The sequence below is a fragment of the Macrobrachium rosenbergii genome, chromosome 37, assembly GCF_040412425.1.
Source record: "Macrobrachium rosenbergii isolate ZJJX-2024 chromosome 37, ASM4041242v1, whole genome shotgun sequence".
Lineage (NCBI taxonomy): Eukaryota > Metazoa > Arthropoda > Malacostraca > Decapoda > Palaemonidae > Macrobrachium > Macrobrachium rosenbergii.
In genome coordinates this window covers 11,339,527-11,627,884 of record NC_089777.1, presented here as the reverse complement: position 1 = coordinate 11,627,884, position 288,358 = coordinate 11,339,527, and the positions used below count along the sequence as shown (strand labels likewise).

Genomic DNA, 288,358 nt, shown 5'->3' with positions numbered 1-288,358 from the left:
TCAGACTCCTATTTATAAACTTCATGATTAATAATTTCATAAAATTATATTTTGACCTCCAGGAAAGACATTCATTAATTAACGCCACCTTACTGAAATCCTTTGACCGTGCAGTTTCCCAATTCGGTACGCGACGCCAGGTAATTTCCCATCAATCAGTTGCGGACTGTTTCCTTCCCACCACTGCCAGGGTTTGGAACCCTCTTCCTGCTTCGGTTTTTCCCAACGCTAGTAACCTTCGTTCAAGGTTAAGCCTCACGACTTTCCCTTCTTCTTTTTCTCGTTTTCTTCGGGTCTGGGCTAGGTAAAATCTAGGTTGCCATTCCCATTGGCCTCTGCACTTGGGTATGATGCAATTGCCGTTAGGATGCACCGGTAATGATACCACATTCGTGAAGTTTCTTGGTGAATTTGTCTAACAAACCATGAGATATAAATAGATAAACAAACGAATTGTAGTTTATTTGCAAAAGTACCCCATTAAAGGTATTGATTTATGAAATATAACCGTGTGAACTCTCCATCTCCCTTGCGTGTACAACCTCATACCCCCCAAAAAAAAAAAAAAAAACTCCTGATAGACTTCTAAATGTTGATGGGAGGCTGCGTTCATATCGCCATCCACGTAGCAGAAAACTTCTGAGGACTGAATTTCTTGATATGTCCCTTGACACGCGGTAATAAACTTCTAAATGTTGATATGAGGCTGCGTTCATACTGCCATGCACGTAGCAGAAAACTTCTGAGGACTGACTTTCTTGATACGTCCCTTGACACGCGATGACAAACTTCTAAATGTTGATGGAAAGCCGCGTTCATATTGCCATCCACGTAGCAGAAAACTACATCACGTTGCATCACAATTCTGAGGACTAAATTTCTGATGCGTCTCTTGACCCCAGGCAGACGACCGCTACGGTATATATCTATCTATCTATCTATCTGTCTATCTAAACACTTACCACGTCAACAAACCAGCTGTCGTTTGGGAAACCTCGTTACTGTGCATTTTCCTCTTTGTTGCGTGCTGGCCACAGCTGATGCATTCGTGACCATAAGAGAAAAGTATATTAAGTGAAGTAATGCGTCGGTTCTGATGTAATACCTTCGTGCCTATTCAAGGACGATCACTCAACGTGATCACGAGAGTACAGACGGACAGGCGCACACACACACACACATATATATATATATTTATTTATTTATTTTAATTATTTACGGAGATACTTCTCCTTCCAGCTTGGGCTAATTTGCGCCTGCCTCTACCTCACAGAAATAAATAAAAAATTCCTGATTATCTTGTCCGAGATTTAGTGTAAGCTAATTTGCGCTTCATCCTTATAGAAATATGTTTATAAATATCTTGTTGTTTAGTCCGAAATTTAGCCGATTGGTCTACAAGACACCAGACAACACTCCAGAGTGGCGGTCTCCATCGGGGGCGCATCCTATCGGTTCGTTAACCCCGGTCCCGTTAGCTCAAACGGACATCCATCCAGCCCCTATGCGAACTTCCACCAACATCAAGCTAAATTAAATAAATAACTACTTCCTGAGCTGACCACGGTGATCAGACGACTACCAACAGCTGCGGGCGAAACCCATTTGGTCGTGAGATGGCGCGCGTGACCGCAGTGGTGAATATAACGAAATAAACTCGCCGCAAAGCGTCGTCCATTCACCCCAGGCAGGCATTACGTTTATCCTCCTCCGACTTGCCTGTGCACAAACGACGACGCTCCCTCACGTCCGGTTGTCGCAGGGGTATGGCTTTTTTTTTTTATTTGGTGTGTTGCCTGACCAGGATCCACTACACGTATGCTGAGTGTGTGTGTGTCTGTATATATATATATATATATATATATATATATATATATATATATATATATATATTCTATATATGTACAAATATATTTTATATACACACACACACATACATATATATATATATATATATATATATAAATAAATTTCTGACTCATATCGAACTGGTCTCTCAGGTGGAAAGCATATGTTACAAATATATATTATATAAATATATATATATATATATATATATATATATATGTTTATATATGCAAATATTTATATATATATATATATATATATATATATATATATATATATATATATTATATATATATATATATATATATATATATATATATATATATATATATATATGTAGAATCTACTGGTCACATTTTACCAGATACATATGTAATTGTAATAGTTACAATGCCCTCTTAACTTCTCGAATTCTTCGCGCATTTTTTGGATACGCTTGTCACTACAAAGCCTTAAGATCCAAGTGCAAGAAATTGAAGTTGTTGTGATGTCCGCATGGACTTGGATCTGAAGGGTTTGTAACAAGCGTGTCCAAAAAGCGCGAAGAATCCAAAAAGAGGCATTGTTTTGTTTTTAATTCTAGAACCCTGATGATGTAATCATGGATTAAGAAACGGGCATTCAAATGACTAATCAAGAGTATTCCTATATATATATATATATATATATATATATATATATATATATATATATATATATATATATATATATATATATATTTTTTCTCCACAGACAAAACTTTTAAGTACATAATTCTCTACCCAAGTAAGTCAGTGGAAGACTAATGGGTTTTAATGGAACGTGCCCATGCGGGTCTGTCCTCTCCTAATGTTAGAACCTGGTTTTCTCGCCAGTGAGGCGAGTATCACAACCGCTAGGTAATGAGGACAGATCCCAAAAATAACAGGGAATCACGAGGTAATCAGAAATGTTCATTGCTTGTAGCTGCCATATTTACATGTTTTGACGCCAGTTTTAATAGCCACAAATCAATCAATCAATCATTTTTACTGTGGGAAAGACGTTTCATTTAGGCGTAGCGTCGTCGATAAACTCTACGGTATTAGGAACCCAAGTTGTTTTGCTGGTAATTTGCATTGGGGAGTTGGACTGGCAGAATGCAGTAACTCAGAAAAGTCAGTTATCAGATTAAACAGAGAAAACTCTTTGCAAACTGAATGCAGCTGATGCCGTTTTCACCTTCAGTACTGCTAATTTCGAATTATGAGGGCCATTTCATCTGGAAGGGCCTAATAGGAATTTTGCCTTTACAAGAATTCTTCACTCTGGCGAATGCTATTTTGTCTCAAATGATACTATTTTGTATATAAATGATATATATATATATATATATATATATATATATATATATATATATATATATATATATATATAAGTATATACATATTTATATGTATATATATACATGCATACTTACATACATACTCATATATGTTGTCAAACGAATCGAATGGCGCCAGGTCGGGCCACGGACAAATTTGGACTTATTTGTAGTTATCAACCAGGAGACAACCAGAGTGGAAACGTCATGCAACCTGATGACTTAAATACTGTTAGTCGGTAATGCTCTGTTTTCTTCCACGACGCTACGACACACACACACACACACACACACACATACATACATATACATTACATATATGTATATACATATACATATATACCTATATATATATATTATATACATACGTACACATACATATACATATATGTTTCTGTGTATGTAATATACATCGTTATCTTCCAAATCTTCCACGCAAAATTGTCGTATAAATGCATATAACTTAAGAGATTCAGTCTTACTCTATAATCGGTTCTGAATATGCCATCCAAATTAACTATATGAGGCTATATAAGTGTATATATCACGAATATATATATATATATATATATATACATAAGGGAAGGCTAAGTATACATCATTTAAGGAGGTAATAGGGAGAGGCATCCTCATCCTCTAACAGTTTATTTCTAACGCATTTTCGAAGCTATGAAATATAATTTGCGAACATCTCGATAAATTAATTTGTTATTGATGATCGCAAATTATATTTTATAGCCTTGAAAATGCGACTTGGAATTCGTCGCGAAACGTCGGCATTAGAAATAAACTGTTAGAGGATGAGGATGCTTTTCCTATTACTTCATGTATATATATATATATATATATATATATATATATATATATATATATATATATATATATATATATATATATATACATACACACACACACACACACACACATATATATATATATATATATATATATATATATATATATATATATATATATATATATATAATTTGTTTGTATATATAGCAGGTGAACATATGCTTTCAAGCACGGACGATCGCGGAGGTAAAGGTAACGTATTTATCCTTCCGTTATAATGAGGCGGACTCATCCTTGCTTTGTCAGTGCATTGTTGCCGTCGAGTTGCAGCATGGAAGCTGCGAACAGCAGTATTAACAGCAAAAGCTGCTAGGATTATGATGGCGATTATTTCTTTGATAGCCTCTTCGATATTTTCCGCTACCTTTTGACAAGTGGTTTGATTTATGTATATAAATTTAATAATAATAATAATAATAATAATAATAATATAAAGATAAGATAACATAGAACTTTGATCCATTTACCATTATTATGACTCCAAACAGGAACACATGCAGTATGGAACAGCTCGAAATTGTCCTAAACTTAACATATGAGTTCCCAGTCTGACTATGGCAGTATATGAGTTTTCATCTCCTTTGTTTTTAGGATTTGATTAACTAGACCGTAAATTAGTCACGAAGAACAGGTGGAATAGCTCGATTTAATAATTGTATCAAAATAAGAAACATTCGTGAATATTATTTTCTGAGGAGCACAACTTTCCCTACAGTACTCTGAAGATATCAGCTCCGTTCCGTGGCGTGCTGTATAACGTACATGCTGAAAGCAGGACCCCTGGCTAAAAGCGGGGTGTTATTTAACCTGGGCAGCAACGAGACACCATTCAGAGGTGTGGGTTGCGGGGAGGGGGAAGGAAGAAGGGCATCTTTATGACGAAGGTCTCAGCCCTTGTTTATGACCATTTGGAGTAAACAGCCTCAGGCGGAAATGCGGTCCAAAGACCGCTGAGAAGTTCTTAGGTGTTTGTGACCGAAGTCCTGCGAGAAATCGGAAGAAGCAGAAAGGACAGCTTGTAAGCGCATGCGCTTGGAATTCTGAGAGAACGTGCAGGAAGAGAATACGCGCCTTTTTGGGCTTGTGACGCAAGACGGAAATTCTTGCATTTATTACACCATACATCGTTGTTTTTATTTTGGCTCAATTTTTGAAATATGACATGTTCGTAAAGGTAGTGTCACATTCACGTATAGACGATACCTAGCGTTAGGACTTTTGTTCAGAGTTTGGTCGCAAGAGCGAAAAATAAAAATGATAAATAGATAGATAAACATGCTCATGTGCTATTGCCATTACAGACGGTTTGTTGTCGAGATAAGCTGTGGACCTTATTAGCTAGGATCCTATGCGGAAGAGTAAGAGGGACTTCCAGTATGCTTTTTAACCTAAATCTTGAACGAATCTGAGCGAAGACTTTAGGACAATTACGTTGGCCTTTGGGACTGAAATCCTGGGATTCCATAAAATTAGTAGAAAGGAGATTAAGTTTTTTCTTTCTGTATATTCCCATTCTTAAAGATATTTGAAAGGAGGAGGAAGCACTGTACTCGAGCCTCTGTGACTTAAGTCCTAAGTAACGCGAACCCCGTAGGGAGGCAGTGCCGTCAGTGCACCGCACGCAGTGCGCTGTAGGCATTACTTAAGGTTCTTTGCAGGGTCCCTCCGGCCCCTAGCTACAACACCCTTCATTCCTTTTACTGTACCTCCATTCATATTCTGTGCTCCATCTTATTCCACCCTCTCCTAACAATTGTTTCATAGTGAGACTGCGAGGTTTTCCTCCCGTTACACCTTTCAAACCTCTTTCTCTCAATTTTTCTTTCATTGCTGAATGTCCTCATAGGTGCCATTGCTTGGCCTTCTGGCCTAAATTGCATATTCTATCTATCTATCTAAGTAATGCGAAGAATGAAGAAGCAAATAGACATATGATGACATAGGATTTCTTAAGCGGAAACGCTCACAAGCTGTTGTGTAGAACGAAATTGCCCCCGAGAGTGTCGTTAAACTGCGCTGATTAGCAAAAGTATCGTTTTAGGCAACTTCAGATATGCAATACAGTTATTCTTTGCATGGCTGAAAAATCTCTCTCTCTCTCTCTCTCTCTCTCTCTCTCTCTCTCTCTCTCTCTCTCTCTCTCTCATCCTTGGAGACCGGAAGGCTACACCCCAGTGACGCCATTCCACCAAAAAAAGAATTCATTAGGTGGAGAAAGTGCATATTTTATATATATATATATATATATATATATATATATATATATATATATATATATATATATATATATATGTGTGTGCATGTATATGTATAATGGTACCATTTAAATTTTCTAAAATTTTTAAAAAGAGCAATTAAAGTCGAAGCATGGATTTTGACAAAGCAAATGAAGAGCATTTATGAAAGAGCGAGTATTCAGAAGTAAAATCTTGATTTGGATCGAAAATACCCATTGTATTGTAATTGGACATTTTCATTCCAAATCAGGACTTTACCTCTGAATTTGTCATATAAAACCTACACTGTAGAGTCAGGAATTAAATACAAATTCAGAGGGGTAGTCTCACATCAACTTGCCTTTATGTACATGTTTATCGTATAAGAATTCGCAGAGTTCCGAGAATCACCCGAAGCTTTCCGAAAGCATTTGTCCTTCTGTCCTTTCAGAAACGCTCCTGTGGAGGTGTCAAGACGTGTCTTGAGAATTATCATCATAATGCCCAGGACATAACTTTGTCCTTCACGGCTGTCCGCGTAGCTACCATGGACCTTGATCCTTGACAACAGTCATCCAGTCAGAAAGCATTGAGCAGACACAACATGACTCGGGTTTATTCTGGAGGGGGAAGGGGGAGAAAAAGCAGAAGGAGAGATAGCAGAGGAGAGGGAGAAGGAGGAAGAGGAGGAAGGGGTGGGAGAGAAGGAAAGAAAAAACAGAGGAAGAAGTAGGAGAGTAAAGGGAGAGAGGGAAAAAGGGAGAATTTTCTCTCACTGTAATCAAAGAGCATAAAGTTAGGGATGTCGTGTCTCGAGATTTAATCAGACAAAAAATGATGAGTCGTTGTCATGTGACTTCCTTCCTTTTCACATTTCCTGTCTTCATCAGACTTCGGCTAGAAATGGCCGTTAAATTTCCCATCCCATCGGCCTTCTCTTGAAAAAATAAAAAAAAACGAAAACGCCTTAATATTCAATAGTTCAGTACCCAGATACTTACGAACAAAGTCATCAATAAGAATGCACCCTGTCTTCAATACCTCCATGAACGAACTACCCCGTAGTGGGGTAGTGCCGTCAGTGTACCTCATGCGGTGCACTGTAGGCATTACTTAAGAATCTTTGCAGCAACCGCTTTCGTTCCCTTTACTGTACTTCCTTTCATATTCTCTTCCATCTTACTTTCCACCCTCTCCTAACAATTGATTCATAGTGCAACTGCTTTGAGGTTTTCCTCCTGTTACACATTTCAAACCTTTTACTGTCAATTTACTTTCAGGACTGAATAACCTCATAGGTCCCAGTGCTTGGCCTTTGGGCTAAATTCTGTATTCAGTTAAATTCAACTCCATGAAAGGACTGGGGGTTCAGAGTGGCAAAACTTCAGGACCTTTGAAATTTTATGCAAATTCTCAAACTAAGACAGAAATTGGGATCCCAGATGATTATTAGATTATCACATTCGCCCTTTTCAGTTGCTAATTAGAAATGAAGTAGATGGAGTGGTGATGATCTACTTAATCAGCTAATGAATTCGAACTGAATGGCCCCAGGCATTAGTAGTTTGGAGCTGGCGGTAAATATCCACAGTCGATGTCAGAGTAACCAATGGGGGCTGGTGAGCGTGAGTTTCTACCAGTCATGATTAGCGTCAGTGATATCGGCTGCGAATATTAACCGTCAGCTTCAAAAAAAAGAACAAAAAACGAAAGAACAATGGGTTTTTAATCGTTGAAACAATCGTAAGAATAATGAAAATGAAACTGAAATTAAATAAATATGCCGTGGGTTTAATGATTCTGTCAAGGAATAATAACTGCGAAAATAAGAAGTCATATGGAAATGATGAATCAGAATCAGAACATCCCCACCTCTTACCTTCACCAATACTACAGCCCTTTCTAACCGCCGCCCCCCGCCCCCCAGGCCTCCTCTCCAAGATTCAGTCCTGGCCACTTTCTTCCCAGTTAATTACTTTGCATCGATATCAATCCCATTTCACAGAATCCCAAGACCGCAGAAAGGTCTACCGAGTTTTTTCTTCCCCCTGTAACGCAATTTATAAGAGACTCGCAATACCAGGCCCCCGATATCTCGATGCGAAGATGTCAGGGTGCATTCCGAAACTCACTGATGCTGCGGTTGTGTCCGGAGGATGTGACCTTCAGCTGTTAGGATTGAATGCGAGATCTATAAGACTTTTCAGCAACAGATGAAGAAAATAACTCTTACTTCATTGACTTTCTTTGATGACGCATTTCTGGAAAAAATTATGTCGTGTTTTCAACGTTTCTTAGATTACTTTCTTCTTCTTCTTCTTCTTCTTCTTCTTCTTCTTCTTCTTCTTCTTCTTCTTCTTCTTCTTCTTCTTCTTCTGTGGTATCTACGTATAAACTTTCAGACATTTTTTCCGCTTTCGAGAGAAGCCTGATATTAGCCATAAAATGCGCATAACTCGACGTAACTAAATCTTAACTGAACATTCACCTTACGCGTACACATGCATACGTCCAAAATGCACACATCGTATGTAATCTTGTCTTGATGTATAGTATACATACGAACACCGATGCATAAACATATTGGCAATATTTATGTATATGCTAAATTGCATTATATATACATAAGTATTGGATATATAGGAAAACGTGCTTTCAACATAAATGTGTATATCTGTTTTTTCAGTCATGGATACATACATATACATGTCTGTTTCATGTATATGTGTAATGTCCTACAGTATCCCGCCCGTGGTAGCACACATCAGCGCGGTTGTAAGATGTATAATGTATGTATAATGCATATGCATTATTTTACATTAAATGCGCATGGATACATGCACAATAGGATTTGTATAAGCTGTGTGTGTGGGCTACCTTAAACGTACGTGGATACATACATAAACAAGTTTGCATCATACATGTGATGGTCAGTGAAGATGGGCATCATACGTGTGATGGTCAGTGAAGGTGGACATCATACGTGTGATGGTCAGTGAAGGTGGACGTTGTATAAATAGAAAATTATAGATAAGAAAATTAAGAAGGACTTTTAATATGTAAATGAGTAAGCAAATAACAATAAAAGCAACAGTAACCACAGTAATGATATTATGATGATAATGATAAAAGGGCATCACTTACCCGCACCTCCCAGCGGCCAGTTTGTCTTGTCACGTGGCCAGCAGTTCACCGGTTGACCCGTGATGACATCGAGAATCTATTAATAATATTTCCTACAAAAAATAACGAGGGCAGTTTATGTGGGTTTTCATTTCTGCTTCCGGGGAGTTTCAACATGAAGACAATTTTCTAATTTTTTTTTTTTTAATTTGCGCCTGAAACTTGGTATGGTTTTGTAAGATTTTCCTTCTATTGTTTACTTGTTTGTTTTTAGTTTTTTCGTAGAATTTTTTTTTTGCTGTTGAAGATGGAACTGGGGATGTCTACTGTTTTCCAGCAAGTCAAAAATCACATTCTGTTAATTCAATAAAACAAGAAACTTCACGAAACGACAACACGTTCAAAGAAAACGCAAAGCACTTTTTGAACTCCGCACTACAAAAATGCCACAATCCTCGTCTGTCATCAGGCACAGTGGGGATTTAATTACAATCAATTACAGGTTAAACTACAGATGAAAATGGAAGAAGCTCCGTGGAAGGACGGTACGAAAGTAACGAAAGTAACGTCCCGAGGAACGAGCCGCTCGTCCATTCCTTGAGCCTGTTCCGCGCATACTAACAAGTAACACATCTGGCATCTCGAGTCCTCTACTCTAGGGTCACCCCGCCAAAACCACCCAACCCCACCCCGGCCCCAGGAGGACCCCAGGCCACCTAGAGGATTCCTGGGTACCGGTGGGTGGATCAGTCAACCGTGTTGCACCTGACCTCACTTGCCTGGCATGCCCAGGTACCGGGGGTATTTGGGATAAAGCTCGCACACACACACACACACACACACACACACACACTCGTCGCTCTCCAAGCTAGGCCAAGGCGAAACGAAAAAAGTTTTATACCATAGGCGTTTAATCTTCGTATTTATGCGTCGTACAGTTCTCACCTGATCAGCGCAAGAAACCGTTTTGGGTAAGGGCGATTATACGATGGCTCCTGCAGTGAGTAGGCTACCATTGTGATTTTATCGATCCTTGTCAGTTTTAGCGTGATTTTATCAGTCATTGTCAGGTTTAGCGTATTTTTATCAATCGTTGTCATTTTATCGATCGTCAGTTTTAGCGTGATTTTATCCGTCGTTGTCAGTTTTAGCGTGATTTTATCAATCATTGTCAGTTTCAGCGTGATTTTAAGTCATCGTCAGTTTTAGCGTGATTTTATCAGTCGTTGTAAGTTTTAGCGTAATTTTATCAATAGTTGTCATTTTATCAATCACCGTGAGTTTCAGCGTGATTATATCAGTCATTGTCAGTTTCAGCGTGATTTTAACAATCATCGTCAGTTTTAGCTTGATTTTATCATTCATTGTCAGTTTTAGCGTGATTTTATCAATCGTTGTAAGTTTTAGCGTGATTTTATCAATCGTAAGTTTTAGCGTAATTTTATCAATCGTTGTCATTTTATCAATCATCGTCAGGTTTAGCGTGATTGTATCAATCGTCGTCAGTTTTAGCGTGATTGTATCAATCATTGTCAGTTTTAGCGAACTTTTTTCCCTTTAAGCACGAAGTCTGGTAATCTACCAGACTACAGACTACTGGGCCGCCCCTGTTTACCAAACTCAAAATTGAATTCACATTCCAGTTCAGTTGTAACTTCCAGAGTCCGCCACCCCCCTTCCCCACAACCCTTCCCAATCTTTGCCGTCTGTTATAACCTACCAGTTCTCACTAAATAAAGTCTCAAGACACATATAATTGTCATCCAGACCCGCCAATCATTATTATTATTATTATTATTATTATTATTATTATTATTATTATTATTATTATTATTATTCATCTTCTGTCTTCCATCTCACTTTCCTCAACCTTCTCCTAACAATTGATTCAATTTTACTGTTAATTTTTCGTTTCAGCGCTGAATGACCTCTTAGGTCCCAGTGCTTGGCATTTGGCTAAAGTCTATATTCAGCTCAATTCAAAATATGCTCTGCGTTCTCGGCGCCACTGGTGACCAGACAGTCGTCGAAAATTGTCTTTAGATGAAAGCATCTCGTCTGGCTAGACATAAAAAAAAAAAAAAAATGTAAATATATTTGTATAATGAGGTCGAGGAGTTTGAATGAGCAAAGGCCACCAGTCCTGGCTATTCTGCTTTTAAAGAACAGGGCAGTTGTTTTGTAGGTGTCGAAATATGCAGAATCTTAAATTTTATAGGTTCCCGAATAATGGTGTGGTAAGTTTTCTCATTGGTAAAATTCCAAAGACTACAAGATTTTCGGTATTTCTACAAGGAAATTAAAAATAAAAACGACTTTTTTTTGTGAATGAGTCCAAAATGCACAGAAATGGATATTACTGTATGTAGATTTTCCTGACATCCCTAATTGACAGTAATTCGTCTTGAATTAGGGGTTAAATGATGCAAATGTCGAAATATACAGAAACTTACATTTTATAGGTTCCCGAATAATAGCGTTGTAGTGTGAGTTTTCTCATCAAGTCCAAAACGCACAGAAATGGATACTACTGTAGATAGAGTTTCCCTGACATCCCTAATTGACAGTGTTTAATTTTAAAATTCGGGTTAAATAATGCAGAAACTGATGACGCCGAGCCTCTGAAATTTTCGTGTATTAACTTTCTCCCCAGCTGCAGTTCTTACCTTAACTTTGCCTTACTTGAACTTACCTCAGCTGAGAGGAGGTAAGCCCACGGCGCACAGTCAAAGTGAGGGAGAGCAGAAGGGGAAAATACCCGTTTGCTACAGTTGTCACCTTTGTAGTACAGTATATTTCATTCACTTTTATTTTTTATTTTTTCTTATTTTTTTATTTCAGAGAGCTTTTGCTTCTCAAGCAGTTCAGTGTCTATTTTCATTTGTAATTCCGAAAAAAGTAGACTGACAGTTGTTAGAAAGATGGATACAGTATTTCAATCACGTTCCTGTAAAGCTGTGTTAATGTTAAAATCTCTCTCTCTCTCTCTCTCTCTCTCTCTCTCTCTCTCTCTCTCTCTCTCTCTCTCTCTCTCTCTCTCTCACGTACATGCAAACAGAATCACTAACATGTTTTAAACGCATGCATTCATAATCATAAACATGCAAGAGGTAGTGTGTACAGTTATCTGAATGCAAATATATATATATATATATATATATATATATATATATATATATATATATATATATATATATATATATATATATGTGTGTGTGTGTGTGTGTTTATTTATATGTGTGTGTGTATACACGTGCTAAAAATACTACATGCATGACAGTCAGTTTGAAGCTAAATAAAATCATTTTCTGGACATTCTTTGAAATCCATTTCAAGATTTCCACAGGTTTAATCCCCCCCCAAAATTACTGTTATTTCAGTCTTATTTTTTTTTGCTTTTCTTGCAGACGTCGGATATTTAAGACTATTACCTGACCCTCGAGAGAAAATACATGTTGCGCTGAACTGAGCTAGAATTACGCGAGAAGTTCACATTTTCAGAAGTTAAGTTATTCCTTTTTAGTTTCCTGTGAAAGAAAACTATTGAGATGGCTGTCTGTCTGTCTGTCCGTCCGCACTTTTCTGTCCACCCTCAGATCTTCAAAACTACTGAGGCTAGAGGGCTGCAAATTGGCATGTTGATCATCCACCCTCCAATCATCAAACATACCAAATTGCAGCCCTCTAGCCTCGGTAGTTTTTTTTTTATTTTATTTAAGGTTAAAGTTAGCCATACTCGTGCGTGTGGCACCGCTATAGGTGCCAACAACACAGGCCACCAGCGGGCCGTGGCTGAAAGTTTCATGGGCCGCGGCTGAGAGTTTCATACAGCTTTATACTCTATACAGAAAACTCGATTGCGCCGAAGAAACTTCGGCGCATTTTTTACTTGTTCTTGTTTTATTTCAGTGATTTTTGAGCCTTGAGAACAGGACAGAAAGTTCATTCCAGCTGTTTAACCCAAATATCAACAATTTGTTTATCATGATCTGTGGTCATTCGGGCAGTATTTAATGCAACTGGACTTCAGTAAGAGGAGAGTGAATACTGAAACCGAAGGAAGGTTAAGAAACTCAAGGAGACCGAAATGCGGTGCACTGTAGGCATTACTTAAGGCTCTTTGCAACGCAACCCTCTCATTCATTTTATTGTACCTCCGTTCATATTCTTTTTCTTCCATCTTTATTTCCACCCGCTCCTAACTATTGAGTCATAGTGCAACTGCGCAGTTTTACTCCAGTTACATTTTTCAAATCTATTTACTGTCAATTTCCGCTTCAGCGCTGAATGACCTCATAGGTCCTAGCGCGTGGCCTCTGGCCTGAATTCTATAATTTCTCTCATCCGGTATAGCTTTTTCTCCTTGGTAACGCCATTTAAGTATTTTTTTGATTCGGGAAATCTTATGATATGCCTTGCAGTTTTCAAATAAATCTGCACGTAATGTGATATATATCTGTCGATTGGGATGTGAGTTACCTCGACGTGGTACTCCGTTTTGAATTAAGAGCAAACCACAACAGTCGACTGACCATCAGGCGTATAAATCACGGCTCGCGTCAGCTAAGAAATGGTTAGTGAAGAAAGTGCCGAGATCGTTCCTCCCCGGCTCAGGAGTCGAATCGAACCCAGGTCCTCTGACTCGCGAGACAAACGTGTTACTGATGGTACAGAGAGAGAGAGAGAGAGAGAGAGAGAGAGAGAGAGAGAGACAGAGAGAGAGAGAGAGAGAGATCAGGCGTACTTTCCTCCCATACCAGAGGAATCTTCGCCACAGACGCACTCAGATTCACAAGCATGGCGAATGTGCCTTTTAATGAATGCGGTTAACCATGTATGCTTTGCAAGGACAGCCTGTTTCTCATTTTTAAAAAGGGGTGGGGGAGGGTGTGTGTGTGTGTGTGCACCGTCTGTAACGGTGCATGGGAACGCGTGTCTGTTATTAACCCGTCGAGTGAGAAGATGGCTTCTAGTTTCCGCAAAACTTTTCTGACTTGTTTCAGGCGACGAACAAAAAGCTCAGGGTCGCTTGGGTCGTTCGTCTTGTTTGTTCGACCATTTTTCCTCCTCCTCCTCCTCCTCCTCCTCCTCCTCCTCGTCTTCCTCCTCCTCCTCCTCCTCCTCCTCCTCCACCTCGTTTCCTTTCCTTCTTCTTCATCCGTTTGTTTATGAGAAGGGACGCCAATTCGAGGAATCCCCAAATCTCTCTCTCTCTCTCTCTCTCTCTCTCTCTCTCTCTCTCTCTCTCTCTCTCTCTCTCTCTCTCACCTACAGGAAAACGTTTTTGTAATAACCGTTTCTTTGTTAACATACAATTCACTTTTTAGATATCAAATCAAAATAATAAATGTTGGTGTACGCGAGCAATTAAGAATATAACAAAGATTAATGACGTAGTATTTCGGGAACAAAGAAGAGGGAGAGAATGTCAGAGTTTGGAGATTGAGGTACCAAAATGTACCTTAAAAATTGTCCTGTTTAATTATGTTGGTTAATGTTATCTCATGCGTTCCCTTCAGTGTTTCTCATAAAATACGTACAAAGTAAACACTTGGGAAATTAAGGAAAACTATTTTGAGGATTCCCTTCAATGTTTCTTATAAAATACCTAAGAAATAAACACTAGGAAATTAAGGAAAACTATTTTGAGGATTCCCTTTAATGTTTATAATAAAATACATACACAGTAAGCACCTTGGAAAATTAAGGAAAACTAAATTTATTTGTAGGGTTCCCTAAAATATATTTATTATATAAAATACGTATAAAACAAACACTCGGAAAATTAAGGGAACCTATTTTTAGGGCTCCCTTAAATGTTTTTATTATAAAATACGTACAAAGTAAACACTTGGAAAATTAAGGGAACCTACTTTTAGGGTTCCCTTAAATATAATTATTATAAAATACGTGCAATGCAAATACTTGGAATTAAGGAAACCTGTTTTTAGGGTTCCCTTAAATGTTTTATTATAAAATACGTACAAAGTAAAAACCTACTTTTAGGGTTCCCTTAAATATAATTATTATAAAATACGTGCAATGCAAATACTTGGAATTAAGGAAACCTTTTTTATGAAATGTTTTATTATAAAATACGTACAAAGTAAACACTTGGAAAATTAAGGGAACCTATTTTTATGATTCCCTTAAATAATTATTATAAAATATGTACAGTGTAAATACTTGGAATTAAGGAAACCTATTTTTAGGGTTCCCTTAAATGTTTATTATAAAATACGTACAAAGTAAACACTTGAAATTAAGGAAGACAATTTTTAGGATTCCCTTCAATGTTTATCATAAAATACGTACAATGCAAACGCTTGGAAAAGTAAGTAAAATTAATCTTAGGATTCCCTTAAATACTTTATTATACGTACAAAGTAAAGACTTGGAAAAGTAAGGAAAACTATTTTTAGGGTTCCCTTAAATTTTCATCATGAAATACTTACAACGCAAACACTTGGAAAATTAAGTAAAACTATATTTAGGGTTCCCTCAAATATTTATGATAAAATACGTACAAAATAAACACTTGAAATTAAGGAAAACTAATTTTAGGGTTCCCTTAAATTTTTATTATAAAATACTTACAACGCAGACACTTGGAAAATTAAGTAAAACTAATCTTACGATTCCCTTAAATATTTAGTATAAAATACGTAAACACTTGAAATTAAGGAAAACAATTTTTAGGATTCCCTTCAATGTTTATTATAAAATACGCACAAAGCAAACGCTTGGAAAATTAAGTAAAACTGTTTTTAGGGTTCTTGAAAACAGCCGCTGAATTGTTCATAATGAGCACTCGCACCAGTGACACAGCCCTGGAGGTATTTCAAATTAAATCTAACCTTTGATTTTTATACTCTCCGCAAGCCGACTTCGCCGAAGTTAGCAGAAATAGCAAATGACTCGTAAGAGCAGCTCTCTAACGGATGGGTGCTCGTTGTTTACATCACGAAACGACCATAAAAACAGGATCGTTTTGCTCAGGCGTGTTATGGAACTCGTCATGAACCCGGCCTTCTACTGCTCTTCCAGAATAGCGACAGGAAACGGGAGGCAGAAATTCGTCCTTCGTAACATGATTCTGTGGATATTGAGAGCTGTTTTACGTTAGTTATCCAGGGTTGGTATATGTGAGATATATATATATATATATATATATATATATATATATATATATATATATATATATATATATATATATATATATATATATATATATATATAGTTTATTATATGTACACATATACATTATATATAGACACTATATCATATATGCCAAATCTGGAGAGAGAGAGAGAGAATGAATGTGTATGTAATATTACGTTCATTGTTTTTTCACGATTCTGAGGTATTTGAATTATATCATTCGAATACTTAGATATCTTTTAAATATTAATATTTCCTTTACATTTATCCCAAAATCTCTTGTTTTGTGTCAGCTGTAAATTTTTTTTATAGTCTATCAATATTACTTTCCTAAACTCTGAAGAGTTTCGTGTTTATGGGTCGTGTTATTTTTACACTTCCCCGGCCTTTCACCTTGGTAAAGTCATCAAATTTTATTCAATTGTATGACTTAACAAATTTTTCCAATATGAAATTTAATGTACAATAATTCTCTAAATTTGGAACGGAAATTTTTGTGACCAATTGGTCGCCATGGCGTCCCTTAAACAAGAGGAAAACACTTCTCTTTGCTGCATTTATTTGCTAGATTAAGCAGGCTTCATAAATTTTTTATTATACCCCGGGCAATGTATTAGTGCACCTGAATATTCCCGGTATTATTATTATTATTATTATTATTATTATTATTATTATTATTCAGTGTTATTATTATTATTATTATTATTTTATTATTATTTTTTATTATTGGATTATTATTATTATTATTATTATTATTAACGCAACTGCAGTTGTGTATGGGTACAAATATATTTGAAAATATATCTATACAGAGACTTATTTTAAATATATATGTACCCACAAAACTGTGGCTTTGTTTCTTCATTTCAAGGTTCATGCTACCCTGAGTATTTATTATTATTATTATTATTATTATTATTATTATTATTACATTAAGGGACAGAACTTCATTTTGTCGAGACATTGGTTAATTTTCCATTGAGGTTTCTCGTCTTTTCAGTTTGAATAATAATAATAATAATAATAATAATAATAATAATAATAATAATAATAATAATAATAATAATAATAATAATAATAGAGTTTACCTAATTGTGCTTCACATCCTTGCATTTCTGAAACGCCTTTGGCCCCTGTCATCAGTATTATTATCCCCGTGAGGAGTTAGAGCCATCAGTGCACTTACACGGTGCACTGTAGGCATTACTCAAGGTTCTTAGCTGCAACCCCTTTCATTCTTTTTACGGTACCTCCGTTCATAATCCCTTTCTTCCATCTTACTTTCCACTCTTTCATAACAATTGATTCATGGTGCAACTCTGATGTTTTTCTCCTGTAACGCCTTTCAACCTTTTCCTTGTTAATTTCCGTTACAGCGCCTAATGACCTCGCAGGGCCCAGCGCTTGGCCTTTGACCTAAATTCTATATTTTACACCGTTCTCTTCATATTATTATTGCTGATATCTGCGCGAGAGAATGTGGGTTGGGTTGGGTTATTGTGTTAATGGGATTTGGGGAAATGTACCGTGTTCAGGAAATTGACAGAAGGAACTTGAATCAAAGATTACAGGACTTGAAAATGAATATAAACAAGTAAAAAATGCGCCGAAGTTTCTTCGGTGCAATCGAGTTTTCTGTACAACAGATCTGTCTTTCGGTGGTCTCGGTATAATGCTGTATGAGCCGCGGCCCATGAAGCTTTCATCACGGTCCGTTGGTGGCCTAGCCTATATCGTTGCCAGAAGCACGATTATGACAAACTTTAACCTTAAATAAAAGAAAAACTACTGAGGCTGGAGGGCTGCAATTTGGTATGTTTGATGATTGGAGGGTGGATGATCAACATACCAATTTGCAGCCCTCTAGCCTCAGTAGTTTTTAAGATCTGAGGGCTGACAGAAAAAGTGCGGACGGACAGACAAAGTCGGAACAAGTTTTCTTTTACAGAAAACTAAAAAGGAAAAGTGACCATATTCCTCCATCTCAATTTCCTCACGTACTTGTCGATTGAGACCCATGAATCAGTGGGTTACTGATCTTTTCCTCACCAGAGTGAAACCGTGGATCGATCCCACCATGGGATAAACGACTTAGGCCCGTTGCTTGGAAAAAAAAATAATGCTTCTTTTCACTGAAGCAGTGATGGATGCATCTGGTGGATAGCTGAGTGCTGTGGGTCGCTTCCAGGGTAGAGGAAGGCAAGGGGGTATGTAGTGACCTCACCCCAAAATCACCCCAAAAGGCCAGTTATAGGTTTTCTTTTATCAAATGTTATTTTATTTTGGAAAAAAAAAATTAGGAATAATAAAAGGAGATACATTACCAAATCTTGGGAGTAGACTGATGCCAAAATTCACTCATCACTACTATCACTATGATTATCATTAAGAATATTATTATATGGTCCAGAATATTTAACTTTCACTTCATGAATGTATTTTGGAAGGGGCTGAGTTACTTAACACTGTGAAATTCTGAATACTCCAATAGAATTCTAAACCTCTTCGAGATGTGAAGGTAATAAGTCAGGAAGAGCAGATGGAAAGGACATTGCAAAACCCACCCCGTAGGGGGTTAGTGCCGTCAGTGCACCTCACGCGTGTACTGTAGGCATTACGTAAGGTTCTTTGCAGCGTCCCTTCGGCCCCTAGCCGCAACCCCTCTCATTCCTTTTACTGCACCTCTGTCTATATTCTCTTTCTTCCATCTTCCTTTCCATAGTGCAACGGTGAGGTTTTCCTCCTGTTACACCTTTCAAACCTTCTTACTGTCAATTTCCGTTTCAGCGCTAAATGACCTCGTAAGTCCCAGTGTTTGGCCTTTGGCCTAAATTCTATATTCCAGTTCCAGTTCCAGTTCCATTGCAAATCCTGGAATGAACTCTTAATATTAGGATTACCGATTATGATGGCAAATTTACTTAGTGCCAAAGTGCACATGTATGGAGAGAGAGAGAGAGAGAGAGAGAGAGAGAGAGAGAGAGAGAGAGAGAGAGAGAGAGAGAGAGAGAGAGAGAAATTTAAATTTGTGGTAACTTTATCAATATGCTATATGCATAGTTCAGTGCGCTGTCGCAAGTGGAAAACTAAATTGGTTAAATATTGAAAAGCATGATTGGAATTCTTTTCGTCATCGTATTCCATATGAACGTCATTGATGTTATTACTTCATCATCGTCGTCAACCTCACTATCGTCAGTTACCATTGTCATCATTACTGTCACTGTCATTAGTCACCATTAACATTTTCACTATCGTCATCGTCATCATCTTTAATAAACTTCATTTTCATTATAATAATAATAATAAGTTTGTATAAAGTCCACAATAATGTATTAATGGTATAATATGAGACTTTATTGTGGACCTTATCCAAAATTACTCCTATTCTCGACATTGAGGGTTCTACACAATAATAATAATAATAATAATAATAATAATAATAATAATAATAATAATAATTGGTGAATACCAGCATCATACTCGACGGAGACCTTGAAACATGAGAATAAAACACAAAAGAAAAACATAATAACAAAGAAAGGGGAGAACAAATGAAAAAAGGAGAAAGACAGGTATTCATCCTCCAAGATGACGTCACGACTTCCCAGGCTCAAGGAATTTTAATCCTTATTAAAACAAAACAAAAAACTATTCCTTTCCTTATTCTTTGGAACCACAGATAGCGAGAAAATAGTCTAAATTGTTCCTTGCGAAAGAGAACCCTGTTTCTTTAGAATATGTGAATGGTTCTGTATAAATAAATGGATGGGAGTTTCCAACTATTTGCACTATAAAGACACTTTGTATTTGATGTAACAAAATGAACATTTAAGCAATTTTATTTATATTATAAAGACGTACTAAGTAATAGGCAACATAATGGCCCTATGCTGTTCATACTGAGGAAAATATAAACTATTAGAAGGAGCCATTCGATGTGGAAGAAGCCTATTCTTTATCTGGTAAATCAACATTCCCTTGATGAAATCGAGGTGTGCAGGTGGGTGGGCGGGTATTGCGGGTCGGGGTTGTGGGTTTGGGGGAGGGGATCTTACAACACAGGCATAAGAATTAGGGGTAGGGGTTAAGGGGTCCCCTAGGGACTCCCTTTAAGGGTCCTGCTGGATTCTTTGTTAGGAGATTCTTGGCTGAAGGTAAAGGGGTCCTGGCACTCACCCCTTGGGACCCCACTATCCGTTCAAAAGTAAATACCTGGGATCTGACGTCACAAGTGTCAGGTATGCGTTGGATTTAATTGTTCGTCGTTTGGTTCTTCTTCTTCTTCTTCTTCTTCTTCTTCTTATTATTATTATTATTATTATTATTATTATTATTATTATTATTATTATTATTATTTAAATTTGGGTTTACTCATTTCTTCTTCTTCTTCTTCTTCTTCTTCTTCTTCTTCTTCTTCTTCTTCTTCTTCTTCTTCTTCTTCTTCTTCTTCTTCTTATTATTATTATTATTATTATTATTATTATTATTATTATTATTATTTAATTTGGGGTTTACTCATTTCTTCTTCTTCTTCTTCTTCTTCTTCTTCTTCTTCTTCTTCTTCTTCTTCTTCTTCTTATTATTATTATTATTATTATTATTATTATTATTATTATTATTATTATTATTATTATTTAATCTGTAGTTTACTCATTTCTTCTGCTTTCGACGAAGATTTTTTTTCTGGTTAGTGCTTGCTGAAGAACCAACTTGTCTAGTAAAATTATAAAATAAAAGCATTTTTATTTATAAAACAGCGACAGTAATTATGAGAATAATATTAATGCTAATGAACCTGCATCTGGAATGTCAGTTAGAAACTAATCCGCAGTGTAATGAAGAAATAAATACAATTGTCTGTTATACATGTCTCCAGGTGAAATGTATGTATTCCCGTAACTGCGACTTGTCATAGAACTGCGCTTACTACCCATTGTACCAGTATTTCGGCAAAAGCCTGAGTACTAATATACCTGATACCGGCAAATGACAGCGTATACTGTCAGCTTGTGCCGGTGTGAGGCAAAAGAAGATCGTACTGGTGCACCATACGAAGAGAGGCGTACGTATGCTTCCATTAATGGTATTAGTTTACAAACATACGAACGAAAGCGCATGGACGCATGTTGAGGTCTTTATTGATTACAAAAGTTTGTGTTAGAAACCAACAAAGTAGAGTGTAATAGGGACCTAGGAAAAAATACAACGTAGTTCATCAATGTTTATCTAATTGTGTTTATATAAATTGCATTTAATTTCCCTTATGCTAAATTTTCTCCTCGGAGTTTGGTTGCAATTATATGTACTGATGTCCTTTCCTGGACGTCCCTGTGATTGTTATCATGAAGTCTGTACAGCTTATGACCTTTTTATTTCATTGGGACACTGAAGGCATTGACCCCATGGACACTGGGAGCTTCTTTTTCGTCCCTTCGTATCTGTTTCGTATTAGGCCCCGAAGAGTGGACAGCTTCTGTACTCTCTCATCGGGACAGGATATGCCCCCTCCCCCTCCCCATTCTACGCACATGTCAACTGGGAAGATCTTCCGTTAAGCTTGATTAAGCTAAATTAGATGTGGCCTTACCAAATTGTAGATTACATATTGTATGTATTTGTGTATATTTAAGAATAGACAACCATATAAATAGATAGATAGATAGTTAGGTTGATAAGAATAAACAACTACATACAGATAGACAGATTGATATTATTGATATATATATATATATATATATATATATATATATATATATATATATATTTATATATTTATATATATATATGTATTTGTGTATATATTTATATATATATATATATATATATATATATATATATATATATATATATTTATATATGTGTATGTTTTGTATGTATGTATATATATATATATATATATATATATATATATATATATATATATATATATATATAATTGTGAACTATTACAAGTGTTTTTAATGAAGAATCTGATCGAGGCCATAACTCTTACAAGAAGCTTTTACTTAGGTCGAGAAGTGTAAAGTCTTTCAAAATGATAACGCAAAAATAGAACATTTGGAAGTTATTTGAGAAATGCTTTCGATTGCTCCCTAGGGCAGAGATTGTAATTACTGACCCCTGAGAAGCTGTTTTCGCAATTTTAACAGTAAACTAGCCTCGGTAAGGTCAGAATTAACTAACCCTTGAGAGTTAGCTCTGAGGTAACGTGAGACGAGCGGTGTGTGTGGGGTTTTTCTTTAAAGTTTTATTGGAATTTATATTACGCCGTAACATTATACCTCTCTTGATGCTACTACTTTTGTGTGTGTCTGGTTGCAACTGAATACCCTTCTTGAGTAACACATTTTATTATTAAGAAGAGTGGTGGGTAAATTTGTAATGAAAAATTAAGTTCTATTTTGCGTTATCGTTTTTAAAGACTTTACACTTCCCGACCGAAGCAAAAGCTTCTTGTAAGAGTTATGGCCTCGATCAGATTCTAAGTTGGAAAAAATTGAGTCTACAAGAGTTTCCGTAGACTCTATGGATGTATTTACCAGATTCGAAAGAAACCTCACTAATATGAACACTTCTAAATCGTGCAGACCTCTCTGCCTTTCCTGCGCTTGGAAGCAGAAGGCATCACAAACGCAACATATTTTGAGTGACGGCACAGTTGCGCCATCATTGTCCACCGACGTTATTCGTTATCCACATGCTTCCTTCATCATTCACCATTTCATTCGCTATTCACCTCGAGTTGCCCTCGAGCAAAATGCTTACGACCCTGGTGACCACAGTCTTGCTCATGGTGTTTCTCGCACCTTATCGCAGTCGGTTTACCGTTAAAATTGCAAACACGGCTTGTCAGGGGTCAATAATGTTAGTCTTTGCTGACGGGTTTAATCGTAAGCATTTCTGTAATTTCCGCCAAATGTCCTTCACTGTATATATATTATATATATTAATTGTTGCATATCACACATCCCCCCCCCCGTGGGATCATGTCAAATTAGCGAACCCTCTCGCAGCAGGGTTCGCTATTTTTTTTTTTTACAAGATTATTGGGTTCGTTATTCTCTACATGGGAATAATCGGGTTCAATGTTCTAGACATGAACACTTCGGTACCAGGCATTTGACCCCCCCAGGGGCTAGTACTAAACAAGGCGAAATACATTTGATTCCCCAGGGGCTAGTACTAAAGACGGCGAAATACATTTGACTCCCCAGGGGCTAGTACTAAAGACGGCGAAATACATTTGACCCCCCAAAGGGCTAGCACTAAACACGGCGAAACAGCGTAGATGAATCACTGTTTCATGGAGTTCTGACCGGAAAGGGTTGGCCATTCTTTACATGGGAATCATTGGGTTCTCTGCCCCTGACATGGAGATGTTGGGTTCGCTAATCTTGACATGATGCCCCCGGGTGGCGTCAGAAAATGTCCGCCTTCCTGTTTTCAGCAAGTCTTTTTAGAGGCGACACTGAAAGCTCGATGACCTTGATTATCCTCATTACGTCTAGTAACAGTCGACTGACTAACACAGTGATTCTTAAGCAGAGTTGCCAGATGGTGCCTATTATTTTTTTTAATTTGTGATGTTAATTACAAAATTGCCAAAAACGTTATCACTGCTTCCATATATTTTCTAATTATTATCTCAAAACATGCCAAAATTTCAAAATATAAGTAAATTTTAATTTCAAATCTTGTTTATGAATTGCCTTTTATTGTTATGATAAGTATAATAGCATACAAGTAGACAACATATTGTTTATAGATTATAGTTGGCAAAAATTTCAGGGGTAGGGGGGCGTGGGATCTATACATAATGCAGAGGGGGGCGCAAGGCAAAAAAGTTTAAGATCTACTGGACTAACAGGTACAATATTTACTCTCTCTCTCTCTCTCTCTCTCTCTCTCTCTCTCTCTCTCTCTCTCTCTCTCTCTCTCTCTCTCTCTCAGGAGGATCTCAAAGAAGTATAACCTGAAGATGCCAGTTGAATTGATTAACGAATGGATTATGTATTAATGGATCAGCCTGGCCGTTGATCACTCGAATGGGTTAAATTTCTTTTTTGCATAACGAAGCTGTATCTAGGTGAAGTATCCGTGCTTGCAGTCATTTGTCTCTTAAATTCCGAGTTCGAATTTGGGGAAGGCGTTCGGTCATGACAGCGGTAATTGTGCTCATTACAATTTGTTGGCGCGGTATAATACTGCAGTCGTATCTTCAGTACCCCAGAGGCTTTTACGCTCACTTCCACCAGGATATTATGCTTATAAGGTAGGAGATTATGGAACGCATATCGATTAGCTGTTAGATCGACCAAACCTAAAGGATCTAGTGATATCTAAATAGCTGGTAATGGCTTAGCCCAGTGCCAGTGGTTCTCAACCTTTCTGGCCCATGCACCCTTCCACCATACGTCAGAATGTCATTCCTCGCCCCCATTTCCAAAATTGTCTGCCTCAAATGGTGCATTCCAAATAATATGCAAAGAATACTAAATGTCCCTGGTCACAGTTCCCCCCTTGAAACTCTGAAATTCTCCCCTGGTTGAGAACCGCTGGCTTAGCTTGCTAGCCTTCAGTTCTGTGGGCTAGCTTTTGTGCTCACTTTGATCAGGAAATTATGCCAATAAGGTAGGAGATTAATGAATGTATATGGATTAGTGTTAGGTCGACCATAGTTAAACTTTCTGGTGATATAGAATAGCTGGTAATAACCTAGCTTGCTAGCCTGCAATTATGTTGAAATTGAAAATAATATTATCTCAGAATGATTGCACTAATATATGTTCTTTGAGAATAGAAGTGTTGAAAGAAAGTTTATATGTATATAAATATATTTTATATATAATTGATTGAACTTTTAATGTATATATTTTTGCATGTTCTCATGTAAGGCATAAACAAGCTAAAAGCATATGAATAACAATATAGCCATTCATGGACACCTCATGTAAAGCAAAGAATGTCTATAGCCTAAAGATGGACTGATGCAGAATCTAACCCAATTCACCTGCCCATATATCTTTTAAATTCGGTAGATCCCTAGTTGGAAACTGGTATTTTTGTAAGGGAAAACCCAACATGAGTGAATTGCACCAACAGAAATGGTGAAAAAGTCAATTATCACAAGGTAAACAGTCTGAAAATGATATGGTTTTTGTTTAATCAGCAACTATCAGAAAAAAAAAGCCACAAATGTGTAGCAAAGGCTCTTATGGGTATGTATGCCAACTAACCTAATCTGACTTAGCTTAGGAGATAGGTCCCAGCTGGCCAGAAGGGGTGGGAGGGAGCATCTTGCCACTGGGGCACCTAACCTAACCCAAGCTAACCTAACCTAAGCTAACCTGACCAAGGACACTGGATTACCCCAGACCCACTAACTTATATAAAATAAGATAAAAATAAGATGTAAAATAAGCGTGGTGTGGTATTTACAGCATACATCCTGATGTAATTTTTGTAACTTGATGAAGCCTAGGGTGTCAATGTCTATCTGGGCAGGGTAGCTTGCAGCAGTGGTGTTGCATGTGACAGTCATGATAGCTTGCAGCGAGGGTGTTGCACGTGACAATCATGATTCTTTGATGTACTGTACAAATAGCCAGTTGAACCCTTACATGAACTAAGCATGAAGATTCCCATCCTTATTACTGCCATTGGTGTAGGCTACTGGGCTCATGCTTTGCATTGATTCTGCTTCAAGGCTTTGCACATTTTGTTGTAAACCTACGTTGTGGTTTGATTTTTATCCGTTACAGAGTGTTCCATGTCCCTGTTGTTTGCTTGCTTGCTTGCTATTCCTATTTAAGCATTTACAGATAATGTCAGGACCATTATTTATGTGGCTAGTCAAGATTTAGGAATATTTTGGTTCACCCACGCAATGGAAATTCACAGTGACTGTCCCCATGTGGGGAGGTTGGTGGGAATGTCTGATTAGTGCTGTTAAATATAATCTCATGAAAACTCTTCAGTATGAATATAATTGTTTTTCGAGATGAGAACTGGAGACTATTCTCAATGAAATTGAATCTTGTATCAATTCTAGACCCTTAATATTTGTTTGGTGATGAAACTAATATCTATAACTTAATGACTCTTTCCTTTCTGATAGGTAGAACTGTGTTTCTAGTAAGGGCTTGAATATTTGAAACATTTTGTACTAGTAGCAATTTAATTTTTTCATGGAAATCCGGGTTTTCTTGCATTGTTATTCTACTACCGTTCGTGAAATGTTTATGTCCAACTGTGCATTAAAGAAGGGTTTGTTTGTTCCAGTCAAGTAGGATAATGTTCTTAGGCTATGCTGGTGCCTTGGTATTATAGCAGAGGTTATCCTTGGTAAAGATGTAGGTTCTTCCAAGTGTCAGTGTCAGGATGTCAAAAGGAGTGATCCACAGTCTTGACTTTTGTGATACTACCTCAGACACGGTGAGTGAAATTTGTGAGGTTAATGCAGCTATACCTGCCCAGGTTGTTAACGCCGATGGAAACTCAGTTTTAGAACTTTTGATGGATTTTATGGCCGGATGCCCTTCCTGGCGCCTACCCTCCCCATTTATCCGGGCTTGGGACCTGCACTGAGATGGACTGGCTTGTAAAAACGCGGTATCTGTACAAAAACAAGGCCTCGTGAAGCCGCCTGTGAAACTTACGTTAGGAGTTCTTTTTCATATAAAGTCATAGTATTTTTGAAATTAAAATGTAAAGGAGCTCTATAATCCTAGATGGGGAGTGTGTTAAAGAGAAGTGAATCACATGCAGAAAAAGGGGATGTTTACAGTTATTACTTTTGTAATTTCTTTTTTAGTTTTGTGTTTCTGTTTTCAATCATGATATCTTTAAGTAGATTTTATGTTTAGTTCAATAGAGTGCAATTTTGTTCACCTAAACTTTATTACAATATTCTTTTATCAATGATTTTTGTAACCAGTCTGTCACCATTAGTTAGGTTGAGTGGAACACTCATTTTCCCTTTCCTTGGTACTTGAGAGTTAATATTTGATTTTTTACTCCTTTGGCAGGAATACCTCTGTAACAAACACAAAAGATAGAAATAGAAGTTTGAAACTCTTTATGATGAACTGTTTGCACACCAAACATGGATTGAGAAGGATGGAAAAGGTAAGTGATATTGAAGCAAGTAGAAATAATAATAAAAAAAACAAGTAAAAAATGCGCCGAAGTTTCTTCAGCGCAATCGAGTTTTCTGTATAGCGTATAATTAAGGCCACCGAAAATAGATCTATCTTTCAGTGGTCTCGATATAATGCTGTATGAGCCGCGGCCCATGAAACTTTAACCACACCATGGTGGTGGCCTGTCCTATATTGTTGCGAGATGCACGGTTATGGCTAATTTTAACTATAAATAAAGTAAAAACTACTGAGGCTAGAGGACTGCAATTTGGTATGTTTGATGATTGGAGGGTGGATGATCAACATACCAATTTGCAGCCCTCTAGCCTCTGTAGTTTTTAAAATCTGAGGGCGGACGGACAGATAAAGCTGGCACAATAGTTTTCTTTTACAGAAAACTGAAAAAGATTATCCTAGGTGAAGTGTGTGTGTGTGTGTGTGTGTGTGTGTGTGTGTGTGTGTGTGTGTGTGTGTGTGTGTGTGTGTGTGTGTGTGTGTAGTCCAGAAATGTTGGGAGGAGAGACAGTAGGAAGACTTGCAAAGTGTTTTAAATAAATTGAGTGAGGATATGAAGCAAAGGTATAATGCAGGCTTCGGCGTCAACACTTAACAGAGTTGTACGCAGTGGGTATTGAAGACGACGACGAAGGAAATGCTGAACTATTCAAAGAAACTCGAGTAAAAGTTTCCAGATAATTTTAAACGTCATCTTGCGTTTCTGTTTCATGATTAGAGCTTATCTTGGATCCACGCCGTGTCTGCTGGTTGCCAGAATCAAAATATCCACATAGTTGGGCCTCATATTCACTCAGCACCTTGCCTTTGCCATTGGGTCTTTTATTCATTCAACACCTTGCCTTGCTGCTGGGTCTTTTATTCATTCAACACCTTGCCTTTGCCACTGGGCCTTTTATTCACCCGACACCTTGCCTTGCTGCTGGGTCTTTTATTCATTCAACACCTTGCCTTTACCACTGGGCCTTTTATTCACCCATCACCTTGCGTTTGCCACTGAGTCTTTTATTCATTCAACGCCTTTCCTTTGCCGCTGGACCTTTTATTCACACAACGCCTTGCCTTTGTCACGTGGTCTTTTATTCACCCAACAGCTTGCCTTTGCCACTGGGTCTTTTATTCACTCAACAACTTGCTTTTGTTATTGGGTATCTTATTCATTCAACACCTTGCCTTTGCTGTTGGATCTTTATTCACTCAACACCTTGCCTTTGTTGTTGGGTATCTTATTCACTCAACACCCTGCCTTTACCACTGGGCCTTTTATTCAGTCAACACCTTGCCTTCGCCGTTGAACTTATTCACTCAACACCTTGCCTTTGCTGTTGGATCTTTATTCACTAAACACCTTGCCTTTGCCATTGGGTCTTTTATTCATTCAACACCTTGCCTTTACCACTGGGCCTTTTATTCACCCAACACCTTGCGTTTGCCTCTGAGTCTTTTATTCATTCAACACTTTGCCTTTACCAACTGGGCCTTTTATTCACTCAACACCTTGCCTTTGCTCTGAGTCTTTTATTCATTCAACACCTTGCCTTTACCACTGGGCCTTTTATTCACCCAACACCTTGTGTTTGCCTTTGAGTCTTTTATTCATTCAACACCTTGCCTTTACCACTGGTTCTTTTATTCACCCAACACCTTGCATTTGCTGTCTGAGTCTTTTATTCATTCAACGCCTTTCCTTTGCCACTGGGCCTTTTATTCACCCAACACCTTGCGTTTGCCTCTGAGTCTTTTATTCATTCAACACCTTGCCTTTACCACTGGGCCTTTTATTCACCCAACACCTTGCGTTTGCCTCTGAGTCTTTTATTCATTCAACACTTTGCCTTTACCACTGGGCCTTTTATTCATCCAACACCTTGCGTTTGCCTCTGAGTCTTTTATTCATTCAACACCTTGCCTTTACCACTGGGCCTTTTATTCACCCAACACCTTGCGTTTGCCTCTGAGTCTTTTATTCATTCAACACCTTGCCTTTACCACTGGGCCTTTTATTCACCCAACACCTTGCGTTTGCTTCTGAGTCTTTTATTCATTCAACACTTTGCCTTTACCACTGGGCCTTTTATTCACCCAACACCTTGCGTTTGCCTCTGAGTCTTTTATTCATTCAACACCTTGCCTTTGTTGTTGGGCCTTTATTCACCCAACACCTTGTGTTTGCCGCTGAGTCTTTTATTCATTCAACACCTTGCCTTTACCACTGGACCTTTTATTCACCCAACACCTTGCCTTTGCCGCTGGGTCTTTTATTCATTCAACACCTTGCCTTTGCCACTGGGTCTTTTATTCATTCAACACCTTGCCTTTACCACTGGGCCTTTTATTCACCCAACACCTTGCCTTTGCCTCTGGGTCTTTTATTCACTCAACACCTTGCCTTTGTTGTTGGGTATCTTATTCACTCAACACCTTGCCTTTGCCGCTGGGTCTTTTATTCATTCAACACCTTGCCTTTACTGCTGAGCCTTATATTCACTCAACACCTTGCCTTTGCTGTTGGGTATCTTATTCACTCAACACCTTGCCTTTGCTGTTGGGTCTTTTATTCACTCAACACCTTGCCTTTGCTGTTGGTTCTTACATTCACTCAACAACTTGCCTTTGTTGTTGGGTATCTTATTCACTCAACACCTTGCTTTACCATGGGGCCTTTTATTCACCCAACACCTTGCCTTTGTTGTTGGGTATTTATTCACTCAACACCTTGCCTTTGTCGTTGGGTTTTTATTCACTCAACACCTTGCCTTTGTTGTTGGGTATCTTATTCACTCAACACCTTGCCTTTGTTGTTGGGTATCTTATTCACTCAACACCTTGCCTTTGTCGTTGGGTCTCTTATTCACTCAACACCTTGCCTTTGTTGTTGGGTATCTTATTCACTCAACACCTTGCCTTTGCTGTTGGGTCTCTTATTCACTCAACACCTTGCCTTTGTTGTTGGGTATCTTATTCACTCAACACCTTGCCTTTGCCGTTGGGTCTCTTATTCACTCAACACCTTGCCTTTGTCGTTGGGTCTCTTATTCACTCAACACCTTGCCTTTGTTGTTGGGTATCTTATTCACTCAACACCTTGCCTGTTTTGCTGGGTATCTTATTCACTCAACACCTTGCCTTTGTTGTTGGGTATCTTATTCACTCAACACCTTGCCTTTGTCGTTGGTCTTTTATTCACTCAACACCTTGCCTTTGTTGTTGGGTATCTTATTCACTCAACACCTTGCCTTTGTTTTGGGTCTCTTATTCACTCAACACCTTGCCTTTGTTGTTGGGTCTCTTATTCACTCAACACCTTGCCTTTGCCGTTGGGTCTCTTTATTCACTCAACACCTTGCCTTTGTTGTTGGGTCTTTATTCACTCAACACCTTGCCTTTGCCGTTGGGTCTCTTATTCACTCAACACCTTGCCTTTGTCGTTGGGTCTCTTATTCACTCAACACCTTGCCTTTGTTGTTGGGTATCTTATTCACTCAACACCTTGCCTGTTTTGCTGGGTATCTTATTCACTCAACACCTTGCCTTTGTTGTTGGGTATCTTATTCACTCAACACCTTGCCTTTGCCGTTGGGTCTCTTATTCACTCAACACCTTGCCTTTGTTGTTGGGTATCTTATTCACTCAACACCTTGCCTTTGTCGTTGGGTATCTTATTCACTCAACACCTTGCCTTTATTGTTGGGTATCTTATTCACTCAACACCTTGCCTTTGTCGTTGGGTATCTTATTCACTCAACACCTTGCCTTTGTCGTTGGGTATCTTATTCACTCAACACCTTGCCTTTGCTGTTGGGTCTTTTATTCACTCAACACCTTGCCTTTGCCACTGGGTCTTTTATTCACTCAACACCTTGCCTTTGTCGTTGGGTCTTTTATTCACTCAACACCTTGCCTTTGCTGTTGGGTCTTTTATTCACTCAACACCTTGCCTTTGTTGTTGGGTCTTTTATTCACTCAACACCTTGCCTTTGTTGTTGGGTATCTTATTCACCCAACACCTTGCCTTTGTTGTTGGGTTCTTATTCACTCAACACCTTGCCTTTGTTGTTGGGTATCTTATTCACTCAACACCTTGCCTTTGTTGTTGGGTATCTTATTCACTCAACACCTTGCCTTTGTTGTTGGGTATCTTATTCACCCAACACCTTGCCTTTGTTGTTGGGTCTCTTATTCACTCAACACCTTGCCTTTGCCGGTGGGTCTTTTATTCACTCAACACCTTGCCTTTGTTGTTGGGTATCTTATTCACTCAACACCTTGCCTTTGTTGTTGGGTCTCTTATTCACTCAACACCTTGCCTTTGCCGGTGGGTCTCTTATTCACTCAACACCTTGCCTTTGTTGTTGGGTCTCTTATTCACTCAACACCTTGCCTTTGTTGTTGGGTATCTTATTCACTCAACACCTTGCCTTTGTTGTTGGGTATCTTATTCACTCAACACCTTGCCTTTATTGTTGGGTATCTTATTCACTCAACACCTTGCCTTTGTTGTTGGGTCTCTTATTCACTCAACACCTTGCCTTTGTTGTTGGGTCTCTTATTCACTCAACACCTTGCCTTTGTTGTTGGGTCTCTTATTCACTCAACACCTTGCCTTTGTTGTTGGGTCTCTTATTCACTCAACACCTTGCCTTTGTCGTTGGGTCTCTTATTCACTCAACACCTTGCCTTTGTTGTTGGGTCTCTTATTCACTCAACACCTTGCCTTTGTTGTTGGGTCTTTTATTCACTCAACACCTTGCCTTTGCCGTTGGGTCTCTTATTCACTCAACACCTTGCCTTTGCTGTTGGGTCTTTTATTCACTCAACACCTTGCCTTTGTTGTTGGGTATCTTATTCACTCAACACCTTGCCTTTGTTGTTGGGCATCTTATTCACTCAACACCTTGCCTTTATTGTTGGGTATCTTATTCACTCAACACCTTGCCTTTGTTGTTGGGTATCTTATTCACTCAACACCTTGCCTTTGCCGGTGGGTCTCTTATTCACTCAACACCTTGCCTTTGTTGTTGGGTATCTTATTCACTCAACACCTTGCCTTTGCCGGTGGGTCTCTTATTCACTCAACACCTTGCCTTTGCCACTGGGCCTTTTATTCAGTTAACACCTTGCCTTCGCCCTTTGGACTTCTTATTCACTCAACACCTTGCCTTTGCTGTTGGATCTTTATTCACTCAACACCTTGCCTTTAACGTTGGGTCTTATTCACTCAACACCTTGCCTTTGCCACTGGGCCTTTTATTCAGTTAACACCTTGCCTTTACTCAGACCAGCACCTTGCCTTTGCTGTTGGATCTTTATTCACTCAACACCTTGCTTTTGCCGTTGGGTCTTATTCACTCAACACCTTGCCTTTATCACTGGGCCTTTTATTCAATTAACACCTTGCCTTCACCCTTTGGACTTCTTATTCACTCAACACCTTTCCTTTGGTGAAGGGCCTCTTCTGTCATAAAACCGAGTTATATCTAAACCAGTCATGACTACTTCACAATAGTAAAAGTTGTTTATAATATTAAAGTTATTTATAAATAGAATATCCCAATATTATAATAATTTTTGTCAAATGGGGATGAAAATGCTAAATTTACATTTCAAAATGGATATTTTTTATATTTGTCAGAACATTTGTATATGAATTTGACCCATCTTTACGTGCAGTTCTACGACAGCCTTGAAGATTTATAGTATATAGTTAAATGTTATATGACCTTAATGTTATTTGAAATTCATTGATGCATCTGTTTTGAGTATGGAATTGTGCAGTTGGGAGACAGTTGCTCGTAACTAGTACCCTCACCCAGTGGGTTCATTAATGTTACTGCACCTGTTATTCTAATGAAGGACTGAACACTGACTCGGGATGAGGAATTTTCCGGGTATAGCAACAGAGCAGAATTTAATTAGTTAATTGATTGACGTTCTTGGCTTCACAACCATTGGCTCAGCTTAAGAAATTAATTGACCACGTTCACGAATAAATGAAGAGGGTTGGAATATTGCAAAATGGTGGCGAACAGTATGCAAGCATTACATGCCTGTCCTGAATTCCTGGTTAACGAAGTGCAGAACAGTAGGAAATTAAGTAAGTTCTTATGATATCCAGCTCATAATTTTGCAGTGAAAATGATAGGGTGGTAGAATCGCCTAGCAACACCCTTTGTTTGTCATATTTCCTCAGTTTTGAGTCAGTCAAATCAGCGTTGAAAGTCCCCAGTGTAAATGTAATATTTTCATATAATAACGATGAAAAAATGCGTATAAGAAATTATCCTCACTGGAGTAGCAACACCTTATAAAATCCCATGCACAGACGGTAATTACTCTTATTTGGGCCATACAAGTAAGGAATTAAATATCAGGATCAGTGAACATTATTTTTCACTTAAAACTGGCCAAGAGATTAATGCTCCCTTCTTGTGCACCAAAGTGAAAAATCACATAGGAGTAGCTCCATAGTGTTAATTAATAGATGTATATTTACAATGTGTCCTGAATTCTCTTTGAATTTGCATTAATACAACTAAAAAAGGAAGATATTGTTAAATTTTAAGATCAGGTCTGTACACTCTTGACCCCATTATTCACAGGATGTCGGGAGGAGATTTGAAAGAGAAAATAAAGTCCTGCAGTAATTCGAGTTAAATGTCTTTCGCCTCGCCTTGGTTTATCCAAGTGCCTGAGTCAATAATAATAATAATAATAATAATAATAATAATAATAATATCCTTTATTTCAGCTCAGGGCCATATACATGGAATGTACAAAGTAGAGCCAAACATTTCACACAATCTAGATACACGAGATAAAATGATAATCGGCAATATCCACAGTGTTGCTGAAGTGGTAGTAAAAATAGTAATTATAATAATGGTAATGGCAATACTAATATTGAGAATAGTGGTCAAAATATTAAAAAATAACAATTAAAAAACAGGATGCATACAATTTAATACCCAGCTTGGGACCTAAATGTCAAAGAGAGCTGTTCCTCAACTGAACAGTTACTGTATTCCAAAGGTTTTTACATTTGGATGAATAGTATTTACCCTCTTTAATCTAAGTTGCTGTTTTGTAAAACCAAACCTCTCCTCTTTTTTTTTTTTTTTTTTTTTTTTTTTTTTTTTTTTTTCATTGCATGTAGTGCTTCTTTGGAGGAGTGGTAGAGCTTTCGACTGGCACGCTGTTGGCCCAGCGTTCGACTCTCCGAGCCGCCAAAGAAGAATTAGAGGAATTTATTTCTGGTGATAGAAATTCATTTCTCGTCATAATGTGGTTCGGATTCCACAATAAGCTGTAGGTCCCGTTGCTAGGTAACCAGTAGGTTCTTAGCCACGTAAAAATAAGTCTAATCCTTCGGCCAGCTCAGTGGTCTGGTTAAACTAAGATATACTTAACTTCATTGCATGTAGTTTACTTGACAATGCTTCTAAGGCAACCCATTGTTTCGCAACCCAATGTTTCACTTCTCTTGTGGTCACAAAGTCTGATTACATTTTACATCACGGTGTCATTCCTGTGATAGAAGCTATACATAATGTATATATCATTATATATACATTTAGATACGTGTATGTATAACTTCTGTCACAAGTATACGTGTTCAGGTAGACTCGCCATGCACTAAATTTACTGTCTTTGTCAACAAAGGAACGTGAGTTCTGTGGGAAGGTTCGTGAACTGTCTTACTTTCCCGAGTTTTATGGGAAGGTTCCTGAAGTGTCTTACTTTCCCGTAAATCGACTTGGGCCGTCTTACAGGTAGAGCAGCTGTAAGTGTGTGTGTGTGTATATTTGTGTGTGTGTGTGTGTATACTCCTGCTGGCATTAGTATTAGTGTGCTAATATGATAGGTTAATTAATTATGAAGTTTTGGCTGTAAGCAGAAAGACAGAAAATACTCCCAGCTGTCAACACCGGGATTAAAGAAGAAGAAGAAGCCGAGCGAAGAAGAACGAAGAGGAGAAAGCGAGACGGACCCTCGTGAATCTTCGACGAAGTTCTGACGAGCGGGAACTTCCGACGGACGTCTGTGACACCCGATTCGACAGCCGATGTTTTCTTTAATGGTTTTCTGCCGATTCTGCCCGACGTTGAGTGACAGGCAGACCGTAACTTTCGGTTAACACTTTTCTCGCGACGGGGAAAATGAAGCAGGTTTAAAATCCTTTATGAAAAGGGCCTCCTCCTCCTCCACACATAATTCATCGTTCGTTCGATGCTGCAAACTTTGACGCCATAAATTTTTGACGCGATGTTGTGATCCAGATGAGTGTGGTTGCCATGGTGATGCCTCGGTTAGGTTAAGAAAGTTTTGTTTACATTAAGGATGCATAGTAGAATTTAGCATTTCATATATATATATATATATATATATATATACATACATATATATATATATATATATATATATATATATATATATATGTATGTATGTATGTATGTATAACTGAATCACGAAAATATGGAACGTGATGATGAATATATAAATACAAGACAAAATCCACGAAGGAAAGAGAAACAATGGAGTGCTGTGAGGCCTTTCGACTTATCGTCCTTTACTTAGCAGAGTAAAGGACGATGAGTCATCAAATATACAGTATATATATATGTATATATATATATATATATATATATATATATATATATATATATATATATATATATATATATATATATATATATTTTACTACATGATCGACTACTGTGTATATATATTTTACTACATGAATTTTTTTTTATAGCACTGATTGCAAGGAATCTCGTAAACACATTCAATTATCTACGTGGAGAACGTTCTTAATCCGCATATTCATGAGCGTCTTATTTTCAAAGATGACATTCATAGCCTCTTTATAGTCTGTCGATTTTTTCCCTTTAAATAATATATATGTGCCTGTAACCTTGATAATGAATCCTTCCGGCATTGCTGTCATTTATAAATACATACAAAAATACGTATGTTTAAGATTCCCCTACGAAGAAAAATTAATGTCCATGAACTGGGTCTGTATCGAAGGCGTAAGTAAGTATAGCTTAGTTTTACAAGGCGTGACATGTCATAGGAGTGACATAACGATGAAGTGACAGTTACAAAAAATTGTGAAAATTTTATTAAATTGTTAAGATTTTATTTAAAAAGCTAGAACCACTGAATTGTTCACATGTTTTTGATGTTGGTTGGATAGTTGTCACTCCTTTGAAATTTATATCTGTGGTGTCACTCCTTTGTTATGTCACCCATTTGAACCGTTCCCCAATCAACTGTCGTACAGATATTGCCGTGAAAAGTACACCCAGCTTGAAACAACGCAAACGTTTATGAGAGACTAGCCGACACAGCCAGCCACCAGCCCTTATCGATGTGGGAGTCTGAACCCTTCCATTATTTTTCAAGATGCGAAAGAAATTGCGAAAAATAATAGCTTTAGAAAACGTGCAGTATATTGTACAATCATGCAATATATATGCATAAAACCGTACAGAAATTCCCAATATCTATCCAGGTAAATAAGTAACTTCAAAGCATATATATATGTATATATACACATAGATATATATACATATATGTATTTATCTATAGGCTATTTACATTATATATTATTATTTATATATATATATATATATATATATTTTATATATATATATATATATACGTGTGTGTGTGTGTATATAAGTTACACTGGTCACTTTTTACCAGATGCGTATGTAATTGCAATAGCCACAATGCCCTTTTAACTTCTCGAATTCTTCGCGCTTTTTTGGATACGCTTGTCACCACAAAGTCTTAAGATTCAGGTGCAAGAAATGTGAAGTGGTTATGATGTCCGGTAGCCCCGGACATCATAATTTCTTCATATTTCTTGCACTTGGGTCCAAAGGCTTTGTGGCGACAAGCGTATCCCGAAAAGCGCGAAGAATTCTAGAAGTTAAGAGGGCATTGTGGCTATTGCAATTACATACTGTATATAGCGCTGATGTGTTTTGTTATAAGAGGCATTGTTTCGAATGAGCGATGGGATGATTCATAGATGCAGAGTGCATTGATAATGAATCTGGATGTTTTTCAATCAATATTTGACGCAATGTCTTTTGCATCAGCGTCGCTTCTGTGGATCGACCAATAATATTCTCCCCTTGTGTAGCGGACGCCATTGGCTGATCCTACCAGAAACCTCGACGTGTTTTCTCTCTTTATTTTAGCCCCATTACCATTTCTGTTTGTAGAAATTGTTTAGGATATCATTAGTATCTACCACCCAGTGAGCTATCATACACTCATGATGAAAGGAGAAAAGGAAACAGTCCAACTGTGATTTCAGTAATCTGGGTGTAATAATCACTTCTTGGTAACTCTTGACAGTGGCGTCTCTGGCAATAGGCAAAGAAGAACGTTTAATCAGGCCAAATGAGCTCAGTCATCCTTGAGACACTCATTAAGCAACAGAATTACCGTTGCTCTTCCATCTCGATATCTTCGCAATTTTAGGTTGAGTACAATATCTTTATTGGAAGATACTTTTGACGTTTTCTTTTTAACAAGTACCGAGCATATGAGGAGATATTTGAAGATTAATCTGGAAAAATTTATTTTAGCATTTTTTCCGTTTAGTGCACACTTTTCAGTTTTTCTTTAATTGCGTAGTATCAGAAGATTCGTCCTTATGAGCTGACAGATACCTTTCAGAGAAAATAATTTGTAGATGACAGGTTTACGTAGTAGGAAAAAGAGAAAATGATCAGAGAAGAGAGTTGATGAAAATGCTGTTGAGCTAAAATGAGAGAATATAAGGTTGTATGCTTAAGGATACACCAAGAAGATAGCTGTTGCGCTTGTATCTCATTCAACTAAGAATAAAATTCATGACTTTTTTAAAATAGCATATATATATATATATATATATATATATATATATATATATATATATATATATATATATATATATATATATATATATATATATATATATATATGGCAGGAGTGTTTTAAAGTAGTAAAAAGTTAAGTATACCTTAGTTTAACCAGACCACTGAGCTGATTAACAGCTCTCCTAGAGAGGGCTGGCCCGAAGGATTAGACTTATTTTACGTGGCTAAGAACCAATTGGTTACCTAGCAACGGGACCTACGGCTTATTGTGGAATCCGAACCACATTATAGCGAGAAATGAATTCCTGTCACTAGAAATAAATTCCTCTAATTCTTCATTGGCTGGCCGGGGACTCGAACTCGGGCCTAGCAGAGTGCTAACCGGCAACGATACCGACTCATCCAACGAGGAACTTTTTTTTAGATATATATATATGGCAGGGAGGAACAACTGACCTGAAGTTTGTAAAGATGCCGTTGTCTTGGCATCACTAAATATAGAGAGTTATTAGATGAAACGAAAGGAAAGGAACAACTGCCTAGCCTTAGACCTAACTTGAGAAGACTACCAATGCGAGGTGTGGCAGCAAAGACTTTATTTAAACTCTGCCGAAGGCGTGATCCTGGTTCTTCCTACAACGGGCGGGAATGACACTGAAGTCGTCCTGCTTCTCGTCATCTTTGCAAAACGAGTCGTTTTGGGAGGCTGGATGATAACGGAAGCGAATTTTGGCCTGTCCATGGAAGACGAACGGTTAGTGGTTAGTACAATGGTGGTGTTCTTCGTCCACTTTTTGAGACTCGCTCAAGACTCTCCTTGATTTAGAGGATTCTGAAACACATCCCAACAAAGGTAACTTTGGCGATATAAGTTTTTATTTCATATGAAAAAGCACTCTTAGATAAACAGGTGCCACTAAAACTTTGGATTGACAATTTCGGTTAGTGATTTCCCCATGAAAACTGGGATGTGATTCCCTGGCTACAAAAAATTGACTGTATTGATTTTAAGATAGTTATGTTCAAATTGAATAACAGATTACAGTTGATAATACTGTTAGTTCTTCACAATTTATTAGATATATTCCCTGGTTTGTTACTAATTCCTGGATATTTTTCTGAATTCATCCTCAGAAGTGGCCTGACATTATAGTCACAGTATTGAAATACGCCTATATAGCATCCACAATACTGGCTTCTCCCCGAAGGGGTTTAGTGCCGTCTGTGCACCTCACAGGGTACACTGTAGGCATTATTAAAGGTTCTTTGCAGCGTCCCTTCGGACCCTAGCTGCAACCCCTTTCGTTCCTTGTACTGCACCGCCATTCATATTATCTTTCTTCCATCTCCTAACAATTATTTCAAAGTGCAACAGCGAGGTTTTCCTCCTGTTACACCTTTCAAACCTACCTACTCTCAATTTCCTTTCCAGCGCTGAATGACCTCTTAGGTCCCAGTACTTGGCCTTTCGCCTAAACTCTGCATTCCATTCCATTCCACAATACTGGCTTCCTCAAAAGGTCATTGTCAGTTCCATTTAAATTTCCTCAAGCTTGATTTTTCCTATATTGTAAAAATTATAGAGATTAGTCTCCTCGCAAGCGACGCAGAGGTGAGAGGCACAACTCTCATTAGTTGCATCAGCAGGGATGGAGAAACAAATTCACAGTTATGTATATGTACATACATAACTCTCTGTTCAGAGAGCTTTCGGGAAACAGTTCAATTCCCCTTTTCAGATTGAAAAGGGGAACCGAACAGTTTCCCGAAAGCTTTCTGAGGAGATCTGCCTTTAAACATATGTAATTGTAATAGCCACAATGCCCTCTTAACTTCTCGAATTCTTCGCGCTTTTTTGGATACGTTTGTCACTACAAAGCCTTAAGATCCAAGTGCAAGTCCCTCGACTGTTCAGGTATGAAATGTGGTTCAGGTAGAAATCGGTCTTTCTCTTCAGTTTTTTTTTTTTTTTTTGGGTGGGGGACCATGTTTATAAGACCTTGTCATCATTTTACGTCTTTATATATGTAAGTGGGTATGCCGGTTGAGTGATTTGATGGTAAACACTGGCGTCACAAACTGGGCGGCTTCTTGTATTTTCAATTAGTGGACATAATCACTCTGCCGCTATATGAATGTCATCTCTTATGTATATAATCTGAAGTCACCAACCTCTGTGCATTATGGAAATCACTTTACTGTTTGTTTAATTGAAAAACGACCAGTCTTTTGCCTCTGACGTTATTGTGATTTAGTGATTGTTTTAGTGAAGAAGCTATCCTTTTTGCCTGAGTCTTGTTAGTCAGTATTGTTTATAAGGATGTTCTGACCAGGGATATCATCTGGCGAGGACGACTAAAGAAAGGTTTTTTTATTTCTTTTTAAAGATCCGTATGGGATAAGGGATCTAGGAATTTTTGCCGAAGGAGTTTTCGCCGTAGGACTTTTTACCGCAAGGTCTTTTTGCCGTAGAATGAATAAATATGTCCTTTGTATTCTCACGTAAATATCTTTGTACTTTTTCTCCTTCGTGTAAGATGCTTCGCCACGTTCGAGGTTAATTTTTTTCTTGTTTGCCAGACACTTTTTTTTTTTTTTTTTTAATGTTTATCACTTACCAAATATCTGGGTGGGTGTTCATAACAGAACTTTGTAAGGCGTTATGAAACCCTCCTACACAACTGTTGGTGTTTGGTAAATGAGTCAAGGTCCGTCCATAGACATTCCACGTAATATTCACAGGAAATGTTGAAGCGACTCTTCGTCTTACCATCTCTTGCATCGGTGAAAAACTGCAGGAATGGAATAACCATTTCTTGCATCAGTTGAAGGCTGCAGGAATGACATAACCATTTCTTGCGCCGGTGAAAAGCTGCAGGAATGACATCTTCTTTTTTTTTTTTTTTTTTTTTGGACCATGTTTATGAAAACTGCAGGAATGACATAGCCATTTCTTGCGTCGGTGAAAAACTGCAGGAATGACATAGCCATTTCTTGCATCATCGGTGAAAAGCTGCAGGAATGACATAACCATTTCTTGCATCGGTGAAAAGCTACAGGAATAACATAACATTTCTTGCATCATCGGTGAAAAGCTGCAGGAATGATTTAACCATTTCTTGCATCGGTGAAAAGCTGCAGGAATGACTTAACCATTTCTTGCATCAGTGAAAAGCTGCAGGAATGATTTAACCATTTTTTGCATCGGTGAAAAGCTGAAGGAATGATTTAACCATTTCTTGCATTGGTGAAAAGCTGCAGGAATGACTTAACCATTTCTTGCATTCACCGCTGCAGGAATGACATAACCATTTCTTGCATCGGTGAAAAGCTGCAGGAATGACATAACCATTTCTTGCGTCGGTGAAAAACTGCAGGAATGACATAGCCATTTCTTGCATCAGTTAAAGGCTTAGGAATGACATAACTATTTCTTGCAAATCGGTGAAAAGCTGCAGGAATGACATACCATTTCTTGCATCAGTTAAAAACTGCAGGAATAACATAACATTTCTTGCATCAGTTAAAGGCTGCAGGAATGACATAGCCATTTCTTGCATCAGTTAAAGGCTGCAGGAATGACATAACTATTTCTTGCATCGGTGAAAAACTGCAGGAATGACATAGCCATTTCTTGCATCAGTTAAAGGCTGCAGGAATAACATAACATTTCTTGCATCGGTGAAAAGCTGCAGGAATGACTTAACCATTTCTTGCATCGGTGAATAGCTGCAGGAATGACTTAACCATTTCTTGCATCGGTGAAAAGCTGCAGGAATGATTTAACCATTTCTTGCATCGGTGAATAGCTGCAGGAATGACTTAACCATTTCTTGCATCGGTGAAAAGCTGCAGGAATGACTTAACCATTTCTTGCATCGGTGAAAAGCTGCTGGAATGACTTAACCATTTCTTGCATCGGTGAATAGCTGCAGGAATGACTTAACCATTTCTTGCATCGGTGAAAAGCTGCAGGAATGACTTAACCATTTCTTGCATCGGTGAAAAGCTGCAGGAATGACTTAACCATTTCTTGCATCGGTGAAAAACTTGCAGGAATGACTTAATCATTTCTTGCATCGGTGAAAAGCTGCAGGAATGACTTACCCATTTCTTGCATCGGTGAAAAGCTGCAGGAATGACATAACCATTTCTTGCATCGGTGAAAAGCTGCAGGAATGACTTAACCATTTCTTGCATCGGTGAAAAGCTGCAGGAATGACTTAAACATTTTTTGCATCGGTGAAAAGCTGCAGGAATGACTTAACCATTTCTTGCATCGGTGAAAAGCTGCAGGAATGACTTAACCATTTCTTGCATCGGTGAAAAGTTGCAGGAATGACTTAACCATTTTTTGCATCGGTGAAAAGCTGCAGGAATGACTTAACCATTTCTTGCATCGGTGAAAAGCTGCAGGAATGACTTAACCATTTCTTGCATCGGTGAAAAGCTGCAGGAATGACTTAACCATTTTTTGCATCGGTGAAAAGCTGCAGGAATGACTTAACCATTTCTTGCATCGGTGAAAAGCTGCAGGAATGACTTAACCATTTCTTGCATCAGTCAAAGGCTGCAGGAATGACATAACCATTTCTTGCATCGGTGAAAAGCTGCAGGAATGACATAACCATTTCTTGCGTCGGTGAAAAACTGCAGGAATGACATAGCCATTTCTTGCATCAGTTAAAGGCTGCAGGAATGACATAACTATTTCTTGCATCGGTGAAAAGCTGCAGGAATGACATAGCCATTTCTTGCATCAGTTAAAGGCTGCAGGAATAACATAACATTTCTTGCATCAGTTAAAGGCTGCAGGAATGACTTAACCATTTCTTGCATCAGTTAAAGGCTGCAGGAATGACATAACCATTTCTTGCATCGGTGAAAAACTGCAGGAATGACTTAGCCATTTTTTGCATCGGTGAAAGCTGCAGGAATAACTTAACCATTTCTTGCATCGGTGAAAAGCTGCAGGAATGACTTAACCATTTCTTGCATCGGTGAAAAGCTGCAGGAATGGCTTAACCATTTCTTGCATCGGTGAAAAGCTGCAGGAATGACTTAACCATTTCTTGCATCGGTGAAAAGCTGCAGGAATGACTTAACCATTTCTTGCATCGGTGAAAAGCTGCAGGAATGACTTAACCATTTCTTGCATCGGTGAAAAGCTGCAGGAATGACTTAAACATTTTTTGCATCGGTGAAAAGCTGCAGGAATGACTTAACCATTTTTGCATCGGTGAAAAGCTGCAGGAATGACTTAACCATTTCTTGCATCGGTGAAAAGCCAGGAATGACTTAACCATTTCTTGCATCAGTGAAAAGCTGCAGGAATGACTTAACCATTTCTTGCATCGGTGAAAAGCTGCAGGAATGACTTAACCATTTCTTGCATCGGTGAAAAGCTGCAGGAATGACTTAACCATTTTTTGCATCGGTGAAAAGCTGCAGGAATGACTTAACCATTTTTTGCATCGGTGAAAAGCTGCAGGAATGACTTAACCATTTTTTGCATCGTGAAAAGCTGGAATGACTTAACCATTTCTTGCATCGGTGAAAAGCTGCAGGAATGACTTAACCATTTTTTGCATCGGTGAAAAGCTGCAGGAATGACTTAACCATTTTTTGCATCGGTGAAAAGCTGCAGGAATGACTTAACCATTTTTTGCATCGGTGAAAAGCTGCAGGAATGACTTAACCATTTTTTTGCATCGGTGAAAAGCTGCAGGAATGACTTAACCATTTTTTGCATCGGTGAAAAGCTGCAGGAATGACTTAACCATTTCTTGCATCGGTGAAAAGCTGCAGGAATGACTTAACCATTTTTGCATCGGTGAAAAGCTGCAGGAATGACTTCTTGCATAACCATTTTTGCATCGGTGAAAAGCTGCAGGAATGACTTAACCATTTCTTGCATCGGTGAAAAGCTGCAGGAATGACATAACCATTTCTTGCATCTGTGTAAAGCTGTAGGAATGACTTAACCATTTTTTGCATCGGTGAAAAGCTGCAGGAATGACTTAACCATTTCTTGCATCGGTGAAAAGCTGCAGGAATGACATAACCATTTCTTGCATCTGTGTAAAGCTGTAGGAATGACTTAACCATTTTTTGCATCGGTGAAAAGCTGCAGGAATGACTTAACCATTTCTTGCATCTGTGAAAAGCTGCAGGAATGACTTAACCATTTTTTACATCGGTGAAAAGCTGCAGGAATGACATAACCATTTCTGGCATCAGTGAAAAGCTGCAGGAATGGAATAACCATTTCTTGCATCGGTGAAAAGCTGCAGGAATGACATAACCATTTCTTGCATCTGTGTAAAGCTGTAGGAATGACTTAACCATTTTTTGCATCGGTGAAAAGCTGCAGGAATGACATAGCCATTTCTTGCATCGGTGAAAGCTGTAGGAATGACATAACCATTTATTGCATCGGTGAAAAGCTACAGGAATGACATAACCATTTCTGGCATCAGTGAAAAGCTGCAGGAATGGAATAACATTTCTTGCACCGGGAACAGGATGCAAGATAAACTTGCATTTGATGTCATAAGATAACATCCTGCACCATCTAAGCTAGCGGAAACATTGGCAGTGAGTGATCTTACAGACAACTGGGACCTAATAGCACTTTCATTCTTGCTAAGCTGACATACGCTTTTGGCTTTGTTGGGTTTGCTTAATGGTTGTGGTCACCAACTGTTTTGTATTTTGCTGTACGACCTTCGCTTTCGCTGGCTAACTCTTCACCGTTCCTCATTGGACCGGTGGGTATCGTTCTCGGCTAGCACTCTGCTGGCCCCGCGTTCGATTTTCCGACCGGCCAATGAAGAATTAGAGGAATTTATTTCTGGCGACAGAAATTCATTTCTCGCTATAATGTGGTTCGGATTCCACAATAAGCTGTAGGTCCTGTTTCTAGGTAACCAATTGGTTCTTAGCCACGTAAAATAAATTTAATCCTTCGGGCCAGCCCTCTCTAGGAGAGCTGGTAATCAGCTCAGTGGTCTAGTTAAACGGCTAGTTTTCACAGTATGCGGCGCTGTAGAAGGGATGGATTAATGGATCATAAATACTTTCTTCGCTGAAAAAAATGATTTCCGTTTTAAAAACTACTTTTTTTCAAACTGTAGATGTAGATACAACTGCTTATACTTCTTGTATAAAGACTACTTGTTTAAAACTTTAGAAGTAAAATAGCAGATTATCAAAGACCGTCGCATTAGATGAATGCATGTAGCCTATTTATTTATTTATAAATTCTAAAAGTACATGTAATAGCTAATTATCTCATTAGATACAATAACTTATAGTTTTTGTTTAAAAAAACTACTTGCTTAAAACTTTAGAAGTAATAGCTAATTATCAAAGAACGTCGCATTAGATGAATGCATGTATGTACGTACATATGTGTTTATTTATGTTTAAATTCGAAAAGTACATGTAATAGCTAATTATCTTATTATCTTATTCAATATGTATTTTGCGGCAAAAATTCCGTGCGGCAAAGAGACCTTGCGGCAAAAATCCTACGGCAAAAAGTCCATGTCGAAAAGGCCTACGGCAGAAATTCCGGTCACCTGGAAGAACGCCCTTAGCCATCCTGACCAGGGATCCCTAGTCAAGAGAAAGAGGCCTTGTCTTTGTAACCTTTCCTTTGATTAAGATGCATTCTTGTAATCTTCCATTTACAGAGGTTTTATTCTTGTAAACTTTCAACTTTCTTTTGCACAAGGTGCGTTCCTTGTTTCCTTTCTTTTCAGTATAGGTTGCAACTCTTGTACCCTTCCTTTCAAACAGAACGTATTCCTCGAGACCCCTCATTTAAAGGCTTTATTCCTTATAGTCCCTCTAAAGCAGGATGCATACCTTCTAATAGCCCTTTAGTATATGGTGTATTTATTCTTATAACTCCCTTTAAAAAAGTGTTATATATTCCTTGCAATTTCCCCCTTAAATGAAGGTATTTAATTTGAACCAGTCCTTTGTTAATGGATATAAAATCCCTTTCATTCAACACAGGATGCTTTTTTGGGTCATTGCTTTCGGCATGGCCATCCCAGGAAAGTGTATTGGCACTCTCTCAGACATCAGCTTTGGTGCATCTGCCGGATTAGAAATGGACGAACCAACCAGGACCACCGTTCCAATTCGAGGGAAAATTCTCAGCGACTTCAGGGACGATTCGAGCTTCGTTCTGAAAGGCCTCGTGCTGTCGGAGATCGCCGTACATACCGCCTGTGGATGCCACTCGATATTGGTGACGCAGGGGAATGGACACTTAGTAATCCCGTCTGTCATAAGGTAGGAATTTGCTTTGATCCAAGCATATCCTTTATGGTAATATTTGCTGGCCGCGTGGGTTAAATGCGTCCACTGTAGTCCTGAGTTCTTGTCCTTCGCTGGTTCGAGCCAGCCCACGGGACGACGAACTTATTATCAACTAAAAAATTCCCCTTCGGTAACATATATGAAAATATATTATTTCCGAGGTAGAGCGAATTGGATATTAAAGGACGTTTGTAGCTTACTGATTTATATATATATTTATATATATATATATTTATATATATATATATATATATATATATATATATATATATATATATATATATATATATATATATATATATATATATATATATGCATTAAGCTACAAACGTCCTTTTAATATCCAATTCATCCTACCTTGGAAATAATATATTTTCATATATGTTACCGAAGGGGAATTTTTAGTTGATAATAAGTTCGTCGTCCCGTGGGCTCGAACGGGTAAAGGCGTCACTGTTGTCCTGAGTTCTTGTCTTTTGTTGGTTTGAGCCCACGGGACGACGAACCTATTAAACTAAAAAATTTCCTTCGGTAACATACAGTATAAAATGAATCACGGTATTAAAGATTTGTAGGTTAAAAGCTCATATATGAATCATATATATATATATATATATATATATATATATATATATATATATATATATATATATATATATATATACTATATATATTTATATATGTACTGTATATATTTATGTGTGTATATACAGAACCAAGATGAAAAATAGAACAGTGTATATAGTCCTGACCAGTTTCGTTTATTAATACATTTTCCAAAGGGATGATATGAGGAGAATCTTAATTTATACTATATGTGCTTGGGTGAAAGCACAGTGCATGCGAACACGGAAACAGTTAAAATGTCTCTTGCGACAGAGGCGGAGCATTTGTTGACAGAGAGATAGTGTGCTATTCACAAATATTATTTTTACGTCACACCTAACGTGTGACGTAAATTGCCAGAAGAACAAAGTGACACTTTCACTTGAAAAAAATTACTTTCTAAGTGCAGAGGATAGTTGGTTAATGTGGCTTTTCTCTAGCAACATTCACTTCAGGGTGTGACTTCCTTGCCTACACGAGTCAGGGTAGAAGAGAGACTATAACCTTAGCAGGCAACTCTTCTAGGAGATGGACACTCCGAAATCAAACCAGTGGTTAGAAAGGACTCTTTAGCTTTGGTAGGCAACAGAAGGTTACTCTGAATACAATCCTTGTTCTCTAACCTTGGACTGTGCCATGGCCATTGTACCGTGACCTTCCACGGTCTTGGGGTTGAGTTCACCTTGCTTGAGGGCACAAGCAGGCTTTTTTCCTCGTTCTCTTTTTTGCTTGCTTTTCTGTTTTTTCAAACAGCATGTAGAACAGACATGAGAAAGCAAAAATTGCTTGGATGGATTATCAGCAAAGTGCCTTCTTCTTTACTTGATCCTTGTCATTCTAAGCACTTTATATAGTTTCTAAATCCATCCTGACTGTCCTCCTCCCTTGGTTGTGGCAAACTTGGTGGGTTTCTTATGTGCCTTACAAGGTATGCCGGCTCCACCTTATTGACCAGTTGCTTCTGGTGTTTTTTCAGTGACGTGATTAGGCTGATTATGCTTTTAATATAATTTTTGTAAATGATGTAAATACTGTGTTGTTGATTGTATTATTATTGTTTATTGTTATGTTGATTTTTGTTATGTTGCTGGTGTTATGATTCTATTTATTAGTTTTGCTGTTAATTTTATGTTATTTCAATTTTTCGGGAGATATTGAGTTGAACCCTGGGCCTGCTACTCATTACTGAAATAAAAATTGCAGAGTACTTTCCTCAGATATTCGGGGCTTGAGGTCTAATTTTCTTAATCTCCAGAGTTGTGCCCGTAGCTGCGATTTGATGTTTTTATCTTACACACTTGTAAGTAGTAACAAGTCAGATTGAGTTTTTTAATCCCGGGGTTTGATGGCCCTGATTTTATTTATCTTCGTAACATCCCACATACGCAAGGTATGGCTGTATGTACTAAGTCCAGACGACCTATACATCGTCAGAAAAACTTGAGTGTAGTTGCTACGAAATTCTTTGTTTTAAGATTTTCAGTAAATTCTACAATTTTTCTGTTTACCTCAATCCAGATATCGACGATTCTGTATATGACTGTCCCTTTGAGAAGATTAGTATGGCTCTGTCACAGGATTCAAAAACTTCATTCGTTATTTGTGGGGACTGCGGTGCAAAGCACTGTGAGTGGCTTAATTCAAATTCCACGGGTCAACATGGCTGGTCTGCTCTTGAGTTGTGTATCTTCCGATCTTGTTCAGCTAATTGAGGAGCTCACACACATTTCTGGTAATAGGCCTCATATTCACAGATGTTCCAACTTTTGTCAAGTCCAAGGTCTGCGAGTATATAGGCACTTCCAATCACTGCGCCACTGAGATAGACATATCTATCAATCAGTATAATCCTAATTCCACCACTAGAAAAACGGCATGGCTGGAATCCAGAACCAATTGGGATTGCTTTATGGAATCATGTCAGGCTCCTAATATTTCAGATGCTATATCAGAGCCAGATCCCAAGAAGTTAAGTGAAATGCTGATGGCTGTAAGTGTATCCCTAGAAAGGTAATTAGATTCAGGGCACATAACCAGCCATGATACATTGTACATATAGAAGAGCTTACCATGATAAACAGACCAATTCAACACATGAAGACGAAATCTTTCACATGAAATCACACCATTTTTGTTTAGTCTTACCGTGCTGAGAATAGAATTTATCATATAGCTAAGAGAAATTACAATAATTCCTTAAAGAGGAAACTTGAGGGACTTACTCAGCCTCAACTGTGGTGGACCAAATTGGCATCATCTATCTTTGGGTCAGGCTCGTCTTCAATTCCTCCACTACTAATGGATGATGGTGGATTGGTTATTGGCCCTTGAACTGCTTCATCGAGCTTCTGAAACCAACCAATCAGCTGAGGATGTCCTTCTCCCAGATACTTGTCATCCTAATCCTATTCTTACAAAATTTGCATTTTGCCCTAGGGATGTTAAGAAAAATCTAGGTAATCTTGATAGCTGGGGTGAAGATAATCCCGATGGTTTCTTCCTTTGTTTTTAAAAAAAGTTTCTAGTGTGTTGTCTCCCAAGATAAGTAGGTTCTATAGATTTTTATATCGACATAGTATCGTTGCAGATGAGCTCACGCTTAGCAACACAGTGCCTGTTCCAAAGAATGGCATATCTGCAGAGAGCAGTAACTTCAGGCCAGTTTCTATTCTCCCTGTGTTCTCCAAAGTTGCTGAAAATCTAATTTTTAAGCCACTATATAAGTATGTGGAATCAAAAGTATTCTTTGCTGATAGTCAGTATGCACATAGGAGGCAGTTAGGTACCTGCAATGCTCTTTTAGATTTGACATCCTGTTTGCAAGAGAACCTTGACAATGGGTCTGAGTGCAGAGTAATTCAAATAGATTCAAGTGCTGTTTCGATTTAGTAGACTACAAGGCACGTATTTATAAACATCAGAATTTTGGAGTGGGTGGATACTTTTTGCATGCTTTTATTCAACTTGCCTTCTTTGTCTGTCTGTCTGGGTCAAAACTTTTAACTCCATTTTCGTCCTGTTCCTGTCGTTTGATGGACTTGAAATTTTGCATGGTTACTCAATCCTGGTGATAATACAACCTTACATGATCAGTAGGTCAGCAGTGACCTCTAGTGACCTTACAGTGACCTCTCCCTGTATCTCAGGATTTGTGGGAAACTCTTCGGATTTTTCATACCTTCTTTGACTCGGTAGAATAAGTTAGTAACTCTACGGATTTTTCAGACCTTCTGTTGCTTGAAAAGATATCATGTTCAGGTTTTTTCTAGTTAGTCATAAATCGGTTACAGTTTCTGTCAAAACTAAAAAGTATAAAATAAATATAAATTTGTTTTCAAAACATGTTTTTATTAAAATGCACAAAAAAGTACAAAATAATTTTTTGAGATAATCAGGATTTTCTTACAACTAATCATGTCTACAAAATTAAAAGCGTGGACCCCAAACATGGAAGGAAATGCTACAAGAAAAGAAATAGATTTTGTTATTGTAGCATTTCCTTCCATGTTTGGCGCCCAGGCTTTTATTTTTGTAGACGTGAGTAATTGTTAGAAAATGCAGGGTTTTCTTACAGTTAATCATGTCTACAAAAATAAAAGCCTGGTGCGTCTCAAACATGGAAGGAAATGCTACAAGAAAAGAAATTTATTTTGTATTTCTTGTAGCATTTCCTTCCACGTTTGGCGCCCACACTTTTATTTTTGTAGACATGATTAATTGTAAGAAAATTCTGGTGTGTCTCAAAAAATTATTTTGTACTTTTTAGTGCATTTTAATATAAGCATGTTTTAAAATTTATTAATTTTTTTTTAGGTTTACTGCAAGATTTCCTTACAGGTTGGCAGCAACGAGTTCCTGTTGATGGGATCTTTAGCGAACCAAGACCTATTATGTCTGGAGTTCCAGAGTGTAGTGTTCTAGGTCCACTGTTATTTTTAGTGTATACAAGTGAAATGGTTGTTGGTCCAGAAAACAAGATTGTTCAGTATGCCGATGATGGAACACGTGTGTGTGTGTGTGTTTTGTGTTTAGAAAGTCTCCACTTACAAGAAATGAAACTGCCTTGGTCTCAATCGTAACTTGGAGCGGATTAGTGAATGGTGTAGTCGGTGGGGTATGAGGCTGAACTCCATTAAAACAAAAACACTGTTGATTAGTAGCTCTCATACAGATTTTCCACCTCATCCTCCCATCCAGGCGGATGGGAGTCGGCTGAATGAGTCTGGAGCTTTAACTGTTCTAGGTGTAACTTTTGACTCACTTCTAACTTTTGAGAAACGTCTAATGAAAGTGTCAGCAAATGCCGCACGTAAGTTATGTATCAGTGCAGCCTGTTTGGGTCATTTGTGCTTCCTTTACTAGGGTACTGTTCTCCGGTGTGGATGTCTGCTTCTGCCAGGGATTTATCTCTTTTAGACATTGTGGTTCGTGGTAGGTTTCTGTTTCCTAATATTAGCAGTTAGGACATGATATTCTGCTGAAAAAAATTTTAATGTCAAGCTACTCGCTACAGGTGACCCCCTTAACGGATTAGTGATGTAACTATAGGCATTACTTTAAAGTTCTTTGCAGCGTGCCCTCGGCCCCCAGCTGCAACCCCTTTCGTTCCTTTTACTGTACCTCCTTTCAGATTCTCAGCCTTCCGTCTTACTTTATACCCTCTCCTAACAATTGATTCATAGTGCAACTGCGAGGTTTTCCTCCTGTTACACATTTCAAACCTTTCACTGTCAGTTTCCATTTCAGCGTTGAATGACCTCGTAAGTCCTAGTGCTTGGCCTTTGGCCTAAATTCTGTGTCCATTTCAGTTCAGTTCACCTCACTACAGGTGACAGTGGCTCTCCAGTGGCTGCATCAAGATTTTGGGAGTAATATTTCAAAATTGATAAAAACTGACAATTTTTCTGCAAAATGTAATAAATTTTGAGTAACTTTTGGTGAGCATAAACAGAGAAGCAGTTCCAGCTGAAGATATTTAAAGTAACAAGCTGTTCATCTGATGGATAATATAATGTGGAAGTTAAAGTGAAGCAAACTCAGGCATATTTTTCTTTTCACTGCAGGAACAGCTTCGGCTCCTCAAACCCTCTGGTCGTTGTAGATGTTTCTGTGCTCCAGCAGAAGGAGATTGAGGAGGAACTCCGGGGAAATCTGTGGGGCAGCCCCACCTTCGCATGTCGAGTGATGTTAATCGACTTAATGGGTGATGATAACTACAGTATTCTCAGGTAAAGAAAAAGAAAATTATACATAATATATAATATATATACATATCTGTATATATATTATATATACTGTATATATTTAAGGTAAACAATGGAGTACTGCAAGGCCTTTCGACTTCTTGTCCTTTATTCTGCTAAGTAAAGTACAAGAAGTCGAAAGGCCTCGCTACTACTCCATTGTTTCTCTTTCCTTCATGGATTTTGCCTTTATTTATATATTCATCCCGTTCCATATTTTTCGTGATTCAGTTATACATATACAGTATATAATTATATATATACAGTGTATATATATGTATATATATATATATATATATATATATATATATATATATATATATATAAACAGAGAGAGAGGGAACATTAAGTGTTAGTGTGGTTGATCAAAGGACACAAGTGATGGAATCATAAAATCATTAGTAAGTATACGCGACTGATGATGATATACTGTGAAAATAACCTAGCCAAAGAATATGAGAAGGTGAAAATAACTGAGCCAAAGAATATGAGAAGTAAAGAAGATAGCAAATCTGCTGTAGGAGTTTTAGAAAAGAAGAGCAATGTCGTTGGAGTAAAAGTTAGATATATGAAGGAATAGATGAGCCAGATCTCCCTTATGGAAGTAAAGTATGAATAGTGAATGCACACATACATACACACATACACAAACACTTTATAATATATATATATGTGCACTGTATATATATATATATATATATATATATATATATATATATATATATATATATATATATATATATATATATATATAAACACACACATATATATGTGTGTGTTTTTATTGTAGACTTAATCTTTTTCTAAATTATCTTCTTAGATATATGGTATACTGGCATAAAGTTTCGTCCTTGGTACTGCAATAGAAAACCATTTAACTTGTTACAGGTCATTCTTATTCCGAAATACCCCTTTGCAATAGGGTCACTTTTTAAATTTAAATATAGACTCTGCCCAATAATGCGATCTTCAGTCATAAATATACTTGCCCCAAATGTTAATATATATATATATATATATATATATATATATATATATATATATATATATATATATATAGAGAGAGAGAGAGAGAGAGAGAGAGAGAGAGAGAGAGAGAGAGAGAGAGAGAAAGTGTATCTTAGTTTAACCAGGCCACTGAGCTGATTAACAGCTCTCCTAGGGCTGGCCCGAAGGATTAGATTTATTTTACGTGGCTAAGAACCAACTGGTTACCTAGCAACCGAACCTATAGCTTATTGTGGAATCCGAACCACATTCATACGAAAAATGAATTTCTGTCACCAGAAATAAATTCCTCTAATTCTTCGTTGGCCGGTCGGAGAGTCGAATGCTGGGCAACAGCGTGCTAGCCAATAGCTCTACCCACCCTTCCAATGAAGAACTAGAGAGAGAGAGAGAGAGAAAGATTTATATATACCAGAATTCCTCCTTCTCCATTCAGGTTTTTGAAAATGGCAAAACTGTGGGAATGGCCCGAGACGAAAATCCTCATCGTCGGTAAAATACAAGAAGTTCAGACGTGGCTCCATCACTCGATATTTCGAAATTCGCTTCATGTTCTCTATGGCAGCTTTCAAGAGGAACATGCTGATTCTTCAGCTTCAAAATATGAAAGAATATTCCCTGTCCATAACGAGCCAACGGCCCATTTCCACGAAGAAACGAGTGAGCGTCCGGATGGGCATCATCGAGGCAAGTGATCAGGTTTCTCTAGGTTGACATAAATTATGAATGTTATTATTAAAAAAATATTCATAGTAGCATGAGTCTTGAAATGGAGAAACAAATCCACAGTTATGTATATGTACATATATTTAAAGATAAATCTGTACAGATTTATTTATAAATATTTTTACATATAACTGTGGATTTGTTTCTCCATTATTATTATTATTATTATTATTATTATTATTATTATTATTATTATTATTATTATTATTATTATTATTATTATTATTATTATTATTGAAGATAGGTATCCAGAGTAATTTTCTATCTTAGTGTATGAAATCTGTAGAGTGAGATTTTGAGACCCTATGCATCTCTTACGATGAAAAGCGAAAGCTGAAGAAGTTCTCGAAAAATTTACGTTCAGATTTAACAGAACATTATCACCGAATTCCATCTTCCTAGAACTGTTTATGATTTACGAAATTATATTATCATTATCATCAGAATGGTTCCAAGACACTAGTCCCAGAAGAAACTGAAGGTGAACTCGAAAAGGTTACCTTTTAACTTTTCTTTTGTCACGAATTCTCCCAATACAGGATATTCCCTTCAGCTTTTCAACCGCTGTTTGTTCTGCAACCGAGGTGGACCACACGTAAGAAGCCTCCCCTCTTGGTCGTTGGGGTCAAAAATTCCTCGGTTGTATCTCTCTTCATCAGGTAAGCGCCGTATTTATTTATTTATTTTTATTGCACTTACACATCATTTGCAAACATTCTCTTTCCTACGCGTGACTGACTTATATGGCTTTGTCCCCTTATTTTTCCTTCGTCCCCTTATTTTTCCTTCGTCCCCTTATTTTTCCTTCGTCCCTTATTTTCCCATCGTCCCCTTATTTTTCCTTTGTCCCCTTATTTTTCCTGTGTCCCCTTGTTTTTCCATTGTCCCCTTGTTTTTCCATTGTCCCCTTAGTTTTCCATTGTCCTCTTAGTTTTCTTTGTCCCTTAGATTTCCATTGTCCCCTTATTTTTCCATTGTCCCCTTATTTTTCCATTATCCCCTTAGTTTTCCATTGTCCCCTTATTTTTCCTTTGTCCCCTTAGTTTTCCGTTGTTTCCATATTTTTCCTTTGTCCCCTTATTTTTCCCTTGTCCCCTTATTTTTCCTTTGTTCCTTTAGTTTTCCATTGTCCCCTTATTTTTCCTTTGTCCTCTTAGTTGTCCAATGTCCCCTTATTTTTTCCTTGTCCCCTTAGTGTTCCATTATCCCCTTAGTTAGTTGTAATGCCAGATAACCCACAATTAATTCATTAATGTCCCCTTAGTTTTCCATTGTCCCCTTAGTTTTCCATTGTCCCCTTATTTTTCATTTGTCCCCTTAGTTTTCCATTGTCCCCTTATTTTTCCTTTGTCCCCTTATTTTTCCTTTGTCCACTTAGTTTTCCATTGTCCCCTTATTTTTTCTTTGTCCCTTCAGTTTTCCATTGTTCCCATATTTTTCCTTTGTCTCCTTATTTTTCCCTCCTGCTCTCTCAGGAAAGAGCAGTTGTTTTCTCTTAATGGTACATTTGAATATGGTATATTTATCATATAGTGATCTCTTATGTAGGGTTCCAAATTTTTGCAAGAATTTTAATATTAATGTTGTTTTTAAATTTTCAAATACCTTGAAAAACATTGATAAGAAATTCTCGCAGAGTTTCTCAGGGCTGCATTTACAGGGTTCCTGGCATGAATTGCGACTGTTTTTGTATAGGACCATCTGGAAAGGGACTGGAAACAAGAATTATACAACACAGATATAGTGTGAGAACGGGACAAATGGCGAATGCTTTATTTTTACATATTAATAATTTTAATCATATGATTCATTGGGAGGCGGCAAAAGTTGTATTATATTGTAACAATATAACTCGTAGAAATGTTCTTGAATCTGCTTTGATTAAATGTCATGGTGACTTACTGAATGTAAGCTAGGGTATGTACAAACTAGACCCATTTGTTGTTAAAGAGGTTTGTAAGATTGTTTCTTTTTAATCACCTGTTGAGCTGTTCTATACCTGCTGTACTAGTTTTGACGGGATCTTGGGTATTTGTGTTTCCAGTTTTTCAGCTTTTATGTTTACTTCATTAGATATTCTCAGTGTTTTTGGCATTGTGCCTCGAAAATGTGTTGAAATAACACGAAAGCACTTGGTACTCCTTCTTTTATTTTTCCTGTGGCCTTTGCTGAATATATATATCTATGTTCAGATAGTATTGTTTGTATTTTTTTTACTCATTTATATTCCAGAGCAAATAGATAACCTTCATGGTGTTCTCCTGCGCGTGATTTCTGTTGCCTACTTCCCATATTCCAGTTACAAACTAGACTCTGAGGAACCTGGGACGACAGTAACCCTTTTAGACTCTGTTGACAAAAGGTCATTCGAGGTCTTTTCAGCTCGGGCGAATTTCAGGTGAGAGACACCACTAATTCTGCCATGACTCCCTTGAATGCTGTAACTGGTCATGGTGTGCAGTTGTGCACACAATTTATGCCATGTAACATGCCTCACTCTCTCAAACCTAGGCTACCTGTCTTCACCAACTCGTTTGAAGCTACTTTGACACTTTTTCCAATCATTTATTTTGCAACTGCGAACACCGTCCCATTCTTCTAAGAGTGGTAAACACTCTTAAGGTGCGTTCACACGATCGAACAATGTTCGACGGATATAATTGTTACCAACTAGCAGTGGAAAGCGAAAAGGCTCGCTGATGACGTCAGAAGCGAGCACCAAGTGGTGTACCGGACACTGTCCTTGTTCCCAGCATCGAAACGTCACACACTGAATTAAATGCCTGAGTTACCAACGGACATCACCTTCGAACATTGTCCACCGGTCTATGCCCTGTGAGCAGATTCGAAACGGTGGTAAACACCCTCATCTGGTACCACTGCTTGTTGCCAGATCAGCTTCCATCGTTTCACCGCTTATGACGTCATCCTGCTTCTCCTGTGATATGGTAACGATTTTGTCCGTCGAACATAGTTCGATCGTGTAAACGCACCTTAAGTCTGTCCTGAAGTATGGCTAGGAAAGTTGAATAAGAGATTACAGACTGGAATTCTCACTTGTAACTTTATCTTTGTCTTTATGTACAGTATTTGTTCCATATAATTTTAATCGCTCTGCATTCACTTTTTGCACAGCAGCATTGATCACTGTGGTAGCTTACATTTACATGTAATTGGTCATGTTTGTGCTTTCACAGTAATTTTTCTTGCAGCTCATAGGTTAACGACCAAAGCACCCTTTTTCAATGAGGGAATTGTCTCAGAGCACTGAGAAACAAACACCTACTATACCTTAAGTTATTACTATAGTCAATTATTGAGAATGAGCGAACATTCTTACAGAGCAGAGCAAAAAGACCTTCTACTTGCGCAGTAAGCTTCTACAGATTAGACTGTGGTTTAAAAAATGGAGAAAGTGGAGAGAAGATGAGGAGGAGTAAATCAAGAGACAATTCAGTGTATTTATACAGTACATAAGCAACCTTGCATGTCAGAAAAGATTACAGCAGTGGTGTGTGATGCTTGCAGGTGGTATTGCAGCCTTTGCATTATAGTTAATCACATTGTCTCCAAATGGTTTCATTCGTTAGATAAGACTCAGGGTTCATGTATAACCAGTGACGCTTGCAAGTATAGTATTACAGCCTCTGCAACGGCATGAATTACACAGTCTCGTAATGCTTTTGTTTGTGATAAAAAGAACGTAGGTTCAGAACTTTCAGATTTTGACTTTAAGGCTTAAATGAAGGATTAATGCCCCTACCTTGTAAGCTGCCTAGTTCTGCTGAAGTTTGTTATCAGCCTTAGTAGTCTAGTAAAAGCAAAGATGGTTTAGCATGAGAACCAAAAGCTTAGAGAAAGAATCATTGAAATTATTCTGTTTAAACACCTTATTAACCTTCCAGTTATGTGGTTCGTACACCTGAGGACCAGAAACCCGGCATGAGGAGTCCTAACGGCTCTTGGAGCGGTGCAATGGGGGTCATTCAGCGAGAGGAAGCTGACCTCACCACCTCGTCCGCTGGTTCTTCGTGGAAACTGACAGTTTCAGACTTCGAGAGGTTTTCTCCCATTGATCCTTTTGTCATCGTGTCTCTGAAGCCACGGTCATTGCCTCAGTACCTCATTATAATTCTCCCTTTCACAGGTAAAATAAAGGTAATTTGCATTTCTGCAAATGATCCTTACTGGTGTTTGGGTGAGATAATACCTCTTACCTTGTGCAGTGTTCTGCAGGCAGCATTAATGGTTCTTTGAAGCATACCTTTTGCCTCCCATCATAGGTACATTCCCCTTGGTACCTACAGTCACCGTACACTATAGTATATTGACCTAGAAGCATGCCCCTCACCCAGGAGCCACTCCCCTTTACCATAGCAACGGTAACTAACTGCTTTTTCTTTTAATCTTATTGTCACTGTCCATTTATTTACACCGTGCTCACAGTTGATAATTGGCAGCATTTTTCTGTATAATGTTAAAATTTTGAGAACATAGAAATTTAAATGATTTTGAGGCATTATGACTCTAGTTGTGCTCTAAATTTTGAGATATTTATTCTTACTTGATTTATATTTGCTGTACTTCAAGAGAATATTGAATAGGCTTCATTCAAAACCAGTGTTGTTCTTGATTTTAGACTGTTTGCAATGCATTTAACATCTCTAAAGTGCTAATGGCCTTAAACTCTGTTCAACTTTTGTGTTTCCAATTTTTAAAATTATTATACAGAACAGGTCTGATTACACACTGTGAACACACCTAGTGTGAATGAATGGATGTTTACATAAACATTTAATACAAACCAATTGGCTACCTTAGCTATGGAAGGTGGGACGTTTCTGGGTTAGAGGCATAACTTTTAGACCAGTATATCCAAAGATGACCAGGCCAGGAGTGCCAGGACATAAACAAACATGTTACATTCACATAGAGTGTATTACAGTAATTTGATTACTAGTTATAAGTAACAAGGCATTATTTTTACTGAATACAATTTGCAGTGTCATATTTTAATTTTACCTTTCACCAGTTCCCACTGAGAAAAAACCTCTAGTCTACTTTTATTAGAATAAGGAAATGGAACCCAGTGGTCTAGTTGAGCTCATATATAATAATCATGTATACTGACTTTGTTCAAAAGTAAACCCACTTTGCCAATGCAAAGGACATAGATCTCCAATAAGTTGATATATAACTTTGTGATAAATCACATTCAGCAGAATATGTACAATTTAATTAACTTTTTTTTTTTTTATAAAATAATCATGTAACTCTCTCTCTCTCTCTCTCTCTCTCTCTCTCTCTCTCTCTCTCTCTCTCTCTCTCTCTCTCTCTCTCTCTCTCTCTCTCTCTCTTCCTGTTCCAGACTTTTCAGATGCCTCGTAGAAAATATTCGGCGGCATAACTGTCTACAAGGGTTCAAGCTCTGTCCACCCCCCAAATTTTTTGTTTATATATATTTTAACCCCACATATATAACCTAGGCTTGAGAGAAAGACCCTGACTCTGCTGAGGGTAAGGTTGAAAGTCATAAAAAACCTGACTCTCAGCTAACACTACTTAGCCATTGAAAATTTGGCTCCCACTCTGTAGCAAGAGTTACAGGATGTAAAGATGATAACATACACCATAGTGCCAATGCCATAAAGACATAATATTAGAGAAGGTATTGTTTTTACTGAATAAGATTTACAAAGTCATATTACTATGACAGGTATTGATTCAAACTAAGCCAGAAATTGCATTGAAAGTCCATTAGAAATTTTATTAATGACTTAACTCTACTAAGAGTTTTAAGTGGTAATAACAATAAGAAAAAATTTTTAAACTTTAAAAATTGAATTTTCTGTAATAAAATGTATGTGAAGTGTAAATCTTTCATCCAAAACCTGTTACCATCTTCAATAGTATAATTAAGTAATCCCTCAAAAATCTGGATTGTCATTATCTGGATCTTGACATTTTCCAGACACATCAGGAGCCCAGGGAACAAGGCCCAAAAATATATGATATATAAATTTAAAAAAACTTTTATGAACTGCTCTAATTATCGGCAGTACTGCACAGCTTCAGGAAAATGTTGGTAACACTGCTTACACTCATAAACAGACTGAGAAAGGGTTTTGGTGGGTGGGGGAGGCTGCAAAAAGTTCCCAAGGCAGTTGGGGGTGGGTTGGATGGCTGGGTGCCATGGGAGAGGAGGAGCAGTAAGCTGCATAAAGGAACTCACTCAGAGAAAGCGTTGTTTTGGGAGGTGGGGAGTAATTTCCTGGCTAGGGTGGGGGCTGGGGATGCAGTGTTGGATGGGTGATGAGGGCTAGGTAGACATCTGACTTGCTAGAGCTTGTTTTGTTTCATATTTTTATGTTTGTGATATTGTAATTCATATTTTATTAAAGATATGTACAGTACTGATGTACAGTATAGAGAGAAAGAGGGAGAGAGAACAACCGAGGTATCGCTTACACTGAAGCCTATACAGTAAAACACACACACACACACACACACTACTTCACTTTGTTATTAATATTGTTTGCTATTGTCGTTTATATTTTTACTGTATTTTCTCATTTTTTAATTTTTACAACCAAAAAGATAAATGCAAGCATGTGATAGAACTTGTTTTGTTTTGTGTTTTATGCTTGATTTTTCCATATTTTATTAAAGGATATGCACATTACTGTGCTGTAACAAAGCAAAAGAAGAAAAATAAGAGGGATGGCATACATAGAGAGAGAGAGAGAGAGAGAACATCTGAGGTTTCGCCTACATTGAAGCCTATATAGTAACACACTTCCTCACTTTTTTAATTATATTTTGCAGTATTCTCATTTATATTTTCCTTATGTTTTCTCATTTTTTGATTTTTACAAACCAGAATATAAACATTATTATGTGCATAGGTATGTACGTCCACTCACACTCATTCTCTGGTTTGTTAGATTGGTGTCACTACCCTTCAATTATAAATAGCACATGCCTTGCCAACATTTACAAATGCGCATTTTAAATGGTTTAACAGTAATTAGAAATGAAATATCTGCACTGGTAAAATATTCTCTTTTTATGATGTGTGCTAATCATACTTAGAGTCACCTAATGAAATACTGTAAAGTAGATCAAACAAAACATAAAAAGACATGTGATACAATACTGCACTAAGAAACACACAGGAACACGAGAGAAAAAGAACGGGTTGACTTTTTTCTGGGTACGATGTATTTTCGGGAAAATGATAAAATTGTTTTTGTAAACTATTGTACTGTGTTGCATATGAGAGAAAAAGGGGTTTACTTTTTGTAGCCAATACAATACATTTTACAGTGCTTGGGGTAAATGAAAAACGTGTGTAGCATTCTGTACTGTGTGTCACATCAGAGAGAAGAAGGGGTTGCTTTTTTGTTCTTAAGTGTACGTATTTAAGGAGTTTATTTTGTTACAAATATGGGAAAGTAAGGTAGATAATTGCTCTTGGCATAAAGTTGTCAGTTTAAATTGTGATGTTTGCCGTTTGTAAGCATAATGATTGTTTACAGCCATGTGGTATTGACAAGGTTAGGTGAGGTAGGGTATGGAGATCCCCTTGCACACCCGTAGGATTTTTTTACTCCCCATTATCCGGATTTCTTCGTTATCTGACAGTTCCTTGGCTCTATTAATCCAGATAATTGAAGGATTACTTGTATATAATTCTGCCAAAAATTAATGTAACATTAAAAAATGTATTTATGATAAAATTAGTATGAATTTTGACATATTTTCTGGAAACTCATTATCATCTTCAGTTACATCATTAGAACTATGATTCAGGTAAAAATGAACATTGTACAGTAGCTCAATAAACCTTCTCTGATCCTCTGCCTCCGGAGACTTGGATCTTGGCCATTCTCTTCCAAATCGGTCATCTTGCATCGATTCATATCACACTTCAGTCTAATTAGGATTAGCTGAAAGGTTTTCTAATCATTTCTTTCCTCTTCGTATTTCTTCATACAATACTTTCCTAAGAACTGGATGTTTCACCCATCCTTTTAAAATGGCCTAGCCAGCAGAACCTTCTCTTACTTATGTGGCATAGGTGTTCAGAATTCACTTTATGCATGATCACTTTTTATTAGCAATAATAATAGCAATTTTAACTCCCTAATTCTGTTATGGTGTTGGATTTAAATGCAACAATAAATCTTGGGTTTCAGGCAGTGTCTGGATCATTGTCATGGCAAGCATCATTGTTTGGGGATTGTCACTTTGGGCTCTGCAAAGGGTGCGAGCTCTCACTCTGAAAGATAAACCGATGCTAGTGAACAAGGCAATTTTTTACAGCTGGGCCGTGATGCTAGAAGATCCCCCTGCTCGTCCTCCAGTTAACTCCACGGGACGGGTGAGTTTTCTGATAGCATTGTTTCCCTGGATTTAATTGTATTCTTCTCCAAGTGGTCCATGTATTCAAGAAAAATGTAAGCTTCTATAAAATAGAACCATATTAAATGCCCATGTCAGACTGCTGTCATTTCTTCTTCCCTCAGATGTTGGTGGGATGTTGGCTCCTCACCTGCCTGCTGATTTCAGTTGGTTACAGATCTTCGCTCGTTGCTCATCTGTCCGTGCAGGAGAAGGCAAAGCCTATTGATAGTTATCAAGACATGATTAGTCGACCCAGCTGGAAGTGGGAATGTGACCAGTCCCTTTTTTATGGCGTTGCTTTAGAGTATTTCCAAAAGAGTGAAACACAAATTGTTCAGTATGTTTACAAGCATTCAAGGGTGAGTTACAGTTATGTCAACACAATTTAGGAGAGTTGTAAATTTATTATTAACTACTGTACTTTAGTTTCATCAGACCACTGATCTAATTTATTTATTTAGCTCGAAGGATTTGTCTTTTCAAATGACACAGTTTTAATTTGATTTTTAAAATTGTAGATCTTTAAATATTTTATAATTGGTTTAACTGGAAATGATGAAGAATCTAACAAAATTTCTTTAGCTGATTTGTTTCCAAAACTTGACATTTGTTGTTAGTTATATTTTGAATATTCACACAAAATATGTTTTAACTGTAGTGTTACTGTACAGTCTGTTCATACTGTATAGGGATAGGATCATATGGGCTATTCATCAAATATCCATTAGGCTTGCATTAGTGTGCAATCTCCAAGAGCTTATTTAACATTTGCCGATTTTAATGCCCATAACGCTATTTGGATTGCAATCGTACATCAGCAGATCTTCCACGAAGAGTATTGGAACAGGTCATGAACTCAAATAATGTAGTCTCAGTGACAGCGGAACGCATACATTTTCTAAAAACTTGCAATTTACAGTATTACTCTCAGATTCATTATTTATATATTTTAGCATTTTCTGATTATAATATGTTTTAGAGATGTTATGTAATCATTAATAGCAATATCTGTTTGTGATCTTGCCATAGCAGTTGCAGCTTTGGCTGCTTTATTGACTTCATCATTTCCTCATGAGAAAGGAAGCCATCATATTTCTACATTTTTGCCATCCTCGTATAATTTGTGCAAGGATGTTTTTTAGATTATAATTTTGAAGGTTGTCTACAGCATTCCTAAAATTGTTAAAAATTACAAATTTCTACAGCGGTATAGCTTTGATAATTTCAGCGGCTGATCCTCATATAATTGTGCTGTGAAAACTGGAGCATTGTTAGGCAAGGAAAATTGATACGTTTGTTGGGTGATTTGCCTACAAATCCCATGCCTGGCGAAGACTTGGATCCATCAGTGCATAAAGTACTGTATCGCAATTTGTTTATGATGTTCTAATTTTGAAGAATATTTACATCAATATTTATTGGCTCAAACACTCTACTGGCTCTAATAGGAAAAAGTGTTTAGTGATTGTTTATAAATAAATCTCTTTGATCAATAATTTTTTCTGTTGGTGAATTACTTACTTGTATTTCTACTGCACTACACACTTTACTAAGTCATGATGAAGAGCTGAAGTTGTTACACCACTTTTAATGTCGACAAGGTGTTTAGGGAGGATTGAAAAGCTCCAGTGCCTTACACTGCGTTGTGGTTCCAACATCCCGACACATCAGGCAGGATTGTTGGAGAAACTTTTTTATCCCCATTAAAAAGCTTTTAGTTCGCTTGGCTGAACATTGCCTCTTTGACTGCACTAACCCACCATCCTCATTCAGTGTGGCGGTCGGCAAACTTTAACAGTAGGTATTCATTACAAATAATGAAAATTTTCATGATAAAATTAATTATTTGGATACTCACCTACTGTGAAAGTGGAAACCCACCCAGCCTCCCCACATCTTAGTGGGTGATCATGAAGGATTCTTATAAGAATGTAAACATTCCAACGCCACCTGGTGGGAAACAGGTTATTGCAGAGACAGTTCTAGCAGGTTAGCCAAGCGTTATCTTGTTTTTTTTTTTTAAACGCCTGTTGCACCTAATGGTGAAGGTATAAGCTAACTTTAACAGTAGGCAAGTATCCAAATAATTAATTTTATCATGAACATTTTCGTTATTTTTAGTAAGTTTGCTTTTTTTTAAAAGGTGTGATTTATCAGTTTCATTGAATCTTTTGCTTAGATTGTCTGATCTTCCAGTTGAGTGTTTTTGTTCTGAAAAAGTATCAGACCACCAAGGCACTTGATGTTGATTAGGATGTGTTGTAGAATGTGGGATGACTTTATCTGCGGAATTTATGGTAAATTTGTAATTAAATGTTTAGTTTTGCTGAGATCTCATAGACATTCAAACAGAGGGATTTGTTGCGTTTGCGAGTGGTATATTTCCCAGTCAGCTTTATGGATGTGTAGTCAGGGATATGTTTAATGGGACTGTATTGTAAAAGTGAGAATAAAACTGGAAAGTAATCACTAGTATATAGGTCGTTGCATATGTCCTATTCAAATCTAACCACTGTTGGATGAACAAAGACTGACACCCACTAATGATAAAATTCCTGTGTATTTTTGAGAAAATGTATGTGTTCCGCTGTCACTGAGACAGTACATTATTTGAGTTCATGATCTGTTCCAATACTCTTCGTGGAAGATCTGCTGATGCACGATTGCAATCCCAAATAGCGTTATGGGCATTAAAATCGGCAAATGTTAAATAAGCTCTTGGAGATTGCACACTAATGCTTTTAAATTACTTAAATCATAATTTTATTTTTTATGTAAATAGCAAATGATGTAGGATTGTTTTATGTCCATAATTTGATGAGAGTCTAGAAATCTGAAACTGTGGTCTCTACAACTTTGAGTATAATTTTGACTGAAACAATTAGGTTATTATTGTACAGCTTTGTGTGTAATAGCTTATTTTACTTCCTCTTTTTAGTTCTCTGTTGGTGAAGTAAGTGCCCCAGCTTTCTTTACACTGAATCGCCATGAGAACTTACTGCGATACCCAACACCATAAGATGATCTTTCAGTCAAGGCAAAACTAACATTCTTTTCAGATTGCATCCCACGTGATTTTTCTTTATTTCAAATTTATAATCAATTTCCAGTTGCCTCTTCCCTGATTCTACTTGCCTCATCAGTTCCTCATTGCCCTGTTCTTGTGTATCCCAGGCCATCGATGTTCATGAAGGTCTTGAGAAAGTTCTCAGAGGAGGGTACTCGTTGCTGACAATGAGAAGTCGGATTTCTGCAATAATAGAGTCAAAATATACAGATGCCTTCCACCAGACACCTTTCCATCTGAGTAAACAGAGCTATGCAATAGCCTCTGATGTTGGATGGACGTTCAGGTACATAAATGACTAGTTCACAACTACCTTTCTTGACAATATTTAAATTGTAAATCACAATGCACTGTTGTTGTTGTTGTTGTTAGATTATGCAGGCCTAATGCCAGCATATAGCTTTCACTCATTACAGCTCCTATTAAGAATTCCATTGGAAATGTCCATCATTGCTCACAACAGATTTACGCTTAGATCGTACGTTGTACAATAGTCAAATTCAGTCAAAGTATCCCCTTTGCATTGTCTTGGGTTATGGATACAAACTACTTGTCGTTAATTCGTTGCCAATTGCTTGTGAAGGCCTTGAATTTTACCCTTCCGTCTTATGCTGGGTATTGTTATATAAAGTCACGGATTCAATTCGGCCAGTTATCATTTTTGCTTCTCCCCTCATTTCTAAATCATTTCACCAGCCATCACAGAACTGGATAGTCTACTAATCTGTATTTTTGTATTGCAAATTTTATATAAAAATTTTCTCTTCACGCAAACTTTTGTTACATATCTTTAAGATTACATAGTTACTTTGAAATTTTTCACTATCATATTTCTTTTTTTCAGAAAAGGTGCCCCATTTCGCCCTCGCCTCGCCAAACTGCTGAACAGGCTAAATGAAGCTGGGATCATTAAACACTGGATGAGTGAGGTCATGGCTCTGTATGTGGTGAAAACTAGGAAAGAGATGAAAGAGAACGAAAATAGACAAGTGCAAACAACAGAATATGAGATGGTAAGTTGGATACATCAAATGTTAGTTAGTCTCGCTAGTTGAGTGCATCTACAAAATGCTGGAGTATGACCCCACTGTTCTCTGGGGCTTAAAGCCATTTCCTCAAGGTAATCATTGTGTACCTGACACAGGTTATATGAAGAGGCTCACATACTTCCTCTGAACATTCTAATTTTCAAACCACATTGGTCTTGGAATCCTTGGACCCCCTAGGGGGAGTGCTGTTCCTCATCAGAAGGGCAGCCACCAGATTAAATTGGGCCGGTTGAAGACTGTTAGCAATACTTTTTCAAAAGGTGCTCTCGGTGTTTCCCAATTTGAGATAATCCTGAAGGGTATCTGCTTCCTTTCTGTAGGCCATGATTGCTATTGTGTTGCTTTCTCTCGTATTCATGTGGAACTCCTCCGTTTTCTTCTTCATCACCTCCCCTGCTGCATCACTTTGGTGGCAATTATTTGTCAGTATATGCCTCACACATCCAACTTCTGCATGGACAGCTCTCCAGGTGCTGCAGAGATAAGGCCCTTCTAGCATAGGCACCAGTGACAGACCTTATGTATGATTCTGGACAGTTTCCTCTTGTGGCAAGGTGTTGGCTAAGATCATAAACAAAATTTTATGCCTCTACACCTCTACAGTTTAGATTAAGAGAACTATTGCCTGAAAGTAGTACATGCCACATGTGCATTAACCTTCAGTGAAACTTGCATAAATGAAAGACTGTGCTCAAAAGGTATAGGCTATATACATATGTTTGCATACAGTACATGCAAATTTAATATTACATGATATCCTATGGTTATCCTACAGGTACTTGCTTTTATGTTTACACAGTATTGAACAGTGCACACTTGAATACTGTATAATAAAGTCCCATTTACGTGCTTAGTTCAAAATCACTTTCTCTTCCCCCACCCTTGTATTATCTTCTAACAATCCTTGAAAAGCTACAAATCTACTTGGAAGTGATATTTACTTCCAAAGTGGTCCTACTAGCATGATTGTTTGATGATCCAAGCTTCTCTTATCTTTTCAGGCCATGGGGAAAACGATCCTTCGGTTGGGACACATGATGGGAGTATTTCTAACATACCTCTCCGGTGTCTTCCTCAGTTCCTTTGCCTTATTTGGAGAAATTCTCTGGATAAGATTCTCACAATTTAAAAGATAAATCTATATCCCCTCAGCTTTTCTTGTATATGTTCACATGTATCTTCTGAATGAATCCGTTTGGATTGAAGTAAACTGATTTTAGGTCTACCTAGGTGTCTCTTCATTATAAAGACTTGTGCACTCTTTTGATTATAAACAGAGCTTGTGTATTCTAAGTTATTTTTTAAATAAAGTTATTAAGTAAAGAGCATAAATTTTAATTAGTCATATGATTCTCTTGCATTCTGTAAAGATGTATCAGACAGCCTTCAGAGTCTAGCTAACTCCAAGCGATCTTTGCTCATGAATGTTTGATAACTCTGCAAGCAGAAACCCACACTAATTGTAAGACTCCTTGAAGTAAGAAATCAGTATTGTTAAAGGTTTCACAGCATTTCCACATTATCCACTCCACCAGGAAATAGTTTGTAACTCTACCAGCATAAATCTAAAATAAGAAACCGTATTTTGGAAGAAATAGGCTTTAAGATCCAGAAAAGCTTCAAAGTTTAGAAAGAGGACCTTTCAGAATTGTGCAACTTAACTTTTTAGCCTCCAAGATGATGAGGATTTGTGAAGTTGTTGCTAGTATCAGGAAAAGAATTTAGTAATGACTGGTTTAACAGCTGTTTTGTCAGTCATTTGAAGTTGAACAGATAACAGGCAGGATGAAGTGCTTAACAAACTGAGCAACTGTAAGGAGGAGGATGTTGAATTTGGCTGTAATCAGAAACTTTTTTTTTTTTTAATTTCCTCAGACCCCAGCTTTCATTTACATGTTTTCTGGCCTTCTTGGCCTTCTCCTTAGCATTCATCTTGTTTTCTACACCATTTGCTTCGTTCAAGACTTGAATTTAGCATTTTCTTTATAGATAAATGCAGATATGTAAGCTACTGTACCAATAAGAAAAAGGTAGCAAACATGCAGCAGATTTTATAAATGTCACATTCCATGTCTGTTATTCATAATGACAAAATCATCAAGGTTTCTTTCTTCTTATACAACAACTAACTTGACCTGAGCTGACCACTGGTGGTTCTGCTAGCCTGAGGAGTCCTGGTTGCTGTTGCATCAGGAACCACCAGTGCGTAATCTCCAGATTTTTTGAGTGTGGGGAGCAGGCAGGGATGGCCAGGGGTAGTCTAGGGAGGAGCTATCTCTTAACCAAGGACTTCATCTTGCTCTTGTTTGCAACCCTAAGAAGCATCTTAAAACCATATATTGCACAGGCTCGACAAAGTCCACTCGACCATTACTCCTTCCTTCCTTCAGTCATCTCTAGAGTTACTCCTGGAGACACTGGCACCTCTAGCTACCCCAGGTTAATTAATTGGGTGGCAGTGCATTTCTCCAGAGTCAGTCTGAAGAGTCAATAAAACAATAAGTAACATTTTTCCTCTATTGCTAGCTTTCAACAGCAGTTTATCGAAGTCTTTGGCATTGGATTTTAAGCTCTTGGGCTTCTCTGCCACAAAGACTTTATAATATACCGATAGACAATAAGTGGTTGGGAAACAAATCACAATTTATTGATTTAGCTGTAAATCATACTCGGGTGTAAATAGATGAAGCACATCAAAATGTACCTGGGAGACCGAATGTTATTTTAGCATTTTTTTGATGCATCAGAACTGCACATTATGAGAAACAAAATTTTTGTATGGGGATATTGTATGTACTTAGCACTTTTTTTTGGTGAAAGCACTTTGCTGAGAAGAGAGAGGAAGATAAAGTATCAGCAAATGACAATGTCCACACTAAATAAAAGGAGAAACAGCAGTGGACTCCCAAAGGAGCCAAACTGCTGATGACTTGCCACAAGGTCAGGTCAAAGGCTGTGTGGTCATGCAGGCAAGCAACAGAAAAATGCTTGAATGTTACTCTTGTTTATGTCTGCCCCTGCGATAATAGCCGTGTTAAATTTGACATGGCTATTGACCTGTAAGTTTGATCAGATAATGTGTGAATGGATGTTGAAGTGTTAAGACCTTTAGAGGTCCTGGGCACTGAAAAGATTGTGGTACCCTACCCTCACACATGTAATTCCAGATAAAAACAATACTAAACCATAAAATAATATTTCCACAACATGAAGTTTTTTCCTTTGAAATGAAACAAAATTTACAGGGAGATTCATTTACTGTAAATTTGCAGCATGGTAAACCAGCTGAAGGTACTGGATTGTTGTTACAGAGGGTTTTCCTCCATCAGAGTAACGAAGTTTTGCAAAGTTGGGAGCTGCAGATAGCATTTCAACTGGTTTAACCAGTGGATTAGACTTTGAGTGACAGACAGACTCCTTTAATAGTGTTGGCCTCCCAATACACCCAGGCAATATGTATCCCCTTCCAGAGCTGTTGGGAAAGTTGAAGAGTTACTCATTTGATGTAGAATTATTTGATATCCAGAGAAGTTAGTGGACTGAATGTAGAGCAACATCAAGGACAGTCTGCCTGTGGTGAGGCAATCATATAGTCCACAAGACCGATGTACCAAACGAGCAGCACGCCATATGATTCCATTTTCCATCTCACGCTTTCCACTACTTTTTGGGCAATGAGTGGAATGTATGATCAGACCTTTGGTGCCATACAATAGTTCCAGAGTTCCAGCACCATGAATTAAATTTCTTGATAACTTTGTCGAATCAGGATGGCCAAATAATGAAAATAAATTTTGAAAACGTTTGATGACTGACTCTGCTAAGGCATCTGGGCAAGGACCAACAAATGGATACTGGGAATACTCATCAGTTATGACTAAGGAATTTTTTGGCATTCACACAAGGCTTTGGTCCAACAAAATCCATCGATAGTACCGTAGTTCAAAATGCATACAGAAATGGATTAGTCAGCCAGGAACTGGCTTGTGAGCCTCAGCTTCAGTTTTGCACAGACTTGACATTCAGTGCTGATTCTTTTGACATCATCCTTAGAGAATTGCAAGTTCTTTTGCCAAATAAAGTGGCCCAGTGTAATGACATCAGGATGACAGAAAGCTACATGGATATCTATCAGTGACAGTATTTGACTAAGACTGAGTGTGACAGAGCATCTGCTGATGACTTCACTGAACCTAGTCTTTACACGATTTCTTAACAGCAGTTAGACAGCTGGAGGCATCATCTTAAGAGCAATCATTCTTGACGTGATTGGGGTGTTGAACATAATGTTACAGCTTGCTGATGGGTCACAATGGTACATTCCTGTCCAAGGAGGAATTCTCGCCACTTTGAAACAGCGTCTGTAACAGCAGCAGTGTCTTGCTCCATTGCTGAATGAAAATGGAGATAATGTCTGAGAGAAGAATGCAACAGGATACCCATTTTGTGACAGAACAGCTGCAAGAGCTGTACTTGAGGCATCAGTTTCAACTTTGAAAGGAGCGTTATCATCAGTGATAGCCTTGGGTGCATGGTAGATCTCTTCCTTCAGGCATGAAACCTTTCTTCTGATTCCTTGCCATTGGGAATGAGGTGATGCCCAGCAGAGGAGAGATTCTCGATGAAAAGTTCTCAGTCCACGATAAGTAAAAGCCGAGAGTCTATGTGAGAGACTTCCTGCATGTTGGTACGGGAAGATCCTTCAAGGTTGTCAGTTGCACAGGATCTGGTCTGACTGTTCCATTCTTGATTTGGTATCCTTTGACATTTAATTTAGTGACATTGTACTTGCAACTGGCCTCGTTGATTCACAAGTTAAGACAGCTCACAATATCACTGAAGGCATTCAAGTTGGTTTTGTTCTCCAATGGTTATGTCGTCTTTGTACATGTGATACAGCTCACTATTGGCTTCAAATAAAGTGAACTACTTCTCATCTGCATGTATTGGGCACTGATAGTAATTAAAGCCTAGATCCAATTTAGAGAAAAGCCTGTATTTGGAGATTTTACATATGAAATGAAGTATTTTTGACATGGGAGATGCATCCAGGTATGTGAAGCAGTTGATAGCAGCAGAATAATCTAGTACCATACATCATTTATGTCATTCATTGAGAGTTAGCAAAACTTGAGCTTGTCAAGGTGAGTTAGACTTTCCAATTATGCTTTCCTTAAGTAGTTTCTGCATTTTTGCCTGAATGAATATTTTGTCAGATGGTGAGTGATTTCGACCTTTAGGTAATAGGACAATGGTTGGTGAACAAATTTGCAAAGAGAGTAGGAAGTTCAATTTCATGTAGGCTAAATTACCAACTTGCAGTGATGAGCATCTCCAGAATTCCACAGATTTTGTGCAGTTTTATGAATTCCTGATTGAGAATGAGGAGGGTGCACAGATCCAGCAGAACTGACAAGAGAAATTTGCAATAGGTATATCCATTGACTATCAGTGAAGCAATGCCCACAAGGGTAACTTAATAATCAGGAAGATGCCAAGTTAGCCATTTCTCATGATAGGATTTGAGATCCAGGAATCTAGTAAGATCTTACTGATAAATTTGTGAGTGCTTCCATTGTCTATCATTGCAGAAAGTTCTGCATTATTATTTTGTTTACTTCTGCAATCACCATTGAGTACTGAGATGATAAGAACCATGTGAGGATGCAGTAATGAAGGTAGAGCTTATATTACTAACTGGTTTCCTCTACCATAGTTGCAGCACTCATTAGAAAATTGATCCTTCCTCTGCATAGTAGATTTCTAGCGTAGCACTTCTGTCTTGGATCACTTCCTCATCCACAAAACTGGCTCATTTCCCAACTTGTTCTTTGAGGCAGGTTCGAATACTTTTAAAGAAGTCACTGCATACCAGCATACTGACTATGCCATTTATGATGCTTTCATCACACGGTTAGCCTCTCATGATATACATCAGTGTCTGCTTGAAAGCTCAGAGTTGACATAAAAGGCATTGGACAGCCCTTCAGAATCAGCATCCTATAATCCTAGCATGAGGATCATAGCCGATACTTTAATAAAAACGTTAAATTGATAATTTTTGCAAATGTTTCAGTGATTGGAGGAACTGATTTGTGCTTTTTACTGCTTGGTGTTTTGCACAGTAGTAGCTAGTACATGTTGGCAAAGATTGTTGGTGGATTGACATAAGCAGATTTTAGAATATTGATGGCCTCTTCAAATGGCAGTCACTTATGAGAGAGTAGACTTTCAAGATACATAGTTAATTAGAATGCAAAGCATATTAGGTGGGTGATCAGGAGTGGCAGCTATAAGAGCATCAGTGCAACTGAGAAGGGTGCAGTGCCAATGATTCCATTTGTCAGCTTGTCAGTGGTAGTTTCTTGTTAACCTTCAAATCAAGTGGGTTTGAGAATACAGTACAGTTCGTGGTGGTGTGTCAGGTAAAGCTTGGTGGATGATAGCCAGAAACCTCAGAGCATCAAGGCTTCATTTGATTCCTAATACAGCATTGCCTATAAAATAGAAAGAAAATAAATTAATTATGAAACTAATAAATATACGGTCTGCAAATATTATATGAAATTAATAAGTAATATACAGTACTTCATAACACTGTCTTATTAACCTTTATGTTATAGGTAAAATTCAGGAATATTTTGGTTCACCCACTCAATGGAAGTTCAGTGACTCAGTCTCCACAAGGGGTAGATTAGTGGGAATGTATGGTATCACTATTAAATATAGTCTTAAGAAAACTCCAATATGAATATAGAGGCCTTACCCATATTCATAGTGTGCGATTCACCTAGTATGTGACACCTCCTGCTTAAATATCACCTGAGTCCTACTATGTTAGCTGTATGCATAAACTGCGCTCCGGGGGCTGACATTGGCCAAAATCCAAGGCATACCCCTAGCATGTATTATCCCCCAGCTACTGCCCGAGTGTCAGGCCGAACATCAAAGTGAGAGTGAGATATTCATTTGCAAATGTCTGATAGTACAGTTGAATTTAAAATAATGATAATTTTAACAAAACTGTTTACTTGCTGTACCCAACTGTATTGCATGTAAAGTCATATTGACGAATTATAAAATGCGAGCATTGCAGTCATGCACCTTGGTCATGTTTACACGCTGAAAATTAATTATCTGCTGATTGAGTTCTATCGAAATCATTTCCAGCTTGCTACCAAATGATAGCTGACTAAGTACTACCAACGTCATTACTTCCACTAGTTGCCAGCTAAATGAAACATGATTCAGAGGTACATTTTTTGTAAATTAACAAAGCAAGGTTATCAAATGCAGCTCCTATTTATTTATAAATGCAGCAAATTTAAAAAAAAGTAAACTTGTGATTTTGCCAATTTTGGACATTGCTTTCAATTACTCCAAAATATTAATTTTATTGGTGTGCCTTCTCAAGATCTTTTTCACTGTGTGAATGAGTAAACATTTACTTTCTTATTACATATGAAAGTCACAATTTAGAATTTGCAGTTTTACTAAGACAAATATAATGCAGCTCTTAATAAACATTGGCAAACAGCTGTTTCTTGATACAACTGCGTTATGTTGGTACTTGATGCTATTTATGCTGGTGTTTTGCATGAAATAGTAAGTGGTTGGTAATTATAAGAATCAATAATGAATTATTAGACAAGCCACAAGTTTGGTAAGCCTGGATGAATGTAGGATGATTTGCATTAAGCCTACCAAACATTTTCTTCTAATCAGTGGCTAACTTGGATGTAATATGCATTATCAATGGAATCTTCCCAAACTGAGACAGTCATAGAAGGCCTTGCATAGTATAATTTACCGAAAATGAAACTCGCACATTAAGCATAATGTAGTGTAATCTAACACAAATGCAGCTCACCCAATACATGAGATATGTGATGAAATCATGTTTTGGGATTAAACTTTGAGGATCGCACCATACACCAGATCAATTAATGTATGAGTATACATGTTAATTGGATTTTTTTGATTCTGTATATTTTCTTAGTTGTACTGATTATTTTTGTTGGAAATAATATCTTTAGTGTATTTATGTCTTAATTTGATGGTTTTATGAGTGAAGTGAGTGAACTAACAGTGGCGGATGTATTGCAGTGCTTGGTAGTTGGGGAAGTTCCTGAAGTGGTGCAGCAGAGATGATGCATTAGCTACTCTTTTAGCCTCACAATTCTATGTTTTTAACTTCTGTGCCTTTAGGTCAACTGGCTTCAAGGGAGAAGTCATATTTGTTGTTGTGTTCCATCTTTTCTATAATTAGATATTTTTAGTGCACAAGCATGTCTGTCGCCCATGTAGGCAGGCAAAAGGGGACAAGGGTGAGGACTGTAATTGTTTGTCAAGAAAAGAATTTGAAACTACTCTCAGTGAAGCTGAATCCTGCATCAAATTTAATCTTTAACATTTGTCAGTGATGAAATCAATATCTGTAACCCTTTGACTCCACCATTTTCTGATGGGAAATATTGGTGGAATCTGAAAGATAAAGCTTCCATGTATTTCTAGTAAGCATATGCACATATGAAACGTTTTGGACTATTAGCAATTTAATGACTTCTGGAAATCCTGGCTGACTGATTATACTGTGACTGCTACTTTTGTGGAAGGTTAGTTAATGTCTAACTGTGTATTAAAAGAGGTTTCAGTTGTTCCAATCAAGTAACATATTGTTCCCTGGCTATTTTGGTTTCCTTGGTATTAGAGTGGGCTGTACTAAGTGTTAACTTGATGACATCACAGGCCTCCTCAGTATAGTCTTGAGTTTTGTGATACTGTATTGGACATTGCAAGTGACACTTGTTAGAGTGATGCTGCTGTACCAGGCCAGGTTGGCAACATTAAAGAAAACTCAGTTTGTGAACTGGTGATGAAGCTTTTGATAAAAACATGGTATCCTGTAGTTGAATAAGATGCATCGTGAAATTGCCTGTCAATGTTTAAAGTTATGGGTTTTAAAATGTACAGGTACTTCATAAACCTAGGTGGAGAGTTTGTTGTAGAGAAATTAGCCCTTAGCTGAAATTGAGGTTGTTTATTTTATTATTTTGGTATTAGGGCTCTTCTTGGCATATCTTATTCTTTGTTGTTTGGTGTTTTTGTCTTTAATCACAGTATTATTTAGTTTAAAAATGTTTTATTCACTCCAACATTATTAAAATGTGCAATGATTATTTTAATTAGTGTCTCACCATTAGTTTTTTCCTGAATGGAATGCTCATTTGCCTTTTCTGATGTATCCTAAGATTTAGTATTTAATTTTTCCTTCTGTTGCAGTACTAACACTCATAAGATGTCAGCTGAGTTTTGTAACAAACACAATGAAGTAGCAAAAGTTTGAAGCTGATGAGATGAATTGTTCACACATAATACCTGGAGTGAGAAGCACGGTTAAGGTAAGAAATATTGAAGCTTGTGTGTGTTTGTGTTTGTGTAGTTGTAAAGTGTTTGAAAGAAAGAAAAGGAAGACAGCATTTTATGGACAGATAATGGAATTTATACAGGGAGAGAAGGGCTTCAATATTCAGGGTGAAAGTTTTATCATTTGCTATTTCAACTGTGCCAAATGCTTTGTCTACAGCCTTGTAAGTTTCCCAGCTCTGCTGTTGAATACAAGTTCAGCAGCCTCTCACTTGTGTGGCCACCATGTGGTCTTCAGCCTCATGTGCAACAGATCACTTGTAGGCACTGTGTGGTCTGCAGGCCATGTTAAAACAGATCAGAACTCAACAACAGAGTTGATTGTTTATATTCAGCCTGTGTATGAGCCTTTAAATTTGGAGCAACCTGGTGGGCCAGCCTTGCCCTACCAAGAGAAAAGCCACTGACTGATACTCTACTTCTCTAAGAGCACAAGTTTGTCCTCCCCGAAATCAGTAAACACCCGCTGGTACAGAAAGCAACTAAATACAGCACCTTTTGTATATGAAAGTTTATTTTGTCTTAATAGTGAGGTGGACCTGTATAATTCTAACACCTAACCTTGTCTTAATAGTGAGGTGGACCTGTGCATAATTCTAACACCTAACCCCTTGTGACTAAACAAGAGGAGAATTTTGTATGTCACAAATACACAATTTAATTCATTTAAAAATTTGACTGTCTGTTAGTGGTAAATCTAATCCGGGTAATTCGTTTTTTAGATATTCTCATGCTGATTCAGTAGGCACTTTTGTACATAGAGAAGAAAGATCAGAACTTACTGTTTGGGGATTGAGGTTAATTGTGATGCCCTTCAATTTTTTTGTTATATCAACCAAAATCAAATATGAACCTGATATACTACTTCCTAACAATGACGATAACAGTTTTGTAATATATTTTGAAAGATTTATACGAGGCGGAGCCTAAAGAGCGAATTATGGGTCCCAAAGGATAATTTTCTTTCTCTGTTTTAACCAAGCCTCATGTCCCTTTCAAGTCAAGTGACGACCACCATGGTCGCATAATCAGGAGGTACATAATTCACTGCTTAGGTCAACAGAGGCACAAAATTGTTGTTACGAAGCCTGCTCACATGTTGACAATCAAAAAAATGGAAAGGATTTTGTGACCTTACTGCTTTAGTTCATAGGATGGGATTCATAACCTTTATCTGTTAAACGCACTCGTACTGTCATACTTATGTGTGGATTTCCCCTCTGTTACTGTGGGATGTTTTGAATGCCTGACTATTTGTTGGCATTTTATCATAATCTCCCAGATTTTGTATCTCTTGACATTGTTGCTAGTTGCCAGATTTATTCTAGTCACAATGTTCTTAAAAAAAATGACTAAGATAAGTCTACTGTATATTTTAATGAATATGAAAGCACAACAGTAAGCCCTTCAAACACACACACACATACATACACACACATGCTAGAATATTCATACACACATTATACAGTCGAACTTACATGTCAGTGGCATTTTTAATTTTACCTGTTGCATGGAAAAACATAAGCGTAATTTAATTGCCGTAAAGTTCAAGCATCATTCTGTTGCTCACCAGTGTGCCATACGACCTTTGATCTGGACTTGTGGCATATCATCAGCAGTTTTGTTCTTTTCGGAATCACCTGCTGTTTCTCACTTTATTATGGTCTGGAATATTGTCCTGTACAATTGCTTTATCCCCCTCACTGTTCTCAGCAAAGTGATCAGTGTTATTTATAACAATGGGTCTCCTAGGCATATGTTTTGATACGGTCTACCGATTTACTGCTGAATGTGATTTGAGAATCAACAAAGCGGTATTTGTTTCATATCCAGTTACCAGTTATCGTCTACCGTAATAAGAGGGGGTCTTTGCAAGACACAAACCAAAGAATTTCATAGCCAAGGCCAGAGACTTCGACAAACCAATATCAAGATACTGGAAAAAAAAAATACTTAAGATACATTACACAGCATTTCCAGACTCTCTCAAAACTGACTCTGGAGAAGCACACTCGCTACCCATTTCACTTCATGTGGGGGAGATTGTAAGGCCAGTGTCTCCAAGGGCCTAACTTATGGGATGAAGGAAGTGGGAAATAGTCGAGTAGATCATGTAGGGTCTGTGTAGTCCTTGGTGTAAAGATGCTTCTCAGAGTTGCAAACAAGCCACTTTCGAAAAACAAGAGCAAATCAGTCCTTGGTTAAGAGATGGCTCCTTCCAAAACCACCCCTGTACTCCCTCCACCCAAAATAAGCTAGAGATTATGCAGAGGTACTTTATTGTGCACCAGCATCCAGCACTCCCCAGTACAGCAGAATCACCAGAGGTCAGCCCAGGTCAAGTTCGCTGTTGTGTAAGGTGAAAGCAACCTTTGATGATTTTGTCATTATGAATAACTCATAGATCATAACATTTCTAACATGTGCTCTTTGCTATATCTTTTCTTACTGGTCAAGTAGCTTACCTATACAGTATGCATTTATCAATAATGAAAATGTAAATGCTTAATGAAGTAGGCAAGTGGACATATAAATGAAAGCTGGGGTTTGTGGTGGAGGGAAGGGACACCCAAAGGAGCTAATCCTTGTATCAGACATATACAGTATCAAAATTATGACACATTGCTTTCTTTTAGTCAGTGTACCATACTGTTCTGTCGTCAAATGAGCATTTGTGAACTGAAAACGTTCATCATCCTCATTTCGTTTTCAAGGAGTTTCAGTTCAATTTTATTCCAGTCTGTTTTCAGCATTGCTTCATTATTGTGAGGGAATGCATTGAGGGGGGACGTGTTGGAGGTCTCTCTAGGTTTTTTTACCAAAAAAGAAGGGTTTGTCACCCTTATACATCTCACAGTGGGCAATGTTTTGATAGTGTCTCTTCGAAAATACCCAGCGCATAAGCCGGATAGTGTTGTGTAACTGCGGATATATTAATCTACATTCTGCTCGAATCATTGTCTTCTAAATCTTTCAAGTTACAACTTCTTGAGGCCTGTTTGTCTTGGGAAATGGGTAAAAAAGTGCAGTGTATGTGTTAGTGCTTGGCCCTTCCTCTACCGCAAAAATGACTGGGCCAGTGACTCTGGCACCTAATGATACCTATGCCTCACACATAAGTTCCATACTGTTCTTACTCAAGAACAATTGTCTTTACTGTATTTTATACAGTACCAATCAAACTGTTCTGACGTCGAGTCTGTTATATGTGTCAGTGCAGCCTTTTCCAAAGATGAAATTAACGTTGCATATACAGAATGTAAAGACCTGATACCAGATTCCATTCTCTGGAAGCGATCCATGAAAAGATTATCCTCTCTCAAGAAAATATCATATATCACTAAGTGTCTAAGGATCTGCTCAGTGGAAATCTACCCCGTCGACCCTTACACTCTACCTCCTAAGGGGCCTGCTGACCTAATTCTGCTTGCAGTGTGCCATACAGCAACAGATGCCTCCCAAACAGCAAAGTTCCTGTCAGAAAAAATTGACGAAGCAAATAACAACCTTTCACTGATCTGGGACACAATCAAAGGATTACAGGAATCATTCGACAGTTAAAACTGTGTAAACAAATAATCTTTCAGTGATCTGGGATACGATCAAAGGAGTACAGGAATCATCTCTTTCCCATGGATGAAGCCCGTATCACCCATAGACTTATCGGAGGGGACCGATTGGACTCTCAACCTCCTCTTCCTCCCCAGTGCCCCCAGTCAAGATCACCAGCCCATTGGTGGATGATGATGATGATCATGATCGGATTGGTGGCTGGCAGACACAAGCCAGTAGTAAAAAGAAAAGAGCCTCTTGTTTGCCCGCTGGACCGAACCTAACAAATCATGAATCACCTCGTCAGAAACCTGAAAAGAGAAGCCACGTTGTGATTCACAATTTGCACTCATCAGTGAACCTAGATGCCATAGTAGAGAGAGTCCAGTTTCTAACGGGCTCCAACCTTCTCATCCTCCACGAACTCCCATGCAAAATTAAACAAAAAGACTATTGAGCAATTCTGGAGTTACCTGAAGGAATAACAGGCCGTTTTTCCATTTTTCAAAGATGTCCTATGTATTATTATTTCTATGTTTATTCAGGCTGATAAGGCCAGTTGATCAAGTTAGCAAAGGCTTCCTGTATGTAGCAATATGCTACATTCATAATACTGTGGACTTTATTTTTCCATTTAAGATCACGGGAAAGTTATATCAAATTATTATTATTATTATTATTATTATTATTATTATTATTATTATTATTTTTTTTTTTTTTACGTTAGTTGTTATTATTATTTTTATTATTTTTGCTATCATTGTGATTATTATTATTATTGTTATTGAGATTTGGTTTTTTCACTTTTAAGTATTTAGCCTTCTGGACCTGACTTCTGTAACCACCTAAGGTCTCTGGCTGGAAATTGATTGTATGCAATCTGTTTTTTTAATTGTTATCATTTTCAGTACTTTTACTATTCTCAACATTGTTACTGCCATTACCATTATTACGAATACTATTTCTTCTGCTTCTTCAGCAACTGTGTGGATATCGCCGATAATCATTTTTATCATGTTTTCTCGTGTATCTAGATTGTGTGTATGGTATTGTCTCTACTTTGTATATTCCATGTATATGGCCCTGAGCTGAAATAAAGGATATTACTCTGCTAGATCCAATGGGGAAATCTCCACCACAAATAAAACCTTTCCCTATATTTTTTTTTCTTTCAAACTACATTTATACTTTCGGTATTTACATTTACTGCTAGAGTAATGAAGCATGCCATTCCAGTTTGCTACTGACATAACAGCTGTTTAACTGGTAATTATTAAATTCACTTTCCGACCCTAACTGCAGCTTCTAGAATCTTCATCGTGGCAGCTCTCAAAGCATCTAGTTGCTTAATTGCGAAAGGACGTCTTTTTAAACTGTGAATCTGTTCTGGTTCATATAGCCCATTTCTTCCTGCAATGTGGTGTCTCAGTTTGTTTTTCCCAATAGAGTTATAAAATTTCCCTGGTGAAGTGGATGGCGTTGAAGTGTCGTGAGACCTTGAATGCCCTCGATTTTGTAGTGAGGAGTCAAGTGGATTTCTACTTGTGGAGCTTTTAGATATTCACAGGTGAAGGTCACCCGGAAATGGCTATACTCTGAAGGCTATCAGATATATCTTTATTGCATGTAAGAGACTTGCATGAAAAGAAGTAATATTTCTGCTTTTCACTGAGTAACTTTATTTGGAAAATAACACTGAATACCCATGTTCTGTTTATTAATGAAAGAGTGCACTTGTCTATGTTGTTAAGACACACCAAAAGTAGACCTAAAATAAGCTTACTTCAGTTTGAATGGATATAATCAAAAGATACCAAGAGGATATTATTATTGAAACAGTGCATTGTCTATATTGTTAAGACACCAAAATACCTAAAATAAGCTTACTTCAGTTCAAATGGATTTAATTAAAAGATACCAAGAGGATAAAGACAAGCAAAGCAAAGGGGATATAGATTTAGCTTTCATACTGAAAGAATTTTATCCAGAGAATTTCTCCGAGGAAGGCAACGGAACTGAGGAAGACACCAGAGAGGAATGCTAGAAATATTCCCATTGTGTGTCCCAAGCGAAGGATCACTTTCCCGCTGGCCTGAAAGGAGAAAAGAAACTCGGTTTGTGAAACGTTCATCTGCTAGCAGGACCAGATTGGATATAAATTGCATTTGCAAGTAGATTTGTAGCTTTTCAAGGAGCTTCTGAAGACAGTACAGGGGTGGGGGAATGGAAAGTGATTTTGAAGTGAATTAGGGATATGGGGATGTTAAATTCATGTGTGCACTGTTCAACATTCATGTAAACATGGAAACCAATATTATAAATGTAGGATATTTATAACTATATTTGAATGTACACAATTTATGTATTATATATATGTATATATATAACAGTCATTATTAGAGCTGCACCATGCAGTGTATTGCCCATCTCATAAGGAAATGAAGTTTAGTGTCCAATTATTTTCCGAATCTCGTCGCACTGGCCCATAATGAAACAAAGAAATAGGGCGTATTTACATATTAAAGAAAACAGTCCGAATGTCAAGTCTCCCAGAGACAAAGGGGAGGGAGAGAGAGAGAGAGAGAGAGACTTTGTTTATGACGAGATAAAATAGAAGAACTTTGTATTTGGTGCCTTCATTTAACTCGCGGAATATAAAGAAGCCTCGTACGCTTACTAGGTAAAAACCGAGGATCTGTCAGACTTCCTTGACTCGTTCGGCTGGTTCGACTCACATGATTACAAGTTCATGCCCTCCAAGACCGGAAAGATATTCCCACCATCGCAAGCAAATGCTTTGAAACCATCGCCAGTTCTGAATTAAATTCGAGCTGTTTGCTAATCATACCTATGAACTAATTCCCAGGTTTCTATCATTCACCTGGAAACGTTAAGGTACTTCCGAGTAGGTGCAGGTGGATCCTCAGAAATATTCACCTCTACAGCAGCCTGAGGGGACAGGGGATTGGCCTAAATCTTCTTTGGCACTACAGTATAACTTACAAGCAGGTTGAAGTAGACTGGCAGTTATAAATTGATGTATGAGACTGGCTCTCCAAGAAAAAATCAGTATTTGACAAATTTGAAGATCCAAAAATTTTTTAGCAACGATTAGCACGACTAGCATTTGCTACAGAGGGCAGCATTTTACACAACTTCTTGCAAACCTCTTGCTTTAACTCAGAAGCAAGGAAGCATTAGCATTTAGTGTGTTTAACTTACCACTTCATTTTCAGTTGTTTGCACTTGTGTTTTCTGATGCTTTTTCATCTCTTTCCTGGCTTTCATCACATGCGAGTCTATGACCTCACGCAACCAGTGTTCAAAAATCCCTGCTTCAATCAGCCTGTTCAGCAGTTTGGCGAGGCGAGGGCGAAATGGAGCACCTCTTCTGAAAAATTCACATTTAATACTGAAAACTTCCAAGTAACTATGTAATCCTGAGAAGTGCAGTGCAGTCGAGAATTAAATATTTGTGTGAGAGAGGTATGAAGAAAGTTTACCATTAACATGTGCAGTACAAAAATATAGACATAAAAGAGTTTCCGGAAGGTGTGTTTGCCAATAAAATGATCTAGATATGAGGAGAGAGACGTAATTGAAAAGTTGCTGAAATGAATTAGAGATTGCATATGATAGTGCTCTGCATAAGATGGAGGGGTAAAAACTAAGGCCTTCACAAGTGATTGTCTTCAAATTAACGATTATAACCTTGTATCCATACCACCCTGCAGTGCAAGGGGATACTCTGTGTGAATTTAATATTATACAGTGTGGGACTTGAGCACAAATAATTTGTAAGCAATGACAGATCTTTCCCATTAAATTCCTATAAGGAGCTATATTGAGTGAGAGAGCTGAGCTAAGTTAGCAGCTAACAACAACAACAACAACAGCATTGTGAGTGACTTACAATCTAAGTATCATCTGGAAAAGGAGTTGTAAACTAGTGAGTTTATGTACCTGAACGTCCATCCGACATCAGGAGCTAATGCATAGCCCTGTTTACTAATATAAAAAGGCGTCTGGTCGTAGGCATCTCTATATTTTGACTCTATTACTGCAGAAATCCGATTTCTCATTGAAAGCAACGAGTACCCTCCTCTGAGAACTTTTTCAAGGCCTTCATGAACGTCGATGTCCTGGGAAACACAAGAGCAGAGCAATAAGGAACTGATAATGAAAGCAGAATCAGTGAAGAGGTTACTGGGAGTTGGTGAAATAAGAAATAATTTGGATGCAATTTGAAGGGAAGACTAATTTTACTTTGACTGAAATAAAATCATATCTTACGGTGTGGGCTATCGCAGAATAAGTTGTCGTGACAGTTCAATTTAAAGAAAACTAAATTGTTCCCACTTCACCAACAGTGAACTAATAAAGTGCAAATAAACTATGCTATTGTACACATAATTGTACATTTTCATGTTATTTATTTCAGAGCTTCTTTCTCAGTTTTGGGCCAAGTCGTACACCTTTGTAAGTTATCTGTTTCATAAGCTGCCAATAAGAAGTATTATAAAGTAGTTTGGTGGAGACCACAAATTCAGGTTTCTTGATGCTCGTGCAGCTTGCCTAAAGGATTTAGTCATATAGGAGAGATGGAAGTAGGTTTAAGGTAAAGTTCAAGATCTGAGACATCTAGCAAGGAAAAGATGAAATGGAAACCAAAAGGATTTTCTAAAGAACTTTCATAGTGCATCTACAGTAGAGTGTGCTGCCATTTTTGTAACTCACCTCTGAACGTTTGTAAACATACTGAACAACTTGTGTCGTGCTTTTCTTGAAATACTCTGCACCAATGCCGTTATATAGGACCTGGTCGCATCCCCACCTCCAGTTGGGTTGGGTAACCATGTCTTGATAACTATCAATAGGCTTTGTCATCCCCTGCACGGACAGGTGAGCAACAAGCGAAGATCTGTAACCAGTTGAAATCAGCAGGCAGACAAGGAGCCAACATCCCACTAACATCTAAAAGGCAATAAAACAAGGGTTTATTTTGGTTTCCGTATTTGTGTGCCAGGAAAAAGACAAAATGATGCATTGACCAGCTGGAAAAGAAAACAAGTAAATCCAGGGATACAATGCTATCAGAAAACTCACCCGTCCCGTGGAGTTAACTGGAGGACGAGCAGGGGGATCTTCTAGAATCACGGCCCAGCTGTAAAAAATTGCCGTGTTCACCGGCATAGGTTTGTCTTTCAGAGTGAGAGCTCGCACCCTTTGCAGAGCCCAAAGTGACAATCCCCAAACAATGATGCTCGCCATGACAATGATCCAAACATCGCCTGAAATCCAAGATTTTAGGTTGTACGCAAGTCAAAAATAATATTGTGGAATTATTTAATGCTACTGTTATTAGTCAACTGCCGGTATTTGCGGGGAATGCATACCACAACCCCCCGCAAATAGCTAAAATCCATGAATACTTGACACCCCTCTAAAAACGCTGATAACTGACTATTTTTATAGTTCAAACAACAAAAAAACCCTCTAAAATGCTTATACCTGAGTATTTTAATAATTTGATCACAAAATATGCATTTAGTCAAGCAAATGATATGAAAATACAGTAATTAGTGGATATTTCTCTCCACCTATCTTCACGGTATTCACAGTATTAAAAATACCGCGAATAGGCCAATTTTCCGTGAATAATGTGTATATATGTTCCACAGAAAAATCCACGAATAGGTGAGGCAGCAAATTCAGAACCATGAATAGGTGGGGGTCCACTGTATTACTACTAAAATGTGGTCTTGAACAAAGTAAGTTTGGACTACCTATCCCAACACAATTAGGAAACGATTCTGCTGGGTAGGTCATCTTAAAATAATGGTTGAAAAGCCAAATTCCTTTGAAAATGTATGAAGAAATACAAAGATGGAAGAGGTCTATCAGAGGACCTTGTTTGAGATATGTCTTAGACTCTGAAGTGTGATCTGAATCAGTGCAAGGCGACTAATTAAGAAGCAAATGGCTAAGATCAGTCTCTGAAGGCTGGAGATTAGAGACGACTCTTGCCGTAATGTTGGTGAAGAGAAGTGGAGGAGAGCTATGTTAAGCCAGCATATGTTGCTTGTGCACCAGGGGCAGTAATGCTCAATGGAGTCACATTCATATTGAGCAAGTATGTACTACATAAGGTATAAATACAGTATATGAAATTCCTAGCAAAGAGATTTTTCATAGTCGATTTTTATTTACTATACTATTTTATCAGAATTGTTATTTCCGTGTTAAAATTTCTTGAAACACATTTACGGTATATGACAGGAATTTTTACAGTATGGAAAGAGAAAATGAGTGATATGTGAATATGCATCTGAACAATAGTTGAATAAAGGCAAAAATACCTATAAGCAAAGGAAAGGATGGGAAGATGCGTCCACAAATCCCTAAACTTCGATGACCTTAGTTGATGCGACACCAGTTCACAAAACCAATCAGTCAAACATTAATTTTGAAAATAGTTCTAAACTAAATGCAGGTACTGTACAATAGTGTCTCCCTTGTTACTGGGCTAAAAGCAACCTTATGAGAGGTAGAACCTTCCAAAGGGTTCTACGTGCCAGTTACAATGTTCATTTTCGCCACCATTATACTTTAAATGATGTAAGTGGAGACGACAACGAGTTTTCATAAAAAAATTAAATTTCATATTTTGTTATAAGAAATTTCTAATAAACTGAGTTACAGCGTCAATTTATGGCATATTTATAGTACTAATTATGCCAGTGAAGATGACTGGGTTTTTAGATGAAAGAATTACACTTCATATAATTTTTTTTTACAGAAAATTTCATCTTTTAAAATTTTAAACATTTTTTGTCGTCTTGTAACGCCGCATAAGGCTCTTAATACTGTTAATGTATCATTAGAAATAAAATTATGCCAGAATATAGATCCATTTTCTGGCTCAGTTGAAGTCAGTAATTATCATGGAAAAATGATGCTTTAAATCTGACATGTAACTTCTGCCCTCTGTTGCAGAAAGACTGTACACAGTTTTTGTGAATAAATTTGACTAGACCACTGGGTCATATTTCCAGACTCTCATAGACCTGATCTAGAAGATTCGCTCTCTAGTTGAAAATGGAGATAGGTGAAATGAAATTTGTTGAGCAGCTTGGCTGGTCAAGTCCTAACCCAGAAGCTTGACCTTCTTCCAAAAACTAAGGTTACTGATGGATTTGTATAAATTGTTCATGTTAGTATCCATTTATTTACACAAAGTTTGCTTAAAGTTTATAATCAGACGTGTTTTGCACAATAATGTTAAAAACTGTAAATACACAAATTAAACAAGTTTCAATGCCTTAACACTTTAAGAGATAATGTTAAAACATGCATCACAAACAGGGCAAGTCAAAGACAACATTGATTCTGAATGAACTTATTATTTCTTTGATGTATAGCAAATAAAAATCCAATAAAAGCATACAACTCTAAACGAAAAGTACAATCAGTAGTCTTAAGGTCACAAAATCATTTAAATTTCTGTGCTTCCAAACATTGTAAAAAAAATCCCTTCTATAGAGGGGTGTGGCTCCTAGATAAGGTGTGTGACTTCTAGGTCAGTATAGTGTATGGTGAGATTAGAGACGAAAGGTCAAGTGCCTTTAGTGGGAGGCAAAAGGATGCTTAAAAGAACATGAATACTAGACTGCAGAATGCTGAAACAAGGCAAGAGGTACTATCTCGCCCCAACGCCAGTAAAGGTCATGTGCAGAAATGCAATTTATCTATTGTACCTGCAAAAGGACGAATAATAACGAGGTACTGAGGCAATAATCGTGGCTTAAGAGACACAATGATGAAAGGATCAATAGGAGAAAACCTCTCGTAGTCAGCAAATTCCAGTTTTTCCGAAGTAAAAGCCGATGTGGTGGAGAGGTCAGCTTCCTCTCGTTGAAGGACCCCCATTGCCCCATTCCAAGAGCCGTCCGGACTCCTCACGCCGGGTATCCGGTCCTCAGGTGTCCGAACCACATAACTGGAAAGTTGATAACTTGTTTAGAGAGAATAAATTTAGAGACTCCTATTTGCTTTTGGTTCTCATAGAGACCAAAGTTCGCTTTCACCAGGCTGCTGTTGGGATATTTCAGTAGAGTTAGGTAGCTTACAAGACAGGGCCATTAAGCTGTCACTCAAACCTGAGCTTAATATCTAATTTTGAAAGCCATAGCTGAACCCATAGTTTATTTTACAAATAAAAGCACCAAGAGTCAGTGCAATTCATAATTCATACCGGTGCAGAGGCCTTGATACTATACTTACAAGTATCATTGACCATAACAGAACTTGCAGTTTTTATATGAAGAATTAAAGCATTTGGAGGCACTGTAATTAAAAATGATGCAGAGGCTGTAATGTTATTAGGAAGCTTCATCAAACTTGCTCATGTATTTATAGATTCACTTGTCTATTGACCCTTGTTATTTGTTTATTATTTTGTTTATTTGTTTGCTCATTAATTATCTTCTCTCCATGTTATTTTTCACATGACATTCTAATCGGCAAGAGCTTCCTGTGTAAGTAGAAAGCCTTTTTGCTCTGCTGTGAGTGAATGTTTGCTTGTTTTGAGCAAGTGACAATAGTGTTAACTGAATGCTTAGTAGGTATTTGTCTCTCAGTGCTCTATGAAATAGTTAACTTTGTGAAACAAAGGTGTTATCCCTCCGGCTCTCGACAAATCTATCTGAGGCCTTCTCTACCCTGGGTGTGATCCACCACTGTTTCTACCTACCAGATACCTAATTCAGTGCTCAGGTCACTAACCACCAAGCTTATGGGAACAGTTATTGGGAGAGCGCAAACATGACTGACTACAGTGGACCCCGGTATTCGTGGGAGATACGGCCCACTACCCCCGCGAATAGCTCAAATCCGCGAATACTCAAAACCCCTCTAAAAATGCTTATAACTGCTTATTTTGATAGTTCAGAACACCAAAAACCTTTAAAAAATGCTTATACTTGAATATTTTAAGTTTTACCACAAACAGTACATTTAGTCATGAAATTGATATGAAAATACAGTAATTTGTGAATAATTCTGTAAGAAAAATATCGCGAATAGGCGAATTTTCCGCAAATAATGTGCTCCACAGAGAAATCCACGAATAGGTGAAGCTGCGAATCTATAACCGCAAATAGGCGGCGGTCCACATGCAAAAGGAATCTTCCATAGTGATGAATGTCATTGTGCCAAATGTGAATGCGGAGCGATTAAAATAATATATCACGTATACAAAAAGATAAAGGCAACGCTAAAGATGCAAGCAAAGATTCCACTGTCTGTAATCTCACATTCTAACTCTTTTAGCTGTACTTGAGGACAGATTCAGAAAATTAACGATTCTTAAAAACGTGATGTATATAGCAGCAAGATGAATGATTGGGGGAGAAACCATCAAAGTCTCCAGGGACAACAGAGAGAGAGAGAGAGAGAGTTGTGGTATTAGTGAAGGTAAGTGGCGAAGCATGTTACACGGAATAAATTGTGTGCACACCATGATCAGTTACGGCATTCAAGGGAGTCTTAGTAGAATTAGTGGTGTCTCTCACCTGAAATTCGCGCGAGCTGACAAGACCTCGAATGACCTTTTGTCAAGAGAGTCTAAAAGGGTCACCGTCGTCCCAGGTTCCTCAGAGTCTAGTTTGTAACTGGAATAAGGAAAGTAGGCGACAGAAATCACGCGCAGGAGAACACCATGCAGGTTGTCTATTTGCTCTGGAATGAAAACAAAAGTGGAAAATGTAAAAAGAAACTGTAAAACCAATACTCTTCACAGATACAATATCCTGTCTCTCTCTCTCTCTCTCTCTCTCTCTCTCTCTCTCTCTCTCTCTCTCTCTCTCTCTCTCTCTGCATACATACATTCACACACACACATATATATATGTATTTTTTATCATATGGCATTATTTTTTGAGAGGGTGGTACCAGAAGAGAACTGCCCTTTAATTTTCCAACAATGCCTCTGGGAGTTTGGTTGCGAGACCCACATCCTTTTTTATTGACCTCAGCAGACTCTGGTGCGCATTTTTGACTGAGTGGACTGATGGGTGGTAGACAGTACAATTCACGGACCTATCCATCTCCAGACGAGTTTTGCACATCAAGCCTGGTTTTATTTTTGACCTCCGATAAGTTACTTCTCCAATTCATTCTCATTTCATATCATTCGTCCGTATCAACCAACGATCCCCATAGGGGGTTGATAGTGATGTCAGTTCACCTCATGCGATGCACTGTGGGCATTACTTAAGGGTCTTTGCAACATCCCTTCAGCCCCTAGCTGCAACCCCTTTCGTTCCTTCTACTGTACCTCCTTTCATATTCTCTTTCTTCCATCTTACTTTCCACCCTCTCCTAACAATTGATTTATAGTGCAACTGCAAGGTCTTCCTCCTGTTACACCTTTCAAACCTTTTACCGCCAATTTCCATTTTAGTGCTGAATGACCTCATAGTTCCCAGTGCATGGCCTTTGGCCTCAAATCTATATTCATTTCATATCAACCAATGATAAATCAGGATTGGTGATTAAAGCAACGTTTTACACCACTTTGGAAATCAGGCGCCAATTTCTTCGATGATTAAAGCAATTGTGGTATAAACGTTGTCACAATGGGACTCGTTCAGAACAGCCCAGAGGATTATTTACATCAAAACGCTGAGCAATGGGACAAATTTCTTCTTGATTTCTCATCTCTGAAATAATGCTAGAAAAAGAGTGATGGACCTTTCTTCTCAAATCGTTAATCATCGATCCAAGGTGCATCAATGACATTGCCATGGAATTTCTCCATTTTTGGTACTCCAGTAACTTGTTTCCAAGAATATAGCCCTTTCAAACAATCCAGAGGTCTCTTCCAAACACGTTATGTTCGTGACATCAATTGTCATCATCGCTGGACAGCAAAACAGGAGCGTCTCGCTTTCTTTTCTCTACAAACGCGATTTCTTACAATATTTCGTCTGTTTCTCCCTATTGTTGTCTTTGTTTGTAATTAACTGCATTGCAGAAAAATCATGAGTTCCAACGAATCAAACTGTATGTGTTTCTGTTTGTGAAGGTGCCAAATGTCTCTCCATTTCATATTATGCTACTTGTATCCATTAATCTGTCTTGAATCCAAGAATTGGCATATGTAGAATTTCCTGGCCTTTCCACTGATGTATGTTTCATCACTGTATGTTAATCATGTCTCTTGATCTTGATATCGTTTCTGTTTGTCTGCCGACAAACACAGACGTCTGAACCTTTTATCTCTGCTTTTTACCTGTCTGTGTTAGACGCTACAAGAATAATAGCATCTTTTCTGTACATTTATCTCAGTTACCAATAAACCAGTAAACACCCAGCCAGTATGTCACCCATACCCCAGTCCTTACAAATATATCTCCACAAGTCTATTCTCATTTAATTCAGGAACACTTTGCCTACCCCTTTTTTCAAACTTACTTGCGCATTTAAATCACCTATCCCAACGACCCTTTTATATTCTCCAGACCTAGTCAGGAACAGATTCATTCTTCCAAAAATATTGTCATCCACTCTCAGTCTTTTCTATTCCTGAATCATATACTTACCCTTTTATAACTTAATTTCTTGCCACACTCAGACTTACCATCCAATCTGTGAATTAGCTCGTTTGTACTCCTTTTATTAGTTTTCTGTGAAAGAAAACTATTGAGATGGCTTTGTCTGTCCGTCCACACATTTTTCCTTCCGACTTCAGATCTTAAAAACTACTGAGGCTAGAGGGCTGCAAATTGGCATGTTGATCATCCACCCTCCAATCATCAAACATACCAAATTGCAGCCCTCTAGCCTCGGTTGTTTTTCTTTTCTTTAAGGTTAAAGCTAGCCATGATCATGCATATGGCAACGCTGTTGGACAGGCCGCCAGCGGGCCGTGGCTGAAAGTTTCATGGATCCATGGCTCATACAGCATTATTAACTGTACAGAAAACTCCATTGCGCTGAAGAAACTTCAGAGCATTTTTACTTGTTTTATTATGTCCCCAGAGTCTTCCTGATACAAGTACAATTTCTAACTCTCTGCCTTTCAGCTAATTCAGGCCCAATCACTTTTGCCCTTCACATTCCTCCACACACACTACTATACCCTTTCAGCTTATTCTCACAAAGGGCCAGAACATCCTTCCGCCATAAAAAATCAAGTGTCGTACTTGTTTTCTCTTGTGCGTCAGTTCGACACGTTTGAAACCCGAATTGTTAAATGCTGTATTTTTTTTTTTTTTATTTTTTTACTATTTTAGAAATATCATGTGGAGAAACGAGAATGTTTTCGTTTTCTTTTCCTTTCACCTCACGGAGAGAGAGAGAGAGAGAGAGAGAGAGAGAGAGAGAGAGAGAGAGAGAGAGAGAGAGAGAGAGAGAGAGAGAGAGAGAGAGAGCAGCTTCCATTACCCGCAGAAGAGGCTATCTGCTATGTACAGGGCATTTGAATCTTCATTTAGGTGCCCACAACCCTTTACTGGGCGCCGAGATAGCCAAAACCACTTGCACTTTTTGGGGCATAAGTGCCCACGTTGCATATGTTTTTTTTTTTCAGCTATATACCATTTAACTTCAGGGGGACCTAACCTTCCTGTTCTCTGAAATTCTTCTAGGATGAAACTCCTGGCCATATGTCCTGCCACACCCTGGCTGCAACCCACTACAATTAACTGCCTACCAAGAATATGGTTCACCGTTTAGGTCAACAGAAGCCCAAGGGGGGAATTAAAGGCAGCTCTTTTAACCAGTGGACAACATTACGTTTGCATAAGCAAGGAAAACCAGCTACTCTTTACATGCGGTACAAAATGGAAAGATAAAGACGTGAAGCCAAATATAATCGATCACAAAGAAGAATTTTTACAAAGACTGCTTGAAGGGCACTTTGAATAAAGCTATTTACCTGATAATGAGAGATACAGCTGAGGAATTCTTGATCCCAATGACCAAGAAGGGATTCGTCTTATTTGGAGTCCTCCTTGGTCGCAGAACAGACAGCGGTTGAAAAGCCGAAGGAAATATTCTGTACTGGAAGAATTCGCGAAAAACAAAAAAGAAGTCATCAGTCAAAAATGGACATCGTTGCGTTCAGTCTCGTTTCCACTAGAACTGCAGTAGTTTTTGGAACCATTTTGATAATGATAGCAATTTAATCTTCTTAAATTATGAGCAGTTTTAGAACTTTCTGTTAAATCTATACAAAGATCTTTCGAGGATTTTTTCTGCTATCACTTGTCATTCTCGTGGGCGTTGCTTATTGTCTCAAAATCTGATTTGACAAATTTAATACATTTAGACGAAAAACTATTATGTATTTCTCTCTTCAGTAATAGTAATAATAATATATAATAATAATAATAAAATACGATTGGATCTTTCTTGTTTGTCCACCCTGGGTTGGGGTGGGGTAGGTAGGGGATTGGGAGGTTAGGGGAGGCATGACACATCCACCCTCCTCCTGCAAACCTGTTTGTCCACCCTAGGTCGGGGTGGGGTAGGTAGGGGATCAGGAGGGTAGGGTATACATGACTTCCACCCTCCTCCAGCAAACCTGTTTGTCTGCCCCCGGCTCGTAACAGTAATAATAATACCTGTACCAAAATCAACAACAGTATCCATAGTAATAAACTTCAAAATGACCAAGAGAAACCTGATAACTTGCCTTGAAGATGACCATCCTCACGTTCACTTGGGTCCTCCTGGATACTGGGCGATGAATCGTTATGGACAGAGAATAATCTTTCATAATTTGAAGCCAAAGGATCGAAATGTTCTTCTTGAAAGACTCCATACAGAACATAGAGCGAATTTCGAAATACCGAGTGACGTAACCATGTCTGAACTTTTTGTATTGTACCCACAATGAAGATTTTCGTCTCTGGCCATTCCCGTAGGTTTACAGTTTCCGCAAACCTGAAGGAAGAAAGAGGAATTTTAGAGCTATATATATACATATAATTATATATATGTGTATATTATATATATAATATATACACATATATATATATATATAATTTATTTATATATCAACATTGGTGTGGCAGTAGAGTGTTTTAACCCTCTAGTTTTGTAAGATGAGCGTGCTAGTAGCCCTATGCCTTTCTCCTTTCAACACACTAAAGTTCAATACACAGGACAGCCTCGGATCTATTGCTGTGGGCTGTAGGTCTAAAGAAAACTAACCTGCCGCCCTCGTTCGTCATTCTGCAAAGGATAACGCAAGAAAATTCTAAACCATATGCCAGCCACTCTATTTCCAGGACAGAAAGGCATTCCGTTCCACCCTTTTATCCAGTACTTTCCCAGTCTGTTTCTCTTGCTCTTGAACCCCACACTGACTTGTAGTATTTCGAAGTACCCAGATTTCCTCAAAACACTTTGGTCCATCTTTTCACCCACAGACAATTCTCAGTGAGGATTGCAATATAGAGCAGTTATATGTCTTTATGTGGGAGGCAGGCCTCCTCAACAAAATTTTGGTTATATGTATAAATTATGTATAAGTATTCGTAATATGTTCAAACAAATATGATTGTATACATATAAATTTCTAGATACTTTTATATGAAATTATTTTTAAACATTTATTTATTTTTAGTTTCTGTGTAAATTTATTACGGTGTCAATGACCTAGATGTTGTGATGCCAGTTTTAATAGACATAATCAGCCAGTCAGTCTTTTCCCCGCAGAAATTTTTGACCGTTTCGTCTTGTCTGTATTTCTCAGCTTCTGAACTCCCTCCTGCTTCAATTCATATTCATCTCACCAGCTTCCATTCTTTCTTTCAGTTGTAATCAGCATTCACACTTCACTTCTGTAAAGGAGATTGGGTTCACCTATTCTTTCATACATGCAACTTTTGCTTCCATGGACATTGTTCTTTTCTTCTAAACTTTATGCAAAAGTCTTGCTATAAAATTTTATATACACACGCATACATACATACATACACACATATATGCATATATATGTACATGCATACACAATATATATATATGTGTGTGTGTGTTATAACTTGTCAGTGTTTAAAAGACCCATAGTGTATATACAATTGCATATTTGTCATTATAATTATGAAAATAATAGCTGAAGAGTCGTGTTGGAAAACACACGACTGTTATTATGATTCAAAAATATATAATTGTACATATAACTGAATCTGTTACCCATAAAAAAATCAAAGAAGAATGTAGCGACTTACCTGAGAATATTGTAGTTATTGTCGCCAGTCAAGTCGATTAACATTGCTCGACAGGTGAAGGTGGGGCTGCCCCACACATTTCCTAGGAGTTCCTGCTCGATCTCCTTCTGCTGTAGCACAGACACATCTACGATGACCAGAGGGTTTGAGGAGCCGAAGCTGTTCCTGTCAGGAAAAGAAACAAGTAAAAAAAATGCGCCCAAGTTTCTTCGGCGCAGTCAATTTTTCTGCATAGCGTATCATCAAGGCCACCGAAATTAGATCTAGCTTTCGTTGGTCTAGGTTTAATGCTGTATGAGCTGCGGCCCATGAAACTTCAACCACTGCCCGGTGGTGGCCTGTCGTATATCGTTGGCAGACGCACGATTATGGCTAACTTTAACCTTAAATAAAATAAAAACTACTGAGGCTAGAGGTATGCAATTTGGCATGTTTGATGATTGGAGGGTGGATGATCAGCATACGAATTTGCAGACCACTAGCCTCGGTAGTTTTTAAGATGTGAGGGCGGACAGAAAAAGTGCGGAGGGACAGACAAAGCCGGCACAATAGTTTTCTTTTACAGAAAACTGAAAATACGTCTGAGTTTGCTGCACTTCCACTTCCGCGCGAATTTCGGGTTGCTTGTTATTTCTTCATCTTGAACTGCCGTCTTGCGTTACATCACAGGAAGGTGTTCTCAGAAATTGAAATATCCAGAATTTGTTCACTTCTGGGGTAAAGATTGTGTATTTGAATTCTACTTAAAACTCAAGGTCCTTCAAATATGCACTCAGTATTAACCTGTTGCCCTCAAAATTTTGGCATGGCCGTGGGAAATCGCCCATCACTGGTACAAAGTAACTTAGTGTGAAATAATGTGAAACTTTTGAGAGCAGAATATTACTGAAAATGTAAAATAGTTTAGATACGTTGATGACAATTTATATTGGACTGGGTAACGGGCCCCCCTTTCTTTTTAATTTTTATGTTTATATATACTGTCCTTTCGTGTTATCATAAATTTCTTCTGTGTTCCAGTCCTCTGGAAAATTTCAGGAGGTTATCCTCTCTTTCATATTTCCTTGTGATATTTTGATTTATATTATATATATATATATATATATATATATATATATATATATATATATATATATATATATATATATATTTTATCACATGCACAATTGTTCTGTGCATTAGTAGAATTACTAACGGATACTTGATAATGAGGACTGTTTGTCCAAGAAAGCTTGTAACTTTTTGTGAATGAATATCTCCACTAGATACCATCCAGTTTGAATGAGGTCCTGTTAGTAATATATATATATATATATATAGTGTGTGTATGTATATATATACACATGCATATGTATAGTATATATATATATATATATATATATATATATATATATATATATATATATATATATATATATATGTGTGTGTGTGTGTGTGTGTGTGTGTGTGTGTGTGTGTGTGTGTGTGTATGTGTCTTAAAACAAATATTCTGGCAAAAGAAATTCATTATTCAAAGCTAGTTCCCACCTTATGACGAACGGGATTGCTAAGTTTCCATTCCCCTGCGTCACCAGTATCGAGTGGCATCCACAGGCGACATGTAAGGCGATCTCCGACAACATGAAGCCTTTCAGAACGAAGCTCGAATTGTCCCTGAAGTCGCTGAGAATTTTCCCTCGAATTGGAACGGTGGTCCTGGTTGGTTCGTCCATTTCTAATCCGGCAGATGCACCATAGCTGATGTCTGAGAGAGTGCCAATACACTTTCCTGTGATAGCCATGACGAATATAATGAGCAAACGCATCCTGCAGTGAATGAAAAGGATTTTATTGATTGCACGCTCCTGTGGAGGATAGGTCCCCGTAGAGGGGTAGTGCCTCAGGGTACTTCACCTGCTGTGCTAGAGTCGTTACTGAAGGCTTAAAGAAGATCTGAAAGGGCAGACAACGTCAGGTGAAGGAGAGCTGTCAGAAACATCGACCCCTCACAGAAGTGGGAAACCGTGCCGTCAGTGCACCTCACGCGGTGAACTGTAGGCATTACTTAATGTTCTTTGCAGGGTGCCTTCGTCCCCTAACTGCAACCCCTTTCGTTCCTTTTACTGTACCTCCTTTCATATTCTCTTTCTTCCATCTTACTTTCATCCTTCTCATAACTATTGGTTCATAGTTTTGTCTTTCTTCCATCTTACTTTCCTCAGCCCTCTCCTCTCAGTTGATTCATATTGCAACTGGGAGGTTTTCCTCCTGTTACACCATACAAACCTTCTTACTGTCAATTTCCGTTTCAGCGCTGAACGACCTCATAGGTCCAGTACTTGGACTTTGGCCTAAATTCTATATCCAATTCAATTCCTATTTTGGGCGTGGCAATGATGTGTGTGGGGATATGTTGTGTAAAGCTATTCTGTCAGGATTAAAAATAAAGTAAGTGCGAGTTAGAGTTTGGGAATCGAAAATGGTCTTAGCAAGGGTTTTTTTTTTCTGAAGAAGAGTTTATGAATTCGGAAAAGTATGTTTGATGTGGAAAGCGATAAGTAAAAGATGATATTTTAATATATTTCGAGGGGTGAAAATTTTCTTTATTGAAGTTGAATATCCCGTTGAGTGAAGGGTTTGAAAGTTGGATGAAGTTGACCACTCCAGTCCTGGGAGTTCTTGAGCAAATGATTTAACTCTTGAATATTAGGAGTTGCTTAATGGATGATTTTGTTATTGGGCCTTGTGTGTTTATCTGGAATATATCAGTTTTCTTTCTGATATGTAATGCTGGATGACAGCAGTGTAAAAAGACCTTATTGAATATTTTGTAAGCATAGTGTAAAAAGACCTTATTGAATATTTTGTAATGAGTATTTTTATTCGAAATGAATTTTGAAGAGTGCCATTCAAAATTTATTCTTTGAACTTAATTTATTAATTTGTTCATTTTTGCCAATTAGTTTTTTGTTATCCATAGCGTTGTTAACTGCAGGAAATTAATGATAATAACAAGGTGAATATTTCTTTTTTCCCAAAAGTACTCAGAATGTCAGTAACTAAAACAATTTGATATTTAGTTCATTGCTCCAGCTCAATAGAAATTGAAATGTTTGGAAGGTTTAAGTATAAAAATATACACTCCGTTTACATGCAGTATTAAAACATTTCCATTTTATAAATTTCACTTAGATACAATAGCGAAAAATTGCTAATTTAAGAATAAAGGATTATGTAAATATAAGCCCAATAACCGAGAAAAATGGGGAATTATTTCAAAGATATATAAATACCTTCTGACCTATAGCACGGCCTTGATGGAAAAATCCAAGGCACCTGCAGGAATAATCATATGGGGAGATATTACACATGACCCTTATGGAATCAAATAAAATAAACAAAGAATTCGGAATCTTCCTATGCAGTCTGACCAGCTGCCATTCCTGGTCATGAGAGACCTGAGAATCTTATGCACATTTGCCAACAAGACTTTTTGGCAAAAGTAAATCTATTTAATGTTTATCTCTTAATCACGAAATCATAATCATATCAAAGTAAATGGCTGATTTTTTTCCTCTTAGATTAAAAATATTCATTGGTGATTTTCTTATTGCATGGAGGAAGAATGTGTGTGTTTGTGTAATGTCAAATAATAACTGGCTAGAAACTATAGCCAGTTAAAGAATTCACAGACAAGAGACAATTCATAGCTGCGGCAAATTGGTCACAGAAAACACAAACATGCTCAGGTACACAGTTTGCGACGCCAGCTCTTAACATCAAATCAACCAGCTTGCCCGTTAAAAAATGAAAATAACATAAAACGATAAGGACAAACAAACACCGTCCCTCCCCACCCTAAAAGAAAATTAAAAAGAAAGACACCATTCTCCACCTGAACGGCACTGTAGGCATTGCTTAAGGTTCTTTGCAGCGTGCCTTCGGCCCCTAGCTGCTGCAACCCCTTTCGTTCATTTTAATGTACTTCCTTTCATATTCTTTCTTGCATCTTACTTTTCCACCCTCTCCTAACAATTGATTCATAGTGCAACTGCGAGGTTTTCCTCCTGTTACACCTTTCAAACTTTTTCTGTTAATTTCCGTTTCAGCGCTGAATGACCTCGTTGGTCCCAGTGCTTGGGCTTTGGTCTGAATTCTGTATTCAGTCAGTCAATCAATTAATCAATCATACCTGAACAGCCGAGTGATCAAGGCGTCCTCTTCTCTTGCTTTATTCGTTGGATACTTAAGCTTCCGGTCAATTTGCAATAATCATCCGTACTAAATTGCAGCTTCTCAGCAGTAACTTCTCGTCTTTCCCACGTTCCGCAGTCCTGCCCTGAAACAGAAAGGCGAAGAGATTACTGAGAAGAATTACCGGAATGAACATTCCCGCTGATGGAAACGGTTACGAGAATTCCGCCTTTCTATTCCCCGTCCTGTGCGAGGAAGCTGATCTGTTTGTATGTCAGATTCTAAGAAAAAGTCAGGTTTCAAATGAGGCTGGAAATGATCTCCAGAAGAAGCCAGTACTGTAAATGCTATACAGTATAGGCGAATTTCTCTTTGATTATGTTAGACCACCTGGAAAGATAGGTTCGAATAAAAAATCATGAAGGAATTTCATAAGAAACCAAGAAATTAGCTGTATAAAATTGTGAAGACCTGGAACGAATATCTACTGTAATCTAATATTTTATTTGATTACAATTACCGTAAAATAATTTTATTGTCAGTGTATTTTGGAGAGCCATCGCCAAAGATGGTTGGTCTTTATTTCATTTTTGCAAACAATTATCCTCGTAGGGGGGAGGTAGTGCAGTCAGTGCACCTCACCCGGTGCACTGCAGGCACTACTTAAGGTCTCTAGCTGCAACCCTTTTCATTCCTGTTACTGTACCTCCACTCATATTCCTTCTTCCGTCTGACTTTCCACCCTCTTCTAACAATTGTTTCATAGTGCAACTGCGAGATTTTCCTCTGTTACACCTTTCAGACCTCTTACTCTCAATTTCCCTTTCAGCGCTGAATGACCTCACAGGTCCCAGCGCTTCGGCCTAAATTGTATATTCTGTCTATCTGACAATTATCATTAGGAATCTCTAACTGAACATGCTCTTGATTCCAGAACTTCAGTAGCACCCACATATTATTTCCAGTTGGTGTTTTCGTGTAGAATAAATACGAACAAGGTCTAAAGTTATCTTTGTCGGGTTATGTGTGTCTCCAAGGTCATGATTCAACGTCCGTTGGGTCAAAAGTCCCGAAGGAAATTCGGCACTTTCGTTAAGCCCAACCACCATTATCTTAACAGTCCGTCTTTCATCTACAGCCCAAAATTCCTTCCATTATCATCCAGCCTTCCAAAACGACTCGTTCTGCAAGGATGACAAGAATATGGACGACTTTCTCGTCGTTCCCGCCCGTTGTAGGAAGAGTTTAGATAAAGCCTTTGCTGCCACACCTCGCTATGGTAGCCTTCTCTAGTTTGCGTAGTTTGGGCAGCTGTTCATTTCCTTTCGTTTCATCTAACGAATCTCTATATATATAGTGATGACAAGACAACAGCATCTTCACTAACTTCAAGTCAGTTGTTCCTCCCTGCCATATATTATATCTGCTATTTTAAAACTAAGGCACGACTACTTTTGTTCCTAGTTAAATGAGTTGCAAGTGCAACAGCTGTCATCGTGTGATTCGAACCATTTAGCTCTGTCGGTGTGTCATTAGGCGTGCAGACATAAATTCCCTATTTTAGATTGTCAGAATCTTCACCAACTCGCTTCTTCGATCATTTTCCTCTTTTTCCTACTATGTAAAACCTATTGTGTACTCGCTCCTTTCTCTGAAATGCACCTGCCAACTCATATGGACCAATTTCCTAATACTGCACAATTAAAGAAAAGCTGAAACATGTGCACTAAACAGAAAAAATGCTAAAAATCTTATTTTCTAATCTTCAAACACCTCTTCATATGCTCAGCACTTGTTAAGAAAACGTCAAAAGTACCTTCCAATAAAGATATGGTGCTCAGCCTAGAATAGCAATGAACTCTCCCTACTGCGGAAGAGCAACGGTATACTTACAAATAATGTCCTGAGAACGACTGATCTCATTTAGCCGACTGATGTAGCGTTCATATAACCAAGAGCTGGAAAAGCGAGCCACGATCAGAGTTGCCAAGAAGGTATTTTTACAACTCGACAATTGCGATCACACTGGACTTTTTTCTTCGTCTCCTTTTGTCTTTGGTGTATGATAGCACACTGGGTGGAAGAAACTAATGAATTTAAATAATTTCCTCAAACAGAAATGTTAATGGGGCTAAAATAAAGAGAGAAAAAACTCCTCGAGTTTTCTAGTAGGATCAGCCAATAGCGTCAGCTATACAAGGGGAGAATATTATTGGTCGATCCACAGGAGCGATGCTAATGCAAAAGACATTGCGTCAAATATTGATTGAACAACTTACAGATTTATTATCAATGCACTCTGCATCTGTGAATCATCCTATCGCTCACTCCAAGCAGTAATAACAGACACACCAGGACTAGATGTATTTTGATGCATACACACACCCATTATTATATATATATATATATATATATATGTATATATATACTATATATATACAGTATATATTATATATATATATATATATATATATATATATATATATATATATATATATATATATAATTATATTAAATCACAAAAGTAAGCGCGTGATTTTGTTTATTAGCTGAAGCCACTGGGAAAGTTCCAAATGAAATGACAGAGTTCCAAGTACTTTCGTGTATTTTCAACACATCTTCGGGGCACAAAGATGTGTTAAAATACACGAAAGCACTTGGCACTTTCCCATTGGCTTCAGCTAATATTATATTATACATATATATATTTCGTTTGTTATTAAAAACGATTAAGAGATTTTAATCTGCTAATTATGACCCGTTAGCTTTCTTTGACCCTTCAAAATTACCCAAGACCTTAACTGCTTTCGAGCTCAAGATATAATGAAAATGAGTTAGCCTTTTGTTGTCTTGGAGTTATTAGAATAAAACTACACTGAACTTTTTTTTTCCTTCCACAAAGCAACATTTATGAGATCAAGAGAGAAATTGGGGTTCGTATCCCCCTTTTTTGCCTTTGGTCAAAGCAAGTTCATGCCCTTATATATATATATATATATATATATATATATATATATATATATATATATATATATATATATATATAGTGTAAGAACCGGTAATATGTCAAATGCATTATTTGTACATATAAATAAGAGTAGTCATGGTATTAATTGGGCACAATCAAAGGAAATTATGTTTTACAAAGACCTAGTGAAAAAAAATTGAATGGAATTCTGTATAATTAAAAGAAGACACTGACAATTTGTTAAAAATCAGCCTAGGTTTATATAGAGTTGATGAAATTTTAACAAAAGGGGTTTTAAAACAAGTGGGCTATTAAACATTGCCACTGTTCGGCAGTTGTCAGGGTTGTTTATCTTTAGCATTGTTTGTCTTGCCACGAAGTCTTTTTGTGACAGTATTTGTTTCCCCGGCACTATTACTTGAACCCTGATTGAGGTGCAGAAATACATGAAAGCGCTTGGTTCAAGTCATTTCTTTCCACCCTTCTCATGGCTGAATGCATATATATATATATATATATATATATATATATATATATATATATATATATATATATATATATATAATTGTATAAGTATGCATGTAGTATGTATACACACATATATGTATGTATGTATATATATATATATATATATACATATACATAATTACAAATTCTTTGCAACTTTGGGTTTCAAACCAATATAATTGCAAATTCTTTGCAGCCTTGGATTTCAAACAAATATAATTACAAATTCTTCAGCTTTGGGTTTCAAACCAATATAATTGCAAATTCTTTGCAGTCTTGGATTTCAAACAATTATAATTACAAATTCTTTGCAGCTTTGGGTTTCAAACCAATATAATTACATATTCTTTGCAGCTTTGGGTTTCAAACCAATATAATCACAAATTCTTTGCAGCCTTGGATTTCAAACCAATATAATTACAAATTCTTTGCAGTCTTGGATTTCAAACCAAATTTCCCTGGCCCGAGGCATCACCACGGTAACCACAGTCATCTGGATCACAACATCGCGTCAAAAATCGAACCAACGATGAATCATGGGTGGAGAAGGCGCTTTTCATAAAGGATTTTAAACTTGCTTAATTTTCCCAGAAGTTACGGTCTGCCTGTCACTCAAGGTCGGGCAGAATCGGCAGAATACCATTAAAGAAAACATCGGCTGTCGAATCAGGTGTCACAGACGTCCGTCGGAAGTCCCCGCTCGTCAGATCTTCGTCGAAGATTCACGAGGGTTCGTCTTGCTTTGTCCCTTTTTGTTCTTCTTCGCTCGGCTTCTTCTTCTTTAATCCTGGTGTTGACAGCTGGAAATATTTTCTGTTTTTCTGCTAACAACGAAAACTTTATAATTAACCAGTGCGAGATAACCGATCATATCAGCACATTAATACTAATGCCAGTAGGAGTACACGCGCACACACACACACACACACACACACACACACACACACACACACACACACACACACACACAGGCTTTACATGCGAGACGCCTCCGCGTTCCCATAAAACTCACTGACTGGCTAACCGGCAAAGTATTTAACGTTCTAGATGACAAATTAATTATTCTAGAATTGTATATGTCAGAACTTTGGAAATACATGAGAGATGTGAACTTAGATTTTGATATTCTAATGCACTTTCAAAACTAGATTAACAACAGCCACTTTCTGAGATGTAAGGAAACTTAGCCTACTGTCAGAAGTACTAGCATTTTTAATTTTCACTTGTATCTGTAAGGCTTAAACAAATTTGCATGCAATTACAGTTTGTTTTCTATGCCTTTTTTATGAACCCTGGTGACGGCATCATTATTTCCCTAATCAATTCGTAGGCTAATAATTACAGTACTCATCTGATTCGGCATCAACACAATTGGCGTTTATATTCCCAATTTTCTCCTTAAAAGATTACAAAAAATATAGGCCAGTTATTGATTGCTGTAACCTTGGCGGGAGACTTTTTTCCCTTTATTTTTCCAGTTAAGCCATCAAGAGGTCTATGTAAATCATTCATACCTGTTCCCGCTTCTCGGATTTTCTGATAATAATTTTTATTTCAACTTTTTTTTTTTTATTGGGTAACTGGAACGGTTTCAAACTATTCTGCATTTTCCCCGTGTATTTTCAGTCTTTCATTTTCATCATTTGTCCCCTTTTCGCCCCTTTTTCCTTCTTTAGCCTCAGAATTTCACCATTAAATAAGGGTATCTTTCTTGTTTGCTCATGTGGTATCCGAAGTAGGTGAATATCGACTGAGGTATTTGAATGATGCGAGAATCATAACTTTTGTTAACATGTGCACTAATTATTATGGAGTAATAATCAGTGCACATGTTAACAAAAGTTACGATTCCCGCATCATTCACATATCTCAATCGCTATTCTACGGATATCGCATAAGCAAAAAAGAAAGATACCCTTTTTAATGTTGAAATTCTGAGACTAAAGAAGGGAAAAAGACGAGAGAGAAAGACTGAAAATACATGGGGAAAATACGGAATAGTTTCAAACCGGTTCAATTACCTAATAAAAAAAAGTTCAAGTAAATATCATTATCAGAAAATCCGAGAAGCGGGAACGGATGTGAATGAACTACGTCGACCCCTCATACAAATGGGGAAACATGCAGAGAAAAGAAGATTCCACTTGTGTTTTGTCTAATCAAAGAAATAGTAGAAGACCAGTTAAGAGCCCCCTACGGGCTGTGCTGGACAAAAAGCATAGAAAAGATAGGTAAAAAATACAATATAGATGTAAATGGAATGGGAAAATATGCCAAAAAAGAACTGAAACAGGAAATTAAGAGAAGAATAACGCAAGATATCGAAAAGACATTGGAAGAAAAGAAGAAAGAAATGAAGAAGCTGAGATTCATAGATAACTTTGAAGAAAATAAGTATCTAAGGGAACTAGAGACAAAGGATGCATGCTTAATAATGAAAACCAGGCTGAATATGTTGGACCTGAAAGCTAACTACCGGGGAAGATATAAGGATGAGGTCTGTGATAACTGCAGAATAGAGGAGGACAGCACAGAACATTTGTTCAGGTGTAAAACCTTACAAAAAATAGAAAACTTAACATTAGAGACTCTGAAACCCCCGAACAGAAAACTAGTGGAATATATAAGAATAGCCATGAAAATAAAGGACGTCACCAACCCAGAAAACAACGGCACCAGTTAAAAAGTAATAGTAACGTAAAAAGGAGGAGTAATAAAAGTAAATAAATTCGAAATATTAAGGATCATTTGGGAGGTTAAGGGGTAGGGTGCTAAATTAAATGAAAAACTGTTAAATAATATATATATAATGTAAAGTAAAAATAAAACTGAGAAAAATTGTATTGATATATATAATGTAAAGTAAAAATAAAACTGAGAAAAATTGTATTGATATAAATATATAATGTAAAGTAAAAATAAAAGGGTAAAAATGTATTCAAGGGAATAAAGCTTCGCACCTCATGAGAATCGTGTAGTGTGGCCGCAACTATGTTTCTGGAGTGAACGCTTAGGAACCAGGAACCAGGAACCAGGAACTGGTCCGTCTGAAGACTTTCCTTTCCTTCCTTGTGACTTGGAATATCCGTAGAAGCGTCGCCGTTGTGTTGATTATCCCACTTTTGTGTGTTACGAAAATGCAATGGTAAGGCAATGTTTATATTTTCAACCCATTGTTAGCGTAACTAGAAGGACTGCATTTAATTATAAGTTACATTGTTGGGTTTGACATGCTTGTGTCAAATTTTACAAGACTCCTATAACTGAAGTCAGAACTGAAATTTAATTGGTATTATTTTACTTTAAACCGTTATTGTATTTTGGAATTGAAAATATTATTTACCCATGTTTAAATGTGTGTTCTGAACTTTTCTGGTATTCGTTTCAGTAGCAAATGATTACTTTTCTAGATAGAGGACCCATACCCCTATATCCTACAGTTGTGGGGAGCACATGGTCAAGTGGCGTTTTTGAATGGGGGAAACACAAAACCAGTGAAATACAAGGATTTTAATCTCATTGATAGTTCTCGTTGAGATAATGGAATGGTTTCAAACTACAGTAATATGCATTAGACCTGGTACCCTAGGTCAGGTTAGGTAATGTTGATTAGGTCATTTGCCAACGAAACGAACGTCAAAAACGGTCAAAAGAATAAAAAATACACAATAAAGCAGGAAATACAATAGTGGTTTAAAGAAAAATTTTACCATATATATATATATATATACTGGTCATAGCACATTTAGGGTAACATTATCTATGTTGAGCATTTGGTTGGTCCAGTCCTCCTGCCAGGTAGAAAACAGTGCCCTTGGTTAGATTATGATATGTTACTGTAAATATCACTTATATATTTTACTAAAGGATATAAGTGAGGATATTTTACTAAAGGATATAAGTGAGGTTTCCCAGGACCTGAAACTCCAGGTTAGGTTAGGTTTGTGGGTAGCCTCGTAAATGCAATTATTATGAAAGCGAATGTTAGTTTAATTCTTAAATAGAGAAGCATTTGTTAAAAGCCAGTATTTCTATTAAACAAATATAGACAAAATCTATTTTTGGAGAAGTCATAGGGGACTAACGATTACAGTAATCCTGTCGTAGCACACGCAGGCTCTGTGCAGCTTCCCTTTGACCTCAGTTGCATTGATTTTTTATTTTTTGTCTCTTCCTATTTTTTAGTTGTTTATATTCTTTAACTTTACCATGTTCTAGTTTTCATTTCTTATTTAAGAACAAATCCTCCACCCAAACCATATGTTAGTCTAAGACTGTGACTTGTAGGTCATCTTAATATGTTTTAAAATTATAATAATATAATAATAATAATATAATAGTAATATTTGGAATAGAAAAATGCGCCTTGATCAACATACAAAAAGGCAAAGTGACAAGGACTGAAGGGATATAGCTACCAGATTGGAATAGCATCAAACACATAGGTGAAACAGGATACAAAGCCCTGGGACAGACTAAAGAACTGGCCAGCGATGAAACAAGGCAATGGCTACAGAGGGGAGAACTCAATAAGGAAATAGAAGGAATACTAACATAGGCACAAGATCAGGCCCTAAGAACTAGATATGTTCAAAAAACAATAGATGGAAATAACATCTCACCCATATGCAGGAAGTGCAGTATGAAAGACGAGACCATAAACCACATAGCAAGGGAATGTCTGTTGCTTGCTCAGAACCAGTACAAAAAGAGGCATAATTCAATAGCAAAAGCCCTCCATTGGAGCCTGTGCAAGAAACACCAGCTAGCTTGCTGTAATAAGTGACATGAACACCAACCAGAGGGAGTGATAGAAAATGATTAGGCAAAGATCCTCTGGGACTATGATATCAGAACAGATAGGGTGATACGTGCTAATAGACCTGACATGGTGTTGGTTGACAAAATCAAGAAGAAAGTATCATTCATTGATGTGGCTATACCATGGGACACCAGAGTAGATGAGAAAGAAAGTGAAAAAATTAATAAGTATCAAGACCTGAAAATTGAAATAAGAAGGATATGGGATATGCCAGTGGAAATTGTACCCATAATCATAGGAGCACTAGGCACGATCCCAAGATCCCTGAAAAGGAATCTGGAAAAACTAGATGCTGAAGTAGTTCCAGGACTCATGCAGAAGAGTGTGCTGCTAGCAACAGCACATGTAGGGAGAAAAGTGATGGACTCCTAAGTTAAGTTAAGTATACCTTAGTTTAACCAGACCACTGAGCTGATTAACAGCTCTCCTAGGGCTGTCCCGAAGGATTAGATTTGTTTTACGTGGCTAAGAACCAATTGGTTACCTAGCAACGGGACCTACAGCTTATTGTGGAATCCGAACCACATTATAACGAGAAATGAATTTTTATCACCAGAAATAAATTCCTCTAATTCTTCATCGGCTGGTTGGAGAGTCGAATGCTGGGCCAACAGCGTGCTAGCTGAGAGCTCTACCCACCCTCCAATGAAGAACTGTGGACTCCTAAGGAGGCAGGATGTAACCCAGAACCCCACACTATAAAAACCACCCAGTCAAATAGGTTGACTGTGATAAACCCCCCCAAAAATAAATAAATAAATAATAATAATATTGCAGAAAGAAGGCACATTGGTCTGAGTTTTAGGACACTTTTATGTCCCCTGGGTCAGAACTTAAACTACACTTCATTTTTGATGGCACTGTTATACTAACAATAATGTAGATAGTAATAACAATAATGAAATGCAGTGTATATATTTCCTCTGTGTAATACCAACAATCTGGAGTTAATAAACTGACAACTTTTTCCCTTTTGTCATTGTCTTCTGAGTATGGCCGGAGCGCCTGATGATTTTACGACGTAAGCATTTTCATAGGGAAGACCAGTCAGTGTATTGTAACATAGGCTTGATAAGTTTGGAGGGATTTTTATTTCAGAAAACCTCTTAATTTACCCAATATTAAATTTCATATGGGTCTGTACACCGTAGGAGCTGTAATTTAGTTTTCATCAAAATTGAGGTAAAATTTTACTTTTAACCATTATTATAATTTGGACTTGAAAATTTGATGTGTACATTTTGATGTTCCTTTCATTTACAACTGACCTAACCAACCACACAATATCATGCTCAAGGGTTAGGTTAGGTTAGGTTAGGCATGGTTCTTAGTCAGTTGGGAACGAGACGAACATCAGAAACGTTCAAGTCACACATTAAGATTTTTGAAAATTAATATTTTTAAATCCAGAATGTGATAATATTTTAAAGTAAAATTTTACCCCGCATTTCATCAGCAGTATAAACATAATATTCTTCTACCACCTTGCCAACTATATCAACTTTGCAGTGTGAAGTTTTTCCTAAAGAAAAGATAAATAATGCCTTGCATCCACGAACTGTGTTCGTTTCCTCTTATGCCCAGAAGCCTACATGAATAATTTCTGTATTTTATTAATCGCTTTTCCAATAGTTTCTCCAGTTTTTACATTTCCTTGCGTCTTGTTCACAGTTGAAATGTAGTGAAGACTTACATTGTAATAGTTTACTGTGATATGGAATATGTCATTTTCTTCAAAATTGTTGCAAAGAAAACTAGTAATTCTTGTGACGGACTAAAATATTTTCCATGGCGGAAAGCTAATTGTTTTGCATGGGATGAGGTCTCTCAGATTCATGCCTAATTGTTAGGTTAGAATTCATTTTTGTTTTTTAGAGGCAGCGTTATTTGAATTTTTTTCATGTATCAACATCAAAATAATTTAGATGATACCTCCTGTAATATTTATTACAAGTACTCTTCCCAAGACATTTGCATTCAGTTTTCAGACTAGTCAATATTTTTTTATCATCTGTATGTTGAATATTTAGTCATAGCCGTGTCAAGTATCTGGTCTTTTAGAGTTGATTTATATTACTCTGTATGCATTTATAATATAATATTGATGGTTGTGCAGTAGATTTCTTGACTGCTAGGTTCCATTATCCATGTGGTTGACCCTAGTATTAATAGAGTACTCTTTTAATCCTGGTTGAAACGATGGCCGAATTGGTAACGCCTTACAACCAAGCCAATGTTTTCAGGGAGGGTATAGTTATTGTAAAAGTTGGGTTCATGGAGTGAGGTTAAAACTAATATTCTCATTGCTGGTAGATGGAGTTGATTGCTGAGGAGTGGGGTTGGAGTAGAATGATGTTGTTCGTAGGAAGCAGCATCGTGGTGATTACCCTAGGGCAGGGATGTTAAGAGTACAGGAAGTGTACTTTCATATCTCTAGGTACCTGTTATTTATCAGTTGTTGTCTCTCCAGGGTTTTGGCACAGTAACCCTGCCCCTTCTTCTGCTGAAGTGGTAATCTCCGAAGAGACCTTCTTGATGAGGCTGTCACTCCTGTGTGACAGTCCTTCTAAGATGCCAGATGGTGGATTGAATTCACAAGGTAAGCAAACACTTATTTTGTACATATTATTTTGCATTAGGTAGTCTTCACAGGGTTAGGCCTAGCTGATTTTCATCTTGCCCCTCCCCCCTTTCCCCCTCCTCTCGCCTTTTTCAAATGTGGGAATCAGCTGCATAATGGAGAGGGAAGTTTCATTTCAAAAATGTAAATACTTAATCTAAAACATATCTTTCAAGTACTTACCTTTTCACTACATAATTTGCCCTGAACAGTAGAAGATTGCCCAGGAATAGATAGAAAATGTATATTCATATAAAACCAAGTGTTTTCTTTTGTTTCCTATCTGTTGAATTCCTGCTGGCACGGAAATAATAGCTAATAATGCAGAGGTAAGTGTTAAATAAATATATCTTTAATTAAGTGTTTATATTTTGGTTTTTATAATTTCTATGTCAAAATATTTATTTTATGGCGTTGGAATGGTGCTTGTTGCCAGACAGGTCAGGGAATACTCAGTGATTTTCTATTTTGTATCATGGTTCTGGGGTTAAATATACATATCTGTATTTTGCTGGTAGTTATTCATTTAATTCTTCAGTGGATGGGAGATGTTATGGTCGAGCCATTTCCAGTTCTATGATGGATGTATTGGCATTTTTTTTTTTATAATCCACGGATATTTAGTTGAGTGGTAGTGGTCAATGTCAGTCAACATATTTTACTAGAAGGAAGATGGGTGATAGTTTTAAAGGGGTAGTTGGGAAATAGGAATGTGATGGCTTTCAAGATGTGGAAAAGTAAGGGGATTTGAGGAAGATGGGAAACAGAATCATGTGACTTTGGAAATGGATAGGGAGAAGGCAGAAGGGTGGCGTGTAGGAATTCGATGCATGAGGGGTGGGGACTGGTGGTAGTGGCCCCATCAAAGAATGTGGGATGTATAATATATCGTCACTCATTGAAAAGGAGGATTTTAGAAGGGGCAATGTTTTCTGGGTAATATCAGCTTGTAACAGTAAACAAGTAAAAAATGAACTTCGGCACAATTGAGTTTTCTGTACTAAGCCACGGTCCGATGGTGGCCACAGCCACGGTCCATGAAATTCTTAGCTGCGGCCCATGAAACTCAGACACAGTCCTGTGGCAGCCTCATCCAAGGCCCATGAAATTCTTAGCAGGTCCCCATGAAACTCAGCCACGGTCCGGTGGTGGCCTGTGTTGTTGGTACCTATGGCAGTGCCAGAAGTATGATTATGGCTAACTTTAACCTTGAATAAAATAAAAACTACTGAGGCTAGAGGGTTGCAATTTGTTGTGTTTGATGATTGGAGGGTGGATGATCAACATACCAATTTGCAGCCTTCTAGCATCAGTAGATTTTAAGATCTGGGGGCGGACAGAAAAAAGTGCAGACGGACAGACAAAGCTGTCACAATAGTTTTCTTTTACAGAAAACTAAAATGGGTTGGTCAAATTAGAGTGCATTTTCCTAATTCCTTCCCTGCAGAAAGTTCAATACCATAAACCTCTAAGTGGGTTATTTTCTCTCTGGTATTTATTGATTTTGTGGGTGTGGGTTGGAAGCAGGAGGGTGTCATCAGCACTACCTGTTTCTTCAATATAGATTGTTTTGGGAAAAGTTCCAAGGCACAAGTTGTGTACATTACCCAGTGGCTGGGCTGAATGTAAAGGGAAATGATAGATGAGCAGTTATATCTTTCAGTTTCACACAAAAATCAGAGTAAATCCACTTCAGGTTTTTGGTATGGATTATGAATTGATAGTATAGATTTTTCACTACTTTATTTGCTTTAACGGGATTGTTCAACTTTTCTGTGTTCATCAGCTTATTTAACTGTTTCCGTGTAGGATGTTCTGTTGTAGCCAGAAAGACAGATGACATTCCCAAGATGGTTGTATTAGGTATTGAAGTCTTTTAGAATACCCTGAACAGTGGCACAGATCTTAATATTGTCCTCATTCTCAGGTGATGGGACTATATTTATTACCCCCTCCATAGGATCAACCACGTGATTTGTTTGGCTGTGATCGTGGCTGGCAGACATGTATGGATGAATGTTGATGACAAAAATAGTGATAAAAACAACAACAACAATAATAATAATAATAATAACAACAACATATACAGACACCACCCTACTTTCGAACGAGTTAGGTTGTGAAAGAACGTTTGTATCTTGAAATGTTCATAAGTTGGTTTTTAATATGTAGTGCATTATTTTTGTTGATGTTTACATTCCCGAATTAACTCGGGAGTCATAGATTATACTATTTTTGCTGCATTTTTAAATCATGCAGTATTATAAGGAATTACTTTGGATGCTAGAAAGGTGGAAAGAAGAAAATAAAATATAGATTCAAGCAACATTCAAAATTTAGTATATTTTCTATGCTTTGAAAGTTATGAACTTGGAGTTTATTTTGCAGGAGCAGCATCAGACATTGGAAGTTCATAAAGTAAACAATGCAAACCGCCATCTGTTGACAAAAATACAAACTAAATATGGAACATTGGAAATATAGAAAATGGGAATTCATCACAGACCAAGTTAAATTGGGAAGATAGAAATAAGTAGGAATATTTTAGGAGTATGAACGAATATTCTCATGATTGTAAGAAGAATACATGGGAGTTAATCACGTTCTTTGCAAAAATTCTTACTAGCAGAGTAGGTGCACAGAACAAAATCTGAACTTGTGACCCTGTCTGTTCGTATCTATGAATGTTCGTAACTTGAATGTTTGTAAGTAGGGTGGTGTCTACTGCAATAGCAATTTTGGCTGCATTCGTCTTATACAGAGAAACCCGTAAAGCAGAACGCCACAAGGTACTCTACCCCTGCCCACAGAAAAACCACAAACTCAAGCATTGCCTCAGTGGCCTTTTCAAATGCTCTGAAAGATGTAAAATGACAGTGGTGAATACTTTTATCAGGAGGACATTCACACCGCTTATCTTGAAGAAGTACGATTGAGCAAACTGATAAGGTTACCCTACAAGGGATCCTCAGAATGGCAGGTTGAACAGCACATCTGGACTACATAGGGTAATGAAACAACAATAACAGCAAGAATTGCTGGGGAACCACAAAGATCTTTTACAAAAGGCACAAGACATGACAATTACAAAGATAACAAAAATCACCCTAGACAAATTCTTGCAAATTATGTAGCTACCATCTGCCCCAAATAAAACATAAAACTCTTTTTGTATTGTAGGAGACTAAAGATAGTGGAGGTACTACTGTAAATCAACCCAGTCTCTGCAGACAGCCTGAGGAGATGGAATGTGGTATACCTATTTCAGTGACCTGTTGACAGATTGCATCAGGATTAAATTGGAGTATCCAAAACAGGTCCATCCAAATGTGTCTCCTGTCACTCTCAGCAGAGATCATATAACGCAGATGGCTGTAATGGCTAGATAATAACTACAAAGTTCCTTCGCTTCACACGTCTGTAAAAACCATGAAAATTAACTGATGCTAAGTGTAGGACTGAGGCTTAGTACACCTCAACAATCCACCTACCCTTAGCCACCACACTGCCTAGCCATACCAGTGCAATAACAATTGTAGTATTTTTTTTTTTATTACATTGGAGTCAGTTATTTGAAGAGCATAAATAACAATAATGCAAAGGATAGCACACATGGTAATACCTTGTCATTATGAAATTCAAAAGGCTTTCAAAATGTCTAGTGGCATAAATCTGGAGTGCCCTCTTTTTAAACCATAATGCTATTTTGCCTCTGATAGTGTAATTTCTACCTACAATAGGATATGTTGTTGTTTGCAGAATTATAAGATATTCACTGGCGAAGATCGTGGATATCGTCTGAAACTGCAGGCTCAAACTAAAACTTTCTCTATTTCTAGTTAGTGCAGTATGTCTAGTAATATGGGTTTCCTCTTCTTGAGTAATTTGATATTCAAAGTGGAGGTCACCTGTACATCAGAACAGATTGTTGGAGAATCATATGAAGATAAGATGTTTAAACTCTTTACTGGATAACATTTTAAGTTTTCTTAAAGTTACATGGTTTTTATCAAAAGATATTCTCAGTATATATATAAATTGGGATATAGAATTAGCTTTTGACACAGAAGGATCTTATCCAGAAAATTTCTGTGAGAAGAACAAAGGAACTGAAGAACATGCCAGCGAGGCAAGTTAGGAACACTCCCATCATGTGACCCATGTGGAGGACAAGTTTGCTAGAACCCTGTAAAGATAAGAGAACAGAGTCATCATGTTAGAATAACCAATCAGTAAATAAGTGACATTTCAAAATAAGTACAGTACATGACTTCTTTTGAATGTTAAGTGTTATGTATCTCTGCTTAGTGTTTACAGACACCCACATAGCACAGTGGTTACCAGCCTTGCTTCAGCAGTGAGAGAGTCAAGATTGATCTTAAGTGGAAGAAATGACTTGTGCCTGTTTCCTGAATGAAACCATTAGTGACTTTGCTGACTGAAGAAATTAATTACATACCAGGTGGCTTGTTGACTGTTGACTCGTGGTGAAGACTTTCTTAGAATTGAAGGTTAAAAGCCTTTGGAGCCATCTTTGGCCCCAGAAAGTGTTAACCTTCTGGTTCTAGAACATTGTTTTGGGAAAACCTGGTTCTAGAAAATTGTTTTGGGAAATGGATGTGAAGTTATGCCCTCTTAACTCTGGTTACAACTGACCACATTCATCTAACTACCACGTGTGGAAGTGATTCACTTGGATCAAGTGGCTTAGCAGAAGAGTCAGTGCAATTAATAGTAGGCTGTTGGTGTGAGTTGAACCATTCTTTGACTGCCCATGCAGTATAAATAAAGAAGTTGCTCATAGCTATATGACTGAACAAGGGATCAGGCAGAAGGAATCATCATAACCTATTTCTATGGGTGATTATGCTTTCTTTGGTCAGAACCAGCTGTCCTGGACCAGAATCTACCATCTGACCCCACGGACCTAAAGATATTGTCCTACAGCACTTTGAAATGAAAGTTGAAGTGTATATCTTCATATCTGAAGAGATGTCAGTGTTAAATGATGATTAAATCTCATGGAGAAAGAGAATTATCAATAGGAGATTAATGATAATTCAGGTCTTAATATTATGTGAAGGCAAATAAACAGCTACATTGTTCAACCCAGTTCACTACATACACTTATACAGCACATAAAATACATAATTTCAGAACTGGTATACAAATCAGGTATATTTTCCCATACTTAATATGAACAGTAAGCAAACCAGAAGCTTAGATTTATCATAGTCCTTTACAAAAATAATAAACATTACCTTGTATTGTTGGGATGCCCTCAGTGAAGTCTACCTTGGATGTCAGTGAAGAATATTGTGACACTCTTCCAGAAATTCCATATCCACAGCTGAATACCGTAGTGCGAATACTAATCGCTGTTCTTTTGATAAATGGTGTTCTATGATGTAAACCAAATTCATGTAACCACCTTTATATTGCACCACGATTTTTAGTTTCATTCCTCTTTTGATTGCAGCAGCAACATTTGAAAGTGCCTAGCTTACAGCAACTCTTCACAAATTTGTTTTGATTCATTATTGCATTGTTGGGATGGCTACTTCTGTCAGTTAACTAAAACATCATCTTGTCTGAATCATTTAGTCCATTTAACAACTGTCTGCTTGTAGATGGTAAGCTTACAGGATATTTCACTTGTGGGGTGTATTTGCCTCGTGTAACTCTTGTTTGCCCGTGTTATGGAGAGTCTAAATTCCTGTCTTGGATGTGGCCCATCCATTTTTGAGTAATGTGGGAATGGCTAAACTGTTCCAGTGCACTAGATTTCATGAATTCCCCCAAAATAATGATGTCACAACTTCCATGCAGTTTTTATGGAAAAGCACTAAGTCTTATTGTTACAACCTGAAGACTTATTTGATCAGACAAGTATTAGATATATATAATAATGCATTGATTATTCTGATACCTGTACTAGCATAGTGCTGTAAATAAATAAATTTTTAAATTCTAAATATTAGTTTTCTATGTGTGGATAAAAGTATTTGGGAAAAAAAAACATTACTTCATAGCATCCAAAATATGTCTTCACAACTTTTTCAACACATTTGACACATACATACAGTGTATTTTGCATTAGGAAAAAGCATTCTACAATTATTACACCAATGCAAGTAAAAGATGAATGTAGTGCTTGAGTTGCGGAGTGCTTTACTTAAATTTAAGTCTAATTTGAAGTCACCTCAGTTTTGAGGAGGTTTGTAACTTGTGCTTATCTTGGTTATCTTACTCCATTTTGACTAATATCCTAGTTTACAAGTGAAGTAAAATCCTACCACACACACAAATTGCTATCCTAGCTTTAGTAATCTTACTGTTATCCATCTTAAAAGCTTAATTCTAGGTTACACACAGTGTTAAGGACTCAAGGTGGAAGTGTCAACCATTACCAGCCCCAAAATATAATCAAGGTCCTTAATGATGAAACCATGCTAGAATTAATCCAAAAGGAAATTCAACTGTAGCCCAACAGACATGAGTAAAATGCTTAAATCTCATAGAAAGTGCAGCACAGTACTGATTAAAATCAAACATAATGAGCAAGATAATTCAGATGATGACAAAGGTGTGGTACATATGGAATAATGTCTGTCGTGTAAACTCCAAATAAGTGTTACAAATAAAATGAGTATAAGAAAATTACAAAGAGAACCAGAGTTTAACACAGTCAAAATCTGAAGGGAATCACACCTAACCTCAAAGGAAATTTAGGAGAATCAAATACAAATACAGAGAGAATCCGAGGGGGTACAAATCTAAACCCAAGTAGTTCAAGAAAGATCTAAACTTAACCACAAAAAATTTAGGAAAGATTCGAATTGAATACAACAGAAACCAATGGAAAACAAAAAATAAATACAGGGGCACAAGGGGGATTTCCGTTCAGCATAAAGGAGACCAAATGTACAGTAATTCAGATCCAACACAGAAGGACCCAAGGAGAGAAAAATCAACTTCAAGACAGGAAGATTTTAATAGAATCGAAATGTGACCCATTGATGATCAAGGGGGTAAAAGTAGTCTTATATTCAATGTAAAAGGTTTCAAAATTAAGTATTGAAAAATGTCTTTTAATTCTGTAGGAGATTAAAAAGATTTAATATATAACCTGTTACTTGTAGAAATTGGCATTGCTCTTGTGGTTGTGGCGGGGTGCTGACCGCCTGTCACCTGAGAGTATTGCACTCCTTTATCAGCAGTAAAGTTAAAGTAGCCAAAGCTACACACTATAGGCATGATGCTGTTTGGAAGTCTGATGAAGGTTCTTCTGGTGATTAATACATTTGTGGAGCATGTAATACAATCAGAACCCTTGTGGAGGACCTCAACCATATCTAGAGGGTACTGGAACCTCATGCAGTTGCTGGCCAGCAAAAGGATGAGATCCTTCAGTCTTATAAGAGTTTTCCATGTCACAATACCCGGCTAGGTACAGTAATTGTTTGTCCAAATCTTCAATGCTTAAGTATGTCATTCAAACATACATAACTTTTGCTCAAGTCTAGGTATCTGTCATGATAGGAGGGATGTGCACATAAGATAGCAATTGTCTTTTCTTTTCAAATAATGAAAGTTTTCTCCTGAATATGACCTTGAGAGGGTATATGGTTTGACTGGTATAAGAGGCATTAATAAACTTTCCCCATCCAGGTGTAATGAGGTGTAATTAATCACCACAAAATTTTGCTGTATGTCAAAAGTTGTTGCACCTCTGGTTCCTGAATTTTCTGTCTTTTAGTTAAGCAATGATACTGTAATTCAAACCCAGATAAAGATTTGTCTCCATTCAGCACTTGGAGGGTTCTTGAGATTGGGCATCCAAAGTAATCATATGGAACCATTTTCTCTCTTACTTTCCCTCTCACATGCCTTATATTTCTGATGCTGTAATTTGATGCCTGTTGAGGATATTGCTGGCATTAATGCAAATGAAATAAAATGCAAAGTACTGGATGGTGAAAAGGACTCTGTCATTGTGGCATGTTAAGACATCTGTGCAGCCACTGGGTCCAAAGATCATACTGCTCATGTCAGTACAGAGGAGAGTTGTGCCCTCTACTAGCTCTTGTATTTGCATGGACACTTGAAAATTACCTGCCTTTTGTCCTCTAAAATGATGAAATAGGTTTACTTGTCTGCCAGATTTACACTTGTCCCTTCAAGAGACTCCAGGTGCAAATCACCTTTTCAGGGGTTGGACAGACTAAGACTTGTTTTGCTACCTGCTTGCACATGCAGATGGGTCTAGTTGTAACTTCAGGGGATGTGCTTTTGTTGGCTTGAGTCATCTTAGCCTTCAAAATGAGTATTCCCAGCTGTTGAACAGTGTACGGCTGCACAGAGGTTCTTTTTGACCCACTGTCAGTACTTTTGGTTGCAACCTTTACTTTGAAAGTGGTTGTAGGGAGAGCAGTAGGTCCAAGCTTTGGTGTGATGGATGTTGCAAGAGACCTGGGCAATTATTACTACAATGGGTACCATTGTAGTGGTACACTTCAATTTCTTGGATGACATGGACATCACTCATGGTGATGCTATGACAGTAGGATGCTGGCAGGACCTTTAGGCATGGATAGGAAGGGGATTAATAGTTCTCCCAGAGCCACTGGAAACTCAAGTCAAGCTTAGTGACTTACTGGGTTCCTTGGTTGCCATTTGAACGGCAAATCTTCAGGCAAAGTATCCACATGGAATATTTCTTTGCAGGGGAACATACAGCACCCAATCCAGTCATATCAACACTTGAAAACGTTTTTTCAAGTGTTGCTCTCCTGCTGTCATTACATAAAGTGGTTCAGGATGAAGTAAACTAGAAGTTTAGGGGTAAATATTTACCATAAGAGGACTTGGATAAAAAATTTCAACAACCATAGCACTGAGAGCAAGGTTAATCAAAGTCAGATTTCAAGAAATGGCCCTTGTATTTACTTTGATTACTTCAGTTTTCTGAATCACTTCCATGTAGCGTTGTATACTGTTATTTTGGATACATCTCTGTATATATTTAATATCTTATTATCTCAATTATTGTATTATCTCAGTAAGGCAAATATCAATTTACTTCTATTTAGTTCTAAAATATTTCCAAGTAAAAAAATATCAGAGGTGAGCAGGGTGGCAGAATTGGTGTGCAGTTATAAAAAATAAAGTAATTATTCTAATAAAATATTTCTAATGGAGAACAGATGGCGTGAGATAGACACTCCTGACCTGGAAGCAAGGTCTTGCAAGGTCTGCTTTGAGTTGCCAGGACACTTATCTATATAATTCTGTGAACTAACACAGAGAAAACTCATTTCCCTGGCAACTAGCTAATACTTTCATTTCAGTACAGGCAGGTTGAGTAGTTTCATATAACAGGTGAGCAGTATTTATTGAATATTAATCAAGGCCATGATGTTCAGATAGTCTCTCAACATAATGCTGTTGGAAGTGTTCGTGCTAGTTTCTGGTTAACCCAAGTAGGACTGGAGGCCAGGGGGGCCAACCAATTACATTGTGTAGTGCACTTGCTGTAGTGGCAATGTCATGGTTGCACAACTGAGGGTTTTGGGATTTTCAGAGGGGTAGAATGGGACAACCCTCCATCCTATGAGTTAGTTTCTTATTATGCAGGAGCCTCAGTCGTTTGCAGGTTCAGGCAGGATTGTATACACCAAGATATCATTATTTTGAAATTTTGCGACAAACGTTACTCCTACCTAAAATGAGTTCTGGTGGCATGGCTATTGATCCTCATACTTATGTTGTAAAGGGCTTAGCCCTTAAAGAACTATTCCCTGGCTTGACCTGCATGACCTAATACAATTTAGAAGGAGAGATTAAGAGAAATAGATCACAGAAGTGAAAAGGGGAACTCTAATAGACAGGCATTAGAAATATTAGTCTGTCCAGAAAGATGTACAGAAAGAGCAGTGTTGTGTAGATGGAGAGAGAATAAATGGAAAAATGGGGTAAACTGTACAAAATCTCCTGCACTCCTGTCTTTAGGTTCATATCGCTCACTGACAAACTTAAGTGCTTCTGAATAGGGATAAGGGTGCTGTAGGGTACATGGACTTAGCAGTGACCTAGAAGGTGAAGAGATTGACCCCAAATAATGTATTTTCCCATTTGGCAAGAGAGTATTGATTTTTATGAATACTCTCTTGATAAATAAAAAGCTTAATCTTCATTGCCACAGTATGCAAGTAAATTACAGAAAGATAGCAATGCCACTGTTATGTTTGAGTTTGAAGTCCTGAAAAACCAGTGACTACTCTGAAGATCCAAAATTTTTTCAGGACTGATGCACTTAACTTAAATATTACCCAAGGCTTCTTGCAAATAACCCCCTTAACTAAACTGCAAGCGTTATTATTATTAACTTGTATTTAACTTGCCATTTCATCATCTGTTGTAGCCACTTGAATCGTTTTTTGCTTGCCCGCTGCTTTCCTGGCATTCAGCGCATGTAAAGCCATGACATCACGCATCCAGTGGTCAATAATTCCTGCTTCAATTAACTTGATGAGCAGCTTGGCGAAGCAAGGTCGAAAAGGGGCACCTTTCCTGAAGGAAATCATTAAATTTCGGAAAATTCAGCATTGTAAGACAATCCTGAAAAGATTTGTGCAGGCTAAAATTAAACATTTGTGTAAGAGGGGGTTCAGATATATACATAATGAGTAGAAGGACAGTCATTATTATATAATATTTGTTTGTACATATAACATGGACAGTAAAGAATTCATGGACTTTTTATTGTTGATGACAAAAAGATGAAGGTAAGAGATGTTGAGAAGTGATCATTGGCGAAATGCTTGTGAAATATCAGCAAGTAAAGGCTATTGTTTTGTAGCAATACTTTGTATAAAAAGAAGAGTTAGAAAATAAGGCCTTTACCACCAAACTATGCTAAAGGGTTGCTGAGAAGTGTGTTGAATATACAACACAGGGTGGAGCCGCAACATGAGGTGTAGGTTAATTAGTGAAGGATCTGGAGCATCAAATTTTGATAAAGAGCTTAGCATTAATATTACCAGTCAACACAAAGTAAGACCATGAATGGACTTTTAATCTTGAACGAGGGGTGAAGATTTTCAAAATATAACTGGTCTAATCAATAACAGTCTTACTTTAAAGGGCCAGCTTAATCTAACAACAAGAACATTGTGAAGGCTTTGCAGTGGGAGTAGGCTATCTTCTAAAGACAAGCTTGTTACCCAGTAATTTTACGTACCTAAACGACCATCCAACATCTGGAGCTAAAGTGTAGCTTTGTTTACTGATGTAAAAAGGAGTTTGGTCGTAGGCGTCTCTGTATTTTGAATCTATTACTGCGGAAATCCTGTTTCGCATTGCAAGCAACGAGTACCTCCCTCTGAGAACTTTCTCAAGCCCATCCCGAACATCGACGGGCTGGAAAACACAAAAACAAGGCATGAAAAGGATAATAGTTATATGGGCTGTGGATGGAACAGAATTACATTTATCATTGACTGAACACAGAGGTCAATTCAGTATGAAGAAATGTCACTACTGTGTAGAAAGGTTGAACATCTTCGAGTGCCCATTTCATCGATACTGAACTAAAAAGTAAAGTACAGTATGTGCTACTTTACATAAAGTTGTTAATTTTTATGCCATTTGTTCCATAAGATAATGAACCATTCTACTTAAATTTCAACATATTGTTGGTTGTCTCATTTAATGTTTTATGAAGTATACTCTCCAAAGATTTGTAAGAGAAGTGGGAAAAGTGCAAAGTCAAGTTATGAAGTTAGAAATGTAGGAAAGAAAAGGCCAAAGGAAATGGGAAACATAGAAAAGTAAAAATATAAAAACAATGCAAATGGAAGCCACAAGTGTTTCTCCAAAACAATATTTATTACCTCTGTATACTTGTAAACATGCTGGACAACTGGGGTCGTACTCTTTTTGAAATACTCTGCAGCAATGCCATAAAAATGACCTGGTCACATCCCCACTTCCAGTTTGATTGGCTAACCATGTCTTGATAATCATCAATAGGCTTTGTCTTTCCCTGCACGGACAGGTGAGCTACGAGGGAAGATCTGTAAACAGTCGAAACCAGCAGGCAGAAAATGAGCCAGAACCCCACTAACATCTGGAGGAAGTAGAAATGACAGCAGTCAGACATTTTACACAGTCCCAAGTTTGCTCTGGTGTGTCGTCTTATTTTGCGTAGAAAAGCGAATTCAGCATGGACGAGCTGGAAGCAACCAACTCCTGAGATACGTTGCTATTAGAGAACTAACCTGTCCTGTGGAGTCAGCTGGAGGATTAGAAGGGGTTTCTTCTAGCATCAGGGCCCAGCTGTAGAACATCGTTTTGTTCAGTGACACAGGTTTGCTTCTCAGAGTGAGAGACCGCACCTTTTCCAGCGCCCAAAGAATGACTGCCCAAGCAACGATGCTGGCGATTATGCTTATCCAGGCATCGGCTGAAATCCAGGATTTGCTGTTATATGCATGTGCAAGTTGAAAATTGAAAATTGGAACTGTTGACTATTTATAGGTACAGTATTGTTATTAATGGAATTACAAAAAAAATGCAGTAGACCTATCCTTCAGTGATCGGTGCAAAATAACTGACTGGGAAGAAAGTGCAGAACTCGAAACCTCTTAGAGACAGAGGGTCAGAGCAGGCTGTGACACTTTTACAAAATCAGTATCAGTTTATTAAAAAAATCGTTTTTTTATTATTAATTATTTGTTCAGCATGGGCAAACATAACCCTCAAAAAGTCTTACAGGAAAAAACTAAATTATTTCACCATTAACATTAACACCATTTCTACTGGGAGTCAGAACAAAGTACAACCCATTCTATTGTAAAGTGAGTCAGAAAAGTCTTGAGAACAGACAATGAGCTGAATAAAAAAATGCTAATTCAGATGTTGAAATGGTTTCTGACTAAACGCCAGTTTAAAAATCAGTAGATCAAATCAGTTCGTTGAGGCTTTTCCATTTTCAGCTTATATTTGACATAAATATTCTGATATACTATTGATCACTCACGTCTTGGTTTTTTCCTCTCATCCTCTTCACTGAAAGACCTCAAAGTATTCATTCTTACCTGAATTGAAAATGTGATCAAGGCCATTTTGAAGACTTGAGCAGCAAAGCTGGTAGAGACCAAAGGAACAGGTGAAAGTAATAGGCAGAAAGCAATGCAGATGTGGGGTGAAGGAATGCAGAAAAAAAATGAATTTCAGTGAAATCATCCATTGGTGTCACACACAAAACTGGAAGTAATCTCTACCTGCAAAAGGTTGAATGAGAACGAGGTACTGAGGCAACAGCCTCGGCTTCAGGGAGACAATGATGAATGGATCAATGGGAGAAAATCTCTCATACTCTGAAATGGTCAGTTTCCCAGCAGAGACGGCGGATGTGGTGGTGAAGTCGGCTCGCTCCCGCTGAATGAGCCCCAGTGCCCCGTTCCAAGAGCCGTTTGGCTGCCTCACCCCGGCTATCATGTCCTTGGGTACGCGGACCTCGTAGCTGGAAAGTAAAGAAGGTGTTTGATAGGATTAATCTTACTGCTTCCAACTTACTCGATTGGCCTTTTGGTCTTATTGCGACTTATAACCTCTTATTCCCGTTGGGGGTAGGGCCGTCAGTGAACCTTACGCGGTGCACTGTAGGCATTACTTAAGGTTTTCTGCAGCGTTCCTTCAGCCCCTAGCTGTAGCCCTTATAATTCCTTTAACTGTATCTCCGTTCATTTTGCCTTTCTTCCATCTTACTTTCCACCCCATCCTAACAATTGATTCATAGTGCAACTGCCAGGTTTTCCTCCTCTTATGCCTTTAAAACCTTTTTTCTGTCAATTTCCCTTTCGTCGCAAAATGACCTCATAGGTCCCTGCACTTGGCCTTTGGCCTAAATTTCATATTCCATTCCATTCCATAAACTCTTTATCATCTGACTGCTGTGTTGGTTCGAAGTTTCAGTGATGCATTTTTGTTTTATGAGGGAAGGGGGTTGGCCTAGTGGCAAAGCCTGCTGTGGCATGACTACAATATGAAGTTTTGGCAGTCCTAGCAGAATTTACAGTTTTGAATTATGTAAGAAAGTATGATAAAGCATAAATTTAGGTATGATTGATATTATTCTCACAGGTCCCAATGAAACCATCCTTTAGTTTAATCATTTTAATTAATAAAGGGGATGTATTAAAGGACTTAAATGATCATATACAACAATAAAAAATAATATTCTTAGGATGGTGTGGAGGGGATTCGTGAACTTTATAACTAAGGAGAAACACATGGTAAATCGGTTTTAACTAAACTATCAGCAGTGATTCATGAGAGAGCAAAATAAAGCATCGATGACTTACCGGGATTGTGTGGGGAATAAGGCCACGGGGGGCCAGATCGTACGTTTGTCAATTTATCAGGGTCCGAGATTTAATTATTAATGGAAGTCTTACTCTAGTGGTTTCCAGCTTTGAAGTAACATGTGGCACATTAATTTATCACGATAAGATGTTGTGAAACGTTTCAACAAATTTTCATGCACGTCATTCCTGGTGTATGGCAGTTGCTCTGACATCTTTGCTTTGAGGTATAATTTTGTGCTTATAAATTCGACTACTTAGGCAGCGAGGTAGTGCTGTCAGTGCACCTCACGTGATGCACCATAGGCATTACTAAACGGTGTTCGCACCGTTCTTTTGGCTCCTAGGTGCATCTATGTTGTAATTGTTTGCTTTTACCTCCATTCCCACTTCCTTTCTTCAGTCTTGCTGTCCAACACTTCTAATGGATATTTCTTAGTGCAACTGTGGGTTTCCTCCTAGTTCCTCCTGTAGAACCTTGTACTTCATCTTCTCTTATTTTCTGGATCTCTTTATCATGCTTTTTAACCACACCAACACCTTTTCACGGTCTTCAGCACTGAATGGCCGAAAATGCCCCAAAGTTGACCTGACAGCCAGAATTTCCAAAGCAATCACTCAGGCTGAAAAATTTCGAGCAACACCCTGTTTTAAATTGATCACGGCTTTTCACCTGAAGGAAAAAAATTATGATTGACTTATTTGCGACAGAATTATTTTTTTTATAGAACATTTTGAATGTCGTGGCCGAATACTGTAAGATCCTTATACAACCATCTTGAAAAACATGCAAATCAACCCTGCATCTCTGAAATCATTAGTAAAATAGGTTTGACATCCGTCTTGCTTTCAAGAAATGAACCGCAGTATTTTACGAAAAACTTAGGCCATTGTATCTGTGTATGGACTTTTGCCCACATTTCTGTCAGTGACCAGTTTCATAGTCCTGTTTGCATTTTCATGAACATTTTTCAGTAATCATAATCTGTCATTTTTTTTAACAGTTCCTTGTAGCTTGGTTAAGATATACCCAAATACACTATGGTGCCTTGCCTCAGATTTAGAAATATCGAGAATTATCAACTTTTCCAATTTTGTCTTGATTTATTCTTGTTAATTCACGTAAAGTTGTTTACATAATGTCGAGTTGAGGTCGCTTACAGCAACTAAACAAATATGAGAAGGCTATCTCTTCGCAGGTTTTTTAGTGAGAATTCAATATTAATTCTCAAGCTATCTCCACGCAGACACTTTTGTGAGAATTCGCCATCCATTATCAGGCATTACAATAAGTTCCTTTTGATTTAATTGCTTTTGGATTGTAATTATAAAAATGTACACGATTTTTTATCTTTTACTATTGTAAAAGTTTAATGATCCCACTGTACAGTACTTAGATCTCGTCTTCTGGAGTTTATTACTGTCAGCAACTTTCTAATGAACCCTTGATTAATTTTTAAAAATTTCTAGGGACTAGGACTTTCTTGATAGATTGCTTGAAGCATTAAGACGTTAATACAAATGCAATTGTAATCTGCGTTTTGCGCGTTGCCCAGTGTCATTAAAAAACTGATGTTATTCGAAAAAGCTACTTGAAGGCCACAATTCTGAAATGGGAATGAATAACAATGGGAGGGTCTTGCACTTCTAAAAGGTTGACCTTGAATTCATTATTCAACCTACTGCCTTACGCGATAGGGCAACGTGCATAAATTTGTACTCAACCAGAGAAATTATTATTATGACTTTTATTATTACTAAAATTTCTCCACCATCTTACCATTTGAAACGGGGGAGGGGGTGCAGACAACTTACCACCTGACGCTAAACTCACAGCATAGGTCAGTAGGGGCACAAGGGATATTTTCAGATAATAAACTTCATGATTTTTCAGAAAACAGTCCAAAAGCATGGGGTCCCATCCCTTGCCAAAGTTTGATCTCTGGTGGTTTAAATGCTGAGGTACGAAAAGGATTTCTTTAATCACTCACATTGTGCAAACATTCCTACAAAGCAAGCCTACATGGCCTTTAACATGCTAACGAATTACATGTGTGAGAAAAGATAAAAGAGTAAAAATATTTAGCAACTAGATGGAGACAAATGGAGGGAGAAAAGTAAATGAAAATATTCCACTGCCTGCAATCTCCTTTTCAAGTTGTCAGGGTTATACTTTAAGGCTTGCTCAGAAAGCTTCTGATAACTTAAATGTTATCTGTATCAATGCAAAATCAATGAAGGGAGAAAGTACCAAATCCCTTGGAGACAGAAGGCTATAGTGTTTTAGAAAAGACGCAGGGGGGATGTGTGAGAGGCATAGTATGTGTACTTTATATGCAGTAATTGTCGATGTAGTCTTAGAACTAATGCAATCTCTTACCTGAAATTCGCCCAAGCAGACAAGGTCTCGAATGACCTTTTGTCAATGGAGTCTAAGAGGGTCACTGTCGTCCCGGGTTCCTCGGAGTTCAGCTTGAAATTGACGTAAGGAAAGTATGCGATTGACATCACACGCATGTGAATGCCGTGCATGTTATCTGTTTGCTCTGGAATGAAAACCAAAGACCTGACTTGATGTAGGGAAAAGATATATATACATAAAAGCATGGTTAGTAGGATAATGGGAGAATGAGTAGAATCACTGATCGCCAATGCAGGTGTCAGCAGCCCATTGAGATACTACTATACTAGAGATCAAGGTCCCTTCTAAGGCTGACCAATAGTCTGTTGTTGGGTGTCTCTCTGGTCACAGTTTTTCTATGCCTACACCAACTCAGAATAGTCTGGCATACCAATTACATATCTTTTACTTTTGACACACACTTGACAACACTGAACAACTTACACTTCTTACCCTTTTTGATCTGCCCTATCTTGTGTAGAAGAGACTAGCCTGATAGGCATCTCTTCTAGAAGACCACTCTGAAATAAATCACTGTTCTTCAATCTTGGATGGTGCTATAGCCTTTGTACCAGGGTCTTCCACTGTCTTGGACTGGAGTTCCCTTGCTTGCGGGTACACTCAGGCACGCTTTTGTGTCAGTTCCCTCCGCGTCTTGTTTTTTAGACAGTGTGCAGGGCAGGTTTAGTAGAAGGGCCAAGGATGCCTGGTGGTTTAGCAAGAGGTTGCCTTACCCATATTTTCTTTCCGTTTATCTTTACAAATGTATTAATTTTCAAAACCACCACTACTGTCCTTCCTTCAGTCTCTGGCCAATCTGGAGATGTATTTGTCCTTGCTGGGTGTGCCGGCTCTCCCAATAGACCAGTTTCATTCTAGCAATAATTTGATCCTTTTATGGGCATACACTTATCAGTATGGATTGATTTTACTTGAATATATTGTTTCTGTTAAATTGAAAATATACCTATATAAACTTGTTATACATGTTGTTGCTTCTTTCTGGTGATATTGAACGTAATCCTGGTCCGCAGGAGTTTTGTATTTTATATTGCAATATCGACGGATCATATAAAAATAAAAAGGACTTGCATGTTGCTGTTGTTAATTTTGATATCCAAATTGGTTCTGAAGCTTTTGTGTCTTATTTGCAACATTTCAGAACTGTTGATTTCAGGGCTTAATAAGCCCATTTTACTCAAGCTTAATACTATTACAAGGGCCGTCAAATGGCTGCATATTAGAGGGGGGTTTTCTGCATCTTATAGGACACTCTATGAGGTTGGATGTCCTGAAACACAAGTGGTCAGAGTCTGTGAAGACAGTGAATCTTCATGTTTTTGTTAGCAATTGGAATCTGGTCTTAGATGAGTCTGTTTATGCCTGTTTGCTTACCAAACCGATAGCACTTCAGGAAGCTGACTCCAAGGCTTGTTTCATTTACGCTGGTGATTACAATATTCATCACACTGAATGGCTGAGCTCAGTTACTGGCCAAGATACTCCTAGTGTTACTACACTAGATTTCCCCACTATTTCTGGTTGTGAGCAGGTAATAAATGAATCCACACACCAATCTGGCAGCCGTCTTGACCTTGTATTCACAGATGTAACAGGGATTATATCTTGTGGAGTAGGTTTGCCAGTGGGTTCAAGTAATCGTTGTTTGATTAAGGTTAAGCTGGAGGTGGATCAAGATGTTTCTAATGTTTGCTTTTCAAGGAAGGTATACTTGTGAAGTCCCACGCCAATTGGGATGGCATTCATCGTAATCGAATTGAGCTCAAGTGGAGCGATATTTTTTTAATGTTTAAATGATCACCATTAGACAGTTTACGAGGGGAGAATTCCTTCTAAAATCCTCAAGTTTCATCTTAAAGATAATCCATGGTTTAATACTGCATTTAAGCTTGCCTACCATGGAAAGTAAGAAACTTATCATATGTGGGGGAATAATTAATCTGACTTTCTGTAGTGTAATTTCATTGAGCTCAGACATCAAGCTCAGGTTGTCTATGAGAGCTGAGAGACCTTATAATGAGGATGTGAAGATCTTGCTCTCCAGTGATGATAACTGCAAGTGGTGGTCTGCCCTCAAATCATCAGTTTTTGGAATTGATTCAGGCGTGCTTCCCCTTATAGGAACTGATGGAACTGCTGTATACAGGTATTGCCCTAAACAGAAGGCAGAGCTATTGGCTCAAGTCTGTGTGAGCAAACATTGTGGTGAATCCCTGTTGGTGCCTCAGTCATGCCTTCCAGAGCCCAAGTTGTGTTCAATGGCCATCAGGTCTAGAGACGTTATAACTTTGTTTCTAGTTCTTGACAGTCTTGACAGCATAGACCCTAACGAGATCTTTTCCATCTTTTTTAAAAAGACTGCTGGTTTCATTTCTCCTACATTTGATTCTAATTTCAAATGATTAGTTGGTCTAAGAAGTTTTCCTTCTGTTTGGAGGAAGGGAAACATTGCCATTAGTACCTAAGGGACATAGGCTATCCTCATGCCCCTCGTTGAGTATAGGCTGATTTCAATTACCCCTGTTTTATCTAAGGTTTTTGAGAAGCTGCTCTTTAAGTGTCTTTGTAGGTTTATTGAAGATAATAACCTACTTCCAGCATTACAGTTTGGGTTTTGCAAAGGCCTGGGTACTTGTGATGCACTGTTGTCAGTATCTACCAACTTGGAGAGTGCTCTTGATGAGGGTGCAGAAACACACTTGGTCACCAGAATTTCAGGTGTATCAGTTTTATTTTCTATTCCATCATATTTATTTATCACCTTCTCCGTCTCTCTTCATTCTGATTTCCTTTGGAGCCCTCTTGGGTTTATAGTCTGTTGACTCTGTCCATAAGGGTTTTCAGCTGAAGATTGAAAGAAAGAAACAAAGAAACAAAAATAGTAGAGATATTAAACTTTTTCACATACACACCCTGAGGTGGTTCTCAATGGTGGTAACCTTGCAGTTCCCTGAAAGTGTTTTGGGATTAGGGTAGTAGTCTTATGCCCTATCCGCAATGGTAGCAACCCCTTGCAGTCAGCTTACTACTAGGCATATGAGTCTCAGCTAAGTCAACATGGCTACAGTTGAGTTTTACCGAACAGTAACCAAGTAGTTGAGTTTTACCGGAATCGGACACTGATCTAACCACTGGAATAGTTGTGGAAAGCAGCGTCTCGCTAACAGTACAGAAGAGAGGGGCAAGAGCATCAACGTGCTCGGCACAGATCAGTCACCCATAAAACAATTGTTAAAAAGATATAAGTGCCCTAAAAGCAAAAGGTACTTACCCGATAGAGAGAGATAGAGTGGAGGTATTTTTGACCCTAATGACCAAGAGGGAATGCGTCTAATTTGTGGGTTTCCCTGGTTGCAGTATATACATCGGTTGAAAAGTCGAAGGAGATATCCTGCATCCGAAGAATTGGTGAAAAGGAAAGAAGAAGCAATCAGTCAAAACTCAAAATTTTAGGTTTGAATTCCAGTTTCCTCTGGAGCTAGTTTCTTGAACATGAACATTGCTAGGGAGAGGGAAGCCTGCAAAAAATGATCTGTCATATCTAAACAAAGATCTTTCGAGAACTTGTTCAGCCATAATTGTCGTTCTCGTGAGAGTTGTATAGTGCCTTGGAATCTCATTCTACAGATTTAATCAGTTTAAAAATTAAAACTATTAGGGATTTCTTTCTTCCGTAATGAAAATAATTACAGTATTGATAACAACAATAATAGTCTCTGAACTCACAGCAACGATAATAATATTCACTGTAATAAATTTCCAGATGACTTACAGAAACCTGACAACTTGCCTTGCTTTTGACCATCAGGACGCTCGCTCGGGTCATCCTGGGCACGAGGCATCGAATCGTTATGAACGTCGAATCTTTCGAATATTCTTCCATAGTTTGAAGCCGCAGGATCGAGATGTTCCTCTTGAAAGACTCCATAGAGAACATAAAACGAATTTCGAAATATCGAGTGACGGAGCCATGTCTGAACTTCTTGTATTTTACCCACGATGAAGATTTTTGTCTCGGGCCACTCCACAGTTTTGCCGCGTTTAAAAATCTGCGGAGTGAAAGACGTATTCTAGAATATATATATATATATATATATATATATATATATATATATATATATATATATATATATATATATATATATATATATATATATATATATATATATATAAAGTGTTGTCTCCTGACAATGCTAACTATTCGGTTTTCAACTATTGTGAGGCGAGTTTGTTAGCCCCACTCCCTGTCCCATGGAACCTCGAGGGACTAGTGTTCCCTCACCGACGTCTATTTGTGTAGCAAGGTCACCCATTCAAGTTATGTTCAGGTCCACTATGTAGAACAAACTTATTCCTTTTGTTCCCCTAAGAGGAGACCACTTCAGAGAGAAACGACACGACAGTCACTGTCAAGTTCACCCTCAGCTGCGGAGTCAACTATGAATTCCCCCTGCCGAAAAGTTCGTACCATTAAAGATTAGTTTTTTCACCTACATTTTACATATTCGTTGTGTCTCGGCATATCTTCGCTTGCTTTTCAGTATTTCACACTCCATACATCTTGCACTTAACATTTCTTCTCAAGCAGTGTCCAGTTTTTCCCTTTCATTTCCAGTGAATATCAATACAGCACTTTACTTCCTTAAAGGAGTGTTAGCTCAACGGTCTCGCCATTCGTGTAGATTTCTCTTCCATGAACTCTGATCTACTCTTCCAGACTATTTGTACTGACCTGGTTATCTGCCTAGCTTCTCTTGTTTAATGCCTCTCTCCCCTCATCCTGTCATCATCTATCACTTGCACTCAGATACCTATATGAATCAATAACGGTCTGTCTTTGTATACAGTACTAAAATTCAACCCCCCCACCCTTATACACACACACACATATAGAATATATATTATATATATAAATTACCTGATAATATTGTAGTTATCATCGCTGGTAAAGTCAATGAACATAGCTCGACAAGTAAAGGTGAAGCTCCCCCACAGATCCACTCTGAATTCCTCAATTTCCGTCTGCTGGAGTACAGAAACATCCATAACGACCAGAGGGTTTGAGGAGACAAAGCTGTTCCTGTAAAATAAAGAGATTGCAGTTGGGCCAGTTGCAAAAATTACTGGAACCTCTCGTACTTCACTTATGTTCAGTTTTGGAGGACTTCTTGTCATCTTTCCCATCAGATGGATTTCTCTTCATTGGTAATATTGAACGGCTATGATGCATAACATACCCGGCCCACTTTTACTTAACTTATTTTGAATTTCGATGTACATTTTCAGTGTATATATGAAAAAAATGAGTGAATGTATTTATTGTGTGTTTTCCAGTATGATAGCATGTGCCTTTGTGCAATTTTTAATTTCATTTTCATTCATTCATCACCATACTGAATGACGTATTTGGTCCCAGTGCTTGGCCTCTGGCCTAGACCTGGTATCTTGTGCAAATCCTTCGGGCCAGCCCTATGAGAGCTGATAGTCATCTCAGTGGTCTGGTTAAACTATTTTAATAATAATAATAATAATACGCAAAACCATTTAAATATCCTAAGGAACTTGGATCTCTTAGTAAAAACTATGAATCAGGCTCGACGAATTACCTTTTACAGGCGTTCTTCAAAGTGTAGTCGTTTTGTTCGTTCATCTGACAAAGCATGCAATTGTTTTTCATAATAAAATGTTAAACAGAACATTTCCAAACATTTCGTTTATCACATTTCTTGCCCTGACAGTCTATCCTCTGCTTGGGTATAACAATACTGCCAAGAAACTTATATAGAGACAACGTAGATTTTATACTTTCAGGTCTGCTGGCTTTGCTAATGTCAAAAAGAGAGAGAGAGAGATAAATATGTGTATTTTCTCCTAGGAAATTCAAGTGCCACATCAGCTAGCTGTCAGTAAAGAATTTTGTCCTGCTAAAGGCACCCTGCTAACTATTTTAATTAATCGTTCAGATGTTCATTTATTGTTTGTCATCCTAGCATAATTATTTTGTAAATTTCTGCTACTATGTACTATCTCACTTAAAAATGTTCCATTGATATTGTAATGTTCCCTGTCCTAAAGCAGAGGATATGACCAATAAATGGTCGATGTGCGTATCTCATGAGGCTAACACCAACCCTATGTCAGGTCAGTCTCTTTGCTGTGGATTGTTACCACGTTGCTAGGAAGTGATGTGACCTGTTTGCCCTAGGAAGTATCAGTGGTTTTGGGGTACAGTTACAGTGTAACCCAATACAGAAGAGTGCCTAGTGAAGAGCTGTGGACGCCTTGGTGAAAATAAATGCCCGTAAATGGCAGATGAGGCTCTCCACAAGAGACGAATAGCGTCAGATTCTCAGTTCTGTTAAATGGCTAGAAAATAATAATATTCCCACTACTCTGCACAGTTTGAAAGTACCAAATGGCCGGGTATAAGGTTTGTTGCCTCACATCCTGCAAATAAGAAAAATATAAAATAATGCATCTTCGGGGTTTGAATGTGTATGCATGTGGTGCAGAAGATAAGGAAAGGAAGATAACTGATTGGTTTAAGGAGGGGAAGCTGAGATAAAGGTGAAAAATGCCATTTTATACACTAATAGGAAGGACAAAGGTGCAGCGATTGTGGAATCAGTGACACTGTGTTTGTGATAAATATGTTCGTTAGAAGACTGTACGGGTAAGAGTGAGCACGGCAAGAAGGAAAGTTGTGATAGTGAATGTATGTGGGCCAGGACTGAAAAAGAATTCGAGTGAAAGTGTGTTTCTGGAAGAGTTTTAATTCTTGCATCGCATGCTTCTAGAACATGGCAGTGCAACAGTAGGTGACTGAGAAAGAGATGGCACAATGGGAAGGCAGTTGTTGGAGTAAAGGAGAACTGAGTCTGTAGAAATGTGTTGGGAAAAGGGGATTGATTAATAGAAATGCACGATTTCGAAAGAAAAATGTTTACAAATATACTGTGGAAAAAGAAAGTAAGGAAAATGAGCTTGTTACTACTATTACTTTTCGTTTTTACAGGATAAAGTCAGAGTCAGGTGAGAGTGATTTAGGTTTAGGAAGAGGGAATAAGAACAGTGGTGAAAAGAGGAAATAAGAAACTTAGTGGAAAGAGAAATTACAAGACAGATTGGAAGACTGTGCAGGAATACAGGAGGACAGATCAGGTCCTCAGGAGGAAGGTAAGAGAAAGAAAAAGTCACATAAAGAAAATTAGAAGAAAGGAGCAGGAAATATATAACTTCTAAAAGAAAGTAAATGCAGATAAGGTTAATGAGCAAATGGATCTCAGAATAAAAATGCAATTAGAGAGATGCTGCCTGAAGAGAATGCAATCCCAGGTCTGTAGATGAGTATGCTGTGGATTTGTTAAATGTGAAAGGTTATGAGCAGGGTTGAATGATTCAAGAGTGGAAGGGGGTTACAGTTAGGTCTAGTATATGTGTGTGAAAGTTACTGCTGATTACGGAAGGATGGAAATTAAGAGGTTGAAATATTGGAAGACACCTGCAGTTCATGGGATTACATGTGAGATGTTAGGATACAGTGGTGAAAGGGTGATTGAGTGGCTGACACCAGGGTGTGTAAGGTACTTCTGGAAGAGGAAAATGTTCTGAAGGAATGGAAGAGGGAATTTTTGTTCTTTTGTAACAGTCATTCCTCTCTTAATACCTTTACCCTTGTATAAGGATAAAGGTGTTAAAGGAGACTGTAAACATTATGGGAGCATAACTTGACTTAGTACTGTATACCAGAAGAAGGAAAAAACATTGTGCATTTAGACCAGGAAGAGGTTGTGTAGATTTAGTGTAGGTTATGAAACAGATGCTTAATTATAGGCCTCAAAGTTTAACTTTGACAGGAAACTTAAACTTTTAACAGCTTTTAATCAGGTCTTTGTTATTAATAGTCGTTAGATGTGGCTGTATATAGGTAATGTAAAAATATCTATAGTTTTTATGTATAAAAGTACTACTTTAAATCAGACAGTCTGCTACATAAATATGATCAGTATACGTAGTTGCTCAGGTAAGGTTTTTTGTGATGCTAATGATTATTTATATATTTTGTATACAAACAGATTTACAAACTTCCTGTGTATATATTTATCATGCAATGCATTTTCATGTGTGCCTATAATAATTATATATATATTTTTGTTTTTGCAGATTACTAGAAGCAAAAGCAAATCTTTCTACATTCCTACTGCCACCCGCTGTACCTTCTTCGAGAACAAAATCAGGTATTGTGATGAATACGGAAGGATTTGTATCTCATAACCCGCGCATCCTTGCTCAAAAGATTGTAGTCCATTTTTATCCCTGAATTTGCTTTCACTTCACTTATAAGTGTATTAACGTAAAAAAAGATGGCAATTTGGTTTAGGTTAAAATGTATTTAAAACTTTGACATTCCAGCCATCTACCTGAACCAAAGTCCAGGTCCACGTGTCATCATATGTATTTCCTCGAGTGTTTTAGCGCGTTTCCGTAGGGTTTACTTGATTGGCGATGTATTTTGATTAATGCAGTGGTTCCCAACCTTTTTTTGGCCATGCCCCACCTAATCTCCTCTAAAATCCTGATGCCCCCTGTGGTGATATATATAATTCTTATATTCACATGGAGGAAGCCTAAAAGGCCATTTAACCTGTTTTAAACATTCTCGAATCCACGTTGGGAACCACTGGATTAATGTAATATGTAATAAGTGTTATATTTTCTGTTTCATACATTTCATGCCGCACCTGTTATTTCTTCATTTCTTACATTATATTCGTTTACAGTAGTTTACAATGGGCTGCCGTTTGTATGAAATGTTTTGAAAAATCCAGAATTGATACACATGTCATATCTACGATATATTTTAAATTCGGTTTTGTTTTATATATGATAATTCTCTGCTGCCTACTGAATTGATACACATGCACAGACATATACTGTATATATATATATATATATATATATATATATATATATATATATATATATATATACTATATATATATATATATATATATATATATGATATATATATCATAGCTATGTAGAGTATTCTCATGAAAAAACCTATACATGGTAGATGATTCCTTCAATAGCTCGAAGAGTATTCTCATGAAAAATATATATATATTATTCATGAAAATGATTCATGGTAGATTATGACAAAGGGCATCACCGAGTGTGCACTTCCCTGAGTTAACAGTATAGAGTGGCACCCATGGCTGGTGTGTAAGGCGATCTCAGAAAACATGAAGCCTTTCAGAATGAAGCTGGAATCGTTCCTGAAGTTGAGAAGCGTTTTCATTCCAGGAGCGTTCGTCCTCGTTGGTTTGAGCACATTCAGACTGGGAGATGAATCTTGAGGGGTGTTTGGGTGCAATTCAGCACTTTCTTCTGCGGCAGCCAAGACAAATAGAAAGAAGAGCATACGCATCCTGTAAATGACATTGACGAAAGATATGTCCTTTTTAACTAAGGGAAATAATGAAGGCAGGTTATAAGGATTAAATCCCACATTAAAAAAAGGTTCTAAAGCTCTCATTCCCTGTTAAAGGAATGCTACAAAAATGCACCTTGTTTGTAAAGAGAATGCTTCAAGCAAAAATTTCTTTTCAAGGGATGTTTGAAAAGTGGATCCCAGGAAAAACATGTATGAAAGGAATGTCACATGGGATGCATTGTATATATCTAAGAAGAGTCACAATGTTACATGCAGTTTTATTAGACGGTAAAAGAATTGCATCGTATAAAAAAAAGGTTACAAGAAATATATCGTGTATTGAACGGAGATCACAAGAAATTCAGCGTTCACTATCAAAGATAAGTTCAAATCAATGCATCCTGCACTAATATGGAAGCTACTGTGAATACATTCTCAATGAAAAGGAGGCGACAAGGAATACATTCTTTAACAGTGAGAAGCTACAAGAAATACAGTCTTCAACAAACGAGGGCTACAAGGAATACATTCTCTTGTGAAGGGTGACTATAGTGAATACATTCACTATTAAAGTTGTGCTGCAGGAATCACATTCTATAAAGAAGTAAGGATATAAGAAGTACAATCTTCAATAAAGTAAGGATACAAGGAATATATTCTCTGATAAACTGATGCTATCAGGAAAACATTCTTTAATAAAGTAAAGCTACAAGGAATACATTCACTAGTGAAAGGAGGTTGCAGTAAATACATTCTCTAATAAAAGAATACTACAAGAAATATATTCTGAAATAAGGATGTAAGGAATACATTCTCAAATAAAAGGGGCAACAAAGAATAATTCTCAAATAAAGTAAGGTTACAAGGAATACATTATCTGATAAGGAGATTCTACAAGGAAAACATTCCCTAATTAAGTTAGGCTGAAGGAATAGGTTCTCTAATAAATACAGGACACAAGGAATACATTCACTTGGAAAGAGAGGTTGCAAGGAATATTTTTGCTAATAAAGTAAGGCAACAAGGTATATATTATCAAATAAAGAATCACAGTGCTAATACAATTTCTAATAAAGACTACAGAGAATTCATTGTCTAATAAAGAGAAGCAACAAGGGAATGCGGCTACAAGGAATGCATTCTCTAATAGAAGGATGGCTACAAGGGATACATTCTTTAACATCGACAGCCTGTGAGAAATAATTTCCCTATTAAAGAGAGGCTACAAGAAGGGCATTATACAATAAATAGAGAAATAACTTTCTAATAAGGGGAGGTGACAATGAATATATTCTCCAATAAAGAAGGACAAGAAAGACATTCTCAAATAAAGAAGGACTAGGAACACATTGTCCAATAAAGAGGAACAAGGAATACATTCTCCAATAAAGAGGGACAAGGAAGACATTCTACAGTAAAGAGGGACAAGGAAGACATTCTACAATAAAGAGGGAAAGGAATACATTCTCCAATAAAGAGGGACAAGGAAGACATTCTGCAATAAAGAGGGACAAGGAAGACTTTCTGAAGACAATGATTTCTGCAATAAAGAGGGACAAGGAAGACATTCTGCAATAAAGAGGGACAAGGAAGACTTTCTGCAATAAAAAGGGACAAGGAAGACATTCTACAATAAAGAGGGACAAGGAAGACATTCTACAATAAAGAGGGACAAGGAAGACATTCTACAATAAAGAGGGACAAGGAAGACATTCTACAATAAAGAGGGAAAGGAATGCATTCTCCAGTAAAGAGGGACAAGGAAGACATTCTGCAATAAAGAGGGACAAGGAAGACATTCTACAATAAAGAGGGACAAGGAAGACATTCTACAATAAAGAGGGACAAGGAAGACATTCTCAAATAAAGAGGGACAAGGGAGACATTCTACAATAAAGAGGGACAAGGAAAACATTCTACAATAAAGAGGGACAAGGAAGACATTCTTCAATAAAGAGGGACAAGGAAGACATTCTCCAATAAAGAGGGACAAGGAGTACATTCTCCAATAAAGAGGGACAAGGAAGACATTCTACAATAAAGAGGGACAAGGAAAACATTCTACAATAAAGAGGGACAAGGAAGACATTCTGCAATAAAGAGGGACAAGGAAGACATTCTGCAATAAAGAGGGACAAGGAAGACATTCTACAATAAAGAGGGACAAGGAAGACATTCTGCAATAAAGAGGGACAAGGAAGACATTCTACAATAAAGAGGGACAAGGAGTACATTCTCAATGAAGAGGGACAATGAAGAGGGACAAGGAGGACATTCTCCAATAAAGAGGGACAAGGAAGACATTCTCAATAAAGAGGGACAAGGAAGACATTCTCCAATAAAGAGGGACAAGGACATTCTCAATAAAGAGGGACAGAAGACATTCTACAATAAAGAGGGACAAGGAGTACATTCTCCAATAAAGAGGGACAAGGAGTACATTCTCCAATAAAGAGGGACAAGGAAGACATTCTACAATAAAGAGGGACAAGGAAGACATTCTCCAATAAAGAGGGACAAGGAGTACATTCTCCAATAAAGAGGGACAAGGAAGACATTCTACAATAAAGAGGGACAAGGAGTACATTCTCCAATGAAGAGGGACAAGGAGTACATTCTCCAATAAAGAGGGACAAGGAAGACATTCTCCAATAAAGAGGGACAAGGAATACATTCTCCAATAAAGAGGGACAAGGAAGACATTCTCCAATAAAGAGGGACAAGGAAGACATTCTACAATAAAGAGGGACAAGGAGTACATTCTCCAATGAAGAGGGACAAGGAAGACATTCTCAAATAAAGAGGGACAAGGAGTATATTCTACAATAAAGAGGGACAAGGAATACATTCTCCAATGAAGAGGGACAAGGAGTACATTCTCCAATAAAGAGGGACAAGGAGTACATTCTCCAATAAAGAGGGACAAGGAATACATTCTCCAATAAAGAGGGACAAGGAATACGTTATCCAATAAAGAGGGACTGGGAGTACATTCTCAAATAAAGAGGGACAAGGAGTACATTCTCCAATAAAGAGGGACAAGGAATACGTTATCCAATAAAGAGGGACTGGGAGTACATTCTCAAATAAAGAGGGACAAGGAGTACATTCTCCAATAAAGAGGGACAAGGAAGACATTCTCCAATAAAGAGGGACAAGGAGTACATTCTCCAATAAAGAGGGACAAGGAAGACATTCTCACAATAAAGAGGGACAAGGAATACATTCTCCAATGAAGAGGACAAGGAATACATTCTCCAATAAAGAGGGACAAGGAATACATTCTCCAATAAAGAGGGACAAGGAATACATTCTCCAATAAAGAGGGACAAGGAAGACATTCTCCAATAAAGAGGGACAAGGAAGACATTCTCAAAATAAAGAGGGACAAGGAATACATTCTCAAATAAAGAGGTACAAAGAGTACATTCTCCAATAAAGAGGGACAAAGAATACATTCTCAAATAAAGAGGGACAAGGAAGACATTCTCCAATAAAGAGGGACAAGGAGTACATTCTCAAATAAAGAGGACAAGGAAGACATTCTACAATAAAGAGGGACAAGGAGTACATTCTCCAATGAAGAGGGACAAGGATAATAAAGAGGGACAAGGAAGACATTCTCCAATAAAGAGGGACAAGGAATACATTCTCCAATAAAGAGGGACAAGGAAGACATTCTCCAAAAAGAGGGACAAGGAAGACATTCTCAATAAAGAGGACAAGGAGTACATTCTCCAATGAAGAGGGACAAGGAATACATTCTCAAATAAAGAGGGACAAGGAATACATTCTCCAATAAAGAGGGACAAGGAATACATTCTCCAATAAAGAGGGACAAGGAATACATTCTCCAATAAAGAGGGACAAGGAATACATTCTCCAATAAAGAGGGACAAGGAATACATTCTCCAATAAAGAGGGACAAGGAATACATTATCAATAAAGAGGGACTGGGAGTACATTCTCAAAAAAAGAGGACAAGGAATACATTCTCCAATAAAGAGGGACAAGGAATACATTATCCAATAAAGAGGGACAAGGAGTACATTCTCAAATAAAGAGGGACAAGGAGTACATTCTCCAATAAAGAGGACAAGGAATACATTCTCCAAGGAGCATCCAATAAAGAGGGACAAGGAATACATTCTCAAATAAAGAGGGACAAGGAGTACATTCTCCAATAAAGAGGGACAAGGAATACATTTTCCAATAAAGAGGGACAAGGACATACATTCTCCAAGGAATAAAGAGGGACAAGGAATACATTCTCAAATAAAGAGGGACAAGGAATACATTCAAGGAATCAAATAAAGAGGGACAAGGAATACAAAGAAGAGGGACATTTTCTCCAATAAAGAGGGACAAAGAATACATTCTCAAATAAAGAGGGACAAGGAATACATTCTCAAATAAAGAGGGACAAGGAATACATTCTCAAGTAAAGAGGGACAAGGAAGACATTCTCAAATAAAGAGGGACACAGAATACATTCTCAGATAAAGAGGGACAAGGAATCCATTCTCAAATAAAGAGGGACAAGGAATACATTTCCAATAAAATTACATTCTCCAATAAAGAGGGACAAGGAATACATTCTCAAATAAAGAGGGACAAGGAATACATTCTCCAATAAAGAGGGACAAGGAATACATTCTCAAATAAAGAGGGACAAGGAATACATTCTCCAATAAAGAGGGACAAGGAATACATTCTCCAATAAAGAGGGACAAGGAATACATTCTCAAATAAACAGGGACAAGGAGTACATTCTCAAATAATGAGGGACAATGAGTACATTCTCCAATAAAGAGGGACAAGGAATACATTCTCAAATAAAGAAGGGCAAGGAATACATTCTTAGATAAAGAGGGACAAGGAATATATTCTCAAATAAAGAGAGACAAGGAAGACATTCTCAGATAAAGAGGGATAAGGAATACATTCTCAAATAAAGAGGGACAAGGAATACATTTTCAAATAAAGAGGGACAAGGAATACATTCTCCAATAAAGAGGGACAAGGAATACATTCTCCAATAAAGAGGGACAACGAATACATTCTCAAATAAAGAGGGACAAGGAATACGTTCTCCAATAAAGAGGGACAAGGAATACATTCTCAGATAAAGAGGGACAAGGAATACATTCTCAGATAAAGAGGGACAAGGAGTACATTCTCAAATAAAGAGGGACAAGGAATACATTCTCAAATAAAGAGGGACAAGGAAGACATTCTCCAATAAAGAGGGACAAGGAGTACATTGTCCAATAAAGAGAGACAAGGAATACTTTCTCAAATAAAGAAGGACAAGGAAGACATTCTCCAATAAAGAGGGAGAAGGAATACATTCTACAATAAAGAAGGACAAGGAAGACATTCTCCAATAAAGAGGGACAAGGAGGATCATTCTCCAATAAAGAGGGACAAGGAAGACATTCTCCAATAAAGAGGGACAAGGAGTACATTGTCCAATAAAGAGAGACAAGGAATACTTTCTCAAATAGAGGGACAAGGAAGACATTCTCCAATAAAGAGGGACAAGGAATACTTTCTCAAATAAAGAGGGACAAGGAAGACATTCTCCAATAAAGAGGGACAAGGAGTACATTCTCCAATAAAGAGGGACAAGGAAAACATTCTCTAATCAAGTAAGGCTACAATGATACAAAGAGAGGCAACAATGAATACAGTCTCCAACACAAGAAAGCTGCAAGGAGCATATTTCCTAATAAAGAGAGTTGAAGAGATTACTTTCTCTCAAGAAGGGGATGACAACGAATACATCCTCAAATAGACTGGGTGTCAAGGTATACATCCTCTAACAAAACAGACAACAAGGAATACTATGTCCTCGTTACGGGGAGGCATGAACACTAGTTCATTTCCAGCTAGAGATTTTGTTGACGGATTTTAACTCTTTCCTCACTTGATAACACTCCTCCCAACAGTGACCATCAACTCATGTTTGTAGACTGCTGAAATCAACTGCCAAAGAAAAGGATCCATGCCTTAGTCCTTTCCTTTATGACTATTTTGCATTTAAAGAATGAATGACTTCTTTAAGATTTTGATTCCTTATATACCAAGATTAACTCCTGTTCTTTGACTGCCATTTGCAGTGCATGATTAAAAATAGGGCAGGCTCAAGATAAGCTAAACTTAAGCAGGGGTACTCTGGCAGTTATCGACACCAGTTGAAATGGTCAAATCAACCAGCCAGTTTACACACAAATTGATATAATTTGACAACAAAAACGATAAGACAAAAAATGAACGAGAAAGACAGCACTATCACCCTGAATTATGTTCCTTACCTGAACATTCGAGTGATCGAAGATTTCCTCTTTTGCTTTATTCTTTGGATACTTCAGCTTCCGGCCTCTTTACAGTAATCTTCCTTACTACATTTCAGTCTCTGAAGCAACTTCTCGTCGTTCTTGCGTTTTGCAAATTGTGTACTCGAGAGTTCCTATATGAGAGAGAGAGAGTGGAGAAAACACAGTGGAGAAAACACGTGATTGAATATTTCTTCTGCTTTTTTAGTGATAAATTATACTGCCACTTAATTAGTCTAATCTATAAACATACATACATACAGATTATATTTATACACATGTATGTATGTGTATATATATTTGTTTATATATATTATATATATATATATATATATATATATATATATATATATATATATATATATATATGTATATATATATATAATGTATGTATGTATGTATATATATATATATATATATATATATATATATATATATATATATATATATATATATATATATATATATATATATATATATTACTACACAGTCACACACACACCACACACACACAATTGTAATAACCACAATGCCCTTTTTAACTTCTGGATTTCTTTACACTTTTTAGATATGCTTGACACTACAAAACCTAAGATCCAAATGAAAAAATAGGAAGCTATTCTGACGTCCGTAGCAGGACTCGAACCCGCAATCGGTATATCAGAACGGAGTCACGTTTAACCACCTGGCCGCGAAGAAAGATAAAAGTTTGTTGCCGCTCATATGTACAAATACCTGGCGAATTCAAATGCGTTCATTAGAGCTGAAATAGACCATCCTTGCAATCATAGTCAAGTTTTTATCGTTTATTGTTGTTTTGGCTAAAATATATAGAATCTTTTATTCATTTTTATGTATTTGTAATAAACACAGTGCCCTCTTAACTTCTCGAGAATTTATGGTTATTACAATTATATGTTATATATATATTATATGTATATATATATGTATATATATATATATATATATGTGTGTGTGTTTGTGTGTATATATATATACTTGTACATATACACATATATGTATATGTATATATATATATACAGTATATATATATATATATATATATATATATATATATATATATCCACATACAATATTTCAGTGAAGCCCCGAGGTGCAAGTTCAAATGAAACTTTCCCATTTCATGAAATTCATGTGGAGTTTAAAGTGATCCTCAGATTAATTTAGTACAGTTAATGGAATATCGACGTAGTTATTGTTGTAGTTATAACAACCATACAAGCCGCATTAAGAGGGCGGAGCCTTTACGGTCAAGCTGCTGTTAACTTATATAAAGTAACTTGCACAACTTATGACTCGAGTTTTTGTGGTGAGACCCCGTAGAGTGGTAGTGCCGTCATAGCACCTCATGCGGTGCACTGTAGGCATCACTTCAGGTTCTTTGCAGCGTGCCTTCGGCCCCTAGCTACAACCCCTTTCGTTCCTTTTACTTTACCTCCGTACATATTCTCTTTCTTCTGTCTTACTTTCCACCCTCTCATAACAATCGTTTTTTAGTGCAACGCCGAGGTTTTCCTCCTGTTACACCTTTCAAACCTTTTACTATCAATTTCCGTTCAGCGCTGATTGACCTCATAGGTCCAAGTGCTTGGCCTTGACCTAAATTCTATATTCAATTTAGTTTGTGGTTAGATGAACAAGCCAGCTTGTACACAAATGCACAAATTGATGTTAATCTATAACAGCGGTAACAGGACTAAACAATTTTTTTTTTTAAATACAACTTGGTAGACTGCCACGCTGAAAGAAGTAGTCAAGGCGATAGATACAGATATCAAGAATTGTAAAGGAAACAGGGAATTAATTGCGTAAACTGTGAAAAGTGTGATCCATTAGTCCTTAAATAATATGAATATTTTAAATCCCGTAATCTTATTCCATAAACGATTTTAACAGTAATTTTTTTCATTAATGTGAGACGCCTGATCTAGTAACCAGTTATAATGGACAGGACCAACACAGGTTTTAGAATTAGGTATTTTACATATATTACATTATATTGTGTCGTCTAAGATTTTCTCCCAAACTTCTAGTTAGGTGTAGTATCGTCTTCACAGGCAAGGCGACAATGTCAGCAGTTGCATTGAGGCCTTCATTAATTCTCCTCTGCTGTTACTATTTCTCGTAGGGAGAATGGAATCAGTTCAGCTTTTTCTTCATTCACGTTTGAAGAGGGAAGAACTGTCATCTGGGATCACAACCTCTTCTAAGACTAAGGGTGCCTCCACGCTATAGTAAAATGTGTTATAGACACAAAACAGTTTGAATATAAGTCAAGAACTTATTGGTAGTCCTAACTAGTAATTCAGATGACTATTCAGCATTTTCCAAAGGTTCCTTCACCATTTACAGTCGTTCCCCTTAGGGGGCTAGTGCCGTTAGTGCACCTCACAAGGTGCACTGTAGGCATTACTTGAGGTTCTTTGCAGCGTCCCTTCGGCCCCTAGCTGCAACATCTCTCATTCGTTTTACTGTTTCTCCTTTCATATTCTCTCTCGTCTATCTTACTTTCCACAGTCTCCTAAGAGTTGTTGTTTCGTAGTGCAACTGTTACACTTTTAAAATCTTTTACTCCCAGTGTCCCTTTCAGAGCCGAATGACCTTATAGGTCCCAGAGTTTGGCCTCTAGCCTAAACGTCTGTATTCCATTCCACTTCCGGCCATTGAACTGTTTTGAATCTCTCTGATGCGGGAGCGTTGTCTATCTTGTTTTACTTCAGTAGACTCGCCCTTAATGGGACCTTCAGTTTAAATAGTCAGTGAGAAGGGTGCTATATCACTTCACGTGATGGCGTTCATTATTGGTATTGAAGACTGTGAAGAACAGTCAAGTTCTTTAAATGTGATGTTAAAGTGAGACTTTTTTCTTATGTGTAAATCTTGGTGTTTCTGAAATTACTTTAAATCCTTTAAAAATGCACTTAAAATAATAGAAAAGTACGCTTAAAATCCTTTAAATGCACTTAAAATCCTTTAAAAATGCACTTAAAATCCTAGAAAAAATGCACTTAAAATTCTTTAAAAATAAACTTAAAATCCTTTCAAAATGCACTTAAAATCTTTTAGATTCACCAGGACTGCTGTCCTCATCTTAATCATCAAATAGCTAAAAATTTTTAGTACAAGTAGTTGAAACGTGCCGTTGTTGGTTACCAAGCTTGTTCAGGTGGGTTGTGTTCCCAAGCTTATGTAAAACTCGCCTGTGATTTTTTTAAGGCAGTCTCAATCACACCAACGGCAATTTTGACTCTTACAAACTTTGACGTGGTATTCTTAATTACACACATTCTATTAGATCAAGAACTCGAATTCATCAGACAAAAGGCGGGGTGAAGATGTTGATAGCTTCTCGATACCATTGGGTAAAATATGCGAATAAATTGAACTATATCTGTAATGGGTTTTCAGTTTTGTTAAATTATACAACCAGACATTCGGTGTGTAGCAAAGGGCTCCTCTCTCCTATATTAGCCAATTTTTATATGGAATTTTTTTGAAGTGCTTTATTTCCAGGGAACGTAGTAAGTATTAAATTAATATTATGGAAAAGGTGTGCAGATATTTTTGCGTAATTGGTAGTGAAGAACGAAGACTCATACCATTCTTAGGTGCCCTAAATTCTATTATTATTACTATTATTATTATTATTATTATTATTATTATTATTATTATTATTATTATTATTGTTATTATTATTATACATAAGATGAACCCTATTCATATGGAACAAGCCCACCAAAGGGGTCATTGACTTGAAATTCAAGCTTCCAAAGAATATGGTGGTCATTCAAAGGATTCTAAAGAACCTTCCACAAAAATCGAAACTGAACGGAACCGTAAAACCACGCGTGCAATTTCTTCCATTCACTATTTTTACACACCACAAATCTGCCCTGCAAAAAGGAGATAGCAGTAAGTCTTTTCCTAAGAGCTCATAGATTTTGTGACCCTGCTTATTTTTAGAGAAAGAGGACAATTTCACAAAAGCGCGGTTTCATGATTTTTCCTTAAACTAATCTGGCTTCTGGACAATGCTCTAAAAAAAAAAAAAACAAGATTTTTCCTTATTTAACCTGGTTATCTGGACAGTGCTCTCAGAAAACAAGAAGTATTTACAATGAAAATAGCAAAAAAGAAAGTTGGCTAATGAAATGAGAGGAAATAGTTAAATTACCTTGTCAAAGTAAATTAGAAGAATTCAACAAAAATCTCAGGGATAATCAACATAAATTTGTATTTCATCTTGCCAGTACTATCCGCAAATGGCTTTGTAAACAAAAATTGGAAAAATAAAGGGAAAGGGCGAAGCCAGGGTATACGTCATCAGTCGTAACAACTGCAATTTCTCTTACGTTGGGAAACCAGAAGAAATCTAGAAAAACGCTTTGGGAAGCATGCAAGAGTCTTAATCTTGATGATATAAAATTGCAATAACCACATATTGTTAAGATTTAAGCTATAGAATGAATTTTAAGGATAGTGAACTTTTATACAGAAACAATATTGTAAAGTGCCTCCGGACTGTGGAAACGTTCCATGAATTTAGAAAAACTAAGCTATCAAGATTTGTCAGGGAAGCTAATAATCCAGATATGTTCTTTGGATTGAAGGAAAGCCAGAAACCTGGCCTTCATGATCCCTGTAGAAACAGTTAACGCTCCCCGCCCCCCGTGAGCAGCAGATTGGCAGTATGACCACAACAACCAGAATGGTCAAGTAGGCAGATCAACTATGAACCTCATATAAATAGTCTGCCCTTTTAGAAATTCTGAGCTGGTTTCGTAACCTCTGACGATGAGGACAGTAGCCTACTCCGCATGAAGCTTAAGAATTATTATTATTATTATATTATTATTATTATTATTATTATTATTATTATTATTATTATTATTATTATTATTATTATTATTATTATTATTGTGTATATTGGTTCCAGGGTCAGACCTCGATCTCTCCCATAAGTACTTGCTTGTTGGCAGTCACTAGAGCCCACCTTTTGGTAAGGCTTTTCGTAAAAATCCAACCATGCCCTTTTTTTATTACTCCTGCTAGCAAACAGACAAGCAAAATGACCCGATAATACAGTATAACTTCCTTGCCGAAGAAACCGGGTTCATTTATTTGACAGAATTTAAAAAGCGTTTCCTGTGGCAACTTGCACTGGTGGTTCTGCATTCTCTAACTCGTGTAATTTATGTTACCAGCCTTTAATCAAACACTTCTGTGTCCCCTGCTTGGTGGACACGTAACTGTCACTTTGTCCAGCACCTGTCTTATCTCTGCCTGTCCGTCCATGTCTAGGAGGAGTCGCACATTTACACTTGACTACCATTTTCTCATTTCACATCACATCGCCCCGAGACTCCAAGGAAACAGTCGTCACAGCCTAAACACTTGTTAGACCTATGCCGTGGCTGCTGTTCTTCCGTGTTAATGTAAATAAAAGTGTATTAACTATGTTCTTCAAATCATTATCATTAGTTAGCTTTCTAAGCATACTAGACTTTTCGTAAGTAGGCCTACAGCCATAGTCTCAAAATACCTTCCTTGCCATTGCTCAAGTTAATTTTAGACTACTATTACCACTGAATACTATTTTCATCATCTCTTATCCCTTATTACTCGTATTTTTTCCTATTACGCAAATCTGTGTAAGAATTTCTTTCCCCACATTATATCTATTAAAATTGAGGACAACTACTAAATATGCTGGTTCCCCGAATAATATCTCCTGTGCTCTGTACTTATAAAAAAAATTCAAGACGTACCTTCCTGCACTTCGTAGTTGAAAAGTAATTCTATAAGATAGAACCTCTAAAGTCTAAGGTTATTTCAGTCATACTTACGAGTGAAGTGTCCCACGGAGGACTGACCCCATTGTTCAGATGGCGCTTTTCTTACCGCTGCTGCTGAAGCCACCATTAGAGTTACCAACAAGTCATTATTGGGGGTCAGGATTTGGAGTCATACACGACTTTTTTCTGTAGTAAATTTCACCTCATGTTCATAGCAGTGTCCTCAGTGGTACAAGCTCGTGAAAATGAAATCGTATCTTAAGATTAATTGCTTTGGCGTCCATTGATAAAAACAGCCTAAGAATTTTAGTGGCAGTCAAAAATGACGTCATCTGAAGACGGTGATTAATACTAGTCGATCGACAGAAACGATGCTAATGCAAAAGACATGGTGTCAACTATTGATTAAGCAACTTCCGAATCTATTATCAAGGAGCTTTGAAACAATGAATCTTTCCACCTTCACTCACACCCTCCCCCCCTTCTCACTTGCGCCACTTTTTTTTTTCTCGCGTTAAAGAAACCCAGAATCACAAGCATACTAGACCTAAATGTATTATTATACAATTATACAGTGACAATGATCTCAAGTATCGTATCTATCCATCTATTCACATAAATATAGTTATAATATATATATATATATATATATATATATATATATATATATATATATATATATATATATATATATATATATATATATATGTATGAATACTTATACATGTACATATATGCAAATTATGTGCAGGTACGGTTATCTATAACATTTTCTCGATCAGCGCATCACCCCAATCGTCTAGGACTCTAGGTAGTAATATCTCATCGAGAATTTATGAAGATGCATATCAGTCTCCAGCTCAGGATAAATCATTTCTGGAAAAGTTTTTGTTTCCTTTTAATTTGCCAAGCCTGTTTTCTTTGTCACCGCGGTTGAATGTCAGTCACCCTCTCCGGGAAAAATCGTGTCTGAAATGTTATGGGTCTGCCTGTCACACGACGTCGGGCAGAATCGCCAGAAAACCATTAAAGAAAACAGCGGCTGTCGAATCAGGTGTCACAGACGTCCGTCGGAAGTTCCCGCTCGTCAGGTCTTCATCGAAGATTCACGAGGGTCCGTCTCGCTTTCTCCTCTTCTTGAATTCGTCTTGAAAAGTCGTGTAGAGGTTACCGCGCAAATTTTATTTTACCTCAGCTTTTTTGTTGCCTAAAGTATTGAGAGCAGACAGAAGTTCTGTATCAACGTATATCGAGAAAAATATAGTGAATCCGTGAGAAATAACGTATTACGTCATATTAATAGTAATGTTAGCGCGAGTATACACGCTCCTGCGCGCTCGCACACAAACACACACGCCGAAGATATGATGTATATGGGTGTGTGTGTGTGTGTATATATATATATATATATATATATATATATATATATATATATATATATATATATATATATATATATATATACACACACACACACAGTATATACACGTCTATTTTTCAGGACATTCTTTTTGGGTTAAAACAATAAGCAGAAAGAGGTCAATACCCTACACACATCATACAGAACTGCTAAATGTCTGCAAGTCGTGGTATCATATCTTGTCAGGAATATACATATATAAAACAGAATCGAAATGAATGGCTAAGTCCCTGAACTATACCCAATGTATACTGAATTTGATATAAAGAAAGTTACTTTGGTGAGGATTTATTTTATAACTGACAAACTTTTGTATGTATGTATATATGTATATGTATATATATATATATATATATATATATATATATATATATATATATACATATATACATATAAAATTATATACATACATACACACGTACAGTTTGTCAATTATAAACACGTAACTTTTTATCCTCATAAATAAAGCCACAAAGACCTGTTTATATCAAATTCAGTATACATTGGGTATAAATTATATACTTAAACATTCATTTTGAATCTGTTATATATATATATATATATATATAGTTTGTCATTATAAAATATATATATATTTTATCCTATAAAGTAAATATATAAAGATATATATATATATAAATTATTAATATATATATATATAGTTTATATGTGTGTGTGTGTTCATTTTGATTCTGTTTATATATATATATATATATATATATATATATATATATATATATATATATATGTATGTATATATGTATGTATATATATATATATATATGTATGTATGTATATTCCTGAGAGAGATATGATACCACGACTTGCAGACATTTAACAGTTCTGTATGATGTGTGTAGGGTATTTGCCTAGTTTCTGCCTATTGTTTCAACCCAAAAAGAATGTCCTCAAAAAAAAGACGTATATTTCCGCAAAGAGGGCAACATGGGCCATAGCTGTGATAGATTGGCAGGGAAGGAGGAAAAGAGAGAGAGGTTTTGGGACATGAATTAAAGAGGGGCAGTAATAGTTTAGGGACATGGAGAGGTAAGGAGGTTTAGGAAGATGGGAAATAGTGCTGTAAGACTCAGGGTCATGGAGAGGTACAGGGATGTAGGAAGAGAGGAAGTAGTATTATGGGATTCGACCGGCATGGGGAAGTTAGAGGGACATGGAGAGGCATGGGGATTAGAGAAGAGGGTTATTATTATATGCCTCGAGGGAGATGAGAAGGTAAGGGGGGACATGGAGAGGTACTGGCATTGAGGAAGACGGGAAGTAGTATTGTAGGACTCGAGGGACATGGGGAGGTAAGGGGAACATGGAGAGGTACTGGGATTTAGGACGAGAGGAAGTAGTCGTGTAGAACTCGAGGGACATGGGGAGGTAAGGGCGACATGGAGGGGTACGGGGATTTAGGAAAAGGGGGAGTAGTATTATAGGACTCGAGGAAGATAGGGAGGTAAGGGGGTTTAGGAGGAGAGGAAGTAGTATTATAGGATTCGATGGACATGTCTAGATAAGGGGGTCATTGAGAGGTATGGGGATATAAGAAGTGAGGAAGTAGTATTATAGGACTCAAAGGACATGGAAAGTTACAAGGACTAAGGAAGAGAGGAAATAGTGTTATAGGACTCGAAGAAAGTGGAGGGCCAAGGATATATAAAAGAGGGGGAAGCAGGATTATCGAACTCAAGGGGAAATGGCTAGGGGAAGTGTAGTCTAGGGGCTAGGGAATGAATTAATTGGAGGAGGGGTCTGATTGTATTAAGCCATTCCAAGAATAGTAGTTGTATTTATCGGAGACTCATTGGAGTGGATTTTTTTTTTCAAGGGTTGTTTCCTCTCTGATTTTTGAATTTGGATGATGTCATCAACTCTTTGTCATCTTTTTGTACATATATAGGAGCTGAAAGTTACTGGCCACAAGTATTTCATACCCAATGGATGAATGTAGATGGAACTGTGGGTGGGTGGTTATTTCCCTTAATTTGATGTATGTCGAGTAAATCTATCCCTGTTTTTGGCCCTATTACTTAGAACACAAATTACTTTTATGTTCATTCGTTTGCATTTGTACCTTATATTTAGGTATTTGATTATGTATATGAAGAATGATGATGGTAATGATAACATTAAAAGCTAATAGTAAAAATGAACGAGTGTCTGATCTTTTGGAGACACGGACGAAGTAAGAAAAAATAAGAATGAGATCCACTCTAATCTTTCGGGTCATGGCAGCCATCTTGAAGGGGCAAAGTGTGAAAGGGAGGTAACCTTTTTTTTTTTCTCTCTCTCTCTCTCTCCTTTGCCTCTGGTCTCCTGTCAAGGCCCTCCTCCGTCGAGTACGAATCGCTGATTACTGTTAACGCATGTACTGACTTGTTAAATTATTGAATAATCATAAATATTGAAAAGACAACGGATATTTCTAACCAAGAACCAAATAGTGGTAAAATAAATTAGATTTTCTCTTGTTTTTATATGAGTAACTCTTGGCGCCACAGTGCAGTGGAGAGAGAGAGAGAGAGAGAGGAGGGGGCTGTTCAATAATATCCAGGTATCATGAATTGATTTGACATGAAGTTTGACAAGGAAAAATACCAAGTCTTTGTTGATGGCACGTACACATGTAAAAAGACAATGTTTTCATGAATCTTAATATAGTGACTCTCTCTCTCTCTCTCTCTCTCTCTCTCTCTCTCTCTCTCTCTATAAGAGTTTATTACAATCAAATAAAACAAGAACAAGCTTTTGTATTCTAACAGTTACTGATTATGTTGTTTAAAATCGCATTTTACACTCCATTTTTTTTTATTTCATTTGGTGACCATTTCTTCATGACCTTAACGTCTTTTCGTTGCCTAAGAACACTTACAGAGCTATTCAGCTTCGAAAGAGAATAGTTTAATTTCCTTTACATTTAAAATCTTTCCTTTTTCGTTGCTCCGTAGTTTTTGATGCATTGTTGGCTTATGGGAATAACCAGTTCGGCTTTGATGGGCAACCCCTTGTCTCCTGTCATCTCTGGAGAAGCTCATCTGCCTAGGTGACATCACCTGCATTCACTTTGGTGGTAACTGAAGTGACATAATTTGGCCACAAACAACCCTCTCTTCCCAGTTAGTGCACTTGAGCAGGGGAGGTAAAGGAAGATCTCACTTGATGACAGGAACCTCATGGTAGGAGCTCCTTGGATTCCCCACTTTGAGATAATACATTTCTCCGATGAGCAGAGAACACACCTCAACAGCAAGTATTCAGTTGGGTGACAGAAGATGAACTTCATCTGCATATCAATGTTTTTGAAGTATTTGTAGTGGCTCTAGCCCTCCAAGCATTCCAAGATCTTGTTATGGATCACTCCACAGAGTTGATGAGTGACATCACAACTGTAGTGGCTAAAGTTAACAAGCAGTTTGGAATGGTTACCTTTCACCTCTTGTCAGTTGAGGAGGCAGGCAGATACATGAAGATTGATGTTAAGAAGGGATCTCTCTCTGGTCAGAGTTGCTGAGTTCCTCATCTACCTTAGTCAAGACAAACTCCTCTCAGTTTCTGCAGTGAAAGGATATCACACTATTTTAAGTCGGGTTTTCATACTGAAGAACATAGATTTCTGTGTTGTGGCATTACCCATGCTCATAAGGAGCTTCAAGCAGTCTTGTCCTCCCCTGGAGCTTTGGTCTCCTGAGTAGGACTCGATTCTCGTCCTCCACAATCTAAGTCAGATACAGTACTGTACAGTCTTGGAGGAAGCCTTGGACTGAGATCTCGTACTCAAGAATGTCTATCTGATAGCCTTATCCACGAAAAAGCGTATTGGCGAGTTGCATGACCTATCTTATCTCATCCGTCCCTCAGAGGGTAGTGAATCTTGTTCTAATTCATTCTTGAGTTTGTAGCAAAAACCCAGAACTCATATGTTCCCAATGAGAGATATAAGAGTTTCTCATTCCTTCTCACTTGGACTTTTTTGGTGGTGACTAGACAAGCTGCTCGTATACCTTGTGTGAGCCATAAGATATTACTCAAGGATGACCTGACCGCTCAGGGCAGAGGTTTGAGAACTTAGGTTTGAGAACTTTTTGTTAATACCAGCAAGCACAAGTGTCCAGGAGCAACTTTGCTTTCTGGCTTCGTTCTGCAATCAAACAAGCTTATGACTTATCTGGTGAAGTGGACAGTTATGCAGTTCAGGTGAGAGCTCACAAAGTCGGGTGTGGGAATGTCCCTTACATTTTGGAGCAAATTTTTGTTAGCACAGGTAATGAGGGCAGGTGTCTGGAGATGTCAGACCACTTGACCTCATTTTACTTAGTGAATATATCCTACAAGTCCCTGGATGCCTTTTTGGGGCCTGAGGTAACTGCTGAACAGGTTGTGTAGTCACCCAAGCACCTCTTGGACAGAAAAACATCTTTTCTTAGGTATTCAGAGGGCATAAGGCTGGAGGTTGAATAATAGAGTGACTGGCTCTTGTCTTCCTTTTTTCCTCTCTGTTTGAGGCAGCAGCTCAGGCTGAGCACATGCTGGATTGGGTATAAATACAGGTAAACTACACAATCGAGCATCCAGTCATAGAGCTTTGGTTTATAAGATGCAGTTCACCCCATTCTTCCTCTTAACTGGATTAGGAGGCTGGTACATTTATAATCTGAATCATCCATATTTATTGACTTGATTTAATCTGCCTTCCTACTTGTGTCACTCATTGTTCTCTAAGGTTTTCTTGTGTGAGCAAGAATCCAGACACTTCTCACTCAGGCTCAGAGCTTTATGCTCTGGCATCCCTATGCAAAATGAATAGGTTTCAGTCATCATTGCTTCTCTGCTCACTACTGGGACTAGAAAAGTGATGTTTTTGGGTGAAGGTTCAACTTACCAGTCAGGTGAGAGAATATTTCCCAGCTAAGGAGTGAAAGATGATAGTTTTTATTCCCTTTGGAACAAATTACGATTTTTAAAAGTTTACTGTATTTTTCCTAAGCATGCAAGCCTTTTATTGTAGTCCTACCTCAACCACTCCACTTATTCCCTGATGCCAAAGGAAAAAGTGCTAGGTAATGGCAGACAATTGGGGGTCCCCCCCCCACCTACCACCAGTTATGTACCATGTTACCAAGTTTCAAATTTGCTACTCAGTAATACTTTTAAATAAAAGGCTCTGGTTGGTATGCCTATGAAAAATTCACATTACTAAAAATTTGTAATATTTTCACCCTTTTCCAAATTCAGGTTTTTGTAAAACTCAAGATTCAAGTTTTGTTGCCCTTTTGTAACTGGACACATTCAAAATTGTTTTATTTGCCCTTGTATCTCATAATTGCACAGGTTCTTATTTTGTAATTTTCTGTCATTATTTAAATTTCTTTTGTGAATGAAAAACTTCATCCATGAACATGTTTAAAACATAATTCATGCCCCCATTATTACCATTATCTCATATGAGGATGAACACTTCAAAATTGCTTTCTTCATCACATTGTTAGCACCAGGTATACTAATTCCAAGTGTATGCAGTTATATATGTTTCCCACCCTTGTAAGCCCTTTATGGTTGAGTGGAATGAGTATTATCCTGCAGTATCACTGGTTAGAAGTTTTATACCTCAGAGTGAGGTTGTTGTAAACATTATCTTCAAACGAGATTGATAATAATTCATAACTTATTTTCTAAAAATGTTAATATACAGGACCCCTGTTTCCAAGGAGGCATGTGTTTTTCCGAATTTTGTAGTTTGATTACAGGGAAGAGATCTGCCAATTTTTTCAGGCAGATATCCCATTAATTGTTTGTGAAAATTTGGATTTAAAGCCAAGCACTGGGGCATTTCCTACAATTTAGTGCTTGAGACAGTAATAAGAGGGAGTTGGGAGTTTTTGGACAGCAAGATGGAAGAAAGGAAGTGGGAATGGAGGTTGAGTACAGTAAAAGGCTGAAAAGTGGATGCAGCTAGAGGCCGAAGGAACACTACAAACAATCTTAAGTAATGTCTACTGTGCACCATGTCAGGTGCTCTAATGGAGCATCCCACCTGCAAGTTGTCCCAATAATTGGCCCTGAATATGAACTGTCTTCGATCTCCGACCGGACAATGAAGAATAAGAGGAATTTATGTGATAGAAATTCATTTCTTGCTATAATGTGGTTGCTTCCACGATTGTTGCTAGGTTTATAATGGACTGAGATCACCCTGGCTGTTAATCAGCCCAGTGGTCTGGTTAAACTTTAGTTATAAACTTTTTTTTAAGTTCAAAGACGGACTGACAAAACATGAAGGATGTATAAATTTAGGCATAGACTGAATTTTATTTGACACTGATAAGCAAAATGTACTGTAGTTTTTACTGAAGGTCATGGAGATGAGAACATTGAAAAAACATATTTCAGTCCAATAGTTATTTCATATGATTTAAAAACTGCATAAAAATGTGAATAGGAAATCCATCAAGTATGGGAAATTTTAGTTTGCTTTTAGTACACAAGTTTTAGTATATTTTTTTTTATCAGGCTGTTGAAATTCTGTTAATATATAAACCGGAAACCAGTATCACAGAAATGTATAGAGTAGATTTTTCTCTTTTGTTTTTAGTACATGAATGAAGGAAAATGAACTTCTAAGTGGCTGAAACATGTGGCCAAGGACTGTTAAGGTAGCCTTCATTTTTCTAGAAGATGGTGTCTTGTGCATGAATTAATTCCTGCTGTGTAATTGAAGATTTACTTAATGTATTTAAAGTTACTGTTTCAAGAGTTGAATATTATTGTTGTTTATTTACAGAGGGTCATTTCAGCGGAAGGGATCCTTTTTCACAAAGTTATGCAAAGACTTGACAATCTAAAGAATTTTTGTCATTATGTCATTATCATTGGTATGTTCAAGCTTACATGGAAATTGGTATTATTAATACTGCAGATATTTTACTTCAAATTTAAACCTGATTACCACTTTATATAGTTCATGCTCATCTGATTAATGATTAATGATAATCAGGATTTTCTTGATGAAAGCATGGTTTTCATGGCTTCATGTTTTTTGTGTTTACCAAGAATTCTGTATGAAAACTATGTTAAGTGAACAGTAGATTTGTTTTGTTCCATTAATTTAAAAGATTACACAAATGCCTTTCTGCTAGAGAATGTGTGACTAAAAAATTATATATTTACTGTGATACAGGTATCAAAGTAAGTTGTGAAGTCTATATCACTCAAAAGTTTTGTGAAATAGAAAAATACAGTCAAGCCCATTGTGCATTTGTCTTTCAGGTTTGTACAATTGTCACAGAAATTCTGTCTATTGGTACGGTATTTTGAATGAATTTCTTTTGTAGATCTTTTCATGTATGTTAACTTTCAGGTATATATTGGTAAAAACATCTCACCATAAGGCTTGTCAGTGTTGATGACGTGGATGCTATATGAATGCTAGCAATGGTATTAGTACAGCATTAGGATAACTAGTGGTTCTTGGAAGAATATTGTTTGGTAGAAGTAAGATTGAGAATCATTAATACATTTACAGCTATTTTTGTTTTTGCCATTTGGCTTGACACCACTCTGTTGGGAGTCTCATGTATGGACAAGACATTTAAAATAAGATATGTTCTGTTTTGAGGTCTGACTGAAAACAGTTTACATTAATAACAGAAGTGAGCAAGATGTATCAAAAGGATAAGTTCAATATGAAATTTTTGTTTTGTTGTAAGGTTTTGTGAAAGGCATTTAAGAAAATTGGGTTTTCCATAGCAGATTCCTTATTAATTAAATATGCAGTACAGTACTCTTTTGCTTGTGAGGAATTTGTTAATTGAGAAGGATTTTGTAGGTTTTAACTGTACCCATAAAGGGACCATCTGAGCTGTGGTAGATTTAATATGTAACTTAAAAAAACTTCTCGGTTTTCGTAAGTATTTACTGTATAACATTTTAGTCTTCAGTGCCAAAATACTGGCTTTCCAAATTATACTTAACAATTAGATGTACTAAGATGATGTGGTTAAGAATCAATCTTTACAAGAATTTAAATTGTTTAGGTGGTTTGTATGACTAGAAGAGACAGAACAGTGTATTTAATACTGTTGGGTATAGTCTTCTTTTGTGGAATTGTTTAGTACATATAGGGTATTTCATTGTCTTATGAAAGTTGCAGTAGGTTGAGATCAAAAGTTAGAATAGAATGAAGCTTCACAACAGTTTTGTAGACAAAGTCTTCCTCTTCCCTTAACTAATATATTTTTGCCTCAAGTTTTTTGTGGAGTTATAGTCTTGGAAACTTCCTTTGCTGTAGCATATTGTTAGGCCTTTCACAATGTATTTCATTTATAAATTCTAATTTTACATCATAAAATGCTGGCTTTGTCAATTTACTGTTTTAAAAAAACATTTTTAACTATTAATAATTAATAAATTTATTTTTGTTCTGTCTCTGGTGTTAAGGCTCAGTTTTGTTACATTGGTCCATAAGTCAGTTTTTTAACATTGTATAGATGGAAAGGTTTTTTGCAAATTAATTCCATTTTGTACTGTACTTGTATTTATGCTCCACAGTTCACAGTTTCCTCTAGCTCAAGTCCAAAAATTTTTGGAGGGATTTCTGTCACTGATCAAGACATTGTACAGTGTTTATAAATACAATGGGGTTTCCATTCTCTCCTGTTTGAAGGCTGTATTCAAATCTAAATTAGTTAAGATCCTAAGTCAGAAGTGTTATTTGAGCTCCAACATGTAGCCTCAGAAAACACAGCATGCTTTTAGTGAATATCTATGAAAAGTCTTTAAAATACAGTGGTGAATTTCACCTGTGTTTTTATGTTAGACAACAGTTGTATTATGTCCAAGTTCCAGTCACAGAGAATTCTTCACAATTTCTGTTGGATAGAAGAGCGTTGTTTGTTGGACCCCAACTAATTTGTGTTTTAGTTGTTTTGGGTAAGGCTGGTGGCTTCATCTTGTCAGACCTTCTAGCAAGAGTATAGCTGTAAGAGAAACAATGAAAGTGCACACGCTACCTGGAGTTACATGCCATAACCATAGGCCTGCAAGCCTCTATCACGAAATTATCAAGTACTGTAGATGCATAGGGATCATGTCCGACATCACCACCATAGCTTATTGCAAAAACAGGTAGGAACAAGGTTAGAGTCCTTGTTTGTCTTTTGGTAGTTTTCACTCAGTTAAAAGTGCCGGTTAAATGAGAATATTAACAATAGTGGCACAATTTATGTTTGTGAACACTCAAGTAATCAGATTTTTTGGAGTGGTCTCAGCACTTCATCTCCAAGGCCGTTTGGTAGGTGTTGGAGAGACCACAGCCAAATCTGTTCACATCTTTGAACACCAGAGGGACTGGTCTTTGTAGCAGCTTGGGCAGTGGATGAGATGCTTCTGGCCTGGGGTGGCACTGATATCAATACTGTACTTTAAACCCCAATTTAGCCATCTGTCTTAGGTACTAGTGAAGTATTGAACATCAAGAAACTCCTTTATAATTTCAGTGCTTTATTTTGGTCACTGCAAAAGCATTTGCTAGACCTTTTACATATTATGGAAAATCCAAATGGTCATCCCACTTGGAAGAACCTTCTAATCAGAATTTGCCAGTGGCATCACCTGCAACCTATTATTTTGAGTCGTTTTCAGCTTTCTGTAACTCACACCTAGTTATCCTCAAGATTCCATGGATTGCTTTTTAATGTTTCATTTTGGGTGTTTATTTTTTACCACCACTGTCTTGTAAGATAATTGTTAATTTTCCTGCTAACTTTCAGCTATAATTTTCAGTAGAGCTTTGGTGCTTAGGCAGTGTGTCACTGGTTTGTCTGAATATTCTTCGAATCATTCAAGTTCCCTGATTACAAGCTCAACACTTTCAAACCGTTCCACTGTAACAACAGCTGGAAGTGCCCGGCCTGCCCATGTCAGCCACCTTTCCAGAGTTTGGGAGAACTTATAGCACCTCACCCTTCAAAACCATTTGCATCACCTTCCATCAAAAATAGCAATTGGATATTTTATTAACTTTGGAAAAGTTTCCATGCAAACCCATTCACCACCTAGTTTCGCTCTCTCTCTCTCAGATTCCAGCACAAGAGAGAGGTGGTAGTTGCTTCTTGGGATTGGGGAGTTGGCCAATCACATACAGTGGATTTTCTCTCAACTTTGTGCCTGGCTTTATGTATTTTGTAGTGTAAAGGCTATTTTATGGTGAATAGGTTTCTGTAATTATATGGTCAAAATTTCAGGGTTTATGTAAAGGTAATTTTATTGTACAAAAAAAATATTTAGTTTTCCTTCTTTCCTATTTCACAGTACTGTAATGGATTACCTCCATTTTTCAGTTGTATGTGCAGCCAGTTACTGTAGTATTTTTTATTTGTTTCCTTATTCTAATTTGAAGTTTCATAATCTTGAAGTTACTTGTTTCATGAGTGTGTGTATATTGTCTGAACATTATTTCCTCCATTACTTTTGTTTGCATGTTTGTAAGGATTTTCAGTAACAACTTCCATTGTGCCACACAATTGAGTACTCATAAGGATAGAGGGTGTAATTGTAACAATCTTCATATCTGCTTTAGAGCAGGCCCTGCATTCAGTTTCCCTCTTGTGAAGATTTTGAATTTAAAAGTGCCAGTCATGTACAGGCCAATGGAATTCCAACAGAGCTGCCCAATGTATTGAAGTTGGTGAGTTGAGTGGTTCCTTTACTCCCAAGGAGGGTTTTAAAAGCTTCATGCTCCAAAGACCTCTGCAGATGTCTCTTCAGACTTTATTGTTGATTTGTGTTTTTCTCCTGCAGTGAAGACTTTAGTTTTTGGATAAGGATTCCGTGTTTGCATTGCCTCCACCTCAGTCAAAATGTGCTAAGGGTAGGAAGCACAAGATTTAAATTCTCTCTTTTTGCTCCTGCTGCAGACACCACAAAAGGCTGTCACCATTGTGCCTCTTTGATTGATTATGAAATTTAGGTCTGGAAGACCAAGCACCGGAACCCATCAGGATTATTCAGCGCCATTGTGCCTGTTTGTCTTTCAGTTGAGCCCATTTGCCTGCCTCATTTACCTCTCTGAAGTTCCTGAAAGAATGCAGACTCTTCTTCAGTAGACTGTTTGATGATGATGTTTTCAGTGTGTCACAGTCATTTCACGGGCATTATTGGTTCATCTGTGGACAAGTGGACTTGGTCCCATCAACTCTGGTGGACAAAAACAAGTTGCAGTGTCTGGGAACATTCAAATACCATGAATGTTGACATATGAGTTATGGTTCTAATGAGAAAATCTAATTTCCAGAATTAAAGAACATAATTATTTTGAAACTTAACAAATGAATCTACTTGCTTTATGTTATTAATCGTCTTGAGTTAAGGTCAGGAGGGATTCGTTGGCAATCTCAATTAGCTGTCTTTTTATTTGATAAAATGTTTTCTGCACTTGTGATTTATTACATAATAGTGAAACATTACATTTAACATGCCACCAAATTCTTTGTGATGCAGATATCACAAAACCAAATTGTAAGAAAATAAAAAATATGAACTAACAAAGGTTGTTATATTTTACACAGCATCTTAAAACTGTACATCAGTTTGAAGATTCCACAACATCAATATATCTACTAGACTTGCCCCAAAGGATTTCTTAAGTGAAATCACAATTGGCAAATTCACCAAGACTGAGAGCCACGTGGGGAAAAACTAAATTGAATGGAAGTGTAAATACAGAAAGCATTGCTGTGGGACTGATAATGCTTCAAAGAACCTTCAGTTCCATCTACAGCAGTGGTTCTCAACCATGCACGTCAGCAATTTCAGGGAGGCGCAGGCCAGGGGAAAAAATTCTAAATTGTTATTTTCTTAACAAGAGTGGAATATCAGAAGTTTATAAAAAAAAAAATTAAAAAGTATCACCTTTTAACGTTAGTTTCCTATAGTCTACCACTTGCTGTGGGACCATTAGTTTGTAATTATTTACCTCCTCCCTGTCCCTCGAAACTCCTTCTCTTTCTCTTTTTTTTTATTTTCCTCCTAATCTGGGAGGGAATTTTACTCATAGATGCAAGGGGGCGTGGAGGGAAGGACCAACTCTTAGAGGGGGTGGTAACAAAAGGTTGAGAACCACTGATCTACAGTGACATGCAAGGTACACATTTGGTATCCTATCACAGAGTACTGTAATTTTACCCTAGCTTAAAATATAAAATTTTCAACTCTCAAATTATATAGGAATGGTATAAATGTAGAGCTTGTTAGATTCCTGCCCATGTAGGGATTAATGGATAATTCCTACAGGGGAAGCCAAACCTTCAGCTACAATCATGAGATAAATGTATATTCCTATTAGTATTAATTATATAACATCCCTAAACATATTATAATCAATAAATGGCAGATATGAAATGTTATAGTTAAATAGACCAAGCCTGATGGAATATAGAATTACTTTATATAAAGGACCAGCAAACCAAAGTAATTTTGACCTGTCTTACAAGAATGACTAATTTCAAGACCAATTGATACTTGACAAATAGCTCATATGATCCAATCCTTACACATACAGAATGTAGTAACATGGAGTGTTTAACATTTTTTCGTGTGACTGTCCAAAATATAATTTAATGTTGAGTTTTGGAACAAGAAATTCTGCCAGTCTTCAGTTAATCCAATCATAAAATGTTTGAGAGTTGTAATTTAATAAATACCTGAGCTTTATTGCAAATACAGGCAAATCATTCTGGCCAGCCCTGTGAGAGTTAACAAAGTACCTCAGAGATTTGGTTAAACTGCTTAACAAATATATTTATAAATGAAGGGCTTTCCAAAAGATAGGTACAATTAGGGGATACGAGGCACATTATATGCCTCTCAAACCCCTGAGGATAAGAAATTTTAATCATACTCAAAATAGGATTACAAAAATGTTATTTGAACTTAAGGGTCAAGGAAGCTCAAATAGGAATTTTGTACATCTTATTTAAAATTGAAATTCAGGACTTTGGTGATTCCAGGACTTAGCTGCAACATCATGGACCTCCCTCATATTATCTCTGCCTGCCTGTTAAAAATAAATTCCTTTCCAGGTAAGCCTATTAATTTATGAAAAGTAACTGACAGTTTTCCATTTATATATTAAGGTTATTTACCATCATAAGTTATCTATTCTACCTGTCTACACTCTATAGGTTATAACCTATTCAATGCTATTCCTCTTAAAGAGTCAGATGGTGTGAATTCAGCAGGCAGGATCCAGGCAATTTACATTTGTATATGAAAATCATAAATCAGTTTAACAAGACCATTTAGTCCCACTAGACCCAAATTTGGCATGACCAAAGGATTTGTTCTTAAGAAGTAAAAATTTTAGCAATGTGAAGTTAGAGAAGTTGGGGAGCTAGATGGAAAGGTTGTCAAAGGGAACAGGTGAAAAGTAAAAGGATGAGGGGGAAATGCATGTGGGACAAAATGGGTACTGGTAGGTACTTATTTACCATAAAAGTAAATAATCAGAATACTAATTCTCTAATTAGCAGTTATTTGGACATGAGTCCTACAAACGTAACCAGGTAATTAGAGATGGAACTGTTTGCCCAGCATGATGGACTTAAAATATTTCCCACCCGAATTGTCTTGTCCATATACAAAACCAATGGAAATCTTGAAAAAAATTGTATTTCACCCATTATACCTAAAACAAAATATTTCAAAGGAAAAATTTATGCCAGTCTGCCTTATGTTAGTTCACTCAAGGAATTTAAACATTAAAGAAATACACAACAAATCATCTTATTGGATAAGCTAAAGTACTTTGAAATTCTATAAAGGGTGAGAAACTATGAAAGATTACAAAAATTAATTTTGTGAAAAGAAGATATATCAATCTATTTAAAGTATAAATTAGAAAAAAGTAATCTTAACTAAACTGATTTCTGACAAAAAAAAAAAAAAAAAAAAAAAAAACTAGCTTAACATTCGTGACGACCTCAAAATCCCAATTCAGTCAGAGAGGACTAACATCACTCAAGTTTCAAGATAAATTTCATAATGCAGATAAAATAAAAAAAACTGATATCACTGAAAGCCTCATGTGACTTGGAAAGGTGGTTTATATCTCTTGTCATTTAATAGAAGTAACCTGAAGACCTGCCTAGCCCTTTAAAAGAAATTGTGCTCACATATCTACAAAAAGTTTGCTATCAATGGCTAATATCAATCTAGGAAGTCTCATGTAGAAAAGTAATGAATATATTCTAGGCCAACAAAATATTAAAAAGCAATGTACAGTACATAAAATCATGCCACTAAGTGTCATTCTTTGAAAGCCCTGTCATTTAAATTTGTCAAAAGATCATCTACAGGATAGTTAAAAGCAAGAATTTTTACAAAAATCCTCTTGTTCCATTAGTGCAAAATTATTCTGAAAATGAATAAACTGTAAAACCCAACAATTGCAAATCAAAATTATCAATTCCAGGCTTTTACTAGCTTTAAGTTTTAATGTCTGAGAAAGTAAGAGTTACAACACTGAAAACATGTATGACTGGAAATTCATATTTTGCTCAACGTTGGTGTCCAAAAAATGGGTCCAATACAAAACTCTCCAAAAAAATTTCACTATAAACACACACTAAAGCAAAACATTAATATTTTAACACTGAATTTTACTAGTATATCATCACCGATTCATTATCAATCATATTATTACTTTATATATTTCACCTTCATTACGGTGCTGAATAATCTTGATGGGTTCCAGCACTTGGTCTTCAAGACCTAAGTTTCATAATCAATCAATAAGGACTCAACCCCTACAGGCCAGGCTAAAATATATATTAAGCACACCCAACCCCTACAGGCCAGGCTAAAATATACATTAAGCACACCCCTAGACTGGGGCAAACTTTAAGGTTGGCCAATTAAAAAAAAAATTGAAAAGGAAGATATGCACATGCACATAAGAATAAAAATGATTAAAAGTGAATACTTCTAACCGTGTATGGGAGCCTCTTTTCCAAAACACTCATAAAAATATGCAAATTTTACCAAGTAATGCATATCTTTATTTTATTTTTTTGTATGTGCAACTGCACTAAGAAAAAAAATTATTAAAAGTGAATACTTCCAACCCTGTATGAGGGCCTCTTTTCCAAAACATTCATAAAAATATGCAAATTTTACCAAATGATGCATGTCTTCTATTTTTTTTTTTTTTTTTAATTATAATTACAGCTCACACAATATCATAACAGATAAGAACTAAAATCAGTGACAAATTCTGAGTATATTTATGATAAAATATTCATCAGATGTACTGAGATGGGGAGATGCAGTACCTCTTATTGAGGTATACATGTTTTTTCTAGTATTTCTTTGTACGTAATTTAGTTTGTAAAACTACAATTATAGCCGACACACTATCATAAAAGATAAGGACTAAAACCAACAGCAATCCCTGGTCATATTTTTGAGCAAATAAATAAAAAGACGCTCTGGGAAGGGGCAGTGCAGTACATTGCCCCATGAAATCTCAAGTCACACTGATTTCCCTATCCTGTACGGGTGTACGGAGCTAAATAGTGTTGCTGTAAGAGTTTCCATAAGTCATTTATGGCCCATTGAAGTGATGTGAACAATTTTCCCACGAAATTTGTTCAAATAATATTTTTTTCTCACCAGTGGCAGTTCACTGCACTCTAGAACTACTATTATGCCTCAAATAATCATGCCCATCCCTGACCAAGAAGAGTTAGTCACTAAAAAACTGACCACTATAAAAATACTAAATCTTCAGTATCATGACAATAATGTAAATAATACTTAGCAAATATCACACAGAGTTACTGAATAAATAAATCTTATATTTTCTACCAAAATCAAAGCGTTAGTGCTGAGAGCGCTGCAAGTCGCCCAGGTGCTCCCATAACTCCCCCACCAGGATGAGCACCAGATCCACACAAAAGGAGGCCAGTAATTGGAGTGAAAGGACTTGGCTGTAGTGATGATGGTCTTGATATTAAGAGCTGATTGAGACTCATTGCACCATGAAAAATATTCTGAAAAATTATAATTTATGAAATTCATGTTACTAGGTACACTACTCAAATTTCAAAATGAGATAAAAATAACATGGAATAACTGTGTACTGTATACAAACAAAAACCCCCATAATTAAACATTAAGTATAGTAATCAGCAATCTTTTACAAAAGCAGGTGTTCAAACCTCTGCAGTATTGGTAATGTACAAAAATTAACAGGAAAGCCAATGTTCCCAAACAACAGATACTGTTTGCCAGAAAGATATGGAAAGATGTCAGGAAAAAAACTGGCTAAACTCAAAGACAAAAAAAATTTATTCCTCCAGGATTTTGGTCTTAAACATGCTGGGAAAACATAGTAAGTTAGACATTTCTGAAAATAAATCACTGGACGACAAAGTTGCACCTTACAAATACAGTATCTAAAATGACAGCCCACACCATTGGTCAAGTGTTTCCTATTTGGAGACTATGCCAGCACTTTGGGCTTACTGCCTGACATCACAGCATAATTAGGATACTGATCTGGAAATAACCTACCCATGGACCATCATCAGTGCATCTTGTTTGCCAATTTACTAAATGTATGGCAGATTTTGTTTCAATTATAGTAATCTACTGGTAACTTGCATTAATAGTTCCAAAGGGGATCCAAGTATATCCAGTCTGATCACAGGATTTGTGACTCGTCTACACACCTATAAGCTACCCAAAGAATTCCTGCCTAACCCTGGCTAGTCTATGATAATAAATTTTAAAACTACAGTATGCAGAACCACAATAAGTAAGTTACTTTTGTTTTCTTACTGTATACACAAAACAAGCAAAATGCCTCATTCAAAAACTTTGCCTAGCTATGCATGATAAAGCAACTATCACCCACAAGATATCCAGAAGTATTATATGTAATGTGTACATGTATAATAAATGCTGTGCATATACAAATTAAAAAAAATCAATCTCAGTGTTGAAGAGTAATGCACAATCTAATTACAATGTTAATTTAATACATGTCCCCATTATTCACATTTTCTCTGGGTACTGTGACTGTGTAAAGTACAAAACATACTTTAAAGAAATCTTTAAAAAAACCAACTGCATGTATACTGTACTGTACTTATTTTAAAGCCAACTGTATAAGTACAGTACAGTATACATGCAATTGGTTTTTTAAAGATTTCTTTAAACTGGACTTTATGTACTGTACTGTACATAAAGTCCAATTTATGATACTGATAATCTCACTTATGATAAATAATCTCCCCTTTCTTCCTCCTCATCGATAAGCCAATCACCACAAATTCACATTAAGCCAGCCACCATGCATACAATGCTTAGTGATTTTCCCTTCCTGGGAAAAGGCGTTTTCTGTTCCCATCTCAACAGTTAGAGCTTTGCTCCACACATCTGTAGTATGGCTCATCAAGGGAATACTGTACATTATTCTTATTCATATGCTAGTCAATGAGATGTGATAATTCTGCTCTAATACCCCCTTAGAGAGGATACAACCTCTAGTGTGTCACACACAGACAGTGCTAATGTTTGTTTGCAGCATCCCTTCAGCATCACTGCACTGTTCTTTCTTCTTTTCATTCGCTTCCTTTTGTTTTATTTCAATTTGGCTATCTAGGAATCGGAATATAAAATTTAGGCCAAAGACCAAAACCTCTTTCAGTGCTGAGGTTTTAAAGGTGTACCAGGAAAAACCTAGTTGCATTACGAAACAAGGTCTTTCAGCACTGAAAGAAGCCTAAACTGGCACTACCACCGTACAGGGACTTGGCTGTCTAGCTAAAGTTCTACTTCAGTTTTTTAAATAAATTCTTGGTGTAACGTCTCATTGATTGAAAAAACTTATGGCCTAAACAAATTTATTCTTGGGCAATATAACAGAGTACAGAGTTCTGTGCCATTTTCCAAGTCATGAAACAATTTGTTGGGAGTGTGGACGTTGCAAACGTCGACTGAAAATGCTTTTTTTAAATATGGAAAAATAATTATAGAGTTTGCGGAAGATTTCAAATCATGGCGGATGCTGGAAGTACTGGATCCAGGTGTTGTGTTGTTTTTGAAAAGAAATGAGATAGCATCAGGTTTGTAGCTATTTTGACGCGACGTGTTTTGATAACTTTGGCGAGGGATGCTGGCAAAGGACGTTTGTAGAATAATGTCGCATACAAGTGAGCACGAGTTTTAGATGGGATGCTGGAGAAGGACCAGCAACCCTAACATTTGGGACTTGGATCAAAAACGCATCCGTCTAATTATTACATTCGAGTAACAATCAATCATTTTACCTTCATTTTCCAACAAACGGAAAGTCTCTAGTATTCAAAAAAATTTATGAATAAATTCCTAATTCTTGCGCAAACCCCATTTATTCATAAAGTATTATACTCAAAATGGCAATTTAACAGTCATCTTTACTGATTGAATACAAAATCTATAACTGACTAAATTTTAACATTCGGCAACTTAAAAATTATTCTTTATTACAATATAACAATCATTTACGCAACAAATGTCTCTACACAATATGAGTTTTGGTGAATTTTAAAAAAATTTTCCTTGCCATTTTCATTTCTTGCGTCAGCTTGCCGTAATTTTTTTCGCCGTTTCATATTATTCGTTACATAAAGTGTTTGATCAAAATAATTTCATAAATACAACAAAAATATGTCATTCCTTTAGCTCCTTTTTATATTTACATTAACGATGAAAATCAACCTTCGGTCAACTTTAACAAAATAAAATGGTTCTGCAATTGTAAGTTAAAAACTTACAGCAGTAATATTCAATCAATTTCCTTCATTTTGTAAATTGGAAAGTCTCTAGTACAATATTTTGATTTTTGAAATTTTTGAAAAACTTTTTTTTTTACGTCCGCAATTAGTCTGTTTGTTGCTTTAATCGTTTTACAGTCTAAATCATCATTTTAGTCATACAACTAAAAAAATTAACTCATTAGCTTCAACCGTTTTCCCTTACAGCGCGATTTGTATACAATTATATACGTTTTTTTTTCGCTGTCATATATTCCAATATTTATATATGATAATGATATTTTTTTTTTTTCTGATGGTTGCATACTAAACTTCAGGCAATGAGAAAAAAGGAGCCAAAAATGAACTCTTAATCTTGAAAACTAAGCTCTTTTTTGAAAAAACTTTTTCCGTCACTGAATGGCATACGGAGACGTTCTTGGCTCCCATTTGAACAAAATACTGAATGCACCAGTCTAGTAATTTGTATGCAAAATTTATGAATTAGTCTGTTTGCCACCTTACCCCTTGAATCATCTTTTCATAAATTCATTTACCTTAATTTATTATCTCTTCTTTACGTCACTGAATGGCCTTCTTGGCCCCAGTGCCTGGGCTTTTGCCCTAAATATCATACATCCATCCAAGGGTTGACCTTATCCCCTTGCCTTTCATGTGGTCTACATGCTTTACACTGGGATATTTGATAATTTAAAGATCTCGCACTTAACATACTAATTTTGTGCAACTGTCCATGCAGTTTTTATGCATAAATCTTGACGCTAGCATATATAAATGAAGTTGTAAAGATCCTTTGCCTTCATTTTCCTGAATATTTACTCATCAACTATTGATTGTTTGTATTTGGTATCACCACCTGTGCTCTTACATATAGAAATACTGCTCTGTGGTATGTAGTTTGCTTAACAAGTCAATGGATTTTTTGGCTTATACCACAAACATTTCTGCACCATAAATAAATCTGTATTTCCTCTGAATGTTTTACTTCATTCACTTTCCATCAGACACATTTATATGCTAAATGTCCAATTTTATTTAATTCTTTTCATATATTTTTCACCTTTTGAATTCTGTTGTTTTGATTCACCAAAACCTTGCTTTGGTCTGGTACTCCCATGTTTTCCCTTTAAGTGGCCTTTCCTCTAGTACACAGACATATAGGACAGGGCACCAAACCTTGCAATTTAACATATACCAAAGACAAAATCCCAATTTCAAAAAGCCTTCTCGTGTGCACATGAAGTTACGACTGTCTGAAATAGCAAACAAAAATCTGTAAATGATAACATTTTGCTGCCATTCAAATTTAAATTCTCATTTTCTCTTAACCACTATGACTATAAATACAGATCAAGAAACCTACCCCAACTAGGAGCACTTGCCTAATCAGATTACCTGACAATCTGCTACTGGAATACCGTACCAGTACGGTGGCCATACAAAATGCCAGTGATGTATCTGCAGTCAATAGTCTCATAACTCACTTCATATAGCATTTTGGTCTGTGTCAGACCTCAATACTATATAGAGAATTCAAAATAATCTTACCCCTCCAGTGAGGCCAAAAATTTTTTCCAAATCAGGAGGAGGAAGAACTTCATATCCAACAATACTGTCAGTGAAGCCTGGAGCATACTGATCAACAATACCAAATATCTGAAAATTTATATCAATCATTAGATACCTAGATACAAAGTATGACAAAAAAAAAAAGTTTATGCAATATAAGGTCTTTACATACGTTACATAACCTGAAGATAACATGCCATTAAAATGAATGAAGGTAATTTTACTACCATGGATATTAAAAATAAGTGCTTCTATATCAGCACAGACTCATAACTGAAAATATTCTGGACTGTATGAATTCTCTCTCTCCATATCTACCTTCATAGCATATTCTCTCTTCAAATCCTCATCCCATGGTCTGCCATCAACTCCGCTATATGGAACATACTGAGTGAAAAACAGGGCAACATGGCATCCTGGAGGTGCTAAAGTCGGATCACAACTACTAGGAATGGTAAGTTCTATCATAGGACTGAAAATAAGAAAATATAAAATTGATCAAAATTGAATGGAACTTTTCAAATATGTTAGGACTGCTTTTCTCTTTATCAAGTAAAATTTGTCATAATTTTGCTCGGTGCCATGAAAAATTAGTATGAATTACACAACAAACAGAATGCTAATTTTGGAGTCTGGAGCTATGCCTTATAAAAACTTTTACTGTTCTATATATCTTAGTGTTGCATGGCCCTTAAAAGCATACATTATTTCATTGTTTTTTAAGTCTTATTGCTGCCTTAAATGATTACACTAATCACATGTACACAATGGTTAGAAGTTTTTTCAATGCATTAATTAACAAAAAGGAGGCAAGCAATTATATTCAGATTACTGTACTGTACTTATATTGAAGAAATATGCAACTAAATGATTGTCAGTAAGTCTTCTGAGAATGACTTGGTTGTGGGATGAACTGGTACTGCATAGATAACTAACTTCAAGACAGATGAATTTAAATTTAAAGCTTTCTGTGTTTCACTAAATATAACGTTTATTTTGCAATTTCAGTCTATTTGATTTCCAAATCCTGTTCAGCCTCCCAAAAGTCTGATTTACCTCTTTCAGTCTTTCACTGAATTCCACCTCGAGAAGCTGTAATGAATACCTTGTTCCTAAATATTGAAAGATTCTACCTCAAAGCTTTCTTAAGCTTGTGTTATTTCATCTTGTGCATACACCATTTTGAATATTTCAGTTTATCTCTCAAGATGCACAATATATTCTCAATCTACATGATACAAACTTTGTAAAACCAAACCTGCTCTTCCATTTCCAAACTTTTCCCACAGCAAAATTCATAAGGGTAAACAGCAAAGGTTACATAACACTCCCAATAGCACAAAAATAGTTTCTGTATATTCACTAAAGTTAAATGGATAATTTTGTTAATAACTACCAAATTTCCTTTGTTTTAAACCATATTGGAGAGATTCAGGAACACTGGCAAATTTAAATAACAACTGCAAGTCAAGTGATGACCTATCTAATTTCTTCCTTCATGAGATTCTCTGAATCTCCTTCAGTGCTTTACCATGACTCATCTTTATTCTTTAAAACTTAAAGTGGGTTCCACATAAAATCAAATTTTATATTATGCTGTGTGACTGTTTGTACTTGTAACATATCACACACACACACACACACTGTTGTGCAACTTGTTTCAACTCCTTGATGAAGGCACCTACAGTTACCTATTGAGGATCAACTGAATAAGTAGTTCTAAAAATCAGCATTCATTGTTGAAAAAAGTAAATTTACGTAAGTAAAATTCATTAACTACAGTTTAGGGTTCATCAACACACTGATCTGTATTTGTGGATAAATGTTAAATGCAAATCAAATGCCATCAGGTTGTACATATTTGTAGAAGCTGAGACTAAAAGAAAATCTTTTCTTACTTGTCTGGTATCTGGCCTTGAAGTGCTTGAAAATAAGCTTCTTCTAACAGTTCAATGTCTTCACAGTTGAGATGTATTGTGCAGCGATGATGTGGCATAATGGAGTTTGGCCCCACATTAGGATTTGCTCTAAAATTTGGGAGAGACTTCAGAGCAACTGAAATATAGGAACAAATCTTACTATTATAAAATATAATATAAAAGTAAAGCCCTCATATCAAAATCCAGTTACTTTTATTACTCACTACTATATAGCAAGTTTTACAAGTAGCTTAATAAATCAGGTCACAAGTTTTACTTGCAACCTTACTATAAAATAAAGCACATCCATTCTGTTACTGAAGATATTTGAAATGACATGAAACACAGCTCATCCAATTAGGTCATATATTCATAAACAGCCGTAATATACTACAGATCAAAAGAATAATACCATGCTTGAAGCACTGGGCTAAAACAAGTTTTCATTTAATACACACACATTCTTTCCCTTCCCACTTAATGCACACTACACTCTTGCTTCAAAAGTAACTTAAAATATTGCAGTTCATCAGCATAATTTCCCTATTTTGAACCCTGTTGTTTCAATAGTTTCTTTACTAAGTCAAAAGGTCTTCATCTACATTGTTGCTGTTCTCAAGCAATGAAAGTATAAAATGCTTTTCCACTTATCTGTTTTTCTTCAAGGGATGCATTTAGTTCCAAGAACTAGTGCTGAACAATGTATCTCACGACAAAATTGCAAACCATACATCTTAAATGATGGCCCATGCTGTCCACTCCCATTATTAGGAACTGAAATCCAGTGAATCATGTCGGACTACTATAGCAGCAATGTCCTTCATTCATTTTACATTAAATTTTTTAACACTACAGTATTAGGTTAACTTTAGTTGTTAATCACACTTGTCTCTGGGTGGCCATAAACTAGTGCTGAATTATTGATTTCCAAAATAGTTGCATCCAAGTCACAAAATAATTAATCATCTTTCACTTTCCCATACTAAAAGATCCAAGGGGTGGTGGAAAAGGGCTAAACATGAATATGGACGTAAGTCTTGCTAGTCGTTACCTAACATCACAATTAACTTAGTCTACCCTATGCACACAAATTTATAAAGTTAAAGAAATTCAGTGCATTTCATTTATCTTAATCTGGTGCATGTCTGCAGGATGTGTTGTGAAGTTAGGCTGCGTCCACACGATCGAGCTCTGTTTGATGAACTTTGTCCGATGTGACGTCGGAAGCATAGAAACAGCGGACAAAGTCAGAACTTTGCCCGCTTCTGACGTCACGTCAAACAAAGCTCGATCGTGTGGACGCAGCCTTAGGCAGAGCTCACACACAATGCTCAGTCCATACAAAGAGCAAATTAGGAGGACAATTAGTGGGTTTGCACCTAAATTCAGCTAAAACTAATGTTCAAAATCAAAATTAATTTTCCTTTTCAACAGTAGTGAATTTTGGAGCATACATACAAGCATGATTAAACCAAATGAATGAGATTAGTGTGCCCATTCCAAACACCTATGTCAAGTTAACTTAATATTTCCTCCCTAAAACCCCTAGACATCATTACACTATTGAGTTGATCTGCATACATACAATACTGCCAGAGCTCACCTAGCTGAAAAAAGGTTATTGGATTATTAGTTTCGTTCCAATTCCAGGGCATTCACTGTTTCAGACTCCTTATTTGTTTAGTGAGGATATGGAAAGTAAAAAGATCAGCAGAGTATTATATATTCATTGGCACTGGGGTTGTTGGGGTCAAAAACCTTCAAAACTGAGATTCTGCAACCTGAGAATAATTCTTGATTTCACAGTCAACATTATTCTGATTAGACGACTTGCTTAGCCCTTTTTGACTAAGGAAATAAAATTAGATCTAGAGAAAAATCCATCCTCTGTGCAACATATGCTGCTTGTCTGGGGAAGGCCAAACCAATACAATTATTTTATCATAATAAATAACCTTACAAGAACTGATCAAAAGCATGCAATGAATGTAAGATGTAAATCACACAGACTAAACTGGTAAGTTGCCAAAATAAAAAAAAGCTGAGTTTTTCCCCCTCTCCATCCTTCAAGAGTTGTGGAAACAGCTCCAAGGGGCTAAAAATACCCTGAAGACCAGCCCATCAGCACCAGTTGCCAGATTTAGCCATGAGTTGAGGTGATTTCTATGTATGCTTAGATGGGAATTCTGTAGTCCCCTCAGTCTATCTAGCCACAGAGATTTCTCAAGCACCCTTCAAAACTGGCAGTTGGTCTTTGCTCCCTATATTTCTCTTTCAGCACAGTACAGGAGACTATTCATGCAAATGTTCAATGGATATTAGTGTGGACTGCAAGAGGTGACCAAGGTATAAATTCACAGTTACCCAAAAGAAATATCACTGAATATACAGGAAAGGGAAACTTTTAGTTTTCAAACAATATTTACAAGGACACTCTCTGGCAAGTCTAAGTACAGTAGAAGTCTAACCAAACCTAACTGACATTTTTATGTTCAAATATGGCTAGTGTATTTAGTCAGTGAAAAGGCTCCCAAATGGATTACTGTGCAGTTTTCAAAAAATGGATATTGGTGTTTGTAAAGATTCTGACAGAGTAATAAAAGATCAGCTCCTCCACATTTAGGTACACAGAGAAAAATAATGCCTTCGTGGTTCAGGAAATTTCATAAACTCTGCAGGAAATTAGGATGAAGCCAAGTTAAACAAACTGGGCCACATGTTACATAACAGGTTGCTGCCCACAAACTGAAGGTGCTTTATATGATGAGACAGACTTTCACTATGTGGACAGTAAACCTCTTATGCAACATGCAGGCCAGTTTGTTCGACTTCTTGCAGAGCTGTTAATGAAACTGCCTTAGCCATGAAGGAATTTCTAGGTCCTTCATGGAATTAAAATATTAGGCATCAGCCGAAGACCTAAGACTGCCAAAGATAATGCTATGGTGAAACCTTTAGTAGTGAGTTATACATAAAATACATGTTTATAAGAATCTTATAAATTTTATATAAATTAAATTTTATCTTCAATCATCCTGAAGAAAAACATTAACCAAAATCATGGTATGTACTGCAAAACTATTGATCTTTGTCCTCTTGCATTATCCATCTTCAAAAAGAGTTAAATGGAAGTCAAAATCTAAGAATTTTCTTTTTCCCTCTTCTATTTTTGATAAAAACTATAATCATTTGGCAAACCACTCAGAGCTCAGTTTTTGCATACCCAGTCTATTAAAAAATGGAGTTTTTTCATACAGTAACCCCTATCCAACCTAGCATATCCAAGGTTCAGGAAGGAAGCAAGGTTACAAAAAAAAAAAAAAAATAAAAAAAGGACATCAGACTCTTCTCTGAGAGAAGGTAAGCACTGCAATATAACTGCATTTAAATATTTTTGCATACTTTCACACATCTGGTGTAATGTGGAAGCTGTTTCTAGTACTGTATGCATTTAACTAAAATTGCTTTTTAATGATGTCTTTACTACAGGTTCAAAATCCTTTATCTGAAACCACTGAGGCCAGCAGTGTTTTGGATTTTGGATTTTTTTTTTTTATTTCAGATATGATGCTTCCTCTGTAAAACCCAAGCACAGTTTATTTCCAACAAAAACTTTTCGTAAAACAAAAATTATACAAATTAAAAACCATAATTTGCATCCTTACAATTTGGTCCCAAAACATGATTTCATCACGTACATATCGTACATAGTGCGAGGTGCATTTTCAATTGCATGAGGCAGTTTATTTCCAACAAAAACTTTTTTATAAAAACTAATTAAGAGGCTAAAACAAAAGTTATACAAATTAAAACTTGGCTTGCAAACCTTCTTCACCATTAACCCTTTAACGCTGAAGCCCTAACAAAAACGTTTGCATTATACAGTTTTTTTCAAGAAATCACTGATTTTTAAGTATCGCTCATTTTTTTGTCATCCTTTAGTATGCAATTATCATATATAAATCCCAAAACATGAAAAAAAAAACTCTTATATAATTGTTTCATCAAAACGGTTACAATTTTTTTTAGTTGTATTGTACACTAAATTGTGATGATTTTGGTATATAACAAATTTTAAAACGATCAAAGCAACACAGAGAAAATATTATCACAAAATGATTTCGTAACGCGGACGTAAAAAATTTTTTCAAAAATTCACCATAAATCGAATTGTGCTAGAGACTTCCCGTTTGTTGAAAAATGGCTATTGATTGAATATTACTGACTGTAAGTGTTTTAGCTTACAATTGACCATTTCGGTCTTCTTTTTTCTGTTTAGATTATAAAACTAAAAGAAAACTGAGTTATTTTTTGTTGTATTGTACTGAAATCCTATTTTCATATATAAAACTTATGTAACAACTAATATAAAGTCTTGACAACGAGACGAAAGAATTTCTGAGATTTCCACTAACAATACATATTTTATCTAACTTAGCTTAACTAATTAAGAGGCCCAGAAACAAAAGTTCAGTAGGTTAAAACTGAGAAAGCTCAACCATTATTTTCTGTTGTACATTCAACTCATTTTCTGTTGTATTCTTGAAATTGCCAAACTTATTTTCTAGTATTCTTGAAATTGCACACATTAATTAATAAACCTCAAACTTACATTTAACAAATGTTCTTACTACTGCATGCAAAAAACTTTTTTTTTCCATAAACAACCTTCCAGTTTGTTGCAAAAATGAAGGTACATGATTGAATGACTAGAATGAAACAGCTCTTTGAAGCTGATGTTAGGTTACCATAAAAGCTAAACGTTTTTTCTGAAACATTGCATCACAGATACTGACCTGCTAAAAATGTACTGTACTAATTTTCAAAATGGTGATTTGAATATTACATGGAGAAGGAATCAAGTGTACCACTAAATTTAAGGTTGTTACTGTAGCTGAAGTAACAAATAATGTGCAGGCTGCAAAACATTTTGCAAGAGGCAAAAGCAACATCCAAAAAAGGTGAAACACACCTTTACTTCATTTAATTTACTGCGTTTATAAATAAAGTTGCATTTTTAAACCCAGCTTTGATAATCAAAAAATAAAAATTAATTCTGAATTACATTTCATTTAGCAACTAATGGCAATGATGATGTCTGTAAAATGCAATCAGCTCATGATTTTAAGAATATAAAAATTACCAGAATGCAAAATTATTGTTGCTGTGGCTAAAGTGACTGCTTTAATGAAATATAAAAAAGGCTGTACACACTTTTATAAATCTCTTTTGTTAAAAATAAAAAGTGATTTCAGAAATGGCAATGATGTCACATCAATATGATGATTTTAGTACAAAAATATATATATATGGTAAATGAAATATGATTGTATTTTGTCTCTCGTTGAAACTTGATTTCAAAAGTCAAGTGGGACTATAAATGGCATTACACTTCATTGATCTTGATACCTTATGACACTATCCTCCACAAAAAAATATTCTGATTTTAGAGCTTTTAGGCTTTAAGAATTTTGGATAAAGAATTATAAACTGTATGAAAAGTAATAGGTTTCCTGTTCTAAAACTTACCATTAATCTTGCACACTGGAGAAGTATAGTCTAAAGCTTTAATTGATGCTTCAAAGTCTCTTGGCAGCGATCCAGAAGGGAGCAGTTCCAAGAAAGTTACATGAGCTGTTGCATTGGACAATATGGTCTTTGCAAAAATAATATTTCCATCTTCTGTTTCAACACCAACTACTTCATCTTTAGAACCCAACATAATTGATTTGACTGGCTGAAAGAATTCAAGCAATTAATCAAAAAATATATTTAAAATTACTGGTCATAAAACATATTCAATAAATAAGTATGAAAATATGCAAAATATTTCCCATAGATAAAAATTTTTTCATACCTAAAATTGTGGGGTTAGTTATCTTTAGCAACATTCTAATCTAAAACACTGGCATTACAACACTGGTGATACCTACAAGCTATAGAAAATGTCCTTGCATTATGTCACTTCTACTTCTCAACTGCAACAGTTTATATTGTGTTTAGAAGTCACAAACTTTGGTATGCAAAACTAAAATTATCATACTCAAAGATTCTATAAATGGCTGAAATAACTGAGATTCAGACTACTAAGTGAAGGCAGTAAGCACAATCACAACTTAACAATTCAAAATTACAATTTAAAACACTAGAACAAAATGTAATTAAAATTATGGTTAACATTTTATGTAACCTAATTTTATATCTATTACCATACAAATGTAGTAAACCAATTTTGTGGCATGTCAGATTTAGTAATGAGCTGTATGTGGAAAAAAAAAAAACAGCCCTTGAACACTGGATTGCTCAGAAGTGTAAGTCTACTTTAAGAAATATTGTGAAATGGTTAAGAAAAACAATTCAGTTTTCATAACAGTTTCTCAACTTAAAATTCACAGTTAAGTACGCTGAATAAAATAATATACCAAACTTGAACACTGATCAAAGATATTCTCCTGATGACAAAACACTTTTGTTCCTTTTAATAAATCTGATAAAGTTTCACATCTGAAATTCTGGCAAATGTCTGCAAATGTGGGTTTTTCTGGCAAATGTCTGCAAATGTGGGATTTCAAATCTCAAAACAAAAAGTATAATAAGTCCCAATGGTCCAATTTTGAGTTAGCTAAAAATTTCAATCCACCATGTGTTTGACAAATAAAAGTTGCTGTAAATAAAATATTCTAGGTATTCTGTAAGACTAAGTAACTAAAGACTTCAACTTGGTACTCAAACTAATAATTCTGGTTTTCAGCCCAGCGTGCCACCCATCCAGTTGTTTCACATGTGCTAAGTATGTTACAGGTTATTTTGATAAGAACCTGGATTCTGCATCAGTTTCTTAGCAGAGTCTATCAAAAACTTAGTCTATTATCCTACACAGACCAAAATACCAGAAATACTTTTGTACTGTACTTGGCTTTCTGCAACAGAAGACCAATGTATGAAACATTTGAGAATGAAGTTATTCAAAGTTAAAGTATTAAAATTTTGCCTGCAACAATACAAATTTAAAACCCCATCTCAAAAAACTCAGATTAAGACATTTTATAGAAAATCTTCATCCAGTGAGGATATTAAACAGTGTCATATTCTTCATACCATAAACTTTAGAAGGCACTACTGTTTATGAATGGTATTCTATAAAAAAAAATCAGAAGGGCCTATACTTTCAAGACCAATGATTCAGATGTGCTTGTCAATATAAGAAAAAACTGGTTGGCCATATTGTTTCAAGCATCAACACAACAAACCAAATGCTTGATATCTTCTATTGAAAAATTAAGTGATTACTGTAATGAACCTGTACATGTAAATGAATTTGCTGCAGAGACAAAATGTCAATGAAATCGTGTTAACTTTGCACTATCTACCAACAACATTGAACAGTAATTATTATAGGCTGACTGCTCTGTACTGTACAGTTCTAACATTGCAGGAATGCAGAGTAAAATTAATTAAAATTAATTATTACAAGCCTTGGTGTTCCTGGAGGATAACTTTTATTCCTGTGGACTGTACAGCACAAACTAATCCTGGCTGTAGAAATATTTTTGTGGGGATTCCATGTTTTCATTCCCATATGGAAGCACAATTATGTTAGAAAAAAAAAAGATACTGGATCATTTAGTTGTTTTATACAATTACTGTGTCCACAATTTAGCAAAGGACCTTTATGGAAATATTTTTTATTTTCTTTTTACTATCCCAGTGTTACCAGGCTGAGTCAATGGGTTGAAATTTAATTACTAGAGGAACTTTCAAAGTCAAATAACTAATTACACAGACCACTTATACACAATCAGCATAAAAGTTTTTATGTCACCTTTTCCCTTCAAGGGGTCAAATACAAAATAAGGTCTCTCTAACTTCTCCTGTCCTATACTACTGCCTGAACTCTTCAAGCCTAGGTTGTCATCTGAGCCACTCATCCTCATCTCTCTTTGTCCACAAAACTGCTAACAGTAGAACGTGAAAAATTAGTTGTGGAAATGTTTAACAGAGAATCAAAGGAAAAAGCACATTCACGAAAGTGGTCATGGGGTTGTGGGAAAAGTGTGGAAGTGAACTACTGTCTACCCAATATAGCATATAACACACACATTAGATTTTTAATGCCCTTAATGTATTACATGAGCTAATAGGTGAGAGAAACTGAGAACCCTGTTGTGATAGACATACAGATCTTAAAAAAAAAAAAAAAAGGAGTACAGTATTTCTATTACCTAGTGGGCACATGACTGAAGCAACTGCTGAAAGAGCATTGAGTAACCACAGCATGGATGAGATGTTGAGACAAACTGCTAGACTAATGGCAAATAAAAATGTAAAAAAAATTCCATTGGTATAGAGAGCTCAGACTTGCGATGGGTATGTAAAGCCCAGACTTACGATGGGTATGTAAAGTCTCTACTACTATATGCAACAATAACAAGGGAACCAACAAATTACCCATCGTAAAGCCTCCACTACTCCATGCAGCAGTAACATGGGAACCAACAAATATGTTTTTAAAACATGTGGCCACAGAATGTTCAGATTCATGGCCAGAAAACTGGAAATATTGTGTTACAAATGAAGAATTGCTGCAGACGTGGTGTCCAGGGGTGGGGAAAAAAAGCTGATCTTACAGACTGAAAGTGTCTTGACATGTGATGAGAACAGAAGAACCAGTAGGTAAGAAAAGCAGTAGGCATGGCAGTACCAGGACTAAGACCTGTAAGACTAACAATGTATGGAAAAACAGGGCAGATAAGGACCTAGATCTAACAGTTCAAGCAAAATGAGTCAAGGACAGAAGAGAAGAAAGAAATCTTTTCAAAACTAACAAAAAGACAGAAAAAGCTTACATAAAAATTCTGATGATCATATTATGCTCAAGTCAATCTGAAGAGCTAGGTAAAAGACAAACCAAAGGGATTCATTGGAAATTACACAGGAAAAGCAATTCCCCTAGAATCCAAAGGGATACTCATAAGAACCCTTAGAACTGACAACAATGCTCCCAAAAGGAATACATAAGCAGCATCCCCCTTCAGTACTGTATTTTAATAATGGGGCTTGCCTAAGACTTGTCCTTAACTTAGAAGCAAATATCAGATCAGGGTAAGATTACAGAAGTTAGACTACTAGGTAAAAAAGAACATAAGGAGCATATGGAATAGATTAAATATAAGAGGTCAAACAGACATTGCAGGAAAATTTTAGTATCACCTACAGTGTGTCATGGATATGGTGATATCCACAAATGGGGACACCAGTGATGAACCCCGCAAGCGGGGTAGTGCCATCAGTGCACCTCACACAGTGTACTGTATGCATTACTAAAGGTTCTTTGCAGCGTCCCTTCGACCCCTAGCTGCAGCCATTTTCATTCCTTTTACTGCACCTCCATTCATAATATCTTTCTACCTTCTTGGTATCCACCCTCTCCTACCTATTGTTTCATAGTGCAACTGCGAGGTTTTCCTCCTGTTACACCTTTCAAAACTCCTTTACTCTCAATTTCCCTTCCAGCACTGAAGACCTTGTAGGTCCCAGTGCATGGCTTTTGGCCTAAACTCTATACAGTGTATTCCATTCCCAATGAGTGAAAACAAAATTTAAGCTAGGTTAAATACACACATTATCTGCATAAGAAACAAAAATCTTTGCAGAAACAGTAATTCAATAGCAAAGGTGAGAGTTATTACTAGCTGTCTGAAAAGAAAGAGACGGATACCAATCTCTTATATTGTCTATTTTGGGAATTATTTCTAACAGACATAATGTCACTTTGAAAATAAAGAAATGCATGAAAAAAAATGTAAGCATAGCTCTTGTATTAATACTAAAAGTAACTTCCCTTACTTGGTTAGTGAATATGTCAGCCCCAGCTTCTGATGCAGCTCGTGCCATGGCTTGTGTTACACCTCCCATGCCTCCTTCAGGGTAAGCCCAATTTCCTAGCGCTCCATTTTGAGCCATTACATGATGCAATAGTACATATCTGTTGAAAACAGAAACTGTTAAACTGGAATATTCCTATCCAAGATTTCTTTAAAAGTGAAACAGTCAAAAAATTTTTTTGACAACTTACATCAGTCTCCAAAAAGTAAGCACATTAATCAGAACTTTCCTTTGGAGCTCAAGGTGGCTGAAAAAACTAGTACTGTATCTCTGGCCAATGAAAGGCTTTAGTCACCTAACTCCCACTCAGCATACCATCTATCAAGAAACTTGCGTGCCTTGGATATTCTTTTGCCAAGGATCCTGAAAGTTAAATAAATAAATACTGTATACCTGGAACTCCAGTTGTTTCTGGTGATGAATTACAAAGTAAACTGTCCATGCCACAAATATCACAATAACAAATAATGAGGGATACCCTTTATTAAATGTGAATACCAAAATATATGTGGGACTCAAAGTCCTACGTTTTAAAGGAAATTAATAACTTCCTTTGGTTAAGCAATTGCACCATAAATAAGCCAGCTATATATAAGTAAGATTCTTGACACTTTGGTCTTGTAAGACTACTGCATTTAAAGTGTCAGAGCAACCAGGACATGGTTGGGTATCTAGACCTCACAAACAGCCAATCCCACTCTACTGAAGGGAATGAGAGAGAGAGGTTTGCTTTCATGCAAATAGCACAATGAGCTGGTGCTTCCCTCAGTCAATGTTTGCAAAATACTCAACGGCACTAAAACAAATTTAGTTTTGCCAGAGCACGAGTGTGGAGAATAGAGGGGAGGGGAACTGCATACTACACGCTGCCTTAAGAAGTGCCAATAGTTTGGGGAACAGATAACATGCACCTCACTGCAACAGAATTTTGTACAAGGCTGCAGACCCTTGGTGGAAGGAAATGCCCTTAAAAGGTAGATGGACACCTTCTCCAGAGGCAAATGACAAAGCTTTCCACTCTTGGATGTCTCTGGGAAAAGAAAATAATTGCCTCACTGCCATTTGCATGGTGTTAAAGTCTTTAAATAGTACAGGCATTGGGTCTGCAACCTCACTCCATGGCTGATGTGAAACACCAAAGAAAAAGTAAACTGTTGAGACTTACATTTTGAATATGCATAGATGCAGAGCAAGAGAGAAGAGGGTAACCAACCATTTATGTTCCTGAGTTGTACCAGACAGAAACCTTATCCACTGCAGCTCAGGAACATAAATGGTTGGTCACTCTCAATTCCTTCACTTTTGCTCTGCATCTATGCATATTCAAAATGTAAGTCTTAACAGTTTACTTTTCCAAATGAAAACTCATATATTCCTTTTCCAAAGATTACAAGACTCCTGTTTTTTCCAAACAAGTAAGTCTACAATCTTTGCTAATCCAGGCTTTGTCTTTTATATATTAATTCAGTAAAAAAAGGAGGAGTTCTTATTTTCATATGCTGACAGAACTATCACTTACAGATAAGCTCAGCTTCCTTACACAACTGTGACCAATTCAGATGTGAAGGATCACTCAAAATTCCACTCCAGTCTACCAGAAATTTAATGTATATTTTACAAGAGCAGGATACACCAAGGACATTCTCCTGTTTTAAATCATTACAGAAATAAAAGCACCATCAGAGTCCTACTGAACAACCCACTGTACTGATTATAACACAAAGAGGTAGCAGTGAGTACTAAATCCAAGCAATTACCAAACTCGTGCCTAGCCTTTAATATAATCTGCCCATGACCAGATCCAGAACACAGGCCATAGCAATCTGGAGGAGAAACAGAATTCTACAACTCTCCATGGTGAGCACTGAAATCTCCTCCTTGATCACAGCCACTGTGATGAGAAGACAGGAAACAACAGCACCATCTAAGCCTGGACTGCGATAGATGAAACAAACAATAGTTATACCTGCTAAAAACCATTACAAATGGGATCTCATAGTACCTACATTCCTAACATTTTTGGAAACCAGGTATAAACTCATCTACACTGCAATCTTCTAGCCATGGGAATGGCATTACTTTCACGTATTAATGTTTTTTGAAGCCTGGAATAAGGACCTTGGTTATGTAAAGAAGTTAACATTATATGATGCAGTTCCTAGTGTTCATGGGTTAAGAACACTAATTTACAACTGAAGAAAATGTGTAATTTGCTTTTGTAATCACACTGCAATTGGATGATGTTCTTTAGGCACACACATTACTTCAAGACGTGCTCAGGTTTTAACTCTGTCAACATTCACCTGAATGATAAAGGTAATGAAATATTCAGGAACAATATTGTAAATTCCAGATAACTTACATATTTCCTATATATAAAAACCTGAGGTCTTTTATATTAATATATACCTTTGGCAACAGTTGGTAAGGTTGTTTAAGCTTGATAAAACGATAATCAAAGTTAACAAAAATTATTGTAGCAGGATACTGTTGACTCACCCATTGGTTGCCAACAGGTGAGTAGCAGGGTAGTGCCTACTTGCCTGTTGGTAACCAAATCACTTTTTTCGTTGTAAATACAAATTTTTTCAAATTTACTTCTTCCTGTACAAATTACAAAACATCTTTCTTATGGAGACTCATCCTTAAGTCTTGAGGAACAAGACTGGGAGGTCTGCAGTTAAAACCTTTGCCATCTCCCAAACAGTCTCTAACAAAGGTATGAAACTGAATGGATGGTCTGCCATCACCCAAAATTCCAGCTTCCCAGTCAAGTATGTTGAGCAGAAAATGGATGACTCCTATTATCTCCTATATAGCCTGACTGATAAGGTCCCAAAGTGTGGTTCAAAGTGTGACTCTACAGAAACTCAAGGGAAACCTGATTTTTCTTGCAAAATGAGAAATCCAAGAAATCCAAGTTAGTAGTTACTGTACTGGCATCAACATCCCTTAACAAAGAAATGCTCTACACCTGCCCTATCCTTTTGTTAACCCTTTCCCTTACTAACCCGAGTATAGTCATGAACCATGACCTAGTACTTCTTTTACAATCATGAGAATATTCATTCATTACCCTAAAATCTCTTTTTATTTTCACAATTTTATTCATTCTTTCATACAATTCCATTTTCTATATTTCTTCTCCAAACACTGAGTGTTTAGTGTGCATTTTCTTCAATAGATGGCAGTAAGTCTTGCTTACTTTCATGAGCTTCAGGTGTCAAATGCCCTAAGAGTTTACCAAAATTCATCACATTACTCTCCACAACAAAATTAATAACAAAGAAACCAGATGAATTCGGATGAAAACAGCAAATACTTGTTTATATATTCTGAGAAAAATTTGGAAATTGCTGCAATGACATGCAGATATGGTAGAAACTGACTAATCAGAAGATATCATAAAGCCAAATCTGTTAAAGACTATAAATACAATATATTCTTCTCTCTCTCTCTCTCTCTCTCTCTCTCTCTCTCTCTCTCTCTCTCTCTCTCTCTCTCTCTCTCTCTAATGTAATTTTTTTTTAATGACTCCCATCTAAACTCGGGAATACAAGAATGTCATACTTCAAAGTCAAAAACAGCTTCCAAAGTAATGATAAATTTTTCAACAAAAACTATGCACTGCATATTTCCCTTAAAGAAAATCTGAAAAAAAAACCTACAAACCTGCTTTTTGTTCATTATTTTATATATAAACAAACTTTATTTTATCATTAAAAAAAAAAACTTGCAAAAAAAAAATGAAAGAGAAGGGGTTAGAGAGGATGGAGAGTCAACATCATCAGACCTGAGTCTTCAGGTAGGTGCTTGGTCATTAAACTCACCTGCATCCAGCCAACCAGAGCTGTGCAGTTAGGAAGAATATGATGGGGAAAGAAGCCCAGTATCCAAAGCATCACTCCTCAAACAAAAGCCCAACTATGAATCTTTTAGAAGGTGCAAAGTTGTCCAACTGGACCTGGCCAAGATACAGCAAAGCCTGAGCACCATTACAGGTCCAAGGGACAAGACTCATGGGCCTATAGGTGTCCTCTTGTAGAGAATGAGGCTTAAGTCACAAACTCAATCCTTCCTCAAACCTAACTGGAGTTCCACCTGAATGGATATTGCAACTCTAAACCCTGAAGAACTGAACACAAGCAAAAAAACCATGTCCTTCCCCTCACTCAAGGATCCTAAAACATTGCTCCAGGATGGAGGGTCAGAAGGGGAGGTGTCATGCTCCCCTTCAAATTGGCCAGCACCACTGAGAGAGCAGTAAAGACAGCTATCTGAAGGCAGCGCCCGGGGAGAAGCATGAAAATGTTCCAATAGTTGAGTCCAACTTGATTTAAGAGAATTTCAGAGCAGAACTGAAGAACTCTTGACAGACTGACTATTATCAAGATGACTGCCACTTCGGTATTACTGGGGGAGATCTTGTACTGTATGATTTAATGAATAATAAAGCAAATGTCTCCCCTTCTGCCCAGTGTCAAGAAGGAATTTAACCTGATGGCTTGGGAGGAACCGCATACACTTTTATCAGTTCCTATAAAAGAATGCTCAAAAGGAATGACAGCTGCTCAAAACAATCTCAGTCATGCAGTTACTTAAGGTTGCTACCAGTCATCAACAGAGAAGGCCTATTGCTCATGAAAAAGTTATATTCCCACAGTTTCATTCTGGGAGAGGAGACTGAGGCTATCGGTGGCAAGAAGAAACAGCACACCAGCCCTTCTGATGTGCAACGACAATTTGATATCAGTGAAACGGATGAAGCAAGAGGTGAGTGGAGCTGTACTTCTGCCTTTGCTTCTCAAGTATCAAACAGTTGATGCAAGAACAAAGGTTCATCTCTTTACTGGAGTTCAAAACATCTCTTTACTGGAACTCAAAAAGTCTGTCTTTCATCTTCCAGACACCATACTGGCATCCATCCACTGGTGACCTCCAGATCAATTACTGACTGATGTGGAGAAAACAAAAAGTAAGAAGTTTCATGGGTTGAGGTCCCTCAGCAGGAGGAGGGGAAGAAAAATTAACATTAAGAAAACAACAGATGACAGCATTTCACATTCTTCTGTTCATGTTTGAGCGAGACTTAGAAAAAAAGTAAGGGATTGTGTAGGACACCACAATCTTTCTGATTCTAAAGTAACTGGGCATATGGACATTATAAGAGATGAAAAAATCCACAATCTTTCAGGACTGATTCCTAAAAAAGGTAACTGGGCATATGGACATTATAAGAGATGAAAAAAAATCCACAATCTTTCACAGGAGAGAGGCACCCCTGATTCCTAAAGAAGGTAACTGGGCATATGGACATTATAAGAGATGAAAAAAAATCATTAAGCAGTAGAGTGAGAAAAATCTCCCAACTGATGCAATCACATACTGGGTCAGGGAAGAAGGCAGGAGAGGAAGCCAGTTCCCTACTGACAACTACCCACAAAACCATGTCTTTTAGGAGGACCAGATTCATTCCAGGATAATGTGAAGAGTTCATGTCCCAAAATAACAGGTGTTTTCAGTAAGAGGCCATTTTGAGAACAAGAGTCCCACTCAAAGTAATTCACTTAACAAGGGTAGTGTCCATATGAAGGACAGCAGTATGTACAACACAGAAAGCAGTTCAGGTGGCCAGTATGATAAGTATTATATATTAAGAGTAGTAAGCACAGCAAAATACATTTTCAATTTAAAATGAGGCAAAAAATTCCTTTTAACTTCAATTTTAACAGTAGTTACACAAATGTACTAGCCTACTGAGTACTGAAGCTATTCTTTCAGATGTCTTTTAGAGGTAAAGCTGAAGAGGTATAATCTGCCATGTTGGCTGGAAAACCCAATGATCATGAAGCAGTAAAGTCAGAAGTGATAAAAGTGTATGAATTGGTACCAAAAAAGTTTGGCATTTTCCCAAAGGAAAATACCATAACAGATACACATGGAATTCAGTAGAGAACAAGAGCTGTGGCCAGACGGGTAGATATGTTCAGGGATGGCAAGACTGTAGAACCTGAATGTATGGTTATAAAAGTAAAAATGAATTTATTACGAAAAGTGAGTTTCAATACAGTACACTCAAAGTGAGCATATAGCAAAAATAAAGTCACAGATCCAAGAAATTTAAGTGATCTTGTGGACATTAATTATTTACTTTTATGTAAATATGGATAAATGTTACTATAAGAATACAACTTAATAAAAGGGTGGCAAGTCAGAAGATAAAGGAAGCCTTTTTGAGCTCATCTACCTAACTACGTTACCCACATAATTACTAAAGAAGGGAAAGGTCACAGTGATAAGAAAAATGAAATGAAATGTCACCACTAAGAAAATATTCCAATTCCCTAAATTTATAGCAAAAACTAGTAACTACTGTATTCATAAAATATTAAAGTTGAACTGGAAACTTTCACTCGCACCCAACTAAACCTTAAGAGTTTTGAATCACCATCATTTTAGATTTCAGACACCCACACTGTTGAGAGTTCTCAGTGTAAGAAGAACTAATTGTTCTTTGACCTAATTCCAAACTAAGAATACTTCATTGTCATACTGAACATCTCAACTTTAAATTGATACTTGAACAAGTTGACTTACCCACTTCCAGGAGTGCTTGGACTTATCATGGCTCCAATCACACTATCTGTCGCTAATGTACATTTAAGAGGTTCTGATTCCAGCCATCTCTCCAATATTTTTCTTGCAGGTGCAGTCATAAGTTCATAAAACTGAGGGAAATCTTTCCCAATTGTAGTTGCTAACAAAGAAAATAAAATACAATAAATATAAGTTTCAAAAATGCCATGAATGAAGTGATGTTATTCCATACAAATTTTACATATTGTATTTTTTATTCTAATCCAGTAAGCGTTACTTCAAGTTACCTGCTTGCATTAATGGAGCAAACTTTCTGACCTGCTTGAACTTATCCAGAAAGTCCGATTCAAATAACTTCCCAACGTCTGGAGGTACGTTATCAAGAAGTGGTGCTATAGCTTCAGCACACTTATTTAGTTGTTTTTCCAGGGAGACCATGGACTAAAAGAAAAGTCATATATATCCAAATAAGTATTTAAAAATGAAAATATACCAGGTCAGATTACCAAGAAGCAGTAAATTTTTGGTTTACATCCAACAACTTCTAGGTGAAAATGAATTAGAACCATGTATCTGAAGACTGACTATATCAACAAAAATAAATACTATCTAAAATCTTAAGTCCAACATAAAAATTATCATCAAGAAAACAAGAAGTACAGAATATGAGTTGGTGGTAAATGCTCTAGTTTCCTAGTGGAAAGGAATTAGAACAACTGTACCTAAAGAATAAAATCAGACAGAAAAAATTAAAATGGTGTGAAATTAAGCCATAAAATATCCAACTGATCATCCCTCCATAAACAGTTAAGCATGTTTTCCATGGTTGGCTATATTACAAGCAACATTAAACCATGGCTTATCTTTGAGATGAAACTCTATTTCTGAAGGGATTCTCCTCTCAATATCAGTCTAAAGATAATCATTTAAACACTTGATATTCAGACTGCTAAAAATACTGCTCAACTTGAGATCAATAAGATCATGGTGAATATCCTCCAATTTGGCCTGGGATTTCAAGTACTGTATATCTTTCGTGAAAAGCTAACATAGGAACAACCTGATCATCTCCACATTAACCTTCATCTAAAAATTATCAAACAAGCCCACTAGCAAACCTACACCACAAGATACAATCCCTGTAACATCTGTAAATACAAGGTCAAGACAGTTGCCAGGCTGGTGTGTAGGTTCATTTATTTAACTTTCACGACCACGAATAGTGGTAAAATCTCGAGCAAGAACACCATCATTACCTGTGGCAGTAACTGAACTCATTGTAATCAACAACAAAAATAAAAGCCTGAGAGTCAGCTTCCTAAACTGATGCCATTTTGTTAAGTAATTAGCCATAAATATAGTCCTCCAAATCTGGGTTCCTATAGCTAGCAATCACAAAGATTAATAATCTTCCACAGACTTTAGCCACTTGTGTTTCATGTCATCCAAACTCATACCATGGCCTGAGATGCAAAGAAACCTCCTTGAATATGAACAAATCCATTCCATGTGCCCTTTGAATAACGTTAAGTTTGAGTAAAAGGGCTTCTCAAACCCTGGAATCAAGTTCTAAAGTATGTTGCAAATCAAACAAGGTTTTCAGAAAAATGAGGATATCAAAATTAATAGCAGCAACATCAAAGTGCTGTTTATTTCCGTGTATAAGACAACCTTTAGATAAGACAAGGTAAAAATTATGGCAAATTTTCATGAATTTATCTCATATCTGTAGTATAAGACAACTGCTAAATTACAAAACCATCTGTGTATAGGCTAGTTTTTGCAACAATAGGTATCTTATTAAACATTTGTTTTGTAAACATGATATTACAAACACTGTTCTACACATGTCGCCTAAAAGGAAAACCAGTGTTTTGCTTACATTTCATCGCCAATCACAAACAAACCCTAACAACAAATACAATAATATACAATAATTATTGTATATAATTACTGAAAAATGAAGGTTATGTACAGTAATCCAAAATTGTTTTATTTACCAGAACAATGATAATGAATTTTTAATGAAATATATTGTTAACCTAAATGTTATTACTAACGTAATTACACTTCTGTGAGTGCAACCATAACTCGATGTTTAAATTTTCTCAGCTGGGCTCACATAGATAAAAGCTGATTTTATTGACATGGAATTATCCCTCAAATACACTATTATGAAGATATGCCAATAATATGTAAGGTAAAAAAGGGTTTTATTATCTTTATTATTTTATTTCATAATGTGAATCTTATCACACCAAGGACAAGGCTAGCCTACCAATAAACATCACAGAATTCAAGGTTTGATTTTTAGAATGGCAGTGCAAGACGACCCCCAATTTTTGGGGGGGGAATTTTAGGATTTAAAGGTAGTCTTATATGCTGAAATATACAGTACTTTTTATTTTTATACAATCCATGGATATTGCTATATATGACACTTCTGTGGACCAGGATTAAGGTCACCATCAACAGAAAGAAGCAACAACATTTAAGACGTGCATAAAGGAATATTTGCAAACTTGACAAAAACAACAGAAATAATATAAATGTAATATTAACATTGAAAAATGTAAGCCCCTAAAAAGAGAAAATTACTGCCAGAATTAAACTGGTCAACTGGGAGGAGTTGGCATGTCCTGCAAGGATAAATAAATCTCCAGATTTGCTAGACACAATGAAGAAAAGACAGTAGTGGTGATTTTGAAACAAAGTCATGGATACTGATAAAGACAGTAAAAGTAAGGCAGCCTCTTGTTAAACCACCAGGCAACCTCACCCCTTCTGCTAAGCCTGCCCTACACACCATTTGAAAAACAAGAGGTAGAAGGAACCAGCAGAAAAGTGAGCTTGAGTGAATGCCCAAGCAAATGAACTCCAATCTTAGACAGTGGAAGATCCTAGTACAAAAAGCTATGGCACCATCCAAGATTTATTTCAAAGTGGCCTTCTCCTAGAAGAGATGCTTACCAGACTAGTTATTCTCTGCTACACAACAAAATAGGATAGACTGAAAAGGGTAAAAAGTGTAGGATGTTCAGGGTAGTCAATCATGTTTCAACAGCAAAATACATAAGCCAAAGTATTCCAAGTTGGTCCATGACCAGAGAGGGGTCCAACATCAGACTGCAATGACCAGCACTGAAAGGGACCTTGATCTCTGTAGTGGTAATATCTCAATGGGGGGCTTGGTCATCCTTCTACCTCTTTAAAATTTGCAGTACAAATAAGCTGTCAAAACATGGACACACTAAGATGATGATGATAAAGCTGAAGTGCTAAGAAAGTGAAATGGATATCAAAATCATACACTACTGAACATACCTATTGTCTGTAAAATACTGTACATTAAAACCTGAGAACCATAGTACAGTTAACAAAAAGTAATGGCACCGGCTGCAACACAACTTATAACAGACATTTTAAGTGGAAAAACCACCAATGGGTAATATACATTCTTGATGTTGTATACACTATTTTAACTTATGCATGTGATCCAAAATTTATCCTTTTTTGTGGTTGACGAGGAAAAAAGAACACTACAACCACAGAATGAAACCTTTCTCCCCATCTGTACATAACCCATGTTAAAGAATAAGGCAATGGGGGAACAATGTATCTAAAATCCTATCGGTTTAATCTTTGTAATCAGCTGATGAGAGAAGTCATTAACACCAACTCTATTAGGTTCTTTTCTGTTCCTAATGCAGCAAGGCTATATCTGGACTGTGTTGACTCTTATTATTTGTGACTTTAAGCTGCAACTGATAATCTGCAAATCTGATGTCAATAAATTGAGGAAGTGAATCATAAAAAAATTTTTGAGTGACTAACAATACTATGTACAAGCTAACATCAGTTTTAAGCTGAAAAGCAAGAGAGAATGTTATGTGCAATTAGTAAGTGCTCCTACAATACATTAACAAAACAAAAAGGGTTTCAGTACTGATCAAGATGTACTGTACATACAGTAAAGTAATGACAAGTTAAATGTACTTAACTTCCCAAGTTGTAAAACAGAAACAGATGGTGGTGGGCTTCACTCCATACCATTATAGGGATAAATTAAGCTTTATGCTATGATAAAGCAATAACCAATTACCCATGCACTCTTGAAAATATGCAACAATCCTGACAGTCATGACTTCTTTTTCATATAAATGTTCTTCAGTATACACTAATAAAAAACTTATTCACATTTCATAAATATGATATGAACTAAAGACAACTAAATGTTTATAAATATAATAAAAATTACATCCATGAACACTGATATGAAAAATAACTACAATATTGATGAAAACAAAAAGATAACATAAGTAAAACAACTGTAATCAATAAGGCTTTTAATTTTTTGGTGGATTCATTCATTCTTTATGAGCATATAAGGACAGAAAGCCAGCAAATTATGTGCAGATTTAGAAAAACTTATTTTTTCCAAACAATACCTTTGCATCATTCTCAGAGAACTGAGAGATTTGCTGAAAGTTTTGATCTTCATGAGGTCCAAGAGTTAATGATCTCCCTGTTCCATTTTTCCAGTAGTTCTCACGCAGAGGTGTGTATGAACTGGGGTCTCGTGGATACACTTTCAGTCCATGACGCTATAATAAATTAGTGAATATTATTACTACATTCGACCCCCAGTATTCGCATGGGATGCATATCACTACCCCGCTGCAATACTTAAAACCCCTCTAAATTTGCTTATAACTGCTTATTTGACAGTTCAAAACACCAAAAAATGTTCTATAAATGCTTATACCTGAATATTTTAAGAGTTTTATCACAAAAATTGCATTTAGTCACAAAGATTATATGAAAATACAGTAATTTGTGAATATTTCTGTATGAAAAAGACCGCAAACAGGCAAATTCTCTGTGAATACTGTGTACATATATGTTCCACAGAGAAATCTGCAAATAGGTGAAGCCGTGAAATCCGGAACCACAAATAGGCGGGGGTCCACTGTAGCTAATCCACAATGCTCTGATGCAGTTGCCCATGGTTAGCCAAGGGTAAAAATCCATAATCTTTTATTCTCTGTCATGTATGACCTATTATGGTTGTTATAAGAGGTACTGAGGTTATATGTGGGCATAAGCAGGTTGACTGATGCATAGTTAACAATACATAAACACAGGTTGACTGATGTGTAGTTAGCATTACGTAAACAATCAACTTGTTAATTTTGCTAGTTTCAGGTCATTTTTTTTTTTTTCTTATACTGTTTAAGAAATACAGTATTCATAATTTTTTCATTACAGTATTCTTCACCATTTATGACCAATCATGGTTATTATAAGAGGTATGGGGTTTATTTTGGCATAAACAGGTTGTTTGAACTGGCAAGTGTACAGTATACTGCTACATAAGGTGTTCCCAATTACCAATGGTTTTAGGGATTCGTGGGGATCCATCTATAATGAAGTCCCACTGTAAATATGTGCACTTAACACACACACACACAAGCAAATATGCATCAAGTACCTCAGTCACTGCCATGGCTATCTAGATATGCAGTAGATTTATTTACTTACCATGGAAAACAAATTAATGTTCATTGCTTGATAAAAAGTAAACCTATAAATATGAAAAAATCATAATGTATGTTATAAAATTCATTGAATAAAAAATTATTACAAAAACTCTCAATGGCATTCTCAACATTTTCCATTACCTTTAAATCCAGATCATGGTAAACTTTTGGTCTCAGTAACCCTAAGACGTATGAAGCTCTGGAAAATTTAAATCCAGGCACTATCTCTTCTGTAACTGCTGCCCCACCAACAATATGACGTCGTTCCAGCACACAAACTTTTTTCCCAGCTTTGGCAAGGTAAAAGGCAGCAACAAGTCCATTGTGACCTGCATAGAAGAAAATCATTTCAACAATACATGATATGCCAAAATAATGTACAATGCAAGCTAAATATAGGTAACTCATGAACTTAAAGCAAAACTGCAAAAACTACAACCAAGGAAAACATGAAGACAAGCATTATAACAGATGAAAAGTGGAAAAAAGACCCCCAAAGATCATGAAAGCAAATGTTCATGATGATGAAAATATAAGCAAATACAGAAAAAACCAGAATCCAAGGCCAACAACTTTAAAAAGCATTTAAATGGAGAACTAAAATGGCAGGCATGAAAGTCACATCATAAAAGCCTCACCATACATATGAACATAAGAAAATGAGATAACCTCTATCTACCCATTACATGTTGCAACACCTATAACTAAAAACATGATACACTTCCCTGAAAAGTCACAATTTGAACACAGCCAGAGCAAACATATTGACAACTTTTACAACCTAATTTTGGGAAATGCTGAAAGTTAAAAGACTGCAGTTCAAACGTAAAATGTCACTAAATGACTACTGAACTCAGCACTGAAATATGGTACACTTCCAAACAACTTTGGCACTTTGGGAAATTCTTTATTATCTCATTATCCATTTACAAATGAATAATTTTGTGGTCCACAGCAGGATACTTCCTAAATACCTGTATTTTTTCTTGGTACTGTACATATACCATCCAGAGCCTTTAATTAAATACTGTTATATCAAGTGTTATAACATCATTGTAATAAATATAAAAAATGCTGGACCAAAACACTTGGGTCAGAGACAGAAACAGAAAAAAAAAGTAAATTTTTACAACAGTTCCAACTCCATTTTTCCAAAGTAATTACGTATTTTCATGTGTGTTTCAATGTGTTCTGAATGGTTATGATAGTAATACATTGGGGAAATGAGTTGAGTTACTAGCCTACACACCCCTACTACATCCAACAAGGTTAGGGACCCTTTCGGAATGGGGGGTTTTGGATAGGGTAAATCACCATCGACACAAAACAGCATTTGAATTAATGAATAAAATGAGGTAAATCATAGCATACTTAGCAAGCCATTGTCAGGCAACGTAGGCTAGTGTAATGTAGCCTAACATCCCTTAACTGCAAGGGGGTGGCGGAACGGTGCTTCACGCCTTGTCTGCACTTATAAAAGATTCTTGGCAGGCTCATATATATACTGGCAAGAGGTAATGTTGCACTGCGCGAGCTAGCCACAGCGGTTACAGAAGGTAAATCATGTTACAATATTTTAAAAACAATTATAAATTTACCTTAATTGGATGGACACAAACGTTTTGATGGGTTATACAGTATCCAGAACAAGATGGTTGTGGCTCATCTACTGTGTCATTGTTATCGTCGTCATCATCAGAAAATGATTCCCTAGGTGGTGATGGTGGCTGAGTGTCAAAGGTGGATATAATTTAGCAGCTTCAAGTAAAAATTGGTGTAAAACTGAACTGTACTGCTGCAGATAACACTCCATGTCGTCTTTAAAAATCAATGCATCGCGTTTCATTTTTAAAGAAATCATGAATTAAGCAAAAATAATCAAAGTTACAAGACGAACACAGACTGGACATATCCTCACTCTATGGCGGGCTTGAACCAAATGACAAGCGAAAATGTCTGACACCTGGAAGATTTTCACCAGGTCACGTGACTCCTAGACAACACATAACTACCCACAATGCAATTTTAAGGGGGAAAAAATTCGCATCAGAACCACATGCAGTTCTAAACAAAACTCGCATCAGAGCACAAACTGTGTCCGTGTTAAAGTAAACAAAACACCTGGAAATTTTTCAAGGATGGGGATTATATAAACATTCATATCTCGGATAAGGTGAATTTCCCCGAAAAGTGTTCAGAGACAAAGTTTAATTACTTTTTATGCAAAATGCATCTATAACACTATACAGTAATTATTATAGAATGAGTTGGTACTACTGTAAAATAATACCACAAAGGTACTCTTACTACTATGTTATCACAAACACTGCGTGGAACACTCAACACAATAATAAACACCTCCTAAAAAAGAAGTTTCAGGTAGGGCAGAAACAATGTACCCTTATCTGGGCACATATTGAGCAACAACACAAGTTACTAAAAATAAACACTTGAAATAATTGAACTTACAATAAGATCCTGTTTTTGCAAGTGATTCAGAGAAATCGGGAGTCGAATACCCTTCTCCCAACAACAATCACTTGAGCAATCAGAACCTATAGTACCATCATTGAACAACTGAAAGCTCTCCTATTACCTATTAAACATATGCTATCATAAATTGCTCAATGACGCAAAACAAAGCATTTAAACAATATTTAAATTCCCTAAACAACAGGTTATGTGGGGGAGGGGTTTCCCAGGTGAGTGAAGCCGTTCCCACCCCCTTGGCTACGTAGGGACAAGGCTTCCTAGGTTAGGTTAGGTTTGGCAAGGGATCTAGGTCTCAGTTCGGATCCGACATCTTAGGTTAGGTTAGGTAGGGGTCCAAAGAAGGCTGGGTCCCTTGGATTGGACTAGATTAGAACGGTCCCTATTTTTAAGCGTTTAATATTTTTCCCCAGCAATTAACCCCGCTTTCCTACTGTGGTTCCCAAAAAATTGTAGTAACCTATATAAGGGTGGGGTCCACTTACTCAACTACTTACGCCTATTTGCTAACAAAATGAATCGGAAATGTTGCAATCATGTATTAAAACATATGAAGATCATATTGGTAGATCTAAGCCAGCTGTCCGCGGTGGGCTAGGTTATGGCAGTTGACATTTTTCTATAGAACTTTACTTGCTGAACAAGAATTTAAAGTAATATTTTGTCGCTCGGCTGTAATTAAGCTGTAAATTACCTTAGAACTGTAGCCGACGGTAAGGGGGACCGGTTGGGAATCTGGGTCCTGGGTGGGTAAAAACACTTTCGAGAATAGCTCATGGTGAGGGGGACCCGTTGGGAATCCGGGGTTCTGGGTGGGGTAAATAACTTGGGAAAAGGTTTGGGCAACTTATTGTTGTATTTCCAGTTATATATGTCATTTGGAACACAAAAAACAAAGGTAAAAATAAGGGGAATAAATGGATAGCGCGAGCCATTACAAAGGTACTTTTCACATATCACTACTACTGCTGATTCCAGGCCATGTCACACATGCGCGGTCTAACAGGGGAGCTTTCGGTTCATCCAATGCCTCCAACTGAGAGAGCAGTTTTTTGGCTGGTGGCTGTACCCAACCAATCACGTTGCAACGTTACCCCAACATTACGTTTCACCCAGGTGGAGAATTTGGGGAATACATAAACTCAGTTACATGTATTCCTTTTGCTCAACTGTTTTATAACCGTTTCCTATTCGTTGTAGCTTGTGCCTACAACCTTCTTCCAGTACTTTTCCGTTCACATATATATTGACGTCTCTTCGCAACATGATTTTACCATAAATAATAACAAAACTTTACATTTGTCGGGACACCTGAGGAGTAAGGAGGAGTCTTGCAGGACGTTTCGCTACCACTTTCTCTCAGTGAGTTAACAGAAACCTTTTTTTTTTACATATTTTGTAAGCCCTGTGGTTGGGGCGCACAGCGCAATATTACCGCTTGCCAGAGCATACGAGCCTGCCAGATTATTTTAAAAATGCGGATAAGGCGCGCAGCGCCGTTCCGCCACCCCAAAACTGAAAGCAGAAATACACTTTTAGCCCCCCCAAACTTCATCCTTCCTACCCTGTTCCGGTGCAGTTCACCGACACAGTTCACTCACTCTTCAACCCAGCACGATGGCAGACGTCACCCCGGAACCTCCCGCTCCTCTGAGCCTGTAACCAAGTGCAATTTGCCTCTTACCTGTGTCAATTGCTACCTTAGTTATAAGGACTACATTGTACCGGGGACAACTATTGTATCTGATTGCTGGAGAGCTTATGACCACCTGAAGGACGAAGGCTATGTGCACTAACCGTCAATCACTCCATGAACTTTGTGGACCCAGTAACTGGTGCGCATACAAATACCATTGCCGTAGGAGGTACAACTTCCTCAGGTACTTGGCAGTGGCCCATTTTAAAATCCACTTTGATGACCCGAAGACGAGGCTCCACGCGTTTTGTAAAGGCGGCGGCTGAATTGTACCCTCCACCCCTTTAAGGTAAGGTTCCTAAACTATCTTCTTTATTAGTAGGTAGTTAGGTCACCTGTGTTTTATTTTTGGGTAAATGTTACAGTTTAGGTTTTAGTGCTTTTCATGTAGGAGGTGTTATTATTTTTGGGTAACTGTCATTTACCGCCATGTTTCTACATAACAGTCCTATGTCACTTTACCAACTTGTACCTTTTGTGCAGTACCTCCACCTTCCCCCCACCCCCACCCCCTGAACATATGGCTCCCTAGTGGTTCACATAACCCAAGATGGCGGATTTGTTTACCGTTTTACGTTTCTTACCCCCACGATCGCAAGCAACACTTAGTGTGCAGTTGAGGTAGCCTGTGGCAGTTGACGTTTTTCAGTGTTGCTTTGCTTGCTTTGCATGAGTTTAGGGTAACATTTTGCCTGTCGGCTGCAGCTAAACTGTAATTTACCCTTGAGCTGTATGCGCCAGTGCAGGGGACCCACGGTACCGGTGTGCAGTTTTCGAGGGTCAATTACGCTTTAGTTACAGCCGACCGACAAAATTTTACTTGAAATTCTTGTTCAGCAGGTCAAGTTCTATAGAAAAACGTCAACTGCCATAGGCTACCTCACCGCGGACAGCGGGCTTAGAATTACCATCATATTTTCAAGTAAAAATGCAATAATGGTTTAAATAAACATTTTACAAAAAAACACAAAGCACCATATAGGCTATACAATAAAAATTAAACAAGCTTCACGTTAATGGTCAGTCAATGCCGAAAGGCATCTTTACTTGATAACACCCACAGAAAACGTGCTTAATAACATCAGGTATGTCAGAGATTTCCCCCACTTAGCCTACCACAATACACTGAGGTAACTTCCTTTTTACCTGGTTCTTATGACAAGACTCCAGCTCTACCCAAGAAGGAGAAAGTGCGGGATGGGGCAAAGCCTTCACTATGGGGTGAGGAGTACATCCCCAGAGACATATGGATAGCCAAGTCCTACTTGGACAACCCAAATTTAATCATTAAAACATTACATTAAAATTTGGAAAAGCCGAAATTTTGATAGATTTTAATATGTTATGAAAGTTAAGACAAGGCCACAACACAAACTCCCATATCATGTTCTGGAATAGGTTAGATATTTAGAAATATCATCAAATTACATTTCAGAACCAACTATAATAAACGATGAATTGCACAATTTCCCTGGTATGTGTATTATTATTTCAACTAAAACTGGCCTAGAAGTTCCTCTACTGATAACACACAAACATTAACTTACCTGTTCTTAATTATCACCACCATTTTCACTGCATTTTTATGATTTTAATATCAATAAACGAATATTCCAGACAGAAATCCACAAATCACAATTCAAGAACCTCCAAGGACAAAAGCGAAATATCTGAATTTGGTTGCCTTGACACGATGAACCCAAGGAAATTCAAGGATCTTGAAGTTCTGGGAGTACCGCCAAGACCCACCCACTGCCAGACACAGCATAAGAGGACTACTGCAATTATTTACGTAATAAAAACGTTTGCTTTAACATTAATCTTAAGCGAACGTTAATGTTGTTATTATGATGAATTAAAGACAGCCGACAGCACATTAAACTGAATTAGAACTTGGAAAAATACTAGGCAACAAATAAGGGACAGTCTATGAACAGAGAAGAGGCGTAAATTCCGCTTCCTAAAAATATGTGTAATTATCTACTGACATTTTATTTACCATAAAAGAAATATTGCTGCAATTTTATCAGCTCACATGAACACACATTTGAAACAAACTTAATACACTACCAACAAGCTCACAAAAATAACAAAATTTGAATTACACATTTACCAATCTATACACAAAATGATAAAAAAAAACAACGAAACGTGAAGACTAGCTATAATTTTTAAAAAATACTATTAGCTAAATATATTTGATGATGAAATTAGGAAATTTCATGTGGAATAATAACAGCTACAACAATCATAATCATAATTTGTTAAGTCACGGGATGTAACTAAAGGTCAAAAATATGGTCACTATTATATTTATCCTCTAAGTGACAGGATATATATATATATATATCTATATATATATATTATTTGTATATATATATATATATATATATATATATATATATATATATATATATATATATATATATATATATATATATATAAAGAGTTGCCACGTTGTAACGTACCGCAAATCAATAATGATCCCAGAACATCACTGCTACCTTAACAGCGAGAAAAATGTCAATTAGAAATCCAACTTTCAAGAAATAAAGGAAACAATCTTAAGAATCGTATCGACCATTATCTCACTTGCCATTTCTGTCACAAACGACGGCAAGAGAGAGCACCAACAGCTCGCAAGTAAGCGGATCATGAAACAGGCTATAAAGCCAAGAACTGTGGCACTTGGACAAAAAGATGCAGAGATACAGAAAATAAATGGCTGCGTAAAAGGATTTGAAGGCGAACCCACATTAGGAGAAGCTCCACAGTTGCACTGAGGAGTATAGTTAAGGGAGATGGAAGAAAGGAAGCAGAAAACGGGGTAAAATAAGATGCTAGAAAGTGGGCACAACCAGGGGCCGAAGGGATATTGCACGCACCCATCGGTAATGCCTACAGTGCACTACGTGAGGTGCACTGACGAGTGACGAATCTAGCCCGCCACAGGGACCACATCTCGCACAAATATATAACACGGTTGTGTTAAATTACCTCGTAAAAGCATATTTAAGAATAAATGTAAAATGTTAATAAGAGTTGGGCCTACTCTTCTAATGCCACATCTGATGTAAATAGTAGTAAATCACCGTGATAAAAACTTCAATGGCAATCTTAAAAATTCAAATAAATAACGGAAATCTGCCTTCAAAAACTCTGCCTATATATGCTCAGCGTTATTTGGTATCTACACTATCGAATTCTTTAGGATTATGGAAAAAAGAAAGCTTTCCACATATGATAAAAAGTTTTACCTGGTAACGCGCAACACTGAAAACATTATGACCAAAATATGTAATAATGTAATAAACAACATCCACACCACATAAAGATAAAACACTGGGGTCAAAAGACTCGATATTAAACTTGTAAATAACGATGAAATATATAAGTATTATAAAGTCAGTGTGGAACTTAGGAGTGGAGCACTAATGAATAAGCACTTAAAATTAGTGATCACGTATTAAACAGAGTAAAAACAAGTCATTATCACTCAACATACAGATAAGGATACTCCGAAATAGACCAGGATTAGAATGGTGCTAGTTTCTCTAAAATGGTCTGTCAGAATAATTACCAAATGTGGTTAGAGTGTTTAAGTGACAAGAAAATCAAATTAATAATTAAATCTCCACGGGATGGGGTTATACTCATTCTTAATTAGCTGCATTGCTGCCTATTAAAAGTAATAACTGCATATAAACACCATTGCACTTTTGTAGACACGGACTCTTCAGAAAGTTGCCCCAATACCAATAGACATGTGAAAACTCCCAATAGAGTCTTGAGTCTTATCAATTCAAAAAATTATTGCACAGAAGTACAAGGTGCAGCATTCAGGAAAACTATAAGGAGAACGATGTCAGTTCAAGTTTTCGTCAAGTAGGCCACTGTTCTGATATTGTTTATGGCTAGTCACTGCAATATGTGTACTTATGTGTAAATCATTCTCGCAAATAGCAAGATCTCTCTCTCCCTCACACATTTTATATACTGATATATATATATATATATATATATATATATATATATATATATATATATATATATATATATATATATATAATCAGTAGGCCAAGCGATGGGACCTATGAGGTCATTCAGCGCTGAAAGAGAAACTGACAGCGAGAAAGTTTGAAACATGTAATAGGAGGAAAACCTCGCAGTTGCACAATTGTTAGAGAGGGTGGAAAGTCAGAAGGAAGAACCAGAATATGAACGGAGGTACAGTAACAGGAATGAAAAGGGTAGCAGCTAGGGGTCAGAAGGGACGCTGCAAAGACCCTTAAGTAATGCCTACAGTGTACCGCGTGAGGTGCACTGACGATCTACCCCCTACGATGATATATATGCAGATGTCCTTGAGCTTGAAGATTACCAGAAGAGCAGTTTGATAGCGTCAAGTCTTATTTTTTTCTTTTTCTGTTTTTTGTTTCACAATTATGCTGACTTGCAAAGCTGTTTATCTTCAAACCATGGTCTTAGCATGTTGGGATAGATACACACACACATATATATGTACAATTTATATATATTATATATATAAAATATACATACATATGTACTTACTGAATAGTGTGTGTCGCGTATTCAGAGGACCTTTACCAACTGCACCTTTCCTTGCTCCTTTGAGCATTTATGCTTCCGGTGATATGTTTCCGTAGGAGGTCGCTTTAATATTTATGGTTATTATTTGTTATCGCGGCGATCCACGTAAGTGCAATCATGTTTCCATGCAACTGCTGCTTTTTAAAAGCTGTATATATATATCATATATATGTATGGCCTAGTGGGCAGAGCCCTTGCCTTTCAACTGCAAGACCTGAGTTCGATCCTGACGTGAGTCAGAAATGTATACACACACACACACACACACTAGGCTATATCCCAACATGCTAAGACCACAGTCTAGTGACAAACAACTTTGGAAGTCAGCGTAAACAAGAAGAAGAAGAAAAAAAGACTCGAATCGTCCAGCACGTAATCTTCACTCTCAAGGCCAGATAACTGCTTACCAATTAAGACTTTTTCCGGTCGTCATATTTATTTACCACACATCAGGGTCAGAGGGGCCTTAGATAAAACTTAAAAAACAACCATGCAGTCGCTACCGTTGAAATCATTCATATTTCCTTGTTCTTCTTTTCGGTTTCTTGTTTTCTGTAAAAGAAAACTATTGAGATGGCTATTTGTCTGTCCGTCCGCACTTTTCCTGTCCGCCCTCAGATCTTTAAAACCTACTTAGGCTAGAGGGCTGCAAATTGATATGTTGATCATCCACCCTCTAATCTTCAAACATACCAAATTGCAGCCCTCTAGCCTCAGTGGTTTTTATTTTATTTAAGGTTAAAGTCAGCCATAATCTTGCGTCTGGCAACGATATAGGACAGGCCACCACCAGTCCGTCGTTAAAGATTCATGGGCCGCGGCTCATACAGCATTATGCCGAGACCACCGAAAGATAGATCTATTTTCGGTGGCCCTGATTATATGCTGTCCAGAAAACTCGATTGCGCCGAAGAAACTTCGGCGCATTTTTTACTTGTTTTCTGTTAATTACAGTATTGACAAGGGCTAAGCTCCTTGAAGCGTGGGCTGGGTTGATGGCGAAAAAAGGACAATTTTACTCTAAACGACAGACAGTAAAAGAGAGAAAAAAAACATCAAATGTGATGGCTTATCCCAGTAGTCTTCAAACTTTTTAAGACCATGGCCCACTTTAGGTATTCCCAAATATTCATGGCCTACTGCCCCTCAGATTTAGCACATAAATTATGTTCACAATAAAACATACGATACCAGGTACTTAAGGAACTTTATTACATTTTCTTAACATGTTCAAACAGAATTTTCATAAATGCATTACATGGTAAATCTGAGAAATTTTCATGAAAGTTAAATTTAACAATCCAGAAATCAATGACTGAGCTTTGATAATTGTAAAAAAATTCATGTACTGAACCTTACGGCTTGAAACATGGCCAAAAGATAAACATAAAACGCAACTTTTCTGCTGTTCATGATAATCACTAACTCAGGTAAGGCAGCTAATGAGATGGATGGACTTGTTTCATATCTACAAGCTTATCAAATCGGGGGAGAATTGTGGACAAGGCACGTCGCATGTCATCCCCACCTCTAAGAGTGTTTCTTGCTTTTGTTTTGATTTGAAGTCAGGTAGAAAAGCCTGATTCACTTAAGTGGAGGAGAAAGGTAGAAGTGTTTTTAGTGCACGCTTACCAATTCTCGGGTATGATGCACTTCCTTGAGCCCAGAATTCCTGTACAGAGAGCTCTTTTTGCAGACACTTTACACCAGAATCAAATTTCATTTCCAAGTATTCATCTTGGTCAGGGTCTGGCACAGAATGTGACTCAATGTTAAATGGATCTGCTATAAATGACAGATCTATGGATTCGAGATCAGGGAAGTATCTGGAAAATTCTTGACCCAAATTTTGAAGGTGGTTGATTATTTCACTTTGGAGACAAGGATCTAGTTCTTTTCACCTTCGACAACTTCACAAAAGTTCTCAACCACTTCAAAATTACCGGTATTAATTTTCCTAACCCAGTTCTGGATCTTAGCAATGAAGGCACGCAATGAATCAACAAAATGATTTACAGTTTTGTCTTTACCCTGAAGTTTCAGATTTTTATTTTTGTTTTAATTTTATTCTCTTATTTTTTTATATAGTTAATTTATTTCTTATTATAATCTAGTTATATGTCCGTGGCCCACCTCAAAACCAGGCCATGGTCCACAGTCTGAAGATCACTGGCTTTTCTATACGTACCTAAGCGACGCCCATAAATTACACACACAAAAAAAAAAAGGCTTCTTACCTAGTGCTATTGAAAATACTCCCTTGTTTATTTTAAAACTATAGTTTTGAGTTCTAATGCAGGCTAGGATCCTGCAACTGTTGAGATTGTTATTAGGCTAAATCTACTGAAAGCTGGCAGTTATCCAGTATGCCTAAGCTTAACGCTCTAATCTGATCAACATTTTTCAGAAATGGGCAGTTTTATGCATTTCGTTAAAAGCATGATAACTGCACCCTAAGTAAGTATACCTTAGTTTTACCAGACCACTGAGCTGATTAACAGCTCTCCTAGGGCTGGCCCGAAGGATTAGACTTATTTTACGTGGCTAAGAACCAATTGATTACTTAGCAACGGGACCTACAGCTTATTGTGGAATCCAAACCACACTATAGCGAGAAATGAATTTCTATTACCAGAAATAAATTCCTCTAACTCTTCATCAGCCGGCCGGGGAATTGAACTCCGGCCCATCGAGTGACAGTCCGCAGCTCTACCGTCTCATCCAACGAAGAGTCTTACTGCACGCGAAGGCAAGTATAATGCTCGTTTACGGCATCAAATGATTCAGCCCGTGCGAATCTTACAAACAACTGTTCATCATTTTGCTGTACAACAGGAGTTTCATTACCTTATACGGTTCTGGTTATACTGTATAATCCTACGGGGTTCTTGTAAGACCAAGCATATCAGTTTTAGAATTAGACTGGGCTAGGTAAAGTTTAGCAAAATCTTGCAAAATCTGTCTTGTCAGCCGAAAGGACTATACTAATACTATACTATCCATTTGGTGGAAAAGTTTATCAATTAGACAATTGTGCTTATTGTCAGATTTCTGTAATTTGTCTATAAAGATTGTAGCTTATTGAAGGTGCTCTCACAGAGACACATTTTCTAAGTTTACCCACAGCACGCTATCATGTAGCCACGATGGACATCCTTGCTTACACGAGAAAAATGTATTCGAAGAAAAAAGAAGAAATTGCTTCAAGCCTTCCCCCAACTCACAGCGATACAAATAAAATCAATACAATGGAAGTGTGTAATCTTTCAACTGTCCGTTTTTATTAAATAAACTCTGGGAGCAAAAATGTTCGTTAATTATTTGTATAGGCCTAAACAATTCAGGATTTTAAACACGATTTCTACGGGCCGCTTTAATCTAATACAAACGAAATAGTCAAGGTTAATCCAAGTAGGTTACTCTTATCCGGAAAACTATAGCAGAGTCCACCGCTCTTTGCAGCTAAGCCCCGCCCACTGCACGCCAGTGATTGGCTAGCTCTCGAGGGGTGAATGACGTCACACTAGCAGAAAGAACCATAGAGAGGGCCGACTTCCTGTGCTGCATTGTAATTGGCTGAGCGCCGGCGGCCATTTTGATTGTGTGTAACTGGAGGTTGCTAGAGACGCAATGTTAACTGTGATCTTTCATGTACACCTTCATGTTCTCAAAGCGTACAGTTTATGAAGTAATTGTATGTTACAATGAGACTAAAATATCAGTTGAAAATCAAGAATAAAGCATCCAAAGAAAAGAAATTACGTACAAACAGACAACTGTTGAAAATTTCCCATAAATGAATTCATATTAATCCAATGAGTATTTTGTTAATAGGTCTTCACACTGACAGTAAGTATAGCCCTGTCTAACTTTTACATTTTGAGTGTGTGTGTTAATGCTGTTGGTGGTGGACTGGTGGTGATTTTAATGCTAAACAGTGTGTGCTCATGTGTGTGCTGATGCCTTTGGTGGTGGTACACGTGATTAGTAATTAAATACCACCTATTTCCAATAGGTTGTGTAATAGGCATAGCATTTTGTGCATATTTTGCTAAGGCATGGTATTTGTAAGGCTTGACATTTTGCTAGCATGTTCTTCTCCTAGGGCCTAATATATCTGCCATCATTTAATGACATTGAATACAATAATTACTTTTCCAGATGCAGTCCTTTCACCAGTAATTTTACGTAGCCTGAATGTTTGAAAATATGTATTATTTTATTTTACAGAACTTTTGAATAAAATTGTTTAAACATTTTTCCAAAAGGGTTATTTTTATTTTATTTTACAGAACTTTGAATAAAACTGTTTAAACATTTATGGGTTATTTTTGTTTATAAATATACCACATAGGCCTACATGTCTGTAAGAATATCTGAGAAGAATAAAATTTTTATTACCTAAATAGGTATTATTTGGAGCAAAGTCTGTTCTGCTGATCTAGTCACATTTGGCTGCGATGTATCTGAGTGGTCCTCTTACTGTTACATACTTATATAGGCCTATTTGTACCTTTATTTTCTGATATACGTCCTTAAAATGAACAATCTTAACAGCTGTCAAATAAATAAACATTGGCAGTTTGTTGTGTTCCAGCATAGAGACAAACCGTTGGCCCCACAGCAGTTTGCAGTGCACTCAGAGCATGTTTGTTGCAAAACGTTGCTGTCACTGCAGCCCCAGTTACACACAACCAAAATGGCTGCCAAATTACGCTGCACATAGGAAGTCGGACCTCTCTATGGTTCTCTCTGACACTAGTTAACAGTCCAAATGATTACCAGTACGGATCTGACTCCTGTTTGGTCATGTTGAGTGTCGTGCATGAATGACGACGCCTATAATTTGAGTTCCATAAGTTGTGAAGTATGCAATTGACATCTCCGATAAAAGATATAAGTTGTATATCATTAGGAAGATCCTGTTATTTCGAAAGAAGATAATGTCCTTAAGAAGATTCTCAGCAAATTATATCCAAAACGACTCGTACGGCCTATTATACTGTAACTTTAAGTTAAACATAGGCATATTCTGGTTTTGTAGAGTGCCGTCACTGCTTGTCATCCCTCCTAATGTGTAAACGATTGCAATGAAATGGATTTTATGACTTAAAAAGTTGTCAAATTTCCTGAAATCAGTATGAAATATCAGTCTGCATAGCTCTGAGAAAGTCTTTGTGTTTGAGTTTAGAATGGTGAACATGCTTGACAATATCAGACGGTAATTATCATTGTCCAGTGATTCAAGCGCACTGATTCGAATGCAGGCATTCCCTGTGTCACCTCCGGATTCAGGTGAACCTCATTTACGAAACACAACACTGCAGCATCGCGGAACACTCCTGACTTCGTTTATATTTTCCTTTTTTTTGTACCACCTTTATTGAGATGCGTATTACGATTTTATTTCAGGGGATAATATAACGTTTCCTTTTGATAATCTGCAGAAAGTATTTTAGTTCGGTACAACAACCATTGCAGTATTAATGAACATGAAAAGAGCCACAGATTAACCAACTTTTCGAAACTATTGCCAACCAATTAGCTTTAAGGGATGGTCATGACGTAAGCAGTGGGCGGGGCTTAACTGCAAAGAGCGCTGGACTTTGCTATACTGTAACAGGTGCTCTGATACAAAGTAACATTTGGAACATGAAATACGAATTGGATTCTTAAGTAGGTCTGCCCCTGATTCGGTACAGATGCGGCGACGCTTTGCTTGGGACAGAAACTATCCTGCCCGTGTGACAAAAAGAAAAATTACGTCCCTGTGACAACGGCCTCCATTTACAAAAATGCAAATAAAGGGTCATTTGGTTAATAGTACGTTACATACACCTTCGGCACTTGCTACTCGTGTTTCTAATGTTATTAATGACTTACATTTTGTTATCGTCAGCTAGAAATGTATTGGATAAGATACTCTTCCAGTTCACTGGGGCCGATCTTGAATTGCCATGGAACAAACATGCCGGCTTTACTTGTGCTGCCACCAGTCTGCTTTTGGTAAATTCTAAGAGGGAAAAAATCTAAAATGATAGGATATTTTCCCACTAACAAGACAGAAATCGGCTCCTTTGCTTACAATGGTAGTGTGATTGTGCTTGTATGGCAGTGTTCTGTAATGTTTGCTGGAAACGAAATTTTTCAAGTCACTAGCCTAAACAATGATAGGCCTATGACATGTATGTTACATTGTTTCAGCCACATCCTCAGATAAACATGCCACTGCCCCTGAATCAGTTGAAGATGAAAAATACGAAACGGACTGCACCAAGTATATTAACCTACTGAATGAATACAAGCCATCCCGGCCCATTCTTTTAAAATAAGGCATGTCTGTTCGTCGTAGAAACTATTCGCCTCATGTGAACACCGTTCGGTGGGTGCCATCATAGGGCACAGCACCACCCGCCCCCAAACAAAAAAAATCTTCGTATGACCGTTCCTTTAATGAACTATGCCCCAAAATCCATTGGGGAAAGACAACACCCCAACCCACCTTCCAAATTCCAGAGCTGACACTAAAACTAATGATATTTAATAAAAATTTGGGGTAGCTTTAGTGGTGTCAGGTACTGTGATACGACCAACGGAGGACGACAAATATCTGAAACTCAAGATTGAAATGAATAGCATACAAGAAGAATGCAAATTAAAAAGGAACTAAAGACTCTCCTCTTCTGCAAGAGCTACGATACTGTCGAGAAAACACTGAAAGACAATTATAAAATAAAATATAAGAAGCACCTTATTTTGAAATCGTACAAGGGCCCGCCAGAGAGGGAGTTATCCCTGTGAAGGGCTGTACATAAAACCAAAGTGAAACAACAGAACCGCAAGAGACAAGGTAATGACAGGATATTATCATACGTCGCAGTTAAACCCCACACCCCCAAAAAAATCGTACTAAGCACTGCAAAACGGTTTGCCAATGCTATCTCTGGTATCGTAAGTTGCTGGAGGAAACTTAAGAGGTGTACTTTTCAAATACTAATTATGACGGTTGGTCAAGAGGGTTATCTTCCACACGCGCTCTACAAGATCATCGTTGCTTGGAAAAAATAAACCTACAGTGCGACCAATTTTGTCTAAAGGAGAAAACCGAATTCATGTGGCAGTTAGCAACTAAGCAGAACAATAGACCAACTATGGTTAAAGAACTTACCTGGATCACGTTACAAAGCCATTTGCTTCATTGCTGCAAGTCTTATAAGAATCACAAGGCACAGCACAGTGATGCCTAATCCCCATGTTTGTCAGGGTGTCAAAACTTTGCTGAAGTTAGGTTTGGTTAGGCTAAGCCAGGAAGCTTTCCAAGAGGAATTTTGTCTTTCTAAAAAGCTTATTCTTACACTCTAGCAACAACAGACACGAAGTAATATGAATTTCGGACTGCTTTACTTGCGTTGTAATGGATCTTTACGATAATTCTTGTGGGGATAGTGTTTCCCTCCAACCATAATACCCTTGCTCCCAGATGGATCCCTGCACTATATGCAGATTATGGGTCCTGGAATATACAAACCAGTAGTTTGCACCAAAATTGATTATCAGAAGGATTCCAATCACGTAAGATGCGTATACAAATGCTTATTTTTTTTTAGTGTAATATATCTGTCATGCAATTACTACACGCAAGATTTATGTTGAAATGAATTCCACCAAATATATTCAAATGGGGTCACCGCTGCTAGATGAACCACTTCGTACGCAAAAATAATCAATTACCGTATCAACAAACTTACCTACAGATTAGCCTACATATAATGTACACAACCTTAAAAACGAAAAAATGTTTATCATGTAACCTATATATTTATAATAAATCTTCATCCTGCTATTTCTTTATCTATGCTTTTTGACCCGTTATTCCTCATCCCTTCTTATCACATCCTAAGGCAAGTAATCTTTGAGATCCTGTCTTTTTTTCCTTTCTTAATTCCACAAGTGTGTATATATATATATATATATATATATATATATATATATATATATATATATATATATATATATATATATATATATATATATATATATATATATATATATATATATATATATACTGCATATGTCTCCCCTAAGAATGATTGTCTCCAAATATTAACTTTCCCGATTCTCAGTAAGTGACATAACCATTTCAACCCTTTTAAGTCCATAACGAGGAAATTTATTCGTAAAGAAAAACTGCCACAAACCGTCCCGATTTACAAATCCATTTGGTTTGATATCTTATCTTTCGCTGGCATAAAGAAAATGGTGAAGGTACACCCGGAAAAAAAAGACTACCGCGGCCTGGTTCCCGCCAGTCGTCGACCTGATTTACTTCCTTCAGTTCATGTCTTTGTTTGTTTATGCTTTTGTTTAAATTTGTGGTATTTACCGTCTTTTGTTTATATTTTTACGTTCAGCTCCAAGGGGCTGGTACTAAATACCGGGACCATTTTGCACATAAACAGGTAGTTACCGACCCAGACTACTTGAGTGTGTGTGTGTGTAAAACACGAATCCAATCGTATCCCTACTATACAGTATATTAACTGTGCTCGAGTTCCTCATTTTACGTAAGGGTAATGGGTCATTTACAAAGCAGTTTTTCTAAAAATGTTACTATCATCATAATATTAAGAGGTTTGTTTACTATATCGTTTGATTCTTTTCATAATAATTCTCCCTGCGATTTGCGCAGCATTGGCCTCTTACTTCAGGATTAAAATGAAAACGTCGGTATATACGTACATTATAATGGCCTTATCTCAACCTACCGACGGATGACCATGAAACGCTTAACAAATGTTTATAATTAATAGCCACAATTGTAAACTAGAAACAAGAATGTGTTGACTAACCGCCACCAACAACAACAGCGTCGTAACTCTTCCTGAGAACCGCGGAGGAACCTTGGCGGTACGAAACACTGCGTAGATTACTGATTGTTTTTCGCAGGAGCATGGCGCCCTTAAATCTCTACCTTCTTCAGACTTAATCTCTCAGGTGCGTCTTCGAAACTATTGACGTTGTTGCTACGTTGTCCCAACAGGCCACTGTTGGGTACTACTACGGAGCACCAAACAGGTTGACGCAGAGGTGCCAGTTACTTTATTAGTAGTAGTTGCTGTTTTTAGTTTTGGCGTTTGTGCCGTCGCTACTGAATCCGCACTTTGTATTTGTATATAGCCATAAGTTGAAATAAAGTATGTAATTATTATCATCATGTCAAGGTTATTATTTTGTCATTAGCGGGCTTGAATACCAAAACGAGTTCTTACACAAGGTCAAACTGAACATATTTAAAATAGAGAAATCCTTGGCTTGACAGTTTAACAGGAATCCCATGTAGGCCTATCAGTAGAAAATAAAAACTTAACAGTTTGATGTCTTCGTATTTATGGTTATTTTCTTCAGTGACCTGAGTCCAGGTCGATGCGGTTATTAGACCTACACGAATGCTCGAACCAAAGATTTCTGAGCTAGGTCATCTTACTCTTCTTCTTCATTCATATTTTGACTTAGGATCGTAGCATGGATAAAAAAAAATCAGTACAGTGTGAATTTATGTTTGGCTCAGTTATGATAAAGAAAATGGTATTACTTTCGACGTGTTAAGTGTAAACACACATATATAGCCTACATACATATATACATATATTGTATGTGTAAGTGGGAGTGTGTATTCCGAAAGAATCTTTGTTTACGTAATGTAAATATCTTTTCAATGATAGATAAAAACTGCAAAATGGCCACTTCGTGTTCCCCACAGCTCTTTCCTAATAAAATTCGCCTCGGCACGCAGGTTAAGCGGAATCTGGAGGTCTAATTTCCTGGGTCTACAGTGAGGTAATTACCGTACTTACCTTAGGGAGAGGGCTCGCGCTTGCATGAGGCCGGCTTTAACTTAACCAACCCATCATCAAATTTCTTGCTTTTACAAAAGCATTATTTTTCTTTCCATGAAGTAGTGAGTAACTTCCTTGCCAGTCACAGTCAGGATATTTTTTAGTGTCGATGAATGGAGTACACGAGTCTCATTCCTAGTTTAGAGCAGGACTTGAACTTAAATTCCATTTTTCCAACCTTTTGTAATTCCAACTCACCTCTTGCAGAATCGCAGAAGGAAACAATCATCAGTCAGCAGACTATTGTGCACAGGCAAAAAAAGGTATACAACCACATAAACTATTTTATTGTAATGCTTTGCATTATTCTTCAGTACAAAAATTCTCATACGCCTATCTCAGTAAGAGTATTATAAATATTGCCAAAATCTAGGTAGAACTGTTGTACACCATCTTACATATAAAAGCGTAAAACAGACTAGGAGCATCAGAGGATTTAGATATCAGAATCCGTATTCAACATAGCATCACGACCACGATCACGACACTCTCCATAGCGTGGATGTCAGGCAGCTGGGCCGTGGACAGACCGAGGCCACAGAGATTAGTCTAATCCCCGTGTCTTCGGTTGGGTTCAGTTAATCCACTGGTCTAGGTCGTGAATTAATCCAACCTCTTTGGTTAGACCAAGGCGCTTTGAAAATGACATCTATATTTACCTTGAATTGCGTTCTTTTCTCCTGAACTACGTACTGGAAGACTGATGTCCCTTCTTAATGATCTTGTACAATGGAAGACCAATCGTTCGTGAGATGACACATCCCAACTGAGAGCCTAAGACATACACCGGAAGCTGCGATGCAGACCAATAATAATGTAGAACATCAGTACGAGAACAAGTGTTTATCGATAAATGCAATTGAGGATTAATTTCTAGCTGAATGCTCGTAGGAATTTTACCAAGATGATAATGATTCCTTGTTTCTCGGTGATGTATATTTCCATATGATATACACAACTTTAAATTTTCTTCCAACGACGTTTTATTGACCAAATAAACGTCTTATTGCGTTCTAATGGTTTAGACTGGATTTTGTTCTAAATCACTTTAATTTCTGTAATTTTCCTGGTTTCTGCCTTTTCTCTTTTGAATTCTCGATTTCAGCTGTGCTTATTTTGATGCAAAACAATTCTAACGTCACCTACTGGTTTTGTGTTTGCCTGCCTTCTGCGGGATTCAACCCCCTCCCCCATGCACAATACCTGCCTCTTGCTTGATCAATTCGCTTGCACAACTATCTTGTTCAGTGAAATCTTACATACCTAGCATAAATATTCGAGATGACATTTTCCACGTCTTTCGACTGAAAATCAGAATTTAGCTTCTTTTCTCATCATGATGGAAAAAATTTGAATTGTACCAGTGAACGTTACCTTGCAATACTTAATTATCTCCAGTTTGTTCCCCGTGGGCTAACGTTTTCACAATTTTCAACAAAAAAGGCGAGAGGGGAGTTAAACCTGCCCGACATAGGGTTTCGATCCTATATCTTATAGGCAAACGATATCTGAATTGAAGACGTAAAATATTTATCATAGTTAACCCCAAGGAATTAATTCATCACAGAAATGATAATTTAGCTCTACGCATGAAATTATCTTATCCTTGGCATTCCTTTTAGATCGAGACCCTTTTCTCGAAAATCGGGTCTTCCGAAAAATTCGTATCATGTTCAGTCTGTGCACCAGGAAAACAGTTTTCATTCTACCGGTTTACAAACGAGACGGGCTGCTTCTTCATACGTAGGCAAATCTGGATCAGATTCCAGAGCAGTAGCATCCTTTTTCGCGAATCGGTCTAGACTCACCGCCGTATGGGCAACGCGCGCGCTGTCCATCGTTCTGGTTTTGTAGGCGTCTTCCATAAGGACGCTCTCGTAGGGAGGAGCTTTCTCTATGACCTTTTCGTATTCCGGAGGCTTGTCCTCAAATGCCGCTGCTGCTGCTGCTGCTTCGACGTCCTGACGAAATGAAACATCATTTACGCTTAAGTATCCAATATATTTACTCTTAAAAACTTAAACCTACTGCTTTCAGTCTTTCACCGTCCATCCCTACATTCTGTCTTCCACATTCACTCTACACTTTACGGGGAAATATCTAGCGAGGGGCGAGGAAAAAAAAAGTCTGGACAACGAGGGTCCCTCATGATGCACATTGCGGGCGACTAACTCTTTACTTACATGGAAATTTTTCATTTACTTTGACGCGTCGCTGTAAGAAATAAATATTTCGATGTACTCTCACTCATCACAAATGGATTCTGAATATTGTATGGATAAGAGCGTCAGCTATTGCCTTAAATAATTTACTAAATTATTACAAAAGAATAATTACTAACTCAGCAAGGTAAGAATGATGTGTGATGGACGAAAATTGAGAAGGTATTTCCACTAGAGTCATACTCTATATTTAGGAGAAATTCTAGAAGGCTCGCACGTCTAAAAAAGCAGCATTCTGAGAAAAATACTTCATTGGGAGTAATCAGCAGATATCTATGAGTCCACTTCACGCGTATCTTCTAATGATAGCCTATTGAGATACGAGCAACTTGAGATTCAAGGTCTGTGATTACACGTGATTGCTTGATTACAGAACTCACGTCTACATCAATTGGTTACAGAACGACTGAAACCTGCTTTCATGATTACTGCCATGAATATGTAATTCACTTTTTTTCGGGTAACCTTCACTATGAGCTTACTTTTAAGTCGTACATTTTCCCTACCAAATTCTGGTGTATTCCTAAACCAATTGCCAAATGCTGGCTGACAAGTTATTGTAAGCTCCAGCAACTTGAAAGAAACGTTTAACGAGATTATTTCCAACTATTCGAGGGACTAGAGAATGGATCCACTATCATAGTCATACCTGGTCAATAGAAGACGCCGGTTCACGCGGCCAGAGGGATCGCCTCTTTTTGTCACCGACGATCAAAGACCAACATGCACAAGCGAAGTCGATCAGTACGATAGCTGAGACGCTCTCGGAGGATATGACCGAAGGAAAGAAACGGAGTATGATGAACGTCACGGTAGCTGGCGTGAAACCCAGTAAGACTATCGCAAAGCATGTTAGTAACGAACGGGCGTAAGGATTCATGGTGGCTGGTTCAACTGTCTTCAAAGGTCCGACTCTGGAAAGTGCAACTGCCGTGTGAGTTCTTTCCTTCCGTTACATGGGCGTTTTAAAGGTCTAGCGGTTAATTCGTAGTCATTTCCCGCTCACCGAAGATAACGATAAACTCGTTTTACTATCTTATCCTCTGACATGAGTGCTATAAAACGAATTAACGTTCTCGCTGGCATGGCAGTTGTTGATTCCTGATCGACTGATTAAGTTTTATCTCTCGGTTTAATCTGAATGACTCACAACGTCATTGGCGGAAACTAGACTCAAACAAAATTTGACGATGAGTCTCTTTAGTGTTTCAGTTTCGTTTTATGAAATGACTCTTTCATCCTCTGTGACGCAAGTATTTTAAATCTGAATTTGCTTCCGTTTACTTACTTTCTTACTAATCTTCAGATTTACTATAACTATTAAAAAAATCGGTTTCCGTTCTATCATTTATATGCAGTCATGCGTTATTTACATGTTCAGAATAACACGAAAATTTATCTCTATCATCCGGCATAATAAGGTGACATAAATAAGGTATAATCACGTTTCGACTCGGCTTTTACTTGTAAGGCATTGTAAGGGGTCGAAAAGAATCTTCGTGATGTGGGCACACCTTTTTAAAAGTCAGTTTTAAAAGTAAGGTAAAAGTAAACGGAAAACCTACAGAGCTCTTAACATATTTTACACCCGAAAGAAAGATATAATTTGCCTGAGGAGAGAGACTTTTGGTCTCTGAAATACAGCCTTTATTTTCCACATTTTGGTGTTTCTATATATACTTGATGGAATTCTGTTTTAACAGAAAATATTATATATAGTATTATATATATATATATATATATATATATATATATATATATATATATATATATATATATATAATACTGTATGTGTATATATATAATATATAAACACACACTAAGCTCTGTTCTCTGAATGTATATCGCTAATTGATTTTATTGTCAGTGTTCTACTTATCACTTCATCCTTAATTATGTTCTACAGCTAAGAAATTTAAATCAGAACCTTATCGTCTCCGATGCGGTCTAACCAGCATAATCATAGTGTCGCAGCGGGAACATTTATTAGTGCCTGTCGCGCACCGCTTGAATCTCTCTCATGATCAGATAGGGAGAGACGGGACATTTCTGAAGCGTTTGTATCCCGCGCTGATAACAACAGGGAGCTTACAGTATATTGCTGAAGGTCAAAACAAGAAATTTGGCCTTCATCACACAAGGTGAGGTACTAAGACCCAGCTTATTAGGGGATCACCGCAATGATTTTATATTTAGGGTAGCCTACTAATACGTCTGAGCTTTACACATGTATATAAATACGTGTTTGTGTGTTGGGGAGCATGTTGAAATGGGAAGTTTCTACACTTTTGGCGCCATCGCCTATAAAGGAGTATATGCCACCACCAGGCCGTAGCTGAGTTTCATGGGCCGCGGCTAAGAATTTCACGGGTCGTGGCTGAGGCCACCACGGGACTGTGGCTAAATTTCACGGGCCGAGGCTGAAAGTTTCATACAGCATTATACGCTGTACAGAAAACTCGATTGCGCCGAAGAAACTAAGACGCATTTTTTGCATATTTTACTTGTTTTTTTTTTAGTGAGCGAAGGCCAATGGGACGGGCTACCTAATCCCCTTTTCAAACTAAGGTCACCAGAAAACAGCATAAAGGAAAAGAGAAGAAAGTTTATAAGACTATGGAAACAGATGCAGGATATAATAAATCATTCTTTTTACCTTCGCCGTGGGGGCAAAATTTCGTTTGATCTTGCTAAGTCTGTTAACAACATTACGTGAAAACTAGTGAAACGGTTATCACTATTCCTTTATCGAAGAATCACTATGTCCCAGGGAACTATACTGATTTTGAAAGTAAAGGACCTATGTCTGGATCTGCGGGCAAACCTTGTTTTAAAATCACTTATACATTATCACAGCGTCCCGTTGGTTATAAAATAAATCGTAGATAATGCCGAGAATTTGGATAATTATGCTAACAGCATCCTGGTGTTTGCGAAAGAAAACATAGGCCTACGTGACACGGTGTCAGGGTAGCCACGTTGATCGTACTAGCGGAGGTTAGCAATCGTTTGGAGACATATTCAGGTCAAGTTGTGTTACAGAGATGGCGACTGTACTAAATATATGAGTTGTTTAAGATGTAACAGCAGTTTCACAGCCATGCATTCTCTATATTTTGACAGAAATATTCAGCATTTTGTATTCTCTAAAATGACGTTATTATAACCAGGAAAGCATCATTGATTAGTCTATACTAGTGCTGGTACCCAACGTTATTAAGCATGACAGTTCATCCTCCACTTAATGTGGAGTACATAACGCGAAATCTACGAAAACTGAGCCAAGTTGTAGTTATGTAAGGATTTCTATTTTCCCTCATAACGAAGAACTAGTTGCTACTAACATTACCACTATTTAAAAAAATTCTAGATTTGTGCATTATGTGACACATACATGCGCTTGCGTGCACATAAACATGAATCATTTTGCGGGAATCATGAAATTTAGACCCTATAACTAAGCCATTCAGAACAAAAATCAAATCAGCTTATTTCACCAGATTTATCACATATTTGTCATACCTGAAAACTGTCCTCGAAAGTGTACCCTCCACTTTCCTTGGCAAAATAATACAAGCTAAGCCCGAAGCGACGACAAAAGGGACGATGAAGAGTGTCGGCCATTCTATCAGAACTGATACTCGTTGACAGAACACTCAGTCTAATTACGACACTTTAGGACGACAAACAACAAGAAAGACTGTTTGAACGGTTTTGTGGTTAAGAGAGAAGATAATGCTAATTTTTGCCTCGTAGAAATTACTTTAAATCGCCCCAGTGAGACTGGGCTTTGTATCCGCAGTTTTCAGCGCGTCTACATATAGCTGCTGTGTTGTAGCCCGCACACAACATCGTAGTCGAATGACTATCTTTAGGATATTTTCATGTATCTTGGCGACATCAAATCATTCTAGTTGATGCTCGAGTGCAGCGCTAAAGAATGGTTTATTTCATCTTCTCTAGAAAAGTCTAGAAAAACTAAACACGTGATAATGAGACTAACTACAAGCAATGTCACGTTGCTTCCACGAGACACTACTATTAACTGGGCAATGTCATGCATGGTTACTGACATGGTCTTTGTCCAAGGATAATTTAGTGAGAAGAGCGGTTAAATAATTGACGAATATCTGTTTGTGAACGTTCTGCTTTCAACTGGCAAAATTATTCCTGTTTTTGTTCTCCCTGGCTCTTGGATAATCATAATTATACTTACATTATCGATGAACAACTTTCTATTCACTTTCTTCTTTCACCCTACAGTCATGGGCGAGTTCTAGCGTTTAATAGCACTCTTCACTACTTATAATTCCATTTTGTAGTATCTATTGCCATTAATTTTCATGGAAATGTAAAACCTTAAATGATAAAATGAGAGACATTAGTTCAGCTTTAGTTCAAGTTTACAAAACGGGGATTACATGAAGTTGGAAAACAAGCGATCGCAGTTTTTTAGTCTCATAAAAAATGGTTTACAGTATACGATAGCAGTGGAAAAACCCAGAATTCTTTACTGTAATTTTGGGAATATCCTTTTAGAGTTTCGTCACTCCCTTTACTTTTTGGAGAAGATTTTATAAATATATACGGTACAGGTGACAGGAAGTATAGAAAAATTTACGCGATTTGCTAGGGAAAAAAAATGAGCAGGAAATGAGTCATTTCGCGCCACCGACAAATGTTTATAAACGCCATCAAAGTGTTTGCGAAGAACAGTCACTTTTCATTCATTTCCTTAGATAAGACGACACATTAAAGGATATATTTGTATCCGGATCTGATCGGCAATATATGACTTTACACACCGATAACTTACGTAATAATGTCATGACATCACACGTACTACGTTCAGATAATCACGGTAACAAAGAACTATAACAAAATTGTGAAATTAAAAGGACAGTTCCAGCTAAACTGTTGTTATAACCCTCCTTTGCCTTAAGCTAAACTGCTGAATGGAGAGGTTTATAACCAAACATGTAATGAGATATACACAGAGTTATCAGTGTCAGAAGATAGAATATAGAATTTAGGTCAAAGGCCTGTGAGGTCATTCAGCGCTGAGACGGAAATTGACAGTAAGAAGGTTTGAAAGGTGTAACAGGAGGAAAACCTGGCAGTTGCACTCTGAATCAAGGCTAGGAGAGGCTGGAAAGTAAAATGGAAGACAGAGGAATATGAACGTAAGTACAGTAAAACGAATGAAAGGGGTTGCAGCTAGGGGCCGAAGGGACGCTACAAAGAACCTTAAGTAATGCCTACAGTGCACAGCACGAGGTGCACTGAAGGCACTAGCCTCCCCCCCCCACCCCCACCCCTACCGGGTGAAGGGCATATAAAGCACTTCTAATCACTGAAAATAAATTTCTGTACTGACATGTTTTTAACCATATCAACTGCTGATCATATTGCACGCAATTCTGCTACAAAATCAAGAAGCTTTGTTAGGCAACGAGAACCGAATTGTTCCATTGGATGAGTCAAGAGCAAATCCTACACAAAGTGGACACATGGCGCCATCAATATACATAAAATGACTGATCATACGGGGAAATATTGTATTGCAAACTTCATTTCTTATGCTAAAATAGTTACATTCTAAGTAGGCAATCATGACCCACCAACATCAGACAGTACGAACTCTTTTGACCACCAGTATGATTAAATAACTTCGTTTGTTGCTAATAACAGAGAGTAGTACTTGGTAACTTTATATACATACAGTAGTAGTCAGTTCAATACGTCCATTTTACTTTGTTTAGCTTCAGCGTTTTACCAGTAAAATGAGTTCTTGTGAAGCTATACTAGGCATTCACATAATAAATTAATTCATTAAAATCACCTTCTCAAATTTCTACTCTTTGAGGCTTTAGGCATGCCCAAAGGATTTATTTTTTTACGTGAGAGACGATTATAAGAATGATGTGAAGTTAAAATAGTTAGACTACCAAGTAGGTAAAGACCAAACAAAATAGACACGAGTAAAAGGTAGAAAGCAATGCAACTTGGGTTTAAAGGGTCAAAGCACCTTTAAAAATGTCCAGACTATGCTTTGCAAGGCAAACAGCAAGTAATCTCCTGCACAGAATTTTTATCTTCAAATCATAACCTTTTTCATCATTAAGTTGATTAACCAGATCACGGAGTCAGAACTCTTTTTTTAGTCTAAGTACTGCACATGAAATTATTGATGTCCTTCCTATTACACTCTTACACGTTAATCTTTTATTTCCTGCCTGGTAATAGCTTAACCTCTTTTTCATGGACTTTCATTTTGACTTCAGATATAAAAAAATGGTGCATGTTATCTCAGGCTATACTGTATTGATAAGTCTGAGGGTAAGAACTACGTTAACCTGTACAAGATACCAACTGAAATAAAGTTCTTGGAAACATCATTAATTGTCTCTTTCCAAGATTAGATGTTAAAGAAACTTTCTCCCCTATCATCTGTCTTGTGCACTTTCTGCTTGAACTCCAGTCGGGTTCAGGCCTCCATCTATAGCCATTCCTCGATTTCCTGGTCCTCTCTACAAGTCTTCCTCCTGCTACTTCCATATCTATCTTTTGTGATTAGTAGTTCCTCAATTGTTCTCACCAAAGACCAAAGCAACTCGATCTTTGAGGTACTGTATCCCTGTTTACCAGACCCAGGAAACCACCTCACTTCATAATGGGCTCATTTTCACCTTGATTTCCAACCCCCAACCCCCTCCCCACTCCAGCCACGATTCTTGGCATTCTGTAGCATACCTCTAGAAATTCTCCACCATTTCTTCATCATCCTAGTGTTTCTGCTCCACAGCATTGTTCAGGCCTTGCAAACATCAAGATTTTTGCTTTTACTTAATAATTAGGTTGTTTCACTTACCAGTAGTCTAGCAGTTTCTTTACATACTTCCACTTTGCTGCTACTCCTTTTCTTACTGTCCTCTCAATGCAGTACCCGTTTCACAGCTCCGTGTTTACCCAAGGTAACAGAAATGTTCTCTCTCTCCTCTGCGGTCTGCCCTTCGACTACAGCAATAACTGAAATGCTAACAAACTTCCACGATAAGCAAGATTATTAGTGACCTGTTAATATAATAATGGAGGACAAAATAAGTACAAAATTAACACCACATGAAAGCCTAATTCCTACAAGATTGACTTCTTGTACCTTAAGCTCGATAAAAAATTAACCTATTCAGTCCGTCATTGACAACAAAAAAATACAAAACCACAAAACAGATTTAACTCCCACATGCTTGGTTGGCTATAAAAGCAAGATCAACAGTGAACCAAAAGCATAATATGGTTACAAAACCACAACACCCTAAAAATGTCCACTGCTAGTTAGGTCCAACATGTTAAGCCAGGTCATGTTCATTTACAATGTAACAGCTAAACTGCAACTAAGACACCACTTTAGCATTAAGCTAGCATTCTTCTTCTCAGCTTAAGTCCTGGTTGAATTCCTCGTTTCTGTCTTGAATGACTCATTTCATAATTGGTTTTGGCTTGCTTGTCATTCTAGCAGAAGTCTGTTTAATCAAACAGTACTGATTACTATAACTGACTCTCATGCACTTTCATTAATTTGGTTAATTTTAGCTAGCATCTTGACTCATCACTATCATTACATAGTAGAACATGTATTCGGTTGACATGCATGACATACATTCATTATTTTTACATACCAGGCAAAGGTGTACTAAAAAATTGTAACCACTGTACTATGGCCTCCATCTTTCTTTGGTGCTCATTTCCTCAATAGCACTTGCCATCTTTTATTTTTTCCTTATTTTTTTAAGTTGCTGGCAAAGCTCAAAAGCTGGTGGATGTTTTAACCGGAAAATTCTTTCCATTTGGATACTAAATATCCTCTGCAGTATCAAAAATATTTCATTTTCCTTTCAAATAATGAAGAGATTGGCAGGACCTGATAGCTGATAAGACAATTTGCATTCTGTAGATTTAACCAGAGCTTTCAAGTTACAATCACAAATTTAAACGATTGAAAAAATTGTAATTACTGTATGGTGTTTTAAACAATTTTGTACTATGTACAATGTACCTTACTGTAGTCCCCTGTTAACCCCTGGAGATTCTGATGTGTCTGGGACTTAAGGTTAAAGGAAAATTAACCATCAAATATTTTAACATCGGGTAGTATTACGACATCAGGGCTCTTGAGGGATGATTTAACTAAATCTCCCATGTGAACAGGGCTGTTCAAAGAGAATAAGTACCATTAAACCCATCAAAATCTGAAAATAGAAAATGTCTGCCTATCTTTACTCAATTTTTATACGTATTATTAACCAATAAACAGCAATGTCCATCAAAGGAAAGTTAATAAATTTTTCTTGGTGTATAAGTTACAAATCTCTATTGCTCATTTCCATCAATTATTTACAAATAATTCATGAAGTTTTAAAAATAAAGGCATTTTTGTTCTCACCTTACTTTAATCCATTAAATAAATTTGTTCTACATTTTCCAAGGTACTAAAGTGCAGTTATCTGGCTTGAAAGAGAGAGAGAGAAGCAATTTATATGAAAAAACAATTTACTACAAGTAATAAAACAATATTATCTCTGCTTCTAAATGGTAAGGTGTTGTACCATGTGTTGTGAATGCCCCCAAATTTCTCAAAAGGGTTAGCAGCCTTAAACATCTCTGGAGCGTTCTTTTAACCATATGCTGAATGTGTTTATTTTCCTGTGTTCCTCATGCTTGCTTTCCACTTGCATAGTCAAATAATTTAGCTTTCCCAGCTTCAATTCCTATGGTATATTCAATACCTCACCTGAGTTCAGATATTAGGCTGTTTTACTTAAACCACTACTACTTAGTAATTGTGGATGGTGTTATAATCTTCCTTATGGAGGAATTTTGTCATTGAAACCCGCTGTACAATATCCTGTACCTGGATATCTACAAAAGATATGTAAACTTAGAGAAAACATAAGGAAATTTGAAAAAAAAAAATGTAACCAGATTATGCAGCACCTTTGCAAGATGATGCCATATTTAAGTATAACCAGATTCTGCAGCACCTTTGCAAGATGCTGCCATGTTTGAGACTGATATTTGCAGTACAGGGTGCATGAACCCAAGGCCACTGCTAAAGGCCTGATCGTATATAAAGAGGGAAAGGTGAAATAAGATTTAAATATCATCTAGTTTTATTATAGCTTTGTATCTTTGCACATTATATTACAGAATCCTTAAAAGGAAATACAAAAAGCTTACTATGTACAGCTCTACAACACATACAAGATAAAATAAAAACAATATCTAAAATATTTTTTCACTTTGCTAACTTTCAGGTAAAATTAATTATTTCAGGTAAAAACGGCCTCACATCTGTTAAATAACTAATGAGAATTTGTGCTAAACCCATATAAAACAATATAATTTATATAACTATAATAATAATGAGACCTCAAAAATTTTTTTGGAAATGCTTTGCAATCCCACTATAAATGTTAACATTAAAACACGTAACGCGCATCATTGCTTGAGACCATACAAAATGAGAATATAAAAATACTAGGGAGTAAATACAGTCCTTCATTCAACTGCCAAGTGAAGAGTTGCCACTTTAACCAATGAAGTTTACTCAACATCATCATCCCGTTGGCTAGAAAAGTATGACATTAAGCCACTGCTGAACTCCCCAGGACCTTTACTTGAAGGTAACGTCCCATCTTTACTATCTTCATTTGGTGACTGATGTGCTGGAGAGTCCTGAGATCCTTGGTGAATTCCAATAGAACCCGGGCTGGGACCAGGCGAGCCAGCATAAGGTAAGGGTTCTAAGCCAGGATAACCTGCTTTCATCACAAGGTGGGGATGTCCAGGATGACTGGGAGACCCATGGCTAGGATGACTACTATGGGGTGGTCTATACAAATCATGAGGGGGTCCCCTCAATACTCCAGGATGTGGTGGAGGTACACCACCAGGAGGGTAGGAACCTGGCCCAGGAGGTCCATAACCAGCAGGCAAATGAGGAAGGGAATGGCCAGATGGTATATGGGAGGCATGTCTCGGCGGGACACCATGAGGACTTGGGGAATGCCTACCAGGAGCTGCATATTCTGGAAATGCTGGATGAGAAGGAAATCTCTCTTTTCCAGGGTGTGGGGAATAATGGTCTGGTGGAGGCCTATATGGTGGATAGGCAGCAGAGTGAGGTGACGATGTATTTGGCGGACCTACAGGTGACATGACAGTAGGAGCAGTGCTAGTAGGTGTTGCCCCTCTTCCAACTGAAGTCATAGGTAAAGGTGACGATCTATAAGGAGGTGGTGGTGAAGCAGTCACAGGAGGACCAGAGAGACCAGGTCGTGGTGGAGTGCCTGATCCAGCAGCTGAACCAATATTTGGTCGAGGTGGAGTACCAGGGGCACTACTGACAGAAACATTAGTTATTGTAACCCCTGGAAGATGGGGTGACCATTTTCCTATTGGCTGCTGTGGTTGATGACCAGGACTATTGCCCCCTAAATTCGATGCAGCTACAACACTAGCAGAAATGACTTTTGTGGCAGGTGCTGATGCAGTTACAGGTGCACCTGGTGATGGGCTAACAGCTGGTTCCGGTGTGCGATGTACAGGTGAGGCACCTGCTGCGACATATGCTGTAGCAGGTTGCATAGTTACAGGTACTGTTGCAGGTGGTAAAGCAGATGCTAGTGTAACAGATGCTGGTGCTGTAGGTGCATCAGCTGGTTTTACTCGAACTGGAAGAGGAAGTATTGTAGTTGCTTGTTTAATCGTAGGTGGAGAAGATGTTACAGATGTGGTCTGCAAGAACTGTGCTTGTGCTGGTGCTGGTGCTGGAGTTTGTGTTACTGCTGGTGCTGGTGCTGGTGTTGGTGTTGGTGTTGGCGTTGGCGTAGGTACAGAGGACACTTGCATGACTGGAGTTTGTCTTATAGTAGATGGCCGAGGGGGTGAAGGTTTACCAATTAACTCATCTTTCTTGGGTCTTCCTCGTTTCTTCTTACCAGATCCTGGCCTGCTGTCCTCTTCATCTTTAAAACAAATACATTACATTAGACAGTGTCCAAAATAATTCTTGAGTTGCATTGTCCCTGGGGGAGAATTTATTCAACAAAGATACACCAAGAATATTTCTCATCTAATGGAAATATTGCTAAAAGACAATTACACTTGTAGAACCATGTTTTTCTTCTGTAATAAACGATTGAAAAATAACAGTAGCTTTTTATGTTTCATATTTAAAGGAACTGAATATACTTTTCTTGCTTTTAAAGTTGCTGAACAAATCCAGGAATAAGCAACTCAAAATTGTGAGTGGTTTGGGTTTCTTAAATAAAGAAATATAAAACAGGACTAAGCAACCCATCCTCCACAAAGACCCCTTCTCCTAAAAAACCACAAATCAAAAAAGTTTTCTTCTACATATTCCATTTCTATCTAATCAAAATCTAATGATACCATATTTTTAAAATCCATATGTGACTTACTACTTAATCATATAAACAATCACACATGCAAACATGGTACAAACAAAAAACAATTATACCACAAAAAGGCTTTTTTGATGAAAGTTATACACTTCAATACTGCATAAATATCAACAAAAAAACAACAACAATGAAATTTAAAAGGCAGTGGAAACCAGCTCAAGCCTGACAGGCCATGGTCGAGAAGATACGGCATACACCAAAATCTGAGAGCATGAGTTTTAAGGTAACTGCCCTTGTCACTTCCCCTTACAACTCAATGTTCATTTCCTTCTTTGTCTCAACTTGAAACTGTAAACTGGAATGATTTTACTCTTTTTCTATTGTATTAAGATCTTCCTTTCAATATAGTTTGCATTCTGTGATTATTCTTCTTACTTTTCTTATTTCCTCCTTTCATTTTCATTACTTAAACATTTCAGTATCTTTACTTGAACAGTTTAAGGAGTGTTTACCTTATTGGGCATCTCAGGGTGTTCTTTAAGCATATTAGTTTACAAGATTATATGACTTGATAAAACATTTATGTATAAATTTATTGATTGTAATAGCTTATAATATGTAAACAGCTCTCCAGTCATATCAACTTGGAAAGACTTATTAGAAGACGACTTCACCGGGCAGACCCAAATTTGTTCCAAAAGTTCACTCTAAATAGATTTACAAATAACATGTTTTACTATAAAAAATTTATTAAAGACTCCATGATTGCAGATGAACTGAATAGCAATTTAGAACAGCAAAAATTGAAAACCTCAGGGACTTGATGAAAAGAGAAGACTATAAGAGAAAGCATTCTATCCACTCTTCAAAGGGTCTGGCTCCTCCCACCATCAAGCAAATGTTATATCCTCCATGACAAACTGAGCAGTTGGTTATGCAATGCATTGTGAACAGAAGATGGAATCCATTATGACCCTCAGCAACCCAAATGACCAAACCATGAAGAATAAGGGTCAAGATGATTACAATGAATAATCTATATCACCTTCAACTGATAAAACCTTCCCACTGCAATAATGAGTTGCATCAAAAGAGTAACATCCTATTTGTAAAAACTACACAATGTGTTCAGACTACAAGTACCAAGTTCGGTAAAGGGGACTGAAGACAGCTCCAGACAAAACTTTAAAGGCCAATGAAGAAAAATGCACAAGGACCTTGTGGGCCTTGATCTTGAGCCAAGAAAGGTCTGCTGTGAAATATCTACATGAGCCTGAGATAACTTGATAAAGAAAATTAAAAATCAAATTCTTTATCATTTGATTTATGAAAATTTGGTCTTACAACCAGGCACTTGAGTCACCTGATTATTCAGTATTGTGATGAGAACAGTTTGCAGGTAAAACTGATACAAAATAATTAAGAATAATCTTGTAATATATAAATAACTTAAAGAAGTCTAAAGGAAAAGCAGAGGTGGTGACCTAAAATTTTGGCCCCTGTGAACATATTTCCAGATGGCACTCACTGAACAGAGAAGCCTGTCCTCATCTACAACAGCTAAGGTAAGGCAGGAATAGCAATGGACACTGCATGGAGTACAGTGGAAGTCTAGCATTCAATGATGCGCCAAATAGGTCTTGTAAGGGTGTCCACCCACAACTGTCATAGGGACTTGCATACAACCTAGGAAGACTGTTTGGAGCAAGAAGTTGATGTGCCTGTCATGCCTTGGCTAACTATACCAACAGCTAGGCTCATGGGCCTTTGTTCACTGTGTCCAGGTCAGAATCTAGAAGAACCAAAGAGGCTCCCTTCACCAGATTCCTCTCATTCTACCAGTACTGGAGGTCCTGAAGTACACTTCTGTGACTGGAACCCAGGTGTATAGTGCTATGGTGGCTGCCTTCCAATGACGCAGTAGTTTAAGCTGAAACATGTGGAAGCGACTGCAAAGTATCTGGTGCCACGGAGATACTGTATGGGGGTACATCATTCTGTAACAGTGTCTATCCTTGAATAAACTCCTTGCGTGGCAGGCACTAGGTCCAACTTCTTCAGGTTAACCTGCAACCACAAGGACCAAAACAGTGTGAAAAAAATCTCCAGGTATCTCCAACTTCTCCCTGGAAGAAGCCAAACCTGGCCAGTTTTCTAGTGTCAACAGTGAAAGCCCAGAAGGTGAGCCTATATAACCACCAAAAGCCACAGAATTGATGAAGACCTGAATGACTGGACCCAAAGCAAATAGCATGGAACTACAAACCCTAACCTGTCATAAAAAAAAAACTTCCTCAAAAATGAGTAAATGGGAACATGGAAATAATCATCCCTCTGGTCTGGAAGTGCCAAGTAGACACTGACTTCCTGACGCCATAGTCTCCAACTAAAAGAGTGTAAGATGATGAATAATGATGTCCATCCTGGAAGAGCAAATAACAAAAATCTGTATTAAAATAAGTTGCTGGGAAGAATGAAGCTCAGTGAGAAAAGAACAGTCTGGGCATGCACAGTGAGGTCTTTGTCTCTGAAATTGTTAAGCTGATGCAAGATGCAACTAAAGAGTTGTTTGCATGATATACAGTTGTGATCAATGGGTTTGTAACCATGGTAACTCTTCATAAAGATTTTCAAGATTTACATTATATAATTCAAGTTAAGCCTTTTCAATTCCTGGATTTTATCAAATTCTGCATCTTCAAAGACCTAACACACTCCTCCAACACCAGGGCACAACCTCTAGGGTTTAGAGGAACCAGAGATGGAGCTAGAAGAGTTTTGGGTGTCCATGATAATCACAATCCAGGATAAACACAACTCTTCCCCACAAACACACAAAACCTTCACACTTACACACAGAAAGAAAACACAGGCAAACAAAGAACTGGCTTTAGGGAGGAGAGAAAGAACAAGACGTCCTCACTCAAGGGCAGTAAGAAGAATACAGACACATCACGAGTCCCAGCTTGGGTCAGTGGTTGTTCCACCTAGCTTGTGAGAGAGGACAGATGCCACCAGTTCCTTGCTTATACAATTCTACTGAATTTTTTTTACCGGTTCCAGCTGGTGCTAGAAGATTTATCCCAATGTTCAGACTCCAGGTTTGTTCCATGTATGAACAATTACAATTTACTGAATGCATTGCAGCCTTTTAATTCACTCTAATAACTTCCACATCCAAATTTCTTTACACCAGTCACCCGAGACGTTTAACACACAAGTCCATTAAGATCACACCTGAAACATTGTCTGTCTCTAAGTCTATCCAGTTGTGCACTGATCAAATGCTTTGGATTCATGAAGTGGCAAAGGGCAAAAAGAGCATAATCCCACCAGGATTATGCTCAAGGATAGAACTACTTGTTGCCTAACTACAATCCTACAGTTCTGTATCTACAACCTCAAGATGAATTAAAGCAAGCTTCAATTCTTTAACTTGTTACATATTTTTCAAAATAGTTCACAGTAAGACGTAAAAAGCATTTTGGTTACTTGAATCCACATTTGCAGACAGAAATGTTCTACTACATATTTAGCCTCTAAATTTAGAGACGTTGAATTGGCAAGGTTAAACTAATCTCTAGATGGCACCAGAAGATTTATCCTAATGTTAAGACCCAGGTTTGTTCTGTGTATGAACATTTATGACATAAATAGACCAGGTTAATTAATTTCTAATATTTTTCTGAATTTGGTCCTTAGCAAAAATACCAACATGACAATGGGATGTTACTCCCATATGCAACATGGCACTAGATTAAGCCTACTGAATATTTGAAATTCTTATTATTATCTACTAATTCAAACAGGAGTCCTCAAAATAGCCCATTAGTTAGCTACACTTGGTGGTAGCCAACAGCAGATGAAGCCAAAAGAGTTAATGAGAATGAAAAACCAATGATAACTTTACTGGCTGTTATCAGCAACAAACAATGGATATTCTAAACAATACATGCAAGTAAGATCACAGACAAAATGAAGTATGAAGTGATTATGGAAGTGAATACAGCCCTTAAATGCATATTGCCCAAGATCAAAGACTGATAATAGTACAGGGAGGTTGGTTTACTTCTTTAAAGGGTACACCCCACACCACTAAAACCATTATTGTTGCCTTGATTCCCATATTATTGGTTGTTTGACTCCACACAGTATCAAAGCAATGGATGCTAGTCATGCAATAAATTGCATTTAGTATGAATACACACACATTCTCCATATTCAGATAAGACATAGATGACAACATAAGTAGGGCCAATAAGAAAAAGGTGTGTTGAATTTATGAAATTTACTTAAATGCATGCAAGTCTATCTTTATGTGGAACACTCAATCAAAATGTAACCTCAAACTATGATGTTAAGTATGCAACACTTATACGGAATTTTTTTCTTTCTTAATATTTCTGCACACTGCATATCTACACATTCATTGTATGCGATAGTAACGTCCAAGAGAAAAAGTAGTCATTAATCAATCCAGTTCTTTTATTTCTCTTCCGAAAGCTAGTTATATATGTCATTACATGTCATTTTGTTTATCACTTCCGAGTGGCTCACAGAGATCTGTCATGAAGTAAGAGAAGTTTCATTTCCTATTCTACATAAAAATGTTGACCAAAGCAGTTTTTAAAATTTAATTAAATTATACTTACCCTCTTCTTCTCCCTTCATGACTTTGCCTCGACCAAGACCCCCACTAACACCACGTCGTTTCTTCCTCTCATCATCCGAAGCTTCGTATTCACTGCTCTCTGTAGGAACCCTTTCACCTTTCATGACCTTTCCTCTCCACTTCTTCTTGGGCTGCAAACAGCCAGTCATTTTAAATATAGCTATCACCAACAAATCACAATTGAAAAACAAATGAAATTTTCAAGCCTAATACCATAAAATGTTTGATAAAACAATGCTACATACTGGTAAAGTGTGCTATATATTTTTTCACTTAAATTTTGATAAACTGGATGAAAATGTATACTGTAACACTGTGCACTTACAGAAGTGTTCAACACTTTCTTAAGCTAAACTTTACAATATTCCAACTTATACCTGCTGACAATTCTCCATAAGCGTGAAGCACAGTATTAGAGGATCTGAATATTGCAAGGATCATGTAAATCTCAGCTGATTATGTATAACACAAAGTATGCTTGCCTCTCTTAGCCAAATTCATAAATTACAACACTGATTCCTAAAGTATGTTTCATCTTACCTCCTCCTCCTCAGACTCATCTGACATTAGTAGAGCATCATAATAATTGACTTGTCTTCCTCTGGTTACTCGCTTTTGTGTTACAACCTCCTCCTCTTGTTCCTCAGTTGACTTGGGTGGCTTGGAGTACTTTATCTAAAAGCAAAAATCCAGTGACTTGAACATACACTGTTACACTAAAATCATAGTATTTTCTGCTTTCTAACTTGCTGTAGCAACTAATGATACATTTTCATAATCTGGTAGTTTGACCAGACCACTGAGCTAAAATACTTTACTCTCACAAGGCTGATTTGAAGGGTTTGTCCTTAATAAAAGTTTACTGAATAAACTGCAATTCTTTAAAGACTTATGAAATGATGGAGATGCAGAAAACATTTCTTAAACTGATTTCTTTCAATTTACAATATGTTTAACTGGTAGAGCTGACTTGCATCCTCCAAATTTATTGATAGTGTTATGTAAGCTATTCATCAAATATTTGTGGATCAAATGCATGTGATCAATTCAAAGACAAGATAGAACTGAAGAGTGCTAAATCCAATGTTGGGTTTCATCTATTTTAATGTTCTTGCTACCATTTACTTGAATTACCACCTTCAATGTTGCTAACAGCTAACAGATAAGATAAGGAAAGTTTTTTGGCCACTGGCTTGCGTGTCATGTTTTGCACACAAAAATATACATACACACACACACACACACACACATATATATATATATATATATATATATATATATATATATATATATATATATATATATATATATATATATATATATATATATATATATATATATATATATATATATTTATATATATATATATATATATATAAAAAACCTATATATATTCTGCCATTTATATATATATATATATATATATATAACATATATATATATAATTTATGATGATATATATATATATATATATATATATATATATATATATATATATATATATATAAATAAATAAATAAATAAATAAAAAATTACTCTTGATTGTACAAAACAGTTTTTTTATTTCACACTTGTCACTAGTTACTTACAAACAGTAACCATTTGTAAGAAAACAGATTGGTCTTACATACTAGCCTAAAAAATTTGATGTATGGATGTTAGCTAGGATACTAAATCTTGGATAAAAAGGGATTTTCAGTCATGTATACACAAATATACATGAAATTTTAACCAAAAAATTATGAAGAAAATTGGGAACAGCTATAAGTTTTACAAAAAATTACTGCTGTCTTGGCTAAAACTTGCAGGCTTTACCTAAGGTTTAAGAATATCTTATACAACGAGAAAATTGTCCAGTTTATTTCTGGTTTTTCAGCAGCCAAAATATGCTACCACAGAGGCAGTTGTGTAAATAGTCTACCAAACATAGGACTCCCCTAACTACACGAGAATAAGCTACTTACCCGGGGCTTGACTGGCTTTTCACCGTCATCCTCACCACTCTTTTTCGATTTGGGTTTGGATTTTGTCTGTTTCTTTCCTCTTCCCTTCTTACTTCCTCTTCTTCCTTTCACTTTTCCAACTTGTTTTTTTCTTTGATTTCTAGATGAAATAAAAATGCCTTTTAAATTATAGCATCAAACTCCCCTAGTCAGAGAAATTCATCACATTTTGTAAATATGTAAATGAATTACTCTATACAAAAATCTACAATCTAGAGCAAACCATATCTAAAAAACACTTTATAGGAATATATACAGTATTAATAATCACTGCATATTTCCCTGTTAGACTGAACAAGAAGTGCGAAAAAATTCTTTAAAAACTAAAATAGTAATAATTAATAGGAGAGGCTTCCAAACAGTGCAATCAGAGCTTACCGTTCCATCCTTCAACCATTTACACATTCTCACCAACCTTTCCTGAGATTCTGTTCAATAACAGGTTATCTACATAAAGAAGCTCCCAAGAGTTCCTTTTCTGAACTCCTTTGTATCTCCTTCCTTACTGTTACCCCTGTCACTGTCTTCACTTGTTCTAGTGTTAAGGTAGAGTAACATCTCTTAGCTTAATTAGTCTTTATGGTACCCACTACCTTAGAGACCCCTACTTAACTGTCTCAGTTCTGTCAAATGCCTTTTCTGAATCCATAAAATGTGGCAAAATCTTTTCCTCTTTGCACTGTACTTTTTGTGTAATTACCTCATTGTGAAGTCTGTTTCTGTTGTTTATACCCTGGCATAGAGCCACCCTTCCAGTTATTAATTCTAATAATTTTTCTTGCAATTTCCAGCACAGTTCTGAATATTTTCATAACATGTCCAGGTAGCATCATTCCTCTGTAATATCCACATAGCAGTGCAATTCTGCCCCACCCCCCTTTCATTCCATTACTGTAAGGCTCTTTTTCCCAATCTTTTGGTCCTGTATCTTCTTTTATCAGATTTTCACATACTCTTGCAAGCTCAAGAATACCACAGCTCTCATCCTGCTTTTTAAAAGTCACTAGTTCCAGGTGGTCCTCGGGCTTTTTCCACTTTCCATCTTCTCCAGGGCCCTTTTAACCTCTTCAGCTGTTATTTATTGGCCCCTCTTCATTCAGGTTTTCAAAGTGGCCCCTCTTCATTCAGGTTTTCAAAGTAATCTCTATATATCTTAATACTGTTCCCTATTTTCCATTTATTTGTTAATACCCGTAACACACCTTCCTTGACCAGTGTGCCTAACCACTTGCCTTGTCTCAACAGCATTCCACCAGAATATATAGCTCTCCCTGATTTTATGCCAGCTCTTTTGTAACTTACCTCCTAAACACAGCAATGAAGTTGTCTCTCCTATTGTCACTTTCACCACTTCCCTCCTTGCTGTCAACCACTTTTCCCAAATTTATAATAGTCATTTTTGTAAAAAATTCCACAATACTTTTTAACTGTCTAAACAGGGAAGACAAAAAACCAAATACACTAACATTAAAGATGGCATCGGATGAATAATGAAGGACACAAACAATTGGTGAAAAGCACTGTTATATATGCGTGCATATTCACCTAATTACACCAAGGAAGGGAGGGATATTTTCATAACTGAGGTCAAAGGGTTCCCACAACAGACCTAGGGGTAATATGCTCACAATTTGTGTGCATATTACTCACCCATTTGCATGGTAATTTTCAAACTGCCATTGCATAAAAACATTTCACACTTAATACCAGCACATAATGTTGGTGAAAAATGAACGAAGGAAAATGATGAGACAAATGCCACAGATGGAACTTCAGTAATAAATAGCTATTCTAACTGAGACTGGTAATCAGCAATTTATAAGTCAACGTATCTCTATTTTGTACGATTTTCTATCTAAAAGCTCTTTCCCAATCCTTCAATTTTTAAGCATTACATCTAATTTAAAAATTTTGCATTTACATTCCTGACAACTGTCAGGAAGAGTAAAAGATGGTGCATAAAAAGAAGTTAACTTGATGCAACACTTACACCTTCTTTTTACGTTTGTAGCTTCTATCACTATCAGATGACTCTTCCTCTTCTGAAGAACTTCTTCTCCTCTTTTTCTTTTTCTTTGACCTTCTTCCGTATCTTTCGTCGTCTGAATCTGTTGAGAGAAATAGGGTGAAATTTCTTTTGCACACAGTCTAACAGAGGCAGCAGCCTCAATGTCACCAGAAGGTCTAATAATCTATCACACACAAACTTGATCATTATAATCATCATTATTACTAAACAAAATAATACTTCATTATACTTCACATACTCTTCCCACTATATAGTTAATTCACAGAAAAAGAAAAAGGTTATGAAAATATCTCTAATTAGCTTGGCTTACAATTCAAATGAAATGTCTTACACTGGAGAAATAATGGAAAAGTAATGCTTCAAGAAGGGGCAAACAATGTCTAAAGCAAAGATGAGCAACAAATCAAATAGTTGTCTTGCTAATAAATTGCCAGATATAGTACACAAGAACTAAACTTTGGAGCAAAAGAAATAATGCATGCCCTTTCACATAAACTGGTAACCAATTTCAACCATAGCCTGCAAAGTCTACCATACCATACTTGCTATGGCGATCTGCAATGAAAGCTTTCCAACAATTCAAAACCTAAAAAATCTAAAATCCAACGAAAAGTGAAAGAAATTCCCTAGAACAAAGAAGCTCACCTTCTTCATATGGAGCACTCTGCCGATTACGTGCTGACCTCCTGAGAGGAAGGTTGTCATATCTACTACTACGTCTCCTTTTACCACCGATGACATCAGAATCGTCGCTGTCATATTCTGTCGCTAACGATGAGGACGATACCACAGATTCTTCACTTTCTTCCTCCTCCTCCTCACTGAAAATTTAGGCATCAAATCAATAAAAATGTTACTAATTTTCTTAAAGAATAACTTCCTTTGGGTATAACCTAAACCTTAGACTCTGCCAATACATTTATTTAAGTATACCATAAAAAACAAATTAAGTAATAATCACCTTGTATTCATAAAATCTTCATCACTAGCATCATCATCATCTTCAGCATCAAGATCTGTAAGCCGTCGTCTTTTCTTGAAATACATATTGTACGGCTTACTTCTTTTCCGGACAGGTTTTACTTCCTCTTCCTCTTCTGAATCTGATTCTTGATGCTGAAATATTTACAAGAATAAAAACATTAAAGACAAAACATCACATCTGATATGTTTGCCTGCAGCAAATACAGTTCGATGCCACAGGCGCTGAATCATATCAAAAGGGTTAGTAAGATAAAATTTTATTCACTTACCAAAACTACCAATTTACCCTAAATGTTTGCTTATGAATCCTGGTAGAAATTCTATTAGTCAGATTTCCAATTAAATCACAGAGTAATTCAATAAGACCAGAAAGTGACATTTATGGATTCTGACAGTGTTCACCCAGAAGGATCTGTTTTTCAGCAAGGTAAAAATTTCAATATACTGAAGTTATAAAAATTGGCAGACAGATGGGATGGGACCAAGAGCTAAAATCATTAAGTATAAAGTAAAAATGAATGCAGCTGGGGGTTATAGGGTCACTTCAAGGCACAGTGTAAATTGTAGCCTCTTTCCTTACAGATGAAAGTATTACTAGTGTGCAGCACGAAAAAATGTACGAGTAAAGCTGACAATGAGACAACGTACCTCATCACTTTCTTTATAGTCTTCATCATTTTCACTGGCATTTTCTGAGGCTTTCTGTTTTTTCCTTTTGGGTGCAACTTCATCTTCATCATCATCTGCTTCTCGTTCCCTTTTAACTTCATCGCCTTCCTCCTTCTTCTCTGCTTTACTCTCTCCAGTTCGACCAATTTCATCGCCTGGTTTCTCATTTTCTTTGTTTTCTACTTCATCTTCATTTTCTTCTTTGTATTCTTCATCCTCCCCCTCTTCCTCCTCCTCCTCCTCTTCCTCTTCGTTATTGGCTTGGATAATGTTGTCAATATCTTTTCCTCTACCAGCATTTCCAGCACCAGCTGCAGCCTCCATTTCATCCTTGGGAAAGAAATATAAGCAAATTTCTCTAAACACAGCCACAAAGAAGGAAATGTGTAAATTAGCATCTCATAAGGAAATTAAGGGGATCAAAGGCATTCAAAGGAAGAGTTGGTAAGAAAAGTAGCAGATAAAAGGACACAGACCCGTAAGAAGGTCAGGTATTAATGAAAAATGGGGAGATGAAGACCCAACCCTAATGGTTCAGGCAGGAGAAAATGCAAGACAGGAGGCATCAGAGAGAACTCATTTCATGTTTAACACCATACAAGGAAAACCTAAGAAAAAACATCAAGAGGATCACAATGGAACACTAGTTTTACACACCAAAAATAATGTTGATCTGATACTTTTTCTCCATTTTTAGTACATCATAGCTTTGTTGCCTTCTCACATCTATATAAATTAGAGTAGCTTTTGTGTCCCTGACACAAAACTGTAATCTTACTAAGAAATCTATGTGTTAACTTTATAGGCAAAATAAGGATTTGCCTGGGACGCTGTTGGGGTTTTATGATGTATAGAATAAAGCAGTCATCCATTTCAACAGTATGCAACTTTTATTTCATAAATTGTGAAAAGAAAGTGTGCTGCTAAGATACTGCCTGGAGGAACTTCATTTTTCAATTTTCCACTTACTGGAGCAAATATCAGTAAGCATTTGCAATGAATATTAGTGGTATGAGGTTTTGTGAATTGCATACCTCTAAGCAATGTCCAACACCTTTTGAATATAAAATAGAATAGTGGTGTTTCTTTTTTTTTTACATTCAAAATTTCTGTAGTTATGGTCTTGCATGTGGGCTATTAGATTTAACACCTATCTACTGTTCTCACACCCAAACTGGGATGAAATTAAAAGTTTGCATCTATGCATATAACATGTGTGGCACAAACAATTTTTCTAAAAAAAAATTATATAGAGGGCTGGTTAAGCCTTTCCTTGGGTTACCACTGAAATTAATCATATTGCTTCTACCATTAAGAACAATGCAAAGTCAACACACTGCAATTTACTAAAAACCCTAAGGAAGTGGAGCGCATAACACCGAAATAAAATAGCAACTGATCCATTCTTACCCTAATAGCTTCATTGATCATTTCATCAAAATCTTCCACTTGCTCCTTCAATGTTCTTGAACTTCGAGCTCGTAAGGTGTAAAGAGGTGCATCTGATTCACTTGAAGACTCGCTTGACCCAGTACTGTCATCGTCACTCTCACTGTCAGAATCCTGAAATATTTGTGCTTACCTTAAAACATCTGAACAAAATGCTAATGATATTCAATTTTAACAAGTTAGAACTACATTTGTTGTTTACTCTTTAATATTTTTCTCTCAATTTTTGCTATATGAAAATATACAATTAGTAATGAAACAATACAAATAATTTATTTTTAAAAACTGGAAATTTGCTTTATATACAAAAATAAAAGACATGATTCTACAGTTCCTTTTCCTTTCATTTACACAAACACAAAAATAATTCCTTACTTCAGAGTCTGAATCAGAGCCTGATTCATCATCATCATCGTCTTCTTCCCCATCTTCCCTGTAGCGGCGTTTCTTCTTCTTCTTCCCACCTTCAGGAAGGATGTTGTCTAAGGACACATTGACATACGCAAGGCGCTGCCTCCGTAACTCTTCATTATGTGCCTTCTTCTGACATTCATCAAACCTTTCTAAAACTTCCTTTAATTTTTTTATCAGCATCACCTGAAAATAAACAGTAAATCTGGAGACTGATGGCATAATAAAAACTTAAAACAGTATATCTGGTGACTGATGCCATACTAAAAACTTGATAAAGAACCACTCGAGTGAGTGACTTCAATCGCTGCCATGGTTAAATATTAGAGGAAACCTAATACTATAAAACCAAACAGTTCTGGCAAGGTTCAAACTTACATATCTAAACCTCATCACACAAGATATATGAAAAGCCTCTGTATGAGACGAGAAGTGTATAAGACAAGCCTCATATACATTCTTATGAAAGAGTTCAAGAAACTTGGATGAAGACTTTGGAGTTAGAACATATTTTCATTTTCAAAATACTGTACAGTATATCTTACAAAGTACTAGTGTATCACCATGAACATAGGCAATATATGATTGTTGGGTAGTGATGAAACATTCATCAGTGTATCAGCTTCTAAAAAAAACTAATTTTAAACATACATTCTGCCTTTGTATATCTAGTTTTGGACTGAAAATTTAAGTGGATCATTGCAATAAACACAATATACTGTACAAAGTTCATTACCACAAAATATACTGTACAAAGTTCATTAACACAAAATATACTGTACCAAGTTCATTACCAGACTTGTTAGCAATATCTGTGCCTTACAAAGCACTGTCTATTGAAACTTTTGTTCTACTTTCTTGGCAAGGAGAATAAGAATAGATTAGAATATAGAATTTAGGCCAAAGACCAAGCGCTAGGACCTATGAAGTCATTCAGCGCTGAAATGAAAACTGACAGTAAAAAGGTTTGAAAGGTGTAACAGGAGGAAAACCTTGCAGTTGCACTATGAATTAATTGTCAGGAGCGGTTGGAAAGTAAGATGAAAGAAAGTGAATATGAACAGTGGTACGGCAAAAGGAATCAAATGGGTTGCAGCTAGGGGCAGAAGGGACACTGCAAAGAGCCTCAAGTAATGTCCAGTGCACCGCACGAGGTGAACTGATGGCACACAAGCCGTAGGAAACATAAGGAAATAAACTAAATAAGAATGCCCTGATAATCACACAAAGATATACAAAGGTATTAATTCCATTACTTTCACTTTCAAAATATTTTAGCTCTTACTGGACAGGCATGATCATATGTGGTGGGAAGAAAACTCAAGAACATAACCAACATACTGGTCCTATACCAGGCCTGCATGCATTTAAGAGAGCTTTGCATATTCTGTTAATTACTTATTGTGATGTGTATTAATTTCTAAACAGTGGGTCCCGGTAATAGCAGGGGTTAGGGACCACAACCACCCGCATTAAGTGAAAATCCGTGATAAGTTGGAACACCCCTCTAAAAACACTTATAACTGCCTGCTTTAATAGTCCAAACTCCAAATATACCTTAAACTATCATCCTTAAACCCTTTAATATAATTTCAAAGTCAACTTACAACACTACCCTTAGAAATATATGGCTTTCAACTACGTGTGAAAACTAAACTCAAGTCTCCCCCCTACATTCAAACACAGTCATTTTCTCTCATACAGTATTGAAGCTGTCCCGGTTTCTTTTTTCAGATAGGGAAACATTGGGAATTCACAAGTAGAGTTAAATACTTTACAGTACTTACATATTTAAATATGCATTGAAAAAAATACCAAATGCAATCAAGTGATAAAATATTCTCGTGTATATACAGGTTACAATGATTTACTAATTTTCAAATAATATTAATAATGTAAACACAGGAAAGTATCGATAAAATGCTATTTCAGCTATTTCACTTACAGAATCCATCTGTACTGTACAGTATTATATTGATCTGTTACCATCGTAATATGTATAATAAAAATTGATTGTCCCAACATTCATAATGTTTACATTCCGAGAATCAACTAATTAAGTCGGCTCCCTAAAGAATTATGAAAATAATTTTTTAGTTGCTAAAAGAAATGAATGTATTAACCCTTAAGGGATGGATTAAGCCTCAGTGTGAAGTAAAACAGGTTTGGGGAGGTGGATGGATTGAGCTTCAGCGTGAAGCAGAATTACGCACCACTGTTATGGTAATAATGATTCGAAACAAAGGTGCCAATACTTCTATATGCTATAAATTCACTAATGGCAACTTTTATACAGACGTGAGAGTTAGGCCAGTACCAGTAATGCTTGTGACTTCAAGGGGAAAAGTACTGTATCTCTCTCTCTCTCTCGAGTCTTTTTGTAAATTTGCCTGTAAATATACGAAGGAGTTGCTGTTGTTTTTTGTTTTTGTCTTTTATGATAGTATGTCGGTTGTAAATGTAATTTTACAAAGAAAATTGCAAAAAAATATTAGAAAAGCATGTAAAAGTAAAAAAATTTACGTGAATATTTTACAACAAATATGCAAAAAATTTGTTACTCCTTTTATTTCTTGTGTTTTGATATTGAGTGAGCAGTAATAATAATTTTACAAAATACAAAAAATTTATTTATTAGAAAAAACATATATAAGTTGGTAAAATTTACAATTGTCTTGTAAATGAGGCCCCACAAGATTGTAAATAGTCATTTTCAACTTCTCGTAGAAGGTAGGGAAAATTTTTTAGAATTTTTTTATTTATACAGTGTGAATGTACGTGTCATTCTCTTTCCATTGATGTGATTTTGTTTTATTTTGCCGACCTCAAAGTTTCCCCCAGTCTGGGGTGCTGCACATTGATAAATTATGCCGTCCCTTAAGGGTTAATGTAATTATCATTTTTAATTTTGTACATAAAAGTTTATGGTAATTCATATTCCATAGAGAGAGAGAGAGAGAGCCAGCCTTGCACTGCTTAAGTATGAAATTCGGATTTTAAATATTTTTACGGTGATTGGAGATGAAACACCAACGGTGAGAAAATATTCTCTTGTGTACTGTTATAATATGTGTGATAATCACTGAGTCAACTAAACTTGTAATGAAGCACGGTTCAATAAATCAGAGAAAGAAAAGAATATGGCGACACGTACTTACAGTAAAAACAATTGCAAATGTCGGGACAATAATTTTTTTATACATATTACAATAATACATCAATATGATACAGTATAAATGGATTTTCTAATTGTAATAACACTTTATTGATATTTTGCTGCTTTTTAATCAAAGGATATGTATACTGAGAGAGAGAGAGAGAGGGGGGAGGGGGGTGAGCTGAGCTAAGCTGTTTTGAGATTTTGCAGGATTTTAATTTAGCATTTTATTGATATCTTGCAGTGATATTATTATTTGAAAATTAGTAAAGAATTTTATCATAAAAAATTTTAGTCATGAAAATAAAATGAAAATACAGCAATTAGTAAATATTGCTCTGACAAAAGATTCAGGAATTAGCGAATTTTCTGCGATATATGTGGAGATAAGTTCCCCAGAAAAACCCACAATTAACTGAAGCCGCGATTGCTGACCCGTGATCTAGTGGGGACCCACTGTAAGATATATTATTCTCACTCTTTTCATCTTTCTATACTTTTTGACTTCTCTAATAAATACATCTGAATTCACGTTCAAAGACAAAATTACTGCTGGACCAATTATGCGAAGAACAACAATTGCGTCAATATGACAACAGTTCCTACGGTCAGAAGAATAAACTTCAAATTATCCATATGGAAGCTGTATGATTATAATTACAGTAAACTCCCCGTATTCACGTTCTCATGATTCGCGGACTCACGCATTCGCGGGTTTCTCTGTGGAACATATCTAGCCATTATTCGCGTAAAATTTGCCCATTCGCGGTATTTTTCACTGAGAAATATTCACTAATTACTGTATTTTCATATAATTTTCATGAATGCACTTTTTGTGATAAAACTATTAAAATACTCAGGTATATGCATTTTTACAAGGTTTTTCTGTGTTTAAACTATCAAAATGGGCAGTTCTAGGTGTTTTTAGAGGGGTTTTAAGTATTCACAGATTTTAGCTATTTGCGGGGGGGTGTGGGACGCATCCCCCGTGAATATGGGGGGTTCACTGTACACTTTTAAACTCTAAAAAGTTATACTAAATTAACTAATATTGTATTCCCACTGAGTGAAAACTCTACCTAACATTAAATACTAAATAAACAAGTACAGGCAGTCCCCGGTTAATGGCGATCCAGTTTTATAGGGCTTGTATAGCGCCGAAAATGGCCGATTTCCATTATCGGCGCCGATAATTGGGTATTGGCACCAATACATACCTAACAGAGGCGCCGATAACCGAAAAGCGAAAAGGCACCGATAATCCCAAAAAATCGCCGATTTTCGGTTATCATCACACCCTCAGAAATGGAACCCCGCCGATAACCGGGGACTGCCTGGACTAAGCACAACTGGATGCATCAAAACAGCATTTAACAAACAGAATACTAGTTACTAACATGTTCACAGGTTGGACAAATCCAATCTCCTTCAGGGACACTAAGTAAAGGAGGTCTGAGGCAAGAGAGATGCCATCCTGCATCACAGTTGTCACATAATAAGATTGTTTCTGGGTGATCGTCATGGCCACATTTGGTGCACTGTGTCTGGTCTTCCTCCTCCTCTTCCTCTTCTTCTTCCTCCTCTTCCTCAATGTCACTCTTTGCCACAGCTGCAATGAGAAATAAATGCAGATTCAATCATTACAATAAGAAAAACACATCTAAAGCTGAAAAGGTGTAAACATTATTATTAAAACTTGAATTAGCTACAAATACAAGGCGATTCAAAAGAAATGTTTTCCAAAATAGAATGGTCCTCAAAATAATGAGATGAGTTCTAATTTTCTTTTCTTCTAAACAATGGCACCAGCAACTAGTGTTAATGATATACCGGCACCAAAAAGTGAGAGAATACTCTTAGGCAACCTAAGGGTGCATCCACACTGCAGTAAAATGACATAAGCACATTTCTGCAACTTATAACTCACATAAAAAACAGGATGATTATTCAATATTTGGCAAGATTTGTTCTTCACTTACGGTCTCTGACTTGTGTTTTGTTTGATAAGCCTAAGATAAGTAGGCTAGCCAATGTGTTTATATCGTGCTTACCGTATTGTGGATGCATCCTGAAGATTACTTAGTTCTCAACAAAATCAATTTGGTGTTTGCCAACAAAATATATTGCACAGGTGAAATGATCATTTCAAAGACAAAATAAAATTTAACCTGGATAAAGTTTCTTTTGAATCAAACTGAATACATAGCAAGTCTGTAGATGCCGTACAATTCCTTACACAAAAATGTAAATAACAAGTGTAGATGAATGAAAGAAGAGCAAAGCAGAATTACACGAAGTTTAAGTTCAACAGAAACAAAATAGATATAAAACTAAGGAAAGACCATATTCAACAAAAAAAAAAAAAAAAAAAAAAAGGATACAAAATACAAAAGCAGGGAGGAAGCTGTCAAACCTGACACAAATACTTTTGGCCAGAGGTTGGGACCTGGTTGTGGCTTAAAGCCATTGAGTACTTCACCTTTCATCACAGGAAATACTATGAACAGCTTTGACATCTTTTTACAATCAGAATGATAGTCAGTAAAGTAAAAGCAGATTATAATGAACTGACCATAATGCGGAAACTTGAGTGCATAGAGCTCCCTATCCATCACAAAGCTTCCTTTTATAGCACCTGGTCAATACCCAAGTGAATGCAGAGACCATAGTTTGGTGCACTGGAATAACAAATAGGGTCTCATCCATCATGAAAATATACAAATGTCACAAATCTTAATACTCTATTATTAATAAAATAAAAAATAAATACATTTCACTACTGTTCCACAGCAATTTTTTTTATATACAGTACATACATTTCACTGTAGCATCCAGATTATAATTTCTTCATAAAAACTACTTACAAAAATATTTACAAATAACAAGAAAATGTTTGTAATGAATTTTATCAAAACTGGGCCATCAAAAATAAATATCTGACTACTCTGATATCTGTAAATAAAATTCTGAAGGTCTTGGTACCTTCATGCTAGCTACCCTAAATTACAGTGCTTTTTATACCCCATGACCACATGAAGATCTCAATTGTACTGTGGTCTTGGATAACAGTATTAATAGTCAGACTTGGAAATATACCACACAGTGAGACCTCAACTTAACAGGCAGTTTGGGGTCTGCCCCTCCTGGTAACAAAATCTGCTAAGTAACAAGGATTGGTAAATAGCCAACACAATACAGTACCTGGAGCAACTCACTTTGCTTTTAGTGAACAGCATTTACAAATAAAATAATACCCTATCCTAACTTGGATTTTGATATTTTTCTTCAATTCAAAATATTTACTCACTTATTCAGTTTCAGATGTCTATCTGCAAAATGAATTGCTTCAAAAAATAAATACAAAAGAGTACTGGAAAGCTTAATTAACAAAAACAGCCGATTGCCAGAGAGAGAGAGAGAGAGAGAGAGAGAGAGAGAGAGAGAGAGAGAGAGAGAGAGAGAGAGAGAGAGAGAGAGAGAGAGAGAGGAACACAGTAAGTGATAGTTTTAGTTTAATGACATACATGTGCAATGTATGTACACAGCACACATACACAGACTGATCATACGTTTAACCAGGTTTACCAAACTTATTGCCTTATTCATTAATATTTTGTATACAGGTAGTTTTATCCTACTAACGATGGGGCTAGGTTCCAAAAAACCTGTCATTTGTTGGAAAAAACGTATCTCAAATATAGCATAGCCTACACTAGGTATTCAGTACCATCTATACATATACGGTAGCCTAGCCTACACTATAAAGTATACTCTACACATATACATATAGTAATTATTAACATCAGCTAATTCTGGAGGTTTATGCAGAATGACTTATGATAATTCAATACCGGCCAATGAAGAATTAGAGGAATTTATTTCTGGTGATAGAAATTCATTTCTCATCATAATGTGGTTCGGATTCCACAATAATCTGTAGGTCCCGTTGCTAGGTAACCAGTTGGTTCTTAGCCACGTATAATAAATCTAATCCTTCAGGCCAGCCCTAGGCGAGCTATTAATCAGCTCAGTGGTCTGGTTAAGCTAGATATACTTAACTTAATACAAAGAGAAATTGAATAACAAACAAGAATTAGCTTAGCCTACACTATGGAATATAGTATACAGTACATATATGGTAGCCTAGCCTACATTATACTGTGCTCTAAATTCGCATATTAATATCGTATTATACAAACATCAACATAATGAATATGCACCTTTTCCACGGATCTTTTAAAAAGTTATGCTTTACTTCACTATGTCCAATAATATTGAATGTATTCTCATATTGCTTGCAATCACAGCTATCACTGTTTTGGTTTGGAAATCGATTACGTGGTAAGTTTATTTCACGTTACTCAACTCAGTTCAGAGTGCTTTTTTTGCTTATAGTTTGTGTAAATGAATCTCTAGATATTTTATTTATATGGGACACTGTTATTTTCGTTATACTGAAGTAAGTGCTTTTAAGTCAAAATATAACTTAAATACGTCTTGTTGTGAAACTGATTTAGCTATTTTTTTTTTTGTTAATAGATGACGTTGGCCGTTGGGAGGCACGTTTGTTTTGTGTAAAAAATAAAGTTTCCGTTTGCTATTTTCACTTGATTTCATCATAATACGAGCTTTATGTATTTATCTTCTATCGGCGTGAAAACAGCAGTAATAGGTGTTCTTTCATGCCCAGTAGTTTTGATAAAAATACTTCTCTCCGATTTTATTTATGGTCGAGTTTCTTCTACACTGCCGATGCACGATAATTTATAGTCATTAGCAGCTCGAGCATTATTTTCTCAGCTTCAGCTACAACTTGCAGCTTAAATTTAGCAGTATATTTCCTTGTCAATCTTTTCTCCATACTGAATAAGGGTATAATGTAAAAATATATCAGTCCGATTCTACTTAACGTCATTTGTAACATAACTACGATAATTGTTTACTATCATACAATGGTTGAAATCTCGTTCGGTTGTTTACGCTGTATGCTGTTACGCAGGAGCAAACACTGCTAACAATACTTTTATCATTCTCTTTAACTTTTTAACTAGAAGACTGGATAAAGAGGTGGAGGAAAAGAAGTTGGTCTATTGTAATTTGGTCTCTCTCGCTGCCTGATTGTACGCTGCTGCCTGCGCCTATGTGAAATTTAAAAATGTTTTCTAAATATTGTCGTATCGGTATTAATTACTGACCCCATTGCAAAATCAAATTATCGTACAGCAAATTATCCTAACTCAAGCACTGCCTGTAATAAACAACTATGTAGTATTTCATTGAACACCACTCAGCAAAACAGACATAGACAGCAGCAAGTATGACATGGAAAACTTAATCAAGAGACAGCTATTTGTGGATGTTATTACCATAACTGTGGATTGGCACTGACTTACAACATGTGCGACATAGGACAATCCACGTTTAGAACAGTAGTAAACAAAATTACGAATAATATAAGTATAAAAAAAAAAATTAAAATTTACGAAACACCATGCAGCCGGCAGCGCTAATGAATAGCAGTGCCAGTGATACATGTAAAGCAGGCCACGCACTATCAAACATGTATGTCCAGGGTGGCATATGATCATTTAACAATTTAAGAATGTATGGCTGGTTGAAAGGACTGACTAAGTTTGACATTCATCCATTTAAAATGTTTACTCCAAAGGTCTCTGACACATACTGACATTTAATTGTATGCCAGCTGTAGTTTGTATCAGTGTAGATCAAACATGTTTGGTAGTTTGTGGGCCCCCAAACATACATGTACCCATACACATCTGCTTTCACTTCTCTCTCTCAATACTCTGTCTTGAGAATAATAGCTGTCAACTGTGATTTATTTACCGTTTAAAAAGTTTTTATTAAGCTGCAGTATATTCAAAGAAGGGGTAATTTCATCGTCAACAATTTGGCCAGCCGAAAAAGGAAGGCAAGGAAATCAACTTGGAGTTAAAACTGAATGTGTTTAATCAGTAAGGAAGAGGAAAAAGAATAAGCACAATAGCATGTGGCATAGAACTTCCACGTTCAACAGTGTCGACAATTCTTAAGGGTCGAGAACACATATGAGAGGCTGTGAAACGGTTTTGCTTCAGTGAATTCTACTGTAATGACCAAGCAAAGGCAAAGGTCAACCCATGAAATGGGAGTTATTAATGGTGCAAATAGAAGACCAGATTAAAAAACAGACACCATTAAGCCTTACTACCATTCTGGCAAAGGTTAGAAGTCTGTCTCAGATCCTTAAGGAATGTGCAGGTAATTACTACCAACAAGAATTCATCGCAAGTACTGGATGGTTCAAAAGAAGATCAAGTTTGCATAATGTTCAGGTAACAGAAGAGGCAGCGAGAAGGCTTGTCGATAATTTTGATAAATTCATAGAAGAAAAAGGATAAAATATTACATATCCCATGCAAAACTTTAAGTTAATAACCATTCTCAGAATACCTTTTAAAAAAATCCACAGTAAATGCGAAAAACGTAAACACCATCAAAAGCATGTGCTCCACACGTGATACGCAAATGTAAAAACGTTTAGTAGCATTATGACAAAATGGAAATTGGCTGAGATCAAACTAGGGATCAGTAATGGTGAGGTACATTCAATACTGTACAGAATTACTATGGTGCAATATCCATCAGAGTCAACTGAAAGAAGGTTAAACTGATTTTATTTTTAGCGCAATTACCACTGGCTTACCATTGAAGCATATGAAATGTACATGTAACCGTAGGGAAAGTTACAAAACATTAAGAAGAATTGGAAAATTAATTAGTGAAATGAATAAATTACCAGTGATAAAATATTCTCCATTGTACTGTAAATATATACGTATGATATCCAGTTAAAACTGAAAAAAAAAAAAAGATATACGTTGCATCTTTGCTGAAGACGAAATGTAGGCTGGATGTAAACACGGGTTAAGTTACGTACACAATAAGTAAGTTCCATACACAAGGTTTCCCTGATATAACAAAGCAAATTGAGAAATCACTGATTACAATAAAACAGAAGATTAATAATTCCTTTTCAGTACATTTCTTAAAAATATACTAAGAGTCTAATCTACAGCACAATATGAAAGATGCAATAGTCGCCAAGTATAACTCATAGTACGGGAGCACAATAATGTAAAAAGGCAAATTTACTAAATTCTATGTAAAACAAGTGAATATAATCAATATTGTCAAGAGTTGAAAGAAAGTTACGGTATAAAAATATACTCATGGTGATAAAACCATGGTAGGCTGTAGGCAAAAGAAGTTAGGGCCTATATATACCTACAAACTGAATTGCAACCGATTTACGTCAAAATTCGTCTTCCAACATGCAAGCACGGACATAACCCCATCGTAACTCTACGCACACCTGTATGGCACATTTATTTTGTTGCATTACAGTTGTCGACTTACTAATTCTCAATGGTGACGTCCATGAATAAAAATGAAATTAATATTTACTCATCCTTCAAGCAATGAAGAAAGGTCACAAGGAAGTACAGTATATAGTATTGCTAATGCTATACGCTGTAAATGCAGCTCAAGAAACAAATAAAATGGAGGCTGAAAAATGTTTTGAACAAGCAAAAGCGATGTCCGAAACTGATGAAATCACAGTTCTACTTCTTTTAAAACTATAAAGATAAGCTGCATTTTTAAACCAAGCTTTTCTTACAAGTATCTCCAAACTACATTTCTTTTGCAACTAATAGTAATGGTGTCGGTGAAACTTCAGTTAGCTGATGATTTTGAGAATGTATACAGTACCAGAGTGCTAATACAGGATTGCAATGTTTGTATTTCATAAGATGATACTCGTAATATGCACTGCATAACTGGACAAAGTAAATCAACAGTTTTATCAAAATTACCATTACTTTAAATACAACTGTATTCTTTAACTTTTGCAAATGGATACTATTAAAATTTCAGAGCACATTCTCAAACAGCGAAGCAAAATCACTTCAATAAAATTCATGTACAAATTGTATCGTCAGATTTAAAACAATTTGCATTAGTGTGATTGCTCTGAAATACAGGTACAGCACATATATGCATGGAATTACACTTTATTTAACCAAATATCTATGAATTTCTTAGCACCTCGTTGCCAAATAAACAAAGCAATACTTTCACTTTTTAAACAAAAAATACTTTATAACCATAAATTTAACAAGGCCCAGCAGGCACATTAAATTATATAACTATTCTGTACGCTCCAGCCAGGACGTTTAACACACACCAATCAATGATCACATACTTTATGTGCTACACTACAATCTTAAAGGGCGCACCAATCTTTGAGTTTCAAGGAATGATCAAAATTGAGTTACTGACAGTTTTGGACTGTTTTATATCTAAGTAAACATATCCTGAAGTGTTATAGATAAAAAATTTTTTCAGACAGGTTTGTTGACAATTTTGTTCATAGCTTTTATTACCTCATGAGTGACAAATTGTTGCACAACTTGCAAATACCTTTCTAATCCTGTTCAGTATGAAATAATTGTTATACTTGCATTACCCACTGAAGTATCTCCGTTTTCTCTAGTGACAGCACCGTGGAAAACGTAAGATCAGAGTAACTCGCCCAAATTTCCTGTTAATCTCGGTACTTATCAAAGTGTCACCATGCATGTACTGCACCAAACAATTTACATACAGTATAATGTTTTGTATTTCTTAACTTATTTTTACAGTTTTATATTTTGGACTTATTTTTACAGTAAAATGACCATGACATGTAATTCAACTTGATATACAAAAATATATGCTTAAGCAAATGAATAGCAATCTTCCTCATCACCATTCACATAAACAAAATTTATATCTTAAGTGAAACCATTTACAAGTTTTTTTTTTTTTTGACAAACGGTAAAAACAGAATGAATATTGTTTCTATTCCTCAGGATATCTTGACAGGGTGTCTATTTACAAATAGAAAAAAAAAAAAAATATTCGGACACACCACGTGGTGCTACAATGTACAGTTTGTACCATGTTACTAACTTCAAATAATAGGCATATTTTTAATTATTTTCACTTTTCCATATGGCATATTATAATCCGGTAATAACATGACTGGATAATGACCATCCAGTTAATTGGGTCATTAACGTACCATGAAACTATGTCAGTTCAAAACAAAATAACATCTGTAAAATCTGGAACCCGATGGCATTGTTATTTTTTTTTATTTATTTATTTTTTTTGGTAAGGCAGCCTACTTTCATATCCACATTTACTACCACACCATAAAAATCTATTTTTTTACAAGCAAAGATTCACAAAATAGTCTGGTAAAGGATGACTATGAGAAAACTCAAATAATTCAGTACTGTTACAATTGAAGTCCATCAATCTAACACACTACCATGCCAAAATTCTCCAGAACGATCTGTTACCTTTCTTACCTTTTTTGGCTGTCCGAGCTCTTCTGATGGGCTGTGCATCTGCTTCTTCAATGTCTGACTCAGGGCTGAATTCATGATCACTCTTGAACTCTAGGTTTTCGTCCTCTTCCTCCTCTTCAATATCATCTTCCTCTGAGCTGGAACTGACAATAAAACAATGAGGAACGATGCAAAACCTGGCTGACACTTCCAGTAATGTAGTAGTGTAATTCAATGTGATAATTTCCTGCCAGTACAATAATGCTCATTCAGTTATATTTCACATGATCATTTCTGGTTACTACTAAGCCCCACCAGATGGAATACTGATTCAGTTGCTGTTTTACAAGAAAACAATCCCACTCTCAATCACTAAAAACCTTTCTACACAGCATAATGACAAAGAAGCATTAAACATTGCCAAAAATCCTTCAAATGTACTAAACAGCTAAACAGCATTAAGAATCCTTTTACCTTGATGACGATGATGAATTTTCCCAAGGATCTCCAGCACCAGTCTTTTTCTTGGCACGCTTCTTTTTCCTCTTCTTTTTTTCTTTATCCTTAAAAACAAAAAATTATCATGAATCTCATCATCTGAAAACCTGCAATTACAAGCTATTAATCATTATCACAAATGCTACACAATCAGGTGACATAACTACACATTTAATACATATCTGAAAAGTGACTACAGTTCTTAGTAATTTTCTTCTAAAAGCTAAGCATGTTTTCTTTTACTTTACTGTTTACAGAAGGATCTTTGTTATGATTACTACAAATATATTACTGTCATTGCCAGTATGTATATAAAATGCAGTGGCATAAAAAACCACCCCAATCTTGGAACATATCACGGAATAAAAATATCTTTCTCCCCTGATTTTCAGAGCCCTTCTAGCTACAGGTTATTCTCAAAGCTTCTTAATGACGGATATTCAAATATACTACAGTAAAAAGAAGACAGGAAAGTTGGTATACTTCGGCATGATATAGGGTCTGCTCCTCCCAAGTTATACTTTTTTATTAATTACACCAATTGCCAATCTTTGAAATTATTTCTAATATTGTAATTGCTCTTTGCTGTACCAAATACATTAAACCACTTGAAATTACAAAACCAATGAACAATCTTTCATTCCCCTTCTCACTGCAAAAATCTTCAGGCATGCAACTACGAACAGTGGAAACTAACATTCATATTTACAAAGACCTATGAAAATATCAAAAGGGAACAATTGTCAAAACAGCTGACTGATAATGATCTTCCTACAAACCAACATGGATTTGTCGACGGGAAATCCAAGGTATCACAGCTAAGTCAACCAAACTGAGTTGATAATTAGTATTCCTGAATCAGGCAATGCAAATGATACTTTATTTTTGATTCACCACAGCTTCTGATGAAGCTGATCTCTTCATACTATTCAAGGTAGACCAGCAGATGACTGACTAAATTCCTCATCAAAACAACCACTTCAGGTACCAGCTAACTGAGTATTACCAATGCCAGCCCAATTCATATTAAGTGTCCCGCAAGGAACTGTTCTCAGTCCTGTAGTCATTCTTAAGAACATTCAGGTCTTCGTCTGCTGTTGGTATATCAATCACATTTGATTGATATTGCCTTCATACCTCATTCATGACCTCACTATAATGTTCTGCCTAGCACTGCTTCTCGCCTCTTTTTCTGACATTACTAACCCATTCCTTCTTTTGACAGGTATTTTCCTCTTTTCCTTTTCACCCTTGTATATATCATTAATACCAAAATTATGTGGAATATCCTAAAACCAATACATCGTGATACATGGCTTTGTCAACAGTCCAAAAATACCCAGACCAACTGCTTGCATCTGGTACTGATGTGATGTGACTGTGGCATAAATCTGTGTTAATTTTTATCATAAGGTACATTTTTCAACTCAAAAAATATACTTTTCATTAGACTTTTTAAATCACACTCCAAATTCTCATGGAAAACAACAGAGCACACCACAGGCACATAAAACCTCAATTACATTCAGCATAAATGTTTGGTGAAAAAGGAAACCATATTATTTACCTTTTTTTCCTTCTTTTCACGTTTCCCCTTTTTGAGCTCTCGTTGCGCCTGCAAAACGAAAAATAACATTTCCTAAAACATTATAGCAAATAACTCATCTCATATGCAGACAGTACATATCAGTACCTAAGATAACTTTTGTTTGGAAAAATAAAAATACCTAAGATAACTTTTGTTTGGAAAAACAAAAATGAGATACAATATCTACATTTGTAAGATAACTTTTCCACGTACCAAATAAAGTAAAACCAGAACTTTTGTTTCGAGATATAAAAACAAGATACAATATCTACATTTGTCCAAATCGATGTCCTGTACAACAACAATTCTTACCCTTCTTTCCTCTCTGGCTTTTCGCTTCAACTCTTTCAGTCTATTCTCTTCAGCAAGCTGTTTCATGCGAAGGGCTTCTAACTTTCTTCGCTCCTCCTCTTCTTTTTCACGAATCTTTGCTATGCGGGCAGACCTCTGCCTTGGCACTAAGAAAAAAAATCTTTATAAAATTCTGCCAGAGTAAAAATGAACACAAAACCTGTATATTATTTCATGTTCAAAAATTTCAATCGTCTACAAACTTCATCATAACACAGGGTTCTTAGAAATACACATGCAATTTGCTTTCAGGAAAAATTAAATTACCTATAATTTTTTCATTAAAGCTAATGATAATTATAGTAGTGGAGATTTGCACCACGTAAGTTCCACAGCAGTCAACTTTTCATAAAAAAAAAAAACCATAAATCTATTACTATATTTATGGATGGTCAGTTCAATTTTTACATATCTTTCACAGTAGTAAAACTAATTTCATTAACTTTTACTCTTACAGATGGCCAACTACTACGAAACTGATGATATGTCTAGCAATATCCCTTAACATTCTCAACTTAGAAAACTTAAACTTTTTCATTCAAACCCATTCCTAATAACCACTTCTAAAACCATCCCTCTTAGGGCCACAGGGGGGCCAGTAATGTCATTCGCAGTCCCTAGGATTCGAAGAGCCTGCTGAGGGCCCTTCTCATCTGGCTGAAGAGCGGAAAGACATGAATATCCATATTGTCCCACAGATGCTGGAAGGCATTCTGCATCGCTGCTCTCTGGTCTGGGACTGGGGAGCAGTACAGGGGCAGCTTTATACTCTATGCCACTGTGAAGAGATCAACTGTCAGCCCCTTCCAGAGCTCTAACAGCTCCTGATTCATGGACAATTCTGTGCCTACTACATGGTCAGCCCTACTAAGCTGATCAGCAAGGACTTCTCTTTTGCCTGGGATGTATCTGGCAGTCAGTTCTAATCCCTAAGTCATGAACACTAACCCAGCGCTCGACGCCACTCAGGAAAGGAACTCTGGACTTGGAGGCATCAGTTGTCGTTACTCCAGTCTGCCAGATGGGAACTTAGCAGGACATGGAAATGGGGCCCTTGTGACTGCTTCTCGCTGATCCTGATAGGAGGGGTAGACATGCGGGGTGACAAGACCTCAACCAGGATGAGGCATGGTTGCACAACTCCCAATCTTTTCTTTGACATCCTGTATCGTCTAGCTCCTAGAATGGGAGCATCTACAGCACTAACGACAACTTCTGGCTGAGGATCAGTTTCTTCTTTGCAAGCAACTCCATCTTGGGGACCTGCTGCTCCTCAACGATCTGCTCCATCTCCCCATTCTTCTGGTGCTGTGGTAAGATCTACTCCTACTCCTCCTGAAGGTCAACCCATCTCTCCTATGCTGTTGTGAGGAGGGGGAGAGGCACAGGAGATGAACAATGAAGCTACGGAGGCACTGAAGGAGGACAGCCCTTCCTCCTGCTCTCTGACGTTGCCGACAAACGGCATCTTTCTAGTCTCTGATGCTTCAGAGGGGGCGGACAGGGATCAGTGGAGTCAGACCTGAACCATTTCTTGTTGGTAGTACGTCCCCTTCTCCTTTGCTCTTTCTTGATGCAGAAGACAACAGAAAGGGAGACTGGGAAACTGTATTCTCTGTCCCTTCTGTCATGTGACCAGAAATTCCAACACCTTCATTACATCCTCTGAAATGGGTTCCTCTACAACACATGGAGGAGGGCAGCCAGCATTGCTGGAGGGGTCACTGAAGGAGGGACTGCAGGGGGGGCAGGAGAGGGATCACGGGTTGCTTCCCTTCTTCCCATGCCTCTTTCCATATCTTATTATTTCATGGATCACATATCTTTTAGCAAATGTCATCTTTCACATTACTCCGAGTAAGACTTGGAATAAATTTTAAAAATGCGAGCTTCATTTTTACAGTTACACATCACAGTGCAAAAGAAAACCAGCAAATGAAAAAGCAGTGATAGTATGTATGAATTTAATGAACAGTGGGAAAATGAGCCCCTATTTATGAACAGGTCCAACAATCAATCAATGTGTCTTGTTTGTGAAAATGATGTCTTACATAATAGAAAAACATGATCTTAACCCTTAAACGTCGAGCCTCTATTTACAAAAACGTCTCCCATATGCCGGCGGTGTTCAGTGAGTTAGCGCCGAAGCGGAAAAAAAGTTTTTTTCAAAAAATTACAGCACGCTTAGTTTATAAGATTAAGAGTTCATTTTTGGCTCCTTTTTTTGTCATTGCCTGAAGTTTAGTATGCAACCATCAGAAATGAAAAAATATCATTATCATATATAAATATTGGAATATATAACAGCAAAAAAACTCATATAATTGTATACAAATCGCGCTGTAAGCACAACGGTTAAAGCTAATGAGTTAATTTTTTTAGTTGTATTGTACACTAAATTGCGATGATTTTGGTATATAACAAATTGTAAAACGATCAAAGCAACACAGAGAAAATATTATCACAAAATGATGCATGAATTCGTAACGCTCGGACGTAAAAAAATGTTTTTTCAAAAATTCACCATAAATCGAAATATTGTGCTAGAGACTTCCCGTTTGTTGAAAAATGAAGCTAATTGATTGAATATTACTAGACTGTAAGTGTTTTAGCTTACAATTGCAGTTTTCACCATTTCGGGTCGAGTTAAAGTTGACCGAAAGTCGAATTTTTCTATTTATCGTGATTTATATGAAAATATTTCAAAACTGATAAAAGCTACAACCATGAGTTATTTTCTGTTGTATTGTACATGAAATTGCACACATTTTCATATATAAAACTTTATGTAACGACTAATATAAAACGGTGCAAATATTACGACAACGAGACAAAAGAATTTCCGAGATGTTCGGCCGAAAGTTACGGCACAAGAGACGTAAGGAAAATGTTTTTTTCAAAAATTCACCATAAATCGAAATATTGTGCTAGAGACTTCCAATTTATTGCAAAATGAAGGTAAACGATTGAATATTACTAGAATGTAAGAGTTTTAGCTTACAATTGTGTTTTTTGACCATTTCAAACGAGTTAAAGTTGACCAAGGTTGAAATTTTGGCAGTTATCGTGATTTATGTGAAAATATTTCAAAACAGATAAAAGCTACAACCATGAGCTATCTTCTGTTGTATTCTACATGAAATTACACACATTTTCATATATAAAAGTTTATGTAACGACTAATGTAAACGATGCAAACATTACGACAACACATTATGACAACGAAAGAATTTCTGAGATGTTCGGCCGAGTTACGCAGTTATCAGGACGTAAGGGAAAAAGTTTTTTTTCAGAAATTCACCAAACGTAAGGAAATATTGTGCATAAATCGAAATATTGTGCTAGAGACTTCCAGTTTGTTGCAAAATGAAGGTACATGATTGAATATTACTAGAATGTAAGAGTTTAGCTTATAATTGCATTTTTTACCATTTCGGTCGAGTTAAAGTTGACTGAAGCTTGAAATTTTGGCAGTTATCGTGATTTATATGAAAATATTTCAAAACTGATAAAAGCTACAAATATGAGTTATTTTCTGTTGTATTCTACATGAAATTGCGCACATTTTCATATATAAAACTTTATGTAACGACTAATATAAAACAGTGCAAACATTATGACAACGTGACGAAAGAATTTCTGGCGCGGATGTAAGGAAAAAGTTTTTTTCAAAAATTCACCATAAATCGAAATATTGTGCTAGAGACTTCCAACTGGTTGCAAAATGAAGGTAAATGATTGAATATTACTAGAATGTAAGAGTTTTAGCTTACAATTGCGTTTTTTGACCATTTCGGTTGAGTCAAAGTTGACCGGTTGAAATTTTGGCAGTTATCGTGATTTATATGAAAATATTTCAAAACTGATAAAAGCTACAACCATGAGTTATTTTCTGTTGTATTGTACATGAAATTGCGCACATTTTCATATATAAAACTTTATGTAACGGCTAATATAGAACAGTGCAAAAATTACGACAAAATGACATAAAGAATTTCTGAAATTTTTGGCAAGTTACTGCGAGGCGTAAGAAAAAGTTTTTTTCAAAAATTCACCATAAATCGAAATATTGTGCTAGAGACTTCCAATTTGTTGCAAAATGAAGGTACATGATTGAATATTACTAGAATGTAAGAGTTTTAGCTTACAATTGCGTTTTTCTACCATTTCGGTCGAGTCAAAGTTGACCGAAGGTTGAAATTTTTTGTAGTCGACGTACGGTACGTCCACTTGGCACCCAACAGACAATTTTAGTCGACGTATGATACGTCCAGTAGGCGTTTAAGGGTTAATAGACACCAGCAAAAACATCAGATTGAAAATGTAAAAAAGCTATGTTAGTCCTGGGGTCCGAGTTATGAAGGTATGTGATGGTTGTCTTTGCTAGAACATAATCAGAATTCCTATCCTAATACAACATGTTTGTGTGTTAATGTTCTTTGCAAATGGTAACAATGAGCAAAATATTTGGAGGTTTTGAAGATTAAAATGTTTTACTTTTGCTAATAATTGCATTGTGTGGATTTTAATCTCTATTCTATCTTTTATACTGCTCTATTATACTCATGAGGTGCTCTTACAAAGGGTAACTGAGACATAATGTTATTTTATACTGTATATATTTCCAATTGTAATGTTTAGTTTTTCCTTTACCCGAGATTTAAAAAATGCAGCATAATGCTACATTCAATACTATCAAACTCTTGAGATACTACACCAACTGTAATCCTGCACATCTGCACATACTGAGGCGCTGCTGGCCACGGAAATATTTTATAAATCACAGCTGGGTAGTTTATACTGTACTGTATACATTACTTACTTAGTGAAGAAAAAAAAAAAAGCATAAAACTGAAGAATCTACAACAGAATCAATATGCCATAGCAGAAAAAGCAACATACAGTATTTCAACGAACTGAAAAACTTGAATACACTTAGCTTACCAACTAAAACAGTCTTCAAACTTGTTAGTGTCAACTTATTTTCATGTCTGTTTACCCAAAATTCGCCAGGAAAAACTGGGGTGCGTCTTCGAGATCAGAGTGACTCTGACGCCAGGAAATATGGTAGTTTTTTTATGGCAGTAAAAGTCTGGCAGTGACTGAAGCTTTTCTCTGAAATTGTTAAGCCTTGTCATCAGCCATACAAATGATCCACACTTGAAAAACCAAGGCAAGAAGAAACTGTTTCCCACCTTAGTGAATATCAATGCATCCATGAAGCAATTCAACTGTTTACCTCTCAGTTTGCAAAAAAAAAAAAAAAAAAAAAAAAAAAAAAAAAAAAAAAAGCATGAGACCCAGCCTCTATATTTACTACAGTGTGAATGTGCTGAAAATACTGTTACTTTACACAGAAATAATGAACAAATCTGGTTACTGTTTGTGGCATTTGAAAGCTGTTCTCGCCATTTTGACAAAGAACAACACAGCATGCTCACATTTGTAAAGCCATTTCCACTCTGTACCAAAATACCCTGATGCACAGTAACATAAAAATGAACCTTATTGATTTTAAAATAATTTAAATAAAATTCTATATTGGGAATGAAGTTCAATGATCATCCCTCTGGCTTAAAATGCTTGAACATTATTAATTTTTGGCAGTCATGACCATCTGAAATCTGAGAAAATTTGCTGTGTTATATCTCGTTTTGGAGCGACTACAGGTCACTGTTACCAACATAACTGAGTGATCATGGTGACCCCCAGGTATTTACTGGCAACCAAGCACCTTCGTCAATGAATCTAACCAAAGACTTAGACCAAGACTAACAGATTCAAATTTGAAGAATTATGTGCTCCTCTCACTATTTACTACAAACTTTACAACACAATTTTTGCAAAATCAATGCAATACTCTAAAGTCTCACTGAAGCATTATCTTTATAATAAATCATTTCAAGCACACATTCCTAAACAGGTTCATGACAACATATTTCCAAAGAACTGGAGAGGGTATAATTGCCGTAGGACACATCTGGACTAGAGCATGAATAAAATGGTGCAAAAGGATGGCCACCCTGCAATAGTTCGTCTTACTCAGACCATTAATATAGTACTTTCAGTTAATACAGTATCTTCAGTAATTAGAAAAACAAGCATTCAATACAGTAGCGCACCGAGATAACGGACTGTGGTATATCGTACTTCTGGATATATTGTTGTGAAATGGAAATACAGTGGACCACCTGAATTCGCGGGGGATGTGTATCACAACACCCCACGAAAAGCTAAAATCCGCAAATAGCTTAAACTCTTCTAAAAATGCTTAAAACTGCCTATTTTGATTGTTCAAACACAAAGACCCTCTTACAATGCTCATACCCAAGTATTTTAATAGTTTTATCACCTTAGTCATGAAAATATGAAACAGTAATTAATGAATATTTCTCAGTGAGAAACACGTGAATAGGTGAATTTTTCGCGAATAATGTGTATATATGTTCAACAGAGAAATCCGTAGATTGGCGAGTCTGCGAATTGTGAGCCAGCATCAACTTGTGGGTTTTCGCCTCCAGATCGGGTGCCAAACTGTTTCTTCAAATTAGGCGCCACAAGAAATGCTGGGAGTTTGAGGGAGGGAGAAGGCTCATCACCCACACATGAATACATTTATGATTACAGTCCACTGTGATTTCACTTTACAATACTGTACTGTATACTGTCCTGCAGTTTATATTAACATGTTAGGCATCCTTTAAGAAAGACATCACCAATCGCACATCACCACATTTTCTTGCTCGCAGAGCTGTCATTTGGTCTCTGCTCATTTTTAAGCGTTCTTTCTTACGTTGATATTAATATTAGTATAAGGATATTAGGATAATAAATAAATAAATAATGTAGAAAAAGAAAAGATGAAAGAATTTATTTTGCATTTTCATATCCTAGAGATTATAAGCACGAAACATAACAGGGAAAAATGATTCTTTAGAATGCCATTCCCTGAAACACAGAGCCAGTAGATTAATGAACTGTTTCATTTAATTTTCATTTGTGTCCTACCATTTTAGTGCACTTGATATTGCAGGCAAACTTTATATGTTTTCATCTAGAAACTGGATGGAAAATCTGTTCGTTAAAGGTACAACAATTTCACACCTTTGGGGTTTCCCAGAGAGAGAGAGAGAGAGAGAGAGAGAGAGAGAGAGAGAGAGAGAGAGAGAGAGAGAGAGAGAGAGAGAGAGAGAGAGAGAGAGAGAGAGAGAGAGAGAGAGCCATTTATCGCTAATTTAGCTTATAGTTACCAACTGATGTTCCTACAATTCTGATAAGAGGGAAGACCATTTCTGACCAAATTCAGTAGCATACCAGCTTTGAAAGAGGTAGGATGTGTCACTCTGTTGAAGGCAGTGTGATATGGGATGTGGCTGACCAAGATATGCTGTCAGTGACGCTTGACAGGTTAATAAGGCGGCTTTTTTCTTAATTTATAGCAACAAGAAAAACGGGAACGACTTCAAACAACTAACTTAATTAGTTGTCACACTTCTGTAAGACAATTGTTTAATTTGTATCAAAGATTTATCTAATTTGTATTAAACGTTTTATACAGATTTTGCTGTGTTTACAGTAATATTAATATTTCAAAATTAGTAAATCATTGTTGTAAGTATTTTAAAGGTGTATATACTTAAGAGTAACAGTTTTAGGAGGGTAATGTAAGTTGATTTTGGGTGTTTTGTAGGGATGATGGTTTGTGGTGAATTTTTGTCTGAAATATTAAATTAGGCAGTGAACTGCTAAATATGCAGCTATAAGCATTTTACAGTAGTTTAAATGTACAAGGTATAAATATACCTGTACTTTATGGCAAAAACATGCTTTCACATATATATACAACGATACACAGGAATTTCTTCTATAGCGGTGTAGGCCTGGACGCTTTTATCTCGGTGAGCTACTGTACTTGCAAAGAATAATTTCTACATCATGCAGCAATAAAACTGGAGTGTGCATAGAAACAAGCCCACAAATCACAAGATAATAGTTCCTACCCACAAATAAACACATCCTTGAGACAGGAGCTAAGTAAGTAACAGTTATACTTTCAAAAAGGTAAAGGCCACCGCAGTAATGTGTACCAATCTGGGTTCATGTATGACAGTTTACATTATTTCTACAAACTCAAAAAACCTGCTGAAAAGGTGTATCAGAAAAGGTATACCAGAAAAGTTGTACCATTATACTATGAGTAAAAATGAGCATATTTACCATCAGGGAGCGGTCTTGTTGTACTTCCTTTGCCGCGCTGTCGTTTCTTTTTTGTGTTTTCTTGACCGTCGTCATTTCCATCTTCAACTTCTTCATCCTCACCACCACTACCAGGCTGAGACGCGACCCTCGCTGGCTTTGGTTTTCTCCCTCTGGCTGCAATCGTAGTTCCTTTTGGCCGGCCACGCTTCTTCTTGATGACGGCCTCCTCTAAAGCGTCTAATTCCTCTTTCTCACTTTCTTCACTTTCATCTTTCACTTCCTCAAGACTAGCTCGATTCCGTGTACCCCTCTTCGCACAGGCTTCCCTACCAGTTTCCTCAGATCCCTTCACAGAACTATCAGAATGACCTAAAGCTACAGTTCTTTCACTCTCTTCCTTAGTTTTAGAAGAGTCCTGTCTCTGAATTACAGTTTCCCCCTTATCAGATACATCCTTACTTACTATACTTTCACAATTATCATTTCCGTGTTGTTTGTCTTTTTTATTTTTTCCATCACCTACCTTATTACTCTTATTCATAATGTTTTTCTCACCATAAATATCATTGTCTTCATTAGACTTCTTGCCATTAACCCCCGAGAGCTTCCCATCACCTTTTGATTCAGTCTTTCCCAGCTGATCTAAATTCTTTTCAGACTCTAAAGTTCTCAAGCCATTCACTTTAGCTTCATCACTGTCAGCAATCCCATCTACTTCCTTCAAGTCATTATCTGTTCTTCCACCTTCTTTCTCCTTTTGAGACTTTATATCGCCTGATGTTGAATTGGACCGGTTGTCTGACGCAACTAGAGTGCTGTTTCCACTGCCCCCTTGCTTGGTTTCAGCATTGGTTTCCGTTTCATCACCGTTATTACCAGCATCACAATCTACACCATTTCCATCTCCCCAAAAATACATAACATTTTCCTCAATAGTTTCACAATTGTCTTCGTTATCAACTACATTATGGCTATTACTAACATTATCAAAGCATTCCCACCATGGCCTAGAGGAGTGACAACCTTCTAGATAACGCAAGTCATTACCTGACTCGCATTTAGCACCTTCACCCTCACCTTTCACAATCATCACAGGTTCTTCAATGGCTTCGCCTACTCCAGAGTTTTTAGTTTCCGATTCTGGTTTTTTCGGTACGTCTTTGCTAGAGGTTTCTGCTTTTTTCTCTACAGGCTGAGTTACAACAGGTTTCACAGGTTCTCTACTAAAATTGTGGAGTTTTAAAAGCCTCCTTGGGGGGTCACTACTAGGTTTCTTAACGTCTGTACCCGATTTTACTTCAGCAGTAGGAGGTTTTGCAGCACCAGTGCTTGGTTGGACTCCAGTACCAGTTTTTGTCATGCTGTCTTCTTTTGATGAACCAGTTTTTGTCATGCTGTCTTCCTTTGACAGACCAGTTTTTGTCATGCTCTCTTCCTTTGACGGACCAGTTTTTGTCATGCTGTCTTCCTTTGATGGACCAGTTTTTGTCATGCTGTCTTCCTTTGACAGACCAGTTTTTGTCATGCTGTCTTCCTTTGATGGACCAGTTTTTGTCATGCTGTCTTCCTTTGACGGACCAGTCTTCGTCATGCTCTCTTCCTTTGATGAACCAGTTTTCGTCATGCTGTCTTCCTTTGATGAACCAGTTTTTGTCATGCTGTCTTCCTTTGATGAACCAGTTTTCATCATGCTGTCTTCCTTTGATGAACCAGTTTTTGTCAAGCTGTCTTCCTTTGATGAACCAGTTTTTGTCAAGCTGTCTTCCTTTGATGAACCAGTTTTCGTCATGCTGTCTTCCTTTGATGGAAAGACAGTCTTACTTAGTACAGGAGTCTTCCCTGCATTACTTTCCCTCTTAAGCTTTAAATCCTCTGCAAGTGTACTTGTTTTAGGTTCTTCCTTTCTCATAACCTTTGCCTCCTGTGGACCACCCACTTCCTTCTTTTCATCAGGGCTGGATACATGTGACCTCTTCAAAAGGTTCAGGACACGTCCAGAACCTCCTAATGGTACCTTAGGAGATTCCTTTTGAGATTCTAATTTAGCATCCTCAACTCTAGCTTTCTTTTGAGGGGGCTCTGTTACAACTGCATCCTTCACTAATGTTGGTGCTCGTGTAAGTGGGGTCGGTATCGTTGGGCTTGTCGTGAACTTTGGTGGTGAACTGAAATAGGTAGATGATGTACTTTGTGTTTTAGGAGTACTACTCGATGAAGGTGTATCCTTATTATTAACAGGGGCTGCTGGAAAAGCTGTCGGTACTTTGGGAAATGGTTCAGATACGACAGCAGATTCCGCAGGTAATGAAGGAGCCATCTGTTCAAAAGGTGGTGCTTTACTGGGAGGAGTAGAGATGTAAGTACTGCTTGATGGTAATAGTGAAGGAGGTTTGAAATATTTCACCAATTTATCTTTACTGACTTGAATTACAGGAGCACTCGGCACATCATTGGATGTTAATTCACGAACTGGTGGGAATGTTCCTGGAGTTGGAGGGAAGGGAGGTACTGGTGTTTCAGTCTGTGCTTCAGTTGGTATACAAGGTGCTACACTGTCAAGAGGTGGTGCCCGCATATTTGGAGTAGGAATTGCTTCAGCAGCACAAGCTGGAACTACAGGAGGCACCGATTTAAGAGATAATACTGAAGATGTTGGGGTTACATCTTTTGGTGTTGATGGATGAGTGCTTTTCGACGGCACTGGAGGGAAAGGCGGGATAATATCTCCAGGTGCCAAGGCTACACTTTTGTCACCTGACACAGACTTTAGAGGATCCCCAAGCACTTGTACTTTGTTCTGCTGAATTTTTGCTGAAGACTCATTTGAAGAAAATCCTATAGTCTTACTACTAGATGCAGAGGATGATGATGGAATACTGGATGTCACATTAACAGATGAAGATGGAGGAGGAATTTTACTGTGTTGTACTAAATGAGTTGAAACAACTGCAGGCGATACAGCAGACTGAGCTGATGGCAAAGATTTAATGGCAGCAGCAACTGAAACTGTATTTGCTTGACTTTTTGAAGATGAAACAGTGTGTGAATCGCTTGGCAACTTCTCAACCTCTTTATTTTGTGGTAAATTCTGTGCTAAGCTAGATTCCTTTTCAGCAGGAACTGTTGAAGGTGAAACTGGTCTTGCGACTCTACCAGAAATGACAGAGGGTGGAGGTGACAGTGGACCCTCTTTACTTGGCTTCACCTCTCCTGAACTGTGTGACCCACTCTTTCCCAATGGTAATGATGAGGGAGATAGAGGGCTACTTTTACTTGGAGGTAATGAAGATGGAGACAGAGGTCCAGTCTTGCCACATGGAACTGAAGTTGGAGATAATGGTCCACTCTTGCTAGATGGAACTGAAGTTGGAGATAGTGGTCCACTCTTGCCACATGGAACTGAAGTTGGAGAAAGTGCTCCACTTTTACCAGGTAGAACATGAGCTTCAGTCTTAGTAAAAGGTACTGGAATCACAGATAATGATCCTACTTTTGAAGTTGGAGAAAGAGGCCCCAGTTTTGAAGTCGGTGACAGTGGCCCAGGTTTTGAGGGAGACAGAGGCCCAGCTCTTGTAATTAGAGAAAGGGGCCCAATTTTTGAAGTAGGAGAAAGTGGTCCTGTTTTGGAAGTAGGTGAAAGTGGTCCTGTTTTTGAGGTTGGTGAGAGTGGGCCAGCTCTTGAAGTAGGAGAAAGTGGTCCAGTTTTTGATGTAGGGGAAAGTGGGCCCACTTTTGATGTATGAGACTGAAGTCCGGCTTCAGAAACTAGAGTAGGAGCATGTCCAGGTGATAAAGGTACCTGTTTTGTTGCTGGTGTTATAGTTGTTGATGCTGGCAAATTCTTTATGATCGATTCTGAACCTGGAGGCAACACACGTTCCTTTGGCGGCTGAACAGGAGTTATGGATACAGATCCAATTGATGCAGGGAACGGAGATACCCATGGCTTGTCAACCATTGCTTTAGGGGCAGGAGGTGCAATAGATACAACATTTTGATCTGCTTTGCCACTCTCCTTTGCATATTGTAACTCTGGATTGTGAAGGACTTTATCCTGACTAGGCCCCACACTCAATTCACTAACCTTGGTTTCTTGTTTTCTTTCATCACTTGGTTTTACAGGGTTATCAGATACTCCCGCTGGCCTGATTCCTGATTCCTTCTGACCCTCTGAAGGTACCCTTTCAATTTCTTTTAGTTTTGTTTTTAATTTTTCATCAAGTAACTTTTCAGGGGTGACAATGCTTTTTACTGCTTCTTTCCCAGCAGCAAGAGCTCCCATTCTTTCCTCGTTTTGTTTGCTTAGCTTGTCCCATACTGTCTCCTTCCGCTTGACTTCCACTTTATCATTTGCTTCTGGTAGTTTATCTCTTTCTCTCATAACGGTATCTTTATTAACAGGTAAAGGTTTTTCTTCTGGTTTTTTATCCACTCCCTGAAGACCAGTAGTATTTTCTTCTTTCCTCACTTCCGCTGCATTTACTTCTTGTACTGGTTCATCTTTTACATCTTTTCCTCTCTCTGCATGTGCTTTTGTTTCACCAGAATCTGGAATTCCTTTCTTATCTTTCAGATTTTCTTCTTTACTTTCAATCAGCTTATTTGGCATTTTATTTTCCATTTCCTCCTTTTTCTTGATGACTGTTCCTTCCAACTTTTCTCCACTTTTAGGCACATCTTCCGTCTCCTCTACTTTTAGCCGTTCTTTCACCTTTTCTACGACTTCACTTTTGATCTTTTTTATGGAATCATCTTTAGTCTGACCAGTATCAATAACCGGAGATGTTCGGCCACTGGCAACTGGTGTGGCAGCTTTACTGTCAACTGGAGTGGGAGCTTCGCTTAGTCCCATCGGAGTAACTGTCCCACTACGACTTCCATCAACAGACATCTCCCGACTCGCACCAGGGGGCGACTCTGAATCAAGTTCAGCAATGAGAGCCACGAGCTCTTCTCTTGTGCTGAAAATGAGAAGATGCAATGAACCTGAGTTGAAGACATAAGCAGAATCTTGAAACAAAACTGGTGGTATGGAATGTTCATTACTGGTAAATGTTATATTTGAGTTAGTTCTCAGGTATATTTACAAATGTCGTTATCCAAGAGTTCTCAGGCCCAGCCTAGGGTAAGATTTTGTTGAAACCAGACTCAACCATAACACTTTTAAAGCTCTATAACAGTTTTGAAGACAAAAATTCAAATTGTCTGTAATTGTGAAATAAAATTAGGTTGCATCTGACATTTAAGTTTACCAGAGGCACAGTATAGTCGTAACACTGAAAGCCCAAAATGAAAAACTGCACGCCTATGATATGAAGTGCAAAAACAAAAAGGGCTGATGATGTAGCTCTATCACTACAGAGAAAGAGTTCATAGGGATGTTCAAGAAAAAGCTGATGATGTAGCTCTATCACTACAGAGAAAGAGTTCATAAGGATGTTCAAGAAAAAGCTATTAAAAAAGGATAGATAAAAACACACCACCACTAACCAACCTCTTCTCCCACTTTCATAAACACTAATACTAAAAAAATATTATCCCTTCCTGGGTTGCTTCCGATGGCTAACATTAAATTTATTTGAACATCCTATCACAATCAATTTACATGACAATAAACACTCTTTATTGTCTACAGAGGTCCACTAATGAGAGAGTCATGAGATTCTACATTACTGGCAGCCAATACAAATACAGTATCTATCAAATTTTCAAATATCTGATAAGTAATAAAGACCCTATAGCATAGCCTACACTTCAATATTTTCAAGTTATCCCACACCTAACACTAATTTCAAATAACTTTTAGCCTAAACTATAATAAACTGTACTTTATTCTTACCATTCAAGATTTATCAGAAAAAGCAGCCTAGCCAAAAGTACAACAAGCTACGTTAAGTCTGACAAACAGGTGTTACTGTATTAGTACCTGTTCAAATGAAGAGGCATGTGTAGTAACTGACATATCGACTCACCTAGCCACAAGAGTCCAAGTTTCTTCATCCTGATCATCACAGTAGATGCGAAGATTAGCACAGTCATCCAGCTGACACCAATATGAAACCCCTTTTTTATCACGTCCACATGGTTGGAGACGTAATTCTGAAGCACCAAGCAGGTTCACCTTGTCCTTGAAGCTTTTATAAAGGTCAAACTGTGCTTCAAGTAAGTTCTGGAGGAAAAGAAATAAAAGATTACTATTGAAGAAATGTTTTTCTTTACAGGTCCAAACTTAAATCTTGGAAATTCTTTTTCGCTATTGCAATAATTTATTGCTTCAAGACCATAGTCCCCAAAACAGGAAGCAGTAATTATCTGATATTTAAAATTACTGTTCCCATGTTTTTGACATCGGCAAAATTAACACAAAACTGCAACTGGACAGCAGAACAAGAATTTGAAATCACTTACTGATGGAAAAACTGCAGTACTACATGAAAGTACTTCTTACAATAAGCTATATTCTTAAAAAATCCCCACACTTGAAAGCTTCATATTTCCTTGCACTTAAAGTCTGTCCTTGCACACCGCTGTTAGCAATGTTTGGTAGTAAACTATACTGTACAATATGATACAAAATACAAGCTCCAAACCTTGAAAACACGGATCTTGACTTCCAATTTGGCTTTCTTAAACCCAAACCGTTCCAATTCCCAGCCATCTTGATGTGAATAGGAGTGTGCAAAACGCTGGAGTCCTCTTTCCCAACGGTCAAACTTAACTGATTTATTAATGCGTCGTAGCAGTAAACATACACCTTGTGAGAGAAGTGGGTTTACTGTGGAAGAATAAGCAATTTTTTCATTACAAAAATGCCAAAATTACCCTTGTACATACATTGGAATCATACATACAAATGGATCACAGCTACATGGAATAAAAATGCTAAAAAAATTCAGCAAGAAAATAAACCAGCACACCTTTACTGTAAATACTTACTCCAAAGATATGCCTAACTACTACCCAAACTAGAAAAAATATAACTTGGCCCTTAATTCCTAAAATTCCAATCTTATATATTTGGAATAACTCTTACATAACCAAATCTTATTTTTGAGTGTGAGACGACAAAATATACCAAATTAAAAAGAAATTTGTATTTTCGCTAGCATACGAACCTATGCTTTCATATACTGTCTGGAGTCATCTGCACTTTAGCTTTGGCTGTTCTTCAATTGTCTCTGAAAGCTCTCTCTCACAAAAACGAAACAAAATAAAAGCTTTCCACTACATCATTAAGGCAATACGGCCTGGGATGGGATCACCCTTAACCTGTTAAGCGCCACCCACGTAATAATACGTTTACTGCGATCTACTCGGTAGCGCCTTCAACGGGATATTACGTTCAAGACTTTAACTCTGCTTTTCAAGCTGTCAGCCCCGTAATAATACGTTTACTCGTATGGAAAATGTTGGAACATCATTTGGGAACACTCTCAGAACACGTAAGTTGTAATTGATGACTTATTTCCTCCCTGGCAACTCTTTTCAGTTGGTCGCTTGATGCCTAGATGACTAATTTTTTTCAGTACGTTTCGGACGTTTTCAGAGATAACATGGCCTTTATGTCTTTCTCAATGAATGTCCCAAAGAGGAGGCGTATGTCTTCAGGTGAGATAAATCAAATCCTAGACGAGGTGTCTGATACTGAAGACATATTTGATGATGAGGGCTCTAGTTCTGAATCCTCCATGATGAGGATATTGAAGAAATAAACTTTTCTTCCAATAGCGGAAGTGACGATGACTTCTCACTGCCGAGTGACTGGATTCCGAGAGGGAGAGAGAGAGAGATCCCTTTACTTTTGTTGCTGATCCCGGCGTGAAATTTTCAGTTGAGGATGAATAGAATCCATTAGAATTTTTGAGAATTAATTTGATGATGAAATCATTGATTACCTCGTGAAAGAAACAAACAGATTTGGAAATCAGTTTCTAGATGAGAATGTAGAACATTTGTCTCCACAATCATGAGTACATAGATGGATTGTGTGTAGCCCCTTGCTTTAGAGATTGGCATACAAAAGAATAATAGTGCATGTATGTATAACACTTTTCGTTCAGTATTTTGTGGTCTTATGAAATAAAATAATAGTAGTATTAATAGTTTATCAAATCATTTAATAAAATTCCTGCTCTTAACTACAGTCCGAATTATAAGCATAAAAATCAATATTAACTTTGAAAAACTATCATCAGTGATATGACCGCTAATTGCGAGAAAAAGCGTGACGGTACGTTAGCAGCGAGCTCATCCGGGAGGGACGCTTAACAGGTTAAAAAAGAAACAACACTTAATCTGTGCAATGTTCTCTTCGCCCCTGAAGGAAGACGCACATTGGATAATTATCATTCTGTCGCTCTTTGTCCTGCACCAGGGGACAAAAACCAATGCCCAACACACAGAAACAGCGATATAAACTAGACTTGAAAAAGTAACACCATACGCGGCAAATAGAGTCAGACAATCTCCAGGTACGGGAGTATGTTACTCCCAAAGAGTAAAGAAAACAGGATGAACAAAATGAGACGACTCAGAAACATGCTGCAAATACAATGGCCGATAGAAGGTTGGGCTGGGTTACACCACGTGACCCAGGTAGCGTTAGATTCTTTTTCAGAGACTGTTCAAGAACAGCCAAAGCTATGCAAGCGCGGATTACTCCATACAGTAATACCTTGATCTTACGTGCTTCAAGTTGCACAAATTCCCAAACACGCGACATTTGCGAAATCCTTGAGAAACCCTGCAGAAGTGTTCATGTTTAATTTTTGAAGTAATTTTTAAGTTTTCATGCTTTTAAGTGTAAATTCTGTAAGAAAAATGTATTACATATTTTTATTTTTTACATGCATACATATGATACAAAAGTAATTACAGCAAGTACAGTTAGTGTACTTTTGCAAGATGTGATACCCACTTGCAAAGTTACTGCACTGTTCAAAGATGATACCCCTGCAGAAAGTGTTTGTTTAATTATTGTAATAATTTATAAGTTTTCATACTTTTATGTGCAAAATCTGTATGGAAAATTTGTATTATTTATATTTTTGTACATAAATGATATAAAAGCAGTGCTATTAATATATTATGATACCTGTCAACCTAAGCCAATTCTTACCAATCACCTCTCATTCAATGGGCATTCTAAAGATTTTATATGGCATAAACAACTAGGGTACAGATCCAGATGACGTTTCTCCGTTACCCATTACCTTTTGAAAAGATGTATATGACACCAACTTCTAGAACTTGGCATACTGTATTTTGTCTTCTTTTTTTTTTTAAATACTGTACCCTTCTCCTATAAGAGAAGAAACCAAGAAATATGGTGTCTGTTACAATAGGGTGTGTACTGGTAACTGCAACTGAGACAATTACATACAAATATTCTTTGTTTCACATATGCCCATCATTATGATACTCTTACAACTAGTCATTTATGATCGCATTTCAAACACACAATCGCTACTATATCACATTTCCAACAAACAATTGCTACTATATGCACAGAGTACATACTGTGTATGGTAACATAATCAACACATGTATAGTAGGTTTTAGGAAGTCCATAATTCATCTGTGGCAAATAACACTGATCTATTATGGACTTGGCAAAGTTTTATTTTGCTCACTATAAATTTTTTTATGATATAAAAATGGTTGGTATCATTTAGGAACTAAACATCCTTAATTCACTGAAGTATATGAATAAAAATACAAACCAACATATGGAAAAAGTAAAAATTATATGAAGTTTACCAAAAAATTTTGACATATGAGGTCATCAAAAACAATAAACAACCTGGTAACACAAACCATTCAATGCACCTCCATCTTACTATACATTTAAGAGTACATTTACATGGTTAGTCAAAAGGCAAGGCAAATAAAACACTACTTTTTTGAAGGTAAGAAGTCATGACAAGTCCTGATGACACATATCAAGTGTTTCATGTAACTAAGCTCAGCTTGTGCTGTACAGTGAACCCCCGTATTCGCGGGGGGTGCGTACCGCACCCCCCGTGAATAAGTAAAATCCGCGAATACTTAAAACCTCTCTAAAAACACTTAGAACTGCCCATTTTGATAGTTTAAACACAAAAAAAATCCTGTAAAATGCTTATACCCAAGTATTTTAATAGTTTTATCGCAAAAAAGTGCATTTACTCATGAAAATGACATGAAAATACAGTAACTAGTGAAGATTTCTCAGTGAAAAAATACAGCGAATGGGCGAATTTTCCACGAATAATGGTTAGACATGTTCCAGAGAAACCCGCGAATGCGTGAGTCCGCGAATCATGAGAACGCGAATATGAGGGGTTTACTGTAAATCTATTGTGCTCAAAAAGATCCTTCACTTCTCACATAATGGATCATGCGAACACTATCATTACAAATTTGCCGAAACTACTAAATAATGAATTATTGACAGTCCATTGGAAGTACTTCAGGAGAAAGCTCAAAATAAAAAGTAGATATGGGTGATGGATTGGATTAAAAAAAAAAAAAGAAATCATAGGCTTCAAATATAATATTCCCAAGACTAAAAGATAGTTTAACATAAAAACAAAAATAATGTATATATATATATATCACAACATTCTAATAACAAAGTTCAGTTTGATTTAAATTTCCCAAAAAACCTATTTCCTTCACGTAAGATATGGACGTGAAACCCTCAACTGTGGTACACCACAAGAATTTCATCGTTTCAAAACATACTCTCAATCTTGCAATCCTATTTGCCATAGCCTACATGAAATCAAAACAGTGACTGCTGAATTTCCTATACATTGTTTCAACTTTAAGAGCCTATGCAGCTGTTACTGCTGACAGTCAAAACTTATCAGCATATTTATATAAGTTTTCAACAATTTTTTTATTAATAAAAAAATATTTTCTTTCACTTTTTTATGGTCATTCAACACATTCTGGTTTACGCTGGAGTCTCAATTCAAAATGTAAAATACTAAAGTAGACGGAGTCAGAATCAGTGTGACTACTTTACCTCCCAGCAAAACAGGAAACTCTGCCAATAAGCAAACATCATTCAACACCACATACAGTAAACCCCCCCCCCCGTATTCGCGGGCTCACATATTCGCGGATTTCTCTGTGGAACGTGTATACCCATTATTCGCGGAAAATTCGTCCATTCACGGTATTTTTCACTGAGAAATATTCACTAATTACTGTATTTTCATATAATTTTCATGACTAAATGCACCTTTTGTGATAAGACTATTAAAATACTCAGGTATAAGCATGTTTATATGGTTTTTTTGTGTTTAAACTATCAAAATAAGCAGTTCTAAGTGTTTTTAGAGGGGTTTCAAGTATTCACGGATTTTAGCTATTCATGGGGGGTGCGGTACGCATTCCCCGCGAATAAGGGGGGTTTACTGTATACAACAGTTCACCTCCCAGATCATCGATTATCACAAAAAACTCTCCAGCCAAAGAATGTTCATCTCTACCCCAAGTACACTATTTGAACAAATACCTTTCTAAATGAAACAGAGACAACTAGGTACACGGTGTAACTGAAGGATGTATCTTTGAGGCTTTACAGTAGCTTTTCAATAATCAATCATTCCTTTTGATGATATAAATAAATCACTCAAGAGGCTGGAAGACAGACATATAGTTTGGCCATGTGATGAAATGGGATGCAGAACAGGAGTTAAAGGTTAGGAAAAGATAATAAATGTTGAATGAAGAAGCTGCAGAATGAAGTGGCGTCAAGAGGCTAGAAAACAGACAGCTAGTTTGACCACATGATGAAAAGGGATGCATTAGAACAGTCAGTAAGCAGTCCCTGGTTTACGACGGGTCCGGCTTACGATGTTCCGAGGTTACGAAGCCTTTCAAATATATTCGTCAGAAATTATTTCCCTGTTTACGATGCGTCGTACGCCAATCCGACAGAAGAAATATGGCTCCAAAACAGCAGAATAATCAAAATTTGGAGGGGTTTCTGATGAAAAACTCAATAAAAATGCAGTTTACATTGTTTTCACTACACCCAAAGCATTAAAAGTAAGGTTTTCTTAGGAATTTTGATGATTTTCGACAATTTTTTGGTTTACGATGATTTTCGGTTTACGACGCGGCGTAAAAACGGAACCCCCGTCGTAAACCGGGGACTGCCTGTACATGATCTGGAAGTGGAGATGCAAGAAATTAAATATAAAAAAAAGTCAAAGATGAAGACCTAGATTTGGATACTCAGGCAAAATTGGGTACAAGACAATACATCTTAAATCTAACCCCACAAAGGGAAAACCTGGCATAAAAACATTAATGACTGATGATCGTAAGCCCAAACTGACTGACTAACTGATTTACATCGGCTCGCATCAAGAAAACATTTATGGTCACAATTATTCAGTTAGTGAAACAATGTGGTTCGGATTCCACAATAAGCTGTACGTCCCGTTGCTAAGTAACCAATTGGTTCTTAGCCACGTAAAATAAGTCTAATCCTTCGGGCCAGCCCTAGGAGAGCTGTTAATCAGCTTAGTGGACTGGTAAAACTAAGGTATACTTAACTTAGTGAAACAATATGGAGTCCAACAGTTACTTTATCAAAGGTGTGGATGTTTGTTAATGTAAAGAGGATATAAGTTCTGACATCATTTTATCCAAAAAACTGTAGGTCCTAACATTAAGTTTCTGAAAACAACTTACGAGATTCTGCTTGGCATACATATGATAATGTTAATATGGAATGATATAAATTTTACGAAATAAGTTTAAACTTAGTAGGAGGGCAATGTCCTCCCTGCGTCAGGTTGGATAATGTACCCTTGATTAGGTTAGAATGCACTATTAGAACTGTCATTATTATTTATATATAACTGCATTAATTTGCTCACTATACTTTACAGTATAGCAGGCTACCACTGTTGTACCTACAGTTAACTAGCATTCAAGTGCTGCTGTCATATCTTTATCTTGTGCAAAACTAAGCTCGACCCCTACTGACTGTCTTGCATTTTTTGCAAATAAGTTACATTCATCTTTTCAACAAACTCCCAAACTGTAATGGCACCTGTAACTTATTATTTACTGGTAATTTCTACTACCTTTGTCTAATATTTTTATTAAAATGTCAAGAAATGACACTAAAAAGTTTTCCAACTGAGACTTAAAAATATAACAGGTTCAAAATTTTAAAGAAAATTTTTGGTAAAAATTTTTCAAACTACAATGAAATACTGAAAGAAAAGACTAGGCATCTGATAGTTATTTGATGTGTTTCTGATAAATTTTGCAATAACTTCTATTGCATACAGTTACTTGACCCAATACGTACCCTTGGAAATCTAACAAAAATGGTTTACCACACTGGAAAATCATGGTTTTTGGGTAGGGAAACATGAAAACTTGTGAAATACTGTGAAACATTTGACCTAACCCAACCCAGGAGTCTGTAAATCAAGAGTAGATTGCACTTAACTTTTTAGGGTGCCAGGTCATACCTGACCAACCAACTCACTTCTACCTGCCCTAAGGTATCATATATATAAAAAAATTTACTCATTTCTCAGTTATGAGTTGTCCTTTTTGTATATCACCAAAGGAACTTTCTGGGGGAGGGGGTTAATGGCTTAAAAATTACTTACTTTGTAATAAAATCATCAGTTTTGACTAAATACAACATTCTTTCCTGATCTAGGTAGTCAAAATCACATCCAAAAATATAAAAAAAAAAAGCTGGAAAATTAAACTTTTACAACCAGTTATCTCACACTTACGCTAGATGTCATTATCGGAACCTGCACACATTAAAATATGGCATTTTTAAAGAAAACATACTATTTTTGACACTCGGGAAAGTTTACTAAGTCTTGAAAGCATAAAAATTGTTAAAAACTGGAATGCCCATATCCACATACAACAGGAGATTTGTTGGATAACAAAATGAGATATGTTGGCCAATAACTGCAGTGTACAAAGCACTGCAAAACAAACACAACCCCATCTTGTTTGGAAACAATTTCATTGCAAAACAAACCCCCACCTCATTTGGAAACCATTTCTAACAATTTTATTATGACGGTAAAATTGTTTGAAGTATATACTATATATAAAAGAATGATATTTCTTTTACTCTATCTTATTGCAGATTCAAAACTGCCGTGATTCCCCTATATTAAAAGATATCTTAAGTGGGATACTGCATTACAACTTGGTGGCACGGCTATATTAACATGCACGTTAAATCATGCCTAAGTATGTCCCTGTGCAAAACCATGGGAAACGGCCAATACCTAGCCTATCTATACTTGCCTTTGATTGTGCAAGCACTGGGATATCAATGCAACGTCAAATATGCACAAAGCAAACGCTGAGCAATGAACGACAAGTGTCTCTGGCAATACCACTAGGCTAGGGCATTACAATGAAATAGGGTTTGCACCATACCTATAAAAAAAAACTGCTATTCACTTGCCAATTTGACAGCAAATTACTCACTACATTTGGCTATCAGGCTACAAATGCTACCAAAAATAACAATAAATCCTTCTAGCCTGCACTTGTTAGGTTAAAGGCATTGCTTATTCAGACCATTGTTAAAGAAGCTAAAAAAACTTGACAATTCTATGGTTAAGACACAATGACAGGTGTGGTGACTAAACAGCCTGGTGCTTTAGTTCACAGACAAGAACAGGGTTTAACCTACTGCAAACATAACCTAGCATGACTATCCTAGGTTAAGGTGATCTTAAAACTATGTTAGAATTTATTTTCTTCATTCTGGAATGGGTATAAATGCATTAAAGCCTTTGCCAACTACGGGCATCCTCTGAATACCCTCTCACGAGGTGGGGAAACTTAAAACTAACCTAGTTTGAAACTAACTAACCTCTCTAAACCACATTACAAGAAAGCAGTAATTACAGCATAACGTCAATTCCACACAGCCTCGACAAGCTGGCAAGACACAGCTGCACAGCACAACAGCACTTGACAACAGACCCCTCGCTCAGGTCAAAACCCCCCCCTCCTCGACGACCTAAAGCACCAGCGACCTTTGGAGCAACTGCGATGGCGAGGCACACGCAATTGAACGCACACGTCACTTCAGGCGTTCACGTCACCGTTCGGCAAGGTCACTTCGAGCCAGGTCAAACACGTCAGGCGTCACCGAACCAACCAACCGCCCCCCAAAACGTTTAAATGTGGGAGGCTTGGGTCGAGCCTTCCTTCGTGTTTTGGTTTGGGAGAAGCGGCGACGACGACGACGACGTCACGACCATACACGCCTACTATTTGCCTCGTCGCTTCCCAAAGCGGACAGTACACCACCTGCCGCGGCGCCCAACGACAAATTCACAGTCAGGGCTCGAGGCCTACACCGGCTGACGGGGCGTCCGTCAGTTCGTTGGGCCGTATTTGAGGGAAATACCACCGTCCGAGGCCGCTCAGGGGACTCCGATTCGAGAAAGAAGGGGTTGTTGCTAAGTTCGGGGGGATTTCTCCCCCGGAAGGGCTTACCGTTGTCTGTATCTTCGAGGAAATTCTGAAGCTCGCCTATGTTAGGAAGGGGTAACCCCAGCTTCTCCCCAAATTTGTCGATAAATGAACATATAACCGCGAAATCTGCGTGACTTGTACACAAATCTTCATCAGTGGACGCCATTTTCACATTGACGTCAATAAACGCCACAAAAACAAAAGTGTGATGCCAGCGTCTTCGTGGAAACAATCGAGCATCGGCGGCCCGCCGTCGGGTTCGAAGCGCCGCCAGGGAGTCTGCCGCAAGCGACGGCGCGATCTAATCCCATGAGCGACAACTATGCATTTTACTTATAAGGCTTCGCCAGCGTCTATTTGTTTTCCATCACAATCTTGGAAGGTCTAAAACTGAATATCAATACCTCCGGTCGGATAAGTGTGTCCTCATGCCCGAGCTGCTTCATGTTTTCATATTCTCTTCAATAAAACACATGCAATGTCAGATGTACAAGGATATGCATTAAGTAGTATCGTATTATGGCTAAACAACGCATTATATTTAGTTCTCGTCATTATTATGGTTGCACTGTGTGCCGACGGTGCCCGCCAATATTTTGGTAATTGCCAACCAAGGTTAACGCTTTGACCTGAGAGAATGAGCTGGGCGAAACAAGGATATGTATTCCACGGTTTGTTTTGTTTTGAACTGAGGTCAACAAGGTCACATTTCCTTGTTTGTCGAGTAGGTGTGTCGAGAATAGTAACATGCCAGCGGGGATGAAAGAAAAAAAAAACACCGTGGATGAAAGGGTTTTGCTTTTTGTTCGTGTGGTCGGTTTTGTCTGTTATCGTTCAAAAGAACAAGTGTCAAATCATTTACTTTCACACTCGCGATTGTTTTTCGTTTTTATTTTCGTACCGGTAGAATTGATTCCCAACAGTTTTTATCAGTAAATTTCGAAAATACATCCGTAGAAGAGTTCCTTTACACGCACATTGACATTATATATAAAAAAGAAAAGCTGATGTGGAGAAGAATAAGAGAAATAACTGTGTGTACCTATCTTTTAGTTATTGCACTGCAGTAAAAATTAAGTATAGACTGTTATCAATGATTTGTGGGTTAAATGACATTCAAGACCTGACAAAATAATTCACACAAAGCACATTTCATCCACCGTAGGCCTATTTTCTTTTGCTAGCCTTGTGTCGGAGGTAAAATCTTTAAATTTTGCGGCTCTTTAACCATGACTAATGTCTACATCAACGAAGGAATAAAAGCGTTGCCTTCTTTTGTTTGCCTGCCAATTTTGCTGCCAGATATTGCATTTTTAATAGCTTGTAAATCTTTCTTGGGCGGCATACTGCCTACGTAGGTTCACTTGAAAGCGTGTTGCTTGGCTTTGGCACCGGAAAAGTTGCAGGAACATTAAAGTGTGAAGGGAAAATGTTGCAAATATGTTCGCGTTACTTTCATGTTTTCCATTATCAGAATCACTCTGCAAATACAGTTACGCAAAATTCAAATTACGTTTTCTGCCGGCTAATGAGTGCGAAGGTTTGCACATTATAGTGTCATCATTCTCGCAGATTAGGAAACTGGATATTTCATTTGTAGGAAGTCAAACAATATTTTTGATGAAGAGCGTTTATACCAAAATAAGTTATCTTGATTGTTCAGCTTCAATTTAATGCATGTTAGCAAAGACAATTCGGTCACATTAACGAAAATATATATTTTACATCCCTCTGTTAAGGTATTGTGAAGTGTGCAATGGGGAAAGGCAGCTGTGATTTTAGAAATACAAGTCGAGAAGACAGACTCTTGCATTCATTTACTTTCACACTTATATGGAAACTGCAATTTCCTCTGATGTTTGTTTCAATGGAGGTGATTCATATATATGGTTTCCCTTCGCATAAAAACGTTCATGGATATTGACATGTTGCTAGAAATTTTGAGGCACACTTGAAAAGCTTTTTAACCCACTATCTGGTGTTAAGACCCGGCCGTCTTGCATTCGCAATTGCCCCAACTGTTTTATATAATCTTTTGTAAATTGTATTTGATTTGTATAGTGCTCCCTATTAAACATAGTTTTATTCCATTTTCTTCTTTTAATGCTATTTCTACATGATGTCACTGGGTTCCATTTAAATGAAAATTCTCCGTAAAAAGAGACTTAATGATTATAGCAAATGAAGGAAATCCATCACACTTATGTTTTCCCAAAAGAAGTTATTTACGAATAACTTTTTTTAAGCACGGGTGCTACACTACTTGGAGCAGGGTCATAAGTGCTGATTTCTCTCTATACTAATATTCATGTACCGTATTTGTTAATTTTATAATAAAATTTCATGAATCATGAGACGAGAACTTGACTCCATTCTCATTTTGTCCTTGACACTGAAGCACATTCTCGTCCGAGTAACTGGTTCTAATCTATCCTATTCTAAGGGGGTGCGGGGTTGGGATAATATAGAATACTCAGTTTGTTATACATCAGATTTTCTGTCTTTAAGTTAAAAACGAAGAAGATTTGTTATTAAGTCGTTAAATTAATTTGATTTTTTTATAGTTGCACACACATCAAGGTGATCCCCGTAAGTGGGTAGTGCCGCCAGTGCACCTCACGGTGTGCATTGTAGGCATTACTGAAGGTTCTTTGCAGCGTCCCTTCTGGCCCTAGCTGCAACCCCTTTTATTCCTTTTACTGTACCTCCATTCATATTATCTTTCCTCCACCTTGCTATCCACCATCTCCATAGTGCAACTGCGAGGTTTTCCTCCTGTTACGCCTTTCACACCTTCCTAGTCTCAATTTCCTTTCCAGCGCTGAATGACCTCATAGGTGACAGTGCTTGGCCTTTGGCCTAAACTCTATTTCCATTCAATTCCACATCAAGGCGATGCAGTGATGCTGAAAACTGGACTCCCTCTTGACAATGACTTAAATACATATCGGAACTCCAATTGAATTAAAGTTTTTTTCTCTCTCTCTCTCTCTCTCTCTCTCTCTCTCTCTCTCTCTCTCTCTCTCTCTCTCTCTCTCTCTCTTCAGAGCTCTCATGTCGTTTCTCTGGCGTTGGTAATCATCAATCAATCAGGTACGTTGAGAGGTCATTGGTTCTAATTTATAAAGATACATCAACAGTAGGAGCTATTATTTTATTATTAATATATATATATATATATATATATATATATATATATATATATATATATATATATATATATATATATATATATATTGGTCTATCACAGTCATCCCATTCGACTGGGTGGTTTTTATAGTGTGGGGTTCCGGGTTGCATCCTGCCTCCTTAGGAGTCCATCACTTTTCTCACTATGTGCGGTGTTTCTAGTAGCACACTCTTCTGCATGAGTCCTGGAGCTACTTCGGCATCTAGTTTTTCCAGATTCCTTTTCAGGGATCTCGGGATCGTGCCTATAGTGTTCCTAAGATTATGGGTATAATTTCCACTGGCATGTCCCATTTCCTTCTTTATTTCGATTTTCAGGTCTTGATACTTATCAATTTTTTTCTCTTTCTTTCTCATCTACTCTGGTGTCCCGTGGTACTACGATATCACTGAGTGATACTTTCTTCTGATTATTATTATTATTATTATTATTATTATTATTATTATTATTATTATTATTATTATTATTATTATTCAGAAGATGAACCCCATTCATTTGGAACAGGATCATAGGGGCCTGACTTGAAATTCAAACTTCCAAAGAATATGGTGTTCATTAGGAAGAAGAGAAGGTAAAGGGAAATAAAGAAAGCGATCTCACTTATTAACTGGAAACAATAAATTAATAAACAGATGAAAATGTTTTAAAATGCAAGTAGAGTAGTATTAGGGTAGTAACGCATTATCTTAGTTCGAACTTTTGAAGTTCCAATGGCACGAGTTTTGTTATTAAGAACTGAAACAACAGGAGACCTGTAGTACAGATGGCAGTCCAAGAACTGAGACGACAGAAGACCTGTAGTAACAGATGGCAGACCAAGAACTGAGACGACAGAAGACCTGTAGTAACAGATGGCAGACCAAGAACTGAGACGACAGAAGACCTGTAGTAACAGATGGCAGACCAAGAACTGAGACGACAGAAGACCTTTAGTAACAGATGGCAGACCAAGAACTGAGACGACAGAAGACCTTAGTAACAGATGGCAGACCAAGAACTGAGACGACAGAAGACCTGTGGTAACAGATGGCAGACCAAGAACTGAGACGACAGAAGACCTGTAGCAACAGATGGCAGACCAAGAACTGAGACGACAGAAGACCTGTAGTAACCAAGAACTGAGACGACAGAAGACCTTTAGTAACAGATGGCAGACCAAGAACTGAGACGACAGAAGACCTTTAGTAACAGATGGCAGACCAAGAACTGAGACGACAGAAGACCTTTAGTAACAGATGGCAGACCAAGAACTGAGACGACAGAAGACCTCAAAATGGCAGACCAAGAACTGAGACGACAGAAGACCTGTAGTAACAGATAGCAGACCAAGAACTGAGACGACAGAAGACCTTTTAGTAACAAATGGCAGACCAAGAACTGAGACGACAGAAGACCTTTAGTAACAGATGGCAGACCAAGAACTGAGACGACAGAAGACCTTTCATAACAGATGGCAGACCAAAAACTGAGACAACAGAAGATCTTTAGTAACAATGGCAGACCAAGAACTGAGACGACGGAAGACCTGTGGTAACAGATGGCAGACCAAGAACTGAGACGACAGAAGACCTTTAGTAACAGATGGCAGACCAAGAACTGAGACGACAGAAGACCTGTAGTTACAGATGGCAGACCAAAAACTGAGACGACAGAAGACCTGTAGTAACAGATGGCAGACCAAGAACTGAGACGACAGAAGACCTGTAGTAACAGATGGCAGACCAAGAACTGAGACGACAGAAGACCTGTAGTAGCAGATGGCAGACCAAGAACTGAGACGACAGAAGACCTGTGCCTACAGATGGCAGACCAAGAACTGAGACGACAGAAGACCTTTAGTAACAGATGGCAGACCAAGAACTGAGACGACAGAAGACCTTTAGTAACAGATGGCAGACCAAGAACTGAGACGACAGAAGACCTTTAGTAACAGATGGCAGACCAAGAACTGAGACGACAGAAGACCTGCAGTAACAGATGGCAGACCATGAGACGACAGAAGACCTGAAGTTACAGATGGCAGACCAAGAACTGAGACGACAGAAGACCTTTAGTAACAGATAGCAGACCAAGAACTGAGACGACAGAAGACCTTTAGTAACAGATGGCAGACCAAGAACTGAGACGACAGAAGACCTGTAGTAACAGATGGCAGACCAAGAACTGAGACGACAGAAGACCTGTAGTAACAGATGGCAGACCAAGAACTGAGACGACAGAAGACCTGTAGTTACAGATGGCAGACCAAGAACTGAGACGACAGAAGACCTTTAGTAACAGATGGCAGACCAAGAACTGAGACGACAGAAGACCTGTAGTAACAGATGGCAGACCAAGAACTGAGACGACAGAAGACCTGTAGTAACAGATGGCAGACCAAGAACTGAGACGACAGAAGACCTGTAGTAACAGATGGCAGACCAAGAACTGAGACGACAGAAGACCTTTAGTAACAGATGGCAGACCAAGAACTGAGACGACAGAAGACCTTTAGTAACAGATGGCAGACCAAGAACTGAGACGACAGAAGACCTGTAGGATGGCAGACCAAGAACTGAGACGACAGAAGACCTGTAGTAACAGATGGCAGACCAAGAACTGAGACGACAGAAGACCTTTAGTAACAGATGGCAGACCAAGAACTGAGACGACAGAAGACCTTTAGTAACAGATGGCAGACCAAGAACTGAGACGACAGAAGACCTGTAGTAACAGATGGCAGGCCAAGAACTGAGACGACAGAATACCTGTAGTAACAGATGGCAGACCGTATGATAACGCCTAACTGAAGGCTTCAAGTCAAGTACTCTTGCTCTGAACGTCTTCCGTGGGATGAAGTTGAAAAGGGGAACTGGTACTGTGATTAGTAACACCTCCGTCTGGTGCACTGTAGGCATTACCTTTGCAACGTGCCTTCAACATCTTTCATTCCTTTTTCTGCACCTCCGTTCATATTCCTCTGTCTTTCACCTGACTTACCACCCTCTCCAATAATTGTTTCACAGTGCAACTGAGAGGTTTTCCTCCTGTTACACCTTTCAAATCCTCATACTGTCAATTTCCATTTCAGCGCTGAATGACAACATAGGTCCCAGCGCTTGGGATTTGGCCTGGATTCTGTATTATATTCTTTCCCATTTCTCATCTTTTACCAAATTATGTGTTTATGCACCACTTTTATTAAATAGATAAATGCTTCCTTCTAAGCCCGGGATGGTTTTAGAGAAGGAAAGGCCAATAGTCACTTCCATATCTATTCTATAATTTTTTTTTCACTGAAGGAATTCACTTTGTTAATTCCCCCCCGTAGGGGGTTAGTGCTGTTAGTGAACCTCACGGGGTGCACTGTAGGCACTACTAAAGGTTCTCTGCAGCGTCCCTTCTTTAGGCCCCTAGCTGCAACCCCTTTCGTTCCTTTTACTGTACCTCCAGTTATCTTTCCTCCATCGCGCTATCCACGCTCTCTCATAGTGCAACTGCGAGGTTTTCCTCCTGTTACACCCTTCAAACCTACCTGCTTTCAATTTCCTTTCCAGCGCTGAATAACCTCATAGGTCCCAGTGCTTGGTCTTTGGCCTAAACTCTATGTTCAGTTCAATTAAATTCTATTCTCCAACTATTACTGTGAACACAATTTCTCTTTTCATACTAATTTCCACTCCCTGGCTCTCAGTTGCTTAAAACACACACACACATACACACACACACACAATGCTTCTGTTGCTATTTCTTCCAGCCTTCTCTCGCAAATAGTTTTGGCAACTTCCCCCTGTTCCCATTATCAGCCATTCCCTATTCCCCGGACACCCACTCGTTCTCATCACAGGAACTCTGAGTATTATTTTTATGCCTGCGCTCACAAGTTCGTCTTTTCCACGTACGGTTCACTTTCGCTGCTGTGTGAAATGAGAGGAATTTGCATATCTTCGCGAATATTTGCAAGTACTCCATTCGCTGATGCCAGACAGCAATAAAGGTTCACGGGATTTATTCCCGTAGGGGGGTTGGTGCATGCCGTCAGTACACCTCACGTGGTGCTCTGTAGGCATTATTTAAGGGTCTTTGCAGCGTCCGTTCGTCCCCTAGCTGCAACCTCTCTCATTCCTTTTACTGTACCGCTGTTTATATTTTCTTTCTTCCATCTGAATTTCCACCCTCTCCTGACAATTGATTTATAGGGCAACTGCTTTGAGGTTTTCCTCCTGTTACACCTTTCAGACCTTCTTACTGTTATTATCCCTTTCAGCGTTGAATGACTTCATAGATCCCAGCACTTGGCTTTTGGGATTAATTCTGTATTTTGTTCTTTGTTCTGTTAAGTGGTTAAAGCTTTGCTTCACAAGTCCCAAAATCGATCCTCGGCAGGGGTAAGCGAGCGAGGACAGTTTACCGAAAAATCCATTGCGTCTGTTTTGAACTGAAGCCGTCAGATATGTACCTGGTGGTTAGTCCGCTGTGGTGGGTTGTAGTCGGGGTTTGTGGAAAGGGTGTACATTGGTCTAGCAAATTCATCCCAAAAGACTTTGAGATTGCAGTAAAGTTAACACCTGATGAAATAGTTAACTCAGGAGAATACATATAGTCGAGACACACACACAGGCGTGTGAATATATATATATATATATATATATATATATATATATATATATATATATATATATATATATATATATATATATATATATATATATGTATATATATAATCATATATATATATATATATATATATATATATATATATATATATATATATATATATATATATATATATACTATATATATATCTCTTCTCTGCATCTTTTCCCACTTCCATGTCGGGGTCGACGTTTCTGACAGCTTTCCTCCTCCACCTGGCTCGGTCAAACACATCATCCCCTGATAACTGTTTGTCTCTCAGATCTTCTCTAACTGCGTCCATCCACCTTCGCTTTGGTCTTCCTCTTGCTCTCCCACCAGGCACCTCCATCTGCATGACTCTCCTCCCTACATATGTCTCTTCCCTTCTCACCACATGGCCATACCACTGCAGGCTTCTTTCCTGGGCCTACTACGACTTTAGTAGTGCCTCTCAGTCTTTCATTTTTGATCCTGTCCATTTTTGTTACTCCACACATCCACCTGAGCATTTTCATCGCTGCCGCATCCAATTTCTTCTCTTGCACTCTCTTTACCGGCCATGTTTCTGCTCCATACATCAAAGATGGTCTCACTACTGTCTTATACACCCTTCCTTTAACCTTTATATTGATTCTGCGGTCGCACAAGGCACCTGACCATCTTTCTCCAATTTTTCCATCCAGCCTGCACTCTGTGTGTTGTTTCTACACCCAAATTTCCATCATCAGCCACTGTTGAACCAAGATACTTAAATTTTTTTCTACTCGGTTCAACCTTGTCCCTTCCATACTAATCTCTCCGACCGGCCAACGAAGAATTAGAGGAATTTATTTCTAGTGATAGAAATTCATTTCTCGCTATAATGTGGGTCGGATTCCACAATAAGCTGTAGGTCCCGTTGCTAGGTCACCAATTGGTTCTTAGCCACGTCAAATAAATCTAACCCTTCGGGCCAGCACTGGGAGAGCTGTTAATCAGCTCAGTGGTCTGGTTGAACTAAAGCATACTTAACTTTTTTCGGAGTCTTGATCTTTATTAAAACTTAGGTATTGAGTCTTCTTCCAACTGATCTTTAAACCTCTGTCTTCCAATACCTTCCTTCATTGCTCTAGTTTTGACTCCACAACCTCTCTGTTGGTGCTGCATATATATATATATATATATATATATATATATATATATATATATATATATATATATATATATATATATATATAGGAGTCAGATCAATCCATATTAAAATCATCAATATATAGATTAGATATGAGGAGTCAGAGTCAATCCAACGTTTCTTAAAATCATCAATGAATCATCAGGGCAGAAAATATGAAATTTTTCATATTTTAACAGCCCTGATGATGTAATTAATCCGATAATTACGAAACGTTGGAATAAAGTCAGCTTGTATATCTGTGTGTCCTCTGCCCTTCATTGATGATTTTATATATATATATATATATATATATATATATATATATATATATATATATATATATATATATATATATATATATATATATATATATTTAGACATCGTATTTTTAATTCAACGCGTCAATGCAAATGAAACATGGGTGTCTGGTGCCCTGGAGTTTGGTATGCATAAACCACCCCGAACGTCCTTGAGACCAGCCGTTGCTTGTTCAGGTTTCCAGAAACTGAATGATCCTGAGAGAGAGAGAGAGAGAGAGAGAGAGAGAGAGAGAGAGAGAGAGAGAGAGAGAGGGCGGTTCTATTGCTATGATAGAACGAATGGGGAAAGGCTTTCGTCAAGTATATTTCTATAGAGAGAGAGAGACAGAGAGAGAGAGAGAGAGAGGGGGGGGGTTCTAGGCTATGAGAGAAACTGGGGAAAGGCTTTCAACAAGTATATTTCTAGAGAGAACGAGAGAGAGGGAAGAGAGCTTTGCTATGATAGAACAATGGGGAAAGGCAAGTATATTTCTAGAAGAGAGAGAGAGAGAGAGAGAGAGAGAGAGAGAGAGAGAGAGAGAGAGAGAGAGATAGAACGAACGGGAAAGCTTTCATCAAGTATATTTCTAGAAAGAGAGAGAGAGAGAGAGAGAGAGAGAGAGTTCTATGGCTATGAGAGAACGAACGGGGAAAGGCTTTCAATTACATTTCTAAGAACACCCAAAGTTACGAGGCTTTAATCTAATTTTAAGCCGGGTACTTAAATTAGCGGTAGCCCTGAAAATTAATTAGTGGTTTAGCGGTTGTAAAATCTGGCGTTAAAACTGATGAAGGGGAATGATGCTTACGGTTGTTGTTGTATGATCCTGACAGAAAACTGTGTTGCTAAGAATTTCACAGTGTTGTGATTAAATTGTTGTAAAATGCAAATACACAATTTTATAAATAAATTATATTATGTGTAAAAGATAAAGGCGACATTCGACCACCTGTCAAGGATAATCCATTAAGCATTTTCATATTATTCATAACATGCACTCATTCTCATTGAAAAATCCAAAGGCATTAAGTTTGGTTAAACGTTTTTACAGAATAGAATGATGTGAAAAACAACTAAAAAATATGTCGAAGTTTCTTCGGCGCAGTCAAGTTTTTTTGTGCAGCAGCTACAACGTATAATCAGGGCCACCGAAAATAGATCTCTCTTTCGGAGGTCTCGGTATAATGCTGTATGAGCCGCGTCCCATGAAACTTTAACCAAGGCCCGGTGGTGGCCTATCCTATATCGTTGCCAGAAGCACGATTATGGCTACATTTAACCTTAAATAAAAAAAAACCCAGTGAGGCTAGAGGGCTGCAATTTGGTATGTTTGATGACTGTAGGGTGGTTGCTCAACATACCAATTTGCAGCCCTCTAGCCTGAGTAGTTTTTAAGGTCTGAGGGCG

The 288,358-nt window shown here is 37.1% G+C and overlaps 4 protein-coding genes, 2 long non-coding RNA genes and 1 pseudogene across 16 annotated transcripts in view; 2 read left to right on the top strand and 5 right to left on the bottom strand.

Annotated features, from left to right (window-relative positions):
- Nucleotides 1-10,006, bottom strand: part of LOC136825113 (adhesion G protein-coupled receptor L2-like) — a 57,210-nt gene extending 47,204 nt beyond the window's left edge. Inside the window, exon 1 of the mRNA XM_067081156.1 lies at nt 9,406-10,006. The gene's annotated coding sequence lies outside the window, so the exon portion shown is untranslated. The remainder of the gene's footprint in view (nt 1-9,405) is intronic.
- The window catches only part of LOC136825298 (glutamate receptor ionotropic, kainate glr-3-like), a 105,508-nt gene extending 29,086 nt beyond the window's left edge, over nt 1-76,422 (top strand). Inside the window, exons 3-14 of the mRNA XM_067081406.1 lie at nt 27,576-27,675; nt 46,607-46,888; nt 52,585-52,749; nt 54,209-54,459; nt 55,038-55,157; nt 56,731-56,896; nt 58,404-58,645; nt 62,697-62,881; nt 63,027-63,263; nt 66,079-66,257; nt 66,816-66,984; nt 76,303-76,422. Of these exons, the coding sequence (XP_066937507.1) occupies nt 46,608-46,888; nt 52,585-52,749; nt 54,209-54,459; nt 55,038-55,157; nt 56,731-56,896; nt 58,404-58,645; nt 62,697-62,881; nt 63,027-63,263; nt 66,079-66,257; nt 66,816-66,984; nt 76,303-76,308 (2,001 nt within the window). The 5' untranslated portion in view covers nt 27,576-27,675; nt 46,607 and the 3' untranslated portion in view covers nt 76,309-76,422. The remainder of the gene's footprint in view (nt 1-27,575; nt 27,676-46,606; nt 46,889-52,584; nt 52,750-54,208; nt 54,460-55,037; nt 55,158-56,730; nt 56,897-58,403; nt 58,646-62,696; nt 62,882-63,026; nt 63,264-66,078; nt 66,258-66,815; nt 66,985-76,302) is intronic.
- A 29,506-nt stretch (nt 76,423-105,928) lies between these two features.
- On the top strand, nt 105,929-158,928 carry LOC136825297 (uncharacterized). Of its 5 annotated transcripts, none has more exons than XR_010849285.1 (5): nt 105,929-106,030; nt 110,178-110,306; nt 134,134-134,294; nt 135,282-135,355; nt 157,489-158,928. It is a non-coding gene; the product is annotated as an uncharacterized lncRNA (long non-coding RNA). The 5 variants fall into 5 exon arrangements; XR_010849288.1 differs by lacking the exon at nt 157,489-158,928 and adding an exon at nt 156,724-156,879; XR_010849289.1 differs by lacking the exon at nt 134,134-134,294.
- LOC136825084 (glutamate receptor ionotropic, kainate glr-3-like) lies at nt 120,706-132,164 on the bottom strand (annotated as a pseudogene).
- Nucleotides 158,929-161,074: 2,146 nt separating the features above from the next.
- LOC136825296 (pyridine nucleotide-disulfide oxidoreductase domain-containing protein 2-like) lies at nt 161,075-212,315 on the bottom strand. 2 transcript variants are annotated; one of them, XM_067081405.1, is made up of 12 exons: nt 212,103-212,315; nt 194,598-194,785; nt 193,365-193,520; nt 189,204-189,357; nt 188,917-189,076; nt 182,281-182,419; nt 177,964-178,171; nt 172,414-172,570; nt 170,834-170,987; nt 170,495-170,602; nt 165,993-166,177; nt 161,075-161,204 (listed from the first exon to the last, which is right to left on the bottom strand). In XM_067081405.1, the coding sequence occupies exons 1-11, from the start codon at nt 212,203-212,205 to the stop codon at nt 165,998-166,000; spliced, it is 1,707 nt and encodes a 568-aa protein (XP_066937506.1). In that variant the 5' UTR covers nt 212,206-212,315; the 3' UTR covers nt 161,075-161,204; nt 165,993-165,997. The 2 variants fall into 2 exon arrangements, with proteins under 2 accessions (XP_066937506.1, XP_066937505.1); XM_067081404.1 differs by lacking the exon at nt 161,075-161,204 and adding an exon at nt 163,083-163,182.
- Nucleotides 212,316-213,419: 1,104 nt separating this feature from the next.
- On the bottom strand, nt 213,420-216,505 carry LOC136825295 (uncharacterized). The gene is made up of 2 exons (XR_010849283.1): nt 216,021-216,505; nt 213,420-215,110 (listed from the first exon to the last, which is right to left on the bottom strand). It is a non-coding gene; the product is annotated as an uncharacterized lncRNA (long non-coding RNA).
- Nucleotides 216,506-224,529: 8,024 nt separating this feature from the next.
- Nucleotides 224,530-277,989, bottom strand: LOC136825294 (titin homolog). 6 transcript variants are annotated; one of them, XM_067081398.1, is made up of 19 exons: nt 277,713-277,989; nt 268,796-268,980; nt 268,178-268,374; nt 262,224-267,166; nt 253,968-254,113; nt 253,635-253,682; nt 252,044-252,132; nt 251,582-251,733; nt 243,569-243,780; nt 238,979-239,200; nt 238,565-238,717; nt 237,134-237,484; nt 236,463-236,617; nt 236,147-236,322; nt 235,463-235,580; nt 233,434-233,572; nt 232,010-232,144; nt 231,450-231,600; nt 224,530-226,398 (listed from the first exon to the last, which is right to left on the bottom strand). In XM_067081398.1, exons 1-19 carry the CDS (start codon nt 277,855-277,857, stop codon nt 224,975-224,977), a joined length of 9,141 nt encoding a protein of 3,046 aa, XP_066937499.1. In that variant the 5' UTR covers nt 277,858-277,989; the 3' UTR covers nt 224,530-224,974. The 6 variants fall into 6 exon arrangements, with proteins under 6 accessions (XP_066937499.1, XP_066937502.1, XP_066937501.1 ...); XM_067081401.1 differs by having other exon boundaries at nt 231,450-231,591; XM_067081400.1 differs by having other exon boundaries at nt 251,591-251,733.
- Nucleotides 277,990-288,358: the final 10,369 nt, after the last annotated feature.

Bases quoted from the DNA above. Each gene is read 5' to 3' on its own strand.
- LOC136825296 (XM_067081405.1), bottom strand. From the start codon at position 212,205: ATGCTCCTGCGAAAAACAATCAGTAATCTACGCAGTGTTTCGTACCGC. The intron at 193,521-194,597 runs GTAATGGAAAAT...AATTTATTATAG, and splicing joins ACCATGATCTGGATTTAAAG to CGTCATGGACTGAAAGTGTA. The intron at 172,571-177,963 runs GTAAGTTTTAGA...CCTATATTTCAG, and splicing joins TCCAGTGTGCAAGATTAATG to TTGCTCTGAAGTCTCTCCCA.
- LOC136825294 (XM_067081398.1), bottom strand. From the start codon at position 277,857: ATGGCGTCCACTGATGAAGATTTGTGTACAAGTCACGCAGATTTCGCG. The intron at 267,167-268,177 runs GTGAGTCGATAT...TCTCATTTTCAG, and splicing joins ACTTGGACTCTTGTGGCTAG to CACAAGAGAAGAGCTCGTGG. The intron at 254,114-262,223 runs GTAAATATGCTC...TTTTTTTCTTAG, and splicing joins AACAAGACCGCTCCCTGATG to TGCCAAGGCAGAGGTCTGCC.